At 40.2% G+C, this 233,542-nt stretch overlaps 18 protein-coding genes and 2 non-coding genes across 30 annotated transcripts in view; 8 read left to right on the top strand and 12 right to left on the bottom strand.

The window, feature by feature from the left end:
- Positions 1-8,251: 8,251 nt before the first annotated feature.
- LOC125303290 (transcription initiation factor TFIID subunit 3-like) lies at positions 8,252-35,512 on the bottom strand. Of its 3 annotated transcripts, XM_048256953.1 has the most exons (8): positions 35,227-35,512; positions 34,937-35,038; positions 15,055-15,297; positions 13,099-14,933; positions 12,923-13,005; positions 11,152-11,401; positions 9,520-9,626; positions 8,252-9,275 (listed from the first exon to the last, which is right to left on the bottom strand). In XM_048256953.1, the coding sequence occupies exons 2-8, from the start codon at positions 35,001-35,003 to the stop codon at positions 9,161-9,163; spliced, it is 2,700 nt and encodes an 899-aa protein (XP_048112910.1). In that variant the 5' UTR covers positions 35,004-35,038; positions 35,227-35,512; the 3' UTR covers positions 8,252-9,160. The 3 variants fall into 3 exon arrangements, with proteins under 3 accessions (XP_048112910.1, XP_048112909.1, XP_048112908.1); XM_048256952.1 differs by having other exon boundaries at positions 34,937-35,512; XM_048256951.1 differs by lacking the exons at positions 34,937-35,038; positions 35,227-35,512 and adding an exon at positions 15,846-16,405.
- An 80-nt stretch (positions 35,513-35,592) lies between these two features.
- LOC125303288 lies at positions 35,593-62,698 on the bottom strand. Its single transcript, XM_048256950.1, has 9 exons — positions 61,474-62,698; positions 50,392-51,220; positions 44,184-44,670; positions 40,513-44,091; positions 40,306-40,431; positions 38,423-38,576; positions 38,212-38,316; positions 36,876-37,057; positions 35,593-35,825 (listed from the first exon to the last, which is right to left on the bottom strand). Exons 1-8 carry the CDS (start codon positions 62,696-62,698, stop codon positions 36,963-36,965), a joined length of 6,600 nt encoding a protein of 2,199 aa, XP_048112907.1. The 3' UTR covers positions 35,593-35,825; positions 36,876-36,962.
- A 276-nt stretch (positions 62,699-62,974) lies between these two features.
- On the bottom strand, positions 62,975-107,950 carry LOC125303291 (protein TASOR-like). 3 transcript variants are annotated; one of them, XM_048256957.1, is made up of 14 exons: positions 107,921-107,950; positions 90,481-90,629; positions 76,991-77,086; positions 76,246-76,318; positions 73,543-73,634; positions 72,485-72,622; positions 70,469-70,599; positions 66,250-66,263; positions 65,868-65,967; positions 65,619-65,713; positions 65,339-65,442; positions 65,175-65,247; positions 64,299-64,370; positions 62,975-64,105 (listed from the first exon to the last, which is right to left on the bottom strand). In XM_048256957.1, exons 1-14 carry the CDS (start codon positions 107,940-107,942, stop codon positions 63,003-63,005), a joined length of 2,262 nt encoding a protein of 753 aa, XP_048112914.1. In that variant the 5' UTR covers positions 107,943-107,950; the 3' UTR covers positions 62,975-63,002. The 3 variants fall into 3 exon arrangements, with proteins under 3 accessions (XP_048112914.1, XP_048112912.1, XP_048112913.1); XM_048256955.1 differs by lacking the exon at positions 107,921-107,950 and adding an exon at positions 94,388-94,864; XM_048256956.1 differs by lacking the exon at positions 107,921-107,950 and adding an exon at positions 94,388-94,864 and having other exon boundaries at positions 65,868-65,973; positions 66,256-66,263.
- Positions 107,951-114,711: 6,761 nt separating this feature from the next.
- On the top strand, positions 114,712-121,348 carry asb13b (ankyrin repeat and SOCS box containing 13b). The gene is made up of 6 exons (XM_048256958.1): positions 114,712-114,966; positions 115,741-115,940; positions 116,689-116,839; positions 117,288-117,422; positions 117,920-118,111; positions 119,063-121,348. Exons 1-6 carry the CDS (start codon positions 114,924-114,926, stop codon positions 119,218-119,220), a joined length of 879 nt encoding a protein of 292 aa, XP_048112915.1. The 5' UTR covers positions 114,712-114,923; the 3' UTR covers positions 119,221-121,348.
- A 517-nt stretch (positions 121,349-121,865) lies between these two features.
- chchd3b (coiled-coil-helix-coiled-coil-helix domain containing 3b) lies at positions 121,866-131,906 on the bottom strand. 2 transcript variants are annotated; one of them, XM_048258041.1, is made up of 9 exons: positions 131,718-131,906; positions 129,210-130,878; positions 127,775-127,868; positions 127,423-127,603; positions 125,719-125,733; positions 123,353-123,436; positions 122,932-123,002; positions 122,572-122,707; positions 121,866-122,386 (listed from the first exon to the last, which is right to left on the bottom strand). In XM_048258041.1, the coding sequence occupies exons 1-9, from the start codon at positions 131,790-131,792 to the stop codon at positions 122,360-122,362; spliced, it is 2,352 nt and encodes a 783-aa protein (XP_048113998.1). In that variant the 5' UTR covers positions 131,793-131,906; the 3' UTR covers positions 121,866-122,359. The 2 variants fall into 2 exon arrangements, with proteins under 2 accessions (XP_048113998.1, XP_048113999.1); XM_048258042.1 differs by lacking the exon at positions 125,719-125,733.
- Positions 131,907-133,432: 1,526 nt separating this feature from the next.
- slc35b4 (solute carrier family 35 member B4) lies at positions 133,433-138,249 on the bottom strand. The gene is made up of 10 exons (XM_048257286.1): positions 138,010-138,249; positions 137,687-137,800; positions 137,087-137,189; positions 136,942-136,991; positions 136,778-136,859; positions 136,631-136,688; positions 135,352-135,461; positions 135,170-135,245; positions 134,949-135,024; positions 133,433-134,707 (listed from the first exon to the last, which is right to left on the bottom strand). Exons 1-10 carry the CDS (start codon positions 138,093-138,095, stop codon positions 134,461-134,463), a joined length of 1,002 nt encoding a protein of 333 aa, XP_048113243.1. The 5' UTR covers positions 138,096-138,249; the 3' UTR covers positions 133,433-134,460.
- Positions 138,250-138,587: 338 nt separating this feature from the next.
- golt1bb (golgi transport 1Bb) lies at positions 138,588-144,062 on the top strand. The gene is made up of 5 exons (XM_048256096.1): positions 138,588-138,795; positions 139,206-139,297; positions 139,472-139,650; positions 142,412-142,493; positions 142,589-144,062. Exons 1-5 carry the CDS (start codon positions 138,771-138,773, stop codon positions 142,625-142,627), a joined length of 417 nt encoding a protein of 138 aa, XP_048112053.1. The 5' UTR covers positions 138,588-138,770; the 3' UTR covers positions 142,628-144,062.
- Positions 144,063-145,038: 976 nt separating this feature from the next.
- On the bottom strand, positions 145,039-148,105 carry ldhbb (lactate dehydrogenase Bb). Its single transcript, XM_048257070.1, has 8 exons — positions 147,881-148,105; positions 147,227-147,363; positions 146,906-147,023; positions 146,627-146,800; positions 146,212-146,385; positions 145,670-145,787; positions 145,461-145,584; positions 145,039-145,320 (listed from the first exon to the last, which is right to left on the bottom strand). Exons 1-8 carry the CDS (start codon positions 147,933-147,935, stop codon positions 145,153-145,155), a joined length of 1,068 nt encoding a protein of 355 aa, XP_048113027.1. The 5' UTR covers positions 147,936-148,105; the 3' UTR covers positions 145,039-145,152.
- Positions 148,106-150,415: 2,310 nt separating this feature from the next.
- On the bottom strand, positions 150,416-155,468 carry slc25a3b (solute carrier family 25 member 3b). Of its 2 annotated transcripts, none has more exons than XM_048257774.1 (8): positions 155,308-155,468; positions 154,779-154,936; positions 153,325-153,449; positions 152,609-152,788; positions 152,296-152,477; positions 151,512-151,684; positions 151,258-151,368; positions 150,416-150,803 (listed from the first exon to the last, which is right to left on the bottom strand). In XM_048257774.1, the coding sequence occupies exons 2-8, from the start codon at positions 154,921-154,923 to the stop codon at positions 150,643-150,645; spliced, it is 1,077 nt and encodes a 358-aa protein (XP_048113731.1). In that variant the 5' UTR covers positions 154,924-154,936; positions 155,308-155,468; the 3' UTR covers positions 150,416-150,642. The 2 variants fall into 2 exon arrangements, with proteins under 2 accessions (XP_048113731.1, XP_048113732.1); XM_048257775.1 differs by lacking the exon at positions 153,325-153,449 and adding an exon at positions 153,099-153,220.
- On the bottom strand, positions 150,884-151,110 carry LOC125304072. The gene has a single exon (XR_007195184.1). It is a non-coding gene; the product is annotated as a small nucleolar RNA SNORA53 (small nucleolar RNA).
- On the bottom strand, positions 151,871-152,097 carry LOC125304073. The gene has a single exon (XR_007195185.1). It is a non-coding gene; the product is annotated as a small nucleolar RNA SNORA53 (small nucleolar RNA).
- A 2,834-nt stretch (positions 155,469-158,302) lies between the features above and the next one.
- Positions 158,303-166,915, bottom strand: tmpob (thymopoietin b). Its single transcript, XM_048257603.1, has 6 exons — positions 166,232-166,915; positions 164,115-164,232; positions 162,025-162,183; positions 161,654-161,757; positions 160,851-160,951; positions 158,303-160,746 (listed from the first exon to the last, which is right to left on the bottom strand). Exons 1-6 carry the CDS (start codon positions 166,463-166,465, stop codon positions 160,398-160,400), a joined length of 1,065 nt encoding a protein of 354 aa, XP_048113560.1. The 5' UTR covers positions 166,466-166,915; the 3' UTR covers positions 158,303-160,397.
- Positions 166,916-177,594: 10,679 nt separating this feature from the next.
- On the top strand, positions 177,595-179,429 carry pthlhb (parathyroid hormone-like hormone b). The gene is made up of 2 exons (XM_048257203.1): positions 177,595-177,683; positions 179,048-179,429. Exons 1-2 carry the CDS (start codon positions 177,595-177,597, stop codon positions 179,427-179,429), a joined length of 471 nt encoding a protein of 156 aa, XP_048113160.1.
- Positions 179,430-181,534: 2,105 nt separating this feature from the next.
- Positions 181,535-182,683, top strand: LOC125303440 (galanin receptor 2a). Its single transcript, XM_048257202.1, has 2 exons — positions 181,535-181,540; positions 181,766-182,683. Exons 1-2 carry the CDS (start codon positions 181,535-181,537, stop codon positions 182,681-182,683), a joined length of 924 nt encoding a protein of 307 aa, XP_048113159.1.
- A 1,125-nt stretch (positions 182,684-183,808) lies between these two features.
- On the bottom strand, positions 183,809-192,535 carry LOC125303177 (cytosolic carboxypeptidase 2-like). 4 transcript variants are annotated; one of them, XM_048256744.1, is made up of 19 exons: positions 192,414-192,535; positions 191,852-192,004; positions 191,546-191,728; positions 191,354-191,458; positions 191,088-191,235; positions 189,772-190,560; positions 189,273-189,426; positions 188,464-188,590; positions 188,190-188,290; positions 187,495-187,583; positions 187,213-187,273; positions 186,510-186,602; positions 186,128-186,178; positions 185,854-185,928; positions 185,565-185,618; positions 185,325-185,400; positions 184,980-185,099; positions 184,439-184,493; positions 183,809-184,070 (listed from the first exon to the last, which is right to left on the bottom strand). In XM_048256744.1, the coding sequence occupies exons 2-19, from the start codon at positions 191,964-191,966 to the stop codon at positions 183,959-183,961; spliced, it is 2,508 nt and encodes an 835-aa protein (XP_048112701.1). In that variant the 5' UTR covers positions 191,967-192,004; positions 192,414-192,535; the 3' UTR covers positions 183,809-183,958. The 4 variants fall into 4 exon arrangements, with proteins under 4 accessions (XP_048112701.1, XP_048112700.1, XP_048112702.1 ...); XM_048256743.1 differs by having other exon boundaries at positions 191,852-191,989; XM_048256745.1 differs by having other exon boundaries at positions 185,854-185,913; positions 191,852-191,989.
- A 113-nt stretch (positions 192,536-192,648) lies between these two features.
- Positions 192,649-199,164, top strand: bmt2 (base methyltransferase of 25S rRNA 2 homolog). The gene is made up of 5 exons (XM_048256747.1): positions 192,649-193,068; positions 195,275-195,416; positions 196,837-196,956; positions 197,160-197,274; positions 197,494-199,164. The coding sequence occupies exons 1-5, from the start codon at positions 192,915-192,917 to the stop codon at positions 198,118-198,120; spliced, it is 1,158 nt and encodes a 385-aa protein (XP_048112704.1). The 5' UTR covers positions 192,649-192,914; the 3' UTR covers positions 198,121-199,164.
- A 2,043-nt stretch (positions 199,165-201,207) lies between these two features.
- Positions 201,208-210,391, top strand: tmem168b (transmembrane protein 168b). 2 transcript variants are annotated; one of them, XM_048256742.1, is made up of 5 exons: positions 201,208-203,405; positions 203,496-203,661; positions 203,777-203,919; positions 207,836-208,110; positions 208,877-210,391. In XM_048256742.1, the coding sequence occupies exons 1-5, from the start codon at positions 202,525-202,527 to the stop codon at positions 209,419-209,421; spliced, it is 2,010 nt and encodes a 669-aa protein (XP_048112699.1). In that variant the 5' UTR covers positions 201,208-202,524; the 3' UTR covers positions 209,422-210,391. The 2 variants fall into 2 exon arrangements, with proteins under 2 accessions (XP_048112699.1, XP_048112698.1); XM_048256741.1 differs by having other exon boundaries at positions 201,208-203,661.
- A 592-nt stretch (positions 210,392-210,983) lies between these two features.
- LOC125303438 (kinesin-like protein klp-3) lies at positions 210,984-216,340 on the top strand. The gene is made up of 13 exons (XM_048257198.1): positions 210,984-211,315; positions 211,464-211,574; positions 212,088-212,204; positions 212,513-212,641; positions 212,981-213,094; positions 213,201-213,364; positions 213,453-214,110; positions 214,282-214,424; positions 214,886-214,946; positions 215,042-215,250; positions 215,426-215,612; positions 215,903-215,998; positions 216,113-216,340. Exons 1-13 carry the CDS (start codon positions 211,007-211,009, stop codon positions 216,260-216,262), a joined length of 2,448 nt encoding a protein of 815 aa, XP_048113155.1. The 5' UTR covers positions 210,984-211,006; the 3' UTR covers positions 216,263-216,340.
- A 531-nt stretch (positions 216,341-216,871) lies between these two features.
- On the bottom strand, positions 216,872-220,711 carry znf277 (zinc finger protein 277). Its single transcript, XM_048256837.1, has 12 exons — positions 220,609-220,711; positions 220,129-220,327; positions 219,909-219,997; positions 219,471-219,553; positions 219,253-219,344; positions 218,914-219,024; positions 218,688-218,820; positions 218,286-218,353; positions 218,067-218,163; positions 217,942-217,984; positions 217,625-217,799; positions 216,872-217,135 (listed from the first exon to the last, which is right to left on the bottom strand). The coding sequence occupies exons 1-12, from the start codon at positions 220,637-220,639 to the stop codon at positions 216,949-216,951; spliced, it is 1,308 nt and encodes a 435-aa protein (XP_048112794.1). The 5' UTR covers positions 220,640-220,711; the 3' UTR covers positions 216,872-216,948.
- A 62-nt stretch (positions 220,712-220,773) lies between these two features.
- dock4 (dedicator of cytokinesis 4) overlaps positions 220,774-233,542 on the top strand; it is a gene marked incomplete in the record, with an annotated part of 29,691 nt that continues 16,922 nt past the window's right edge. The window contains 15 exon segments of the mRNA XM_048256836.1: positions 220,774-220,959; positions 226,067-226,150; positions 226,365-226,405; positions 226,799-226,854; positions 227,004-227,100; positions 227,403-227,551; positions 228,269-228,353; positions 229,341-229,492; positions 230,072-230,153; positions 230,465-230,525; positions 231,078-231,210; positions 231,514-231,602; positions 232,643-232,768; positions 233,105-233,229; positions 233,505-233,542. The exon segment at positions 233,505-233,542 is cut by the window's right edge and continues 125 nt beyond it. Of these exon segments, the coding sequence (XP_048112793.1) occupies positions 220,923-220,959; positions 226,067-226,150; positions 226,365-226,405; positions 226,799-226,854; positions 227,004-227,100; positions 227,403-227,551; positions 228,269-228,353; positions 229,341-229,492; positions 230,072-230,153; positions 230,465-230,525; positions 231,078-231,210; positions 231,514-231,602; positions 232,643-232,768; positions 233,105-233,229; positions 233,505-233,542 (1,355 nt within the window).

The following is a 233,542-nucleotide window of genomic DNA, read 5'->3' as shown; positions in this document are numbered from 1 at the left end:
TAAGAATAATGCTTCTTAAAATGAAATTGCAAAGAATTTGTGAATTTCATCATCTACAGAACATGTTAAAATATTCAGAGAAATATTCAGAGAATCCAGAGAAATCTTTGCAAACAAGGGATAGAGCTGAAAAAATATTGGATGGCTATGGTCTTCTGAACCTCAGATGATACTGGATTAAAACCAGATCTGTTTCTGTAAAGAAAATCATTGTATGGGCATTATATGTAACTTTTGTTACTCGTTGTTACTTTTGTTACTTTTGTTACAAAGTCTGATACTCAATTCACAAATGCTAGTATAAACTTTACCATGCAAAAGAAGAAATTGTATTTAGGCCTAATACAGAAATGCCACCATCTTATCTTGGCCTGAGCTCATTTAAGATGGACTGAGGTAGTGGAAAATGGTCCTGTGGTTAGACCAATCAAAATGTATAAAATATTTTGTCATTATTTAGCCTCTGGGCTAAGAGGGACTTAGACAGAGCTTTGTATAAGTCCCTCTTAGCCCAGAGGCTAAATAATGACAAAGCAGCCCCAAAAAATAACCATGCATCCTCCATGTGACACAGGTAGGCTATGATGCCAGATGATGCCAGAGGCAGGCTATGGTGACAGAGGCAGGCTATGATGCCGGTAGACTATGATGCCAGATGTACAGTAGGCTATGATGCTCTCTAGTTTGAAGGCTTCATTTGTTTGTCTGTTATCATGGAGCTGATGTGACTTGCCAAAAACCTCCAGTTTTGTCTCATCAGTCCGACATTCTCCCAGGAATGTGACTTCTCAATATGCATTTTGGCCAGTTGCAGTCTGGCTTTTTATGGTTTTCTGTCAACAGTGGAGCCCTCTTGAGAGCCCATGCTGTTCAAAAAGCAACCGATGGTGCGAACGGACACTGATATACCTTGACCTTGGAGTTCAGCTTGGATGTTTACTTTGACTTTTCCGTGCCTTAGATCTATTCTGTCAATGTGTTATGCTGAAACATTAGTTCATAAATTTGTATATTTATTCAAAGCTTGATTGTTGTAATGCATTGTTTTCTGGTCTTCCTGATTGTATACTAGAAGTCTTCAACTTCAGAATGCTGCAGCCAGAATACTGGCTAAACCCGAGATTTAAGTAAGGGATAATGTATTGTCTGCCGGTAATTATCACAAAATAAGTCCCGACAGGGAGAACAGAACCCCGACGCGCAGCTGTTCTACTTTTTCTTCACTAGTTACCAGTGAGCTACAAAGCCTTTAATTTATAAGGCCTTAGATTATTTAACCAAGCTTGTACACTGGCACACCCTCTTTGCTCTACTGATGCTGGTCTCTTGGTAACTCTCTCCGTGAGTTTACTTCGGTAATATTCAACGCTGTCTACATTCCTCCACAAGCCAACACAGATGCTGCGGTTTCAGAATTGCAAGAAGTGTTAAATAGACAACAACACACGCACCCTGAAGCTGCGCTTATTGTGGCCGGTGATTTCAATCAAGTACATCTGAACCGGTCCATGCCTGAATTTATTCAACACATTCACTTCCCTACACGTGGTGACAACACACTGGATCACTGCTACACACAGTTCAAGAACAGTTACAAAGCGAAGTCTCTACCAGCTTTTCGGAAAATCAGATCATGCCGCTGTTTTCCTACTGCCTATGTACAAACAGAGAAGTCGGACGGACCCCCCAGTGACGAAGGAGGTCAAGCGCTGGACTGACCAATCGGAAGCCAGGCTACAGGACGCCCTTAGCAACGTTGACTGGGAGATGTTCAAGACGAACTCTGCTGACATCAATGAGTTTACGGAAGTATCATTGAGTTACATCAATATGCTAACTGATTCCATCATCCCAACTGTAAAGATCCGAAGCTTCCCTAACCAGAAGCCATGGGTGGATAGAGAAGTGAGAAAGGCTTTAAAGACACGCACCATGACTTATAATGCTGGGCTTATTTCAGGGGATATGACGGATTACAAAGCAGCATCTTATAGTTATGACCGCCGCGCAGCGAAGCGGCGGTCATATAGGTTTAGTCGAATTTTTTTTTTTTTTCTTTTTCGCATGTCCAAATTTCGTCAATGATTCCCGGGACACTGAAAGACCGGGGTACACGAAACTTGGTGGTTATGTAACCCCACATACGGATAGCATGGAACCATCGTTTTTTCGTTTTGATTTGTAGCCCCCGTTGAATTGGACCCCGAAAGGAGTGGAGGCGAACACAGTTTTCTGTGAATATCTCGAAAACCGTAGGGTTTAGGAGGACCATTTTTTTTGTATGTTGATCTCAAGGGCCATGTCAACCCATTCCATAACCACTCATTTTCATGTATAGCGCCACCTAGTTAAACACAAAAAAGTAAAAATGAGGTGGTGTAATTGAAGGTATCTGTGACCCTAACATAGTCAAAACTGCACGAAATTGGAAGTGTAGGATCATTATGACACCCTCTGTATGCACGCCAAGTTTTGTGGAATTCCGTTCATGGGGGCCACACAATAAATTAATTTATGTTACTATACACCAACTGGCCTGTAGGTGGCCGGAGACAGTTTCTGTGAATATCTCGAGAACCATAGGGCCTAGGAGGTCCACCTTTTTTTGTATGTTGGTCTTAAGGGGCATGTCAATCCATCCCATTACCACTTATTTCATGTATAGCGCCACCCTATTTAAAAATTAAAACAAAAAATTAGGTGTTTTTCATCTCAATATCTCTGGCTGACAAGGTCAAAACTGCACGAAAATAAAAGTGTAGGATCATTATGACACCCTCTGAATGCATGCCAAGTTTTGTGTACTTTTCGTTCATGGGGGCTTACAATAAAATAATTTATGTGTACATTTAGTGGCGTGACACCAACAAGGATTCGGGGACACTGAAAGACCCGGGTACACAAAACTTGGTGGGCATGTACCCCACATGGATAGCATGGAACCGTCATTTTTGTTTTCATCTGCAGCCCCCGCTGGTTGGACCCCCCCGAAGAAGGTGGGGCGAACACAGTTCTCTGTGAATCTTTTATGGTATGTTGGTCTCAGGGGCCCACATCAACCTGGCTCATAATCACTCATTTGTGATTTGCCCCCGTAAAAAAAAAAAATGAAAATCAGTAGGATTAAAAAGCCAAAATAAATATTCATCATCATGGCTGCATTTTCAGTATTGGCGAAGTAGTCGTTTGTCCACTAGATGGCGATCGTTGCAGTGAGACGAAATTTTTGTTGGAAGTTAAAAGTGGGTTGGAAAAACAATGGACACTTCATACAAAGGACTAATTTTATCAGATTTAACATCTAATAAGGATGGGACGATGTTCACATGAAGTGTAATTCCATTTTCTTGAAGCGAAATAAACTGAGGATGTTTATCGGACATGCTTGGTTTTACTGCAGGAATGCGTTAATCTTGTAATATCAATAAGGACCTAGGTAATGTTACCGTTAAGCGTTGGTGAGTGATGGCATTTTGATTTATTGCATTTGTGAAAACTATAAATCTCTTGAGGTTATACCAAACAAATGTATAGCAGCACTGTTTGTATCTTTCGACTGTCATTTATTGCACGTGCTACAAAAAATCATTCTGTGCAATGGAAGATTTACCAACGTTACAACGGTCTGATACAGTTTTGCCTATACATCATTGAGACTGAGGCGCCTGTTTATTTTGTTTTAAGTGCAGGGTGTGAGAGGGGAATCGATGTGCTTTGATTACAGCTTGGTAGTTGTAGTCTGTGAAATTAAAAAGCATTGTGTGAAGTATCCAAACAATGACACCTTCATTTCATTATGGCTGCTTTAGCAACACACCGCTACTGTGTAGTGGGTCCCATTTAAGTGGCTACTTCATTCACAGCTTTCCTTGACTCATGGAGCTCAAGTGAATGTTATTACAACTTTTCGCCCGCGATATGACAGTCCGCTTGATACTGTAAGGCGAAGCCATTGGTTTCCAAAGGAGATTTTATTTGTGTCGCCAGCATAGCCTATTGACAATTTATGTTGTAAATAGGCCTACCTTATAATCCTACCTGTAGCTTAGGGGAAGCTAACAGCTTTCTATTAGGATCTAGTTTGTTAGTTACGTTTTGTCATAACTCCCTGATGCATTTTTTGCATTTAGAATAGCCAGAGCGTGTATATCTCAATCGAAAATTAAAATATATCGGTGCCTATGGACTAGGCTGGGTGAACCCAGCCTGATCTGCCCGCTTATTTATTTTTTGATTTCTTAAAAGATTGAGCTTGGTCTGATGAAAGCCAGACTAGCCATGGACCTCAGTTAAACAATGCAGGAACATGAATCAGCCTATATTTGCACTAACAATAAGGACAAAAGCTCTTCAACTTTGGCCCGTTAAAATGTGTATGAACAGTCTAGAATAATGATTTTCATCAAGGCCCATTTGGACATGTCAGTTATTTGCACCACTGGTTAGATGTAAAACAGCATTTCGTTTCAGACTAGGCTACTGTTACTTAATTTGTGCATTAACAATAACGTTTCAGACTAGGCCATAAAATATGGAACAAATTGAAGTGTGATTTATTTTCAAGGAACGGATGTACAGGACTGAGGCGGCGGTCATATTTTGTACGCTATGCGGTACATCTAGTTTACGTAGTGCTATTAAAGATGCTAAGCGGCGCTATATAGAGACAGAGTTGAAGCTGATTTCTTGGAGGGTGATCCAGCACGAGTGTGTGGAAAGGACTCGAACCATCACTGGCTTTGAAAGAAAGTCCCCTCCTATGATGAATGTGAGTAAAGCCCTCCCAGATGAACTTAATGCTTTTAGGCTGCTTTGACATGAAAAACACAGACTATATTGGACTAGCTGCAGCATGTGAAGCAAATGAGGATGCACCTTTCTGTGTCTCTGAGGCTGATGTGAGCAATGCCTTTAGGAGGGTAAAGAAAAGCTACTGGACGGATGGAATTTCTAACAGGGTTTTGAAATCCTGCTGCTCTCAGTTAGCTCCTGTGTTCACTTATATCTTTTAACACATCATTGGCTCAAGAGACAGTTCCTACTTGCCTCAAGCAGTCTGTTATTGTTCCAGTACGAAAAAAACAAAAGTCCATCATGTCTGAATGACTACTGCAGCCCAGTAGCCCTGGCGCCTACAGTGATGAAGTGTTTTGAGAAGCTTGTGAAAAACATTATCTGCTCATCCCTCCCTGCCTCCTTGACCTCCAATTTGCTTACACAGAGCCAACAGGTCTACAGAGGATGCCATCTCAAACCTCATGCACCCCTTAACTCACCTGGAGGAGGGAATGGGAATTATGTGAGGATGCTGTTCATTGACTTTAGTTCAGCATTCAACACGATAGTACCTCTCACCTTGGTCACAAAGATGAAGGCCTTAGGACTGAACACCACCCTGTGTCACTGGATATTTGACTTCCTCACCAACCGTTCACAAGTGGTTAGAGTGGGGGGGTCTGACATCTGACTCATTAACCATCAGCACTGGTGCTCCCCAAGGCTGTGTTTTGAGTCCACTGCTGTACAACATCTACACACATGACTGCAAAGCCAACAGTAGTCATACCTCCATCATCAAGTTTGCAGATGACACAGTGATCTTGGGCCTGATTAGTAACAACAATGAACAGCTCTACTTGGGTCAGGTTGATGAGGTGGCACAGTGGTGTCAATCTAACAGCTTGACACTGAATATCAATAAAACCAAGGAAATGGTAGTGGATTACAGAAGGCAGCAGCAGAACTACAGTTACATCCCACTAATGATCAGCGGGCAACCTGTAGAGAGAGTCACAAGTTTTAAATACCTTGGTGTCCACATTACTGAAGACTTAACATGGACTGTTAACACTCAATATGTTCTGAAGAAGTCCAGACAACGACTCTACTTCCTTCGTCAGCTAAGGAAATTCAAAGTTTCTACATCCATCATGAAGGCCTTCTACACTTCAGCGGTTGAGAGTGTTCTAACTGGTAGCATCATCACCTGGTATGGGAACTCCCACAGTTAGAGATTGTAGTACTCTGCAGAGAGTAGTGCGCTCAGCTGAACGTACTATAAGAACTCAACTCCTGCTCTACAAGATATCTATTCCAGAAGAGTACTCCTAAGAGCCCAAAAGATTCTGGAAGGACTCTTCTCATCCTAACAATGGATTATTCCTACCAGCTGAAATCAAGAAGACGCCTATGTAGTCACAAAGCCAGAACTGAGAGACTCAGGAGAAGTTTTTATCCCCAGGCCATCCGAACTCTGAACTCACACTATACTGACTTTGCACACATTCACTCCTCAGCACTCTCAAACATTTCCCAACTCTGAACTCACACTATACTGACTTTGCACTCATTCACTCCTCAGCACTCATGACCCCCCACACACACACACACCACACACACACCTACAAGACTTTTAGCACTTTTACATCCCTCTCCCTATGCTACAGACCTTTTATTTATTTTTCTTATTTCATCACACGTCAAAACACACACACACACACACACACACACACACACACACACACACACACACATATCTGACTTTCTCCAACTTTTTGCACACTTTTTTTTTATTATTTTTGATTCCTCCTCCATCTACCCCATGTCATTGATTGCCTAGCCTTTCTGCCCACCCCCACCCCCACCCCCCATCCCCAACACACACACACTTACATCATCACTGTCATCACTTCACATACATACAGCACACTGCTTGCTACAGTAAGCCTCCTCCTACATACTTGCTGCACACTGCCCCCACATACACAGCACATTGTCTCTTCAGGATCTTTCTCCAACACACATCCTCTACATACTTACAGCACACTGCCCCCACCTACCCACCACACTACACACACACACACAGTCACTGCTCCACTCCCTCCCGGCCCACACACACATCTTCACTGTCATCACTACATACATTACATACAGTACTCTGCTTGCAATAGTAAGTCCCTGCCCCCACATACACAGCACATTGTCTCATGAGGAAGCTTCTCCAACACACATATTGCACACTGCCCTCTCCCCACATACACAGCACACTATCCCATCTCCCTGTCATCCCCCCAACACACACACCAAGACCCTGGCAGTTGGGTTAGCCCCTTGAGCCAGGATCTGCCCAAGGTTTCTTCCTTGGTAAGGGAGTTTTCTTGCCCCTGTTGCTCTTGGGTGCTCCTTGTTGGTGCCCCCACCCAATCCCAATCCTTCCCCACCTTTTTATGCAGCCCTTGCCACTTAATCTACTAAACCCCCTTCTACTGCACTTTTTACCCCCCATTAATGCACAAATAGGCTGACACCAGACATATAATTTCACTGCATTTCTTACTTCCAGTAACTATATGCATGTGACAATAAACTTCCTTGTATCCTTGTATCCTTGTAAGTGATAGTAATTCTGTCATAGATTATGCAGATACAGTGGTTTGTTTACCTTTTGCAGCACAAGCACATCTAATCTATTGTCACCGAGACATTAGGTACACAAAGCCTGCTCCATCAATCAAGCCACATGGCTAATCAAGCCATTCAAAGATTCAATAGGTCATAACCTATATATCCTATAGCCAGCTAGGTTTCATAGGCCTAACTCAAAATGATTAGTATGTATAAGTTAAGTCAAAGATTGGTTAATGTAGACTATAGATTTATGGAAATATAGCCCTTTAATCAAGTGTAGTATGCATTTACACTATTTGAAAACTCAGATACCAGCCAGGCACATCAATTTATTGATCATCTTGTGGGCCTGGACTCTGAGTTGTTAAGTAGGAATGTCTTTTACTACAATGGTCATCAGTAAATGTCTCACACATGAGTTAAAACTACAGGTTTACTGAAAAGGCTGTTCATATTGGCAACAGCTTTTGTTCAGGCTTTCAATGTCAATTATTGTTAGAGTTATGAGAATTATTTCAGGCTTTCAATGAATTATTGTTATGAGATGAAAATGAGAGGTAAATGGCAGAATTCTTCCAATCATGGAAAGCAGAGCTTTTGATATCTCTGATACCGAGTAATCTGAGTAACAACTGCACAAAACCTTCCAAAGAGAGCAGTATTTAAAAGGTCCTAATTTAAATGCTGGCCAACATGCTAAGACTAAGGTCAAATTGAAGCATGCTTAAGTACACAAAATCTATAGTTTGCTCAGAGACTGACAGTATGCTTTCTCATGATGACTCCAAGTAGAGCGACGAGACACTTTTTCCAGCTTATACTGACAAAAGACAAGACATTTTATTCAAGTTAATTTATTCATAAACTCTTTTTATAAATCTTATAAGGTTCCATCTGTAGTCTTATCCCTGCTTTAACAATCATTTGTGTCTGTCCTGTTAAAATGACTGAACAATCTTCTTGGGCACACCAATAAAAAGAAAGAAATGTATAAATGTCAAAAAACAAAACAGTCACTGCAACTTTGAGAACGGAGCAGTCAGTGCAGATTTCATTGACCAAGGATTTCAGGGATCAACTTCAGGTACATAAAGCACACAATTCATGTACACATACCCCCAAACCGTTGGTCTTTCATATTGAGGAAATTCTGGTCAAATAAAATATGCTGAAAGCATACAGAAATGTGCGAGAAAAAATAAAAATACAAACTCTCATTTCAAAAAATATACACTAATTACAAGAAAGAAAATCAGGCAAGTTAAAAAAATAATCAGCTGCTGACAATGAAACTGACAAGTCTGTTTCTCAAGAAATGGAAACTGACTTAGAGGTCTGAGTTTCCATACTGTACACACCAACCTCAGTGTCCCCTCAGTACGTATTTATATGCAATATTTCATCAATGTCAGAACAATGGTTGGCCACTGCAACAGTGAGTCTAACTGATTGATTTTCTGTTAAAGTAAATATATCGTCCTGAAAAGGAAAAGCATAATTTCTCTGGACGCCACACATCTATATTCCAAATACCCTGCTTGGCTTCCACACGGTCTCAGTTAAGGTGCTTGGTAGACAGATATTCCACATGATCAGAAACGAAGAACCCATAGTTAATCCAATTCTGAGGAGAGTAGTCTGGACAATTCTCCAAGTTCAGTTTGAAGATTTTTCTGTCTTTAACATTTCAGACTTTCCAGACAGCTAGAGCTGAAAAGGTAGAGCCTTCTATAAAACATGTCCAGCCCCAGGGTCAGTGCACTTTGTGTTTCCTTTTCTTGTGTTTTTTGTCCTTTTTCTTACTGGCACACTTGACACAGAACCACTGGACATCCTCAGGTGGGGCAGCCATTATCCCCACACAGGGCCTGTGGGCAGAGACACAGCAGAGAGGTGGACCATGAGTGACAAGGACACAGTATAGTGAGAGGTGGCAACATAGACTGGATGTTTCACATGGCATTTGACGGGCACTAAACTGATGAGCAAAACAAGCACACTATTGATATAGTTTAGTACACTCAACTATAAAAGCTCTTGTATTGTGCTATTGTATTTACACTCAACTAGAACTAGTCAAACAGTAATACATCAAAAAGTTTAAACTCTCACCAGTGGTACCAGTCATCGCAGTCATCACATCCAATCATCGGACTTCCGTCGTCAGGCTTATTGCAACCGGGACAAATCCAGATTTTGTTTCCCCATTCATCACGGATCTTAAAAAAAAAGGCACAACAAATCATGTAGGGTGAGATTTACAATTTTTGTCCATATTAACTTAATAGAACACTACTTTATTTTCCCAGTAAAACTGCATATTGCTTGAGTGTTCCTGTCCAAATAATAACAAATTTGACAGAATCATCCCTGCAAATGAATGCACTGTATCAATATCTGGGATTAAAGTGGAAAAAATAACTCTTTTTTTACAGGCCTAGGGGCCGCAACCAGGTTTGTTCAGGGGCCAGAGTGTGTGTGTGTGTTTTTGTGTGTGTGTGTGTGTGTGTGTGTGTGTGTGTGCATTAACTACATGTAAAGGCTATTTTTCTTACAATTACAGTAAATCCTTTGGGTGTGTGCAGTCCTCATGAGTTATATAGTTTCTTTAGTTTTTTGCTTGACTGATTTTATTTTTGAATATTTAGTATTATAACAACCAACCATCAAATTACAGAAAATCAATAGATAACTGAATTCTGACAGCCAATAAGATTGCGGATTTTGGCAGCCAATCAAATTACAGGCAATGTGGGGCAAGTTCGACTGGAGATCACTTTGCAGGCCAGCATTTGTGATTTGAATTTGAGACGGGCGACTACAGGTAGTCAGTAGACTGAGGTCTCTTTGTATGCATGTGTCTTCTATTGTAAAGTACTGTAGCCTAGAAATCTAGACGCGCCCCTAGCGGCCAGGGCTAGTCTAGCAACTCTCCGTTGGATTGTGAGCTCCAGAAATTGAAACTTAATCAGGCCAATGAAATCGTGTATAGAGTCGTTAGGTGGGCTTAACATAATGATTGATGGCAGAGTTGCAACGGTTTGGCTTGAATTCCCTGCTACTTGAAAACAAATCAGATGGATGTTGCTGCTGGCGAACAGTGTGACACGAGTTAAGCTTTTATTAAGTTGGCAAACGTTTGAACTAGCCAACTAGCTCCGCTGGTGGGAAACGCATGGGACTCATAGCGCTGCCGCTGTCCTATTGCGTGCAGAGGGAATTTAAAAGACAACTGATTATCCCGCCCCTCGGACTGAGCACTGCGAACGGTGAGTGTCCAAACCCTACATTTTAATGTGGGTCTGGCTCGTCAGGCTAATTGTAAAGCACTTTGGTTTTAAATGTGCTATGCAGTTATGATTTACAATACTTGCAAGTTCTAAAAGGAACTTCATAGACATAACAAAACACACACATAGCTTGTAGGGACATCACGATTTCGGTTTTAAGTTGAAAACCGTTTGAAAGTCAAAATCAAAGGTAGAATTGATGATGTAACCACCCCCCCAAAGACACATCCAGCATGCATGCCATGAGGCAAAAACTCTCTCTCTCTCATATACACACACACACACACATATAATTCCGTCACATCAACATCATTGAAGCTTGAACTTGAAATTTGAAGCTACAGCGAGTTAAAAACACATCAACCAAACTCGAAGACCCTGCTACTAAATTAAATCAAATCGAGGATTTGGAGAATCGCAACACCTTTAATAGTTTGAGATACACAGAACTCACCACATAGGCGCTGACGGTCTCCGTGACGACGCTGCACACAGGTGTCCTCAGGGAGCTGCCCTGTGAGAGAACGGAAGGAGGAGGCACTGCAGCTGCAGGCCCAGCTGCCACAGCTAGAGAAGGAGCTGGAGCAAGCAGGGGTGCCGCAGGAGAGAACATCGGGGCCGGAGGCTGTGTTGCTTTCACACTCTGCGTCTTGGCCATGGAGACTTTAGGGACTTCAGAGTTGGGGGCAACCTTGCTGATGACACTGGAGTGAGGGGGGAGGGCATGGTTAAAGGATACCCCACATACCGATATACAGATGCATCTTTCCAAATGTTTGTCTTTTTCAAGAATTTCTGAGCGGGATTCTCACAATGTGGTTGAGGAACTAAATGTGATCTATTCTAGAATTGAGGTTTCTTCACACAATCTACACATACTGTCCTGATACAGGGTTACATCTTGCTATCTGTTGATTTGGTGTTCAGTGCCTCATCCTGCGCTGCTAAAGATTAGTCCACTTGTGATACCCTTCTGTCCAGTACACACATAAAAACATAAATCCTACATAATATCACAACTATAAGCAATGCAGCCAGTGCAACTGCAATGGGGCCCTGAGTCAGGAGCGGCCCACGGTATGCTACTGTGCCTCTACACAGTAGAGAAGCATTTCAAAACAAGACCAATAGCTACAAAGCTTCATATATTAAAGGGAAACTTGGCAGGATTAGCTATATTTCCCCCTCTGCTGGAGAAATTGTGCATTATGCTATTTCAAACTGTGGAAAAAAGTAATGATAAAGCACATGGATTTCTTTACAAGCTAGCGAAACAGGCAAAACAATGTGGATGTTACAAGGTAAGAAACACGATTTAAAATGAGTTTCTTGTTTCTCACTTCTCTTTCTGGGGCGGTAGTCTCAATGTTGCAAGGTTGGTTTTCTGCCTGGGAATGCTAGGGGCAGCGGGGAAAGTCACCATTTTCACCGGAACAGGTCATTTAACCATCCAAATGATTTCTAAACGGGTTTATTACGTTGAAATACAGTAGTTGCCAAGTACCCCTTTAAAAACACTGTATATGTTTCATCCGTAATATTCAAACTATAGTCATAACCAATGTTGATACTGTTTGGAGTAGTCCATCATCCAGTTCCATAGTCTACACTACAAAAAAATAAAATCTAACCAAGTGTTAGATCAGAAAATCTATTTGGTATTATTTAAATATGAAGAGACTTACCCAACACTCTCTCGAAAACCATTTTTACTTAATTTAAGAAGACTTTGACTCATTTTAAGAAGTCTTACCCAGACAAATTTGCGTAATGCACTGGCAGCCAAATTTGCCTGATTTCATGATGAGACATCGTAAAAATGAGTCAAACTCTTCTGAAATTACGAATGATTTTATGAGAGAATGCTAGGTAAGTCTCTTTATACCGAAAACAATACCACCTAGATTGTTTGATCTTGATATAAAATTACGGTAATAACACGTGGTTAGATGTTATTAGATAAGCCTTTTTTGCAGTGTAATTGCAAAGGTGGGGAAAATCTGTGTGTTTTATCTGTGCACATCACAACAGAGTGGTGTTAGCTGCAGCAAACATGCCTAGACCTAGGAAGCAGGAGAGCAGCTACAAGAAAAGAGAAATATCAAAAAATTACCCCACTGTCAAGTTACTAAACTGTTTTTTTCTCACACCCCTGATACGGTTATTTTAAGAACAGCAAGCATTTAGCCATCAAAACATATTTGAAAACATGGCATGGGACTCACATTTTGTCCTGGCCTGTCCCGACCCTGAGTGTGAGCCGGGGGATGACAGGAGATGGGACAGCAGCCGGAGGCACCACCTTCACCTGCAAAGGCACAAGAGTCTGGTGAGGTACGAGACACAAGATGACTAGTAGCTGCCTACAATATACGGTATCTGTTTATAATCAGCACATTACCTTTTCAAGCTTCAGTCTCTCTTTCTCCTTTTCTCTCTTTTCTTTTTCTCTCTCTTTCTCCTTCTTCTTTTCCTCCTTTTCTCTCTCCTTCTCCTTAGCCCTTTCTCTTTCCTTTTCTTTTTCCCTCTTCTTCTTCTTCTCCTTCTTGTCTTTCTTTTTGTCCTTCTCCTTGCCTTTGCTGTCCCGATCAGACAGAATGGGTGGGAGTGGCGGCAGCACAGAGGGAACCCGTAAACAGCTGGATGGGCTGAAGAGTGACATGGGGACATCAACCTGACCAAATGGAGTGAGGGCTGCAGACAGCTTCTTGCCCTCTCTCCCCCAGTCTTTGCCCTTATCTCGCTTGTCTTTATCTTTCTTGCTCTTTTCCTTGTCCTTCTTCTTGTCTTTATGCCTTTCCTTGTCTTTCCTGAAGCTGCTTTCAGTTCCATCTTTGGACTTTGATTTCAAGGACATCTCAGGGCCTACGAGATCCCGAATCTTGAAATGCTCTCGAAGGTCATCTTCCCTGAGAGAAAAGTCCTTCCAGGGAATTTTAGCCTCTTTAAGGAACTCCTTGCTCTTGTCTTTGTCTTTGTTTGTTGCCTTATCCCGATTCTTCTCTTTCATTTTGCCTTTGTCCCTTTCTTTGTCTTTCTCCTTTGGCTTCTCTTTCTCTTTCTTTTTTAGTTTGGTTTTTAGCTCTTTCTTTAGCTTCTTCTTCACATCAGCCGATGCCACCATCTTGTGCTTGTCCTCAAACACCTTCATCAGAGGCTCTGGTGTGGGAGGTGAGGCTGACGGGGACGACAGATATGAGTCATTCAATGGTGATCCAGAAGGACCTCTCTGGTTTGCTTTGCGAATTACTTCATTGATGGAGTCGTCCATGGTCCACATGCTTCCCGGGACACCACTCATTGAGAACGGCGTTGACGTGTCTCTCTCATAGCAGACATTTGTTCCCATCTTGGTCTTGGGCGTTGCTGGCTCCATGATGGTCAGTCGACTGGGGCTGGAGATGCTGTCACTCTCTGAATCAGAAGCTGAGGTGTAGGCGAAAGGGTCCGGCTCTTGTTCTGCACAAGCCCTGGCGATCACAGCATCGATGGAGTCATCAATGGTGTTGTCCGGTGGCTCTGGCTTCCTGAGGTGTGCTTCTTCAAGCTGCCTGTCTAACTCCAAGTTCTGCTGTCGCACATGAACATTTTCCTTCCCCATCCTCTCACTCAGAGTGGCTAGGGTAGTCCTCTGCAGGGGCTCGCCCTTCTCAGGAGTGTGTGCAGCTTTCTCTGAGCCAGACTTGGAACTCTTTGGACTTTTGGGACTTATAGCCTGGCCTGGCGACTTCTTTTCCTTTGAAAATGCTTTAGGTGAGCATATGGGACTCCCTGCTGAGGGCCCAACACCAGCCCCTTTAGGTGATCTTGTCCTTTGCCTACCAGGTGATGAAACGTTTGGCTTCCTGTGCTGAGCACAAGAAGCCTTGTGATCTGAGTGTCTCGGAATCATAGGCAGGGGTCTAAAGCCTGTATTTGGTAATGGTGTCTCAGGTGATGATGCTAAAGATACCATACTATCCATCATAGAGAATGGCACATGCTGGGGGTTAAGAGAACTGAGGGGCTCCCTCGGCTCCCCTGCCCACTCTGGGCTGAAGCCAGATTGAAGCCTTGGCCTCTTGCTGGCCATCATACCTATACTGGCATCAGGACTCAACATGGGCCTCTTCAGTGGGTGATTCTCATCACTGACTGCTTCTTCTTCTCCCAGGTCCTCCTCTTCCTCATCCAAAGGAACTTGCATAGCCTCAGCTGATGTTCCCATGTCTGTCAGGACCCTTTCCTCCTCCTCTTCTGAGATGCAGAGGGAGAGAAAGAAAGACATGGGATAAAGAAATAGAATATAGAATGCTTTTTTCCAATTGTCTTCACCCCCCACCCCAACAGGTTTGACTGAAATCAGTTGAAGCCTTACCCTCCTGCAAAGAGACCAGTGGAGGCATGTAATCTGGTATGTACTCCTTCCTTTCCTCCTTATCCTGTGCTTCTGATTGTGGGAACTGCAACACATTGTTCTTACTGACAGGGAAGAGGGGTGTTTGATGGGCAAAACCAACAGGCTCCAAGTTGTGGACATAATCCTCCAATTCACTGAGACTGACGCCCAACAATCTGAAGGCTTGACCAACATCATCCAGCACAGGATCTGTCCTTCCATCTGAAAGCAAACAGCTCTTGTAGATTTGCACTCCCAGTCTACAACAGCTAATTACTGCCAAATAGTAATCCTATGGGATGTGATAAAATTATACCAATCAAAAACGTTGTGCTGTTACTGTAATATTCCAAACCTCTCGTTTGTCATTTCTACTTCTAAAAGACATGTGTGCATAAACTTAGTTATTCTTGGTCTGGTCTAGGCTACAGAGCCCAGGTAACTTCATTAGCTCTTTGGACACTCCCCTTTGTTGACATCTGATCACTACGCACACTGTTGAGAATCTAGCATGATGACAGTTATTCGTAATTCATTGCGTCATCTAAATATCTAATAGTTGCAGATGATGACACTGCGATATGCTATAAGACACTTCACTGAAATAGACTGCAGTAAAGTGGTGTTGGAACTCTAACCCACAAGTTTGAGTGCGACTGTACTGAGGCCTTACCACGGGAGAGTTGCTGATAGTTGTGATTAGATGTAGCCTATGTCAAAAGTTCACCTTGTTGATACTACGTTACACAAGGTCTGGGGACGTTACTCACAGAGTTCAGAATAACGGTGGCAACCTCTTGCCAGCTGCTGAATATATCGGTCTAGTACATCGGAAAGAAGATCACATGCTGTTAGCTGAACTGCGTCCCAGCCTAGAGCTTGACAGATCTGCGCCACGGACACACGCAGCAGAGAGCGGACATAACTGTCACACATTTCGTTGACTCCTTCAGAGGTTTAGTCCATGCAATTCATAGTTGAAATCATAAGCCTGATCGTCTTAATAGGTGCAACAGGGTGTTCTCGTTACATTTCTATTATGTTTAACTGTTGACATCTACATGCATGTTCCAGCTGAGGCGATTGACAGGACCGCCATCTTGTTCCCCACGACAGACACTTTCTCTTCTTCCAGCTGGCCGACCTACGAAAATGACTAGCAACTTAACGTTACCGCCACCATTTGGATTGGAGTATTAACGCATGATCCAGACAGTGTTGACACCACATGCTACCTACTGTAGATACGGAGGTGTCAAGATAATTTTTGGAATCAGAAAACGTGCACTCATTTTATAGTCCGGTGGACAGCCCATAGAGCCCCATTGGGGACCCAGAAATGTTGAGTACACCAAAGTTTTATGATGGAAATATATGGGTTCAGCATGCAGACACTGCCAGATGCTAATTTGCATATGTTGGGCAATTTGTGTAATTGAGCTAATTAGCTAAATTAGCATAATAGCCTATATTGATAATATTATAAGAGCTGCTTGGCCAAAATGGACAATGTTAGTATGTTTTTAGGGGTTACTGGAGATGCTGAATCCATATCTGACATTTTCAAGATTCAAAATCACTATTTAAACTTGGTTTGGTCACATTTTACCTCATTAAGCTGATTTTGCTGAGTTTTTTTTTTGGTACAATTTAGACAGATTTTTTTGGAGGATAGGGCTGTAGTTTATACACCAACCTAACAATTCGATTAAGTACACGATTTTTGACCCACGGTTTGATACGAACCTCAATTTTTTTCTTTTTTTTTGGAGGGGGGGGGGGCTAGCCATTTCAATAGCCTACCTTAGAACACCAGAGGATTACAATGTAATATATCTGTATTATTTTATATCCTGATATAAAAAGAGAGAATACTGAATGTCTGATATTTATGACAGCACACTTTATGCAGATTAGCCTATAGCTTAGGCCTACTATTTCTATTACAACTCTACCACATTCAGCTGTCTGGTTAAAGCCTGGAAATATTGTAAACAAAGTAGCATAGTTGGCTAGCTTATCCTAGTCTACTGATTGGACTGTTCAGTTTCCTCATGTGTGTTTAAGGTAATACTGTTCTCCTTGGGACAAGCCTTTTGGGAAACATTGGTATTGAGATGATCATTCAGTTCTCCTAGAATCCCCAGCGTGAAACATTGTGGGAATCTCAAGCACAGTCCAGCACGCTGGCGTTGCACAGCTCCCCCAACAAGCCATTGCCATCCTCGGCGCGGGCGTTTTCCACATTCAGTCCAGCAATTAGTCTCTGACACTGCCACACAGCAGGTGGGGTGCACACACCGCTAAGAGCCCTACTCACCCCTGGGAACTACAACCACCAGGCCCAATGCGGGGCGTGCTAGCAGTCACCTGGTCTGTCACCTCTGGGCCCCAGCTCCCTTCAGAGAACGCCTCAGGTCGCACCTCGCACTGTGCACCACCGCAGCGCTCCTGCGGGGCCTAGCCTCCACTGCCACAGACTCCCCGCACTGAGCACCCGTAACTGGCACTGCACCTCCGATGCTCCACTGGCCGCCTCGCCAGTTCCATCGCGAAGGGACCACGCCGCTAATCAGGCTACAGCTACCGGCGCATGCCCTCCTCCTGCTGCCTTGTCGCAGAGCCGCCACGATCGCCAAGGCCAGGACCTTCTCTCTGCCCGTGCCATCGGATTTCACACAACAAACTTTTTCCCCTTATTTTTCTAAAGAGCAACGGCGAACAGGCCGACTCGAACAGGCTCCGCCAACCGTCGTCCTCAAGGCACCACCTCCTTGCCGCTCCACCTCTGCTCTGCTCCGCAGCCAGGGCCACCGCCAACTCCGACCTAAAGCTGCCTGGTGGGGCCAGGGGCTCAAGGTCTTCTCGGTGAAGTTGGGGCCCAGGCTGGCGCCACTACCTTATTTTTCCAAGGCCGCTTCCTCAGGCCGCTCTCCCAGTCAGCGTGAAGTCCTTCTCCGCTGTGGCCACTGCATCAAAACCCTCTTCAGGCAAGCATTTCTCCCGTAAACAGGCCCAAGCGACGGCTAGTCTCCTCCTGCGGCTTCTACTGAAGGCCTCTGTAAGCTTCTTAGTACCCCTTACAAGGGTTCTCTTCTGATCCTTTTGCTTGGGCCTCCACCTAGCGGTGAGCATGGACAGATTATGAACTTTCGGGCCCCTGGGCCCAGATGTATTAAGGGCCCCCCACTAATTGTCGCATATGTGGAAGGAAGGTTTGGGGGTCCTTCCTCAGAAATGTTTTAATTTGTTTGATGTGATTTCTTGTATTCTGGTGCATTTTGGGGATTGCCAATACTAAATTCTACCAGATTCATAGCCTACATCCTGATGTGTATATATTGAGGCAATGATTTCATGCAAAGGTTTGGGCTTCAGGGCCCCCTGACCCCTTGGGCCGGGCCCGGTAGGCCCGTGCAGTAATTCATCCCTGGCGGTGAGGTCTCCCAATCCCGGCTCCTCCAGCACTGAAGAGACTGTCTCCTACAGAACGCAACTTGCTCCTCCATGGAAAACGTGCCCATCTACAGGTGCTGCTTTGGAAAGCAGCAGACCGTCCTGATCCACCGGCTGTGGATATCACCGCATTTGGAGGGAGTTAGAAGACAGGTACTGTATGAAGAAAGGAGAGGAACTTGCATACCCTCGATTCAAGTCCTGTTGCTCCTCCTCATTTGTTAGATGTTATCAGTTGTAACTGCAAAGCTGGGTTAAAACTGTGTATACATGTATCTAGAAAGTGCAGCTGTGCAGCTGCAGGCCTGGCCTGTACTAATTATTGTTTCTGCAAAGGCAGTGATGTTACATGTGGCAATATATAGGGACAGGGATGAAGAGTCTGGAGAAGATGGCGACAGGACAACGGATGAGGACAGTGAGGAGTAGTAGAGGCTAGTTCTTCCCTTTGTTACTCAATTGTGAGTCACAGCAGAGGGCCAGTGAATAGCTATTTCCAAAATTATTGTGGAATTCAGAAATAACTTGAGGATCCAAATTATTCCTAAACACTGAACATTTTTATCGCCCAAAAAATCCGTCTAAAAAGCCCCCCAAAAAACTCAGCAAAATCAGCTTAATGAGAGTAAAAACGTGACCAAACCAAGTTTAAATAGTGATTTTGAATCTTGAAAATGTCAGATATGGACTCAGCATCTCCAGTAACCCCTAAAAACATACTAACATTGTCCATTTTGGCCAAGCAGCTCTTATAATATGATCTAAGTATAATGTAAGGTGATTATGCTAATTTATGCTAATTAGCTCAATTACACAAATTGCCCGACATATGCAAATTAGCATCCAGCAGTTTCTGCATGCTGGGAACCCATACTATATATTTCCATCATAAAACTTTGGTGTACTCAACATTTCCGGGTTCACCTTTCTGTCCACTGGATTATTACTAAATTGTGTGCTTATTTTAATCGTGCTCACGTTTTACTAAATGATGTGCACGTTTTACTAAATTTAATAAAATGAGCGTACTATTTAGTAAAACTTGCGCACAATTTACTAAATTGAGAACACAATTTACTAAGAATCCAGAATAATGCATGGAAGATAATTGGTGCTGACTTATGCCAAGCAGACACAGTGATGTTGACCTGATTTTAGGCCAGAATCAGGTGGATCTAACAGACTTTTGAATCTTGTCTGTACTATTTGTTGTGTAATCTGAGCAGGCTCACAACTACAGCCCGACCGATAAATTGGTGAGCTGATATCTGCCGTAACATTACGTCCAACAGTAAAATAATGTTATCTATTGACAGTAGCTAGTTAGCCACAATGATAGCATTAGCTAATGCCATTGTTTGTCTAGGGCAGTGTTTCTCAAAGTGTGATCCGGGACCACTGGTGGTCCGCAAGCTATCCCAAGTGGTCCGCGAGCAGACGTAGTAAAATATAATATAGATGAGTTGTTTGCAATATTTAACTAACTTGTATGTAAATCCAAACAGTTCTGACACTTGTAACCTTGTAGCTTTGCCAGTTTAAATTATATGAATCCTCTGACACAATAAGCAAGGTGCAAAGCACCTTTATGTCTAAACCTCACTCCTGATCCGGGTCAGCACCAATGCCTTGTGTTGATTAACATGGCTCAGCCCTGCACTCACCCTGCAAACAGCAGCACCTTCGGCGTTGAGCTTGCTAACAATCAAGCTTAAACCCCAGGCTGCTGGCTCTCTAGCACAACTCTTAAGGCGTTGGGAAGTTTACAACATACTGCACAGATATTTACTGTACCAGCTAGCTACAGTTACACAACTGAAATAGGCCTATAAGCAGACATTGGGGGGTGTCCTCACTTTGGCCAATTTGTCCTCCTTTTATAGACAACTTATCCTCCCTATCTATCTGGTTGGTGGTCACCCTATAGTTCTGCTACATTATAGCACACATGTAGCCGTTACTTCCCCTTTTAAACACAAATTATGACTATCCACTGGTCTTGTATTTCTGCACAGAACCACATGAAGTGGAACAAATAGGAGTCGAAAAAAGTGTTTTAGCCTACATTCAGAATCAAGAAATAGACATCTGGCAGTATTTTTCAGCTGTGTGTGTCAAGTGCTCCTTTTGTGAGACAGAAGGCAAAACTGAATATCCCTCCTGCATATCCTGTGGGCTTTTGCGGGCGAGAGCGCGACTAAAAATGACACATTATTGCGGGCGAGAGCGGGACTAAAAATGACACATTATTGCGGGAGCAGGACAGATGTTGCAGGAGCAGAACTGAAAAATCTGTCCCGTACAGACCTCTACTTTCTGGCTCACTCTTTCACCGTCTCCTCTTCTTTCCCTGCTTTTTTCAGAGGCAAGTCTGCCTTTCCTCTCTGTAACCTATTCAGATGGTTTCTCCTGTAAAAAAAAAAAAAAAAAAAAATAGCTTAAGTTTGTGGCCTAGTTTTTGATGAAAGCATATGCTACGCTGGATTTAGACTCGGTTAATGAAAAATGTAGGTAATCTATCCATGAATACATTTAAGCATAGTAAATTAAATACAGCATTCCCAAATCTTTTAAAAATGTAGGTTAGGCTTAACACCTTCTCTCCTTCTCTTTGCGTGTGACCTCACCTTACCTTTCCAAGAGTTAGTTTGTTACAATCTGTCACTGATATTTATATGTGAGTACATTTGACATCTTTGCATATCTTTGCATATCTTTCTCGCTGAGGTTTCGTCGCTGATGAAGCAGATAGTGTTAATTTTGTCACCTATTTTTAATTTAGTCTTAGTCTTGTGACGAAATGTCCTTTTTAGTCTTTGTCATATTTAGTCATTCAAATGTCATTTTTGTTAGTCAAGTTTTAGTCGACTAAAAGTCTCGATCATTTTAGTCTAGTTTTAGTCAAAAGAAAAACTAAAGGTATCTTAGTCAGTTTTAGTCAACACATTTTTAGTCTTTTTTTTTTATAACAAATTATTTCTGATTACCATTTGAGTCAAATAGTGTTTCACACATCTCAATTTTCCAACAATATTTGTGTCCACAGGGCTACTCGTCTGTTATAATTACTCATTCTGATTTTTTTTGTCAGTCAGTATGTTTACATGCATAGGTAAGTCGATCTACAGTTATAGTTCGGGCTGGGATTTGACCATAGACAGTAAAAGATTTGACTGGACCACTGTCATATTCGTGAGACCAGTGTTTCTCAAAGTGTGGTCCGGGGGATCACTGGTGGTCCATAAGCTATCCCAAGTAGTCCATGAGCAGGCGTGGTAAAATATAATATAGATGAGTTGTTTGCAATATTGAACCAACTTGTATGTAAAAACAGTTCTGCAACACTGTCTATGTAAGATATGCCAGTTTAAATCATACAGTATGAATCCACACAATAAGCAAAGTGCAAAGACAATAAGCAAGGTGGTTCAGTGAGTAGGCCTATTGTGTAGACTAATTATAGGCTACTGTTGAAGTAGGTCTAATCTTTTTTTTTTTTTTAGCTAGGGTTAGTTGTAAGTGGTCCTGAAACTGAAAAAGTTTGAGAAACACTGTCATAGGCCAAAGTATTAATGTTTTACTCGCATCCAAAGCATATGCCTGTGTAGGGCAGGCTTGCCGGGCCCTCAACACAGCAGCGGTTCTCCAGGTATACGCTGGGGAGAGCATGAGGTTGGCCACTGAAGTGGAGGAGCCTTCGGCTCCAACCCTGGAGTGGCGGAAGGCCCTGGACCTCTCGCTGCGAGCGTCGAGGTGTGCTGCTCTGGCGCAGGGCAGGGCAATGGGCCATTTGGTGGTGCTGGTGCGCCACATGTGGCTTACGCTGTCACAGCTGCCGGACAGGGAGAAGATCCCCTTACTTGATGCGCCTCCGACCCCCTTGGGGTTGTTCGGGCCGACGATGACCAGCATGAGGGAGCGTTTTGAGGCAACCCAGAAAAGTGCGGAGGCGCTGAAGAGCTTTCTGCCTCGGCAAGAAGGGATCTCCCGCCCCACCGCACAGGCGCCGACAATGGCCACGCACCATGTGCGGGCAAGACGCGAGTGTGCGCCACACCCACAGCGGCAGCAACAGCAGCAGCAGAAGCAGAGGCCGCCTGGGCAACAGAGGGGCATCTACCCGCCGCGGCAGGACGGGCAGTCAAGGCGAGGCTAGAAGCGGGGCAGGGAGCGGTCTGCTTCACGCCCAGCCCCCACCGGCCAGCCTCAGGCGAGCTGACTGTTGGGATGGTCACGGGAGGTTGGCGAGCCGTTCCCCAAGTGCGCCAGGGTTCTCCAAAGTGACAGTTCATGCGCAGTTGCGCTGTTTTGTTCACAAGCACTTGTTAATAAAAAAATAAGAAAAATCATCAATCAATAATCATGATGAGGCACGGCGAAGCCCGCTCCGGATGTGGATGCCCCGCCTGGAGTGGGTCAGCCTGGGTTAAGCCCGCGGTCGCTGTGTCTGGCGAACCACATTGCGGATTGGCGGAAGTGCACAAACTCCCAATGGGTTCTCCATACAATGGAGCACAGGTACGAACTACAGTTTGCCCGTGCTCCTCCCGTCTTCATGGGTGTCAGGCGGATAAGGGTCTCGCCCATACGCGCCCTGGCGTGGGGGATTGGATGGTCACGATAGACTTGAAAGACGCATATTTTCATGTTCCGATTCATCCTTGCCACAGGAAATACCTGCGCTTTGCGTTCGAGGTCGAGGTGTGGGAGTTTAAGGTTTTATGTTTTGGGCTGGCTCTAGCGCCTTCACCAAGGTTGTTCGGGAAGCCTTAGCCCCTCTCAGGAGGCGAGGTATTCGCATATTGAATTATTTGGACGACTGGGTCTTACTGGCAGACTCCAGGGCCCTTTTTAGAACTGCATGTAGTCAAGACGCTTGGCCATCTCGAACGGCTAGTTTCCAGGTGAATTGGGCAAAGAGCCGACTCGTGCCCGCGCAGGTAATCCCCTAGGACTGGAGTTCGATGCGGTGGGCATGACAGTGACATTGTCTCAGGCACGTCGGGCAGGCCTTCAGCACTGCATCAGCGTTTTTCGCCGAGACGCTATGGTCACCGTGCGCCAATGTCAGCGCCTTCTGGGGCTAATGGCGGCGGCTTCGCATTCGGTTCCCCTTCGCCTCCTGCCTGCGGGATCTCCAAGTATGGTGTTCAGCGCTCCTCGCTCATCCTGTCAGGGACAGGCACAAGCGCGTTCGAATGGATCGGACATGCTGGAGAGCTCTTGCTTATTGGCGTACCCCCGAGAACCTCTCAGTCGGAGCCCCGCTGGGGAGAGTAGCCCACCGGCAAGTGGTGACTACGGATGCCAGCCTCCTTGGCTGGGGAGGAGTGTGCGACGGGCGATCGATCAGGGGGACATGGAACAGGCAGCTACAGCATTTGCACATAAATGCTCTGGAGCTCTTGACGGTGTACCTTGCACTCAAGCATTTTCGCCTACTTATAGCAGGGCGTCATGTGTTGGTGAGGACGGACAACACTGCGACGGTGGCATACATCAATCGCCAGGGGGGCATTAGTTCGCCGCAGCTATGTCACCTAGCGAAGAGATTGCTACTGTGGGCGAGGTGTCATCTCCTCTCAGTCCGCCCAGTTCATGTGATGGGCAAGCAGAACGGGGCGGCGGATATGCTGTCGAGAGGCCCTTTGTCGCATCGAGAGTGGCGCCTCCATCCGCAAGTAGTGGAGGGGGTGTGGCAGCGCTTTAGGAGGGCGTAGGTCGATCTGCCACTGCCCGAAGTGGTTTGCGCTGACGGAGAGCGATGCTCCGCTGGGGTAGACGCTCTGGCCCACGAATTCCGTCTTAGAGAGGGTGAGGAGAGGCAAACACAAGACTATCCTGATAGCCCCTCATTGGCCAGATCAGATATGGTTTCCGGAGCTAATGGCTCTACTGCACGGCGAGACGTGGAAGCTCCCGGCCCTCAAAGATATGTTGTCCCAGCCGGACATGGCGATTTGGCACCCGGAGCCGGAGGGATGGCAGCTGGCGGCTTGACCCCTGAGAGGCTGAGGCTACTTAGCGCAGGGTTGCCACTCTCGGTGGTGGAAACCATACAGAGTGCCAGAGCCTTGTCAACCGGCTCACTATATTCCCTAAAATGGAAAGTGTTTGTGGACTGGTGTTGGGAGAGAGCACTCCATGCCTTTACATGCCCAATCGAGGAGATTCTGGTGTTCCTGCAGCATCTTTTTGACCTGGGGCGTGCCCCGTCCACGCTAAAAGTTTACTTGGCAGTCATATCGGCTTGTCATATGGGTTGGGCGGGGATGTCGCCTGGAGATCACCCCCTCGTGTCGCGATTTCTCAGAGGGGCACAGGCATCAGACCTCCACGCTCGGTCACAGTTCCACCTTGGGACCTGGCCTTGGTGCTGAAGGCTCTGGTGGGAGCGCTGTTTTAGCCAATGGCGCGGACCGAACTGAAATGGCTGTCCTATAAGACGGCGCTATTGCTCGCGCTGACCTCGGTGAAGCGAGTGGGTGACCTCACAGCATTATCGGTTAACCCAGCCTGCATGCAATTCGCAGTGGATGACTCGAAAGTCTTCCACCCTAATCCCTTTTATCAGCCAAAGATTCTGTCTTCCTCGGCGAGCTCGAGGGTGATCGAGCTGCCCGCTTTTGGCCCAGAGGCCCAGCAGGAAGAGCCATGGCTTTGTAGCCTGCCGGTGAGGGCTCTGAGAGTCTACACGGGAAGGACGAGTGCGCTACGGGAGACTGAGCAGCTGTTTGTCTGTTTTGGTGCACAAGCGCTAGGGAAACCCCTCTCTAAATAGAGGCTCTCCCATTGGATCGTGGAGGCTATAGCAGCGGCTTATGAGGTGGCAGGAGCCGGGCGACCTAAGGGTGCACTCCACCAGAGGGGTGCGGGCGTCCTGGGCTGCCTGGAAGGAGGCCGCGCTCGAGGATATATGTAGGTCTGCCAGCTGGAAGACGGGCAAAACATTTGCGCGTTACTACAGCCTGAACACCGCGAGTGCGTCTGTGGCTTTTCAGTGTTGTCAGTGGCATGTGATCGGTGACATAGCCTCAGGTGCGGTGACATAGCCTCAGAGGTTGCTCGGCTATGCAAAGGGAACCCGGCTGGACTCAAGAGAAGGCCACGGTCAGGACATGGTGGCCCCGACACATTTTGGTGTGTGTTGAGTGGGACAGGTGGTCTGGGGGCTGCGGCAGGTGATATCGAGCCAAGGCTGGCCCATGGAGGCTCGCTGTAGCATTTACACGGGTCAGGACCGAGTTGGCCCCGTTTTTGCCCATTGGCATTTGGTGTGTGACTGAGTGGGGACAGGTGGTCTGGGCTGTGTTTCTAGTGAAGAGAACACCGACAGCCCCTATCCGTCCAGTCTTGGAGCATGTGGGCGCTTCAGAATGGGGAGACTGTTATTTGCTCCAACAGACTTGGCCAGGACTTCGATACGTGAGCGTGGAATGATAGGCGCCTGTTCTCCTTCAGAGAACTGTGGTTATGTTCATAACCTTTACGTTTTCTGGGTCCGAGTCAACATTTATGACGTTAACGTTAGCTAAATTACAGTAGCTAACGTGATCTGACAATGCTAGCTTGTACTAGCAAGGATAAAAACATCTTAAAAGATTGCTAAGCCATCAATTTCACATCTCCAAATCAGAATCATTTAACAATATGCTTTGGGACTCACCTGATAACGAATAACTTGGCACTTTAGATCCAACTGGCTTCAGCCCTTGTCATCTCATATGACGAGTCCTTCTGGCTCTGTAGGACTAACATCTCTGGCATGACTAGAATCTATAGTATCTTTAATTTTGACAAACCTGTAACCTTATACAGACCGTAATTGTATGCATTTTCTGGTCTCTACAGTCCATCTGTCTTGCAAATAAAGTTACAAGCATAGACTGTATAAAATAATGATAATGTTTGCTCACACCACGTTTTGCTTGAAAGGTGCACAGACCTGCCCACTCCATTTCAAATTCAAACAGCCATCAACTGGACTGCCACCCAGTGTTGCCTATAAATTTAACAAAATGCCACATTCATCCTCTCACTTGCCAACAGGTTCGTTATAGGTTCACCCAGGCTAAAGTTTGTAACGTTTTCCCAACCGCTCAACTAATAAACATAAGCTAGGCTACAAACACAATGGGGGGGACTTCTACAGCCAGGTTGTTTATTCAACAACCTGGCTGTAGAAGTGCAATGGATCCCCTGACATCATTGCCTTCAGGAGAATCTCCTTACCGCCATAGAAATGAATGGATCCCCTGACATCATTGCCTTCAGGAGAATCTCCTTACCGCCAAACTCATGCAGATCATCATTGTAAACAGCTCAGCAGACTTCTGAATTCTCACACTATGAGGACATTCATTACTTTTTGCAATGTCCGGTACAGCATCAATTTCTGTGATTACCCTGTCAATTAGCACTCTAGACATGTCCAACATATTGTCTGTGAGTGACTCTTGATCATTCAGCTTAGAAAGTAGTTGCATGACTAACATAGTCACCAGACTGGTGTAGCCTAATCATCTGGGGCCGTATTCACAAAGAATTAGCCTGACGTAGTCATACTCAATTCTAGTCAGAATATGAGTCTGATACTGCTCCATTGGGACGTAATTATGGGGCGTGTTTCAACCGATACAGGGGGGGAATGCCTTTGCACTCAATTGGATAGACCTAACCAATCAGAGCAACAAAATAGCTTACCGTGAGGTGTAGGAAGAAAACACACAAACCATCCTTCTTCTCCTATATCCCCTCCGTTTTTAAAAATAATTCTGTTGAACAGTGATATGCTACAAACATGTTAAACAGCTGGGAAAGGCTGTCGCAAATCCCTCGAACAGGTGGTCAATCAGAGATTTTAAACGGAACATGTCGCAATGCAACAGCGCTGTTTTCCCTTGATGAAAGTGAAACCACGAGTTTTCCCACATCTCAACTTTGGCCACAGTTTTCAGAAATAATTGTTTTCAGTGATACAACATCATTAAATAATATGAATTTTCAATATGGGATCTTAAAAGCCATGTATCCTTCTAGCCACAGCGTTTGTGTTGCAAACATAAGCCTAATCTAAGCGTGTTCAGATGACGTGATAGACCAGGCGCTGTTGCTCACCTGTCCATCATCGTAAAGCCTGATTTGATTGGTCCGCCCGATATAGGGCGAGCATACTTCCACCACAATGAAGCAATGCCAGACCGAACTTCCCGACCTCAGTTGTGGGCGGGACTAAGTTTGGAATGGCACCCAGGTTAACAAAGAATTTTAAGGCTAAAAGTAGCTCCTAACTGGCGAATTTAGGAGCAACTCCTAAAAATAATGGGCGTGTCACTCCTAACTTTAGGACTCCTACTTTTTTTCACTAAAAGTAATTCACGAAGCATTTTAGACCTAAAAGTAGCACCTCAGTCTGGGACAGCTTAAAAGAAGTTGAGAAGACTCCTAACTCACTAAGACCTATTCACAAACCCTTTTTGTGGCATTTCACATTGCGATGTTTTGAAATGCGTATGCGGCTAGCTTCCAATCGCGAGGGAACAATTTTGCATTGTAGGCATAAAAGGGATGCAATAACGCCACCAACAACAACCAAAACTACTACATTGTCAACATGTAAATTAAATGTAATGTTTCATTGTGAATCAAATTAAAATGTTCTCCTCTTTGCAAACGTAGGCATATAGGCTATGGTGACAGGTTAATTTAATAATGCAAAGATACTGGATCAATCCGCATGTTTCATTAGGCTACTAGGCTATTTGTTTTGCCTTACTCTTGATTCATTTAGGCTAGGCCTTTTTATTCAGTTATTCATCATCTTCCGTCCTTGTGTAGCGCACGCATTCTCAGACCTGTCACTCATCATCGTAAGGGAGGTGTTTGGAATCATTCCCGCGTTACAATCATCAGCCAATCAAGGTGGTCACTTCAGTCAAGCTCGTGCATGAGTAATGACGTCATCCATAGCAACGAAGACTCACTCTTAGTTTAGGAGTTGTCATTTTTCCTTACTAAGATTAGGTCTGAAAGGCTTTGTGAATAACCTTTAAGATAAAACTCCTAGCTAAAATCTTTTAGTGCGATTTAGGAGTACTCCTAGTGGTAAGATAAAAGGCTTTGTGAATACGGCCCCCGAGGTGGAATCCATTTGGTTCAGTGAAGGATAAAGGGAATCCATAACAATATCCTCTCTCACTGAAAGCTGCATCGGATCACCTGAAGAAGGTCTGCTAAAGAGACGATTAGTAAATGGCTGTGGGTCCATGACTTACCATGACTGTGGTAAGAACTTGTAATGTGCTCTGTATTTGTTAAGGAGATATCGAGACACCATAGGATACTATTTCATTCAAGAAATGCAAAACATTGGGGCAAGACACTGAGGATGAAGCATGTTGGAAAACTCCCACATCCATATTCCAAGGTGATATGGGATGTTGAATTAGGGTAGCCTACCATACGTGCGGATTTAGGCTGGACTGTCCGGATTTTAAACGCCCTGTCTGGCGTCCAGCGCATCCTCAAGCCGGACGCTCATTTGTCCTCCTTTTTGGGCCTAAAGAGCTCTGCTCTAGAACTTAACTATGCAATTGCATAGGGCTCGACAAGTTAATCAAAGCCCCCTGAATGTTGAAGCAAGGAAGGAAAAAAATGCTTCACTGTCTCCTCAGCATATACCTGAACAAATTGTCTGACAATATCTTTTTTGGGGAATTTGCCACTCTGTCCCATGTTTAAAAGTAGAGAATCAGAGGCAAACTTTGTGGCCACCATTCCTTTTTGGTCCTTAAGGTAAAGATGGTGAATCAGATTACTAAGATTGTGGGAGAGTGAGCTCAGTCTCTCATCACACAGCAATATCTCTAGTCTATCCCCGACTGAGTTAAGATCCTGAGTGGGTGAGAGAACAATCCTCATTCTGGTCATCCAGCTCAGTAGAGATGGTGTTTACAATGTTGATGACCAACTTGCGAGAGATAGAAGAGGGCTCATGTTCATCCATGTCAACATGTTGCACAGGAGGTGCTTCAGTGCACTAAGGCTTAGGATTGCACCAGGTAAGACCTCAGACCTCAATTTTGACAATTTGTTTTTGGATGCAGTGGATGAGTAGGAATTCAGCTTTTGTGGGTCTTCCCTTAACTGGACCCCTTAACTCGTCCTCTCCAATGTCGTCGATTATTGCATGGACTACAATATGCCTCTTATCATTTGGAGGTCCTCTGAATTATCCACATCAACAGATTGCGCGAGTTCCTCTTGAATGAAACCAAGCACCTTGCTAATGGCTTCTTCGTTGTCTTTGTCCTCAGGTTTGAAGTGTGCAAGGTGGTATTTTCTCCTGAAGCTTTGGAATGTTTTGCCAGTGTTGGACCAGATTGTCACATTAGCGTCTTCATTTGCTTGACAGATGCTATGTGAAGGTTCTATACCCTTATCAATGTATTCTTTCATGTCAGAGCATGGGCTTGCTGGAGTGTCAGTGGAGTCTGTGGCTTCCAGAAGTTTCTGCACCACATCAGTCACTTCTATGACTAAATCAGAAGCAGCATTCCTAGCCATATGGGGAGAAATGTGTGGGTCTGCCTTGGATATGAAAGCACCAGCCACTTTGTGTGAATCTAGAGAGTCCACCAAACTTCTGACAGCGAGCACTAAAACATCACTCACAAGCTTTGTGGCTTTACTTTTAAACTCATCCTCTGAGAGTTTCTGGCTCTGGTTTCATCAGTGTAATCCTCATCACCAAGTCTCTGAATAGGTGACTCATAGGGGGCAAAAAAGGCTTCCAGCTGCAATATATTTTTGTCTTCAGTTGAGACAGCTGGTTGTCACACTCCTCTTTTTCACCTATCATCTCGTCTTTATATGCAAACCTTACTCAGAACGTCTTTGGTGGTGTCCGTGTGCTCATCTGGGGGTTGCTCACACTCACCAATGGAATTTAGCTCTTCTTACACCCACATGCAAACACACACACATAAAGACACACACACACATGCATGCATACACATAAAATCACACACACACATAAACACATAAACACACAGACACTCTCCATTACCTCCCCAATACACACACTAACCCCATTACCCCCTCCACACACACGCACAGAAGCACACATACAAAAGTAAACTCACACATACACACACTCATTTACATTCACATGAGTTCACACAAGAGTACTGTATGGGATGGAGTAGGAGATGGAGACAAATTTACAAGCATGATTTATTTTTGCGGAGAGAATGTGCAGGACTGAGCGGCGGTCTTATGTTGCACCGCTATGCAGTACATGGCGCTAAATGCATATAGCATCTTTCAACTGTCTAAAAGAGGCCACAAGGGCTTAAAATGGTATAAATAATGGGACAGCACATTTTGACATACAATACCTTGATGATGTTGCTATACTAATATGAGTTTAAGACTGTTTTTTTGTTATTATTATTTCAGGCTTACTTTTTTTCGTGGCCTAGGCACTTGACAGCACTGCCTGATTTGAACATGAGAGGTAACTGTCAAATAATTTGTCAAAACAGTATAATTTAGCAAAACCTTAAATGAATGTACCAAAATCTAACACATTGCTCAGAATTTATTGTTTAGAATTACTTTAAGAATTGTTTAGAGTTGCCAAGGGTTCGTAGTTGGCAGTTGCAAGTCTAAGGACATATTTCCAAGACCAACACTTTTGAATAAACTGGCCAAGGACTTGCACAGTTGAATGATGTCTTTAATAAGGCTGCAGAACCATAGATGACTGAATTAAACCACCCAAACATAAACAGTTATAGTATGTTCTAATTTCTTGGGAGTTGGAGGCTTCCATTATCTTGAGCTTCCATTTACTTTTTAATGTGATTATAGTGTTCAATATTCAAACATTTTTTGTCCACTTTATACAATTTGCTAGAGTTGATCTTCACACCAAGCTTCACAAGATTGAAAAAAAAAATTTGTGCCTGTTATAGGCAATAAAAATGAGCATCAAAGTTACCAAACATTTATGCATTGAAGCTAAACATGGTGTATGGAGTTGAGACCTTCATCAAAAAATGCATCATTTTACCACTGGGGGGAGGTGCAAAACAACCCAAACAATTTGGGCAAAAACTCACTTGTCATGTGCTGGCCTTATAGAAGTGGTTTTTATGTCTGATATCTTGGGAGATTTCAAGGAGGGTACATGACAACTTATCTGGTCAAACTGTGTTTGCGGCTTGTAATTCAGCACCTTAATAGCTAAACAGGAAGTGAGCTCATATCTCTGCTAATGACATATACCATACACATATGATATGAAACTATATGATAGTTTTGGGGTCTTCAAAAAGTGTCACAAGACTCATCTGTTTACATTGGATTTAACAAATGAACTCTCCTTACAGAATCTCAATTTGTATAGTTTATGGTTATTATTCTGTTCAATTCTATTTAGTCTATTATAAACAGTGTTGGTCAAGTTACTTGGAAAAAGTAATTAGTTACTGATTACTTATCCAAGAAAGTAATCTAGTTACTTTACTGATTACTTATTTTCAAAAGTAATTAGTTACTTTACTAATTACTTTACTTAGTTACTTTACAAAAACACACTAGCTATACACAACCTGAATACGCTTTTTTAAAACTTGGTTTTATTAGTTTCAATCTTAACTTTTTGGTGTGTATACTCCTTCATTCGAATAGATGTAAATAAAATACAGCAAAAAAAAAAATATTAAAACCAAAGTCTATTAACATTTACATCTTTTAACAGTTGCAGTGCAGAGAGGAGTAATACATTTACCAAAACAGAAAATGCTGTTGCATGCCACATTTAGGCTGTTCTAATGTCAAGAAGAGTATGTGTTTGAACTGTGTCTGCAGTGCCGCTGCTGGCTATTTTGGTGCCCACAGCAGAACTGTTAGTTTAAAATATATCTTAAGAAATACTACTAATTTGATGCAGTTTAACTCATTTATAAATGGTGCACTGTCACTTTAAGAGCATCTACACAACTCTCATAATGATCAGCTCCATTCAAATATAAGCCTATGGCTAGTCCACAAACTCCACATTTGGCACTATATTAGCAATAGTCATGATATTAAGTTGGTATAAACAGGTAGCTAGACATTTTCTGTTTGCAATTAAAAGTGATGGCCTATATGAGCCTGGTAGCACCTACCTGAGTGGAATGTGTTTCAATCGGCATAGGCTACTGTGCTTCATGTAAATGCTTAGTTTAAGGCAGAGGTTCTCAAACTTTTTCTTTCATTCCCCACTTTGATCAAGGGGGCCTTTTCGAGCCCCACCTGTCCCTCATCGCTCTTAGAAAGTGGTAGGTCAAGCTTAAAATTGTCAAATGTATTGAAATAATGACAAGTTCTAAATATATCCTCTTCAGCAGAGTTAAAATCAGCTGGTGCTGCAGATATAATAATAAATAAATACATAATGTGCCATTGTAAATTAAACACACATATTTCTGTTTTCCAGCAACATATTAGGAAGCATAGGCCAATATTTTACAGCATTGTACAATATATTCAATGAAATACCAACATGCTGCATTAAATGGATCCATAATCCAGTCATACTGAGCACTGCTGGTTGGGAAATATTTTTGAAATAAACTTTGCAGGGATGTGATGTAGGCCTACTGTTTAATACATGGGATCACAAGAGTGGCTCCCGAAGCAGACGTTTCAGCGATTTCACTCAGATTCTCAAAGGCATACTGTTGCGATCGAGGCGCCTTTCCCATACCTCAAGTTTTTTGGTCAATGCAGTAATTTTATCTGCTAGGTGAGGTAGGTGCTTGTCTTTGCCTTGTAACTAGAGATTTAAAACTCATTGAGCTTTCCAAATATATCGCAAAGATAGGCCAGCTTCAAGAAATGTTCATTAGTAAACGTGCTTGCAGATTCAAACATGCGCTCACGCTGCCTTGACACGAGCGCTTCCCTACAGTATGAATAACACAGTGCGTCCATTGTGCATCGGGTGCTACCTGGGAATAGGCTACAGATAAAAAAAAAATTTAAAAAATCCTGTTTTTCGCGCCCTACCTGGCATGTCACCGCGACCCAGTAGAGAAACGCTGGTTTAAGGGAAACGAATTATTGAAGACTTCAACACTCACCAGCCCCATTACAAAAAGGCAAAGACCACATTATATTTTTGCCCATTTTCCAAATCACAGTGAATGCAGCCAGAATATTATAATGCCCTGGCTCCTGTTATAACGGGCCAGTAGGCTACAGGGAACCCGCGACGTCCTCTATTTTCACCTGTTGCTGCAGCCATCATGTCGGGATCTGGGGGTGTCTCAATGAGTTTCACATTCCTGTGCCGGCTTGCTAGGTGCTTGCTCAGATTTGAGGTGGAATTTTTCGCTGTAGACAACATTTTTCTTCCAAGAAGAGTGTACAGCGTTAATGTTTTTTCTTAATGTCTGAACTGGAATTAATTAAATGCTCCATGTTCGCGCTCTCTCCTGCACTCCATGTCTTGCACACGTGTGTCTGTTGTTTACATCTATATCTTGCAGCTATAGCCTACATCATTGTCAGGAGTTAGTCTCACAAAATCCATATGGCAAAATCCCAAATTCTTTTACTGTCTATGGCAAAATCACGGTTTAGTAACGCAGGCTGCTTGCAGGAAAGTAAAAGTAATCTAATTACTGTTTTTGCAATTGTAATCCCTTACTCATTACTTGAAAAAGTAATTGGATTACAATAACGCGTTACTTCTAACGTGTTACTGCCCATCACTGATTATAAATATTGCTATTTTTTATTTAATGTATGACTTTACTTTTAACAGTATATTTTAATGTTAATGTAATGTTCACTGAGATCATTGTAAGTCACTTTTGACACAAGTGTCTGTAAACTATAAACACCTTGACAACAGACTAGATTGGAATCGAACCTCAGAGGTTGTCTACAGGATGGAGACTACTGGATCAAACTTGTTTTTTTATGTGGGCTGAAATATGTTTAATTTTCCCAGTCTGTTGTTGCAAATGCAATCTGTATCTGAGCAGTGACAACAAACTAAATGGCAGGCTCTGTAGGGACTGCTCTGGAACTCCTGGAGCTGGTTGTTGAGAGAACCATGTCTCACCAACTGGTGTCTCACCAACTGGTGAGACAGCAGTGATTTCAGTTGGAGGCTCTTTTAAGTCCACAGGGTAACAAGGACTTCTACAGGAAGTGAGCCCTGCTCACAACACACAACGCCCCCCTGGGACCAACCGGAGAGGAGACTTCTGCACAATGCAAATTCTACTCTAATTTGCATAGCTAGAGATATATCTTAATTTTTTCTTAATTTTATTTTTTGCTTTTTACATGGTAGTATGGTAGTTAGAATGGTTATTTATTTGTTCAGTGTGTTTCTACGTACCTTGTCTGTTTTGTGTAAATAATGTGTGTTTGGCTATCCATTTAAATTGCTGCTGCAACACCAACATTTCCCCTTGAGGATTAATGAAGTTTCTCGGTCTCTCTGTTGACACATATTTAGATTAAGGCAACATATTCTTGACCCATCAGATCTACATCTACATTTTATATGGACCTGTATATCAATCTTTTACACTGTTACAATACAATTAAGCTCGCTTCTTATGTGTAAATTTGTGTTGACAATGAAAAATGTCTTGTAAGCCAGAAAATTGTTTCAGGTGGGTATACTTTGACAATCTTCTGTACTTGCTCCTGCCACTCTCTAATTTTAGTCCAACCTAATAACAAATGAGTCACAGGTTAATAATGAATTTTACACTGGCCTTTCTTTTCCTTTGACCTAGCCTGGGAATACCCCGGCGAATTTGGATTTGCTCTCAATTCTAATAAAGATAAGGTTGGTGCTAACAAGGCTACTCTTGACCCGAAGGCGGATCCAAAGTCACTTGTGTTGCCATTTATTGCTAACGGAAGCAGTAAAAGAACAGATAGTTTTTAAATCAACAAAAGCATGTGCTGAAGGCTCTTTTATACAACACAATTAAAGAAGTCTGGTGTAGCCACTAATGAGAAATTCTCCTCCCAAAAACAAGATATTCAAGACCTATTTTATTTATGATGTTTCATAAAGTGAACGTTTCGGAAAGTTGACAAAAACTGTATTTCTCATTTTTAAGCAGTGTGAAAATAATTTAAAAGGGAAGTTTATATACAAAATTAATATAATACTTAACATATGGTACAGGAATCATTTGAAAGTATCTGTAAGAAAGTGTTCATATTCATTGTCAAAATCCCATTCTTTTCAAAAGATTTGCATGGTGCATCTGTTGAAAAAGACAGAAAGAAGATTATTCTTCGATTGGCAATTTGGCAGTAGTGTAAATGTAAACATTCACAACATTCAAAATTAAGGCATATGCCACCAAATGAATCGAGCCTGTGTAGATGGTGAGATGCAAAATAACAGCATGAATGTTTGAAGAAATTAATGAATGAATAAAACATTCATTTCTAATCCCTCTGTCATCACCAACACTTTGTAATTAACTAGTAACTAGTGCATTTACATTTTTGTCAGTAACTACCACTAAATTCAAATAATATTTATTTTGTACATAAAGATGACATAGAATGGATGAACTGAGTAGTTTACCTTGTTCTCTGATGCTAACATATAAGGTATGCTCAAATGCTATTTTAAAAGCCCATTTATAACCCTAGAATTAGGCCGGGAATCAAATGGCCAATTTTAGCCTATATCTAGCGCCCTTCATGCTTACCTGGCACCCACATGAATAATTAAGTGAGCTTTACGTTGATTGGCTAATAACTGCTCACAACAGGCCCCAGCAACTTAAACCTGAATCTCCAACTCGAAATGTTAACCAAGTTTGTGTATGTTTTGTGTGTGTGTGTGTGTGTGTATGTTTGGGGTGCCATTTATTTCAATGAGCGATGCTACAGTAGACTAGCTACTTCAGCCAAAAATATCCTCAACTCACCATTTTCAAAAATGCCTTCTGACGTGTTAACTTCCGGCCACATTTTCACAAAAAAGCCAATAGGCCGCAAATGATGTCCATGTGTATTGGCTGATCCTCCCAGCTTGGAAACTGCCAATCCACATAGACAACATACTCTTGTGTCCACCAGCAATATGGCAGCTAATTGGCTTGTTTTTGAAAATGTGACCGGAAGGAGTCAAAACCGTGTTTTGGGTTCACAGTAGCTTTGTGGTCATGCACCTAACTCTTTTCATTCAACAAAGAATGTTTTCCATTCTATGTCTGCTTTAAATCACATAACACTATTACATGTAACTAGCTACAGTACTACCCAACCCAGTTATCTCCCTACATTTTGTGTCACATTACCTGAAACAAAAACTGGATATCGCGTCGTAGCATTCTGAACTTGGAGGCGCACTAAACAGTGCAAGTAGTTTGGCTGATCCCGTGAGATCACATCACATTCATGGTAGGGCAGCACTTCCACAATTCCTGCTTCTTGACAGCAGTCCAGGAAATGCTTCCTATCATGCCCATCTTGATGTGACCTACATGGCATCAGAAAAAAATGTTTTATGTCTGAGATTACCAAAATTGTTTTCATTTGGTAGATCAAATTCATATACCACATAAGAGACACTGTCTTCTTGTCACTGGACAACGCTTCACTTTTACAGGCATATAAAAAAGTAGATTGGCATTCAGTAGAGAGAGCATACCTCCACGAGTCCTCATTAATTCAATATCAAACTGCTTGATATGCCTTTTTTTTTACCAGGCAAGGTGGTTATCTGTGGTGGTTGTCTGTTAGCAGGAATATGCAAAAACTACTGAAGAGATTTACACTGTACTTGGTAGGATTGGGCATTGGTTAGGGCAGTGTTTTTCAACCTTTTTTGTGCCACGGCACACTTTTGACACTTAAAATGTCCCACGGCACACTAACATCCTGTGTGAAGAAAAAATAAACATACCATAGCCTAAAATTTCAAATAATACACAGATATGGCCTTATTATGGCTTCTATGCAAGACCTGCTCAATAAAACAAGCGCCCTCTGTTTCATTTGTAGGTGACTATATCTAAATTAATTGTTGTTATGAACTGGATATGTGATGATTCTGTGAATAATGGATATGGGGCCCCCGTTGTACAATGCCTGCATACCACAAATAGTGCAATCATACAATCAATGAGAGCATGCGGTTATAAGTTCTTTGATGCAACAGTTGCTTTTCTGGACTAGTGAGTGACATTTGCGGCACACCTGATGATTTCTCACGGCACACTACTGTGCCCCGGCACAGTGGTTGAAAAACACTGGGTTAGGGTGCCAGATTTGTGTGTTATTCCTTGGGAAATACACAATACAAATTTGTTAAAACTATGTACAATGTTAAAGAAAATTATAAAAAAAAATATGGATGAAAAAAATGGATTCATCCCTGGCTGATCCCTTCACCAAGTTTAGTGGAAACTAATTTATTGTAACGCTATAAACAAACCAACCAGCCAAACAAACACAGGTGAAAACATAAGCTCCATGGCATAAGTGATTAAAAAATGCTGTGAGCAGAACGCTCTAGTAGACTGTGATCTGATCCTATAAGCAAACTGAGTGAATTTGTGAATCAGGAGATACAAACCAGAAAATGATTTTGTGTACACAGCAAACTGGCAGGATTTAAGAGTTGGTATTTACCGTGCATTTTCTCTGAACCTCCGGCTGTCTCTGTAGTGCAGAAACCATTTCCACTTTCCTTTCTTGCTGAGCTTCTCCAGGAAGACAACAATTTTTTCATGTTCTCTGATAGGTGGAACAAAAACAATCCAAATGAAAACAAGATTACAAAACCATACAGTGTCATACTTTGCATTGTGAAATGCTGTTCAAAGTGTAACTCGGGACATACCCAGTGTCAGTTTGTTCAGGGCTGTTCCATCAAACACCACAAAACCACCTTTTCCAAACAGCTCTTGATGTGTCAGATTCACAAAATCATCTGGTTGATCAATGCCAGCAAAGATCACACTTGATGATTTCTTTAGTTCTAGTAGATGAGGAACCTAAGGGACAGAAATATGACTTTATTTTTTCAAGTATATTGAAGTATGTCGATTGCCTAGGGTTGTTTGCCCCATGACATTACATGCTTGATTCCCATTTAGAAAGTCAGGACTGTGTAGGAATGCTGGATTTTTGCAGATACTGGAACAGAAGGACAACTAGAGGATTGTGAAGAGCAATTTGCTGAAGTTTCCAAAAAGTGATAGAATAGACTGTAAATGGGCAAAGCCATTTGCAAAACCTTTGAGCACCTGAATGGATTGGCATCTTGTTTGCAGAAACATGTAGAGGTTCCATATGATGCACGGCAAAGTTAATTTCACTAAATGTTGCGTGCATCTTTCGCCTCAACATCTACTGTAATTTGTGTGCAGAATAATCAATTTGATCATTCTGACTGTTTTGTAACAGGCACTGGTGAGGCTGATGCTGCTTTGTTTGAATGACTTTTGTTTCATTTTTTTTTAATATACAAAGTCAAAGTCAAAGTCAGCTTTATTGTCAATTTCTTCACATGTTCCAGACATACAAAGAGATCGAAATTACGTTTCTCACTATCCCACGGTGAAGACAAGACATATTTTACCAATTTAAGTCCACAGACAAACATAACATTCAAGTAAACAAAAAAGTAAGTAAATAAGTAAATAAGAGGGCACATATAATAATGAAAAAATAAGAGCAGCAAAATTTGGTTGAAATTGTGCATAGACAGTCAATAAAATACTAGTGCAAAGTCATGTTATACTTAACATAAGCTAATGTAAGTTTGGGGTCATTTTGAAATGTCCTTATTTTTGAGGGAAGATTCAAATAACATCAAATCAATTGGAAATACAGCATGTTACAACAATGTTAATGTTGTAAATGACTATTGTAGCCGGAAATGGTTGATTTTTAATGCAATATCTACATCAGCATACAGAGACCCATTATCAGCAACCATACTGTACACTGTGTGTTACAATGGAATGTTGTGTTTGCTTTACCATTTTTAAAGTTAGCTAATCATTACAAACCCTTTTTGCAAATACATTAGCACAGCTGAAAACTAATGGCCAGATTAGCAAAGCAATATAAAGGAGTCGAGTATCTGGAGCATCAGCTAGTGTGGGTTTGATTAAAAGCACAAAATGACCAGAGACGACTAACTTTCTTCTTAAACATGACTAATGACAGCTATTCAATGTGAGAAATGGCTAAGAAACTGAGAATCTCATACAATACTGTGTGCTACTCCCTTCACAAAAAAACATTTGTGAAATACCAATGAAATGCTGGAAATGTGTTTGACTCTATCTGTCAAGGAAGGAATGTGATGGTCTGGGGGTGCTTTGGTTGTAGCAAAGTGGGGAAAATGCATAGATTAAAAGGAATTTTGAGGAAGGAAGGCTATCGTTCTGGTTTGTAACACCATGCCACAACCTGTGGACGGCATTTGATTAGAGACAATTTTATTCAAAAAGAAGGCCCAAAGCAAAGTTCCAAACTATGCTGGGAACTTATATGGAAGAGGCAGTCAGCTGGGATTCTGTCTAAAATAGAGTGGAATGGACATTTCTAAGTGACCCCAAACCTTTGAACGGCAGTGTAGATTTTATTAAGTTTATTTACACTTAATAAAGGTAACTTTGATGTTGAATTCTAGATTCTGAGTGTTCCCCTTTTTCCTTTTCACTGCTTAAAACAACTTGCAGAATTTGAACTACCTCCACCATTGTTCCTTACCTCGCAGATATGACTGGCAATATCTTCATTCCTCAAAATGATGAGTAATGGAGAGGAAGATGTATTAGTCTCTAGGTCAAACTGATCAGGCTCCACACTGATGTGCCCTTCATTCTCCAACAGATCCTAAAAGGAACACACTTTTAGTTTATTATGTAACAGTTAAAAATGCAGATTGTCATAAGAAAAACTAATAGATGTTATTACCTTTGTCTCTCTGAAAAAAGGATCCTCTGATGTCACCAGAATAAAAAATCTGTACTTAGTCTTGCATGCCTGTCTCACCACAGAATTCAGATCATCGTGGAGGCGCTCAAACAAATCTTCCTTTATCTTTCCACAAAGTTCAACGGGCTTACTCGTTCTGATCTTTGGAGAATCCTGCTTCTTCTTGATCCTGTCAGTTTGCCTGACAGTATTTTTGTTTGTACAAACATCTTTCATCATTGCATAATATGACTTTGTACATTCAGCTGTAATAGCTGAAATCTTTGAGCAGGCTGCCTCACTTTCTTTCTTGTAGGAGAGCCTTTGGAGGCGAAGAGGCATGTGCCTAGAATCCTCCGCTCTCCTCTCTTTCCTATCAGGCAAAACAACCTTAATCTTGCTTTCAGAAAACATTGGAAGAGAATCACAAATTTCTTCAGATGTATCCTGTTCATTAAGACTTGAAAACTGTATGGTCACAGGGCTCTTGCAGGCCATGTTCAATGTCTGTTGCCTTTTTGACTTGCAGCATTGGAGAATATTGTTCATTTTATCTGAAAAGACCAGATACTCCAAATCCATTGAAGACTGAGTGATATCATCGTCTGCCTGATGCAGATCATCCCACTTTTGAAGAAACTTTTCCACATACCGCTGCGTGCCTTTATGGCATGGGTTATGAATGGTTCTAGAATGTGTAGGTTTTCTAGGACAGTTCTTAGCGGTCCTCTGCTTTTCTCCCTTATCCAGCACTGTAAATATGGGGGTCTCATGACCAGACAAGGTGCTATCTCCTCGTTTGAAATCTACTGTTACTCGAAGTCCCTCCCGTTTTCTCATGAAAGATTCATTACATGATGATGATTCAAGCTCACTTTCACTCGAAGATGTGCTAGAGCTTTGTGAAGATGTGCTAGTTTCCTCTTTGTCATCATTTCTAAAAAACTGACTGTTAATACGGTAGTGATGTGATTCATGATCTTCCTCTTCATTCCAGTGCCAAGTCTGATCAAAATTATCAATGTATCCTTGATATCCTCTCTGTTGACAATGGCTCCCTGATGAATGCTTTTGTTCGTTTGAATAAACATATTTCCAATAAGCCTTTTCTTGTTGTTTATCTTTCATTTTGGATGCTGAGACTGATACAGTGTCAATAATTTCTCCCTCTCGATAAATTCGGCTTTGTTTTTCTTTCTCGTCTTTCCCTGTACTGTCCTCATGTATAGAATGAAAATTTTCCTGTGATGCACTCTTTGAGAGATGGCGAAATGAAAGGTTTCCTGTTGACTTTGAATCTCTGGTGTATGGCTCCATAGCATTATAGAGTCCATCAGCACTGCTCTGAAACATTACATCCTCTGACGGATCAGTTGCAGCAACATCCTCATACTGCACCCTATAGAACTCAGCACTTTGCATATTTGACTCAATATCGTCTGAGGAGCTGCCACTAAAACCCTTAATCGAGTTCAATAGACAAGCACTGTTAGGAAATGTCCAGTTACCCTCATCCTTAGACGGGCTTGAAATACTGTCAGAGTTGGTGGAAAATCTGAGCTGTGAGGGCTCTGAATTCTGGCCTGACACAGAATCTAACTTCTGTTTATTATTTCTATTCCTGAACCATGTAATCATATGGCTAAGAGCGGCTAAATCCAGTCCTTCCGTGTTATAAACAGCATTATCATAAGGGTCTGAACATGGCTCATGAAAACTTTGCTCACCAACAGCAGATCCACAGTCAGATGGTAGTTCATCCTGTGTTGGGGTAGAGCATTGGTTAAGGGCACTGCCTGTACCCATGGTATTATAAGGCAGCTCATCTATAGTAGGTGTGAGACATCTCATCTCATTCTCAATGACTTTTAATTCATGATCTTTGGTTATGTGCCATGAATCATGTGCTATCTGACTTGATGTCGATACAGCTTCTGGATTGACTATTTTGTTTGTTTTCTGTTGTTCTTCTAGACCATGTGGCATCTCAGCAATTTCCGTACTGGACATATCCTCTGTCTCTCCAACAATAATACTTCTTGACTGATTGATTTGTTCGTTTTGCTCCATTGTTGATGTCAAATCTTCCTTCACATTTCCTTCATGACTGCATGCTTTCACTGCTGTGGCCTCAGGCAAAATCTCATGTTCCACATTTTCATGATCAATCTTTTCCACAACCTCCATGCCTGTGTCAACTTGACTTTCATTACCTGCAGCGGATATCTCACATTTCAAGTTGCATTCTAGCTGTACCTCCATGGGTGCCCTACCTTCATTTTCATTTACAGCACACACTGCCGTTCTACCCATTTGTACACTGTTTTCACTCAAATCCATCATCGTTGCATCTTCAGAACAACTGTTATTCTCTTCTGATGTTGATACTGCTGTGTTTAGATTATCCAGTTCTACTTGTGTCTCACTTTCACTGTTAATGAGTTCCCCTTCTTCCACTAGTTCACTTGGTGTTGAGTCATTCTGATCCATATTCACAACAGCCATCATTTCAGATTCAGCTTGAGCTTGCACCGTCACTGTTGTCTCAGGTTTAGTCTCATTATGGTTGTGCTCCGTAACGAATGGTTGAACTTCAGAATCCATTGGCACCTCTGCAACCACTGCTGTTTCAGGTTTTGTCTCTTTAGGATTCTTTACAAATAAGTGAGGCTGAATTTCATCATCATCTGGGCTCTTCATCCTCACTGATGTTTCAGATTTAGCAGTCACTTCCTTTTCAACTTCACAGTCACTTGGATCATCCACTACCATGGCATCAGAATGTACATCATTCAGATCATGCACAGACATGATGCTCTCTGTACAGGGGACATTATGCTCTTGTACCATTTTTACCTTTGAACCAGATGGACATTGTGCAGCCAAAATAACTTTCTCCTTTGAAGCTTCTGGATCCTGCACAATCATAATGGTCTCAGAGTTAGAATCACTTAGATTTTGCTCAGTCTTGGTAGTGGCATCTTTAGAATGGTCCATATCCTGCACTGTCACGATAGTATCAACTTTAGAATGATGCTGATCATCAACTGCTGCTGCTGTTTCAACTGCTGCTGTTTTGTCCTGAACCTTAGCTTTAATCTTTACTGGCTCAAGTCCAATGGATGTGACAACACTGCTGTGATTGGAACAAACATTGCTCTCATTATCTAGGCATCCTGTTGTAAACTTCCCACAAGCAAAGATGTTTTCAGTGTGCTTTGGAGATGTAGATTTCACAGCTGAACTGTAGTGCATCTGGGAGGAAATGGTGTCTTCTTTACTAACAATTTCATCACTACTGTTAAGTTGAACAACAGGTGCACTACTTCCACCATGGGTCAGTTCTTTGGTGCCAGGCAAACCATCTAATCTCTTCTGGACATCAGAAGAATCCTGAAAATCACTCCCTATATTTGTTGCCTGTTGAGTATTGCCATAACCACTGCTTTCTGAGGCACGGGTGCTGGAGGGCTTGGTGTTGCTGGCATTCTCATAAGTATTATGGCTCTTTGTCTGGATTCCATGTACACTGATATTGTCCCTTTTGATATTGCCAGTGCTGTCAGCCGCATTGTTGACCTATTGAAAAAAGGAACACACACACAGAATATGATAAATATAACATAATAAAAATATGAAGAGAGTAGTGGTCACTCTTTAATGCTACTTACTCTGAGCTGACAATTTGTGTTTGTAGAGACCAGTCGTGACTTTATTTCACTCATTGGAAGATCCAAATATTGTGGATCAGGTCTTTCAGTGAAGGTTTCCCTTGTCTTGGTGTTTGCAAAGGTAAGATTCAATGGTGTACAACCTTTCACTGAGAGATCCAACACCTCAGATGCAGATGTAGAGGTTTTCTTGGTTTTATCACTTAGATTTAGAACCCCTGGATTAGCAGGCAGTGGAGAGGGTACCACCTTCAAAGAGGTGTTGTTCTGCGAGGAGACGTTCATCCTGTCAGACTTGGAAAAGCTTGCAGTGGAATGAAGTTCAACTTCCTCAGGCAATTTTGTATGTCCACCATCTTGCAGAATGAAACCAACTGGGTCGATGTGAAAGAATCGAGATGCTGATCTGCTATAGAACAGACCTATCCACATGTGGAAGATCAGATGGACTTCTTCAGGACTGTCCACAATGTTGACGTTCCATGGGCTATTTGACAGAAAGTGATTTTTTAACAAAGACAATCTGTTTATTGTTCAAATTATACCAACACTTTTGGTTTGCCTCTAAATGACCAGGTTGAGCCTTCAATGCAATATAAATATAACCACACATATACCATGAAAGCTGTAATTAAACATTGACCCAAACCCGACCCAATGCTAATGTTACAACCCTAACACAGAAAAAGTTGGGATGTTGTGTAAAATGCCAATACCGTAAAACTCCAAACTAGATGTACCGCAGAGCGGTACAAAATATGACCGCATTATCCACCCTCAATTCTCACTGGTATCTGCTAGACAACAAGTACCAAAACATGATTAGTTCATAGATTTCACATGTAAAATTCATTTTATAAAACCCCACCCCACTTAAATGAAGAGGTGAAGTGGCACTGTAGTAAACATGCCCCTGTCCCAGTTTTTTTTTAAAACATGTTGTTGGCATCAAATTCAAAGTGATTTGATATGTTGTCGATGTCCTTTTTGCAGCTAAATAAGGGTTTAAGAGATTTGTAGATTATCACATTCTGTTTTTATTTGCATTTTGCACAATGTCCCAACTTGTTCTGTGTTGGGGTTGTATAATGATAATAAAGGTATCCACAACGTGTAATCAAAGTAACTTTACTGACAAGCTGTAGCATAACCATGGGAACAACTGTGACATAAGTGCATTGGTCTAGGGCTCAGGCCATCCTTAAAAATATTTTCGTTTGCCGTAACCCGACCGACCCTGTCAATTTAGAACCGACCCACATATTTATTTTTTTCCCCTTTTAGTCCGACCGACTTGCCGGGTGTAAACTTGCGTTAAGACTGACCGATTTTTTTTTGTTACTCTAAACAACCAATACAAATAAAATACTATTTATTTTAGTAGGCCTAAGTATTGTGAATATAAATTGCCTACATACAAACGTAGGCTCTCTTAAATAAAACCCTGTGGCGTCATCTGTACACCATTGGTTTACGCATGTCACACTATGGCCTATACGCTTCGTTTCATTCACACAAACATCTCGACAACGCTCATTACTTGGCACGAAGTTCTGGAAGAAGTGTGCCCAGATCTTTTCCCATCCCTTCTCCCCTCTAGTCTAACGGTGACCGTGTTGAAGAATTGATTGAAATTGGTTGTGGTCTATTCAGTATTTCTCAAAATATGGGTCCGCTAAGTGGAGACTGATGGTCCTTGGAGTCGTGGAGTGAAATTAGGCCCGGTGCCCGTCTGATAATTTGCCTGCGAAGTTGATCAAGATACCGCGGGCCGACTAAAAAAAGAAAACAAACGTTTCTGCTATCGATGCCATTAAACATGGAGCCATACAATAAAATGGTGGTATGAGCGTTCATTCAATGCAGGCGTCTGCGCGCGAGAAACTGAAAATAATCAATAACGTTGGTATCAAAGCTTCGCTTCAACCTGTTGAATGCTATTTAATTGTTTAACGACACTTGATAGAACGACGTTGATTTTTGGAACTTCCATAGAAACAGAGCAGAGACTGTATAATACACTGTATAGCACTGAGTATTGTATTGTCAAATTTGAATATAACGTGGCCAAAAGCTATTGTAGCCTTCTTTCTATCTGTTAAAGATCAACAGATCAGTGATTTACGCCTATCTGCTCGCCAAAAAAGCTGGTATTGTGTTTCCTGAATCCTTACATTCAGTTCAGGCATTCAAATTAAACTTCATTAAAAAAACATGTATTTTTTTTCTCCATACCAATGTATGATGCTTGCATGAGGGAAACATCCCAAAACAATAGCACCCATATAATTGTTGCTGTTTTGAGAAGTATTTCTTTTCTTATGCAAGCATCATGCAACCATGCAAAAGTAATGAAACTAATTATATCTTACATTACTAAAACAGTCCTCTGATGTGCATGTCACAAAATATTTAAGTGAAAGTGCATGTATAACAATCTAGGCATAATAATGATTGTGATAATGATAATGACAATTTGATTTGGAGGGAGTGGGGTTGGGTACGTGTAGATGAGCCCTATGGCCCCAAAATCTGCCATGACTGGGCCTCAGGTCAAAGAAGTTTGAGAAAGGCTGGTCTACATAACCTGCATCAGATTGAGGTTTGCAGTGATGCGCCTGAAGGCACGGGTTGAGGACCCAGTCAGTTACGTCACAATATGCACAATTGTTTAAATTCATACAACGTAATCACCATGACCAAAATTGTTTTTTTTTTACTTTGAATCTTGGAAAAAAAAAAATAGACCTACCTACCGACCCATTTTTTTTTTTTTTTTTTTTTTTGGCTGTTACTGCAAACAAGAATATTTTTAAGGATGGCCTCAGGTTCAGATATAAACATTGAGGTGTCTGTCGGGCACAAACATGCATACCCTTTACATTTCTTACCTCTCTTTAGGGTTGGGTATCGTTTATCCGATACCGGGGCTAAATCGATACTTTTAAAATGGTTCCGGTGTCGAAATGGTGCCTGAACCGGTACTTTGTTTTAAAATTAAAATGGTCTAAAGCATGAATTGCTTTTTTGTATTGATAAGACAAATTTGAACATGAAATTGAACTGTTATATTCAATTTACTATCAATATCTCATTGCTCCTACGCATAATACATTTAAATGTTAAAACAGCTTGCCATGGATGCACACAATGGTAAGCTCTGCTTTGAAGTTTACCCAGTGTAGGCGGTTTGCCATAAGGTATGTTAAAACCGCTTGCCATAGAACTGACAGGTCATGGACAACGGCATTGGCAAGCAAGCTAATCTAACAGGGACTCTACTTTCCAGTTAATTCATTTCAGTGTGTTCCCAAATGCTTAAAGAAATGTTATGTCTTCCCCCATAACACGCAATAGTTTTGAACATGTAAGGCTACATTATGTCGGTGTTGAAGTGTTTAGATTCCCAGCGCTAGTAGGCCTAGGCATTTCAACAGCAACTATGGCTATGTGCTAACACCAGTCAGCTGAGTTAATTAGCGATAACATACGGAGAATCTCGGAGATGGTTCCGTAGCCTCTTTGACAGCTCAGTGACATCAAGTATGTAACCTACATATTTATGTTTTTGCCAGCTAACTTTTAACATGATCTTCATATTCATTGTGATACTATATGGGCCTCATGCACAAGAAAGATTAATATCATGCCATTATGTTGTTTAGAACACAACATGAAAACTTTATTTCACCTTACAACTTTGCCGATAACATTTAAAATAAATGCCAGTTAGCGCATTAGCAAGGATATTGTGTAAGGTATCCTGTTGTTGTTTCATAGCCTCTTGCTTGTGTGTAGTTAGGCCCAATGCTAGATTTTGACAGAAGCTCGTGATATGGGCTCACGCAAGCTGTCAAACACTGTCCACTCGCCTATGTGATGCACCCCTCTGGTTTATACATCCAGTGTTTATGTTAGCTAACTGTATCTGGGTGTGTTGCTATCAGAGCAAGACGTTAGAGATGGCGCATGACATGCAGTGGTGCCTCGTATAAAAAAATTAATAAAAAAAAACGCGATTTAAGCACCGAAATGAGGCACCGAAATCCACGTTGTTATTCGATACAGTTACTACCGTTTGCATCGGCACCGGTGCCATATTAGAACCGTGTTTCGGTGCCCAACCCTACCTCTCTTGCAGTGAACTCAAGCCAAATAATAGCTGATATTATCTTCGCTCTTGCTGACAATCAAGGTTTTGGTGGTGTAATCTGAACAAAACTCTCATAAAATGAAGAGGATTGGACTGATTTTGGCTGCGCAATATTATGCTATAAAATAAAATTGAATTAGCCTACAAGCTATTGGAGTGCGGAGGGATGCATGGTAGTAAATTGCGTGGAAGTAACTTGTGCTATTTTTCTTCTTATCAAAGAGTGAACTGAGCAGCAGGGACACTGCCAGACAATTGTGGTTAGGTTGGTGTGCATGTGTGTTTGGAGACATGGAGGTGGAAGTCCCACTTTAGCCTAATACAAAGTCTAGCCTATCACAAGTAATTCTGCACAATGATATTCCGAACGCTGCTATCGAGTGATTTTGACCCAACCCACCCGCAATACTATCAGGACATCTTAGCTGCATCCGCCCTATTTCTGCTCCAGAGAAGGATTCTAATGCATCTTTTTGCCCATTTCATGTCCTGTTTTTTATAAGTATATAAGTATATACTCTTTTGATCCCGTGAGGGAAATTTGGTCTCTGCATTTATCTCAATCTGTGAATTAGTGAAACACAAACAGCGCAGTGAACACACAGTGAGGTGAAGCACACACTTACCCGGAGCAGTGAGCTGCCTGCTACAGCGGCGCTTGGGGAGCAGTGTGGGATTAGGTGCCTTGCTCAAGGGCACTTCAGCCATGGATGTGGGCATGGGAGAACAGTGCTCAACTAGGGCTGGGCGATATGGACCAAAACTGATATCCCGATATTTTGGGGCTGATTGGCGATATACAATATATCGATATTTTAAACAGAAGAGCTAAGTGTTTCATATTCACTCAACATGACAATTATGAAAACACAACCAGCTTTAATTAGAATAATTTCAGACTGCTCTAACACAGCTGTGCAAAAAAGTGTAAACAATAACATAGGCCTACCAATACCAATAGGCATAGTAGGCTACCAATATGTATAGTAGGCTACTGCTCTGATAAAGTTATACAAATAACAAAAGACCAATAAGTCGACCCTGACTGACAACACAGGCCTACATTGTACTGCACAATAGCCTACTGCAGAAACAAACCTGCATTTTTGTCACACAATGCAGTTTTTTTACCGTAAGGGTTTGATAGGGCCTAGATGACAAGCAAATGTAGCCTATGATGGCCTAGACATGTGTGACTTGACAACAAACAATTAGGCTACTTAAATAACGTAACTGAGTCACTCACCAAGAGTGTGATAGACGCTACCGTCAATTTGTATGCGTTCATTACCTTTTTGCATGTTCTGGTTCGTAAGAAAAAATTCCTATGCCCGCGTGCATAGCCTATCCTCTTAATAAAATCAGCGTGTAGGTTGTCTCCCTGAGGACTTTAGATCTGCTATGTCGCTAAACGCAAGCACCCATAAGTGTATTTAAATGAACTATGTACCAAAAATGACATTTTACTGTGAGTCGAAGAGCTGTAAACAGTGTTGTAACTTAAATCTCTGTGTACAAAACCCCTTGGAGCTCCAGTGGAATTTTGATTTCACAACGAGAATTCTCGGTCTAGCCGTTGCTGTGCCGACGGAAATAGGCATCAGCACCAACCTCTGATCACGGTAGACAAAATCTGACTCAGTGTCAGTCATGTTTGAAAGTTTGTTGTGCTGCGAGGGAGAACGTGCACACGCAAGGGGCGCAGTTGAGCAGAGCTGCGGCTGTCTGAATGGTCTGAACACAGAAGAGCAAGTGGCTTTGATAAAATGGCCCATTATTTGACATACCGGTATTACGATATTGTCTAAAACTACATATTGTTTTCAAAAATATATCGGTCATAGTCGTAATACCGATATTATCGCCCAGCCCTATGCTCAACCACTTCCTCCGCCCACATTTTTCTTACTGGTCAGGGATCGAACCAGCAACCCTTTCGGTTACAAGCACGAAGCCCTAACCAGTAGGCCACGGCTCCCATCAATCATACTAAAAAAAATACTATACAACACAACTCTTCTCTTAAGACAATAAGAGTGACAAATTATGACATACCCATGCAGTGCTCTTGTGACAGCCTTATCGTGCGGGTCATTTGTGAACTTGCTATCCAGACTGAAGTCATACTGTTCCCGCCACAGTCTTGTCACTTTAATTGATCCATCTTTTTCAACAATCTGTCTGCGCCGTTTACATTTTCGCATCTCCTTGCTGTTGGATGGCAGTAGCTTTTTTATGGGTGACTGTTGTTCCAATCCATTTCTGTTTACACAGGGCTGACGTTGTAGCAGTATCCAGTCTTTTCTTGTATTCAAAGGTCTGCCTTGCAGTTCCACAGAATTTGGCATAGTGAGGGAATCAGTACTTTTTCGGAAAGGTAAGGCCTGGAGGTGTGCACCTGACAGACCCAACACCAGAGATGATGGCTGTGAGTATGAGTGATCTTTGGAAATGAACACAACACACTCTCCCTTCATAACAAGACCCTTAGGCAATGGTGACCTTGGAGCTATCGGGATCTTTAATGACTTAGAGTCTCTCAATAGTGAATGGAGGACGGACACTTGAGAGCCGCATTCTTTCACACCGTCTCGCGTTCCCCGTCTTTGACCGAGCTTGCCCTCTGAATCTAGTCCAAGGTTTTGCAGTCTTATTTCATGTTTCCCACTCCTGCCACTGAGGGCTATGTCAGCCAGTAAGGTCAGAGCATCAGCTGGCATACACAATGCGTTGACCACTCCTTCCACACTGCAGCTCTTTTGGCCTAAGCCAACACATGGCTCTTCCAACCCATGCCCAGTAAAAGAGTCATTGCCTGTTTGAGTATGTGCTTGTTTTAATTGTTCAGTGTTTTGAGATGATGGTGTGTCAGAATTGAGCCGCTCTGTAAGGATAAAACAGACAAGAGGTAGGCATACAAATTATGTAAAAGGGCAAAATAAAAAATAAGCAGTACAAGTTGACAGATAGAATCAAAAAATAGATATTACTATCGTTTTTGTGAATGAGCTAATATTTTTTCATTTTCTTTGATAAGACAATAGTATTGAAAAGATAGTTCAGCGAAACATATGAAATAGAAATGCTTTTGCAAAGGCTCCGAACACTTACATATTTTCAATGAATCTAATAACTGATATTAAATAGTGATGCAGATGATCATATGGTATATTCAACACCACCACACCAAGAATTAACTGAATTAAATTAAATTAAGCAATAAGCCTCAAGAGGTTGCAGGTTCCAGTAATTTTAGAATAGCTAAGGAACATTGTTAAGCGGCTAAAATCCCTAGCTGTTCTAAAATCACTGGAATCTACCTCACAGGGCTTACTGTTTAGTTGCTCACTTTTCTAAAATGGTTACAACATACTGTATACTTAAAATTGCAATGACAAATTGAATGACTTATTCCTAGATAATCATTCTTCCACCAAAAAAAATAAATGTCTTCTATCAGCATGGTTGCCAAGCAACACTGAGACGCAGCAACTCTTACTATTGAGTCAGTCCATGGTGCAGTAATACCAGAGAGGGTTAAAGCGGAGCGAGAAACGTTCGACAATTTCCGCGTTCGATTATTGCAAGGGGGGGGGGAAATCCTCCTTTATGCAGACCAGAGTAAACCCTCGCTGCACTAATGTCAATGGAGACTTGTGGAATTTTACCAATAAATTGGTCATTATGTCTTTCTGTTTTTTTTTGGAAAAATTTGTCATAATCTGTAAGTGTTTGGGATCATTTCAAGCCTAAAAGTGTAATTTTTTAGTGTTCGGATTTGTAATAAAATAACTTAATATCAGACCATGCTGCTGCCAGTTACTGTCCGGTTGTTAGCATGCTAGCTAGCCTCTTAGCTAAGGTAACATTTTAAACGGAGAAGTGTAATTTCTTTGAAATGACAACTAGCTGAATAACATTAGTTAAAGTGGATAGTTTATACTCAAGTGAATTTGCAACAGTATATTAAGTTTAAGCGAAGTCCTTCAACTACTAGTCACTTGTTAGCGCATAGCTGTACTGCCATAGCTACTCCCATCCACTTGTATAGCATTTTAAGCTAGCGTTAGCTAGCTAGCTAGCTAGCTCGGTTCACATGACTAATTAAATTATTCATATCATGTCCTAAAGAATGATTCATTGGTATCATACATGATTATAGACAATAATACTGTGAACACAATTATGTTTATCTGTTCTTGCTTATTAAGAGAGAAAGTTAATCTAGTGACGTAAGGTGACACTCCCACTTATGCAGACCGGAACTGTCCCGTTTTGCTCCCATAGTAACGAATTACGTTGCTCTATCTTGCTAGTAATCAAGGATCTTTGGTAATACCAAAGATTCTAGAGCGGAGCAAGATAGATCAGTTACGTCATAGGCATGAAGTACGTTCTGAGCCTGACAGGGCGCCATTTTAATAAGCTCAGCGCAAAATTTCATATACAGTTCCAATTCTATGAGCCCACCTGAACAGCTGTTTTTAATGTTACCAGCTGTTTTTTTTTCTTTCTCGGTAATGAACTGCAAGAACTGACGGTGTGAAAGGCCCGATTGATCTTTTTCCAAGGTTACACTGAATAAGGAGAGGTAAATAGGCCTATTATTTAGACAGAAGTAGCTATTGCACTGGTAAATAGATCACATAAATTCCCATTGAGAGACTGTATAGCCTACTGATAAGCTAGCTAGCAGGCAAACTAACTTAGCTAACGTTAGTTATATTATCACCATTTTTCTTTTTTATACCTGTAGGCTATAAGTTAACCCTTTGTTCACGGCCTGCTTAAACACAGCACATAAGATAGGCTATATCAATCACTAATAAGGTCGAGATTTCACTCAAGCGTCTGATGTTCATAACTTAAATAGGCTAAATGCAAATGGTAGGCCTAGGCTAAACACAACCGTGCTTGACATTAGTCTATTGTATCGTTTCCATGCAGTAAAAAAACTCCCAAATTGTCCTGCTTGCCTATGTAAAATGCATATGACCACAGAAGTTCGTTTTCAAAAATCATTAGCCTATTTACAGGCTGCAGCCAACTTAAAACACGTCCAGATGAATCTAACCGTTGGACTTAATTTGTGCAATTAGGCTATATGTTAATAAAACAATTTGCTTGAGTTATAAAATAGCTGTAGTCCTATTATTTAGGCCTACTCATCTAGGCCTACTGTAAATCCTCAAATTATGGCAGGGGTCTTTTCTTTACTTATAGGCTGCGTAAGCACATGCCTTTATTTAATTAAGCATTATTTACTTTTTATTATAGGCTGCGCAATTGTGCATCTTAAGCCTCTCACAAGCTCAAAAGAGGGCAGCACGCGACTGATCTTGAGAGCGACGTGAGACCCTGGTGTAAATATTAACTTTCAGTGTTTTACGATGTCTTTGTAAATTAGGCCTACGTTTAATTAAAAGTGTTTCTTTGCGTATGCTTAGTTCTCTCATTCCCTCTCCAAAATGTTCCTGTTCTAGGCTGATCAAGTGCATGAACCCAGCATTGGTGTGCGCATCATATGAATCACAATTGAGACAATAGATTGACCATCTTGTACAACTGCAAAGCCTTATCATAGGCATGTTACATTCATGAAATGAGAAATGGAAATTATAGAACGAAAATGACGGGCAGTTGGCTAAACGTTTTAAACTTGCGCAAAACTGATGAACCCAGCATCGGTTCGTCGCATAAATCAAAACACAAATTGAAGCAACACTGACCATTGGACAATCCTACCACAAAACCTTTCCATAGGCATTCAACGTTTATGACATAGCCTAAGAAGTGGATTATGAACGCATTTCATCACACCTGACAATTAAACGGAGCTGTTGCTTTTCGCGATTTGACTGATTCTTGATGTCAAGAGCGCAGTGTTGACTTGCATTCGCATCTTTTTAAGATGGTGAGCGTAAACGAAGGAAAGCCCTCTAATCGGACGGGCAAGACTGACAAGTAGACCGTGCCGTCCGTGGCTACGCGTAGGCCTATGTCAAACAGATGCTTTCTCTTCGATCTCCACAAATTAAGCTACAGTTAATTCCCTAGCCGTTTGAATAAATTTGTGTTTGCGATTAACAACGCGACAGACAACGTTGTGTTAAATAGGGTACAGTGGCGCAAAAAGTGGGTATGCGCTATATGCGGCGCATAGGGGCGCAGCACCATGGGGGCGCCAAAGCGATGGTAAAATAAAATAAAATAATATATTTGGTATTTTCTATATGTAGCTACTGCTGTCCATTTCTAAATCATTTCAACATTTTCTCAATGTTCTATAACATTTTAGAGGACTAACCTAGAGTAGGCGCCTATATCTCATAAGATTCCATCATAGAATTTTGACATAGAAGAGGGAGTGGGGGCGCCGTCAGCGCTGAGCGAGCAGATAGGCCTACGGGTAGTGAGTTGCCGTCTATGGAAAAAGATGGATACAGCAAAAAAAGCTGTTGGCGGCTAAAAATAGAAAAAGAAAGAGGGAAAAGGAGATGGCATGTCAAGGGATGCAACAGCAGTTAAATAAGTGGACGGTGAAAGGCAACAGGTAGGATTTAAAGTGATGACGTCTGTGCTTGGAGGCTTGCAAATATAAATGTTAACAGACTAACTAGCGTTTGTTAAGCATAATGCCGAATGAAACATAGCCTATTCCATTCAGATAGCTAGGTGGCTACCATGCTCATACTGCACTTTTAATGGCCAACTGCAACCAGAAATGTCACGCTAGCAGCAACTCATTACATGTTTCCATATCCTAACAATGAAGGCTCCTTGTAATAACTTAATATTGTGTTGTCAATGTGGTGCAAACAAACAAGGCTAGAGTAGGCCTATCAGCCTGTGAACAATAGCTGGCAAAAGGACGTTATGAGAACCGTTTAGACTCTCTTAAAGTGACAATGCATCATTTATCAATACTTATCAAGTATAACATCAAGTTAAACATCAAATTGGCAGCATTTCTTTAAAAACATATTCAATACACACTAATGCACAGTAATAGTGTAAATTATTGACCTTTTGTTTTGCTTTAGTTGTTTGTTTTTTTTTTTTTTTTTTTTTTTGGGGGCAATATTGTTGTTGTTGTTGTATTATTGTTGTTGCACCCTCAAAAAATGGGTAGCTGCGCCCCTGATAGGGTAATACTCACTTTGTTCAAAATTGATACATTCAAGTTGAACTTTGCATGAACAGTTATTGCACAAGCCACCGTTTTGATTTGCTTAGGGGAGATGCAGGCTGAACCCGTTTGAGGGAGAGAGGCGCAGGGAGAGAATGCGTGCTGTAGCCTACACTACGCACATCTCTATGAAATAATGTAGCCTGTCAAGGCTAATCCATATTTTAAATAAACAATCATGGAGACAAAAATAGGCTATATGAATAGGCCTAGGCCTAATGCAGGAATGGACGTTACAGTTATTCAGTAACTGTAACGAATTAATGAAATTTAAATGTAGGCTACCTTTAGAATACTTTGTTTCCCAACAACCCACTTAGTTTTGGTGGATGATGGACAGATGTCAGTGCCCTAGCCTAATTTACCCTCGGAAATAATTCGACATTGTCTTTATACAATATATTTAACTGGTCTAGACATGGTGTGGTCTATTGGGTTTCTCGTAATTTCAACATACAGCTTTAAAGAACAAATATTGATAACATTTTAGGATCAGCGCCATAGAGCTGGTAAGTCCCGCCCTTTCCGCTATCCCCGCTGGACCTCTAGATTGAAAAATCGTTAATGCAAGTGAATGTGAGAAAATAATTATTTTCTGGTCCCGTTTGAATTTTGCCATGAATGTGAACATATGTTGTCTGTGAATTTTTAATATACATTTTCGTGTAAAGAATGCTACAATTGAGCGGGTAGAAGTTTGATGCGGTTAAACTTTGTGTGAGAGCACTTTGTGGACTACAACTTTCCGCTAGACGACAGATCACTAGTTTCCCATAACAACCATCAGTTGGTCGAGATGTAGAGGGTTATTAAGATCGACTTTGAACACAGTGAACCATACAACTTTACAATCACACTGTCTCATAGTGTTAATGTGTTGAGTGAAGCTAGACATGTTTCAAATATTTTTGTTACCATGTGTGTTTATTCCTGCCGTTACAAAAACTAGCATCTCAGCTAATGTTAGCGATGAGCTCACGTCACAGGCGACATGTAGTCTTTCTCGTTATGTCTTTTCCACAACTGATAGCCGAAGAATCATATAATATACTGTCAAACTCGTAACGTGAAAAATTATATTAAAAATTCACAGACGACATATGTTCACATTCATGGCACAAATCAAAGCGGGACCAGAAAATAATTATTTTCTCACATTCACTTGCATTGACGATTTTTCAATCTAGAGGTCCACTGGGGGTTTAGCGGATGGGCGGGACTTACCAGCTCTATTCACCCCTTGCAGACACGTGACTTAAGTCACGTGACGGCTTCATGCTGGACGGCAAAAAGATGGGAGACGGACGGCAAATTACATTATGTCATAAAGATTATGATGAACTGAACACCATTACTATAACATCTTTGTAGTTCAATGTATTGCTGTTTGGGGTCTGATAGTCAAAGAAGATGCCAGTGGTGTTGTTAGATGAAATGGGTCATGATCGCAAATGTAAAGTTATTAAAACTGGTGGTAACAGCCAGGGGAGATACGTTACGTTAGGCTACTGTAATTAACATTATGGTAAATGAACACCCATAAGTATTTCTGGACTAAAATATTGCAAAGCGATTTGGTTACTTTATTTGTCTTGCTTTTATCAGTTGTAACATAGTCAAAACGTTAAGAATGTCATATCAGAACATGAAATAATAACTAGCTGCCACACTTAGAAGCTAGCTATTCTAGCTAACGTTTATCGTAGCTCATAGTGCTAGGGCTAATGTAACTCGTCAGTTTGTACGCTGCCCAGCTGAATAAACTTACTTCTTACATGTCTTAAGTTAAAGAATTGAAAGAAATAGGAAATTAAAAAAAAACTTGAACGGTATTATCTGTTTACATTCAGATCTTGCCAAAGACTTTGCCTAAGTGCTATATGCCGTCCTGTTCAGAGTCTATGGTTGCTATAGCAACCGCTGATGTGCTTCATACACTGAGGAGATAAGCATGCAATTGTGGTTGAAATACTCCCGAAACACAAAGAAAACAAACCAAAATATATCTATGCAAGAACATGGGATGTTGTTGTATTCCAAACAATAAGCCAACAGTCGTGGAAGGGCATTACTACGGTTAAATCTCACTATAATCTCCTAGCTGTGCGATATGTCCCATTACAACCCATTGATTTGATTCGTGTTCTTGCCGTCCACTAGTCTATTTTGCTGTGGCGCGAACAAAACGTGACGTCACTTGCAAGGGGTGAATAGGATTCCCACGGTAGCCAGCGTCTGTGACGACACCTGAGCTTATTAAAATGGCGCCCATAGAGTCATAGAACGTACTTCAACATATCCAACGTATTTTCCAGCCAGTAATCCATCTTGCGCGTAGCGCTCTAGAATCTTTGGTAATACTGAGTGAAATGTGGTCAACGTGAAGGTTTGCGTTGGGTTTCACACTGGCATCAAGCACAATTCAGCCAATCACAATCAAAGACCGTAACTATCCGTTTTAGAAAGGCAATTTAACTAAATGAACAGATTGATTGAACTGTTTTTATCCCTCTTGATCATACTGGGATTCACTTACAGATAACACTGTGTTAAATAAATCCGCTTTGCATCAAAATCACCTTGTTTTGTCTTCTCTCCACTTTTACAATCCTGAGCCTATGGGCCTACAGTTACTCCTTTTACGAATACATTTGCCATTTTCAGAGGTGGAAAGTAACGAAATACATTTACTCACGTTACTGTATTGAGTAGTTTTTCTGTGTATTTTGTATTTTTTTAAGTAGTTTAGAAAATCAGTATTTTAAATTTTACTTGATTACATTTTGAGTGAAGTATTGTACCGGCTACATCAAAAAATCCCATCCGTTACTTGAGTAAAAAAAAGACTAACGAAAAACGGAAAGGGAGAGAAAAAATCGCCCCTAAACCACTAGCCTAGTGATAATGATCAGCATGTAGCCTACAACAGGACATGAATCAAGCTGGCGCCATGCAGTCTTTCTGAAAGTGATGGAGACTGGATCACGAAATGCATCAGATTAGCCTAACCTATGAAAGTGTATTTTATGCTATTCCAATCGGTTGTCTCAGTTCGCTTTAGCACTAATGATTATGGAGATATTTAAGCAAACACCATGGGATTTTCGTGGTTTTGACGTTTGTGCTCACCTTTCTTTGGAAAGAAGTTTATTAGCAGTTGTTTCCCCTCATTTTGATGTCTCTCTTTTTCCTGTTTTGGCCTTTGTTTTTAGTAACCTGACTTGGCTTTCTTGGAGAAAGACATTGCACCAGCAGCAAAACAATTAGCGGTCCACTACTAGCGATGCTCAACTAAATAAACAAAAGATAGACTACCTTATGAATCGTGCAGGCAGACTAAACCATTTAGCTCTTTAGCAAGGGAGAGTGAGAGTGACCTTACACAGTTTTCACTATGTTTTGTATACAAAATCCAGTCAGTCAACCTTTAAATTTCGTCTGACATTCATTTTGACATTTAATTTGGAAGTTAAAATATTCAAGTAAAATAAATATATGGTGGAAATAAGTATTGAACGCTTATTTTTTATTTTTTCAGTAATTAGCCTAAACTTCCAGTGAGTCTATTCGAAATTTTCACCACACATTATATTAACACACATATAAAAAATCCAAACATAAGAGTTTTGTGTATTAAAGTGGAATGACACAGGAAAAAAGTATTGCATGCCTACTGAAATTTCTTCAATACTTTGTGGAAAAGCCTTTGTTTGTAAAGACAGCTTCAAGACATTTCCTGTATGACAAAACGTATTGGTCGCAGTATCAGGTCTGATTTTGGCCCATTGTTCTAAACAGATTCCAGGGGTCCCTCTTGTGAATCCTGATCTTTAATCCAAAACTATTTAATTGAATTGGCTGCCTTCAAGTCTTTCTGGAGCTTTCTCCGAGTGGTCCTTGACTCTTGGAATTGACTATCCTTCTGACTCCCTGGTCAGAAATATTACAAGGAGATCCTGTGCATGGCCGGTTGATGATGCAGTGATGTTTCTTCCACTTGCAGATAAATGCATCTGTAACCAGTTTCATTGATATGTTTTGCAACAATAAGGTTGCAAAGGTCTTGGGAGAGCTTTTTGCTTTTATCCATCATGAAATGTTTCTTGTGTGACACCTTGGTAATGAAAACCCTTTTTATAGCCCATCAATATGTAGGCTACTAACCAAGCTCATATTAATTTGCACAGATAGCAAGGATAACTACTCTCTATATGGATTCCTTCCCTTTCCTTGCCTTAGGGCTTTTTCTTAGCATGTTTAATACTTTTCCCCTGTGTTATTCCACTTCATTACATGACTCTACTTATGGAGTTGTTTGGATTTTTTATGTGTGGATTACCTGAGTTATTACTAATGCCTGGTGAAAATGTTGTGCCCCCTGTATTCCACTTTTCACAGGCCCTCTCCTCCATTGGGGCCCTATATTTCCCATTTTCCCCCCCAGTACAACGCCCTTTAATCTGCTGAACATTCTGCTCGTTTCAAAATATAAAAAAAAACTCTGCAACTCAATATTGGCCTGTCTGCCTCAGCTGCCTGTGAGGGGCTTTTCAGTTGTGCTGGATTACTGTTCACTGCAAAGCGACCCAAGGATGAGTGCAACTAACTTTGAAAATCAACTACTGCTCAAACTTAAAGGAGAACTCGGCAGCCATATTGCAATACTTTTTGGGTACTTATCGTGCATCTATTTCAGCAGAAATGCGTGTGCGTAAGGCTTCACTACACCAATCTTGCTCCAGCAGCGAGATCACAACAGATGATTGGCACGATGTCTTCACAGCACACCACATGATTGGCTCAATGTATTTTACAACACACCACATGATTGGCTCAATGTATTCACATGTCAACGTTTTGCCGCGGAAGGGTTGTGATATGTGTAGACATATGATGTGTAGACAACTGCCATATTGGCGTTACAAACTAACCCCATGCATTACTATGGAGGATTTTTGAGTGCTGTATCTCCCTCATTAAAAACTTTGGTGAAACTGGTTGTTCTTAACTAAAAAAAACTAACTTAACTAAACTAAACTACTTTTTACTTTTACTTGAGTACTTTTACTCATACTTGAGGTATTTTAACTTGTACTTGAGTAGTATTTCATCAAGGTATTGGTACTTTTACTTGAGTACAATATTTTCATACTTTTTCCACCTCTGGCCATTTTACGAATACATTTGGGTTTCATTATTTGATTTTTTGCTGGATTTTCTCTGATTGCCTCGGAACACCTTGAAAGGTGTACGTTCCGTTCAATTTGGGAGACTCAGCTGAATCACTTTTTTATGTCTTTTATCATTATTATAGGCTCTTAGATTTTGTATTCTGTTCACGAAAGCAATGATTTCCTAAACATCCATCTGTATCAGTGTCAGCAGAAGTCAACTTAAAATAATTCCTATATGATCCTATTATGAGCTTTATTTATAGGCTTTCCCTATTGGCAATCAGCGCAAGTAGGTCTACAGGTTGGAAGAGGCTTCTCAATCAGCATGATTAAGGCGGTCATCTCTTTTTACTAGATCATCAAAGTCTGGTGTCATGTTGGACGTTGAGATGCGCAAAACGGACAACAGATGGTTGGTCGTCACAGAGAAAGTCTGTTCGCACACATATGTGAAACCGAATAAAACAGCCATCTTTTGTGCATGCCTCTGCATGAAAATGAACCCTTGTTTAATGCACCGTAGAACTTGTCCAGTGAAGATGAAGAGAATTTCTCCTTGAGAGTAGGGTCACACTGCATGTCATGCATGCAGTATGATCATGAGTCAGATATCTTTTATTTATTTCTTTTCAAATTGTAAAGGCATCGCATGGGCCAGACTGAAGCACTATGACAACCTTAAAAAAGCATTTCCAGCATGATCCGGTAATAAAACTAACACAATCAAAAGTAACACATATTGTAATATCATCAATCTCATGAGAAAATACTTACCATTTTCTTTGAAGACGTCCTTGGCTTTCCCCTTACGCCCTTTTCTTGAGGAATTGGCACGTTTCTTTCCTTTTGGTGATGCCTTTTTAGGCAATGGCACATTTTCATCAGATGAAACGTGCCTGATTTGAGCCTGCTTTGTCAAGTCTTCAGACAGCTTAATGCTAGGCTCCAAGTGTTTTTTGTCAGATGGTTCCTGTTCAGAACTCGGCGCACTCTGAGGTTTCTGACTTGGCTGAAGTTGTTCTGAATCTTCAGTTGTTGGAATGGCTGGGCTTTTTTGATCTGGGTAACCCTGAGTGACACTGTCACTGTTGCTTTTACAGTCATCTTTGTTTTTATCATCACCTTGGGGTCTCTCTGAATTAGACTTTGTCAAGTCTTCAGACAGCTTTATGCTAGGCTCCAAGGGTTTTTTGTCAGATGGTTCCTGTTCAGAACTCGGCGCACTCTGAGGTTTCTGACTTGGCTGAAGTTGCTCTGCTGGGCTTTTTTGATCTGGGTAACCCTGAGTGACACTGTCACTGTTGCTTTCACAGTCATCTTTGTTTTTATCATCACCTTGGGGTCTCTCTGAATTAGGCTTAGACTCAGTTTTTTCCCCCTCCGTTCCCTTTTCTGCAGCTGAATCACTATCTTTTTTGCCTCTCCTCAAAACAGTTCTTAACTGACTGATTGAAATAATAGTGTATTCAGTGGCTCTTTTCTTTTTCTTTTGAGAAGGTTCTGTGCTACCTGCTTCTTTAACTTTTTCAGTATCTGTTAACTGAGTTTCATCTGCAGCTATTTTTACTGCACTGGAAGACTCATTTCCAGTGTTTTGTTGATCCTGAAAAGTAGGAGATGTGTGGACTGTCTGACATGGTGTGTCTGAATTTTGATCTGGGGATTCCTCCGAGTGTTTTGTAGTTGCCCCTGTTTCTTTGGTCAAAGGTAGTGAATCTTGTTTGTCATTTACTTTTGGTACCAAATCAGCATTTATGGTCTCATTGATATCTACACTGTCCGCTTTATGTGATGATTTTGAAAGTGAAATCGACTCTTCAACTTCAACCTCTGTTTTCTTTAAACCACTTTCGCCATCAGCTGTTTTCTGCCGCTTTACCACTAAATCTAAATCCTTATTAGGCACTTCAGAGCCATGGGGAACAAATATCCTTCCACAGTCAGTGACAATAGTTTTTAGACCATATCTTAGACTCTCTCTCTCCATCTTCCTTTTCATTGGATGGATTTGTGTAGTCTCTTTACTAGATTCTCCCAAAAGCTCTATCTTACCCCTTTTGGGTACATCAGTTTGACTGTCCTGGTCTTTCCTGCAACGTCTAGGTAGACTTTTCCAGTTAGTTTTAGAGAGAATATCAGCTTCAAATGAAATGTTTTCTACTTTTTCCTGACTCGGGGAATTACTATTTTCCCAACATTCACTGGTGCTGCTTGGCAATTCAACCTGATCAACAGATGGCTTATCCTCACTGTTCAGTTTCAGCAGGATTGACTGGTCCTTTTCAGTATCGGGTTGGTTCTGTTCAGCTCCCATGCATTGACCATCTGAGTCCTTGGTTGCAACACCAGGGGATAAACTGCTGGAATGCACTGACGTCAATTTTTGACACAGACGTTTTAGATATTCTCTTGCGTTTCCTGCCTCTACGCCGAGGTAGGCTCCTCCAGTCAGTTTGAGATGGTGCTCTCTTTATTTCTGGACCCAGATGCACATCTGGCTCAGTCATAACAATTTTGGCATCACTAGCCTCCAAAGGTGCATTGGTCTTTGAACTGATAGGGAGTCTACTTTCATTTGTCACCACCTCCTGAGCAGCTGTGCTCATCTGCAGTGCTTGGTCATCACAAGAGTTCACAGTGTCACACTCCTTTGGGAAAGAAGATGTCAATACATTTGTTGTGACCACTGCAGCTGTAGGCTGAGTTATCTCCATGGATATTGTTGTTTCTCCAAGATCAAATCCTAAAGTTGTAGGTAAAGTTTTGAGGGCAGGAATGCTTCCCTTGCTCAGTATCTCAGTATCACTGAGTTTACTTAAGTCAGACAGTTCAGGCTGTATAGATTCAGGGGGTGACTCTGGCTCACAACTTTCTGATAACTGTTCAGCTGCATGTTGAATCTCCACAAATGTGTCAGTAGGGCAGCTGGCATCTGCTTCAGAAGGCTTCTCAAGCCATACAACTGTTGGGCTCCTAGGAGATTCCTCTGGTGATGAGATGCAGTAATACACCTCATCATCGGGGTCGTCTCTGCGCTGCTCTCGACCAGCCAAAAGCAGCTCAGTAGCTCTTTTCACAGAAAACTCAAAGGAGCAGGGCTGATCCAAATATGACCTCACTTGTAACTTGATGACTTCTGTCCACTTTGGTGTTGGAAAAAGGTGTTTGAACACATAAGGCACATCATACTGGTCAGGAAACATACTGGCCTCTCTTTGGGGACTGCTTTGCAATCCTGGATGAATCAGAGTCCCATAATGCTCAAGGTGTTTCTCCAGGAGTAATGTAATCTTCTCATGCTGACCCGGACCAGACTTCTCCATTTCTGTCTCTGCATAGTTCAATGCTGGCAGAACTTGGAGAACTTCTGATGATAGTGGTGACTTTCTACGACAACTCTTAGTATCTGAAATAGATGGAAGATATTCACATAAGAATCTTAAAGGAGAGTTCAGAAAGAGAGAACTAACGAGACTAAATTAAAAGACAGTGTTCTAAAGAGTATTATTATTATTACTACAGATAAATACATCTTTCTAATTACTGTTTTAAAAATAACAGCAGTTTGATTTGCATTTTTGAGAATGATAAAGATTTACCTCGCTGTATAGTTCGAGAGTCTGGGAATATAAACATGCCTTGTAGTGCTTCTTTTTTCTCTGAATTTGCATCTGAAACAAAGTCACAAATTCATTCCAAAACAAACAATCCTTACTGTGCTGTCGCAACAAGCTGTCGCGAGGGCCTGTCTGATCTGCAAACTGTCAACAAATTAATAACAGACTAGCACTGATCAAGTCATTTAAATATTTATATAATGGCAAAAGAGACTTGAAACTGGCAAATATGGGATCATCTCATGAATGTAGCTACACTATGGGCCCTATTATGACAGTCTAAAGCACATGGTCACTGGCAAATAGTTTAAGCAAATTTCGGGGTTTGTCCAGGCCGTATTGGGTTTTTTTTTTAAACTTTATGAAATGTCCGGCGCAAGAAGGTGGGTCTTATGTTTTTTAATCATCATGGGTGTGTTTTGGGCGTAACATCATTTAAACTAATGAGAATGACATCTGCATCGGTATTTTGACAGTCAGTGGCGCATTTGAAGGAATCTGCAAGACTGTATGGAACAGTTATTCCACTAAACCATGCTTTACTAAAACCTAGCATAGTATAGCCTTCACACATTTGTCCTCGGGTAGGGTAATACTAGGGTAAACTATCCACTTGTTTTAGAACACTTCATTGCAGCAAGGTTCTGACTTAACATTGCACCTCATCTCGTTTTTTGGATCTGAACTGGCCTTTATCTGAAAAGATTTCCTTCAACAAAAGGTGATGTCAATTACCATGACACCACAATTGAGATTCATGATATCAATAGAAAGATCACAGTCTGAATATTATCATTTGAATAATGCATTGTAACACAACTGGAACATGAACTGCAGAAATTGAAGGAAGTGTTCTACCTTCATACGAAAGGAAGTAAGATGAGTGCAACAACACAAAAAAACCAGCGTCATCCAACTGAAAAACAAGAGCCTGTGGGTAGAAAAGTTCTCATGATGAGTACTAAGGTAAGACTATTGGTGTAACATTATTTTAGAAAAAGTAATTGTCTTCAAAAACTCACCATGTCTTTCTCCTTCACCTCCTCAGTAAGAATTGAGAGAAGGTTGTCATCTGTCACAGTGGATACCACTTCAAAAAGAGTGCAACATTTTCCTCCCACCATAACTGCAATAACAGAATTACAATACAGAGGAAACAGTACTTTGTTTATGAAATCATCTACCACAAAACTGGCCTTCTGACATTATGGCCACAAAATTAACACAAATATGGATGTTTAGACTTGTTTTTATAACACCAGTAAGCTTTGTTTCACAAGATCAAACTGATCCAAACCCTACCTTCACCAGAAAAACAGGTTTCAAAAATGTCTTTTGGCAATAACATCCTCAGATCAGATACTCTCATTACAGTTTTGATCTTTAATGTCTTCGGGCTGAAATGACACAAGATATGAAGCAAGACTGGTAAGATATCAATGCAATGAGACATTAATTGATTAAATGACATTGGTTGTTAAATAAGTAATGATTAAGTCTAATGTAAAAAGCTTTTCTACCATAAATGTAAAGTAAAAAGTAGGAACATACAGTTTAGCTGGTAACAGAGCTCCATTGCTGGACTTTAGTCCAATTTCATAGACTAAAGAATCAACCACCAATTGGCCTGTCCAGGGCTGGTAGTAAAACACTGTTTAAAAAAAGATTGGTGCAATCTCTAAACAGATGAAATCTTAGAAAATACAGTAGAAAACTATAGTAGTTGATGATGTACGTCAAACATATAAAAATCTATATATAAAATCCATAACATTTAATATAACTATGGCTAAATGTCCAGGAATTTTTAAGTTATTCTCAGCACTCAGCCATATCAAAAACATTAACTGTTGACATTTAGGCTTCTGTGGCAGTTGTGTAATACCAATCTAAGGTAAAAAGAAATGTGTATGTGTAGTAACATAACTCTTACCTGTTTTCTCTTGACTGAAAAAAAGGACAGAAGAGATGTGAACATAGTGCACAGTACCATGTACTTCAGTTACATCCAGTATGTGAGTTCACAAGTGAAATATGCAAAATACCATAATTGCATTTACAAAAAGTTTTGTAACCATTTCCATTGTTTTTTGTGACAGTTTATAACCATTAACCCTTAAAGGAGTACCGACGGGAATGTTGAAGCACTGTGAATCGAAATGATACACACGTGTGAAAATTACAACCAGTTGAGAAAAAAAATAATTGCGATGGAACTATGTCCTGAAATAAAGAAATAAATAACTTCATAACTCTTTCAATGTAGAACAACTTTACCAAAGACAAATAGTAGCCTATCCACTGTACACAGCCTCTCCTTGCACAGTATTTTTTGTTTTTATATCAGTAGTTATGTAAGGGATAATGGACGACACAGCGTTCAGTTAACCCTTAGAACCCTAAGCTGTTTTTAGGGCATTTTCACTACCTTTATTCATAAGGATTTATTCTGGTCATTGTAAGTGCCACACACACATATTATATAGTTTTTTTTCAGCAGAGTCTAGGCTATCCAGATCTGCCATCATTTCATGTATTAGTACTAGCATTGATTTTATTTTAATTTTTACACCACAGCAAGCTCATAGCTCTACATGCATTTCATGTTTGTGTAGGGCAGACTGTCCTGAATTGGGCAATATAATTGACATGTTGGAGGGATACTCTGGGGCTGAGCAATTTACAGAAATATGTGGTGTGTGATTTAAGGAAATAAATGCCATTTTTTATTTAGTGATGAAAAATGACTTTTCTGTGCTCCATATCTGTGACACGAACTGATCTGACCTGACTTGACCCGAGGTTGCGTGTTAGCCTGCGTGCCTATGTGTATGCACTCATAATGATTCTCAACTTTTTACTGGATTGCCATGAACAAAGTAAAAGCAAAAAAGGTGTTTCTTTGTTAAACAAATTGGGATGCAATGTGAGCCTTGAACTGGATGCCATGCAGGAATTTGCTAGGATCTCAAAACCGGATAATGAAAATGCTTTGCCATAGAGAAACACACGATAGCGCTGGATTATATATATGCTTTGCCACAAAAACAGACAAAAACGTGGGGTAAGTCCAGCTATATGAAGTTATTATTTTGCCGTCACTTCATCTGTTTTATAACCCAGAAGGATGTACTTGGTATCAAATGACATGCGTGGCATATCTATCCGATTACGGGTCCGCGAGTAATTTAAACAAGAGTAATGGGTGTGCAGGTGAACGCAGAGAAGTAGCCTATAGACTGTAAATATGATGCAATTTGATTTAATTTGAAGATTTTTTTAAATTTTCATACTTTAACATACAGACAAGTGCGTGGTCTCGTTGGAAAGCCCCACTTCTCCTCTGTCACGTAATAAAGGTTTCATCTCGCTGTGATGAACGGAGCAATGTAACAGAGAAGAGAGGGTGTGTTTTTTGACGCACTTTTCGTCAATCAGGTTCTAAGGGTTAACAGAAATTAATGGAAGTTTGAAGTTGTAAATCAGCCCGATGTGCATCGGAGGGCCGTTTAAACCTTGTAACTGCATTAATTTCTGTTAACTGAACACCGTGGAGTCCATTATCCCGCTCACTGTTGCTATTTGCGTTGTGTACATTTCCTGTTATAATTTAAACGTTTTAATCGCTAAAATTGTCTTGTTTGTAGAACTATCGTAAAACCACCAATTACCAACCCTTTCGTTCAAAAATTCTAAAACAACGATGTATTTTAATACTTCAAAATTTGATAAATGAACCTTACATTTTTTAGTAGCCATAGGTGTGTAGATTTGAACAAAATCTAGTTTGGTTCTTGATACATATCAACTAATTTCTCAACTTGCAGGACAAACTGCCGTTACTAGTTCTAAAAGGTCCGCTCTAGAATCTTTGGTTGCTATGGCCAAAGGCCAGTCATTAGTTCTATCTCTCCCGTTCTCAAGTGGGCATATCCCAGGATTCTGATGAACTTTACTTAGCCTAATGCATCCAATTAGCTAAAAAGCCACCTCCGTCATATGCTAATGTTGCTATGTTCTGAAAGTCTGTATTTTATATCTCGGATGCAACGTGACAGTTCATTTAAACTTCATGAGTTCGGCGAATTAATATACTAGTGTGATACGGGCAAAAAATTGGATCTACTTCATTGGTGGGCAAACAACATATGGTTAATACACGTTCTAAAGAACGCAGGACAATGGGAAATTTAACCAAGCAGTGGAATAAAAAATATAATAATTATAATGGTAATAACGATAATAATAATAATAATAATAATAATAATAATAATAATAATAATAATATAGACTACATAATATAATATATTATTATAGAGGCACCTTTCAACTAACATATTTTCAGCAGGAAACACTGACCGCAGCTTATTTAACTAAAAAATCGTGAGAATATCGCATTGTGAACTTAAAATCCTTAATCATTTCGAAACGTGAGTTGAGCGTATTGTTACATCCCTAGTGCGCAGGGTATAATACTGCACTCTTTGGGACGAATTCCGCCTAGTGAAATCAGGTTCTGACACAGCCTATGCATGGATTTGTTTACAGGTGTACTTACACAGAACTCACATTTGTATGAAGCGTTCATGACGTGCCACATTAATTGATGCATCCTCGACAAGGGGGCATCGGTGTTCACTCGGCGTTGAAGGGTTTATAACTCACTACCACTTAACAGTAATCGGTTTTGGATGGTCCTTAACTCATTGGCTGCCAATGACGTCTATAGATGTCAATTTAAATACAACCGTTGACTGCCAATGACGTCTATAAACGTCAATTACGTTTTTCAACGTGGTGGGCTGGAGAACGATCTGGCGGAGCTTGTCACTAAAAGTCAGGCTTGTAAACAGAGAATGTACTAGCAAACTGACCTGCTAGGTGGCCCTAGGAAGCCCCAGAGTGGTAGAGAAAACAGCTAATCAAGCTATATGATGTCTATGGCTGAAGCCTATTAGAAGAAAGAGAACATGGTGCTGGCGAGACGTAATAATAAATTCGTAAACTGCAGACAGCTAACACTCGAACAGAGTATGTGTCGCAGTCGCAGTAGTGTCGCGATTATTTGCAACAACCGAGACCAAGGAGAGGCACAATGTAAAGCCACTGACGAAAAACCCGGGCCAAATGGAGAAAGTAGCACACGGCATGTTTCACCACAGCTCAGCTAAGCAGACAGCTCCGAATCAGATAATAAATTCAGTGAACCTGTCCCGGATTCTTCAGATGAGTGCTTGCCGTCTGGATCAACCGGGAACTATTTACTTGGTTATATATTTGAAAAAAAAAATATTATTTTGCTATCAAAAGACCTTTCTCAATGTTGTTTTTGCTGTTTTATGGAAGGAAACCACTTTTCATATGTTGGAGGTGTCACTAGAGCAAAAAAGTTTCTTTTCACAAAAAGCTTGTTTTCTCCATTTTTAGGTCAAAAACAGATGTTTTTGGTGAAACCAACCTATGTTCTACTCCGATTACAAAATAATGGAAAAAGGTAGAAACAAAGGTTTTTTCCTGATAAAAGAAGAGTCTACTCTTTCTTTTGATAGTTTAGGTGTTTACATAGTCATAAAACTCACTGTTCTGTGAGTCTTGGAAAATCAGTCAAAATGCTGTAAAACGCTTGACAGTATGGGGCTCTCTGCAATTAAAATGGCTGGCAGCCAATGGCTTCATACTCTGCGTGAATGTGAAAACGGAGGGAGAGGGTGAAGTGACTAGTTTCGGAAAAGCCCTTTGTTTTCTCACTGTTCTCTTGTTTTGCCATATTTTGTATTTCTGTCCCTTCCTGTTGTGCCTTGCTTTTTCTTCCTGTATCCTGTACCATGCACTCCTTTTTTATCCTTGTCATGTGCTCCTTGTTTTTGTACCCATGTCTCCGCCCTCTCACCGGAGTCTCCTTCTGTTCCCCTCATCATTGCCTTGTTCCTTTCCTGCCTGTGCCTTGTCAATCTTCTTAAGTCCTGTGTAGTTCTCTCCTTTCCTGTTTAAATGTTTAAATGTTGTTGTGTGTCTCCTAAATTTTACTACTGAATCTGAAATAATCTTGTTGTTGTGCATTAGGGTCACACCTCTGCTAGTATTGTGACATCCAAGGTTGAGTTTGCATAAATACTACACATATCCTCTACAAGGCCATAGAGTTACTGTACCTTTTTTCTGATGATTCAGGAACAGTAGGATGTGCTTTGCCATAAGAAAATGCCACTATTGCAAATGGGCACACATGTCGAGGACACTTCTCTGTGTCTTTACCTCCAGTCAACAGCTCATACATATAGTGCTGTAAGATGCAAACACAAGATTGCTCAGGAACACACATTTTACGTAAAAAAAACAGAAACATTGCTTTCATGGTCAACAAAACATTTTTCAGTGATCATTTCAATCACAACCTCAGCATATCAACATGAGCTGTTTAGTCATATTGTCTAGCCTTAATCCATACTAAACAACATCAAGTGTAGAAATTTTAGTTAAAACGTTCAAAAATAACCTAGAAAAAGTAAAAGAATAAAAATAGAGTAGAAATACTCATTTTGATGTAATGTCAAAAACGCTATGCTCCATGTTGCCCAGATCCACTAAGCGTAACATGCTAATCAGCTAGTTTTGTCTATGCTTTGGACCGTAGTTCCACGTTGTACGCCAAGACGCATTCTATCAAATGCCTGCTATACACATCAATGAAATAGTGCTGTCATGGACGTAATGGTGGTTTCAAGGCAACTCAAATTCTACACATAAGCACTGTTAACATTCTGCCAGAGTGACTAAAATGACCATCACCATATGAACCGGGATGTTGTAGGAGATAAATACTGTTGTATGAATTATACACTGCTCAAAACAAATAAGGGAACACTGGAATATAGGAGTATAGCATCAAGTCAATCACACTTGTGGGATATTGATCTGGCCAGTTACGTAACAGAGGTGGTTGTGAGTCAGTTTCACCTGCTTTGGTGTCAACGAAATTAACTACAGGTACACTAGAGGGGAGACTGAGAGTCAACCCCCAAAACAGGAATGGTTTTACAGGTGGTGGCAACTAATCATTTTTTCAACTTTATCCTTCTTGACTGATTTTTGACTAGTTTCGTATTTAGCTAGGGTCAGTGTCATTGGTCAGAGGTTGCACAGGTAGTCCAGCTCCTCCAGAATGGCACACCAATACATTCCATTGCCAGAAAGATTACTGTGTCTCCAAGGGCCTGATGGCCTCTAGATGGTCCTGTGCTCACTGCTCAGCACTGTGAAGCTCAATTGGTATTTGCCATAGAATACAAAATTGGCTGGTCTGCCACTGCCGCCCTGTGCTTTTCAGAGATGAGAGTAGATTCACTCTGAGCACATTTAACAGACATGAAAGGGTCTGGAGATGTCGTGGAGAATGTTATGCTGCCTGCAACATCATTCAGCATGACCGGTTTGGTGCTGGGTCAGTGATGGTCTGTGGAGGCATATCCTTGGAGGGATGTACAGGGCAAGACAACAGCACTCTCACTGCTCATTAGTATCGGGATGAAATTTTCCGACCCCATTGTCTGACCCTGCACTGGCGCAGTGGGCCCTGGGTTCCTCCTGGTGCACAACAATGGTCGGCCACATGTGGCAGGAGTGTGCAGGCAGTTCCTGAAGGATGAAGGAATTGATACCATTGACTGTCCCCCACATTCCACGGACTTAAATCCAATAGAACACCTCTGGAACATTATGTTTTGGTCCATCCAACACCAGGGGTTGCACCACAGACTGTCAAGGAGCTCAGTGATGGGCGTGCCCACATCTGGGAGCAGATCTCCTAGGACATCATCCACCGTCTCATTAGGAACATGTTCTAACGTCATCAAGCATGTGGGGGTCATATGAACTACTGAGTACCATTTTGAGTTGCTGTGACGAAATTTAGGCAAAATGGACTAGTCTGCCGCATCATTTTTTCACTTTGATTTTTGGGGGGTCTTTGAATTCAGCTTTCTGTAGGTCGATCATTTTCATTTGCAAAAAAACAATGTGGCATCCTTTCACATAAAACATTATCCAATCCATATCAGTATAGATATCCAGGATGATGTTTTTTCCCATTAACATCTGATGTGTTCTCAAAGTGTTCCTTTATTTTTTTTGGAGCTGTGTATATGCATTACAATTGCTCTTTGAAATACCTGAGTTCTCTCAAATGCCAGAAAGGAGCTGGTAGTGGCTGTGACTGTGCTGAGTTGATCTGACTCATGGCAGTCAAACCCTTCTGTGGGAGGAGTGAAGTTCACAGTGTAGTTGTCACTCATTTCTTTCACTCTGCCCTTTTGACAAGACAGGAATAGTTAGACAAAGATGCACATCACCACACAATTTCGTTCTAATCACTACATACAAAACAGTTGTGGAAAAGTTTATTTATAAAACCAACATCAGCATAGAATAATGTATTCTATATAATGAACATAATGCAGGGTTTAAAGTAGAGGTCTGCACTCCCGCAAGAGTACCACGGGACCCACGGGTCGTGACACAAAAGAGTGTGGCACGGGACATGTTTTGAAAGCTCTATGCGGGAGCGGGCGGGATGAGAGAGGTAGTCTTTTCCGTTGTGTGTGTCAAGTGCTCCTTTTGTAAAACTGAATATCACTCCTACATATAGGCCTACTGCGGGCTTTTGTGGACGGGAGTGGGACCTAATGTTACAGATGCAAGCGGGAGCGGGACTAACAATGACACATTATTGCAGGAGCGGGACAGAATATTGCGGGAGTGGGCAGGCGCGGGACTGAAAAAATCGGTGCCGCGCAGACCTCTAGTTTAAAGTTTTCAGGCACTGTGTCTGAACTCAGGCGTAAGCCAATGTCCAATAACTTCAGACACAGACATTTTATGTGCTTTAAAGGTGCCATGTGTAAGAATTGAGGTTAAAGTATCCAAAAAATGAGCCTGAATTATCATGCTAAATTACTAGCCACAGCCCGACAGGTGTCATAATACCAGTTTCGGCCATGGGAGGCAGTATGCGGGCAACATAACCACCAGCCAAACTGCAATACACGTGTCTCGGTTGTTACTCTAGGAAAGACCAACTTACTTTCTGGAGGTATGCTGCCCCCATCTTTTATGGAATGTGGAGTATGAATTGATTTTTTGGCGGACATTACACATGGCACCTTTAAGCCCTGACATAATGTGTAAAACAGTAAAGCTTAACACACAACAGAAAAAAAAACCTTTTTACCTTTGTAAGTCTCACTATAGCAATATAGCCAGACTTCCCACAGTACCATCGTTTCACATCCAGGCAGTCTGAGTACTTTGAAACATACACTCCTGTCAAACAAAGAATGTTGTGATATCAATATTTTTACCACATATGTATTTCATGAAATATCAGATTCTTCATCTAACCTAGTTACTACCAAAATATAGCACCTAGTCACATTCACTATTGGTCAAAAGTTTGGGGTCACAGAAATGTCCATTCCATTCCATTATAGACAGAACACCATCTGAGATCAGTTGCATTGTTTATCAGGACAACAGTTTTCAGATTACAAAAGGTTATCTCCAATGTTTTCTCAGTTAGCCTTTAAAATTCTATCAGATAAGTAAACAGAATGTCCCATTTGGAATATTGGATAAATGGTTGCTGATAATGGGCAATGTAGATATTGTATTAAACATCAGCCAACAGTCAAGAACCCTTTTGCAATTCTGTAAGCACATAATGTAATCTGAAAACTGCTGTCCTGATTAAAAAACAATGCAACTGATCTCAGCTGGTATTCTGTCTATAATGGAGTGAAATGGAAATGGAAGTGACCCCAAACTTTTGACCGGTATTGTATTTGTAAAACCATCACATTTTCTTCGTGTTACAATTGAAATTAAAAACAAATCTGATTAATCCATTGTTTTTATTAATCATTATTCTTCTTAAGACTGAAGCTTACAAAAGTAAACATTTAAATCCTATTTGTTTCAAAGGTCACACATTTTGTCCGATATTCACAAAACTTGACATATCAGACCAAGTCTCACAAAAGCTACTGGAAGGATTCCAGTTGGCTGTGACATTCCCCTGTCACAGCCAACCGAAATCAGTGGTGAAACCGACAAACAGGAAGTGAGGTCATATCTCGGCAAAACTTTCACATTTCAAAAGAAATGGACAGTCACCCCATAGACTTCGATAGAGACAAGTGAAGTCACTTTGAACTCATTTCCAGTCGGCTTCGGTTCTGCACATCCTCAGTCCAGGCGAGTGAGAAGCATGTCATGTTAAGCAATGGAAACACAGAAAGTCGTCTGGTAGCCGTCCTATGAAAATTGGTAATGTGCAGAGTTCGAGTGCAGCTTTTGGTGGTGATTTGTTATGACGTAGCGCCAACCAGAGATGTAAAAGTCCGGCTTGACATGATTCAGTGCAACACATAATTGATTATGTAATATTGCATATGTTTTGCTCAAAATCGTTTTAGCCTACTACCTAAATTAACAGCCTGGTTAGATGTTATACAGTTTTTAAAACGGGTCTGAAAAGCTACAACACTGTTTTCGTGAATTTAAAGGGGTGGTTCAGGATTTTGGACATAGAACCTCATTTCCAAGTTAGCAAGTGTGATATTTATCAGTGGAGACCGTTTTCAACACGTTTCATCCAGTCCTTCTAATTGCAGAGTTCGCAGGTGCTAGGCTAGCATCTTCAGTATGTGTTAGCCTGCCACTAAAAACGTTTTACCCTTAACCACTCCACAGTACACCCGAGGCAAATAAATTATAACGCCAGACTATCGATGTAAATGTCTGTGTTGATAGTTTTATTTCTAACATTATTCTATCTTTGCATTTCAATGATCGTATTACATTTTGAGGGACTAGTTTCTTAGCAGCGGCGGAATTATACTTGCTCCGATTAGTAGTACTGCGCCGAAAAGTAAATAGAGAAGCTCACTCCAATCGGGATACCTAGTAGTAGCCTAGGTAATATCAGTCCGCCGCTGCTGTTGCTTATATGCCTACTACCAACTGCAGGGTATAACTATTGCAATGCAATGCAAGGGTAGTTTTATTTTCAACACTATTCTATCAACACAGACATTTACATTGATTGTCAGCTTTAATTAAACCTTTCATTAACTGAATCCAACCTGGCTCAACCCAATTATTGCATCTGATCACGCCTTCCCCTGGCAATTCTCTGGCAATTATAATACTATGCATGCTCTATGACATCGCTGCCAAACTCAGGGCCATGGGACTGTTCAGTAACAGTGTATAATTAGAAAATGTGAAACTGTAAAACATCTTGTAAATCTTTGATGATGCAGACACAGTCTACCATTCTAATCTGACAATAACAGATTGGGGTCTTGTCTGATCCACTCCACTTAAACAAACAGAATCCCACTAATAGTTAACAGCAATATGTAAACCAGCAAAATCTCTGTGGACTTTGACCATTATATCACTGTTTAACCTGCAAAGCAAAACATCTTGGCAACACCTGCCTTAAGGAGAAGTTCAAGATACTCTGTGTTCTCGCTTAATGTAGGCTGACAACAATTCAGATGAAGAACAAACATCTGTTTTGACCTAATCTCTCTACTGAACACAAACATATTACTTTAGAGCAGTAGTTTGGTGTTGACTGTAATTAAGTAATGTACAGTACATCGATATTCTTCACTAAACTAATGCGCATGATCAGTATACATGTGCCCTTATTCCACTGTTCTCTATTTTGCTTGTGTGTGTGTGTGTGTGTGTGTGAGTGTGTGTGTGTGTGTGTGTTTCTTCTTTGTACATCCTTGGAGAGAAAACACATGAGCTTAAATTGGACCTACTGTGGTAATATCCATTCAAAAATCAGACACACATGCCTATTCAAATTGAAACCGTCAATGACATGGTAAATGTATACAGTGGGTTATCCCTTTACCCTTTGAAGGATCTCCAAGCGTAGAGCATGAACTGTGTCCAGTGAGTAAACCACTATCCCCAAGTGTGTTTGCCTGAAAATGCATCAAAACAATCTTAAAATTACATACCATGATATTTTACAAGTAATTTTCCACACTGCAAAAAATTAAATCTAACCAAGTATTATTAATCTTATATTAAGATACAAAATCTATTTGGTATTGTTTTAAGTATGAATTACGACTGAATTGAGACTTAAATAATTAAGACTTACAGAGCGTTCAAAAGATCACTGACTTCATTTAAGAAAACTGTCTTATCAAGACAAATTTGCTTGTTTTTAGGACAAGTTTGCTTAAGGCACTGCCAAACAAATTTGGGTAACACTTTACTTGACAGTATCAACATAAGAGTGACATGACACGGTCATGACACATGACCTCTAACCCTAACTTTAACCCCAACTTGTTATGACAAAAAAACGAATGTCACTTAATAACAGAAGCGTTATGTCATAAACGTTTATGACTTGTTTACGACACGTTCATGACAGTGTCATGTCACTCTTATGTCGATACTGTCAAGTAAAGTTTAACCTACATTTGCTTGTTTTCAGGATGAACTCTTCTTAGATTAAGTCAAATGATTTTACGACAAAGTGCTAGGTAAGTCTCTTTTTACTGAAAACAATACCAACGATTTTTTGATCTTGATATCAGATTGGTTAAATTTGATTAAATAAGCAGTTTTTTTACAGTGTATACCTTGCTTTCATCCTCAAACAACAAGAAACCAAACGACTCCTCGAGTTCCTCCTCGGTGTAACCACTCTCTTTCTTCTCCACTCGGAAGGTAGTATACTGCAGAAACATGTCACTTGTTTATTTCCAGACAGACATAGACTACTACTAGACAACATGTTGCAATCCTTGATGTAATGTTGCAAAGAAAATGGCTTATTAATCATTTTTGCAGAAAACAATTTCTAAAATATAGCTGCAAGCGGCGATGACGGGCCCCCAGGACCTACGGTTCCAACACCCATGACATGTTATCGTTCAATAATGCACTCACATGTGGTGTGTGTGTGTGTGTGCATATGTGTGTGTACGTGAGAGAGAGAGAGAGAGAGAGAGAAACAGAGAGACAGAGAGTGTGAGCCTGTATTTGTGTATGTGTGTGTGTGTGTAGTGCATCTAGTGCAGTATTGTAGAAATGCTAGTGCCATTATTGTTCTTCTTAAGTGTACATATTATTATTATTCCATTCACTTATTTTCACTCACATTTAACTACCATATGGCCATCCTAGCAAAAACACTGAGAAAAAATAGGTTTCTTCTACAGAAACAAAGCCAGCCTCCCTATGGAAAGTAGGAAACAAGTTGTTGAAGCAGTTTTCATGTCAGTTTTAGACTATGGTGATGTGATATATAAAAATGCTACTGCTTGTTCACTTAAAGCCCTGGACTCAGTCTACCATTCTGCCCTGAGATTCATTACTGGTGATGGCTATAGCACTCATCATTGTGTCCGTTATGGTAAGGTGGGTTGGTCATCTTTGACCGAGAGGAGACAAAATCATTGGCATCTGTTTATTTACAAAGGTATTGTTGGGAAATTACCAGGTTATATTTAAGACATGCTTGTGTAGAATTCTGGTCCCTATCAGACCAGATCAGACCCTACTTCCTGGAATAATCTTCAGTGTAATATAAAAATTGAACTCTATACTTTCCTATAATCAATTCAGATCTGTAATTACAAACCTTCCTATGTCAATTTGTACCTGCTTTAAGTAAATGTCTTTATAATTATTATTATTTTATTAAGATTTTATGTATTTTTCCCCTTCCTCCTCTATAATGTAATGTATGTTATCTTATTATTTATTTATTTTACTTTGTTTTATTTTATTTTATTTATAGGCCTATACCTAGACTTTTATTCTCTCTCTTTTTACATCTTGTTACTTCATTGTTTCTGTAATCTCGGCTTCATTGAAAATGAGGGCTTCCCTCAATGACCCTCCGAGAATAAATACAGGTTGAATGAATTTTAGGGTCCGCTACTGCTCCTAGAGCGTTTGAGCTAGGGTTGTGCCGATGGACGATATCACCTTTCCCTGGAAATTAAATTGAGCCTAGAGTTGATGTATCTGTAGGCTACTTTAAAGGCTGTTAGCCAGAGAGTGCAACAAATAAAAGACTTATTAGTCTATGTGAAACTACCGCCTTGTTTAAATAATTCCTGATTGTGACATGTGAATGTGTAATTGTCTTTTTTTACACGTCTCGCAGTTTAGCCTACATTGACCGTAAAATATGAATTTTTAGCAGAAAATAGTCCTAATTAATTATTATTGTTACGACTAGGAAATTTTAGCTCTAATATTTTTGCCCCAGATAGAAGCTGAGTGGTAATCAGGACTTCGCCCTCCTATAACCTGGACTGTGCAAATACAATTTCAATGTCGGAATGTTAGGAAGACATGTGACTTGTAGAAAATGGGTTCGTAACTTACATTGCTGAATGTAGGGGAAATTCTGCAGATGAATCCAAGCTAATGTTTTTTTTCTATGCATGCAAACGCCAAAGACTGAACTGTATTTCGCATGTCCCTTGCTGGCCACCGTTATCCAATCCAATCCAATCCACTTTATTTATATAGCACAGTTTAAACAAACACACATGACACCACAGAAGCACAATAATAGGATAAAGTATTAAAATTAAAAGAGATAAAAACTAACTAAAATAAATGTAAAAAATAACTGAAATAAAAGTAAAAAGAGATAAAAACTCAAATAAACCACTCAAATAAAATCAAATCAAATAAATAAAATATACTGCCCACATAACCCATCTACATACCATCAACACACTACCTGGGGTTAAAAGCCAGAGAAAACAGGTGAGTTTTAAGATGGGACTTAAAAAAGAGACAGTGAAGGGGCCTGTCTTATGTGAAGGGGCAGATTGTTCCATAGTTTTGGAGCTGCAACGGCAAAAGCTCGTTCCCCTCTAGATTTTAGCCTGGCTCTGGGCTCTGTCAGGAGCAGCTGGTCATCTGACCTGAGAGAGCGGCTAGGAGTGTATGGGTGGAGCAGCTCAGAAAGGTAAGGTGGGGCAAGGCCATGCAAGGCTTTAAAAGCAAATAAAAGAGTTTTAAAAATGAATTCTAAAATGGACAGGCAACCAGTGGAGCGAAGCTAAAATAGGTGAAATGTGCTCATACTTTCGTGTGCTAGTTAAAAGACAGGCAGCAGCATTTTGTACCAGTTGCAGACGAGCAACGGAGGACCCGCTAACACCCATATAAAGTGCATTGCAGTAATCCAGCCGGGTGGTCACAAAGGCGTGGATTACTGTTTCAAAGTGCTGTTTTTGAAGGACTGGTTTAATTTTTGCCAGCTGCCTCAACTGGAAAAAGCTTGATTTTACCACAGAGTTAATCTGGCTGTCAAATTTAAGGTCAGAGTCCACTTTTACCCCCAAATTTGTTATGATTGGCTTGTGGTACTGTGCTAACAAACCCAGATCAACCAGGGGGGTCACAGAAGTGCCACCAAAGACCATGACTTCAGTCTTTTTTTCATTAAAATTTAAAAAGTTAAGAGACATCCAGGCTTTAATGTCATGTAGGCACTCTAGCAATGGCTTAATACAAGGATACAAGGATACAAGGATACAAGGAAGTTTATTGTCACATGCATATAGTTACTGGAAGTAAGAAATGCAGTGAAATTATGTCTGGTGTCAGCCTATTTGTGCATTAATGGGGGGTAAAAAGTGCAGTAGAAGAGGGGGTTTAGTAGATTAAGTGGCAAGGGTTGCATAAAAAGGTGGGGGAGGATTGGGATTGGGTGGAGGGCACCAACAAGGAGCACCAAAGAGCAACAGGGGGCAAGGAAAACTCCCTTACCAAGGGAAGAAACCTTGGGCGATCCCGCCTCAAGGGGCTAACCCAACTGCCAGGGGTCTTGGTGTGTGTGTTGGGGGATGACAGGGGAGATGGGATAGTGTGCTGTGTATGTGGGGAGAGGGCAGTGTGCAATATGTGTGTTGGAGAAGCTTCCTCATGAGACAATGTGCTGTGTATGGGGGGCAGTGTGCTATAAGTATGTTGGGGATGTGTGTTGGAGAAGCTTCCTGATGAAATAATGTGCTGTGTATGTAGGGGGGGCAGGGACTTACTATTGCAAGCAGAGTACTGTATGTAATGTATGTGAGTGATGACAGTGAAGATGTGTGTGTGGTGGTGAGGGGGTGGGAGGTGGGGGCAGTGACTGTGTGTGTGTGTGTAGTGTGTGTGTGTGTGTGGGTAGGTGGGGGCAGTGTGCTGTAAGTATGTAGAGGATGTGTGTTGGAGAAGAGTATGTAACATGAAGACAATGTGCTGTGTATGTGGGGGTCAGTGTGCAGCAAGTATGTAGTGGGAGGCTTACTGTAGCAAGCAGTGTGCTGTATGTATGTGAAGTGATGACAGTGATGATGTAAGTGTGTGTGTTGGGGATGGGGTGGGGTGGGGGAGGGGGCAGAAAGGCTAGGCAATCAAAGGACATGGGTAGATGGAGGAGAAATCAAAAATAATAAATAAAAAGTGTGCAAAAAGTTGGAGAAAGTCAGATTGTGTGTGTGTGTGTGTGTGTGTGTGTGTGTGTGTGTTTTGACGTGTGATGAAATAAGAAAATAAATAAAAGGTCTGTAGCATAGGGAGAGGGATGTAAAAGTGCTAAAAGTCTTGTAGGTGTGTGTGGGTGTGTGTGTGTGGGGGGGGGGGGTCATGAGTGCTGAGGAGTGAATGTGTGCAAAGTCAGTATAGTGTGAGTTCAGAGTTGGGAAATGTTTGAGAGTGCTGAGGAGTGAATGTGTGCAAAGTCAGTATAGTGTGAGTTCAGAGTTCGGATGGCCTGGGGATGAAAACTTCTCCTGAGTCTCTCAGTTCTGGCTTTGTGACTACATAGGCGTCTTCTTGATTTCAGCGGTAGGAATAATCCATTGTTAGGATGAGAAGAGTCCTTCAGAATCTTTTGGGCTCTTAGGAGTACTCTTCTGGAATAGATATCTTGTAGAGCAGGGAGTTGAGTTCTTATAGATGCGTTCAGCTGAAGCACTACTCTCTGCAGAGTACTACAATCTCTAACTGTGGAGTTCCCATACCAGGTGATGATGCTACCAGTTAGAACACTCTCAACCGCTGAAGTGTAGAAGGCCTTCATGATGGATGTAGAAACTTTGAATTTCCTTAGCTGATGAAGGAAGTAGAGTCATTGTCTGGACTTCTTCAGAACATATTGAGTGTTAACAGTCCATGTTAAGTCTTCAGTAATGTGGACACCAAGGTATTTAAAACTTGTGACTCTCTCTACAGGTTGCCGCTGATCATTAGTGGGGTGTAACTGTAGTTCTGCTGCTGCCTTCTGTAATCCACTACCATTTCCTTGGTTTTATTGATATTCAGTGTCAAGCTGTTAGATTGACACCACTGTGCCACCTCATCAACCTGATCCAAGTAGAACTGTTCACTGTTGTTACTAATCAGGCCCAAGATCACTGTGTCATCTGCAAACTTGATGATGGAGGTATGACTACTGTTGGCTTTGCAGTCATGTGTGTAGATGTTGTACAGCAGTGGACTCAAAACACAGCCTTAGGGAGCACCAGTGCTGATGGTTAATGAGTCAGATGTCAGACCCCCACTCTAACCACTTGTGAGCGGTTGGTGAGGAAGTCAAATATCCAGTGACACAGGGTGGTGTTCAGTCCTAAGGCCTTCATCTTTGTGACCAAGGTGAGAGGTACTATCGTGTTGAATGCTGAACTAAAGTCAATGAACAGCATCCTCACATAATTCCCATTCCCCTCCTCCAGGTGAGTTAAGGTGGTGTGCATGAGGTCTGAGATGGCATCCTCTGTAGACCTGTTGGCTCTGTAAGCAAATTGGGGGGAAGAAGGAGGCAGGGAGGGATGAGCAGATATTGTTTTTCACAAGCTTCTCAAAACACTTCATCACTGTAGGCGTCAGGGCTACTGGGAGGTAGTCATTCAGACATGATGGACTTTTTGTTTTTCGGTACTGGAACAATAACAGACTGCTTGAGGCAAGTAGGAACTGTCTCTTGAGCCAATGATGTGTTAAAGATATAAGTGAACACAGGAGCTAACTGAGCAGCGCAGGATTTCAAAACCCTGTTAGAAATTCCATCCGGTCCAGTAGCTTTTCTACAATTTACAATAATACTGTAAGCATCTGACTTTTTAAGAGGGACATAAATCTGTGTGTCATCCGCATAGCAATGAAAAGAAATGCTGTGTTTCCTGAGAGTTGAACCAAGGGGGAGTAGAGAGAAAATAAAAAAGGGCCAAGCACAGAGCCTTGTGATACCCCATATGAGAGGGGGACAGTGGAGGACACAGAGTCACCAACACTAACACAGAAGGTTCGATGTGACAGGTAGGACCTGAACCATTCCAGAGCTGTGCCTCTGATGCCCACCCACTGCTCCAAACGGGCAATTAGGATTTCATGGTCCACTGTATCAAAAGCAGCAGTCAGATCAAGCAGTACAAGGACAACGCAGTGACCAGAGTCAGTAGCTAAAAAGATGTCATTAAAAACTCTTAAAAGCGCTGATTCTGTGCTGTGCAATGTTTTAAAGCCAGATTGGAAGATCTCAATAATATTTTGCTCATTTAAAAAGTCCATGAGCTGGGAATACACAATCTTTTCTAAGATTTTAGACAGAAATGGCAATTTGGATATCGGCCTGAAGTTTGCCAAAACAGTAGAATCCAGCCCAGGTTTGCACAACGGCATGTTTAAAATTACCTGGAACCACTCCAGAGGTCAGACTGCTATTAATAACTGCAGTAAATGATGGTCCAACAGTCTGAAAAACCTCCTTAAGAAGTCGGGGAGGGACATTATCAACTGGCGAGCCCGAGGGCTTCAAATGACCAACAATATCCAGCACAAAGGGCAGGGTCACAGGCTGAAATGAGTCAAAAACAGCAGAGAAGGGGACAGACAGTGAAGGGTCAATAGCAGGTGGTGAAATAAGTGCTCTGGCAGATGTGACTTTATCAATAAAGAAGTGAAGAAAGTTTTCACACACAGCTGGGGAGGTCTCAATTCCAACAGTCTGTGGTGCATTTAAAACAGAGTTAATAACTTTAAACAAAACACGAGGTTTGTGAGAGTTTGACAGGACAATATCAGAGAAATATTTTCTTTTAGCCTCTTTCACAACGGATTGGTAATGACGCCAGCAATCCCTCAGCATTTGAAATGACACTTGTAATTTGTCCTTTTTCCATTTTCTCTCAACTCTTCGGCAATTCTGTCTGGCAGCACGGGTTGTTTCATTCAGCCAGGGCTCCGCCTCCGACTTGGTTTTATACCGTCTAGTCTTTAATGGAGCCGCAATGTCTATGGCAGTTTGACAGGTGTCGAGAAACCATGAGTTCAGAGCCTCAGTATCATACCCAGATGCAGGCAATACACAGTTTTGACTGAAGGCAGTGGTGAAGCGAGCAGCAGTGGAAGGGTTAATAACCCGACATCTACGAGCAGCAGCAGCGCAAGGTTTGGCTGCTTGACAGCAAACAGTAGCTTCAAACAGTACAGGCATATGGTCAGAGAAAAATGCATCACAGATCTCCAGATTGTCAACAGACAGACCGTAAGATAACACAAGATCAAGTATGTGACCACGTTCATGTGTAGGCCCAAATACACACTGTACAAGATTAAACGAGTCGATAATGTTTAAAAATTCTCGTGCCAATGGGTTCTCAGGGCAACACACATGAATATTACAATCTCCCACAATAAGGACTCGGTCATATTTAGGCATAATATCCGCTAAGAACATAGAAAAGTCAGATAGAAAGTCTCTGTTATATTTGGGAGGTCGATAAACCACCGCACACAACACCGTGTGAGAAAGACCCAGCTCAAACAGACTTAGTTCAAAGCTAGTGGTCGATGGTAGCGATAACTGTTTGCATTTAAAGTCAGAATTAAAATAGGAGCAATCGTCAGGTAAAAGTTCTGTGAAGACACTGGACTCACCAGCACTCAGCCAAGTCTCGGATATAAAGAGGAAGTCCAATTCCCGGGAAATTAAGTATTCCTTCAGGATAAATGATTTATTCCTAAGCGATCTGGCGTTGACCAGGCCAAACCTAGCAGGAACTGGTGGGTCAGGGCGAACAGCTGGCGAGGAGGCCCGACAGAGAGGCCGCAGAAACTCCAGATTTGCTCCGCGCCAGCGGAGACAGGGAGAGCAGGGACCGCGGGGCTGGAAGAACACATCGGAGCCTGCCACTGGAACCAGACAGGCAGCGACAGGGTCCAGGGATCGTTGAGAGACACACAGGCGAGGACCTCCATATCCACCTCGATCAGGACGTATGCCGACAGCCCTCAGCCTCACAAGACAGCCCTTTTTCGCCAAGGCGGTGGAGCTGGAGTGCAGCGCAGGTATGACGGGATATCTGATAGGAAATTCGGCTCAGTTTTCCTAGTTACCCTAGCAACAACCTAGCAACCACCAGTATAATGTGACCCTAGCAACCAGCATGATTACCCTAGCAACCAGCATAGCAACCGCTTTATTTATGTGTTTTGGCTTATTGGATGTTGCGTTAATGCACAACTTTTGATCCATGTGCCCAATTTTCAAAAATGAGGTACTGTTTCAATCCTTTTAGCGGCCTTGCTGCTTTCTGCTTGCAACTCTCTGCTTACAGCTACCATCGCTGGCTACCCCCCTCATTGGTCGAGTGAGCAGATCTCTCCTGCCAAAACATAGCCTCTCCACCATCAAGACGCCTGCAGTGCCACCTCAGGGCCACTGGGTACTTTGCAGTCCAGACCAGGCAAAACTGCAGGAACAGCAGTGAGCTCCAGAGATGCGTGTGGACACGTCTTGATGTCTGTCAATCACAGTGCCAACTATGGGTAAACTGACTTGTGGGTAGGCCTATTGAGGAAAGGCTAAGGGAGCACACCACAACAGAAAAGCAAGGAACTGGCGGTGTACAGCACTGGTTGCAACTGAGCTGAATTCTCTATAACATCGACACTGTTGCTCTGAGTAAAATCAGGCTCCTTGATGAAAGGACTATCAGAGGGAATGGGCTATACCTTCTTCAGTGAGTGGGACTAACCATTTGGGAATACCCCACCTCCAAGACTCACTGAATAGAAACATTTTAGCATCTAATTTATATATTTACAGATATATTTAATAATAATTAAACAATACCCTTACAAAAATGAAATATTTGTGGTAGATTTGCAGCAAAGTCGTGGGTAATTTGTGGGAAACAAATGAGTTCACTAAAAAATATTGCCAAAAGTTTGCCAATGTTGGTCGCTTCCAGAAGAGTTCTGGCAACAATGAGAGGTTTGCCACTAGTATACATCTCAGTTCTGTGCTTATTACCATATAACTTGATCTAAACTAAAATCAAACTAAATTCTATTCTATTCAAATTAATTTCTCTTCTTTACAAAAAAGTGGGTAAAACCTAGCATTTGGAAGGATAACATATAAAGTATAAAAGGCAAAGTATAATGATTTAAAATGACAATTATTGGGGGTGTCTTATAATACATCATCTAAATAGTTTTGCTTTTAATATACATGCCATTATTTTTGGTAAAATGCATGATAGACTGTGGTAAAATGCATGATAGACTTTTTTGCTCATTAAATTTAAAATGACACAGTATCTAGAAATAGACTAAAATTCAAAGTTGCATAGCTGGGATGATTAGTCGATGTAGTCGACATAATCAATTACATAAATTCGTCGAAGCAAATAATCTGCATCGACTATTCGCAACGTAGATTTATTAACGCACCCATAATGATCTAGCCTTCATCCCGATTTAAACCAAAGATTCTAGAGCACACTTTAGTCTAGGTCAATTTTTAAAAGAAATTAACCCTGAAGGGGTTAATCATGTTAAATCATGTTAATTTTTGGCATACAACATTTATAGGGGTTTTGAAGGGTGCTGAATTCAAATCTTCTGTATGCCAGGCTCAAAAATGTCATAATGCCTCAAAATGGAGAAATCCAATATGGCCGCCGCCACCAGGTCAAAATCTAATTAATCACTTATCTTTTGGACTGTACAAGGTAAAAACCTGCATGTAATGTGCTTTTATAGGTTTTCACATATAGGGAATTCAATGCCATGCTCAGACCCACGATCAAGACTAGATAAAATGCTTGAAATTAATGTACATGGTTAAAATTGGATCATGAAACAGGTTGATGGCTTTCTAAATAATTTACTTGAAACATGTTTAGAAGCAAGGTTGATTACCATATTTTAACTATCTATTTATATTATTTATCTGTATTTTAACTATTTATTTAGTATTTGAAGAAAATGCTTGAAACTCTTAAGCTATTGCTACTAGATTTGCCTACTAATTAAATATTGTACCTGAGCCTATTGTTTTGATGTCAGTGTGCTATGATGACACATGTTTGCCCATCCCACCCCTACCCTTACCCATACACACAAATACTCATATGTAACCCTGAATGAGGTCACACCCTCTACCTATACACTGAGTAGGCGCTTTTTAGCAATTATGTCGCTCCCCTCACATGATGCTCAGCAGTAACAGGTAAACTATAACATAATATCACAACAATTTGTTTAGGACCATGTAATACATCTGTAATACAATACAATAGCATGTGAAGATTGTTATGGGAGGCTAACTGAATAATTAATATATTATAATAAAATAAAAAAACGTTAACTAGTTAGCCTTTGTGAATAGGAAGAAGCTAACTAGAGCCTCCACTCTCCGGGATGTGGGCCCCCTCTTGACAAGATGTTGGCCGCAGCATTCAAGGCCCCCGGCACATGAACTGCTCTGAGAAAGCTGCAGGGGATGAGCCCAGAGCCTAACTAGGCCCTCCATAGTAACACTCGTCACACACAAACGCCCTCTCACGACAGAGGCGAACCCCGAATGCAGCGCTCACTGACATTGGACACTGACATCGGTCCCAACCAAACCACAGCGAATAATCAATCGCCCCTTTGACCTATTCTTTTAAGCCATAAACTGCATTAGCGCACACACTACTCTACAACATCGTGTTCCGACATCCCCAATGCGCTGCCATACCCTAAACAACAAATAAATAATATTTGTCCTAAACACCCCTGCCTAAATGAGCGCTTCCCTTACGGGAGCGCGCCCCGACCATTTAAATGCGTCCCACCCCCTACCCTCCTGTTTGCACCCCTGCACCCCGGAAGACAGGCATACCACAGGTAAGGTGAACATTCAATACATAATACAAACTAACATACAGGCACAGTTGGAGCGATCTCACAAAGATGTAAAAAGTGCGCACATGAAACCCTCACAACCGCCCCGACGCTATGCTTTGCATCAGACCATTTAGCGATACCATGACCGCATATGACATTTCAATATTCCTTTGCTTTTCCCATACAAAGTATACAATCCAATACATCGTCATTCTTTTTTTTCACATGCATCAAAGAAACATTTCATTTACCGCACCAGTTCGTATCCGTATATCATGTCCATTTTTTAACACAAACTCCGGTCCCATTGTTCTACAACTGGCGGGAATGCGCTAGTGACAGACACAGTGCGCTCTGTCAGTCCTCTTTTTTCATGAATTATTCATTATCCGAGACAACAATTTTAACCATGTACATTAATTTCAAGCATTTTCTCTTGTCTTGATCTTAAATCTGAGCATGACATTGAATTCCCTATATGTCAAAACCTATAAAAGCATATTACATTCAGGTTTTTACCTTGTATAGTCCAAAAGATAAGTGATTAATTAGATTTTGACCTGGTGGTGGCGGCCATATTGGATTTCTCCATTTTGAGGCATTATGGGACATTTTTAAGCCTGGCATACAGAAGATTTGAATTCAGCACCCTTCAAAACCCCTAAAAATGTTGTATGCCAAAAATTAACATGATTTGCCTTCGGGACTTTAAATAAGCACATTTTCCAAAATCCTGCCTAGTCTACTTTGAGAGATGTATCCAGAGTTGTAGCTAAACATATTTGTTGCACGTGCTACAAAAAACATTCTGTGCAATGGATGATTAAGGCCCAATTCACAACAAAGATTCGCAATGAGACAAAACCGTTGCAGAAAGGAGTTGCAGCACTGTGAATTAGATGTTGCACAACGTTGCAAGCCGTCGCTAAACATTCACCATGCCTAGTCACAGTTGCAAGGTTTTAAAATGTTGCAGCAAGTTGTTGGTTTATAGAATGTTGCAGCTCATCTCATCGCAAATTTTTGGTGTGAATTGGGCCTAATCATAGGTTAATCATTAGGCTACCAACGGAACACTAGTGTGATACAGTTTTTCCTATGGCTATACATGTGTGAGAATAAGACGCTTGTTTGTTTGTTTGTTTGAAGTGCGTAGGGTAGCCTACGTGAGAGGAGAATCGATGTGCTTTGATTCCAACTTGTTCGTAATAGTCTACGCGATAAAAAAAAAAGCATGCTCACGTGTGTGTACATAGGCTATCCAAACAATCCTACAACAGCTTGCGAATTATTCTCCCGAGCCCATCAAGTGTTTTGCCTAAAGCGAAAGTATCTTACCGAGGTGCATTCTTCAGATCTCTGTAAACGTCTTTGACAATCGCCTTGTCCCTTTGCTTTTTTAGTTTAAAACAAACTGAAAACCCAGACACCACCATTCAGTTAAAACGTCAAAGAAAAAAGTCCGCTGACAATGTTCGCTTCTATCTGTCAAATTTGAACCCATTTCATGATTCATGCGCAACATAACACTAGTCTGGCTGACTGGGTCTAGTGCTTAATTAGCCTAACCAAGAACGCTAAATGTTTCGAAAAAAAAAAAAAAAAACTTTTTCATTAGGGACTTTAGCCACAGACCTTCAACTTGTGTGTTTATGGAACAGTCTAGTGACCCATTTCATGGATGCCCTTTTGGACATAAACCTACTCATTTGCACCACTGGTTAGATGTAGACAACAGCTGCATTTCGTTTTAGGCTACTGGTAGTGTACAATGACAGTAAAATTGAATATACTCTAATCTAATCAAAAGACTATATGAACTAGCCTGAACATGAATAAAATCTTGCATATGTGGTAAGAAACATTCACAAAAACCCATGACATGACCTCTTTTCCTTTGATTATAATAATATAAATCATGCTGATACTGCCTTTCCCAAATACAATGTAGCCTACAGGTGTGCATGACTTTTTATAAGGCAATTGATGAACTGTGATGAACTGCCCTACTTGTGATTTTAGAGATTTTAAAGGTTTTATAACGATGCTGCAGATTTTGTGGCTGGTGCTACCAATCTATTCTAGTCTGATGAGCCAGACCCACATTAAAATGTAGGGTCTGGGCACTCACCGTTCGCAGTGCTCAGTCCGAGGGGCGGGATAATCGGTCGGTTGTCTTTCAAATTCCCTCTGGACAGCGCTATAAGATGGCTAGTTCAAACTTTTGCCAACTTAATAAAAGCTTCACTCGTGTCACAGTGTTCGCCAACAGCAACATTATCTTATTTGTTTTCAAGTAGCAGGGAATTCAAGCCAAACAGTTGCAACTCTGCCATCAACCATTATGTTAAGCCCGCCTAACGACTCTATACACGATTTGATTGGCCTGATAGAAGTTTAATTTTTCGAGCTCACAAGCAAACGGAGAGTTGCTAGACTAGCCCTGGCAGCAAATGTAATTAGGGTAGGGCCGCTAGGGTGCGTCTAGATTTCTAGGCTAAATCTATTCACCTTTGTGCAAAAATGTTAACATACAACCCTGGTATCGTACATATCTCATGTCTGGCTATTCTGTCTGATACGCCATGCTGATGCTGCACCCTAAAATAACTAGCCCTCATCACCTCACACATGACAAAAAGGTTATTGCAAAAAAACGAATGAAATGTTAATGAGAAACTTTCTGATATTTGGGAATTGAAAAATAATCGCTAATGGACAAATTAATCATTAAATTAATCGAAAAAAATAATTGTTAGATTAGTCGACTAATCGAAAAATCGTTTGGGACAGCTCTACTTGTAATCATCTGATACTTGGGGAAGTCCTTTTCATCTTTGAACCAGCAATAAAAGCAACTTCATTCATCACACTTAATCAACCAACCCAGATCATGTCACTTTCTCGTAATGGATATGGAATGGAAAGTACTTACTCTTTTCTGCAAGATGTCATTATTTATCAGATGTGCAGAACTGTAAATGAATGAGTTTCTAGACTCCTCATACAGATAAGAGTTATGCAGGGGTGGTAGAATACTGTCATCAAATATCGCTGAACCTGGAAGCACTGGTTCCAAAAGACCTGGTGAGAGAAATGAATGGATGGCATTACAAATGTTACTGTTGGTTTGGAGCACAGGCAACAAGGTTAGTGTTTTGGGTGCCTTGATGAAGCACTATTGTGCATATGCTGTCTAGATGTTTTCTGTCATATCTCCTTCCTCGTGTTCATGAATCAACTTTGGCTTGCAAGTTGGTATGCTATGCATGGTTTAGCCAAGGGAATAACACACAGTTAGCAGTGAGTAATGTTACTTCTCCAAGCAATCTGTGAATCCTCCAGTGACAATACTTATTGTGAAAAGGGTCATGGTTGGTGGTGCTTAAGTGGATGTGATGTATAATAAAACCAAACAACCTATTCACTATCAGGCTTGTGTTTTTTTCCTCTCATTATTTTAGATGAAGGGAGAGAAGACCCATAGGCCCAACTTATGGAGTTACTTAAAGGGACAACACAGCCGACTGCTGATGAGCTCAGGGTCATTAGCAAACATGAGCTCAAGGACTACGATGGCATGAACATGGAAGATATGTAGCTTCTGGATGAAGAGGAAGATGAGGAAGATGTGCTAGAGGTGGAGAGTAATCTCCAATCATCCTCAACTGGGTAACCATGTTGTGTGAGTGCCCAACTGTGCATATATTGATTTAACAATGAGACAGGAATTATAGTGATAATAGTTTGTTTGCATTTTACATTTCTAATTTTCTTATTTGTCAATTTCTTTATTTTGAGTTTGGTTTACCATTCCCAGTCAGGTCCCATGTCAGGCAGAAAGCATGACACTTCTCTGTCCTTCTAGACACTTGGCCTATTCTTTTTACACAGTAGGCTACATACAGACACATCAATCCCAATAGCATTTACACCCCATCATCTGCTAGGCTGAGAAGAACCGGCACACACACAGACATGACAGAATGCACACACAGACAGAATGCACACACCACAGATCTGGTATGTATGTGGCGTTAGCATCGAGGATTTTGCTAGGGACAGTGTCCAGAATGTTGCTAGGATGATATTTGAATCTTAATTTGGTGAAATTTCACCGGAGAGGTTTGAAACAGAGCAAAAATCAAGGATTTTTGAGGGCACCATGTGATGTTTATGTTTATGTTATTTTTTGTTCCTGGTTATTACTGAAATTGTTTGAGACATTTATAAATAAAAAATTGTAAAAAAATCTTAAAAAATCCGTAAACCTAACACATGTGTCAATGTCTCTTAACTCTTGTTTTAATAGTAGAATGAAGCACACGGACAGGCAGGCACCATTTCTCTTTCCTCCCCACAATTCATTTTAGCCTCTAGTAAGACATCCCATATTAAGCTATGCATCATGCTTAGAGGGTTAACACATGTTATTTATGTTACTTGACCATTATATCTGATTCTACTTTTTACTGCAGTGTTTAACCTAACTTTTGAACAAAAGGTGACCAATGTATTCATTTTTTTATTGAGAACGAAAGAGGATAAAATTACAGTATGCATCTGTCATACACCGTCATTTTCTCTATCTACAACAAACTGATATTTTCGTGGGTTTTGGGGTTGAATTTTGAAGATATTCTTGAAGTTCCCCTCAAACATATTAATTATATTGTATACTATTTAAAGGGCTACAGTATTTCTCCTGATTACAATGGTGGGTATATTTAATCTCTACCACATACATGTAACCACACAATATGGGGTCATTCCACGTCCCACGCACTTAGGTCTCAAACAATTCTGAAAAAATTACCAGGTGTACCTATGTTACACCTGGTCAAAACATATTGATGTCAATGGTGCATTTTGCCCATGTTTGGGGTGGAAAGTGAAAAAGAAAGATTTGCATAAGACAAGTCAAATTGGTGAAAGAAAAGATCATGGAGAATAAAGAAAAAAATCTTTTAAAAAATCTTTGTATATTCCCACAAGGTGTTTAGGTGCTCTGAAAATGAGAACCAAAATGATTTTTTAGACTTCTAAGGTCTGCTGTTCAGACCCTGAAGGAATTTATTTTCTGTTCATTGTTTTTTGTGAGAGTGTTTCTACTTATCTCAGTAAGGAAAATAAATCAAGAGCCTATGTTGAGTACAAATATGTCTTCTGAAGGCTTAAACAGAGCCCAGCCAAAAACTCCAATAAAATTAACTTTGTATCAACTTTGAGGGACAGCTATGACCATGCAGGATTATCCAGACCAAACGTGACGATTTTGCCCCTCCCCCTGTGAAACTGGCTGTATCTTGGAAAGTATTGATCTTACATAAGAGTAATTTTACAGTGTGTCTCCTGAGTAACATAGGTACACCTGGTCATTTTTTCAGAATTTTTTGAGACCTAAGTGCGTGGGCCCTGGTTGAATTGACGTGGAATGACCCTATGACTTTTTGTGCCACAAGGGTATCTGGAGAAATGTAACATTCCATACAGTCTGCTAAGGATTAACCTTAAATGCTTAGAGTTTAAGAAGGAGAAACTGTTCCTTCAACTGAGATGGAATAATCTGTGGGACACGCAGAAATGTAAACCCAAACTAGTGGGAAGGACAGGTAGTTGCTGTCTAAATCATCAGGTAACAATAAAGAAAACTACATGGTTGACTGGGCCTAAATAGAGGTAGGTTAGTTCATGTAGGACCAAGAACTGTACCTTGGGGTACTGTAACAGAGAAAGAATATGTTGAATACATCAACTATAAATCAATCAAATCAAACAGCCAATAAGAAAGTCGCCCTAAACCTTAATTGGATTATCTATGGATTCGGTGAAAACATAAAATACAATGGAATCTTCGAAATATGAGTTCATGTGTTCCCAACATTAGTTTTTTCCTGGGCCCATAAGTGTGCTCTTAAAGTGAAACAATAGTCTTAGGTTGCCCATTTGAGCAACCTACAGTATTAAAAAAATAGGCCTCTGTCCCTTTGCCTAATGTAATGTAACAAGCTAGGTGAATCAGTGAAAAATGTGTCACTGAACAATAATAACCAAAGCAGTGCAATCCCCACACCACACACACACACACACACGCATACACATAGGCCTAAAATGCAATCATATCATTAATCAGCTTTCATAATTTTAAAAACAGGCCAATTAAAATACCAAAAAACTGTTCTGGCTGCCATCCCTTGCCTTTTTAATATCAAGATAAGCATGAAGGCAGGAAAGGAAGGCCTCAACAAAGGATAAGGCATAGCCTACGCTTCCATGAGAGGTAAGGCCTACATTTAAAAAAAATCGTGAACTAGGCTAGGCTACTGTTACATATTCTGTTATACATTTTTTTGACATAATGCTGATTTACGTGTCTTTATTGCATATTTATAACACTTAGGTAGATCAATTGCACCCCAAGGTGCGACAAGGTTACACATGGTTTTTCCCTAGGTCTTCAAACATTTTAGGCTATTCTTATTGGTTTAATATTAGATATGTAGTCCAAAGTGTGCAGCTATAACTCGGACATATGGCTGAATAAAGCTACGTTACTTTCAAGACGAAATCATTTAGCCTAGCTATGGCAGAGTCCCCCAAAGCAACCTGTGCACGTTAACTGTAGCGTTACTGGAGTCATTGGCCTGTCAACTTGATGTTTAGTTTTGTCAAAAACCCATGTGCGAGTTGTGCTAGTGCGAGCAGCCAAGTAGCACACTACATCTCACACGTTCTAGCTTATGCTTCGAACTGAGCCAATCATGTGATAAACGCAATAATAAAAATAATAGAAATCTGCCATTTCGTAAGAGACATCTAAAAATGGAGAAGATCATAGTCACCTTCTCTCGATCCGATATCATTTTCCATGATTAGTCTGTTTATCTGAGTTTCTGGTCAGTCCGTTTTATCCTGTTGAAAAACATCTGAAGAAGCTGTCAGCAACTAGACTAGACTACAGTAAATAGTAATCCAAATGTTGTGGATCAGTAGCTTTTAGTGAATCGTTGAAAGCGTATTCCGTTTGTCTCACTTCACTTGCAGGGTTCTTCTTGGACAAATATGTTGCAACCAGGAAGCGAGAAGTCATAAACATTTTTATGGAACACTTGAGTTTTTGCTAATATTGTCATAATATTTCTACATTGACTATATTTCCCTCGTTAAGGACATTCGATTAGCCTATGTTTCGCTACGAACTTGCCTAACTTGCAGGGTAAGAAACAGAAAGTTAGGAAGTGCTTAACTGCCATTTTGTAACTTCCTCAATGTAAGTCGCTTGTGGTTGTTGCGTTGCTGCGTTCTGTCAGATAGGCGTGCCAACAGCAGTCAGTGGAATCAAGGCTGAGTTCAGCCCATAGGCTATCAACCCGACAAAACGTTTCAACATAACCGGTTTTGCAGAGAACACACTGTTGTTGATGCAAGCGCAGCTACGAAAACATTGTTCGCTTTCTTTACAAATTTACAAATATTTTCCAGAGCCTGTTGAAATTGCCTAAAAATGTTTTTATTATCTTTTTAAATGGTCAATCTTTAATCGGCTACATGACTTGGGCACACAATGAGCACTGCCTGATAACAGCTCTGACACCAAATGAAAACATTTGGATTCTTCGGGGCTGCTTTTTCAAATAAGGTAGGCTGTAAGCTATACGGCGGAGTACGACGGAGTATTAGGGCCACACATGAAGAAAAAATGCCATGGCGAGATTAAACTCGACATGTTGACTTTAAAGTCGACATTAAACTCGACATGTTGACTTTAAAGTCGACATTAAACTCGACATTTCGAGAATAAAGTTGAAATGTAATGTCGACTTTAATCTCGACGTGTCGACTTTAAAGTCGACATGCTGACATTAAACTCGCAATAGGCCCTACTGTTTAAACATAGCCTACACAGTTTAAGCTATGTAGCCTACACTAATACACAATATGTTACATGAAAAATGGGCTTCAAATAGGTGTTATTTCAGCTAGATTGCAGATATTCAGATAGATTGCGTCTTGTCTGTTAACTACTCATTGCCGTCATCGTGAAGTGCTGTCTCGCGGTTATGGAAATACCATGCACTATGTCGTTTAGGCTAAATAGCTAGAAAAATATATGTATCCAATGATATAATGTTTCTATACAAAATGTTATTTCACTCTGTTTTACGTGGGTAAGGCCACTGCACATCCAAATAACTGCCCTTCATGACCCACAGGCCGTCACTCTCCATAGGATAACATGGCAAAACTCATTTTTCTAAAACTGCTTTTCCATGTCTCACCTGCAATAGCCTATAGGAGGCTAGAAACGCAGGTATAGCCTAAGCATATATACTATTTTGATCCCGGGAGAGAATATGTGTGCATGCACTTTATTTATGCACTAGGCTATGTGTGCATATGTGTGCATGTAGGCTACTAGCCTACATGGGGTGGTCGGGAGGACAGCTTCATTCGTCCCTCCATAGACATTCAGCAATAGGCTGTTTTGCATCCATTACAAACAAGCAACGTGAAAGTCTAGGATTGGGGAGAGCGCCTAGTATGCAGTTGAACCTTTAGATGAAAAACAACACTTTTAATAATGGGCCTACAATAAATAAATAAACCGCTAATGACGTTTAGGCTACTTTTGACCATCGCATTTATCGCCTGTAACTCCGTGATAGGACCTACTGTAACAGCAAAGTAGCCTATTTGGCTGAGCAACGTAGGTTAATATGTTCTATGTTTTGTCCACATGATATAGTCCTATGTCTAATCATTGTTGCACTCGAACACTCTGAATCATTGTTGCACTAGCTGCATTGTTTCATTCGTCCTCCCTTTCAATCGTCTCGAGCGGTCGTTCTCTCTCCAAACTAACTTTATTCTCGAAATGTCGAGTTTAATGTCGACATTAAAGTCGATACGTCGAGATTAAAGTCGATCTTACATTTCAATTTTTTTCTCGAAAAGTCGAGTTTAATGTCGACATGGCGACTTTAAAATCGACATGTCGAGTTTAATCTCGTCATGGCAAAAAAAAAAAATTCCTTCATCTGTGGCTAATACTCCGTCGTAACGGAGTATTAGGGCCACACATGAAGGAAAAAATATTTTTGCCATGACGAGATTAAACTCGACATTTAAAGTCACCATGTCCACATTAAAATCGACATTTCGAGAATAAAGTTGAAATTTAATATCGACTTTAATCTCGACGTATCGACTTTAATGTCGCCACGTCGACATTAAACTCAACATTTCGAGAATAAAGTTGAAATATCATGTCGACTTTAATCTCGACGTGTCGACATTAAACTCAACATTTTGAGAATAAAGTTAGTTTGGAGAACTACCGCTCGGGACGATTGAAAGGGAGGACGAATGAAACAATGCAACAAGTGCAACAATGATTCAGAGTGTTCCAGTGCAACAATGATTAGACATAGGCCTATATCATGTGGACAAAACATAGAACATATTAACCTACGTTGCTCAGCCAAATACTTTGCTGTTAGGTCCTTATCACGGAGTTACAGGCGATAAATGGTCAAAAGTAGCCTAAACGTCATAGCGTTTTTTTTTATTTATTGTAGGATTATTAATTAAGTGTTGTTTTTCATCTAAAGGTTCAACTTCATGCTTATGCACTAGAGGGATACTAAGCGCTCTCCCCAATCCTAGACTTTCACGTTGCTTGTTTGTAATGGATGCAAAACAGCCTATTGCTGAATGTCTATGGAGGGACGAATGAAGCTGTCCTCCCGACCACCCCATGTAGGCTAGTAGCCTACATGCACACATATGCACACAAAGTGCATAAATAAAGTGCATGCACACATATTCTCTCACGGGATCAAAATAGTATATATGCTTAGGCTATACCTGTGTTTCTAGCCTCCTATACGTATTGCAGGTGAGACATGGAAAAGCAGTTTTAGAAAAATGAGTTTTGCCATGTTATCCTGGAGAGTGACGGCCTGTGGGTCATGAAGGGCAGTTATTTGGATGTGCAGTGGCCTTAACCACGTAAAACAGAGTGAAATAACATTTTGTATAGAAACATTATATCATTGGATACATATATTTTTCTAGCTATTTAGCCTAAACGGCATAGTGCATGGTATTTCCATAACCGCGAGACAGCACTTCACGATGACGGCAATGAGTAGGCTAGTTAACAGACAAGACGCAATCTGAATATCTGCAATCTAGCAATCTATCTGAAATAACACCTATTTGAAGCCCATTTTTCTTTTATGTAACATATTGTGTATTAGTGTAGGCTACATAGCTTAAACTGTGTAGGCTATGTTTAAACAGTAGGGCCTATTGCGAAGTTTAATGTCAGCATGTCGACTTTAAAGTCGACCACGCCGAGATTAAAGTAGATATGATATTTCAACTTTATTCTCGAAATGTCGAAGTTTAATGTCGACGCGGGCGACTTTAAAGTCAACATGTCGAAGTTTAATCTCGCCATGGCAAAATATTTTTTTTTCATGTGTGGCCCTAATACTCCGTCAGAAGGAGTATTAAGGCCACACATGAAGGAAAAAAATATGCACACCAAGTTTCGTGGAATTCCGTTCATGGGGGCCACACAATAAATTATTTTATGTTACTATACACCAACTGGCCTGTAGGTGGCGGAGACAGTTTTCTGTGAATATCTCGAGAACCGTGGGGCCTAGGAGGTCCACCTTTTTTTTGTATGTTGGTCTTAGGGGGGCATGTCAACCCATCCCATTACCACTTATTTCATGTATAGCCACCTAGTTAAAAAATTAAAAAGCAAAAAATTAGGTGTTTTTCATCACAATATCTCTGGCTGACATGGTCAAAACTGCACGAAATTGAAAGTGTAGGATCATTATGACACCCTCGAATGCATGCCAAGTTGTGAACTTTTCGTTCATGGGGGCCTTACAATAAAATAATTTATGTGTACATTTAGTGACCGTACACCAACAAGAATTCCCGGGACACTGAAAGACCGGGGTACATGAAACTTGGTGGGCATGTAACCCCACATGGATAGCATGGAACCATCGTTTTACGATTTGATCTGTAGCCCCCTGCTGTACTGGACCACCTGAAAGGAGGGTAGGGCAGACACAGTTTTCTGTGAATATCTTGAGAACCGTGGGGCCTAGGATGACCAATTTTTCCAGATGTTTGCCTCCAGGGTCATGTTAACTCATTCCATGTGCACACATGTGCATAAACAGATACACACGCACACACATACATTCACAGTAATCATACATATGACACATACTCACACAGTAGACATATGTACGCATGCATGCACATGCACAAACACACATACGCAGGCAAACACACAAGCACGCACACACCCACACACATAAACATAAACGTGTACACGTACATTATGCACACATGCACACAATTCAAGAATTTCTCAGAATTATGAACAGGCAAGATGGGGTGGGGTTGTATAAAATTAATTTTACATGTGAAATCTATGAACTAATCATGTTTTGGTACTTGTTGTCTAGCAGATACCAGTGAAAATTGAGGGTGGATAATGCAATTTAGTTTTATTTTTGTGGAAAAAATGTGCTGGACTGGGCGGCGGTCCTATTTTGTACCGCTCTGCGGTACATCTAGTTATTCTTCTTCCGACCAAATTCAACGTTTAATGGGACTGAAACCGCTGAATCGTCTGACCTCATTCAAACACTCCTACAAAGCTCTTGTAACGGACAATCGTACAATGTATTTTTCATATTTATGAACTTTATACTTTTTGAGATATTTACGATAAAAGAGCAATACACCTTTTTCACAGCAGCCATTTTGACATTAAATAGTACGACAAGCACAGGTGTTACTAATTACATTACTGTTCAATTTATGTGCAGCAGAATCAGAACCTTAATTAATGTCATTTGTTACACCTGGGCCTACCATATATTTCATGTCAAAAATGGCTGCTGTGAAAAAGGTCCATAAAATCCCATAGACTTAACATTGACCGCCGTGGCGGCAACTTTTAGCATTATGATGTGACCTGCACCTGAAGGCAATCAACAGCTGGTCCGCTGCAATCTTTCTACCACTGGAGCTGTGAATCTTCTGAACGTTTTGGCCTGCCGTGATACTTTATTTGCTCGTAAAACTCTCCTCCAGAGGCACATTTCTCTAGCTACAGACAAGGTAAGTGGTCCGATGTTTGGTATTTGACTTATGTCGTCAAACATTATGTTATGTAGCATTTATACAGTGGTCCCCAAACTACGACCCGCGTGCCGGATACGGCCCGCCACCTCATTTTGGGTGGCCCCCCAAAACATGTCCGTGGTATATAGCATCTGGCCCGCACGGGAGTAGCCTACGACATCGTCAAACTATAACCTCCGTAATTTCCCCCATTCATTCTCTATGGCGAGTCTTAACTGTACACATGTAATACTCGTTTTGTCCACTGGTGGTTGTTTTGGCGCTGTTTCACGCTTGCCATCGAAAACGGAATGAAATGTAGGGCTACCTGCAAACAATGTAAGAGGCCTATGCTGACTGCATCAGTGCTCAAAGTATTTTTAAAAGTTTATCAATTAATTGTTAATAACTAATTAACTTCTATTCAAGTCTTATTTCTGGGTCTTTCTGGGATAATTATTTCTATTTCTATTTTCATTCAAATTCACAATTCACAAAGTTCTCATAAGGTGAGTGAAAGTGGTCATTTCAGATGTTTTTGTCAGCATTTCAAAAACCTCTCATAGTTTGAGAACTTTAAATTATTTGTAGGATATTGCTTGTTCACAATTTGAGCTGTGTAGGCAAAGACACAGAGTTCAGAGTTCACACATTTTGAATAAAATATACTTTTGGGACTCCCTGCTAATATTTTTGGGAATGCTTACGTCTTTTTATTAGTATTTTCATTTGAGCTACATTTTACACTGATATGGCATGATGGCAATATAAACACAGCTAACAATGGTATTAAATTGCAGTAGCCTATGATTAAATGTAATGTAATATTCAACTAAGGTAGACTGCTGTTGTTCACAGTTCTAAGATATTTATGGTTACTGATATACTCCGAGTCTCGGGCCCTCTCTTAGAGCCAGGCATAGCGAGCTGGCCCTCAGAAGAAAAAGTTTGGGGACCACTGTTCTATACTATAGCTATGTATGAAATGATGGGTCACAAGTAGCCAAACTCGGTAGTTCTAACGTTAGGGAATAGTTAATGTTAGCACTTATCCTATCCATTGATATTTATTATGTAAGGAAAGTTATGAAACCGACCTAATCAACGTTAATAAGTCGTCACTTTAAATTGACCGGTTAGCTGTAGGTTTCGATAACGTTAGCTAACGACATTCAAACCTAACGTCGCTCCCAGCTAAGCACTGACGTTAACGTTACATTTGCTCACTAACCAGTAGCGTTTTAACTAACGTTATACTATATCAGATAGTATAACGTTATACTAACATTATACTATCTGACCAAAGTATTGTTAAAACACACTACAGAAGTTGAGGTATAACATTTGTGCTGTCAACATAGATACAGAGTACTTGGCCTAGCCTACTCATTTCTGCATTATTCTGGCCTATAAATTAAAGCTTTCCAGTTGTTGTAGGCTACATCCTAAAGTAGGCCTACATCGTAATCTGTAGAAAAAAAGTGGATAACAGACCTAGCAAGCTGTAAGATATAGTGTAGTTGGTTATCAAGATGCTTAATATCAGAATGGTCCATCCTTAAGACTCAGTTTATGATTATCAACAGCAACAACACACCCTTTGCCTACAAAGTGTTCTAAGCTGTTTACATTAAACTGTTTGGCTATCAACTATCCTTAAACAGAAATTAATAAAACACAAAATGTTGCTTTGTTTGCAGTGAAATACTATAGGCTAGTATATTTAACTACCATTACAGATTTATGGTGCAACAACCTCACTTAAATGATAAGTTGTAGGGTCATTCTACGAAAACGTGCCATTTTGCATTCAAAAAATCTAGGTACTGTTTTTAAAATCTTGAAGCACCTATTTGGATTTATTTATTTACTTTAACAAATAGTCAATGGAGGTACGTGTGCTATGTCAACCCTGTTACCCCAAAAAAACATATATTATTATAAAATAATATGAGTGCTCTTGTAACTATTCATGAATATTATACAAATAATTATGTGTTGCATAAATAATTCTGGTGTTGAACACATTAATTATTCGATTTTAGGATTGACAGTAACAGGGTTGATGAAATATTGTTATTGGCAGCCATTACTAGCCATGTGGTGGACACCATGACACCACATGGTGTGCATTCAAGATTCAAGGGCCTATTGCGAGTTTAATGTCAGCATGTCGACTTTAAAGTCGACACGTCGAGATTAAGTAGATTTGATATTTTAACTTTATTCTCGAATTGTCGAGTTTAATCTCGCCATGGCAAAAATATTTTTTTTCTTCATGTGTGGCCCTAATACTCCGTCGTAGCTACGTCATCGAGTCTTACCGAGGCAATATTGTTAATGTCGTTAATAAAAGAAAAATGTAAATGTTAGGCTATTATTTGCCTTATGTGTGGGTTGACAAGGTAACCATACATTGACCATACATTTTAGCAGCTGCAATGACCTATATCCAATTATTAGCCTACTCATTGCGTTGTGCATGAAAACTATTTTAAAACGCAAAGGCTGTAGTTTCTACCTTATACATTTGATTTAAATGGCCAAGCTGCCAGTCGAGGCAAAAGCCAAATATCCAACAACAGTTGCAAACTTTTTACCTGCTCGAACCACAATACCCGAGGGATGTGCGCTTCTATCAGTAAGTCCAACTTGAGTTGGCTTCATTTTGTCTGCCTGCAAATGTTGCATAGGTTTAACCGGGTTTAACACGCTGCAAATGCACACTGGGTGCAGCAAATATTTCAGCTATGCACAAGTTTCTTACATCCCATATGTCTACTTAATTTTAGTAATTTTCGTTGGCTAGCCTATTGCGTAATACAACCTGTCCAAATATAGCATTTAGGGTTCATTATTTGTGTAGCCTAAAGTGACTCAATATCGCATTGTTTATTATCACATATGAACATCACATTAAATAACCTAGGACTTCAGAGACAGGGCAAACTTCTACCACCATTCCCAAAATGTTATCCCAACCAATGAAATAAATTTGCGCTTATAACGAGGTGAAGCGCATTCCCGAACAACTTCTTTTCCTCTGAGGGAATGTCCAATCTTCATCAACGACATACCGTTGTACCTTACGTTGTCTCCGTCTGTAACGTGGAATCTATAGGCTAATTCTAGCTGGTGCCGGAAACGAACACCCATGAAACGCCATTTTTGTAAAGATGGCTGCGGTCAATTTCAAACTTTTTTGGCTGAAGTAGCTAGCCTAGCATGGTCCATTGAAATGAATGGGGGCGGGACTTAGTCACTCTCTCCAGTTATATATAATACCTCCATGGAGCAGACAGTGGCATACGCTATGCTGAACCTGGCTTGATCCAAGCATTCTAACAGTGCCTTTCAGTGTTGGAGCAGTGGCAATACCTCTAAAGCTCTAGAAGAGGGCTATTCAACTATTGGCTATGGGTGAATGCGGTTCGTTGGATTTTACCTGTGGCCTGCCTTCAAATTTAGCTTCTATGACTAAGATCAAATCAATAAAATAAAACAACAGCAGTGATTGGCTGCAAAAATAAATAATGTCACGCGTCTTGCACCTCTCAAACTGGGCTATCAGGTAACCTAGAGAAAAATTTGAAATTATGAAATATGACTAAGGCATTAAAATGCTGCTTGTTTGTCAGGATATTTTTTCACTGATTTATTTTAGAAATATGAGCTATGAGTGTGAATGTTATATATTCCATCCCCTAATTCTGTTTTACTGGTTTATTTGACAAATAATCTATATGGATTTGCTCTATAAAGACCTTATGTCTGTTTGGGATTGTTTTGAGAGCCTATTGATGTATCTCAGAATAAAGGAATGTCCACAACATTAGTGATGTTTTTTTTGTGTGTGTGAATGTATTTTACTTAACTCATTAAATTGAGCTGGATACTCATGAACGCATGTCTCTAATAGCCACAATAGGAGTAATTTTAGCAACACCGTATTTTGTGTGGCCCATAACGACCCAGTGGATCATGAAAACGTGCCAAAATTCACATTCCTTGCTTGTTGTTGGTACATTAATCCCATTCAGATTGCCACTTATCTGAGATGTAAGAGTTCAGTATAGGTTTAAGGTCTGGGGCAGGGATTTGACATTCTGTGACTTCTTCATTGAGGGCTTGCTTAGCAGCACTGTCCGCTTTCTCATTTCCCCTCAGACCAACATGGCCTGGGACCCAGCAAAAAACTACACTTAAGTTCTGGTTCTTTAGACGTTCTAGTTGATCAAGCTCAGCTTTGGTTGTACTTTTTGTGTGACATTAAAGCCTACTGGAAAGATTTTTAATGGCAATTTAATTGAATGCAATTTACTTTTACGACTAAATAAAATTAATTTATCCCTCTCACCCATAGTTTTCTATTTATTTACAAATGTACATAGGCCTACTGTAATTACATTTCTACATAGTTATTCTACTGATCTTTATACTATTCATCCTGAACATAAACGTATTCTTACTACTCTTATAATGTTGTTTCTGTACTACAATGACACTGTTTCCACACTGCACATAGCTGTATGTTATCTGTTATAAATTTGTCATATTGAATATCCATATTTATTCTGTTTTATTATATTCTGTTAATACACTGCATATATCTATATTATTATTTCTACTATTATAATGTTACTGCTACATCTACATACATTATTCTACTTATTGTATGAGATAACTGCTAATACACTGCACATATTTATATTTAATTCATATTACTCTAAACCACCTTCTGTAAATCAACTGTATACTACTGTCTACATTGCACTATATTTCTTGACCTGTCTCTGTATATTTCATCACCTTTCTATACTTTGCATCACATTGTATGTATACTGTAGCTACATGAATCACAGCTAAGATCCTTGGTTGCTATGAAGGCCAGTCGTTCTAAATGGATGGTTACTATGGCCAAAGGCCAGTTATCTCTCGTTGTCAAGCGGACATATCCTAACTTTATCCTATTTTAAACATCTCTATTTTACTTAGCCTACTTCCATACAGTGACTCCTATTAAGAAGTGGCCACTTCATTCAGCTTACCGTGATTCACGCAGCAACATTATTAAATTAATCTGTCACCATATGCCTATGCCAACGTTTGCAAAGAGGAGAATCTTTTAATTTGATTCACAATGAAACGTTACATTTAATGTACATGTAAACAATGAGTAGGCTAGTTTTGGTTGTTGTTGGTGGTGTTACTGCATCCCTTAGTTATGCCTACAATGCAAAATTGCTCCCTTGTGATTGTTAGACGCATTTCAAAACATCGCGACGTGAAATGCCACCACAAAACATTGTTTGTGAATCGGTCTTATTTAGGAGTCCTCGCTTAAGCTGTCACAGACTCAGGCGCTACTTTTAGGGCTAAAATGCTTCCTGAATTACTCTTAGTAAAAAAAAATAGGAGTCCTAAAGTTACTAGTGACGAAGTTATGAGTACAAGCATCTCATATCAAATGACCATGGCATTACGCTAAGCAACATAAATCTCATAACGTTACAGCAACATCTCCTCCCTATGACCTAGCTAGCTAGCTTCTAGCCACACAAGAAATGAATGATGTTAAAATCTCTGCTTAGCATTCTAATAACAGAAGGGGCACATTTATGTGGACCACTACAACATGACTCATTATGTCTGTAATGTTAACTGTATAAAACACTTACTTTCATAAAGGAAGCACACCATCCAGCACATAGCCTACACATGGAAACCGATATTTTAGGTACATGGCCACGAACTCAAAACGTGTCTCTCTGAAGCTCTGTTCTAGAATCTTTGCTCTGAAGTCTGTCCCCGTTGCTAAGCAACATCAAATAAACGAAATGACAGTCTTCCAGTATTAAATGTCTACGTGTGCTTCCGAATGGATGTGTGTGGTTTGCAATTAGAATAAACAAGAAATAACATTTCCAATAATTTCCCATGATAAATTACATAATATTTGCACCTTCCTTACTTGTGAATCTCACACCGTATTTCAAGTAGGCTACACTAGTGAAATGTATGACAGCAGTGATTGGCTGCAAAAATAAATAATGTCGCGTGTCTTGCACCTCTCAAACTGGGCTATCAGGTAACCTAGAGAAAAATTTGAAATTATGAAATATGACTAAGGCATTAAAATGCTACTTGTTTGTCAGGATATTTTTTCACTGATTTATTTTAAAAATATGAGCTATGAGTGTGAATGTTATATATTCCATCCCCAAATTCTGTTTTACTGGTTTATTTGACAAATAATCTATATGGATTTGCTCTATAAAGACCTTATGTCTGTTTTTTGGGATTGTTTTGAGAGCCTATTGATGTATCTCAGAATAAAGGAATGTCCACAACATTAGTGATGTTTTTTTGTGTGTGTGAATGTATTTTACTTAACTCATTAAATTGAGCTGGATACTCATGAACGCATGTCTCTAATAGCCACAATAGGAGTAATTTTAGCAACACCGTAGATTTTGTGTGGCCCATAACGACCCAGTGGATCATGAAAACGTGCCAAAATTCACATTCCTTGCTTGTTGTTGGTACATTAATCCCATTCAGATTGCCACTTATCTGAGATGTAAGAGTTCAGTATAGGTTTAAGGTCTGGGGCAGGGATTTGACATTCTGTGACTTCTTCATTGAGGGCTTGCTTAGCAGCACTGTCCTTTCTCATTTCCCCCTCAGACCAACATGGCCTGGGACCCAGCAAAAAACTACACTTAAGTTCTGGTTCTTTAGACGTTCTAGTTGATCAAGCTCAGCTTTGGTTGTACTTTTGTGTGACATTAAAGCCTACTGGAAAGATTTTTTAATGGCAATTTAATTGAATGCAATTTACTTTTACTTGACTAAATAAAATTAATTTATCCCTCTCACCCATAGTTTTCTATTTATTTACAAATGTACATAGGCCTACTGTAATTACATTTCTACATAGTTATTCTACTGATCTTTATACTATTCATCCTGCACATAAGCGTATTCTTACTACTCTTATAATGTTGTTTCTGTACTACAATGACACTGTTTCCACACTGCACATAGCTGTATGTTATGTACATATCTGTTATAAATTTGTCATATTGAATATCCATATTTATTCTGTTTTATTATATTCTGTTAATACACTGCATATATCTATATTATTATTTCTACTATTATAATGTTACTGCTACATCTACATACATTATTCTACTTATTGTATGAGATAACTGCTAATACACTGCACATATTTATATTTAATTCATATTACTCTAAACCACCTTCTGTAAATCAACTGTATACTACTGTCTACATTGCACCATATTTCTTGACCTGTCTCTGTATATTTCATCACCTTTCTATACTTTGCATCACATTGTATGTATACTGTAGCTACATGAATCACAGCTAAGATCCTTGGTTGCTATGAAGGCCAGTCGTTCTAAATGGATGGTTACTATGGCCAAAGGCCAGTTATCTCTCGTTGTCAAGCGGACATATCCTAACTTTATCCTATTTTAAACATCTCTATTTTACTTAGCCTACTTCCATACAGTGACTCCTATTAAGAAGTGGCCACTTCATTCAAGGCTTACCGTGATTCACGCAGCAACATTATTAAATTAATCTGTCACCATATGCCTATGCCAACGTTTGCAAAGAGGATAATCTTTTAATTTGATTCACAATGAAACGTTACATTTAATGTACATGTAAACAATGAGTAGGCTAGTTTTGGTTGTTGTTGGTGGTGTTACTGCATCCCTTAGTTATGCCTACAATGCAAAATTGCTCCCTTGTGATTGTTAGACGATTTCAAAACATGTGACGTGAAATGCCACCACAAAACATTGTTTGTGAATCGGTCTTATTTAGGAGTCCCTCGCTAAGTTGTCACAGACTCAGGCGCTACTTTTAGGGCTAAAATGCTTCCTGAATTACTCTTAGTAAAAAAAAAATAGGAGTCCTAAAGTTACTAGTGACGGTTATGAGTACAAGCATCTCATATCAAATGACCATGGCATTACGCTAAGCAACATAAATCTCATAGCGTTACAGCAACATCTCCTCCCTATGACCTAGCTAGCTAGCTTCTAGCCACACAAGAAATGAATGATGTTAAAATCTCTGCTTAGCATTCTAATAACAGAAGGGGCACATTTATGTGGACCACTACAACATGACTCATTGTGTCTGTAATGTTAACTGTATAAAACACTTACTTTCATAAAGGAAGCACACCATCCAGCACATAGCCTACACATGGAAACCGATATTTTAGGTACTTGGCCACTTAACTCAAAGCGTGTCTCTCTGAAGCTCTGTTCTAGAATCTTTGCTCTGAAGTCTGTCCCCGTTGCTAAGCAACATCAAATAAACGAAATGACAGTCTTCCAGTATTAAATGTCTACGTGTGCTTCCGAATGGATGTGTGTGGTTTGCAATTAGAATAAACAAGAAATAACATTTCCAATAATTTCCCATGATAAATTACATAATATTTGCACCTTCCTTACTTGTGAATCTCACCATTATTTCAAGTAGGCTACACTAGTGAAATGTATGACAGCAGTGATTGGCTGCAAAAATAAATAATGTCACGTGTCTTGTGCCTCTCAAACTGGGCTATCAGGTAACCTACAGAGGAATTGAAATTATGAAATATGACCAAGGCATTAAAAGCTACTTGTTTGTCAGGATACTTTTTCACTGATTTATTTAAAAAAAAAATATGAGCTATGAGTGTGAATGTTATATATTCCATCCCACAAATTATGTTTTACTGGTTTATTTGACAAATAATCTATATGGATTTGCTCTATAAAGACCGTGTTTGGGATTGTTTTGTGAGCCTGGGGTTGTTTTGAGAGCCTATTGATGTAGCCTATCTCAGAATAAAGGAATACTTCATATTACTCTAAACCACCGTCTGTAAATCAACTGTATACTACTGTCTACATTGCACTATATTTCTTGACCTGTCTCTGTATGTTTCATCACCTTTCTATACTTTGCCTCACATTGCAACACAGCTCAGATCTTTGGTTGCTATGAAGGCCAGTCGTTCTAAATGGATGGTTGCTATGGCCAAAGGCCAGTTCTATCTCTGCCGTTGTCAAGCGGGCATATCGTAGAATTCTGATTAACCTTATCTTATTTAAAACATCTCTATTTTACTTATCCCACTTCCATACAGTGGGTCCCATTAAGAAGTGGCCACTTCATTCGCGCTTACCGTGATTCACACAGCAGCATTAATAAATTAATCTGTCACCATATGCCTATGCTTACGTTTGCAAAGAAAACATTTTAATTTGATCCACATGAAACGTTACATTTCATGTACATGTTGACAATGAGTAGGCTAGTTTTGGTTGTTGGTGGTGTTATTGCATCCCTTAGTTATGCCTACAATGCAAGTTCCCTCGCGATTGGAAGCTCCTGTAGACAATAGTAGACGCATTTCAAAACATCGCGTTAGGAGTCCTTGCCACTTCTTTTAAACCCGTCACAGGCGTAGGTGCTACTTTTAGGGCTAAAGTGCTTCGTGAATTACTGTTAGTAAAAAAAAAAAAAATAGCAGTCCTAAAGTTACATCGCGGACGGTTACGAGTGCAAGCATCTCATATCATATGACCATGGCATTACGCTAAACAACATAAATCCCAATTAGCAACATAGCACTACATCTCCTCCTCCCTATAGCTAGCCACACAAAGAAATTAATGATATTTAATATCAGCTTAGCATGCTTCTCCTGAAGGCTGCTTAGCATTCTAATAACAGAAACTTTTGGAATATTTCAATAATTTTTTTTTTTGCCTATGCACGCTCACACTGGAGTCCCCAGTTCATATACAAAATTTGGTATCGATATGTGACAGTGTTCCTGAGATATGGGTTTACAGACTTCCTGTTTGCCGAGCTTTGCCGCCTTGCATTTCGTTTGGCTGTGACTTGGGCAAACGCCGAAAATCAAAAATCCTTCCGCTAACATTTGTGAGGCTTGGTCCAAGGATAATGTACGCGGGTAGTTTGCCAAGTTTGCCTATGCGGGCGCTATGGACCAAATTTGTGACCTGGGAAAATTTAGTTTCTTGGCTTTCTGTTCAATCCAATATGGCGGACGAACGGCACGCCCACCTGACGCCATCTTCGCGACCAACTTACACCGGTACTGACCGGACGTTTTAAAGTTGGAACGGTGTCTCTGTCTCAAAGGGCCTAGGCGGCTAGGGCTGACAAAAAATTAGGGAGACGGGAAAAATAATAATAAAACTTAAGAAGAACAATTAGTGTGCTGCTTTGCAGCAAGCACACTTAATTAGGTTGCAGTTCCTTATTTTTGCATCTGCGTTGGTCTGAGGTTGCGTTCCACACTGACTGACAAGCCAAACCAGTCAGGGTGCGATTTGTGAAAAAAGCCCGGGGGGGGGCGCCATCGCTCCTACACATCACTCCATCCTAAACCTCTATTTCAATAGTCAATTTGATTTTAGAGGCTTTAAAAATATGAAGTTTCGTTTCCCTTTCTTTAACTTGTTTAGCTGTATTCTCCAGTGCAGTGAACAAGCCGCTGCATTCTGCAGTGAGTCAAGACCAGAAGTTAACGATACCACACACGCACAGTGATAGTCTTTTGATTTTAGACAGGGCCGGTGTTACCGGATATACGGTTTCTGAGATTCTGAGTTTCCAGGGCGGATTTTAGCGTGAATATTTATGAACGGGGGATGTCGTGCGCGAGTGCCTAGACGCCCATTGCTGAAGCGTGAATGAAATGGAACTGAAAATGTTATCAAAGAAAGTAGAAGACCACGGCGTTGTAACACGTTTTTGGATGTTGTCATGTGTTATTAATGGAAAGTATGACTATGTCGCGGTTCGAAAGTATAGATGCAATTTACGTCAATGTTGTTATCTTGTGTCGCAGCCAGTCAAACAAAACGTTGTGTCAGATTTAGTGGGTCGCTTACCATTAAGGATATTGGCGATTTTTTTGCACAGTAGGCCTTGATGGTAGTCCTAGCCTAGCTAGGCTATTATGTTTTTATCGTTTTGATTGTAGCCTAGCCTCTGATGTTAGCCCAGGCAGCAACATAGCCTACATCAGATTGACCCACTGTATAGCCTACAACACAAATGTCTGTGCAAGAAATAGCCCATGTTGCCTGTGCATGTCCTAACTCTGAACAAATGGTATCCTGTCATTGCCCTCATGCACATGTGATATGTTATTCTGAGACATAATCTATAGGATTTACTACACATAACTAAACACACAAAAAGTTGTAAAAACAATTTATTGTATTAGTTATTTACAGTCAGGGCAAATAAACTGTCCTTCAGTGTCAGGCCAGTTTACACATTCAGTGGTAGGCCTACCAGCCCTGGCAGCAATCACATTTTATCTTCAAGACAAAAAGCATTGGCTTGACATCACTCAAAGTTAAACAATATTATCATACCAAAATACCCACAGAGTGTTGTGTGCAAGGATAAGGATATACAAAATAAAGTTTGGGTAATCAGCCTTGAAAGGGCAGAAATGGGGTGCCCTGTCTATCTATTGTACAGCAGTTTATTCTTTTCAATTTTAATTTTACATTGTAAGAGGGAGTCTGGCCAAGTTAGCCTAATATTCTTAGGGAATAGAACATAACAGCAGATTTGGTCGAAAATGTAAATTCATAGGCATATACATATAGAACAGCATGATATGAGCCTGTCTGGCATCAAATACATGAGTGGAGTGGTGTGTTTTGGTGAGTGCTGGTGAACATATTTTCATCACAGCAGGCAACTAAGTAACTTGATGATACACTACAATAAGAAAGCAAAAATTCATATTATAATGAACATAAACATAATTCTGTTGTCTGTTTCTCTGTTCCTACCTGAAGGACCTAACTGTTCCTACCTAAACTTTCAAAGCGATAAGACCTGCTCAAAATGCCATTAACTCTATTAAGAGTGTATGGGCTTTCAAAATGATTTTGGAAACGTTATTTTAAGGTAAAAACTCTTCAGGGGTTCATATGTAGTCATTCCCCTCAATCTGATGAACTTTATGTCCCCCAATCATCCTCATTGAGCACATAGGTTCTACTAAGTACTACTTAATTGCATTTGTAACCATTACCTTTTGAATAAACAGATTCTATATGACCATACCCCACATTAATAACATTAACCCATTCATCTTGTGTATCTGAAGGACTTATGTAAGTAGGCATTATCCATGTAAAGCTAGACAGTATTTGTAAGGTAATACAAAGCATATTGACTTAATGTAGTTATGACCTTTATGGATAAACATAACCAATATAGGCTACTGTAAGTGCATGGCCCATATTGATGTCCTGCTTCCCTAATAAATAACAACATGATTGTATAAAACAAGTTTTATTATTTCACAAGACTCCAAGATATCAGAATGTCCAATAAAGCATGCCTTAATGATCTGTTTTGGCAACAGAGGTAGCTGAGCATTGTAATGCAGCACAAGTAAATTTGTCAAACTAGGCTAACATGTTTGTGTAGGCAAGCATGCATGACCAAACCTCGAAACTCATTGGACATCACACACAAAAAAAGTAAACAGATGATGTACTGACACTTAAAAGACATCTACTATAATGTCCCACTGACATTACAACGTTAAGTGCTAAATAGCCCATTTAAACAGGGCTAAATGAAAGTCCTAATGACAATTTGATAGGCTGTAGCCTGCCTGTCTAGGCTACACAAGATCAAAACATATAGCCTACGCCAAATTGCATAATCGCGTACACTTACTCGACCACCAGTGGTCGTCGAAATTGTCACGTTTTTCCACAATAACCCATATCAACATTCAAAAACAAATTGCTGTAGTTTTCTAGCTTCTTTACCAACATTTTCAGTTCCATTTGAGTCACGCTTCATGAATGCTCTCTAGGCACGCGCGCACGACATCCTCCGTTTATAAATATTCACGCTAAACTCCACCTGACTCCACCCATGGAAACCCAGAATCTCAGAAACCGTATATCTGGTAACACCGGTTCTCGTTATTCTGTGCCGGGGAGCAACACACCTACGACCGCCAGCCATTATGGCCTAGGTATACGCACAGCACAGGCGAGCACAGGCTACCAGGAGAAACATCAACCAATTCAGATCAATTAGTTAAAATAATATAGATGAACCACACAATTGCAAGCGACCATGCCGCAGCGGGCTACTGTATTAATGTCATCATTGTCCTCGAACTCGTCTGTTGCCCGAATGTGAAGCCAAGAACCATAGGCCTACATTCTTTGCGTTCTCTCCCTCCTTTTTTTGTATTTTCTATCCTCTGTTTATGTTCTCTTTTATGGCTACCAAATTTGTTTACAGACATTTTCCCACTAGTTTTGCCTACCAAGCATAGGCTACGTAGCCACGGCCAGGCCTGTCTACTTGTCAGTCTTGCCTGTCCAATTAGGCTTTCCTTCGTTTACGTTCACCATCTAAAAAAGACGCACAAGTCAACACTGCGCTGATAGCCTAGTTCAAGAATCAGTAAAATCGCGTAGGCTACAGCCGGCAGCTCCGTAATTGTCAGGTGTGATGAAATGCGTTCATATTCCACTTTTTATGTCATAAACGCTGCATGCCTATGAAATGGCTTTGCAGTAGGATTGTCCGATGGTCAAGCTGCTGCTTCAATTTGTGTTTTAATTTATGCAACGCACCGATGCTGGGTTCATGCAGTTTTGCGCAAGTTTAAAATGTTTAGCCGACAGCATATTGTGTCATTTTTGTAGGCTACAATAAGTTCCACTTTTCATGTCATGAATGTAGCCTATGAATGTATATTAAGGATCTTTGATACGGCTTTGGAGTTGTCCAAATGTTTAATCTATTGTCTCAATTGTGTTTCATGTGACGCACCGAAGCTACATTCATGCTTGTTTTGTCAGCTGTGATCAAATGCCTTCAATAAATTCCACTTTATATGTCATAAATATAACATGCCTATGATTAATGTTTGTATGGCCACACTTTTGAACATTTCTGGCTACACTACCGAGAACAGAATCTCTCAATCTCATGTCTTGACAGGTCATGTCTTCCGTAGCCTACTACTCCCCACGGGGGAGGGCTAACTTTTGATACATTTTTAAAATAAATCGTTATCAGCCAATAGGGAAACTGCCAGAAACAACAAGCAACAACGCGTAAGCTGGTAAGTGAGACACATTCGATGAATGCACACTTAATGCAGAATCACCACAGAAAGCGTTTATTTGATTATTTATTTTTCTGCCAGTGACTTCAGTGATTTCGCCGACAATGACACTGCAGCCTGGCCTGCATTTATGCGCGAAGCCCGTTAGTTTTGTTTTGTTTGCCGCTTGTTTGCCGCATGCCAGTGACTAAAAAACAAGCCAGACCCACATTAAAAAGGGTCGTAATTTCAGTGACTAAAGTTGCAATCTCCAGAACTAGTTGGCTAGTTCAAACGTTTGCCAACTTAATAAAAGCTTTAAAGGAACCCATGTAAGAAATGTAATTCAAAATGTAAAATGGGGTCTAGGGCTAATTTCAAATACTTATATCACTGACAACAGTAGTCCTCAGGATATCGTCATTTAAAAGTGAAGTTGGATAATCATGTTGATGTTTACAATTTGTGTTTTCCTTCTGCACCTTCCACCTATCTAGACAAAGTCAGTAGTGCGCATCTGGGTTTGCCAGCTCTGCTCTAGTTACCACAAGCGTTTACAATTTTAATAAACCAGTTTTGGCCAAAATCCTACATACGGTTCCTTTAACTCGTGTCACACTGTTCGCCAGCAGCAACATCCATCTTATTTGTTTTCAAGTAGCAGGGAATTCAAGCCAAACCGTTGCAACTCTGCCATCAATCATTATGTTAAGCTCGCCTAACGACTCTATACACGATTTGATTGGCCTGATAGAAATTTAATTTTTTGAGCTCACAAGCCAACGGAGAGTTGCTAGATAGCGCTGGCAGCAAATTTGCTGCCGCTAGGGTGCGTCTAGATTTCTAGGCTAGTGTAGGCCTGCCTATGGAGCTTCGATACTTCAACTACATGTCCCATAAGCCTACTAGCATTTGCAGTGTTGTTGTTAGCAGGCTCAGTGCAGTCGTCGTCGTGGTGGTGTCAAAGAAATATGTCCTGCATCCTCTCAACTATTTCCTCATGGCATTCGTATTAGTGCGAACGTAGCTATATGGAAATTACACGCTCCAGACCATCGCTTTTCAGCGAAATTGGTAAGTTAAGTCTCCTTCAATCGATCAATGGCTAACATAAGTTGTCTGGCTGGCTAGCTAGCTAGTGTCGTTTCTAATCAAGGTGTCAGAGCGAATGACAACTCTCAAATAGTTTGCTAGCATTCAAACTTGACAGTAAACCATATCACTGTACACAAGGTAGTCATTTAATGATAGCTGTTCTAGTATACATGTATTGGCCGTGTTATCAAGTTCAAACGTTCAGCTGCTAACTAGCTTAAGCCTACTGTAGACGGTTTTAAATAACGGGTTATCCTTGTTGGACGGTGAACTGCATGACGCTTTGGCATTACGTTAGCCAGTCAGCCAACGCAGAGTACAGAAAATCTCTAACTTTTGAGGACGTTAGGTTAGAATTTGTGCGTGCAACTTATTCGATACTGAGCGTTCAGTACATTCACAACGTTAGTCTATTTTAGATAGTAAAATGGCAAAGTTGCTTCAAGTAGAATATAATTCCACAAAAACAGTCCCACATGTTTTTTGCTGGATAATCTGACCAGACTACGTAACCTTGTTAGCTCATCTAACAGGCCTCTATAAGCAACATACGGTTGATATCGAATAGAGTTGCAATAAAATAGAGTTGCAGTTTTGCATCTGCTTTGTTTGGTTCTGGACTGATGAGTGTAGCTGCAGTATCAAGCAATTGAAGTTGCAGGAAAGTTTCAAAAGCAGGCTGACAGCTGAAAGTAATGTGAAGAACTGGTACCTAAAACAACTGCTGCTCAACCTATTGCAATGTGTTTGCAGCGCATGGATTGGGATTTTGGACTGATCGATCAGCTGTGCACGAAGCAGCAGCACAGGGTCAAGTCAGACAGTTGCAGCAGCTGATCCAAGGTGGTGCATCTGTAAATATTGTGGTAATGGACTCCATCACCCCTCTACATGAAGCCTGCATTCAAGGCCACAGCCAGTGTGTCCGTCTATTGCTGGATGCTGGGGCACATGTAAGACAACAGATTCACTTATGGTGATAAATATACATCTGAGTAACAGAAACAGAACTCTTTCACATGAATATCAGTCCTCAGCTGTCAAAAGTAAAGTGTTTCTAAGGCTGAGAGAGCTGGAAAAAGGTAGTCTTTTAGAAAGAGTAAAAAAGAAAAGATATCCACACTGCTTCTAAAGCTCCCAGTTTAATGGTAGGTTACACAACGTTACGACTATAGATATTAGAAAGCTAGACACCACATTGACTGTCGAGTTGTATTAGGTGGCATTTTAAACGTGGCCACCATATTGGTGGGGGCAGCACCTTTATTTTGTCTATGGGCAACATTTGCAGGTAATCACAGACACCTGTCTGATTTCCAGTCAGTCACATGCTCCTCCATTGACCTCCAGTGATCGCTGCCCCCACCAAGATGGCGTTGCTATTTACGTACGTTCTGGAGCCCAATGTGGTATCTAGCTTTCTAATATCTATGGTTTCGGCCACTCAGGTCTTCGTCAGGTGTCTTAGAGGCAGTGTTTTTTTACTTGTTACTAGTATCCAGCACCTGTAGAATTGTTATATATGTCTGTACACCTCTACACTACAGTCTTTTAGAAAGGACATTTTTTAAGGACTGGAATGACCAATGTACACAGTAGTTGTGATGAATGGTGATGTTGAAACAAAAATTACAGAGTATAATCAACGGAGTAAATCTGCTCCACTCTTTTAGCGTCTGACACTTGTGTTTTTGCCTACAGGTTGACGCAAGGAACATTGATGGCAGCACCCCCCTTTGTGATGCCTGTGCTGCTGGGAGTCTGGAGTGTGTAAAACTGCTGCTGGAGCATGGAGCCATGGTTAACCCTCCTCGCTTCACCTTCTCTCCCTTGCATGAGGCCTGCATGGGAGGTAGTGTGTCATACTTGTAAAGATACACTCTGCACACGCATCACCAGCCAGTCTTGTGCTAGCCAGTGATATGACAGAACAAATAAAATGACATGTGAATGGAACTCCAGGCTGTTAAATGAGCCTAGCTCAAGCCTTTGGCAATGTGTTCTATGAAAGAGACATTATGTGGGTGTGAACAGAATTTAAGGTATAGTTTTGTAACATCATAACATCCAAATGAAGTTGAATTGAAAATGGTTATGTGAAGGGGAGATGGGCCTAACCACACCTGTCTTTCCCACATGTGGCTTAAATGTGCAAAATGACACAAGTACACTTTCAAAGTGCTGCACTTAACTAGTTACAGTGAATAAAAAGATATAAACTAATCACACTCACTGTACAATATTATTTTGGTTTTAAACTATAGCCTTGAAAGTCTTAACATTGCATATCTATACACCAGGCAATTCTGAATGCGTGAAGCTCATGATCTCCGAAGGGGCATCAATGGAAGCTCATGACTGCCATTATGGGACCCCTTTGCATGTGGCATGTGCAAGGCAGCACAAAGACTGTGCAAAAGTACTGCTGAATGCAGGTTTGGGATTTTTTTAACTATTGTGTTCGCTTCATTGTCAGAGGAAGGTTCCTAAAAATATTATTATATGTACATTTTATCTGTTTTCAGTTATACTACTGACAGTTGTCAATGACTACAATGTATTTTGTAAGTTGTTGTGAGAATATGTGAGATCCTCATTCCTCATTGGGTAAAACTAACTCTGCTTAGCTCCTGCTCACCTACTAATGCATTAGCCAAGTGACATGCTTTGTAGTTCCCTGTTTTTTTGCTGGTAGCAGAGGCATAGCAACAGTCAGAGACAACATATATGCATTTTATTGAAAAAATAATGGAATGTGGGGTGTCTCAGGCAGTTAATTAACTACCAGGGACATCATTTTGAGGATTTCATGAAACCCTATTCATTGTCACATAGGGATTGGCACCGGAACATGCAAAAATGCTAATGCACTGCATATAAAATGGACACTTCCACACTCTATGTGGTGTCACATCTTCCTCTTTTCCCAAAGGGGCGAATGTGAATGCTGCTAAACTACATGAGACTGCACTCCACCATGCTGCAAAACTGGAGAATGTGGATCTCATAGAGCTGTTGGTGGAGTTTGGAGCAAATGTGTTTGCCAGAGACAATCTTGGGAAGACACCCCTACAATACACTACTCCTGGGTCCCCATCGGCACTATCCCTGGGATTTTATGAAGGTAAGTCTCACCCTTTACTCAAACTGAAAACACTTCTTATACACTAATACTTATACACTAATACTAATACGCTACTGAGACAAGCGACAAACAGCCATTAATAGGTTGTTTTTGTGGAACTGTGACTGAATATGAGGATTAATAAATTAAACATCATTTTTTACAATGTTCTGTGTTTTTATTATTTGTAGATTTGACTAGGGTTGTAGACAAAAATATAAATGGAACATGCTCCTTTTCGTTCCCATTTTTTTATGAGTTGCAGTGAAAGATCTGACTTCTTCCATGCAAACAAGGTTTAGTTGTTCTCAAATTACACGGATGACACTCGATTCCTGATTCTAGAACACATAATATGAAGGTGCAGTCAACAATCGTATGCAATTTCAAGTCCATACATTTTTTTTTTTTTTTTTTTTTGTCACATTTAGCAATCATCTCCTTATGATTCACTTGCTGCCCTTTCTGTGAGTACACTGTAAAAAAGGTCTCTGTAGGCAGCCCAGGCGCCGACAACTGGAAAAGAAAGTTGGGGCAGCCTGCCCCCCAAGCAGAAACGAAACCCTGTTTCTCTGGGAATATTGAAGGGAGGGGTGAGCTACCTCTCTGGTTTGTTTGGTTTGGTCCTTGGTTAAAATATAATGTACCTTGTTTTGGACAAAAGCTTCAGATAATAATGTAAAATATAAAACATAAACAAACATCATGATATTCTCGGAAGAAAAAATTATTTTTTTTTCACATTTTCATCTAGAAAACAATGCTTTAATTTATTGTGCGCACACTTAACTGCATTCACACACCAACAAATCAGTCTTACAATTTGACCCTTGACCAGATGTTTTTTTTTTTGTTGTTTTTTTTTAAAAATCTTTACTGCCATAATATTTCTGAACAGGGATATAATTGTGTTGTTTAAATCTTTACTGCCATTATGTTGTTGTTGCCCAGGAACCCCTCTGAGCCTGCAGCAGCTGTCCCGGCTGGCCCTCAGAATGGTGCTGGGCAGGAGAGCGCTGCAGGTGGCAGCTCAACTGGACCTGCCAAACCGCATCATCAGCTACCTCTGCTACATGCCTCCACCTACAGCAGACATTTGCGACAGCTGACACGCGCAGGTCCTCCATGAATGTTCCCATCTCCTAAGTAAATTGTCAGCCATATGCAGTTTTTGGTCTCTAGTGTCATGGCTGTTGCCTGCATCAGGTCTACTGTTATCTTTTCTGTTTTTTGTGACAGGATATTGAGAGAATGAAAGTTACTTGCAAACGTTTAAATTATAAGTGAGATGAACCAACTAGGCATACATTAAATCCATGAGTCTGTTCAATTGTATTTACATTCTGCATGTGGATGTATAGCCGTATCCTCAGACCATCTTTAAAGGAGAAACTTGTTTTGCTGGATTTTGCTCATTCCAAAAGATTTTGTAACATTCATGCACAAATCTGTTGTACAACTGCATCTCTAGCTTTAATACTGTGGCAACAACTGCACCTTTTCAGCTACTTAAAAATGTTCCCACTACTAGGTTAACGGTGTGAACAATGAAATATTGAAAACACACAAAACAATAACAATGATCCTTACTTCTTGTAAAATGGCCAAGTTCCCCGAGCACCGCTGTTGTTGCAGGCAGCTCACTGCGCCGGGATTAGTGTGTGCTTCACCTCACTGTGTGTTCACTGTTTGCAGTGTGTTTCACTAATTCACGGATTGGGATAAATGCAGAGACCAAATTTCCCTCACGGGGTCAAAAGAGTATATATACTTACACTTAAGTCATTGTATGTCAGTGTTTCCTGTATTCAGTGTTTGTTAATCACAACCTAAATCGTGTTGCGGAGCTATGGATGAAGTAAAAGATACATTTTGGCTCTTGTAACACTGGCAAAGTCCTGTTCAAACTAGGACCAGCTTCAAAATAACAAAAAAAGGAAAGTGCAACACTGCTTACTTTATGAGTTGGGTTGGTTTATTGATGAGCTGACGTTTTGATCAGTCAGATCTTTATCAGACCTTCATCACTCATAGACCTTCATCACTCTTATGAGTGGTCTGACTGACCGAAACGTCAGTCGTGCGAAATAGCTGCACCTGCAGTATAATTTATCAAGGAGTGCAGGCTCCCCACTACTTAAAGTCAGGACCAGCCCATCCCATTTTGCCAACAGAAATTATGTGCCCAGTGATAATTGTTTTTGACAGAATGACTTCAGCTCACATGATTGACCCCATTAATAAGATATTGTAGCTGCGCTATAGACCCTTTCAAGAGAGTTCCATTATCAGCATCATAGTTGGCCCCACAAGGCTTCCGTTTTAACATTCCATATGTTATCTTAATGCAGAGGAAGTAGATTGGGAACCAAATAGAACGTTCAAGCATTGTTTTTGTTTTTATTGTTGAAAGGGTCTATACCGTGTGGCATTGTGAGATTTTTTTAGACTTTGATTGAACTGCATGCAGTCAGACTGACAAGACAAAATGGAGCAGTGATATTCTGCAACCCAAAGATATTGATGCAGTTGATCACTAAAATTGTGACAAATTATTTTTTTACTATAGAGTAAAACTTGCACAGATATAATGGTAAATTTATTATAGATTAACTTATGTAAATACATGTGTTATTGTATATACAGAATATGTATATTATTTGGATTGATTCATTTTATATGCATAAGTCTGCAGATTATTTTAATATTGTATATAAAACACTGTTTATCAGTTTAAATGTTGCATTTTTCCCCACTGTATCAGCTTCCATCATTCTGAATTACTGTCTTAAATTCAGCCTCTGTGGCAACTTTGTAAATATTGGCACATCAATAATAACACTGCTTTTTGATTTACAAAGACAGTTGTGGGAGACAAATGCTGTTGATATAACTGTTGGTTTTGTAATATCTTGTCTGAAAGATATAAATTGTGAAAGTATTTTTTTCTGGTGCTTCAAGTGACATGTCAGGGTTTATGCATGACTGTTTACTGGACTTTAAGTAAGCTTAATGTCATAACAGATATCTAGCACAAGTAAATCCATCATGCTTAGCATAGTTGGATTCAGTTTATTTTGGGCGTTTTTAGCTCAGAGTGGTGCAGTTCTACATTTAGTCATTCCTGTCCTCATTCTATCTCTATGAAGGAGTCTGTCACTATTCCATTTTACAAATTGAATGTACAGTATATGAATATTTTAAATAAAACCACTGCCTCAGCAATATTCAAAGTAACTATAGTTTGATTGTTTGTATTTGTTATACTGGTTAATTATACTGGTACAACACCAGTTGTATCATCTGTTTCCTGATGCAGCTGTCTTCTATACATTTAAGGAAGATTAACTTTTCCACATGAGTACCCAAAGAATACTTTGAGTTCCCCTTTAATATACCTTCCCACATACACCTATGAGACTGAATCTACATTTCTGGCGTTGATCAGTCATTCAGGTTGATTTCAGCATGCATGCATGTGTTTGAGCAAGGCAGTCCAATTCAATATTAACAGTGTGTGCCTGTTTTAGTTCAGCAGTGTAGTTCTGTCTATCCTTTGATATTGTAATGAAACGTTTATTCTCTCATATCAAATATCTTTTATTATGGTAGATCCTGAGTACCAAATCATAGTGTGCAGTGACTGAAAACAACTGTAAGTTGGTAACTGTAAAAGGCTGAGAGTGGTCCTACAAGTCCACTTTATAAAATGCAGATGAGAGATGACCAATTCAATTCACTGAATACAATTAGATAATTTTAAAGAATTTTCCCTTTTATTTGGCTTCACATTCATACTGTAATTCAAATTATAAAGATTTAAAATCAGCATGCATCCACCTAACCCTTGGCATTTTGTTGATTGCAAATTTGTTAAGTGATTGTACAATTATTGCAATTCTGATAATTCAGTCCTCCGCCATATGAGCAGTGTGAACATCCTGTAGTTAACTTCTGGGTTGGTGGTGCAATACTGTGTACATTAACAATGCATTTGTGGAACATGAAGAGTCAACAAACTACAATGTTTCCAGTTCTTGTCTTGCATGGCCTATGTCCCCGACAGGGCCTTCACAAATCTACAGGTTTTGTCACTACACAGTGGATTGTTAAGAGCATTGAAACCTTTGTATTGGAGATCCTGTTCAGAAAAAGAGTACACTGTAAACGGTCTCTTATGGCTTGATCTCACTTTAGGACATGTTGGATTGTATATGGATGCTGCTGCCATCCTGAGATTTATCAGGTTTACGCCCCAATACTCGTCTTCGCTTTCTGTGGGAAAAGAAATGTAATTTGTTAAATATTCATACAGATACTCTGGAAAAACACTTGCTTTATTTCAAAATAAGCAAAACTGCTTGCCCACTCAAATGTGTGCAAGAATAATTTATGTAGATAACAGTTAGCTAACTCAAGAACAATTCAACCACATGCCCTGCATGCCTTGTGATTCATACTTGTTTGGCTTTGTCCACACATTGAATGTAGAGTGAGGCGATATTGGAACAGGCTAAGGTCTGGCCTTGGTTGTCCTTATAACACTTCATTATCTGTTCTTGCAGCTCAGAACAAGCAGGTTTAATCTGAACTCTCCTACAAGAGAAAAATGACCAGACATGTAAAAACAGTCATATGACAGTTGCTGACAGGATAGATGGATAGATAGATAGATAGATAGATAGATAGATACTTTATTGATCCCCATGGGGAAATTCAAGAAGCGACAAGTAATACTTTTTATTTAAATCAATTGGAGGTGAATGCCTCCGTCAATTGTACTAATGACTAATGACTGAGTCTATAGAGAACAAACTCACTTGAAGCGATTGTGCGCATCCTCTTTCCCCTTGCGGAAGTTCTCACTAGTGACCTTGTAAAATAGCGTACTCTGAAAAAAGGTAAGTAACATAAAAACAAATTCTCACATAAAATTCCCTTTTCTTGTATGGAATGGATGGACAACATTGTATTAAAAACAGCTGCAGCACCTGCTCATTGTTAATTAACAACTCCTTTCATAACCATTTCCTTACATGTTTGAAAAATGCCATAACAACAACAACCTCACTTCCTGTTGGAACAGAATGCTTTTGCAGTCAAAACAGGCTATATAGAAGCCAGTCTTCCTCATGGTACCAATACAATTTACACTGTAATAACTTGCATGCTAGGATATGGCTTACAGCTGGCATTATGGAAGATCAAAAGTCTTCAAAAAAATCAAACCGAAAGCCTTGCCTTCTCTTCCAGCTTGTTGATCTGCTCCCTATAAAGGACATCTTGTTTCTTCAGGTCTTGATCTCTCTCCTCCAGCTTCTGAGCCTGAGGAGGATCATCAAAAAGACAGGACATTATGGAATAGTGAATAATTACAGGGCTTAGCTCACCAATGCAGCTTGAATTGCTTTGAGTCAATAAACAATCAAGCCGGTAGTGCAAGATACTTCCTGTGCTATTTGAATGCACCTTTTTGAGGGAGCACATTGACATAATACATATTCTCTCTATGGGCCAGAGTTTGGCGCCGATACAGGCAGCGGGAGCTACATCAAGGCGGGGACTCTGAAATGGGCGAGACCTCTCTAGTGAAGTGAAATTTAATAAACCATTGCAACCAATGTTCTATCTTTCTATATTTTATTAATTAACGTTGGCCTGACTCTGCCCACTTTGTGCATGCACTGTCGGCAAAATATGCTGTCAAACTCGCACCCATATCTATAGCTAGCATGCCACATATTAAATACAAAAGCTGGTGTTAGTGGGAGGAGGCAAGGGAACTGGCATAGAATTTAGATTCGTCCATAGCAGTAATCAAGAAAGGTTAGTCCATCAACCTAGTTACAATTCAGTTCTAATTGGGGGCCAAGCAGAAAAGCTGCGAGGCAAACCATAGTGATTCTATGTGTTCTTCTTCTTATTATTATAACAAAACAATCATTTGCCGTTGAACCATACAGTGAAAAGTTGGGAAATTTGGCACATTGATTCGGTATAGTCATATGATTAATTTCACTAAGTTTCATGTCTAGTGCTCTAGCGCCCCCAATGTGTCAGATTTTGCATTACATCTATGCGCTTAAAGTTTCAACCATACAAATTGAGGTATACTTGGAATCCTTGGATGAGACCGAACTCAACGCAGCCCATAACATCAATTTCCGCCACGTTGGATTTTCCGCCATATTGGATTTAATTAAAAAACACCTAAAAGATTTCAAAGGTCACAAAGTTTATCCGATTTTCACGAAACTTGACGCAGATGATCGTCAGACAATGACTCATAAACGCATTCCTTTTTGGAGCCATACAGGAAATAAGCAAGGCTTTTGCATTATCAACACCAAAAGTACATGGTTCAAAGGTGCATTTTGACCAAAGTTTATCCACAGGAAGTATAGTCATATTTCAGCAGCAGCTTTGACATAGAAAACCAAAGTCTGTACATGGGGTCAGGACCCAATAAGGATGAGGCTCAATAAATGTAATGACCTTTGACCACAATAACTCAGTGGGCTCATATTTAAGCATTCCTTTTGGGAGAAACCAAACAGGTATATGGAAGGATATCTAAGAAAGACACAATAATTTTAGCAACCTTTAACCACTAGGGGTGCTATAATTTGCAACACTTTCTCGTATCGACGCCAAATTTGGTACATGGACTCGGGGCCACATCCTGAAGACGCTCAATATATTTAGTGACCTTTGAACACTAGGGGCGCTATAATTAGCAGTGGTGGGGGGGGACACTAGGGGCGCTATAATGGGCAGTGGTAGTGTAGTGGTTAAGGAGCTGGGCTAGCGTGCAGTAGCCTGAAAGTTGTCGGTTCAATTCCCGGCTTCCACCGCTGTGCCCTTGAGCAAGGCACTTAACCCCAAGTTGCTCCGGGGACAATGTGATCCCTTGTAATATAGCTGACATATGTAAGTCACTTTGGTCAAGAAGTGTCTGCTAAATGAAATGTAATGTAATGTAATGTAATGTAATTATCAACACTTTCTCGTATCAACACCAAACTTGGTATGTGGACTCGTGACTACAACCTGAGGACGCACAATCAATTTGGTGATGTTTGAGGTATGTGTATGTGTGGGGGGCTATTGGGGTGTGTGGGAAAGGAGGTTTATCCGTGTATATGTGTGTGTGTGGGACGGGGGGTTAATTGGGTGTGTGTATAATGTAGCAACATTGGGTTGCCATGACAACTCCTGCTCAACTGCTTGGCCCCCACATTGCTGCTTGCAGCTATATTTATGTAATGCTTTTGTAATTATTATTTTCACAATAGTCAATTTTAATAGCTTTAAGATAACACACACACAGAACAGAGAGCATCTTGCATAAATTGGTTGCATAAAAACTATATTACAGCACCATCTTACATGTGCAATCTGTCAATCAAGCAGTTCACCACAATTTCATGGTCAAAACCTGCACACACTTAGGGTTTTTGCCATCTGTTTGCTGGCTTTCAAATTATGCCATCATAAAACATGCTTTGGTCAGTGTCTACAGAACACACTCTATGGCAACATAATATCACAGAGAAGACTCCAAAAACAAAAGAACATGCTGAAAAATCTTTTCTTTCTTTTCTTACCTTCCGCTCCAACCACTGAGACACAAAGAGAGGGAAAGAGGTAATGAAATAAAGAGCCGAAATGGGGCATTAAAATGATCATGATTATCAGTTCAGGATATTGTAGCACTATACAGGTGTTCAATAAGTAACAAAGTAACTTACTCCCCCAAGCATGCACCTAACATCTTGCTAAGACATATATAATTTCAGTGTAAGAAACAATTTACATCTATATTTAAATATGGCAGTCTATGGAGTTCAGCACTCCATCCAGCATTTCACTGGAGAGCAACGCAAACACAGGAGACAGTGACTGAAAATTGTCAGCGTAGAGGGAACAGTGTCAGACACAGAACCATAAACCAGCCTTTCACTGAGCGTGGTTCCATGCAGCCAATAAACGGTTTTAAATCAGTTTATTGGGAATAATCCGAATATGTGTGTGTCTTGTAAACACCCTATTCTGACTGAAATAAACCTAAAAAGGCCATATTCGGTTTACTAATAAACAGTTTGCACACCCTAGCATATGCCTGTTTTAAACGGAATATTGGGTCATGAAAACCATAGATATACACATAATATGATGAAAACACCTTAAATGGAATATGCTCCCTGAAGGCCTGTGCATGCTCAATTTGCACAGAATTAGGATACAATTAACCAATTGTCTCTCACACACTTTCCTAATCATGGCGAAACAACACGCACACTTTTGGAAAGACGAGGAGACAAACTTATGTCTTGCAATCATGCAAATGTCATGGAGTTCATCGACGGGAGAAAATGCCGTAATAGCAACGTTTTTAAAATGATTTGTAAAAAAAAACTTAATGAAGCTGGCTATCGACATACGCCTGAACAAGTGAAATACAGGTGGAAGACCCTGAAGACGCTGTATTATTCAGCCAAAATAGGGAATTCCACCAGCAGAAATTTACGTCATGACGTTGGGAGCCTATTTGTGGGCTGCGTCGCTGACTTATTCAGAATTAGGGGTTTGCACAGACGTCAAGTTCTGGACGGTAACCCAGCTGCATGGCCATGTTGGAGGCACTCAGCGTAAAGAACTGAATGAAGTACAATGGAGTAATAGGCACTTTGGATACCTTAAGTGATTATATAGCCATATCTAAACAACGGAAAAGCTCATCAAAACACATCCAAGATGTAAAGGCATAGGGCAGGACTTGGACCACAAGAAAAGGCATTCGGATCTATGCTCAAAAATGCGTTGTTTTCTGATGCTTCCGGACAGAGCCACCTTTGCCCACTGTTTGTGCCAGCCAGGGTTTAAAAACCTGTGCCATCTTGACATTGGTACTTAGTATTTGAGTTATAGCTAAGTGAATAAATAGCATCTCAGCCAAAGATTCATCTAAGTGACTTATGAGATCACAACAGCAACATGTCATGTTAAAGTGCCTCTGGCTTATAAAGAAAATTGGAGAAGGTGCTCTCATTGGTTTATTTGATGTTATGCCCAAAACACACCCATGATTCATTACGTTTTGTAAGTACAACTCGATTGAACCATACGCCTGGCATCTGATCAGTTATTCTGCCATCAAATTAGCCAACCTGGACTTGGACATACCCTAAATGCGCTTGAACAATATGCTTCAGACCACATATTTCAAAATAGGCCCCAGAGGGGTAAAAGAATGTTAAGTGCAATCCAATATATTTGCAAGTGGTCAAAGGAACAAGAAGATGCCTTACATAATACTGGGCAATAAGGCGCTCATCCTCAGTGTTCATGCGCTCCTTCATGATGGTCTCTTTTAAGGACTTCTGGTGGGCAGCCCTCTCCTCATCCAACACCTTCTTTACCTGCTCCTGGATCTGGGCCTGAGCAGCCACCTGAGCGAGGGCCCTGGCTCGGAGTTTCTCCTCTTCTAATCTAAACACACAGAGACCAGGATGAAGAGCTACAGTTTAAGCAGCATTAGCAGAAACTAGCTTACACAATCTAGTCAGAAACCTTTCAGAAGGAACTATTACCCAAATTGTATCCACTGAGGTCTAGTGAGAATAACCCTTAATAACCCGAAAAAAAATAAAGGATTCTCACTGTTTCTGAATCCTTAATTGTGCTTGGCTCATCTCCTGCTCCAGTAGTCTCTGTAGTTCACCTTTGATTTGTGTTCTCAATTCACCTTCATTGACTTCACATGAAAAAGAACATACATTTTTCAGTTATGCTATACCATGGCATGCAATATAAAACATTGTTTGTTTGTACTTACTTGTTATTGTTTTTGATTTTTTTTCTTTTAGCTTTCAATGTTAGTAATAGAGCATAGAGCAAATAATAGTGCATTTTATGACTTAAGCATGACACCTTCACCATATAATCTACACATCCCAAGGTTTTGCATCTGACCTCTAGTGTCCTTGAGAGGTCATTGTTTTCAGCACTGCATTTTTTTTAAGTATATTTTCACTGGGACAGGACAGTGGAGAATGACAGGAAGCGGGTGGGAGAGAGAGTTGATGTGGGATCCGGAAAGGACCACGGGGGCGGGAATTGAACCCAGGTCACCGGTGTACGGTGCAGGTGCCCCAGCCAGTCACGCCATGGCCAGGGCCAACACTGCATTATTTAACAGAGTAAGTGAGAGGAGGAAGAGAGCAAGATGGAGGGAATTCATTTTAGTTTTAGGATAGCAGAAATAGCTGTAATATTCCTATTGTGTTGAGATTACCTAACTTGATAACTAAAAAGACAGAGTAAGAAACAAATAAATTTGGTCTTTATACAATTTCTAAAACAAAAAAGTAAGATTGCCTAAGGTCTTTGCAAAATAGGGGAGAATGGGGTATGTTAAGCCAGTGGGTAAGTTAAACCACCACCTGTATCTTGGAAACCATAGACAATTTTTCTATTTGTCTAATTTTTCTAATTCAGTCTGCATATTCAATTCACTCCTCAAAGGAGTTAACATTTTTCAGCAAATATCTAGTACCAGAGGTCAAATCTGAAGCGCCTCCACATCTAAAAACAAAAACTAACACTAAGTGTATAAAAAAAAAACAAATGTCATGCTTTTGTCATTAAATGCACAATACCTTCCATATATGAGACTATCTGCCCAACTGTAATTGTAACTGTACTGTGCATTTCAGTATTATGTCTACTATATGTATCACTCAAATTCAATACCAGTTCTATTTCAATACTATTTCTATTTCATGTTTACACCATCCAGTTGCACATTTTAATTTTACGACTACTTGCTCTACTTCAGTGTCTGATTATGAGAAAACTACAGCAGTAAAGTTGGATCACAACTTTTACCATTATTTCACAATGAACCACCAAATTTTGAGTGAAATACCTTACTCCAGTCTGATGAAAATGAAAAATGCTACAGGACAAATTTTTAACCAGTTAATTGTAATGAATTCAATGAAATCTTGGTGTTTATCAGAAGCTTTTTGGTGGGCATTCCAATTATTATCTTTTCAAATGCTTTTATGTCACTCTCATGCACAGTAAGACTCACCCACAGGTGTTTTAGGAGGAGGTAGCTGAGGGGGAGGGCTCATGGTATCAAGGAGGGAGGGGATTGGATGGGTGTCCACAGGCCTCTCAGGTGGGGGAGGTGGACTATCTGATCCTGCTTGCAAGGCTAATAGTCCACTGGCAGGAGGAGTGGCAGCTGAAGGGTTTGGAAGCATATCTGCATGGTCTTCCAGGGCAAGCAGCGGGACTGAGGGCACTACAGAGGGTGAGGGCATAGCAATTGCCTCAGTTTCTTCTGTAATAGGTAGAGGTGTGGGAGCAGAAGGCACTGGTGAAAAAATGGCCTCAGCAGCCGTGCCTGTAGTTTCAGTCGGGGAAGACACAGCTACAGGTTCATGATGGCACGTGTGTGTGACTACAGGTTCAACTGGGTGGGATACGGGTATAACAGAGTCTTCAGAATGCTCAGGTGCAGCAATAGCTTCAACCGGAAGTGCGGGTACGTTTGTTGGTTCCACAAGGTGGACTTGTATATCTAGGGGCTGAACTGGAGGTACAGGTTCAGCGACAGGTCCAGCGGGAACAAGAGTGGGTTCAGCTACAGGCTCAATAGTGGGAAGTGTGGGTACAACTACAAGTTCATCAGCTGAAGGTTGTGGTATGACTATAGGCTCTTTGGATGGCCGTGTAGACGGAGTCTCAGCTTCAGCGGAGGGAGAGGGCACGTTCAAAAGATTAACAGGAGGTGTAGATAAAGGTTCAGGGTTCACAGCTACAGGTATAACTGTAGGTTCAACTGAAGGCATTTGTATGACTTCAGGCTCAGGTGTAGGTAGAAAGTCAGTGACACGCTCAACTGAAGGAGAAGAAACATTCAAAGGTTCAACAGGTGGTGTAGGTAAAGGTTCAGGTTCCATAGCTACAGGTACAACTGTAGGCTCAACAAAAGGCATTTGTATGACTTTAGGCTCAGGTGCAGGAAGAGATTCGTTAACATACTCAGTTGAAGGAGAGGGTACATTCAAAGGTTCAACAGGAGGTGTAGGTAAAGGTTCGGATTCCACAGGCACAATTGTAGGTTCAACAGAAGGCATTTGTATGACTTTAGGCTCAGGTGAAGGTAGAAATTCAGCCACACGCTCAACTGGAGGAGGAGGGATGGGTGTTACAACCAATGAAGGCGTTGTTGAGGTTGGCACATCAACAGGTGGAGAGGGTGGTAAGGCTACAGGTTCAGTAGAAACAACTTTACGTGTCGCCTGAACAGGTGAGGGAATGGCTTCAGTTACAGGTGTGGGTGAAGAGCTGACAACTGATTCTGGAAGTGAAGATGGTGAGGCTACAACTTCTTTTACTGATGGTGTAGGCTCCACTTTGCCTTCTGCAGGAGTTGTGGGAGTTATTGACCGCTGCTCTTTAGGTGGTATCGGGGACTGTGTTTTGACTTCCTCAAAGGAATGTTGGAGGGGAGGGCTTGGCAGTGTTTCAATGATTGGCACTGGCTTGATAAGTGGAGGAGGCAGTAGAGTGCTCACAAAATGAGGAGACTGAGGCAAAACTGGGACCAGTCGTTCAGCAGTGGGTATGGGTGTGAGTCTGGGTTGGGGAGAAGCAGGCACAGCATGGGGTGTGGAGGCAGCTTTTTGACCTGGCCGTGGACAGGCCTTTCTTGGTGACTCCCTCATTCGGTCAATGACTTTATCAGAAAGCTATCATCAAACAATGAAGAAACACAGAGCCTGTCAGTTAAACCTAAACTTCTATTTCATTTCAGAATTTTAGGCTTAACATACAAAGAACCTCAGACACCAAACATCCAGGGAATATTTTATATTAAAGCAGGGCTTTTTCTGCATGACAGGACACCAGAATGATGCAATCTTAAGCATACTCTCAATTTTTGATTGTTGAAGATGTTTTTGGTTCGGCAATAGAAAACATAACTCAAAAATATAGATAACCTCATAAAAACCATGCAACCAAAACAGAGTTAACCATGCATGTGAAATTTAATATAGATTTTTTTTTTTTTTTTTCAAAAAGAAAGGAATTGTTTGTGAAACGTGGACTTTTAGTAAACCAAATTAAAGGTTTAATAAAAAAAAAAAAAAAATACGTTTATTTAAAAGTTGTTCGGAACCCGTTTTTAAATAGCCTAAACTACATGACCTAAGCTATTTTTTATTTCATGAGTTCATCATTATAGAATAAAATACTTTCCAGTTCTCTCTGAATGCACATTGGATCTTTTGCATACATAGATTAAGACTAAATATAGGCCTAGTACGTACAGACAACAAATCTATGTCTGGCGACTGTTTCATCGCCACACATATTGGCAATGTAAGCTATTTACGCGCGCGGTTACATCCATCATCGTTAGACTAGCCTACTTTCCAAATGTTAAGTTACAGTTTTCTGATCAATACATATGCAAGATTGCCTATGTGGAGCTTAACTTAATGTCTCGGTCAGTATTAGCCATAAGGTACAGAGCTATGTTTGTTATGCAATTAAACTTTCAGCCTTCTCATACTCGTGCACTCACCCGAATGCCCTTCACAAACGTAACGCCTCCATGATCGTCTGACTCAAAAGAGGAATGACTATTATTATTCCCCATACTTGTAAAAAAAAAAGACACTTGTCTGTAACAAAATGTGTTGTAGTATTTTTTAAGTACAGCGTGTATTCTACCCACAACGCAGGGATTCAAGGAGGTTAGGAGTACTATCCCCTGCCCTTCCCACTTTTGAGTAGCATGTGTAGAATGGTCGCTTCCATTGGATGACTTGGAGGGCCTTGTGCATCGTTCCCTTTCATTGGTTATTATAGACGGGATAGCCTATACATACTGTAGCCTATGCATGGCAGGTAACCAGTTATGCGCCATAGACTCGTCTCTTACAACCCTTAATGGGGTAGCCTAGTTAAAAGAATAAATAAAAAGAAAGAGCTGAACAATGAACGCTGACATTATTGTCATAATAAAACAATACCAGGCAATCCCTTCTAACATCTTTTTGATTCTTCCCAGGTCTTTGTACGCCGTGATATTTTATCACCCTTTTTGTGACAGCCAATCTATATTGACTTCTGACTTATTTACACATCCTATTCGTATGCCCAGAGGATGAAAGAAGAATGAAACTGTCTCTAATGATCAGATTGAAATCACAACTCCAAATTGTTCAACTGACAGAGCCTTTAATATAGCCTGGGAATACCCATACAAACCTTTGAGGCCCTCTCTGTGGCAGTAGACATGATTCACTTTCAGATTTGACTTGACTCAAAAATGTAAAGAACGTTTAGGCTATTTGACATTTATACTAACTTACTGTTTTTTTTATTTTACTTTTGTTGATGTATTTTACCCATGTTTGGAAAAGAAAAACAAATTGACAGTCAAGCAAACAGCCTCAGTTGCTTCCAGTAAAACTGAATGGGGGACAGAAAGCCATAGTTCAGCCAAAAGGATAGGCCTATGATGTTGGTACTATTTTGGCTTCTCCAGCCAATGCCATAAACAGGCCAGGTATATGCCAGCAGAATACTAAAATATCCGGTTAATAACGGTTAGCCATCGGAGAAGTATAAACAGCAGTGAAGTGGCTGATGACTGGTGTGACATTACTATATTATTGGTATCATCAATGTTATTTTTTTACTTTATTAAAGGTGCTATAAACAAATTCTCACTTTTTTTAGGCTAAAACATTTTTTTGTAAAAGGAGAGAAGTGCCGCACACTCACACAAGTGTTCCAACCAATAACCAGCGAGATGCGCATTTAGGAGAGTTTCAGTTGCACGGGAGGGAGGGGGAGGGAGTAGCGAGCTAGCTCTGTTTTGTTTGAACGTCAACAGAAGTGGCGTTGCCCAACATCGCTTAGAGCACCTTTAAACTTATTTTACCTATATGTCTATTTATTCAAATTTTTCCTAATCTTTCTTTGTCCCCTTAGGACACCACTGCACAGCAAAGTTGAGCAGCTAAATGCCTTTTCACTACATGTTTTACAAAGTATATCTATGTATGTGACAAATAAAATCCTTGAATCCTTAAATTGAATGTTTGTGTTTGTTAACATGCACAGGAAGGTGTTGTTGTGACAGTCACATTTCCTTTGGGATTAGTAAGATATTTGTTATTCTTAGTCTTATTTCAACCAGGAGCCTACTTACAAAAGTTTGTGTCAACTTGTAGTACTGATGTTTTCAGCATCCCATGTTCCCAAATAAACACAGATTAATCACAATTGTATCATTTAAAAAGTGTATTTCAGGGGGGAGAAGCAAATCCTCCAGATCCTACACTGGCAGAATGTAACTATTGATATTGTGGATACAAGAAATGGCACAAATATTTCTTTCCCATCTACAGATGTCTAGATTGAATCCAGATATATGACATGACTTTGAACTATTCTGTCTTTCTTTTGGCTTGAAAAATTATGATTGCATATGCATAAAACAATGGCTTATGAATAGGTGTACAAAGACTGTGGGACATACAATAATAAACCTACATATCAAGATGAGTCTTCGCTGCATTTGTACATTCGATCTTATCTAAGTAATGGAGTGCTAGATAACGACTTCACACAAACAATATCTTACAACTAAATTGTAAAAATCACACAGCATGAACAACTAAGGAGTTGCTTACTGTACATGGTTACCAGTGTCATACATGAAAACTATGTTCCACAAATCTGTATTTTCACATATACTACAGTAATGTTGCACCTCCTAGTTTGGTGTCTGACTTAAGCTTAAACCGTCTTTTTAAGACATTGTATTAAACATATAGATAAAGAGACATGAATGCTACTTTAAACTAAAAATAAGACCAGTCCCAGAGTTTGAAATATTCAACACCATTCAGCAGCACAGAAGTTCAACTTCTTAGAAATGGCATAGCTATCTAATAAACATCTTTCCATTCTCATTTAAGACAGATGTTTAGTTAAATCATGCCACCAATGTACGCCATCAACAAATCTGTGTTCTTAATTTTCCCCCTGGCAAATTTCCATTTTAGTACCGTTACTGAGACAATGAAAGTATGTTTATATGTTTGTCAAGTACTGTCATTAGATCGAATTACAGAGAGCAAGCATTACCCTTTAAACCACAATCAAAGACTTCCATGACAGACAAATGTTACTAGGACATGGCACAGAAAATCTTTTTTGTTGCCCGAAAACAGTCAATCATTAACATCCATCCAGATGATCCAGGGGTGGAGTCAAAACACTATTTTAGCGGAGGGGTACCCATCTATCAATTAGTCTGCTTTCTTTGGTGGTTTCTCGCTTCTGAGGGCAGTCCAGACATTGGTCAGTACTTCTGTGTAGAGGAGTGTACCCAGGAACACCACCGCTGTGCCAACCCAGTGCCAGGCAGTGAAGGGGTTCCGGAAGTACAAGATTGAGATGATGAGACTGACGAACTTCCGTAGTGTTACCACCAGTGTGACTGTGAGTGAGGTACACTCTGTGGTCAGGATGAACACTCCCCGTATGCACACATATCTAATTCAGCAGGTTAAAGGCTTACTCACTGTTTACCAAAGAGAAGAGTCTGAAAATCTTAAGTACGTATGCTCATTAAGTACGTATGCTCATTAAGTACATATGAGCTTTTGCACAATGGCTAATGCTGTAGCTCTAAGTATGTGCATTCTCTCTTATCCAAGTGGCCCGTACACATGCAACATTTATAATATTTTTGATACGTTTTGTGCAATATTTGAGTAAAATGCTTGAAGGATACTGAGTTATGACATTCATCAGCAGATACAACCACATCACTGGAACAGCTTGTCCAATCAAGGGGACCTCCACAGGAGCTGGAAGAGAATGTATGTTTAAAATGCTTTCCATCATAATAATCATTTTAAAAGGAGCAAAGGTAAAATATATTCAATTAAATTCTTCAACTAAATTAAGGAGATCCAATAGATCTGTATGTTGTGATAATTTTAAACAACACACCACTTTGATTGAAGAGTAAACAATGGTTGTAGATGTCTGTAGATAAGAGCAAGAATCCTGGTAATGGAAGGCAATGCTGAAAGACAACAATGTACAAGCATATAAGTAAATGAATTAAATGTATCCATGGACTTTACTTTAACTCTTAAATGTTATTGGAGATAAATCACAGTGGCACTCACATTATAGAAAAGGGCCTCTTTGGAGTGCTTCCCATACTGCTTATACAGTGTCTCCTGGAAGATTCCCATCCGAGCAGACATGAGCAAGGCAAAGGTCAACATAGCAATGCCTAAAGATGGAATTAAAAAGACATGTAGACTCTTTTTAGACTTACACTTATTTGTGCCTCAGATTTTGCACAGTTTACATTGATGACTAAAGCTCATCCAAAAAGCTCCTTCACACTGGACTTTTTTTCCCAAATGGCTTTTCTATGAAACACAAAACAGGTTAGCCAGCGGTACACCATATTTTGCCATATAGAGGGCCCTATTTTACACCCGGCGCAATGTGGGGCCAAACCTTGGGTGTTCCTATCTTAGGGCTGAGCTACACCAGGCGCGTAACTGAAGCGTTCCGTTCACGTTGCATCTACTGCAACAATTAGCTTCCACTACAATCAATGGAAGTAACTACACCAGAGGTGATAGTGGTGCGTACGTTCGAAAAAAAAATAGACCATTCATGTGCGTCGCGAAAGGAGCACTTCAGTTACGTGCCTGGTGTAGCTTCCCTGTTACACCCAAAGTAGTGATTAATTTTCCGCCATGCGCTCCAGTTCAATTGAACATTATGCCCACGGGCGTGTCAATTAAAAAAATAGGTGTGGTCAGGCGCATGATCCAAAAATCACTATCTTACACCCACTAAAAATCATTATGCCACTGACAAGAAAAATCTGGTCTAAAACGAAAAGCGCACTGCTATTTTGGAGGCGCACTGTCAGGAAATGTAAGCAGCCCTTAGCAACGTAGCAAGTCCCAGGCAACGACTGGTCCACAGGATGAATATCCCTAGGATTTGTATTCAGTCATTTGAACATTACTGGGGTAAGTGTTGCTTTTTTCAGGCTATGTTTTCGATTGTAACCCCTTGTCAGTCAATAGTGAAAGTAAGTGTAAAACTGTTTTGTCGTTGCCTATGAGACCACGGTGAGCGCAGTTTCAGTTTGGATGAGTTCAAATAACAGGCGAGTGCAGATGCATGAAGGCTCCTCCTAGTCACACAATTTTTTTAGTAAAGCAAAGTTTAGTGTAATCCTGGTGTTGCATACACAGTCTGGCGTGCAAGCAGATTCCTTCAGATGGCTGACTGTTAAAATACCAACGCACTGTTTGATGTTGCGCACCTTGCTATTAAAGTGAATGCCAGATGTCACTCTCATACAAGTAAGGCAGTGGACAAAGCAAAATAAAATAACTCAGCATTGATTACCATTCAGAAGTTTCATTAACCTACCCAAAAGCCACCACATAAAGGCATACACACTTTCCTCTTCTGTGCCCTTCTCTACATTCTGAAAAAAAAAAGGTTTCCAGTCACTAATGGAACATGACATTATTCACAATCAGTCCACTATTGCCAAGAAAGCTGTAAGGAGCTCACCACTTGTCTAGCAGACATGATGGTACAGATGAAGATTCCAACTGACACCAGAATAATTGAAACGTATTTACTTGCTGTGTATCTACATGAGATAAAGTAATAGTTAAAATGCAGATTTGTGTGGTTACAGCTACAAAAAGCATATATGGCTTATATAAACTTACCTTTTTTTCAGAATTATGATACCAAGAATCATGTTGGCTATCAAAGAGCCCTGATAAAACAGACATTATAGGATTTACTGTAACATGAAATGCAGTTTCAAGAATATGAACTTAAATGACCATACCCTTAAGTGCACATACTCACAGATCTGAAAATCATGTGAAGGGGCATGGCAATGTTGAAGTTGAGAGCGTAATTATTAATGACGCTGACAGTGAAGAACATGGTCACCATGATGACATAATTACTAGGGCGAGAAATAGAAAATCATAATTGGTGTGAGTGTGTGTCTGTGTCTGTCTATCTATGTGTGTCTGTGTGTGGGTGTCTCTCTGTGTCTCTCTGTGTCTCTCTCTCTCTCTCTCTCTCTGTGTGTGTGTAGTGGTAAAATAAGAGGTGGGTAAACTATGAATCCTGTGATCACAGTCAGGTGGACTGCGCTGTGCAGTATCTGATTTCTTTAAAAAGGCATTCAGAACATGTTTGATGATGGTGGAGTTATTGTTCAAAGTTTATAACAATACCAGTGGTATTTTAAATGGTTAGAGTGTTGATGAGTGTACACATTGTGAATGTGGATAGTGGACAGTGTGATTTTTTGAATGTTAAAAGTTGCAATTGCTGAATAAACTCTTTTAAGAGGAAAAGAAGAAATGTCAGAGGTGGAGAAACTGTACAGTGTGTGTGTGTGTGATACAGGCGTGCACTGATTGAGCAGCAGATAATGAATAACCTACGACCAACCTCATAGGAATAGCAGGTTTCTTTCTCCCAAAATTCGTTTCGAATATGAACCCTTCGAGGGCAATGAATGCAAACTGAGCGAAGGTGACAATGTTTCCACATCCTGGAAAATCCCTGTATAAATTGTTCACACATAATTTCCACATTTGGTTAAAATATCACCATACAGAGACAAAAGAGGACAGCTTTCCTTTTACCAAATAACATTTTCCGTAAGCAGAAGATTCATGTTGTACACTTACACAAGCTGTTCAATGTTATCTTTAGCCTGGTCAGAACAGTCTATGCCTAGAACTTGAGTCGCAAAGTTGCAAACCACTCACCTTACTAAAAGTTCCAAAAATACCACGTTACTGCAGCACCCAGCGAAAACCAAAATGACTGCAAATGCCGGATTCATCTTTATCATTTACGCATAACCGTATGTGTGTATCACAACTAACGAGGCACCGAATTTAACGATGTTCACAATGCTCATTCACAGGCTAGGCTCAGGCTGTTTGACAGAGTGGAGACCGAATTGTTCAATGAAATGTGTAGGCTATGCAACGCCGATACCCTCCTTCCGGGTCTGTACGCCTGCATTATGGGAAAAGTAGTATATTTCTGTTATTTTCTCTATAGTCGTTGGTGATGATTGGGGACATGAAACACATTTCCCAAGTCGACGGAGCAAGCTATTAGAGGGTGTGTTCCATGTAAACCGGTAAATTAAGTAATAGGCATGAAATAAAGGTCTCCGGTCTCCGGTCTCCACAAAACAAGTGTTTTTGCCAACAATGTAGGAGAACCGGCCAGGTCATGAAAGGACATATATCTACAACTTAATGTTAGAAAAATTAGATAATGTAATTGTAGGCGGTGGCATAAATTATGAATAGCCTGCTGGCAGGACTTTACTGTCCCAAGTTACCAGCTGCTACACGACTGCGCACTCTGGAGATTCCTGAACGCACAGATTTTTCCTAACGTTACATCCACGCAGGCGCCGTGAATTTCGCTCATAACTACTAGCCAGAAGACGTGGCGGTAATAGTTGCAAAGCACAAGCACGTTTGTTGCGAAGACCAGGTCAATCGGAAAAATGATTTCGCTGACGGATTCTCAGAGTAAGATAGACTTCTATTTGAGGTCATATTATTGCTATCAGTGTGGGGTTCCGCTATTCCCAAGATTTATATTCGGCATCAGTGGGTACTCAGGAAAAGTAGCATAGCTAGCTAGCTGAATGAAAGAAAGGCCTTTGTAGGCTAACGTACTGTTTACAGTGGCATTCCTAGTTAAGAATGATTCTTGTCCAGTTTGTATGTTAAAGGGTCACGATTCCCGGTGACAAAACTCTTAAAGTGTTGCCTCTAGTCATGAGTGTAACACTTTAAAAGATACAGTAACTTGCATCTTCCTGCGGTATCTGCCTCTGCTTAATAGCGTTAACCAAAGTCTACGTTGTTAGCAAAGCTTCATCCAAACTTTTCATTCAAGTCATGCCATATCTAAGTATTTTCGTCTGTCGCCTCAGAAATCGGAATGGGTCTAACAGGATTCGGCGTGTTTTTCCTCTTCTTTGGAATGATCCTGTTCTTCGATAAAGCCCTCCTTGCCATAGGAAATGTAAGTGTAACCCTAACGTTGCTTCTTTAAAATGATACCTAACAGCACTTAATTCAAGCTGCAATGAAACCCTGATCATATGCAAGCCTGAGATATGAGACAGACTGTGTGTGTGTGTGTGTGTGTGTGTGTGCGTGTGTGCGTGTGTGTGTGCGCGTGCGTGCGTGCGTGCAGATATTATTTGTTACAGGTTTATCATTTGTCATCGGCCTGGAGCGCACCTTCAGATTCTTCTTCCAAAGGCATAAAGCAAAAGCCACCAGTTTCTTCCTAGGGGGTGTGTTTGTTGTATTGATCGGTTGGCCTATTGTTGGTGTGGTCTTCGAGACCTATGGCTTCTTTCTGTTATTCAGGTAAGTTTTGGATGTCTACTTGCTCCCAAGCCACTGAACATGGGGTATTTTTTAATGATATGAAGCTGCCCAGTGAGACTATGATGGATTTACCACAATTGGAGAACAATCAGTCTACATTACTGAAGCTTAAATCATTTAGATTGGGGTTTTCTTGATCATTTGGCCGTTCTATTATCTAACTTCCAAAGCCAGTCCTAGATTTCAGTGACTGTATTTAATTAGGCTGTAAACTAGTCTAAGCAGCCATCTGTCTGTGTAGGTGTAACAAACATTTATGTTTGATCAAATTCAGCCAATAATCCTATCATACAGTTGTCTAGCTGTATATATATATATACTCAAAAATACATTGTATGCCATGCTATATACTAGGCATGCATTGTGAGTTTTAGTGGGCAAACACCTGTTTATGCCAATCATCAGTCAGTGCTGACAGCTGTAGTGCGAGCAGCTTTGTTACGAGTGACCAAATGTCTGCCTAGTGCAACTAAAAGTACTCATTGGTTGCACTGATGTGCCTAAAATGTTGCATACATATGTGCACCCACGAACAGGCCTATAGGATCTTTATGTCATAATGTCATGTCATAAGCACGGTTCAAGCTGTGCCTGACATGTGGATATGGCAGAGGCTCCGTGGCTGCTGTAACCTGTTAACATGGATGCCCAAATGAAAATCAACATGCAACGGAGCCATTCCACAGACGCAACGCAGGCAGTGTGTTCAAGCTTTAAGTCGCTTAAGAGTATAGATGGATGGATAGATAGATACTTTAAGACGTTGTCTTAAATTATGCAATTCTCCTTTCCAATCACACAGTAGTCGCACTGTTTACAGTGTGTAAAAAAACACAGAAAATACCATCATAAATCATAAAGTAAATACCTTGGAAGTTATCGTGGCACTAGTGTTTACCACAAATAAGAACAAAGACCTGACACTATTATTTATAGTTATTTAATAATTTATTGTATAAGAGCCTTTCATTTGGATACCAGATAGTTAGGCCTTTTTAAAGGCAACATCCCACCATTGATCAGTACTTTTCAATTCGCTAAATATTAGAGTTTTTACATTGTGTTTGTTAAAAATGAATATCGGCTGATTTAGCAGTTATTGAAATCCTCAAATATCGAAATCTGTATCGGCCTTTCAAATCCCACATGGGTCAGGCTCTAGTAGATATTGGTGGTGGCTAGTGAGGTTCTGCCTTCACTGTAAAGCGCTTTGGGTGTCTAGAAAAGTGCTACATTAATGCAGTGTGTTGCTTTTGCTGCTGGTGTTTCTGTTGTGCCTGATTCTTCTTGATCTGGCCAGCATACAAGACCAGTGTAGTATTTAGACCCCTTTTATTTGACCACTTCCAAATTTCAGTGGGATAGACAGGGTTTTTGAGTTATTTTGTATTTTTGCACGAAGTTTACTTGTCATGAATGCACAAAAGATATGTTGTACATATCAGAATAGTCTAGCGGTGTTTGCTGCCTCACTCCTTATCCAGTGAATCATAGAACTGTCCGTTGTGGTGGCACATGTCCCCACTTAAAGATGCTCTAAGCGATGCTGGGTAACGTCACATCTTTTGACTTCCAAACAAAACAGAGAGCTAGCTCGCTACTTCCTCCCCCTTCCTCCCGTGCAATTGAAACACTCCTAAAAGCGCATCTCGTCTGTGATTTGCTGGAACAGTTTATGTTTTTATGGGCTAGGTATGCTTAGGTTTTTTTTGTTGCCGTTTATGGAGCCTGGGCTGTCCACAGAGATCACGTTTTTTTACAGAGTATTCAGGACACAGACAGCTAGCGGTTGGTTAGGTGATGTTTGCAGTAAGTGACATAAAATGTTTTAGCCAAAAAACGTGGCATCGCTTAGAGCAGTGATTCTCAAATGGGGGTACACGTACCCCTGGGGGGATACGTGAAGGCACTCCAGGGGGTATGTGAGATTTTAAAATATACATATATTTAAAAAGTAGAATCCATGCAAAATACTTTAAAAACAATTATTTAATAAATATTTCAGGAAAATTTAAGTTCATAAAATGAATTTTATATTTCAGTAGGCTATTCAATTTCATTATCCTAAAAACCCAGAGTCCCCCCATACCAGGATGGTTCGACCCAACCTGTCACATGCCACCCGCCATCACCTGTCAATCACTGTCAAAACTCAAACAATGGAGTCGTGGTTGAGGTGTAGCGGTAATTCTTGTCCGCTGGTTAGGGGGTACTTGGCTGACAAAAAATATTTCACAGGGGGTACATTACTGAAAAAAGGTTGAGAATCACTGGCTTAGAGCACCTTTAAGCTAACCTGACTCTCGCCAGATTAATTTCGTTCCGCCTAGCTCCACTCACTTCCATCTGGGATCGCTTCCGTTGAGAGTGATTTCGGCACTAGATTTTATGGTAGAGCCAATCAGGACGCAGGGTGGGAGTTTCATAGATGTGACGTAGCGTAGAAGCGACTGTGAGACTATTCTCAGCGTCACGGGTTGGCTTCGATGTGAGTGGTTGAAGTAGCACGTCAATAGATGACGGACAAGTGGCTTATCCAATCATATGCAAGGATTTTTGATAAGACCCAGCCTGGGTTTTTTGAACATACCACTTTTACATGCAACTCTTTGAAAAGCCATTCTGAATCCAGCAAGATGGCATTTGAAGTGTCATTATCTTATGTCACAGAACAATTGTTGTACTACAAGTTTTTGTGGTTGAATGTTGTGGTTGAACACTGTTCCTTTCTCCTCTCCAGAGGGTTCTTTCCAGTTGCTGTTGGTTTCATTAGGAGGATACCCGTTCTGGGGTCTCTTCTCAACCTCCCAGGTATCAGTGGGGTAAGTTCCTCTGCCTGATCAGTTACACTGAATTCCTTAATTGAGCTCTTCATTGTGTGTTAACAGCAATTCATTTGATGTTCTTTTTTTTCTAGTTGGTTGATAAAGTTGGCGAGAGTAACACCATGGTATAACGGTAACTGGTGGTCACAATGGACATTTGCTTGATCATTCCCTAACAATATTTATACTTCAACATTTTACATTTTAAATGTTACTTTACTGCCCACTGCCAACACTCCTTAAGGTGAATTTGGACAGTCAATTCAGACCTCTTTCCACCTGAAGGAAAACATTTTTTCCTCCATAAACTTTCATCTGGCTACTGAAGTTACTGAAGCTTCCTTTTGACACAAGAGGTAATTTATCGCATGAAGTGCATTGCCATGACAGAAAAGACCATAAAGATTTGGGGACTTTTCCAACCCAATCCAGAGACAGGCTGTGCTTCATGGTGTAACGTGTCTCCATCTGGTGGCTAAGCAGGACTAAACCATGAGCACTCTGACTCAGCACTGTTGGATTTAGCATCCCCATTGTGTGTGTTCAAATGTTGATGTGAAATGACCAAACTTTGGAGAACGTTCTTCAGAGAATCGCGTGTGTGAAAAGCAGGTCGTTCTGTACAGTGCTGTGCTGATCTGATGGGAGGAGTGTTGTGCGTGTAATAAAAGGTTACTGATTTTTTGTAAGGTTGCTTTAAGTGTTGATGGCTCTTTATCTGCCAGTGCATCTGGGAATGAGACTATATGCCAACATTTTGGTAGTCACCAAGTTCAGTGAAGTTATATAGAGCAAAACCAGAATTTTGAACTACATAATCCATTATTTATGAACTTTCAGAATTGTTTCATGTGCTCATGAATTCTGTAACATGCCTACATATGACCAATAATAGGGCTCACTACGCCTACTTATAGGTTATGCACAAACAGGTTGTGCAGCGAAGCAAATGTCACTGGGGTATAGACCATGACGGGTAACATGATACTGTTCATAATATCATGGTTGTGATCACAAGCTTACAGGCATGAACCCAGGGGGACATTGCATTGCTATGACCACAGCAGTATACCAGGGCTTTTTCTTGCCCTGTGTTTTCTACTGTGGAAGTGAACTTTTCCTAACTCCTCAGGCACTTAGACAGACAACATTACTGATCATTTTGGTATCGTCATGTTACATTCTCTTTTACCAATGCAACGATACATATGACATGTATACGTGCATCTGGGAATATTTTCTTTACCATCTTTATTTGAATCTGACAGTGTTATGAATGAAGAATGATATTTGTGTGAAACTGACTGTCTTTTGATATTTGTATGTCATGTATGTTTAATGGAAACTGCTTGTGACTGAAATGCTTAACACTGACAGGAACCACTCATTTTATATTGTGTTGTCGGGCAGTTGTCCCATAGAGCTTGATGAGATGGAGATGTTTACCTGGGGATATACAGTAGGCCTCATTTGAGTGAGGAACGAGTTCACAACATCTGATTTTTAATTACAAACGTGCAATCTGTACTTTTTACAAGTCTGAAAATTAAAAATGTATGGAGTGGACTATATTGTGTATGTGTTTTGCTGAGCAATTAACAATGTTAAAAGTAGTCCCATTTTAAATTCAGTGGCTACAAAATTGATTTAAATGGCAAACTACCTTCATACTCCCATGACATATTTGATGCATTTGAACCTCAAAAGTATCAAAAAGGGGTAGCCATTGTCATCTGCAGTTTCCATTTTAAACCACAAATATTATCCCACAGAATCATTTCATGCTGTTCAGCATGCAATCTGTTGCTACAACTAGATTTTTTGTCTATAAATTAAAGTAAAACCATTGATAGTGTGACAGACAAAGTAAGTGTTCCCCTCTGGTCACCAGGAGTTAATCTAAGACCTCACATATGTAAGCTAATAAGAATGATGAGGAACCTTATACTTTACATATTTTATCAGTATTTAAAATACTGAATTTAAACCTTATACTTTACATATTTTATCAGTATTTAAAATACTAGAGCTGTTTGGTGTGAAACCACTGACCTAAATGGCAGGAAAACCAACAGGCCAGCTGATACTAATAAAAGCTTGCTAACCTGGTAACTGATGTCTTTTTGCAATATCGTGCTGTGAAGGCTTCTCTTCTCGTGCCGTGTTCAAATCCAAACAACAAAATTACCCTGGATGGCTAGTAGGAACAACAGGTGTGTGTGTGTGTATCTGTTTTTCACAGGATGAAATACCATCAAAATCACTTCAGAGATGAAAACGTACCTCAAATATTGACAAACTGTTGCTTTAGATATCTATGAAAAAAATGGAACATTTTCGAACAAATCAAATTGGGGGCCAAGCAGCGAGGCTGCAAAGGCACCCATTGTGTTTCTGTTTTCTTATTATTGTTCTGGCATTGAAGTTCATGGCAGCCCATAGAACTGTTGGGTAGAACGCTTGCAGCTATATTAAATATTTAATTTCAAATGGCCAAAATGGTCTAAATGACATTTTTCCCATAGTGGATACACTACAGAGCTTAGGTCTTTAAGGTTTATTCAAATAGAAATCAGTTACACTGAAATGGCGGAAACCTTTTTTTGACCTGTCAGGTTATTTGTAATGACGGAATGAATTGGTGATACATGTTAAATTACAAGTCTTTCAAGTCCCTCTGGATGTTCCACAATGTATCAGCACTCTTCTTCAGCTGGGCCATCTCATCCTCAGTCAGAGTCATGTTGACAACACTGCTCACCCCACTACTGTTCAGCACACAGGGCAGGCTCAGGTACACCTCATCGCCTATGCCAAACATGCCCTGCAAATCAAAAAGTTACCGTCACCCACCTATACATCCACTAGTACATATACAGTATATATATGTGTGTCTGTGAAGTGGTTTGCCATCCCCTCAACATGTACAGTATGTATCACTCCTGTACAAGTACATTTACTGACCTTTACCATAGTTGACACTGGATGGATCCTATTCAGATTTTTCATGAGGCTTTCGATCAGGTCAGCTACACTTAGACCAATAGCCCAGTTGGTGTACCCCTTCAGTTTAATGACCTCATAGGCACTGCAGGAAAAGGAGCCAACTGAAAATTCAACTGTACCACCATAATGCAGCTTTTCATCCTTTCTGTGCACTGCATATTGCTTACCTGTCTACAACCCTCTTATGAGTTTCCTTCCAGTTCTCCTTGTCACATTCCGTCCCAATGTCTGGATTGAGTTTCTGAAGACTCACCCCTGCTACATTTGCACCACTCCATACAGGCACTATAGGAAAACAATGGTCCATAGTTATAAGACTAAACGCATGATTTTGGGTAAGCCATATAAGAAAGGCTGCCCCCACAACCCAGGACACAAGCTGCACTTCATCACACATATTTTATCCATTAAGGAAGTGATGTTTTCAGCATGTTTTAATTGTCTGTATGTTTGTTAGCAGGATAAAGCCAGATTTCCATGATGGTGGAAGGGCCAAGGCAGAACTCTTGAAATTCACTTTCATTAGCATTGTGAGATAGAGCATTCTCCTCTCACAATGCTAATGAAAGTGAATTTCATGGGACCCTCTAGTCTGACAAAAGGAAAAAGAAAAAAAAACCTAACCGTAAAAAAAAAAACTGCTTTTGGGAGAAGACAAGCGATCTTGATAACATCTCAGAGCAGTCTTCCTATGTGTGCTTTGACTTACCACTGGAGTCTCCATGCTCTCCTAAAATCCAGCCGTTGAAGCTGCTGGAATGGATGCCAAGCTTCTCAGCCATCAGGTAGCGGAAGCGGGCCGAGTCCAGGTTGGTGCCACTACCAATGACGCGGTGTTTGGGCAGACCACTCAACTTCCAGGTCACATAGGTTAAGACATCCACTAATAAGAAAGAAATTTGTTCAGAAATATCTATATAGTGAAATTGTGGGATGCTATGAATCCAAATTCATAAATTAGAGGTACCCCTCTATGTCAGCACAGTGTACCCCTCTATAATCAGCACAGTTACACAGTTGAACTTAAAAGTTGGCTTAGTAAATGTATGTGTCATGACTCAAGGTATAGTCTAGCATGAGCATTTGTACGGATTGTACTAATGATGTTAGACTGATTTGTGAACCTGGGTTGGAAACCACAATCAGGATGCAGTTGGGGCTGTATCTGACAATCTGAGGGATGATGTGTTTAAAAATGTTGACATTCCTCTGCACCAGATTCAGCCTGCTTTCCCCCTCTTGCTGGCGAACACCAGCTGTGACCACAACGATCCGGGAGTGAGCAGTCACCGAGTAATCTAATGTTTTGGAGACATTAAATAAAGCACTTCTGAGTGTTGGAATTTAAAATGTAGAACACTATTGATCTATAATATTGTGATCCAGTTCCAAACCTCCCTCACCTTTGCCAGCAACTATCTTTGGTGTCTTTAAGAAGAGGCTACCATGCTGGAGGTCCATCATTTCTCCTTTGAGTTTATCCTCCATCACATCCACCAAAGCTAACTCATCACAAAGGTCCTATTGACAAATAGAGGAGAGAATGATTTTTAATATGCCCAGCTTTCTTAATGGTTACCTTTGCAGTATGTAATGTCACATGAAAAATCAATATTATGATATAAATGTGACCTTTATAGTAGTGCATAGTCACAGTTTGTCATGTGAAGTCATCAATAGTTGTTTTTGGTGGTGAGGATGATTTTTTACAAACGAAAACTTGCCCGCAGTAGGATGCTGACGGCACAGGCCATTCCCACCTGGCCCACCCCGACCACGGTCACCTTGTTCCTGGGTGGCTCTGCTGGCCCACTGAAGAGGGGCATAATGAGCTTCTGCAGGACTGAGGCCATGTCCAGAGCTGCAGCAAAACAGATTTAAGTAGTCTCCAACTGGCTGAGAGATCAAATGAATTAAGACCAATGTCCATTTGCCAACCATGCACACGTTCATGCATTACATTTTGTACCATCCACACTCAAACACAACACACTTTCATACATACATTGATTTTTGTTGTTCGTTATCTGGTAGTAGGGAAACCTTGACTCATGTTTGAGTGAAGACAATTGAGCCATATTCATGAGAAAGCATCAACAATGCACTACTCAGATTATTATAAAACAAACATGCAGACTCTTGACCTGGTTAGCCTGGTTAGACATGAAGTGTAGGCCTCATCTTAAAAGTTTTACATTCAAGTAGCCATTATTGATAAATACAAAATGTAACTACATTCAAGATTTCATTCATTCCATCACACATACGGATACAAAGACATGCACGGACTCTCACATGAAACCCAATGCAGGCAAGGTCAGAATATTGTTCATTTATAGAAGACAATCAGACATCAGAGTACTCGCTCAAATACTTGCTTTGATGGATGATGTTCCGGGCTGCCAGGTATAGATACCACCAAGAAATCAACATGGCATGTCAGGAAAAGAGGGATGGAAGGAGGCACGCAGTTCCCCTGCTGCAGTGGTCAGTGTAGCTTACTGAGGAAATGCACTGCAGTGCCCAAGAGTGCCACTCCTCCCCATCCCAATCAGGGAGCAGAGCACCTGGTTCCGGCTGCACCAGACACAGCATAACACCTCTTTTCCTCCTCCATCTCACCCCCTCCACCTCCACAATAATTTATTCCACAGCCAATGTCTGTCTACAGACAGGTAATTGGGTTAATGTAATCCCTTGACAACTTCAATCTGCTACATGTGCACCTGCATCCAAATGACTAATTCATGCTTGTTCTGTATCAGGGGTGTATCCTGAACAAGCTGTTGAAAATGACTACAATTACATGTCACTGATATGCACATTACAAAGAAAGAATGACAAAAAATGCAATTTTATTGTAAATCAATTTAAATTCAGGGAAATGTAACCATGTGAAGTTGATAAATAGTATGCCTTTCAAGTAACACTAGGCTAAACAAAAATCACACAAATGCTGGTAACTTAGCTATTTTATTAGGCCTATTATGTCTTGGACTGAGAGTGAACAAAACATTACTGTTTGTCTCCACATACAAAAAAATGCACAGAGTGCTACTTAAATCCAGCGATGATCTCAAGGTAATCCCTTTTTGGAACCAGTCCCATTTTTAATACCCAAAAGCTAGGACGTGTATCAAGGGCAGTAAAAGTAAGGCTTCGTTTTGTTTAACTCTTACACACAATGATGAATGAGTAAATCCAAATTAGATTCAGATATATTTAGACCATTGGACCAGGGTTAAACCTGTGAGTATTAGAATCAACCTGTTTGATGTGTGGCACTGAGTAGCCTGGTAATTTATCAGGCTCAAATTCGTATGCATTTGAATCTTTCAAAAAGTTATTCCAACTCTGTCTAATAATATCTGGCCATGGAGAGTTTTACGACAAAGCAGATTAATTCTACTGTGTAATCGCCTTGAGATCCCTTGATGACATTGACATCTCACTGTAGCCTAGTAGCTAATTAGGATTGGGAACATGTAGAGGCTTCAGCAGTACAGCGCTAGTCCACTGCTTGCTCTGAAGACTGGATTTCAAAGGTGTTGTTTTACCTCCCATATTTCCAACACAAAGGTAAGTGGAATTTTTTTTGTACATTTTTTTTGTGGCAAGGAATGCTATTCATATCTCGGCTAATTATTACTTCCGCTCTGAAGTTATAGAGAACGAATATGAGTCTCCCTATCATCAGTTGACATTTTTACGCTCAGACACTTGCGGCATAACCACCAGTGTTTGCCGTTATTGCTGCAGGGGGCACTGTAATGTCAAATATAGAACAAACCTGTCACTTTAAGTAGCTCAGACAAGGCCCCTAGCAAGCGACATGGAACATGTGAATATCCTACCCATCGTTCTCATGGTAAATTTTCCACGTTTGAAACCATATTGATGAATGAAGTAAAATTTGACTAAGCCAATAGAAAACAGTCTAACAAGCCTAAGACGGCCTAAATGTTGGATGCGCCTTTTTAAAAAACTGAGCCTGATCGAGTTCTGCGTTGTAGTTGCTAACGATGTAGTGATGGAACAGAGTTAGACCGCCTATTTGTAGGCCTACCCTTCTGTGAAAATGCATCTTAACGTCCATCGATAATGTGATGTCAAATTTCCTGCTGCTGGAGATTGCAGTAATAAACTACCTGTGATAATTGTACAGCATTAAAATTAATACTGTTGGTAGGTGCTTCTCATTACTGTTATTTTGGTGTTTCTTCAAGTGGTCTCTGGCCCATGCCAGCTCATATCCTTGTCGGTGTAAAAAGACGCGTGGGCCTGAAGTTTGAGCCAGATGTTTTTTATCATTTGATAATGTATCGGAAATGGCACACGAAGACCTTCGCTATAATCTCATTACGTGGAGTAGAAACGGTCGGTTGTTAAACTGTGACTACGATGTCGCACAGTTCCTGCCATTAAGGCATTGGGAATGCCCACTATTAGAAACGCATTGCCATCTCTTTGTGAAGTTTCACAAATGTATCCCGCGCTGTGACTAAAAATACGTTCGAAGCAGGCTTACCGCAACCTGACGAACAAGCCAATTACGTTAAGACTAGGCCGCTCCACAGATGTCTGCTAGCTAGTTATTAAACCAACCGTTTTCCGTCAGTGTTGGTTGTCATTTCTGGTCAACGTGTTGTGTAACCAACATTACAGCAGTTTTCCATTTGAAATACAGGACTCACGTTGAAATACGTGATTCCTCAAAGCCCACATTCTGATGGAAAAATATCTCAAGAGTAGCCCATCATTGAAGTGTTACTTTCCTTAGAGTAAATGAAGAGCAATATCGTCCAACATTTATGCAATTTCAGACTGGATTACTGGACTAGACTGCCAATTCTGAGCCTGCTTTATTGAGAGAAAGAGAGAGAGAAAAAAGAAAAAGGCATTCAACAAAAACATTTTTCCAGGTACACTTTAATCTTAAAATCGACAAAACACAGGAGTTGAGGCCAAATGACTGCATTTTACTTTGCCTTTTCCATAAACAAACATGTTCATTCTTTGCCGTCCTTTGTTGGTTTGTGTGTACAGCAGCCGAAGAGGTGGGGGGCGGTGGTGGTTGAGGTTTTAAATATAGAAAAGACAGCCATTATTACATGGAGCGTCAGGGGAAATGATTGGTGCTCTACTCGGTGAGCCCCAGCTTCTTCTTCAGGGACTCTGGCATCTCAGGGGGAGGGGGGCGGGGCAGACGGAAGTAGACCTTCACAGAGTCATAGATGAACCACTGCAGGGCAGTGAGGGTACCGATCATGATGATACGGGCCACCAGACCCTTCCACACACCTGGTTACAAAAAGGAACGAAAGCAGGTCACTCCAATGCAAACTTTAAGCAGTCAATCTTTCAGTTTAACTGACAAAATATGTGTCCGCCCTCCAGTCTTGCAGCACCGATGGATTCCAGCAAGGGGTCAGTGCTGCTTTTAGACCAGAGGTGCAGGTAGACTGCTCTCACACGCCAATGACTCAAGCACCTCCAACTGTACAGCCTCAAAGCTGCTGGAAGCCCAACCCCAGACACTGCAGTACCCACAGAGAGCAAGCAGCCCTGGAGTGGAGAGCTTCCCAGAGGTGGATCTAAGGAACGTGTTTGAACTCGTGCACGTAGCAGGACCCTAATAGCCTTGCCGTTGTTTACATTGCTTAGGTACCAATTCAGAACTGCCTCTGAAATGAGTTCAAAATGCTAGCTGATAACAGAAACAGAACAGATAGGGTAAGATGTCCAGGTTGCTCACCTTTCGGTCCAAGCTTTTTCAGCACCTGCACAGCAGTACTGCCAGACTCCTTGTTCAGCACGGAGACCACGGAGTCAGCGGGATGGGACACAATAGCGCAGAACACACCAGCTGTACAAGGAAAAGACCATTAACTAAAACTGTGGTGCACATGGGTCATGTAAACACTATTCAAAAGGTCACTGAGCGCCAAATACAAAACTAAATTAACAGCTTATGGTACAATGACATTTTATCTGATAACACAAACTTACCAATGTATCCAGCAACAAATGTGACAACCAGCTGCTCAGACTTGGAGCACTCGCTGCGGGGCTTGGGCACCACAAACTTGTAGAGCAGCTCCACAGTGCGCTCAAAGCAGGCAAATTTCATCATGGTGTATGGAATCTGTCTCATCCACAGAGGCACCACACCCTTATAAAACCTGCCAGTCAAGAAAATGCAAAGCCGATGACCATTACATTTAAAGCATGCTGTGCCAGTAATCAGAAATTAAGCTATGATGAGAATTATCCATTTTCAAATATTTAACACAGGTCAGGTCTGAGTTCAAACAGAATGCAATACAACTTCAGGCCCTGAACATTGACTCTTCCTTTATCACAGAGAAGTTGTCCGCCCTCCAGTCTTGCAGCACTGATGGATTCCAGCAAGGGGTCAGTGCTGCTGTTAGACCAGAGGTGCAGGTAGACTGCTCTCACACGCCAATGACTCAAGCACCTCCAACTGTACAGCCTCAAAGCTGCTGGAAGCCCAACCCCAGACACTGCAGTACCCACAAAGAGCAAGCAGCCCTGGAGTGGAGAGCTTCCCAGAGGTGGATCTAAGGAACGTGTCCAACACAACGTCATAACCGACAGCTAACAGCAGACCTTGCAATCCGCTGGTTATGCAGGACATTAAAAAGGTACTAATTCACAACAATGCACTAGAAACATGTGAGGATCACAATCTCCTCTCAACTATTCCTTAGCAAATGGACTAGTGTCAACATATGCCCGCGAGTCTGGGGCCCTGAGGAAAGAATATACTTACGCCCATAAGCCCTCCTCGGCAAACATCTTGGGGGCGCACTCTCTCAGGGTGTTGGCATAACCTGGCTGAGTCTGGATACGCACTTTGCATGCCTCCATGGGAGCCAGGGCGATGTCAGCGAAGAACTCTGCGCTAGCAGAGGCTGCCAGGTAGAGGGATGTCCTCCACAGGTAAGTATTTTCCTAATTTGGAACGAACAAGGATGAGTTACTCGTTTCACCAGATTGTTTGAAGTGACAAGGCTATAAGGCAGACAAAGGACCCAAAATAAATCAGCATTTGAACAGTTTTAAGACTACCTTCCAGGACTCACCTCACCAAGCATATCGCTGTACAGGACCTTAAACACCTCATAGAAACCAAACTTGCAGAGACCCTGCATGGAGTAGCCAATGAAAGTAGGTGCCCAGCCCTTGCCAAGACCCCTAAAACCATCCTCCTTCAGTGTGACTGAGAAGCCATTGAAGATGCTTTTGTACTTGGCTGGATCCACCTAAATTGAAGAGTAACACAACATTGTGTTATCATGCAAAACAATTTTAAAGCAAAAATACTTATATTTAAAGTATTAATAAATTACTATAATACTTATTAACAATATTTCAATATGCTACATGAACGATTTCTACAGGTTAGACTGGGAGATTAGGTACACCAACACAGCACAATATCAACATGCGTGACCTTTCAAAAGGTGATGTGGGTAAGTACAAAAGGAAAAACAATGATTAACGTCAACCACTTGACCCATACCAATGTGCTTCTATACCAGTTTGTACAGAGACCAGTGATTATATACAGACCTGTAGACGGCACTTGACCAAGTCAAGGGGCACAACTGCTGTGTGAGTAATGCCACAGCTCAGGATACCCCCAAATCCACACAGAGCATAGTACTTTGAGGAACCAAACTCGCAGCTCACATCTGCAGGAACAGGACGAAACACCACAACAGACATGCTCATGCTCAAAAAACACAACATTTACATGCTCATGCGGTTATCTCACACCAAGTGGCAGGAAACAGACCTGAATTCGACACTTGATCAAATCAAGAGGCACCACAGCTGTGTGCGTGGTTCCACAGCTCAGAATTCCGCCGAAGCCACATAGGATGAAATACTTCTGTGAGCCAAACTCACAGCTGTCTCCCTCTGAACAGAGACCAGGCGCAATCATTTGAGGCACTACATCGTGGTGCAAACAAACTGAAAGGCACCTTGGCTGACTGCTCCCCCCTCCACAGTTAAATTTGTCATTTCATGCAGACCTCTTGGTTCTAATATTAAAGAGTCTAACTGTTTTGCAGTCTGACAATTAGGTACCCTACCTATAAAATAATCATTATTAAAAAAGAAATCTAGACAAGACAAAATAAACATAAAAAACTAAGACAATCATTAAAAAGGTACACATTCAAATATAAAAAAACATGTGCACATGTAAAACAATTAAACTGTTATGGCACAAGTGAGGAAACATGGCCTTTAACTGAGCCAATGAAATTCGGCCTTGTTGGCACGTCCCTGAATGCAGCTAGCGGTCATGCGTCGAGGACGCATTGAAATAAATGATATTCCTGATTGCCAGACATTACTCAACACATGGCAACCTTAATGTGAAATGTAGAACGTATCCATTGGCGTGTTATCAGTGTCTTGAGTTTTCTCAGCGTCTAATATTAAAACGAATGTGTCCTACAGGACCAACTTTGTCCTTCACTGCCCTCCATTACCACGAAAGCCCGACAAGGCCTTCTGGCTCCGTCTGCATTTGTTCACAACTTAAATAGACATAATAAAAAAAATACGCCGTCATGCCTTCATTTAATGATAAACAACCGTTTAATTCATGTTAAGTGACAGCCCTATGCCACCGCTCGCAAGATACCGTTTTCCTCTCGACATCAAATTAAACCTGTGCAAACTCAGGGTAGTTAGCATAGATATTCAGCTAGCCAACATCAAATGGCAATCATACGAGTGCTAACGTTAGCTGTGCTGGCTAACTTGGGCTCTGCATCAAACATAAGCCCCTGACCCCAAAATGTCGGCTATTTTAAACCCGTAATAAATCACAATATTTTACATATACCGAACAGAAACCCAACCTATCAGCATTAGAAGTTGGTTTGACAAACTAAAATATTTGCCCAATACGGCTGATATGCTTAACGTTAACCTGTAGGTTAAAGTTGCCGGTAACGTGATACCTAATAACGTTAAGCTACGGCTAACAGATATTACTATCGTAATATAGTCTAACGCAATAGAAACGTAAACTGCACCATACAAATATATTCCATCTGTGCCATCTGACGTTAATGTTAACCTCAACAAATAGGCTACACTAGCGATGTCAGCAGTGTCTTAATGTTGTGTTCATACCACATCTGGCTTCTTGCAACAGTTTCGAGGTCGTTAGCTTTAACTAACGTTGTAATGATACTGTTAGCTTCTGGCGTATAATGTTAAAATTCTTACCGTCCGCCACAGCTGCGGCTGCAAGCCTCCGGTTTTGTCCATTGACGCTGGTTGTCTGTTTGGGCTCCTCGACTTTTTGCAGGGAGAAGAGTGGGGCACTGAAGGGATTCGCCCGGGCCAGTTGTGTCAAGGTGGTCGGGTACATTGTGTTCAGGCTGCTGTATTGAAAAGGAATAAAGAGGTATTAGAGATAGATAACTAGCCTAGCTTCGCCAAAAGTTATTTAACCACACTTTAAAAGCATTCGACAAAATATTAAGATCATATGGTTAGCACACAGTAACTTGGAATGTAGCAACTTGCTAATCTCGATGGTCGTTTCAAGGCCCAACAGTTTACGTGCAGTTTGCTAATGCTAACCATCCTCACTTTGCTAACGTTATATTTCAGTCGCACACAAATGTGTGGATAACAAAGTTACTCTGACCTAGAAAAGAGAATTATAATGAATCAGCTTGACATCTAATGTAACATTCAATGTAAAGAAACCTATAAGCCGGAAAATACAACAAATTCGTCTTTTCCTTACTTTAGGAGAGCTCCCTGTAACTTGATGTCTCCGACCTTCCCAAACGCCGGCTCACAGAGACCGAATCCTGTCGCAGTCTGCGTGAACAAGATGTCTCATAAAGGAAATGCTCTACGTCAGAGCACTATCTGGCCACTCACAGTGACGCTTTTTGGTGGTTACGAAATTATCTCTGAGGCCTGGGCAAAAAGGGTGGCTAGACCTTTTTACATTGGCAGGTCGACTGCTACCAGCGATGCAACTGCAAAGGTAGGTTGACGAGCGAATTGGTCATAATAGCCTACTTGATGTGATGCATGTTATGCGATAACAGATCATTACTTAAACAGTAAGTACTTTTTTCAGCAAGTCTTGCCGACGTAAACTGCCATTATATAGGGCCTAGGCTGGCCAACAAATAACGGGAGTCAATGATCAGGGCATATTTGCATTCTCTAGTTGCTAAAGGCTAGACATGCAATGAGAGAAATAGAGAAACATGGCAGAAATGATGAACGCATGCATTTGTAATGGCTTTAGAATTCCCGGTCTCATTGTTAGGCATTATAAAATACATGATTGTATCTGTGCATTCATTTTAAATGCAATTTGAAGGTTGGGAACTCCCTTCACCTGTGAGTCCTATCTTGTTGTAATATATGTCAGTGTACTGTAATGTAATGTATGGTGTTAATAAAGATTTCTATGGACTTAACCTTCTTTTTACTTACATCACTAAAGTGCAGCAAATGTTGCTGTTCCCCATAGCTGGATTTTCCTGTTGACAAAATCCAGGATAATACGGATCTTGAAAGATTTTGTTTGATTGTGTCAAAGCAACAAGTCTCACAAGCTGGTTAAGTTAACATCCCCCCCAAACCCCCCCTCCCACATATACGACAATTAGTGGGGGGCCCTTAATACATCTGGGCCCAGGGGCCCGAAAGTTCATAATCCGCCCATGACTTTACATACTAAATATGAACCTCTACACCATGGGACAAAGATCGTTCTGTCACACTGTCCTAAGATCAGGAATTCTCTTCCCTATCACATCAGATATTGTGCTCCATTATGCACTTTAATAGTAATCTAAAACCCATCCCTTTCGGCTAGAATTCTCTTCCCTATCACATCAGATATTGTGCTCCATTATGCACTTTAATAGTAATCTAAAACCCATCCCTTTCGGCTAGTATACTCACTGTGACTTGGCTACTTAGACTGAATTAGTTAATATTTCTGTTTTTTAAAAATATATATTTTATTCATTATACTTGTATATCTGAAGTGACCTTGGGAGTCATGAAAGGCATTAAAATGTATAATTAATATTATTATTATTGACTGGGTATATTCTATTAATGCTGAAAGGAGAGTGCATAATAGTGCAACAGGATCAGTAAATGTTGTCAGGCTACTTCACCTTCCCATTGGCAAGTATTGTAGCTCTCACTGGACAAAGACATGGGAACTAACTAAATGTACGAGATTGTAGGCAAAGTGAATTAAACAACTATGTGGTGAAACTATATGAAAGGCCTAATTCATTTTGTGTAGATCCACACATCTATCACAGATTCTGTCGATATTTTTCATCATCTGTGTACAAGTAACAGGGACTCCTCAAAATTCATTTATGTTGGGGACACAACCGTGTCAATCTGATATAATATTTTAAAAATGAATGAGCAATCTCAATAGGTATAAAGTTGGTTTCACAAAGAGGCTGCATTTTCTTTCTAAATGCAACATCCATATGGCTGTCATCACCCTAGGTGGGCCAATTCAGGCATCAATTCATCAGTTCATAACCAGTCCTGATTGCTTGACTGATGTGAACCATTGCGCATGCGCAGTTCTGCACAAAATAGATGGCCGTTAAGTGCTATGGTCAATTGCCCAAAATGCGTTGCAATATGGCTGCCGAATGCAAGGACTTGCCTAAAAGGACTTTGTTCCAATTCCCAAAATAGGAGGGGGTAAAGAAACATTTAAGCCATTTTAAGCCAATGAAAACAACTCCTGAATGTATACTTTAGATGAACAGATTAGATATTTAGGGCTGTAATAAACTGCTGGTGTCCGTGTTTAAAGGTGCAGTCAGCGATGGCGCATGACGTTGTTTGTTTATATTTATACGTCTCAGTTGCTAAGATTTAACAGATGCTTATGTCCAAAACTTACATTATATTTTTTAAAGACCAAAGGTAGTATTCAAACTCCGTTTTGCAATTTGAGCAAGGACTAGGCGACTAGTTCAAATCAGTGTAGGGAACAAAACTTCAAGAAATATTTAAATGTACAGTTTTATTGCTAAACCTATTTCATAAACAAGAGCATTCAGCATTCTATAGTACATTTCGTTCAATGTGAAACATTTTACACCAGGGGATTCATATTGAGATACCAGTTGACAATATATTTTAGATAAATTTAAACTGTTTTTTTTTTTTTTTTTAAACAGTTACACCATTGCAAAAGAAAAGTCAAACATAAATCCAAAACATCCTATTTAGTAAGGCAATTACCTGAGGAAAAATAAATAAATAGCACCCACACTTCAAATACTGCTTTTTCTAGATCATTTAAAATGAGTATGGGATTATGTAATATAAAATAATGTCAACTGTATTTACGTATCCCATTCTATTGTTTTCTGCCATACAACATCGATTTAAGTAGGCTACCCAAAACAGTTTCTCACAGAAAAGGGTATGGATACATATAATACAGACCAACTCCCTGCTAACCATGAAGTTAAAGGTTGTTGCAGCGATTGCAGGCCCAAAAAAGGCCCAAACATAAATGGTCACATTCATTTAATCTTTCCTAACAATCCGCTAGCTGCCCGCCCCATAAGCAGGCCATCAAAAAACTGCGTCTCTGTAGGCAGCCTGGGCTCTGAGATCTGCACACAAAAACAATTGCACGGGAGGGACAGGGAGTGAGTAGCCCCGCCATCGCTGATACAACCTTTAAGATGTGACTGAAAACAAGTGTGTGAGAACACTAGTGATGTTTAGTTTTTATTAGGCTGACATTTACATGTGCGCACCCACACAGAAAACAAATTATATAACAACCTCCAACAATGGTCAATTCCAAAATTAAAACTACAAAGATGCTGTTGAAGACACTGCTTGTGTAATTTCTGCATTGACTACAAATAATGGATACATTTGTTTTAAAAAGTCAGTAGTTTTGCTCAAGCCACTTACAAAAATATAAAACCAAAGACAATTCACAGCTACCAAAACAGTACAAACATGCCATCTGTATTACACAAGATTCTTCATGTTAAGTCATTTTGACTTGGATTCAGGTGGTAAAGTCCACAATCAGATGTTCAGTAGAAAAGCAAGAAGAAAAATGATTCGGCCAGAGTGGTCAACTGGGCTACAGGTACATGTATTTACAGTAGTACATTTTGGTTCACAGAAAATAAAAATGCTACATCACAAACAGTAAAACTCAAACAAGACGTGATCAGTGCAGTCTGTTGCCTAACAAACATATTACCTCCATCACTGTGCTTTCCTTTAAATCTGTGTTCAATTGAACTACGTAAACACAAAAGGAGTTACCTAAAACATGTTTACAAATGATCTTTGTTAATTCCTGCCAAATGTCTAGTTGGCTAACATCACGGTTGGCCGTTTTATTTAACAGCCATTGATTTACCCTAAATGAAGACTACTGAAATGCCCCTCACAAATACCTTAAGCTACATGGGGCAAGGACAGACTTTTTCAATCAGCTGAATAAATCTGACCCATCACAACAGTTAAATGTATGCCCTAAAGTCATTTTCAAGCCACATTCAAATTGAAGGATTATCTAAAAAATATTTGTATAGTTAAAGCACACTAGAAGATACAGTAGATTGCAGGCTAGTACTCTCCCCCAAATTATTTTGCACACACTGGCAACCATGATGTTGGACAAGCTGCAATATTCTTCTTTAATTGTAAGGATTATTTTCAGATAATTTAATTGTGATTGTTTGTGCATTGCATGGAAATGTGTAAGTAGGATGTTAGATGTGCTTTCAGTAACAAAAAACTGAAGAAGCACACATTTTATTTACCATCATGTCATTGTTGCTGACATATGCCGACATAAAAAGGAGAAAACACTAAATTCATACAAGTTGACACATTCAACATGACTACCAGTAATTCAGCTTTTCAGATTCCACTCTGTAAGACTTAAAAATAAATGGCCAGTGCATTCATTAGTGGCTAAAATTACAGAACGTGCCTGGTAACCATTTCAGAAACCGTGGCAAAGCCCCAATAACACGGATTTAAATGTAGAGACAGCGTAAACTTTGGTAGCATCAATTCCAGACGTATAGATGGAGTCAATATCATTACCGTGCTAGTGCTGCTACTCTGTGAGCAGTTATTGCAACTCGGTAAGTGTGGGGAAAACTACCAAGTAAAATAAACACCCCCCAAATCATTGTTGTTATTGGAGAAAAGCATAAAGTAGTTGAATAGTAGGGTGGTATTAGAGGTGCTGTATTTATCAGAATTTTTCTTTAATTTGATGTCTTTGAGGAAAAAAAGAAAATAATGTTGTCAAATGTCATGATCCTCATGTTTGGTTTATATATATATTTGGTTTTAACTAACATGACCGATGTTGTTGTGGCAGAGGCATCAGGTTATCTTAAATAAACTTGTTGGGTCAAATTCATCAGTTGTCAACACTTAAAAATACGACACTGAAAGCACAATATGTAAAAACTAAAAACAAATGTATGTGTAAGCCCTTAGTTAACAACAAAGGTCATGCAAAGGTCTTCAACAGCTTTCTATTTTAAAGATTACTCTGAAGTGCTAAAGACATGACTGACAGTCACAAATACATAGACCAACCATGCATAATTACCTGTTTTAGAAAAAAGCTAAGAAAACAGTTCAAACCAAGTTAAACGAAAATCTGCACACATGATGGTTAAAAACTACTTTGTCAAAGACTTAACCGAGGCTGTTGTTACCATTCAGGTGAGCTGCCGACTGCTGGGGAGAGACAACCCATTAATAATATCATGAGGGGCAGTTTGAGGTGGAGCCCATGGCTGGGTGAGGTACGGGCAGCAGTCATTCGCTGCTCTGGTCTGCTGAACTCTCACCTCCAGTGAGCAGGGCGGGGATGCCGGTGCTGTCTACCAGGCTGCGGACGTAGTTGATGTGCTCACTGTCCACATTCTGGTAGGTGTAGTAGACGGCTGCAATCACGGTGAGGAGAACCAGCAGCCTCAGGAGCAGTGAGAGGCAGCGGCCCACACGGGAGCCCTGAGAGGGGGGAGCTTCGACGGCGGAGTGGCCCTGCAGGATGGAGCTGGTTTCTGTGTAAGTGCCATGATGCTGGAGGGTTTCTTCTCTCCAGAGGTTTAAGGGCTTTACCGGCCTTCCTGCTGCTCCGTGAATTGGCCTTCGACAAGTGGCACTGAAGTGGGTGAAACAATCAGTGGATTTATTAGTAAGGTAGCTATTATTACTAAAGAATGTTTTGTAGTATGTTTTGTACTAAAAAATGTCTTTTTTTTTTACCTGATTCCTGTAGGAGTGGCAGTCTGACCAGGGAACATTTCCTTTAAAACATCTTCCTCAATCACTGCCGTCTCATCTGCAGCTGGTACCTTTTCCTCCACCTTGAAGATTGAAGATTGATAACATGTACAGTTACAACCAGAGCATATTCTTTTCATTCAACCTATATTTATTCTCGGAGGTTCATTGAGGATAGTCCTCATTTTCAGTGGACCCGTTTCCCATACATGGTTTAAGCTAGTCCCGGACTAAAAGAAAATGGAGATTTACATTGACATCTCTAGTAAATATCAATTGATTGAGATGTCACAATTCTCCAAATCCTTGATTTGATTTTCAAGTCTAAGCTTAATCCATTTGTTTTCAAAATACTACATCATATAGTAAATATAATTTACCTATGCTAAAAAAAAATGGTCAATATGCTTATCGGATTGTTCATTTCACTTGCTAGTCTGTGTGATCTTCATTCTTCCTTTAACTCTCCCAGCACTCAGCACCCGACTCTCCTCCTTTATAGTCATTGTGATGCCATTACAAAAATAGCTTTGTCACTTCATGTGTCAACATACCAGTTCAGCAGTTGTCTGAATAACTGAACTCAGAAAAGATTTTCAAAGGAGTGCCAATTATCACTACTTACATTTACTTTAAGATCTAAGTATGCAGCCCATTATGCAAAATGCCCCACCACAATGTACCCACATACCGGTCACTTCCAAACAATATATCAGATAAATTATGGACACCTCCTGAATAGTGGGCCTTAAAAGAATCCCAGAGCGAGAGGATAAGGGACTTGCCTTATTTTGCCGTCTGCTACTGGTCCTCACTGTAACTGGAGTCTTGCTACGGCTCCTGACCGGCTTGCTAACAACAGGGGCTGGCTCCGGCGGGGATGATTCCTCTGTAAAGCAAATCACAGCAATGGACTGGGGGCTTAGAGGACCATCTACAGTGCCAACAATATCCAGTTCAATTCATTCAATGAACATTTTTTTCAAGCCAGAGGCTTCAATCCCTGGAGAAAAGGACTTTAGTGAGAGATTCAAAATCAGAACCAAAAGGTCATTTGATTCCACATCGGCAGAATCTGTCTCATAAAATGCAATATAATTCAAATGTAGGCTACTACCAGTAGTGGAAATCGGGGGAAACGGCTGTAGCATCTCACCTTCCTCCTTATCACTGTAGTGATCTTGCACAGAGTTTGTGTTTCCATTCTGACTGCCATCAGCCTTCAAGGTGGTAGGCTCTGGAGGACCTGATGTGGCGTTCGCAGTTCCATCTAGAACTGTCTCTAGCTTTTTCTCATAAAGTCTGCGGGTTGAGGCTGAAGTGGATAAATTGCAGTCAATACATTAGTGTTAATTTCGTCAGATGAGACTAGAGAAAAAATGTTCGTCAACAACCTTTTTTTCCATGACTAAGACGAGACGATGACAAGACTGCACTAATGTCCTGAAACACTGACTAAGACTATCTTAAGATGTATTATTGTTGACTAAAAAAGACGAGACTAAAATGTTTTGCATGAAATAAAAACTAAGATAAAAATCTCTCTTCATTTTCGCCTAAAAATGAGAAGCCAGAATAGCTGTTACGCTTTCAAAATATTCAATGAGTTCAGGTTCATGCGCGCAGCAGCTTTCCTGTAGGCTAGTCACGCTGTTGCATTTGCTGCAACTAGACATTCTCTGCTGCAACCCTGTCTAAAACTACATGGAACAAGAACACCGGAGATTTCTGCCAGAGTTAGCAAGCTAACTACCTAGGCATTAGGCCACAATGCTACATACCCAGAAGTTGAAGCTTCTCTCATACATATACAGATTAACATCCCCCAGAATGTCCATATGAAAATTTTCAGCAAGTAATGTCAACTATTTAACTAGTTACACTGATGATGCAAAGTTTGCTAGCAAGTAAGCTAATATGGAAAGTTCGCTAGCAAGTTAGCTAAGATAGAGAGTTTGTGTTATGTTTGGGCGATATTGCCATCTAGCTGACGGAGTAAACATTCATACTTGAGTCTAAGACAGTGTTTCTCAAACTTTTTTTTCAGATGAAGGACCACTTAACTAATCATCAAAAAAAGAAACGCATGGACTACCTAGCTAAAAAACAATTAAAAATAGACCTAGCAGTATATTAGCCTACACAATACTCACTGAACCACCTTGCTTATTGTCTTTGCACTTTGCTTAATTGTGTCAGAGGATTCATATGATTTAAACTGGCATATCTGACATAGACAGTGTTGTAGAACTGTTTGAATTTACATACAAGTTGGTTCAATATTGCAAACAACTCATCTATATTATATTTTACCAGGTCTGCTCGTGGACCACTTGGGATAGCTTATGGACCACACTTTGTGAAACACTGGTCTACGAAGATCATGACAGTGGTCCAGTCAAATCTTTTACTGTCTATGGTCAAATCCCAGCCGAGCTATAACTGTAGCTCGACTTACCTGTGCATGTAAACATACTGACTGACTGAAATAATTTGTTATAAAAAAAAGACTGAAATGTTTTGACTAAATCTGACTAAGATAGCTTTAGTTTTCTTTTTTGACTAAAACTAGACTAAAATTACTTAGACTTTTAGTTGACTAAAACTTGACTAACAAAATGATATTTGAATGACTAAATATGACAAAGACTAAAAAGGACATTTCGTCACAAGACTAAGACTAAATTAAAAATAGGTGACAAAATTAACACTACAATACATTAAAGCAAACAAAGAATGGAGTACTTAGTTAAATAAAAGTTACATTTTTATAAAGCTGTTTTCCTCCCCAGAATGTGTGACAATGTAATGCCGTCAACCCTGGTGGTGCAGCATAGGAAGGCTAAAAGGTTTGCTAGTGAATTTTTATTGCATGCAATAATGCCATTAATCTTTAACTTATCTTAAATCATTATCTTTATTGGAATGAAGAGGTCATTCTTCAGCTGTGATGTCATGATATGCTAAGGAATTTTCATTAACTATGCTGGCTTTAAATTATACACAACGAAGTGATGCTGCTACTATTACTACTGCTGTGATAACTAGATATCCAATAAATAACATTTTGACACTTATTATTGTACGAAATGATGCATCAAGATAAAAAACATTACTGTCCTCATTACAACTTACGCATAATGTCACAACAGGGCAGCTCAAAGATGTTTAAATTTACATGATTATAATACTCCTGAAAAGTGTTTTATTCATGAATAGAGCTGGATAAATGAGACTAATACTCACCTACGATGGGACCTGCATCAATTCCATGTTTAAGTAACTGGTCCTTCAGATCTTCATCAGAGAGGACTGAAATGTCAACCTCATCTGTTTGAAGTTTGTCTGTCTTTCTGGAAGCTTTCTAGAAAAGAAAAGAAAAGAAGGAAATAAAATCACTTTACTACAGCTTTAACAACACAAAATTAGCTTGCATAATAACACAGGTCTAATTCTGTTTCTGTAAATTCAATTTTTTTTGAGAAACATCTAGTCTTCAGATTGTTTTGGAGCCCAGTTTCAGTCCAGTAACCAAATACAATTTATGTAGTACTTGAACTGGTTTCAAGAATACTAGAATGGTTTATAATGGTCATTACAACAAAGTGTCATAGTTTAAAGTGGGCTTAAAACTCAGTTAACCACCAACTTTCTGGTGATTTTGTCCTTCTTTTTACTGTTAATGAGAACATATAATTTCAAATACACTGATCTGGTCTAACAACAACCTTGTATGGATTTGTATGCACTTTCTTCACACAAGATGACCACGACCAGAAGAGCAAGGTAACTGACTGCACAAACAGCTTTTTTTTTTCATTACACTTGCTCCATACTTTTCTCCATAGTAGCATATTAGAAATTTATTTGAGCCCAGTAAAGTTAAAGGCTTAAAAAGAGTGATTTACTTGATTTACTACTGACACTATGTGGTGAAGCTGCCCCCAAAGGCTATGCTATGCGCCATTCAGTTGAAAATGCAATTAATGTCATTTTGGTCCCAAACCAAATGTTACACTCCTTACCTTCCAAAAATAAACCCTATGTTTTTGTTGTTTGACCCGAATTTCCCTTTAAGTGTGGTGCCTAAACATCTTATCGAAACATCAGACTGCTAACCATCTTCAGGTAAAATCCACCAGTATGCTTTATTATCTTGAACGTAAGGGGCATGATTGACTAATTTAACTGAATACCGACACTCATGTACACAAATATTTGAATATGAACATTTACCCACATTAACCTTTTTAAAGATAATGTTGTTTAACAAGAAGCAAGTGCACAGCAAACAATTATAGTCTGACAACTACTGTGCAATAATCATTAATCAGAATCAGTATGCATGTGTTTGGATAGATTTAGGACAGATTATTTTTTTGGACAGATTAACACTTTTAAGATAAGCCTTATAGTACAAAGAAAAAAACTTACATAATTTATTTAATATGGTGAAAACTGGAAGCGAAAGCAAAAGGTTTATTTGTTTGTTCACTGTAGGCTATATTGATTCGCCCGCACTCAAATACTGAATAGACTAGAGTGTGTAAATACGGCTGCCGACTCGTAAAACTGAATAGCCCTTACTTTGATCATGGAGACATTATACATGGTGAGGGGCGGGATGAGTTGTCACAGTAAAAGACATCTCGTTTGATCTATGCTCTCGTTTTATTTGTCAATGTCTTCACAATAGTTGACACCATTTATGTAACAGTTTATATTGGTGTTTCCGTTATCTTTGGATAAGGTAATCGATACATTTAAGAAAAGAAAAAACAAACACTGTTCTGGAGTCTGGACTGCAGAAGGCATTTGGACCTGGCCAACGTGTAACGTCGAAAAGTGTCATTACCAGTGCTTTCCGCAACTGAAAAGACGGCTCCAACCTACTGCAGTGAGTTAATTTAGTAACTTGCACTAATTAGATGCAGCTACAAATGTATTTATGTAACAATAACGCGGTGACACACTTCAGTAACGCTGTTATGATACAGGTCACGCAGATAGATTACTAGTATTTCTCATCCATTCTGTTGTCATTAACCTAAATTGAGCTAACAGTAAAATATGCTAACGTTAAACGCATTCAAAATGTTAAAGGCTAGTCTAACGTTAGAGAAATGACAAATGTTTGACTTCGGGTAGAACGCGATGCATCCGCTCAAACTATGAGGAAATGCTAGTTCTGTATGGGCCACATACTAGTTAACAGATCTAACGTTGATGTTACAGTACAAACAAATAGTTATCAACACTGTTCGCTAACGGTTAGCTAACAAAGTTGCATTCAAAGAAAGTGGCTAACAATGCAGCTAGTTAGCAAGCTAGCAATCGCTGTAGATAACGTTAGCTTAACTTACCCTTCCCGAGGACCGAGTCCGATTGGAGACCACGGGAGTCGGCAGTTCATCATCACTAGAAAAAGTGTCTTGGGGAGGAGTCTTCTTGTTTAGGACAGTCAGGTTCTTCAAATATAATTGAACGTACACCTCTTTCTTCTGTTCTCCACTTGGGAGAGTGACATCATTAGCTAGCAACTCACTTTTGAGTTTCTCTTTCGTGAGAACTGACGGGTCTACAAGGAATTCCGCCATAACCGGTTGCTCAAACGCTAACTACCCGTGCCACCGTATATAACACCTAAGCAATTCCCGGACGTCAACTAACTACCTGGTTGAGTGCCTCAATTTACGATGTGCTAATTTAAAAGTTCTGCAAACTGCAGAAATGTAATCAACCTGAAAGCTAAAAACTTATTAAAGCTTACCCAACATTGTCGCTAGCTAGTTAGCTAACAAGCGGTGTAACAACAACAAAAACGTGCGAACACGACTAGCAAAAAAGCGAACTGGTACGCTAGAATCTCGACTTTAGCTAACACTTTGCTACATAAACTCGCCTAAGAACTGCACATACGCGTCAGAGTTGAAGCTATTTGTGTTACTAACACTATTTTGTATGCATTAAGGTTATTTGTCCTCATAAGAAGCTATAAACTATATCCGATCCGATCATTGCGCGCCTCAAATGTTTACATTTGAATAAAGTCGACTGTGATTGGACAGCAAAATGAAGAAGCTACATTACTATTGGTTGTAGTGAGCAATGTCAATTATATTTCAACCATATAGAGTTTTTTCCCTCTCTTTTTAGTGCTCATAACTTGAATGATCAGAGTTTAAGACTAAAGGGGATATTCAGTATCTTGCAAACCTGTACTATAAGATAGGAAACTGCTCGTCGTTCAAAGCGTTTGAAGGGAACAAACAAATTCTTTCGTAGGTTTTATAGCAGTATGCATGCAGTATAGATCATTATAGTGCATTAGCGCCATCTACCGAAACAAATTTTAGTCCTTGGGGAGTAGGCTACCAAAGGTCAACGAGGTTAACGCAATAAAAAATATATTAAGCTTTGGTGTTATCCTGTGTTTAAAAAAAAAAAAAAAATAATAAAAAAAATATATATAACCTTAGTGCACAAATAGCTTCAACCATGACGTGTATGTGCATATATAGAGAGTATATATATTATATATCTGGGGCAGCCGTGGCCTACTGGTTATCGCTTCTGACTTGTAACTGCAGGGTTGCCGGTTCGAACCCTGACCAGTAGGCACGGCCTAACCCCTCACTGCTCCCCGAGCGCCGCTGTTGTTTCAGGCAGCTCACTGCGCCGGGATTAGTGTGTGCTTCACCTCACTGTGTGTTCACTGTGTGCTGAGTGTTTCACTAATTCACGGATTGGGATAAATGCAGAGACCAAATTTCCCTCACGGGATCAAAAGAGTATATATACTTATACTTACTTATATACTGTATGTATATAGATAGATAGATACTTTATTAATCCCCAACATGCACTGACAGCAGAAAGAGTAAATATAAGTATATACATATAACAAAACTCCACTGTACAATAGAGACAGTAGAAGATAAGAAAACTAAAAAAGTAAATACTAAATATACTATATAAATTAATTTTTTTTAAAAATCCACAGTGTGCTTAAGGATGATCAAGCATGAGGCGCTTGCAGTGACAGGGCCGGGAATGGGCCTGTAATTCTGTGTGCAGGGTAAGGTGCTCTAAGAGAGTAAGTGTCATGGTGAAGGTGCAAAAAGTAGTAAAAGTATATGAGTATATATTTACTGTATATCATGTATATCATGGGTTGATTTGACAATCCTAAAAGCTTCCTCTTGAAGCTTTTGACCCCTATCTTCTAACCTTCTAAATTACACTCGACTAGTCCCTGTAGTTCAGCTAGGCCTAGTTGAACAAGGTGTTCGCCAAGGTCAGGTGTTTGATTCCCAGGAGTAAAAACGCATTGATTAAAGTGTCTGTCTCTGTACCGTAAGTTAATTTGAACTGTTGTCTGATACAATAAAGACATGTCGGCTACTAATATGTTTGTCATTATTTAATCATTGAAATAACATCCTACTCTATTATTTACACCAAATTAAATACTTCATAGAGTGGTCTTCTGAAGTATCTCCAGCTCACTAGTCAATCACTAGGCCAATAGATGATTCTGTGGACCTTTTGACCCTAGCACTACACTACATCAGCCAACACATCAGTGGTGGAGAAAAGGACCCTAACCAGGCTGCTGTCAAGCATGGACAATGACCACCAGTCCTTAGACGGCATACTCACCGGACAGACAAGCATGTTCAGTTCCTCGGGCCATTCAGCTGTCTAACTCCTGTTGTTGTGTGGAGGGGTGAAACGGACTATAACTATTGGGCATGAGTCTGCCTCTCTCTCTGCCCTTACTATATGCCAAAGTACACTCAGACTCTTTTACTGGCTATATTAACCTCTACGTACAAACTTTCTTTTTGATCTTTTACATCCTAACTTTTGAGGTTTTTTAGTAGGCATATTTCTTTTTTAGCTTTAGTATTTGTTTAAAAAGTATTAACTTTAAGTTAATTTCTATTGACGCCTATTTTTTTGCATTTTATATCAGACACAGTAGGCTATACTATTATTGCACTGGGAATACCCTTGCACCGTATACTTTTTGCACTGACTCCATGGCGCACACTCTACCATAACATCTCACTTCCACTACTGCCTGGAATCTGAAATCTGGATTTCAACTCTTACAGTGTTGTGAGTGTGTCTTATTTTGTGTGTGTGTGTGTGTGTGTGTGTGTCATAAGAGTACTAGATAAAGCTACTGGATGCCTACATGTCCCTCTCAGGATAAAGTATCTGTCTGTCTGTCTGTCCATCTATCTGTAAGAGTGAATTCTGGCTCTTTGGTGTCTACTGGGCATATTGGCACCCATGTCCACGCCGAGGCCACCCAAGTATGAGCACAATTCCAGTTTAATTGTGCTACTGTAATTCCACCATTGTATTCCATATAAAAAATGCTGTTCCATTCCTTGACAAACCAAGACAAGAAATTCACACCCTCCACAAATATCTGCCCAGTTGATTGGGATCAGGTCCCGCATGGTGACCTGCAGTGAAAGGAGGTGCTCCATATTTCACAAGAACAGCAGAGATTTGTGTGTCCTGGCATGGAAACACTCTTCCAACAGTGCTCACAAAGTATACTTTCCTCTGTTGACAATCCAGTCTGCACTTATAGGACACACACCTTGATGTCAACATCTCCCCCTGCAGGTAAAACGAGACTCCCTCTTTGGCATGTGTTAACTCTCTTTTGGCAGTGTCCATCCTTAAAAGGGTACAGTGTCAACCAGCGACTCCATGTGTTTGTATAATTATTACTTGAGCTTTGGTTGTTTGGTTTGGCATTTAAGGACAGAAAGCTCACTTCATGGCGGTGCTGGGTTCCATTCAAGTGCTATGTGAACTTTGTCAGTCTACCTACTTTGGGAAAGTTGGAAAAAATGGCCCACCTACTGCAAGAAAGTCTGACTTTTTCCTTTCACCTGATATGGATGAAGGCACCTCTGGAGGGGCACATTGACTCCCAGCGACCAATACATGTTAACACAGGGTCCTGAGATCATATGCAGAGCTAAGCACACTTTGTGCCAACAAGTTATGCAAAGCATAGTTGCCCACATTGCTTAAAGAGAAATCCTCTGTGCCTAAATGCAGACATGACCACACAGACAAGGTAACAGCAACCACAATCAACCAGTATGGCCCACACTTAAGTCAATTGATCCCATAGAAACAAACAGTTTGGCACAGCTCAAACATCTATCATGATCTGTTATTAAAGGAAACATATGAACAAAAGTAAGATTCTGTATCTAGTCTTACTTTGAGATAATCAGTCTGCACTACTATAATTGAACATCAACAGCAAGTGTGTAGTTTAAGGTGTTGAGAGATATGTGACATCTACTGCACAATCCTCAATATATCAATGTTAAGACAGAAAAGGCACTGATCAGTTACAGATGCAGAAAAATGGTTGTAATGAATTTAATACCTCATAGCTTTACTGCATGCAAGATTTCTAAGAAGAGATGTAGATAACATACTATGAATATAGTGTATGTGCACTGTTAATCACTGTTGCTATGTAATTAGTGTTGCAAGTGGGTTGTGGGTTATTAAAATAAAAACAGAATTAAAATTAAATGCAGTTCTTAGAACCACATTTACGGTTATTTTACCTGTTGTAAAGCACTTCATTTTCCAATTTCACAACTCATGTATTTTCAGCTACTGTACCTAATAGCATTGAACTCCCACTGCTGTTTGGCATCATGGTGTGTGGCCGACAGGGCACAAGATTGTCCAGAGTCAGCTGTCTCTTCTGCGCTAATGAGGATTTCCTTCCTACCAGACAAAGTAAACCAGCTCTACTTGCAAAGAGGACAACATATCTACCTGTCTCTCCAGAGGCATGGCCTCAGAGCAGGATGTGGTGATTATTGTGATGGCTCAATGCAAGCCCTGACTTACCTATCAAATGCCTTGCCTTGCTCAATACAAGCCTTGACCTACCTATCAAATGCTTTGCCTTGCTCAATACAAGCCCTGACTACCTATCAAATGCTTTAGCTAAACTAAAATCACTGCCTACTGAATCCTGACATATGACAGACAGAGCCTATGAAAACATCCCAGTGTTCTTCCTGTAAGTGCAGGAACAACATACGATTTGACATCAGATGCTGCCACATTAATTCAATCTGTCAGGTACTTTTGAATGAGGGAAGATAGTGGCTTGAATAGACCATGATATGAGAATATGAAAACTTATGAGAATGTTATCTCCTTACACAGGAAAGACGAGTGTCTACAGCAACCTTTATTTCAATAGCTGAGTGACCGCCTCTTGAATAATCTTGTAAATCTGTAGCCAAAGACATCAGAAAAGAAGTAGGCCAGAGGTAGTTGGCCAACCTTACAGTCTATTTACAATACTAATTAGATTACAGTGTAGTTTCTTCCTTCCATCAGGTTGACTATATCCACTCACTGACAACCAATACAGAGACACTAAGGTTCACACAGTGAACAAGCATACAATGTGAAAAGTTTATCCATTCAGTTCAATGTGTGGATTAGCAGTTAGTAGGTAGCCATATATTATAGTTCTTGTAGTAATACAAGAGAGGGCTGAAGTGGAACAACAGAAGTAGTAGGCCTAATGAAGGATCTTTGATTATACCTCTGTTTTTTGTCTATCTTGAGCAACTTTTTTATTATTAGGAATTAAAAAAGGAAATAGAAAGGAAAGTTTTTTCTCATATTTTCTGGTGAAGTGTTGCTTCATCTGAAACCACAAGTTAATACCTCATTAGTGGCTGTATTTCTGTGGTTGAATAGCTTACAGTAGTTGCTGCCAGCTCTTTGGCCTTCTTTCTATTTGACAATGATCAGCTAAGAATGTGCTTGTGAGTTAAAGCTACTATGTGTTTTGTGACTAAAGATTGAAATTTGCATGTTTTTCTCATCTCATGTAGCAGTAATGGATGTGTGAATTGATGAATGATGTTAAGTTTGGTCAAACCACCCAGAATAAGATCTTGCTGTGAGTTTATTAAAAATGATGTTCCCAGCAACACCAGTATGTTTTGTTCTACCACTAAATGTTGGCAACTTCTCATCTAAATATCCTACAGATTTGTGTAGGTACTTTTGGACCCTGGGTTCGTGGGTTGGGGACTAGGCCAGGAACAACAGTGCCTTGCCAAGAGCCTGCTCCTAGCATAAGCTGAGAATGCTTGTCTGAGTTACAGTAAATCCTTCGGTGTGCAAGGCTAAGAAGCTTAGAGAAGCCACAGGACTGCACCCAAACACCAATTCCTTTCTTCAGATAACATCTAAGACGGCTATGGTTGTGCAAGTGTTTGCCTTTATAGCAAGGATAGTGTATTGCAATGAGTTATAGTAAACTCGCCAGGTAAACATATATTCTATTTTTATTGCATTACATGACCTAGGTTCATGATCAAAAAAATGGTTGAAATACTAAGAAAACAGTATGAAATGGGGCGGAGCAACCATGGCATTAATTGTCCATTTCATAACTAGAGTGCAAAATGGCTTAGCGTAACCCATTTAAAGTGTTTAAAATGTTATTGCATGTCATCAAACTTAAGGAAACATTAATCCTTTGAGCTCTTGAGTATTTTGAGCTTTCTGGTATTTTTAACACACTTTCTTCAAGCTCTTGAGTATTTTGCTTATTGATTGATATCATCATTAGTGGAAAGTATTGCCATTCAGAAAAATATTGTTTGGCAAGGAGGCCCTAGTCACAGGAGCATGGTGATATGATAATTTCCAATTACCATCACACTCTATTCACATTCTAAGCTATTCAGTCCTTAAAGCTTTCATGTCAGTTTCACGTCAACTGAGCATTTGGTTGTGCATTGAAAATCCTAGTCTGAGACCCAAACATAAACATAGTGTAAACACTCAAGCTGGTGGCAACCGCTGTGGAAACATTACCAATATAAGCAAACTTTTATACAAACATGTTTTGAATTTATCTAATCGTCTGGAGAAAAAAAATCATCTTCCAGTAAACTGCAGTTATTTGCATGCTACTAATAAAATACAGATAGCTCATGGTTACTATTTGGGTATTTGAAAACGTCTGGCCATGCTTATTATTTCTGTTATTTGTAGTGGGTTCAGACAACACTGTGGGAGTGCCCCAGACAGGGCTGTCGATATGGGGGGCAGAGATGTTGATATCCAGACCAGCCCTCTGTAGGAGCTCTCCGCTGGGTTACAGGATCATATATCAAGGGTGCTCCTGGCCCTGGAGCCCAGTCTGCCAGGCCTGGGACGGGGGCAGGCGAATGAGGGAGGGTGGACAGCACACCAGAGCTGTGTGCTGCAGCACAGTGAGGTCTTTTGCTCACTGCCATGCCGCCGGGGTGACCACAGAATTGCAATGTTTACTTAAGAGCCGGTGCATAAGAGAAGGACAGACCACCGGCAGCCACCACCCGTTGGGCCCTGGGCAGGACCTGGGGCTCATCTTTGTTGAAAATGGCCCGGCAGCCCACTACCACCCGCTGGACTGGCTCTATATTTAGCAACAAATTAAAAACCCTCTTCATTCTTAAAAAGTTGTTTTAGTTTCCTTTGAAAAAGAGGTTCAGAGGAGGACGATTGCTGAATATTGAGCACTCAGAGCATGGAGCATTGGACACACTTTTGTCACAATGTTTTCTTTTCTAATTTCGATAGACGAGGGCCTCCATTAAGGATCCTGTTACTAAATACAGGGAGCACGTCTTGTTCTCATTAAATGACACACTAGGATAATGGAGATCCACTCCAGGGATATCAGTGTGCTTTCAATAATTGCACAAATGTCCATCTAATGTCAAATTACCTAAAATAAACATACAAACTTGAAAATGGACCAACTTTATTTAGACCAGTGTTTCTCAAAGTGTGGTCCAGGGACCACCGGTGGTCCGCAAGCTATCCCAAGTGGTCCGCGGGCAGACGTGGTATAATATAGATGAGTTGTTTGCAATATTGAACCAACTTGTATGTAAATCCAAACAGTTCTGCAACACTGTGTAAGCTACGCCAGTTTAAATCATATGAGTCCTCTGACACAATAAGCAAGGTGCCAAGACAATAAGCAAGGTTGTTCAGTGAGTATGTCTATTGTGTAATATACTGTTGAAGTAGGTCTACTGTTTTTTAGCTAGGTGGTCCGTGAGGTTTCTATTTATTGGTTAAGTGGTCCTTGGTCTGAAAAAGTTTGAGAAACACTGATTTAGACCAAGACCTACAATTAACATCTTGGGAAAAAATTTAAATGAAAGTTGTGATAAGCCTACTCTGTCAACAAACAGTACGGTTGGTTCCATCCAGCTGAACATGTATCAAGCAGTTATTTTCAAAATGAGGAAGAATTACAGGAAGGAAATGTCTGTAACCAAACAAAGTGAAAATGCATGATGCAATAAATGTTACAGTCACAACCAAGACTCTTTCCTTTTGTGATTTACCTAATGTTCTTCATTCTACCGAGTCATTAACAATGGCAGCCAATCAACAAATTGCCTCACAACCATGGAGGGGAGGGCTGTAATTGTATTGCCTGTTGAGCTCAAAAATCAACAATCTTTTCCCAGGATCGCAGCCTTTAAACAACCTTGTTGTGTCTGGAAGATGGCTCTTATTTTGCACCTTGTGTATGCTGAATCCCACACAGGAAAAGAAGCAAAAAGGTTGAAGGAAGGATAGAGGTTAAAAGTGTGGATAAAAATAATATTTAGGGTTGCTGACTATAAATTTTCATGCATTTAAAATATGCCGAAATATAAAACAAAGTAGTGGTTGTCAGGCTAAAGGGTCCTGCTGTTTAAAGGGTGTCAAATTTTTGTACTTCAGCTGGATACATGGGTGTTAGGATCCAGATGGCATGGATAAAGCCAAAACCAGGAGTCTTTGGCACTAGTTTCCTGGTATGATGAGCCATTCTGCAAAGCTGGACAGGAACGATTGGCTTAAGTTTTGCGAGCAAGCCTAGATCACTGTAAACATTCATATACTGTGTAATAACCTGGATATGATATTGTGACTATCAAAACATTGGCATCAGTCACTTGTGGAATGCTGCCTTAAACTCCAGGTTAAACCACTGAAAACTCCTGACAATGATTATGAGGGAAAATGGTAGAAAAAGGGCTGCCATGAAATCCTATTCACACTGGCCTCTTGTCCCAGAATAAGCATGGTGTTGATTGTCTTAAGTTGATGAGCCAAGTTTTGCACCATAATTGTTTTTAATCAATAATGTAATCCTCAAAGCACTTCTCTTTATTTGACGGTGTATGGCATTTTTAATTTAAAACTATTAAATGTTTCAGAAATGTATTTTTCATTATTCATGTTACTGAATTCCATGGCAGTTGTGCCACCTGATATTTGGAATTTCAAAATATATAGGCATCTATTTATCTGCTTGGACACATTAACTTCTACATGTTTTATATCAATTCTATACAAAACAAATTCACAAACAAAAATAGCTCTAAAACAGTTATCATGATTGCAGCCTAACCTGAAAAAAGGAGTGTACGGGAGTACAAGGAATCAAACAAAATTCTGCTAGAACGTATGGAACTGTCAAACATCACCAACTATCAATGAGTGCAAGTCTAAAGTGTGTCATACATGACTAAAATACATTATTCTTAAGTGTTTTCAGTTACATTTATCAGAAAACAGAATATGTCTCCACAGGATGGTCAAGGTCACACACTTATTACTGGTGTACCTCAAGGATCAGTTCTAGGAACCCTCTTGTCACTCTTGGTGATGTTATCAGAAACCAAATGCAGTAATTTCCTTGTTATGTAGATACTCAATTGTCTGAAGACTAAATCAGACCAATCTATCACAACTTCAGCATCATCCAGTTTAAGGAAACAAGTGGTTCAGTTTAAAAAGGAGCCGACTTGTTCAGTTTGTTGTACTACTTTCTTTGGCCCTGACAATGATAACGGTGGGTAGTTAGCTTGTTTACAGCTAATTCCACTGTTGCGAAGCCTGCTTCCTAATTCAACCGTCATTTACTATGGTTGTTAGCTACTATTCAAAAGAGCATTGATATGGAATGTGATTAAACTTTTTTACCAGATCTACTTCATAGGTGTCCCGATATACAGAATTAATAGCCACCCAACCAGTACATCATAAAAGTTTATTTCTTGTCTCCGAGTGATAATAAGGCCTATCAAATGGGACCAAATATGAGTCAGCAGCACCCTAATAGCTGAGCTCCCATGGTGTACTTTTCCTAGATTCTTACTGTATTGCATTTAATATCTTTTTTCAAAAAAGTGAAATGATAAAATTATGTTATGTTGATGTCGTGTTACCATAAGATTCTCTGACCACCCATGGATTAAGCATGTTTGTGCCTTACAACCTGCATTTTCCAAGTACTAAGTTTTAAAGAGACCACCTTGACCATCATGTGGCAATCTGGTTAAGTAAAAAAAAAAGGCGAATACCACTCGATTTGTTTAAGTTTGCTGAGGTTATGGATGTGTACTCTGGGGAGAGTGGTGAGCCATGAGCTGTTTGCTTTTGAGGTATGGTGGGTGTGGTGGTGAGATAGAAGAGATCCCAGTGACCGTTTACACCTGTGGAACAGGCTGATGGGCCTTTACTCTTGACACACCGGGTGAAAGGTATGTATCAGAAAACAGCCACATGCAAAAACAGTATGTAAAACACATTTGGCTGTTTTTAAAGATCCACTAGGAATCTCAAGATTGAGCCTTCTAGTTCTGTCTCCAAGATAGGTAGAGCACATCAGTGCACCACAGCAAAGCCTACCATTCATGTCAAGAGCAGTCAGGTGACAGTAGAGCCTTGTGCCTATCTTGTATTGTCAAAGAAGTGAAAATAAATTCCAGAATCTGGATCCATCAGTTGATGTAACTTTTTTTACCTTGTCTGAAAATGTTAAGCAGGTACACACACACACAGATGTTGAGCACAGAACCACAAATAGCAGGTTTACGTTATTTCATTGTGTGTTCTTGTCTGTCATAATCAATTACCATCTGTTTCCACTTGATTTATTTCATGTGAGACTGCTGTTCATTGGCTTTCTTTATAGCAATGTTCAGTATCTTCATTGCATGACTCAGATCATCTTTTGGTCTCTTGATTGTAAAAACACACACACACACACACACACACACACAGAGACACCCACCCAGCCCTCTCTGTTTCTCTCTTTCTCTCGCTCATTCACACCCTCACCACACACAGGTTGGGCAGCGTGCTGCTACACTCTCACCTCTGTAGTTCATAGCAGCTTCAGCCAGCCAAGTGAGACCTTTACTCAGCGGTACGGGGTACAGCAGCAGACGCAAAGTGGATGCACCTCAGCCTCAGCTAAATATTACTGAATACCTTCATTTCAGCCGGTACTGTCTTACTGTACTGCATGAGGATGAACCTTTCTTGGATATGTCTGGGATTTTTTTTCCAAGCTGAGGAATGTTCTTTAATAGAACTTTAATGTTAGGAAACATTGATACTTTATTTCAGTAAAATCTTCAAAATAGAATCTTCAAAATACCAACAGATTTGAAAATCAGCCAAATATATTCTCTAATCATTCATTACTGATTTTTGGAGAACACTTTTTGGGATTGTCATGTGCAGTAAGTCTTTTCAGATTCTTGAGTTCAGCTGTTAGTAATACAGATGTTTTTACATATAATTGATATCTGTCTTTCCAAAATACTATTTGAATGTTACAGGATGTAGGATGTTGAGCCAGTGGAGTTTTGCTGTATTTCTTCTGTGCTTTCCTCTACATCTTCATGGGGGGGCAATCACTGGACTTAGCGACAGAGTGTAAGTGTATGTCTGTAAACAGGTGTTCTGGAATCCATTTCATTATCTTGTGTATTACTGAAGGAGAATCCATGCATAACGTGTAAAAATTTCAACACAATAATTATTTAGATTATATGCCAGCACAAAACCTAATAAGGATGAGAAAGTAATTGAAATATCAATTCCTCCAAAAATTCAATAGTTGTCATTTTGAGGTGCATGTTTAAGCGGAAATGTCCTTGTATTCAGGATATCCTTACTCTCACATGTACTCTCTGTTGATAAATCAATGCAACTCTACACTAATATTGCTCAAAGCAGTGGTTCCCAAGTGTGGTCCATGCCCCTTGGGAGGGAGGGGTGGTGTGGAAGGGTTGAAAGTGCAAAAACAGAATGAGAACTACAGGTCCAATTTTGTATGGCTGTTTTCTTACAGCATAGTAGCCTATAACTAATCTTTCAGATCATGAGTTTATACTGAACTACTTTTGACTTCTGTTGCATGACTTACCATTCCGCCTAAACTAATCTAATTACTAACAGACTAATACAGAGGCCATATACCATACCTAACATGGGCATAATCTGGATTGATCGCCCAGTGAGAAATTAAACATCTTTACATCAAAAATTTAAAATGTTTAACATAAAAAAAATATTTACCTGATAAAATATCTAAAGTTTAAAGACACTATGCAACAATTTGCTACTTTTTGAGGTAGGTTTCTATAAACAAACAATTTGATTACCCCCATTTTGCACAAATAGGCTGACACCAGGTTTCTACTTAAACTAACTGACAATTCCTTGTATCCTTGTATCATCTTCAAATTCATTTGGATATGGTGATGAACATAAGGTACTGTAGGCATCTAGTCAAAGTACTATGTAGTTTTGTGCTTTGGTTCAAGACATCCCCCAAAAAGCGCAGACTAGACTAGGCCTATAATTCCTGTGTCAGTTTATGCTGCCATCTACTGATCACACATGATAGTGCAAGCACCTATCATTGTGTTGCTGATCAAAAGGGTGGTGAGATACTCTGGAGTGTCGTCCAGGTCACAGTTGACATTACTGTTTGTCTTCTAAGATTATAATCACACAATTAAGTGCAAAATAGTACAGTGTAACAGGCATCATGAGTAAAACTTTGAACAATAACTCTGTACAAATACATACTGGAGTTAGGGTTAGAATTGTGGGCAGAGAGAGAATTAAGGTGCATCTAAATGTTAATGTTTCATTACACTTTGGAAATGAGTGTCTCACTGTGCGTGATGGGTATTATTACAATGAAACAAAGGCACTGTGATATAAAATGTACAAAAGGCACCGTAATATAAAGTTTACTAGTGAAACTAACACTCATTTGATTTTGACAGAAAGAGGTCAGTGACCGATGTCCAGTTGATGCATGACAAAAGTCGAGCACTGCAGGACTTTAAGCGCAGCCTGTTGGTGCAGGATCTCCTGCAGCAGGTCCACACCGCTGTGTTCCAGGACATGAGATCAGGACTACCCGGCCGCCATGGGACCAGCAGGACAAGCCAACGCCCCAAATCAGCAAGCGTGTCAAAGACTCATCCACTAGCGTTTCATATGAAGGGCATTGGAGCCCACTTCAGCCTACCGCAGGAGACTGAGAAAGCTGTCCGGTTCAGAGGCCAGTCACTGAAGGTGGCAGGCCAGAGGAGGACGTGGTTTGGTAAATGGATTCCGAAAGGAAAGAAGAGGCATACCACACATTCTGTAGAGATACAGTGACGTCAACACCAGTGAGAAAACTGATGAAAGACAATCCAAGCCATGTTTGACATTATGGGCTCTAATTTGAAACAGACCACAAACTAATATTTGCTAATTTATTGACAAAGCGCAGGGCGCAATCAAGCATAAATGGCAAATTAGTGGTAGTAGTGGTAGTAGTAGTAGAGGTAACATCCAGAGGGAGTTTCACAGAAATGGTGTGGCTTTGAAGGGTTTCATTTACAGAGAACTTCCTCATTTGTGCACGGACACACCCAAGCCTTGCAGTGACCCACCCGTGTGTGTGTGTGTGTGTTTGTGTGCATAGTATTAAATGAGTAAAATTATTTTGCCTGGTAATTATGTTAGCTTTTATTCATGCGCCAATGGCCTTGGTGCATTGCGTGCCACGTTAGTTATCTACCTGTAACAAAGGTTTGTCAGTGTGGACGTGTGTAATCAATATTAGTTCAGATGATTAACCAACAATTAAGCATATTTTGTTAAAGTACACATAGAAAATCTCTTTTGTATACACAGTGACTAATCACATAAACCAAGTGGTTTTAAATAACACTTTAGAATGTGTAAAGAAAACATCCAATGTGCTTACAGTACAATTATTGCACAGTATTAATTGTTGATATCACACCATTCATTATTAGTACATTGTTGGATTTCACTTTTTTGTCATTGAAAATGATGAGAGCAACTTTAATTTATTTTGAGAAAATATTTATTTTATGAATGTATTTGTTTACTGCTGACTTATTTATTTTTTTCCTTTTTGTGGATAAGCATGATACTGATCATGGTCTATTACTTTTTGTGAATTTCTGATGTATTACTAATTTACTGTAGTCTTGACTTATTTTTCTCCAACTGTCTGGTCAACAAACATGTTTTGTTAGGTCAGTATGATGCTAATATTGTCCCTACTGGTAAGAAATGTAACACCCTTGCACTGACAAAGTATATTATTTTGTGTTATTGCACCAACATACATAAAAACATATCACTACATGACTTTAAATCTCTGTTTGAAGACAAGTACAGTCGTCCTAACCAATATCAGTCATCTGTTAGCAATCATCAGCATCAGTCAAAAGGAAGGTGGAAGGAAAACAATAGTGTGTTACAGAGGAAAGATGACTATGACTATTACTGACAAATCATTATTTGTTTAGGAAAGCATAACAACTTGTTTATAGCCTTCATGCTCACTACTTAATCTGTGATGTGTTTTAATGAAGCTGGTGCTGTACTTTGCCAGAATAGTCTGGACTTAATGGAGCCAAAGTAAACAGATCAATGTGATGTGTTCGCTTCCTATTCTGAGAGCATCTTTATGAGCCATTAGAGACAGCAGAATCATAAACACTGCTGATAAGAACCTCAGTTTATGCACCAGCTAACAACAAATATGATTGTCAGAGTAAAGCCAATGAGTCAGGAACAAACCTGGAAAACTTACATAAGAATAGTAGCGAATGGTTTAGTGAGAATGGTTAAAGTGTGATTGCACGAGCATTAAGACCAAAGAACTACTGAAATAAGTCAAAAACAAGACCCAACTAGTACAATTCTATTTGAATGTAGTAAGCAAACATATCAAAATGTGACTTTTCCACACTATATTGGACTGTTCTCATATTATATGATACATTTAAGTGATGGCCTCAAAATAGTAGCAGAATATTAGCAATGTACACATCAACTACTTTGCAGTCCATGTAATTATAAAATGACATACTGATACAAATGAATGCCAATATCATGGGTAAATCACTGAATATCCAATGTAACAAAATATACAGGAATCAGTTTTAGGGAATCATTATTGGTCACTGATGAAGCCAAACATTTGCAGTGGAAAAGGCTCTCTTTCACTTTAAATGAAGTTCAGTCAACCAGAATGAATTGAGATCCAACTGGTGTGTGTGTTTGCCATCCCACTGATGTCAAGCTATTAGAGGTAGAGAATCTAAATCAGAGAGGATCCTGGAAAACTTTGTTACAATTTTCAGTTTTACCGTATTTTTAATGCCAAGAGAGTATTATTTGACTTCACCAATGGCCTACAAATATATAGTTTGGGTAACATAAGGACATAATACCATAAAATGGCGGTGAGTAGATGTTTGTATTTTAGCCTTGACAGGAAATTACGAAACAGAAATTTCTACAGGAAATATAATTAATTAATTAATTAAAATTAATTAAAATTATTATTAATTTTTTTACATTTAAATGTATGTCTACTTAATGTTATTGTTAATGTTTTATACTAATCAATTTAAAGTCTTACTTGTTCTTTCACGTTTTTGCTTTATTACGTCTGCTGCTGACATCAGGCATACAACACATATGCCGTGATCTTTGCCTGCACCTGTGGAGTGATATTAGGAATGGGTTTCTTTGCCAACCTGCTGGTTTTCTCCCTCTTTGCCAAGTACAACACGCTGAGAAAAAATCGTCTGGACATCCTGCTGCTCAGCATGGCCCTTGCTGACTTCTTCACCCTGCTACTCATTCCCTTCACTCTGCACTCAGCGGTCAGTTTCTCCTGGCCCCTGGGGGACACCTCCTGCCAGGTCTATCAGTTCCTGCTGGCCTTCCTGCTAGCGGCCAGCACATACTCTCTGTGTGCGGTGTCAGTGGCCAGAGCCATGATCATCACTAACCCTTACCAGCCCCTCACCATGGACTTGGTGGTCCTGATGTTTGTTCTGGTGTGGGCTCTCAGCTTCTTCATCAGCCTACCACTGCGGATCTTCGCCACCAAGGAAAACCTCGGCCCAAGTATGAACAATGTCAGCATTTGCTTACCCACCATCCATGAGCATCATTACCAGGTGGTGCTAAGCCAGTTTGTCCTCTACTACTTTGTGCCAATGCTAGTCATTGCAGTTAATTATGTCCGTCTCACGCTGTTTTTACATAAGAGCCCTGTGATGTCGGTGGCCAGTGCTCGCAACACTCGGCGGGCTTCCCTCATGGTTTTCCTGGCCGCTGGGACATTCACCGTGTGCTGGTTACCAGGCTACATACTGGAGCTGTGTCTTTATCTGGGCCTGTACCGTCACGGACAATCTTGGGAGATGTTCTACTTCACCTGCACGGTGCTGCAGTATCTGCACCCGTGTGTCAACCCGGTGTTGTATGTGCTGCTCTCTAAGCGCTACCGCCATGGGAGGGCAGTCTGTCTGTTCAACTGTAACAGGAAAAGGGTCCATCCTCAGGTTACCAGTGTGATTGACAGCTTCTCTTAAAGGATACTATGATGGGTATGACTATTTTAAAATCCGATGACTGTGTAATCAATTTCTGCAATCTATATATGCGGTAAGTAGGACAGTCTCGGTATGGCATAACATTTTATTTGGTAAAAAAATCCAAATTCCACTGCTAGTAGTCTGAGGTGCTACTACCAGCTATGTTTGAATTCAAGCTTTGAGCTTGTCAGGAGAGGAAACAGATTTTTAAAAAAGTTTCCATTCCGTTCGGTGTAACATATATTATCTGCATATTAATGCATATTAAAGTGCCATCGGTGGCGGGCCTATTTTAATAATTTCCTCGAAACATGTATTTTTTGTTGGATTTGTGGTTGGGTTGGTTGCTTGCAACTGTTTTGAAGTCTTAACACATTTTTACATGGCAGTTTTCTTTTAAATTTTCTTTTAAATTTAGTTACTAACTACTACTATTTCAGTTACATTTTTGTTTCACTTGTGGCTATATTTACAGCACATTTGAGATTTTCAGAGCACAACTGAAACAACTGTGTGCTTCTGGTATTGTCAGACAGATGTACACACACTGCAAGTACTAAATCAGGGAAAGGAATCGACATAAGACATAAGAGTGCTGATAGATATCAGCTCAGTCAACAGCCATATGGTTTCTGTGAGCTTCAACACCTTGGCCTCAATCCAGCCAGTGCATCATTCAGTAATTTGCTCGCTTGCTGCCCACATCTAGCTTACACAGGTGAGATCACTATGACAGTCTGACATAAGTATCGACAATTGATTCCAGGCCACCAGAGTTCTACACAAGGAATACTGTCATACCACAGTACTGTTATTTTTAGTTATCTTCTCATTTTATAGTTTGAAAAAACAAGCCAATTGCACCCTTAGTTTCCAGCCATTGCATTCTAGATAAGACACACGATTCTTTATGATTGATTGTAAGTGAATGCTCTGTTAGTACTGCTAACAGCATAACATATGCAGTGCAATAATCACCCTCACTCACTTGGACACTTTTCAATGTGCTGCTTTTAGTTGTTTTCGCAGAATCAAAACCTAGTGAAGTACTGTATGTAGTAAACTCCCTATGATGTGCAAATATATAGTAAGTACCAGTATATATATTAAGTACAAACTCTGTTTATGGTAACCTTAGCATACAGATTTTAATAAACCTGAAACAGGCGACTTCATGTCAACCTACAATGTCTATTAAGTGATTGATGCATTCAGTAGATTAAAGAAGACATCTTTGTTGTTGTTATTGGACATGTTGGTTGGTGATTTATGTCACGGTTTTCCAATCACATGCTCTGACTTCCTGTCTGGTGATGTCGCCTGATCCTTAACCACACCATGCCACTGACCACGCTTACACTCAGCTGTCCTGTACTCCCCCTGTCTGTATGTACACACAACACCAGTGAGAATCAGCATGATATCCTTAAATATTTGTGACAGCAGCTTTTGATTTCCGATGCTAGTTCTATTAGTATTTGGATAAGGGTATTAGTCAGCACAAACTGCCCGCTGGTTGGCTCTTTGAAGAAGACTGACATGAGCAGAGATGTGCACCAGAATATTTCTGTATTTGAATGAGTGTTGATCAACATATGAGCAGACAAGTCAAGGACTTCCCATTTCCAGCACCTGTCAGTATCCGTAAATAGTTTAGCAAGCAACCAACCAGGTCTTGCAAAGCAGATAAATAACAGTCCCTGTCAAGAAACGTTCTGTAGTACTTAGGAACAGTTATGTTTGTGATCCTACCTGTTAGTCATGCCAGGTAGCGTGAAAGGTGCAGGGTGTGACTTGGACCCCCTCCCTGTGCACAGTACATGACAAGGAAACAAATAGAAAACCTATTCAGTCTCATTATTCTGTCTATTGTAAATGTCATGTCTGATGAAATGCTGACTTCATTTAATGTTGCAGAGATATTATCTTTATTTTAATGATAGGATTACAACTATTTAAGAAGGAAAATAAGTCATTCAGGACTGTTCTGCCAGTGTTCTGTGGTCAGTACAACTTTTTATAACATTAGACAACAAAATGGCCATAGTAAAAGAAAAGTCGCCATAGAAATTACACATTCTATTATGTATGCCATTATGTCATTAGTGATGGTGCATGCAAGTCCAACACCAGACCTATTTAATTTATGTTGAGCAATACTTGTCCTTCACCGTGTTCAAGTCATGTTCATTTTCATTTCTATAGCTATCAGTTTTCAATTCTTGTTAGGCAAAGATCATCATTTCATGGGAAATTATATTCAGTATACTATGAAGAATTACAAGATACTCACACTGGACTGGTGATAGTCGCCAAATGCGCTTGTCTCCACATGCCAGGTGACCAAGGCCAGACAACTGGTTGGCTTTTCGTGGCGCCCCTGAAGGCATGGTGATGGGACCTAAGTCCAAACCTGTCAAAAACACATGTACGTTCACACACACACACACACACACACACACACACACACACACACACACACACACACACACACACACACACAAATAGGTATACACACACACACACACACACACAAACAAACTGAGGGACAGACTGCAAAATAAAGAGTCTAAAAGGTATTTTAAGTAAACAAAAAAAGCAATCTATTTAAACGGCGCAATAGACAGGTCTGTCTTACCACTCAGAGTGTTGCTCAAGCCCATCTGCATCCGGCTCCTAATGTAGCCTGCCATCAGGTGGCGCAAGTAGTCTGACTGAGAAGCGTACAGCACAGACAAGAAGATCAACAAACGCTTTGATTTGACACATTTGATTTAGAAACATATACCAGTAATGGGGTGAGAACATTGTGAAAGACTGATAAGAGAGTCAATCAGTCAGAGGTACAGTTTAGTTGTGTCTGCAAGGCTAATAATACCTTTGATTTCACTGACCCTTTCTCATTATCAAAGACCAGGTATAGCACAGACATCTGTGGAGAGAACAGAAAACAGACTGGCCTCACATGACACGACTATTTCAGAGGTGGAGAAATTTGACAGAATCCTGAAAAAGGCAGTTGGTGGTAAGGAATTACAGATGACTGAGATGAGATATCAGTATGATGGTTGTAGTGCACCCTGTTCTGTTGTTTATATATACATATTATGATGTATTTCTGGTCTTGTGGACTTTTTTTACAGCAAAGTATGCACTCTGGTCAACACCTTTCTGCTGGCATCAGCGGACTCCAGTGGAGCTTCCTGTTTTCCTCTCCTGAGCATATGCTGAGGAACACATAGCTGTCATGACGTTAGATGCACACACACACACACACACACACACACACACAGAGAGAGAGAGAGAGAGAGAGAGAGAGAGAGAGGGGTAAAAATTGTACTGTTATTAACCCCTCATCAGTTTCCTAGCATTTATTTATTTTGACAAGTTTTCCATATTCAGCCAAGTATTATGTGAATTGAGTTATGAGGAAGAACTCACAGGTTTAAGGGTATATTTGCCTTTCCGTACGCCATCTTTGACATCACTATCCTGGAGGAAAAGTATAAGCTGTCAATTAGATTAATCTGAAAATGAATGATAACTAATAAAATTCCTCCATAAGGAGAATCAACAGCAGCAGCCCTTAACCTATATTATTTAAGTTTTCACATCTTACATTTACATTTAGTCATTTAGCTGACACTTTTATCCAAAGCAACTTACAAAAAGGCAAACAATCAAGGTACAGTGCAAAAAAGACATGTTTGTGCAGTAATAAGTACTACTTGACAATTAGATGAAAGTCCTGCTTTGGTTAATCCAAAACAGGTTTTGTACTTTGTATAACTCCAATATTACATGATCATCTGAAGTTTATCACCTTATTCTCTTCAGGAGTTTTCTCTTTATACCTCAGTAGACAAGAACAGTCCCTCTGTTTCTTGGACTTCATTGACTTTTTACGATTAATCATCTAGGCAAGACAGAGGAGAAAATAAGTGGAAGGCAAAGTGTACACAAAGAAGAATGATAATTGCAAAAGGCTTAGCTGGATATGTATCTTAAAAGTGAAAACAGAATGCATGGCATTTGCTTGTCTTCAGATCTGGTCAAAATTAGATTTGATACATGATTTTAAGGTATAGTGTCATTTGTGCAATATACTGTAGGTAATTCATGTAAATCATTTTTAGCAATTCAGCAATCTAGGTAGGGTGAAGGGGTAGTATTGGGATTGGGCCTTACTGTTTGGGAGTTGTCTTAGTGAGTTAGCAATCCTCTCGACTACTTTTTAGTTTGATCAAACTTAGGTGTAACCCTATACTGCTGCGGCACTTTGTGAATCACTCAGTAAAATGCCAAGCATCTCAAAGTTAGGACTGACTCAGCCATTGTTTATAAGATTTTCTCCTAAAGTTGGCAATATATAAGCTACTTTTAGCTTTAAGATGCTCCTACAGAGCCATTGCTGCAAGACAAGCAAGGGCAATACTTTGCAGTCACATATGTCAGTTTCTAAGTAATGATAATATGATAAACCTTAACATTCTAAAAGTGAGGTGACATTTGTCCTTTTCATGCACCTGTAAGGCCTCAAGATGGGCTGGAGGCCCATCAGAGTCAGAGCTGTTAGATCCACTGGTGCTGAAACAGGACAAGATCAGATCATTTCATCAGGAACGAGTTGGACTCACAAATAGGACATAACAAACCAACATGTCAAAAACAATATAACAATATATTTCAGTGTATAATAGTTTTATTTGTACAAACTAGTTATACCCAGTATAATAAAACCACTGTAAGTATAATACAACTATATTATGGTACTATCTTAGAGATATAGAGGTACAGGTATAACGTACCTTACGTTGTCACTGTGCGGTGCTTCTGCAAGGGTCAGGGTGGTTTCCTGTCGGAGTGAGTCTTGCAGCTCTCTTATACACATATTGTACTAAAAAAAGAACGGCCCCCTTAAGTATCACAAACATTAGAAAATACTAGGCAATTCCATTCCAAAATTCAAAGCTATGATAAAAAATGTACAACTGAAGAATGCAAGAGTTTTTTGTTTCCAGTACAACAGGAATGAATGGTGGGTTGGGCTTGCACACAAAACCTCTAGTAAAGTTACACATTTGGCATTAGATACATATCTCTCATCAGTCTGTTAGTATCCTACCCATTAGAGAGCAGTCATTAATGTAGTCATTATACACTTGGGCTTTTATCTTATGGCATTATTATGGGGGCTTTTTATTGCCTCAATGAGACAGGACAGTGGAGAATGACAGGAAGCGAGTGGGAGAGAGAGTCGGGGTGGGATCTGGAAAGGACCACGGGGCGCGAATCGAACCCGGGTTGCCAGTGTGCGGTGCAGGTGCCCCAGCGAGTCGCGCTACGCCATCTTCCAGCCTGGACTGTATGTGTACACAGTCACTGGAGCTTAAAATCTCCCGGTAATAGTCCCACTCTGGCCCTGGTTTCTACAGAATATTGGTCAGATGAAGGTACAACATAAGTCTACAAGGGATAGACAGACATGGACCTTCACACTCACCTTGGTCCTGTCTGGATCACAGTAGTCCAGCAGTGTATCACAGAAGTGAGCTCCCAACATCTCTAAGTCCTTTATACTGAAATGGGTTCCCTTCTGTTGACCTGCAACAGAACATTTGATAAAAAACCCTCTGAACCAGCATAAACCAACCTGGGAAAGCTCTCTATTCATTATGGGTGTGGTGTGGAAAATAAAAACACAATAATTAAATGATTGTTTGCTCTACAGTAAGTACATAACTAATACAAAACATATGCATCTAACAGTCACATACCAATGCTTGAGCCACAAAAGGAGGTTTCTAATGTGAAGCTGTTGAGGATTCCAAGTTTCCATAGAGCTATGCGACCTGTCCCCTCCTTACTTCTCTGCACCTTGAACTTACAGTTCTGAAAGGAGAACTTCACAGACAGACAGAATCAGAAAAGTGCTCTCCTGGACTCTGTATATCTGCTATACGGGTAAAAATTCTATCACAGTACTGTGTCAGTAGGACAGTTATGTTTGACTTTGAGTGTGTGGCACATTAGGGTAACACATAGGGGCCGTAACCGTAGGGGCAGCTGTGGCCCACTGGTTAGCACTTCGGACCTGTAACCGGAGGGTTGGCGGTTCGAGCCCCGACCAGTAGGCACAGCTGAAGTGCCCTTGAGCAAGGCACCTAACCCCTCACTGCTCCCCGAGTGCCGCTGTTGATGCAGGCAGCTCACTGCGCCGGGATTAGTGTGTACTTCACCTCACTGTGTGTACACTGTGTGCTGTGTGTGTTTCAATAATTCACGGATTGGGATAAATGCAGAGACCAAATTTCCCTCACGGGATCAAAAGAGTATATATACTTACTTATACTTATACTTATCTGTATGGCAAACAACTAGGATACTCGGATACTTTTGTTTAATAGTTTTACATCACAGCTCGGTTGCTTTTCAAAAGATTGTGTAAGGTGTGCTAAATATTGTATAAAATGTAGATAGTTGTTCAGTCTACGATAATTACGAGTACTGCCCATTATTGCATCCAAATAAGTAGTGAGTGCCTTTGTTATGTTACATGGGAATCATTCAGTTGTGAAGCGCTTACCATTTCAGGGCAGTTCTTACTCAGCATCAGGGGAAAGATCCGCTCATGCAGCTGACGGCCGGCCGCCCTTTCACAGCCGTAGGTGAAGACGTTCTGCTTACGGCTGTGTCCATGGAGGTCACAGTACAGCAGCACCTCACGCTCCTCACACAATCTGACATAGAACACTTGTGAGTGTAAAAGGTTTTCAACCACTACGCTTTGCTTATACAGTATGTTCTAAACTGATAAACCTCTAGCAGTACCATCTCTACTATATACAAAAAATAATAATATATTCTTTAATTTACTTTTTCATTTTGTTGAAAGTTGATTCCAAATATTATTAAGCTGTAATGTAAGATTGAGCACACTAAAGTGATGTAGCCTACACTGCATTCTACTAATACTTTTGTAGTAATCATTAATATTATAGTCCTTCAAACTAGCATTCTAAAACAATGTGTGTTATGACAACAGGCTAGTGTGCATCCAGCATATACAGTCTAAACATCTTTACCTATGGACCATAGTCCGCACGGCATGCACAGTGGGGAAAGAGTCCTTCAGATTTGAGTTGTAGCTGCGGTTTAGGTCACTGCCAGTAAGAGAGCAGCGGTAATTTCCTACTATCACACCATCTGGGTTCAACATGGGCACCAACTTGAAGATGAAAGCATCTCGGAGCAGTCGTGCATCAGGTGTGTCACTCAGGAGGAAGTCCATGATGCCCTTCATGACCCAGGAGCTGTTGGTCTCTCCAGGGTGGACACGGGCTGTGATCACGATGGCCGGCTTATGGGCTGCTTCACATTCACCACACTTGCGTGAGGGACTGGTCACTGTCAGCACTGGCACCAAGTTGCCTGCCAGTGAACGACAGAGTGTCCGAATCTTGCAGAAAGAAGAGAGCCTGGGGCTGTGTTCTATCTTTGAGAGGTATGCCCACAACTTGGTATAAGTGTATGGATAGCAGTGGGCCAGGTAGCACGTGTCTTGGTCATAAGGGAAGACTAAACTCCAAGAGAGGGAGAAGCAGGGTAAGCCAAGGTAAAAGCACTCGTTACGAGAGTATGACACGTCATAACCTACACGGTGCCAACCCACACCAAAGGCTCTGGCCTTCTCCTCTGAGTACAATAGGGGTTTCTGGCCCTTCTCATAAAGACTGGTGGCCTTCAGGAGGTTGGTGATGGTGAACCGGTACGGGACGCCTGCCCGCATGTTCCTCACTCGGAAGTAAAACCACTGGGTGTGCTTCTTAGTGTAGAGGTCAGGCCGGAGCATGAGGTCATAGTCAAACTGCCCACTGAAATGAGAAGGCAACAAAATTATTAATCGTCCATGTGAAATGACCATGACTGTGTATGATCAATACATGACAATAGAAGCAATGTAACGCCTTTGGCTTAGTGAAATCTCTAAGTGCATGTGCAATTTCGGAATACTCTGTAATTTGGACCCATTGAAATGTAAACTTGGGGCATATTTACAAAAGCTGTTTAGTCTGTGTTTTTCTGATCAACATTTGAGCCTTCATAATGGCTATAAGTCTGAACATAGCCTTTCTTCCTTTAACAGATATCGGCCTTCTCACTGGAGCAAAGAGGCCACAATCAATGGTATCTCAATGGAACTCAAATCTGTTCTACTAACAGCCTTCATATTTTATGAATCAAGAGGCCTAACTGTTAAAAAGCTTGTTGTTGGATGTCATCAATTATACAGAATTACAAAATATATTAGTTAGCAAGATTAGCAATTACAGTACCAAGCAAACATTCCATCTATCAACTAATTTCATTACATTTTCATTCACACTGAAAGCCAACTTACATTCTGTGTGCAGACATCAAGTTGGCACATTCAAAGCGGCCCTCAAAAAGAAGAGTGGTGTCATCAGGCCCAGAGAGGGGTATAGAGGCCTGTGAAAGAGGTGAACGATTCCCCCCTGGACGAGACCCTGTGAAGTAGAGCTCCTTACCTGTAAAAGTATCTTACATGTAAATACATCTATATGACAGCACCATTCAGCATTATATGTTGTTTTGGACTTCATACTGCATTTCAGAAAACAATGATCATGTAAATTATGAAATGACCTGCTTGTGAGTTATAAACAAGAGTGCCTCCCCCCACATTCTGGTATCGGGGCCATTTTTCAGATTCTGGGATACAAAAAGGCTCAGGAGACGGAGACGTCCAGTCTGAAATTAAGTGACTGTTGAGTCAACACTTTGCACACTGTATATTAACATAGAGTATACTATTTGCAGTGTGCCTATTTCTCTCACCGATGTGATGTATTTCTTCTGGTATAACTTCACACTCCTTTGGCCAGCGAGAAAGGGTCTGCGACAAGTGTCCAGAGACACCATACAGGTGACGTGGCTCACAGAGACGAGGCACTGGCCGGCCAGAATGGATCTCAAAGACTACCTGAGTGGTTTTTGGTAATTGTGCAACACCATTGACATCTATAATAGAGGATAAAAGTCAAATGTTTGGACTAAGCCCTGAAGGAAAAATAAACTTAAGGAATTTTATTTGTCAATCATTTCATGTATCATTTCAGGGTGTAGGCTGTAGGGCATTATTACCTTCATTCATTACCCCTGGGTCTTGGCAATCTTCTGTCTGTTCTTGTATCTCATCCTCTTCAGATGTTGAGGAACTAAACGAACAGTGGTAATGGACATAATTTCCCTTCTTCATGTTGTCTTCATTCTTTCCTGTGCCTGTTAAGAGATGCACTTTTTCACGAGAATCCACATTAGTCTATAGGAATGGGGTTGGCTGCTATATTACTGGTGAGCAGCTGGATTCAAAACAAGCATGTTTCAGCATAGAAGGTGATGTGCCTTTGCCTTTTTCAGGTGTAAAAAGTCGTTGATTTCCACTGAATGCCCATACCCAGCTACAAGGTTGGAGTCAGTTGATGTTAAAATGATCTCCACATATTGTAAGTTATTAATTTTGCGCTAGATACCTAAAATACCTAAATACTTTAACTAGCTAATGTTACACTGGTGATCGCTGCCATTATTGCTATGCCAATTAACGCTAGTCTGCTAGCAATAACCAATTAGTTGTCCTTATAACTCATATAAACTATGCTAGCCATATGTTTAAAAAAAAAAAAAGATGTCGATGATAACTCACAAGATGTAACTGGAACAACAGCTTACTCTGGTATACGCCATCAGCATTAACCATCTAACTACTTTTAACAGGCAAGTAGCTTCTAGCCTTTTATGGAGGCTGAATTTGACATCTCCATGACAACCTGTCATTCTGTTCATTCTGTCATTCTGCCATTACTAATCTTACAATTATATTTATATATTTTCTTTAACTGGCCTTCTCTATTTTTTCCTTAAGAATTTTGTCCATAAATGTATGTATCAGTCAGGATTCACACCTGTGTATGTTTTCGGAACTTCTCTTGTAAATTTGCACCATAGACTGTATACATAGACTGTTTACAGTCTATGATTTGCACACTGTCAGTGCAAAAGAACTCTCGTGAAATCGTCCTAATCACGTGGGCTGCTAAATCTGCTCTTGAATCCGTCATGTTTGGGCTGATCATCTGCACCGAACACTGGTGAAAGAGTGTGCCAGCGTGCCGGTAGAGCACTGGATGTCCACCGAACTAATGCAATGGCCTTTCTTAACGGTGGTAGTGGAATGGACCAGGAGTCGTTTCACCTCATTCCTTATTCTAAATCCATCAGGACTGAAAAACTTGAACAGGAAAAATTATCTGGTGTAGTGAAGAATGTCCACCGAAAACTCCGCAGGAAATATGTTGAAGGTAGGCTAACGTTACTCGTTATATCATAGCTAACGCTACAACGAGACTTTACGAACATTATTTGAAAGTTAGCTTTACAGCCAACAGGAGACTGTCAGGTAATGCATTAACGTTATTGTGTTGCTTAACATCTAAGTAGCAAAGCAAGAGTAATTTATATTAACGTTAATTTCCTGTTTCCGTCATCACAGGTCTTTGATGTGGTAATCCAGTTGGGACTTGCTAGCTAGTAGCTAACGTCAATGGTGACAGTTAGTTAACGGGGTTGACGTTTAACGTTACACAGCTCACGCTAAATTAGCTAGTCTGGTTAGTTTATATGTTTCAAGGTCCTTTTAAAGATGGCTAGTCCGTTCAATGTCGTTGTTGTCTAGAAGCTAGTTTAGCGTTGATTAATTAACTAAGATTTGCAGAATTTCAACACACTCACAGCCTGTTATTCCAATACCTAATATCTTCAGAAGCAACCACTAAAAAGTCAGTTTCAGCAGGGTCTCTTGTTAAGTTTTGACCCACTCTGAACAAGATAAGACTGACAGTATCGTATAACACTGTCGTAGGCCTTATACAAAAAAAAAAAAAACGTCTACATAGCCTTTGTAGCGTTCGTCTGCTAGCATGGTTGTTTTGTGTAACTCAGTGTGGCTCAGGGGAGTCAGTCCTATGTCCCAAATGGCGTTATTCGTAGAATGTTGTCTAGGCATGAAACGATACAATTGGTGTAAGAAGACATTATGTTGGACAATACATAGTTTATAGAGACGTGCAAAAGTAGTGATTGCACTTGTCCTTTCTTGGTGTTGCGAGGGCTGACTCTTGTGTGATAAAGAGAAAACAGATGATCCATTCTTGGACCTTATACCTGGATAATAAGGCATGATCTGTTAAGCCTATCGCTAGCATGCATTATATTATCCCAGGGAAGTATATTGTTATTATGGTTTTATTTAGTGTTACATAGTAGCAAGTTAGCAGAAAACTAAATCATATTTTTATACTTAAAAAATGATTTAAGTTCTATCGAATACATTTCTTGTTGGGGAACTGTTTAGCAGCACAAATCAACTGTAGTCCTTTGAGAAGACAGGGGAGGCCCCAATGTTGCCTGCTTTGAGTATTTATTGTAAGGTTTCAGCACTTTTGGGGGAGGGGTTTACTGGTAAAATTAAGCAATTTATTATGGCACTGGCCAATTGAAGGTTAAAAGTTAATTTGACATGCTGTACAAAACAGGTTTACGTAATCTGATTTTCCACAGTATTTGCATGCACACTGAATTACATGCAATTCCGTCAATAGTGGGCTCTGCTACTGACATCAGTGGCTGCTTGGATCACTATGATCACTGCATGTGCATACACAGGAACATACACATACTGTACACTGGAAGACAGTGCACACAAGCTTGTACACACACACACACACACACACACAGACACACACACACAGTCACATACATACATACATACAGACACACACACAAGTTTGCACTGACACACAGACACAATGTTACATGTTGATGTGAGTGTAAACAATAGTAAGTCATATTCTTGGAAGCAGTCTTAGGCTTGGATTGCAAGGGTTTCTGAGCAATTTGTGTAGTGATTAGAGGATCTTTACATTAGAAATAACTATTCCAAACTAATCCATAAAAATTCTGAATTCTGGTTGACATATTGGGTTCAGTTGTTTAATTTGTGGCTCGTCTTTCCGTGCCAGAGAGTCTCATGAAGTTTATGTAAAACTGCATTGTTGTGATCTTTCATCACCAATTAAATTGACCCCCAGTAGATCCTTAATACTTTTTTTCTGTTATGGTACCTTGCAAATAGAGTGGCAACATAATTGTTTTCTGCTTAGAACAGGCAAAGGGTGCCAGGTCTTATAAGTTAACACACATGGTAGTTAGTCACTTGCTGTTGTTTGCTTCGGGGCGGGGGGCCAGGAGGACTATGTCTACACTAAATAAATATTAAACAAAGGTTGATAGATTTGCATAAAGAAAGTAAGTTAATGCCAGGTATGAATGCACATTCTCAGAGATGTTAAACTTGTGATAGATAACAAATATATAATGTTAATACTGGGTTAGAGATGCTAAATGACAACTAAATGATGATTAGGCTACAGCATTTAAAAGAAAATCTATTACTCTACTGTCTGGTAAAGAAAGGTGATCAGTGTTTCCTCTTCTGATGTTTTTCAGTGGGTGACTTTGAGAAGATTTGGCGGGAGCACTGTGAGGATGAGCGAACCCTCAGCGAGTATGCTGTGGCCATGAAGAACCTGGCTGATAACTACTGGACTAAAAACTGTGAAGGAGAAGTTCGTATTGAATGGTGTCGCAGGTAGGGCACTCTTTGACTAAGTATACAACTGTTCTGAACCATTAATGGCTGTGTTATGCCAATATTACAGCAAACATAATAGAATTAGCTTGATGTGAGTAGCTTGATTGGCACATGACATGAGGCATGCTTTGGACGTGCATGAAATGTTGGTAGGTTAGGAGGTAACATTGATGATGGTGATCTTTCCCCAATATGTCTCTTTTTTTTATTCAATTTTATATTCAGAGGAAATTGGAAACAATTCTTTGTTTTCCATTTTATTAATAACTTAAACCTACGTCATATCCTCCATCTTTTGACTTTCTAAATGCAAGGTTGATCAGAATAACTGTTCCTTTACTGGCACTCACATAACTTAAGTCTTGCTTTATCCAGCCATAGCACAAACACAACACATTACTTTCAGGAGCACAGATAGGAGGGGTGTAATGAGCTAAGTGAGTGTAAATATCAGCAACAGTTTTGCCAGAATCAAACAGACTCTGTTTTAAATTGTGTTGTAGTGACAGACTGTTTGGTGACAGACTAGTGTGAAGTGCACATCAGAGAATGTGCATCTGTGTCCTGTGAAGGTTGATGGCACAAGGTGTGCATCAAAGGTGTAACTCTGGTAATTGAGGTATGGGACTGCCATTGAGGGATCTTGTCTTTGGTTTGATGTTAGGCTAGCTGTCCTCAGGACACCCTTGGCAAGTTGGCATGGAACTCTGGATGGTGGCTGGGAGTGTACAACAAATGAGAAAAAATAAGATGGAACATGGATAAAAGCACTGCATGGATACACAACACAAGTACTCAATGATTGAGATAATAGGCATCATTTTGGTAATTAACTCCTGTCCATCCAAACTGACAACCAAAGGAATAATGTCAATTTCAAACATACATCAGTGTTGTAGAAATTACTTCAGAACTTATGGTTCAACTAGAGATGCACAGATATATCGGGCTAACACTGGTATCCGCTGATATCGGCCTTGCTGACTGATATTGATATTGATAGTGATATTGGCGAATATATGATCTATTGATATTGATAGTGATATTGGTGAATTTATGACATTTACCGATGGCAGTGGCTGATGTTTATTTGTTATGTTGCATCAAGTCTGCACTAGCTAAATGTTGTGTTATGCACGGACTGGGCCATTCAGACCTGACGATTGGAAGACCTGAAACTGGTTCAGTAATTTTTGAAAAAATATTTTTGTTGTATCCTTGCCTTAACAGCAAAAATTAGGTAAACAAACAAATAAGCAAATATCGGTTTCGGCATACGTTATTGGTCAAACTGTTATTTTAATTTTTTAATTTTTAATTTATATATATATATTTATATATATATATATATATATATTTAAAATATTATTATTATATATTTTATTATAATTTAAAATATTGTTATTTTTCTTCTCAGTATTTGTCAAGACTATTTTCTTGATGGTGGAATGAAGAGAATGCTGGAAAAAGATGAGAAAAGTGCAAAGTTTGCCTTTGGTGGGCCTGCTGTAAATGTCCAGTCTCAGTCCTCTTCAAGGTACTGTCTTATTCGTGTCGTCATTTTAGTGTATGAACTGAACTTTTAGTATTATACTTCTTTTCTTATTGTATTATTGGTCAATCTGTAGAAATTCTGTTTCCAGTAACTAGAAGTAAGATAACTAATGCATCTCTTAGTTGTTGACTTAAACCAAGATGTCCTGTGGATTAGTTGGCTTAATTGACTTATTTTTGCCATAGGTCTACTCTTCATTCAGGCAAGATCCGGCTATTGGATGTGGGCAGCTGTTTTAACCCCTTTCTGAAATTTGATGAATTCTTCACAGTTGGTATTGACATAGTGCCTGCAGTTGAGGTATGATTGAATAATTCCTTCATCTCAGTTTAGGAAACAGTGTTTGGAAATATTCTGACAATCACAACAATCTATCTGTAAAGGTGGAACTGTACATTGAGTTATCAATTTTTGGGGCAGCTGTGTTGGAGTATTATCATTTAGATTTTCATTTTTTTCTTTTCAAGTATAACCTTTCAGTGTAACCTTTACCACCTACCACACATTTCTGACTTGCAGAGTGTGTACAAGTGTGACTTCCTGAACCTGCAGCTGCAGCAGCCTCTGCAGTGGGCCTCTGATGCCATGGAGGCTTTCTTAGAGCAACTGCAGGGCCCCATTGAGGCGTTGCCAGCGCAGCTCTTTCAGGTGGTGGTCTTCTCTCTGCTGCTGTCCTACTTCCCCTCTCCATACCAGCGCTGGATCTGCTGCAAGAAGGCCCACGAGCTGCTCAACCTCAACGGCCTTCTCCTCATCATCACACCAGACTCCTCCCACCAGAACCGCCATGCAACCATGATGCGCAGCTGGCGAATTGCAGTGGAGTCATTGGGCTTCTGCCGCTACAAGTATGCCAAGTCCTCCCACATGCACCTTTTGGCCTTCCGCAAGGTCTCGCTGACCACGACCAGTGACCTGGTCAGCTGCAATTACCCCGAGATGATGTACATCCCCCAGGACTTCCATATCCCAGAGCAGGAAGAGGATGAAGGGGTTGTGCACAACCGGTCAGACCTGGAGGATGACCAGATAGCACTTGGCTTTACGGAGCTACCAGACATGCCGTATGACTCAGACTCTGGGGACAGCCAGAGCAGTAGTGCCCCGTTTCATGAGCTGGAAGATCCAGTCCTGCTTCAGAACTGAAACACACACACTCCCATTCCTCTTCATATTTGTCCTGTCCTTCCCCTCTGCCAGCCTGATGAGACAGACCTGCTGCCAAATGAACTTCTAATTCATACGCACACGGCCCTCTAATGGTTTTGTACAGAACAAGAACAATGCAGTTTGCACAACGGAAGGAGACATGTTTACCCCTTACGTATGTCCTCTTTTTTTGAAGCTGTGTCTCAGGTTTGAAGTTTTGGAAAAGTAAACCTTCAGATATCCTGTCAGTAGAACACTACTGTGCACCCCTAACATATGGTCTGGGCTTATTGTGGCCAGCCACCTATCCCAGAGACTAAACAATGTCACACGTGTTCTACAGACACTGCAGGTTTACCACTTTACATGTGAAAAGCAGGGTAATGGACAACATTGCTGCTGTGTTGTAAAGGGTTTCTTGCTAGAGTTATTCCTGGTTAAGGAAAGTAATAGATGAAACTTATTCTACAAATGGTTTCCCAACCAGCATTTTAAACACGTGGTTCCTTTTTGAGCTGGAATAAGCTGGAATTGGCCGGTTATTAATCATTTTCAACTTTTATTTTCTGAACATGTTTTATTGCAAAATGTAAGTGCAAGTATGGGTTATGCCAAATATTTGCGTAAGTGTTACTAAACTTCAGATATTTTTGTTAATCTTAGAAATGTCATGGTACTTTTTAAAAGAAAGCACACCAAATTTTGTTGTCAGGACGAGTAGGATGAGTCGAGTTTTGTGAGAATTTTAACTGGTAGAATGGCAAACGTTATGCAACTAGTATGGAGACTTGAAGGAAAAAACAAAGAATTCATTTGTGTTGTTCAAACTGTAGCTTTAGCTTTAGATTTTCTTGTTTTGACCAAATTAGATTTTACAAAATGTTACTACTACAATGGAGCACACCCAATTACAATGCAGAATTACACCTAATTGCACATAATTTGAGAGATTTTGGTTGGAATCTAGCCAAAGCGCTTGCATCAGTGTATATACCAGTTACCCCTTTCGTTGTCATTATATATGAAATAAAATGAGCCGTAAAACATTGTTTCACAATATCAAAGAGTGAGTAGTGTAAGAGTTTTTGTTCGGGGGAATATATTCTCTAGATGTGCTTGTGAGTGATACAGTTCTAAGTTGATAAAATTGTCAATATATTTATATCACAGTACATATCTGGTGTTTTTAAACATAATATTTGTCTCCTATATTGAAAGACAACTGCTTATCAACTGTTATCAGAACATCACCATTGCATCTTGGATATTTGGGAACCTGCACTAATTACACTAAATGCAGCCTAGAAGATACATTGTGAATAAGCCACTGTATCTTGTTTTAAGTAGGTTTTAGGAAGGTCACGTTACAACATATCAATTCAAAAGAAAGAGAAGAAGTCTATTGGATGTAGCCTACTTGTTTTAAAGTTAGGCTATTTGGTTTAGTGAAATTTATCAGCTTAATGTTCAAACAAAAAAGGTAATTTTAACTGCTAAGGTTTCTAAGTTGTGAGCAGAATGTCATTGTGTTTGAGATAATAGGTGTAAGACATACATTTTTACTTTTTCCTGATTGCTGCAAATGCAATCTATAAATTGCAGTTGTCTGTACGCCATGATAAGCCTTAAGATTAATTCTACTAAGAGATGATATGTATCAATGACCATAGTACAGCCCGTAGTGGATATCTGATCACAATGTGTACATCATGTGTACAATTTAACTCATTGTTTTGTCGATACCAGTGTGCTCAGAATTTTTGGTATGTTTTCAGGCCAAACCCAACCAGTGCTCTTTTGGTATTGGTTTGCAGTGTTTACAAAACACTTGTAAGATATGCAATATTCATGTAATCTCTATTCTAGAACATTTAGAAATTTCAAGTTGCAATATGTAGTTTTTGTATTTAGGAAAATGAAAATGCCCCTAGATGTACAATTATTATTCCCAAGGAACTGTGAGAAGACAGTGTTTGGCCATGCATTTGTAAGGTATTGTGAGAGTTGCCTCTCCTTACTTCCGTTAAGACCTAACATTTAAAGAAATGCAATTATATGCCTGAATCTGAGATATTGAGGTTTCTCAGTGTTGGGCTACCTCTGTTATTTTAGCTATTCAGTGGTGTACTGCTATGCCAGTGGTCTTTTGTTGAAGGTTAATTGATTTTAAAGTAGATAGGTTACCTGGGAACATATTAGGGCATCTTCAGGTAATGGGGGAAGTGTATATGTAGTGTCCATGATGTAGTAGCCTACTTTGCTCGACTTAAGAAAGAGTCTGATGTAATGAGTATGTTACTAGAGAACAATAATACAACTGAGTTGTATGTATGTCAACACACTGACTGAGTAGTTATGTTCTGGGTACTGAAACATAGCCTGTAGTTGTCTTTAGGATCACTACTGAATTGTAGTAATAGTTTTCAAATAACTGTGTGAATTCACCAGTAGATGGCATCATCAGTATTCCTTTTGAAGCAGACATAGTTTCTTTAGTCATTGCTTTTGATCTGTTAATTGAAGCAAGTGATAAAAAAATGCTGTTTACTGTTAATACAATTATCCGTATAGTGCAATTTCAACTGCTATGTAAGGTATGTTGTTTCATTTTTGATTCCTCAAATGTTTTACTAATCGAAATCTTTATTATATATTGGAAGTAAAATGATTTAATTTTTCTTAGTGCAGGTGTCAACTCAACAATTAGGTCGAATAAGAAAGAATTCATATGTAGTCTATTCTGTTTATTGCTTACTTGCGGTAGACCTGTTTTGAGGACTAAATGGTTGTGTATTTTGCACTTAACTTCATCTCAGACTTGGAAAACGGGGCCTTGTGACATTGGTTGTTTTTGGTGGTAGGCCTACAGTGATATGCTATATAACTAACTGTGTTGAATGAAAAGAGTGAAGGTCTGCAGTATTAACAGTATTGTAGATACAGTCTTCTTCTCCCTGTAATTCCAAGCTGTAGCCTATATGGCCATCCCTTGACAGAACCTGAATGCTCTTTTATGTGGATCCCTCTCACCATAACTAAGTCTATTATTATTATTACTATTATTATTATTATTATTATTATTATATTATTATTATTATTATTATTATTACATAATAATTTAAAATGTCATTGACACTTAATAACTAATCATCTGTTTCCAACGTGTGCTTAATGAGATTGTCCTGTAGGTACTATTTTGCTGAAAAGTAAGAATGGGAAGAGGTGGAACACTGAATGTTGTCCTGTAATTGGTTCCATAACAAAATGAAATAAATATTTTCCAAAAAGCTATGTTGCACTTTGCAAATATGTTATCTGACATTTCATATAGTCTGAATCCTGATAGAAGTTCGATAGACCTAAGCCAAGGATTCAGACTATCTCAAGCTAAGACCGCATGTTTGCTGCAGTTGTCCGTGAACACCAATAGCTGTAACGCTTAAGTGTGAAAATTCGGTTTGTTTGAAAAGACATGCCGTAGTTTACTTTGACAGAGACGGGGATAAAGTTTTGAACTCACTCAAAGCGGATAGATTTGCAACAGACCGAGTGATTTCTTGACACGCTGACTCTGCTACATTCTTTAAATTATCTCAGTGAAATAATCTTGCTTGCGAGATTGCAAATCAATGACTGACATTTAAGTTTACACATTTTCTGATCTACTCGGTACTTGCAGTCTTTGACGTAAGGTGTCAAGCTAGCTAGCTAGCTAGCTTTATCAATTTATTTTAAAACGGTGACTGGGCTTTTTAAACAAGTGCCAGATTATATTACTTAGGGTTTATGTATGCATTGAGTAAATTATCAGTTTTCTGGGTCTTTTGTAACTCAGATTTTCCTATGGAAAATATATCTAGTGTTCACTACTGTTAGCTGTGCAACGTTATGTTATATTAGCATTTAACGTTAGCTGTCCCTAGCAAAGTTAGTCAACGTAGAAGTAAGTTAGTTTGCAAGTGACTTGTGATCTGTCATAAAAGTTATTGTTGGGTTGTCATTGAAGTAACTCATGGTAACTGACGTTACATTCACCTCGGCATCACGGTGATTGTCTCAAATTATTAACATGACTATATTTCTCGTGCCACTTGTCTGAAGTTTACATAATGTAGCTGAGTCCGACGAGAAGCTAGCTAGCTAGCTACCTCGCTGCTTATGTTTACATAAGGTTAAGATGGTTTGCTATTTAACTAAATGTCGTAGACAACTCTACCAAGATTCCATGGCCTTAGAATTGGTCTGTGTCTGAGTTGTTAGAAGTGTTTAAAATGAGATCGTATTTACAGCTGTGAGGGAATCTTTGGCAAGTGTTCACACATTTATTTCAGGGGACAGTTACCCCAAAATACCTGAGTCCTATTCACATTATTCAGGGAGGTCGAGTGTTTTAGTGTCGAGATGTGCAGGTTACTGAAGTATTGCATTAGTCACTGTCTGTATGCAGCAGTGACTAGGTTCAAGGAAGTTGTTAAAGATGTAAGTATGTGGACTTCTGTACGCTGCCTGGGCTACCTATCCAATCTCAGTCTGTTTGTGGCTATATGTCTTGGGCTTTATGCTCGGTGGGAGAGGACTGCAGAATCAATTGTTCTGGTTATTTTGATTTTGGGGCTCTTTGTCCTTGGAATAGCAAGTATTTTTTATTATTATTTCAGTATGGAGGGTGTCAGTCTTAGCCTCTTCCATATCTGGTTTGGATTTCTGCTCGGCCTTCTGTGTTTTCTCAATAACCCTTCCCCTGAGATAGATGTTAAAGAGGAAGCCACCAATTACTTACTTGTGGCAAGTGTAGTCATATTTACTATGTGGGCACTTTTGGAAAGAATCTGTGGCAACACTAAACCCAATTTCATCTTCCTCACATCTTATGAAGTCCTGGAGCTGACTGGCTTCACCGTTGCCAGCACTATTCTGCTTATTGATGAATCTGCATGTGTTGGTGTTCTGTCGGTAGCGCTGGGTGTGCTGCTTGTGGCGCTCCGGACAAAGTCTTTCCTGGCCCTCCCCAATACAATCTGTTTTGTGGCCATCAATGCAACTGTGTTTTTTAAATCCCTGAACATGTCCACCAATCCGTTTGCCTTGGCGTGCTTCTTTGTGCGTCTCGTCTGCCAGCCACTGCTGGACGTCTACTTCAGTGGCCAGTCTGCCATGGAGCGCTGGCAGCCACTGCTGCTGCGGGCAGGTCTGTGGCGCAGGCTCTCACTGCTGCCATTACTCGCCGTGGAGGTTGCATTCTTTTTGCTGGCTGCCGTTAAGCTCGGACACCTGGATCTGTGGTACCTGCTCATCCCTGGATTCTTTATATTTGGGCTGTTTTGGGTGATCTGCCACGTGGTGTTAATCGTCACACTCTGGGGATTCCATAGTAAGCTGAGCGACTGTCAGAGAGTGCTCTCAGGACAGAGGTCAGACATGAGCAGCCTGGACAGGGTCATGGCGTCGAAAGGGATGCGACACTTCTGCCTCATTTCACAGCGCTTGGTCATCTTCAGCGTTGTGTCCACTATTATCCTTGGGGCCCTCTCATGGCAGGTAAGCAATAATGTCAGATGCACTAAAGCTCACTGCTCTTACTATTTTAGGCGGAACACTGCATCAAATTATATCTGTTGAATTATTTCATAATACTAATGCCTCTGTCCTGCAGCCATCCAACAGTCTCTACATTAGTCTGCTCTTGCTGGTTTTGCCTCTGGAGTCTTTGGCCCATGGTCTCTTTCATGAGCTTGGCAGCTGTCTTGGAGGGACTTCAGTGGGCTATGCTGTGGTCATCCCCACCAACTACTGCAGGTGGGACACATTGACATGTCTTGTTTTAGTTCTGTTGTGGATGTATTCCTGTCCCAGTGTTTGTGAAGCAGGCATTAGCAGGATGAGGCAGTACAGCTCTTAAGATGTCACTACCACTGCATGAGGCATAAATAAGCAGCTGGAACCAAGTACAAACTTGCATGCAGTGTGTGTGTGTGTGTGTGTGTGTGTGTGTGAGTGCTATAGATTTATTTGTTATTGATTGTGGACCTGGCAGTTTAGATAAATTTCACCCACATCCTATGAGACAGATGAAAGGCACAACTCTAAATAATGCATACCACGAGAACTTAAACAGTCTAATATGTCACTCACTCACTATTCAGAATTTATCCGGGAAAATGGGATCCTCGAATCGCTCAGAGACCCTTGTAATGTAACTGAATATCTTTATTCACCAAAGCCAAGCCTATGTGCACAAGGAATCTGACTTGGCACCATTGTTCACACTTACATCATGTAACAATAGTACTCATTCAATACTGCTATAAATAAATTTGACTACAATTGACTTCACCATCAGAGCCAAAAGGGCATGAAAGATGAGTATAAGTTCTAGGGTCCTAACCTTGAACAATCTGGGGTGGGGGTTGGGGTGAGTTGGAGTGAAACTTCTCAGGGGGCTTAAAATTCCTTGTAGAGCCCCAGTCACTGATGGACACACTGTAGACATTCAAGGACCTCACACAAAATGCAGAACATACATTTTAAGTATTATGTTTATAATGATTATGAATGACTGCCTCTGTGCAAACTTGTGTGTGTATCTACAAACAATATGTGTGTGTGTGTGTTGTTTGTATGTATATATATATATATATATATAAGCGTAGGGTTGCAAAATTCCGGGAATTTTCAAAGTTGGAAACTTTCCATGGGAATTAACGGGAATATATGGGAATTAACAGGAATAAACGGGAATTAATGGGAATAAACTGGGTTGTTTTTTAATATGGCAAGTTAGTCTATAACAGGGAACTTAAATGTAGCGGACAAAACCCCATCTTGCAGCATAATATTAGTTAAAACAACCTGATTTAATGCAATTTCAGTCAAATTTCTACCCTGCACATATGTCAATCACATGCACACAGCAATTGGCATAGGCTGCTAGAAATCTATGGTGCGTTCATATGCATGGGGAAAAAATGTTCCAACCAATCGGATTTTGTTGTTGAGTGGTGTAGTGTATCTTGGGCAGTTCAGTGTTGCTAGTTTAGCACACTAGTAAACCATAGGCAGAGAATGGGATCCCCGCTAGCATGCTAGCTAGCTTTGTATGCTAAGCTAAGCAAAAATCCGAACATACAAATCATATTGCTTATTACGAAACAAAATGTTAATGTTTGTATATGAAACAGTTTGTATGAATTACCCAAAATTCCATGTTCATTTCCGTAAATTCCCATTAATTCCCATAATTTCCTTTAATTCCATGAAAGTTTCCAATTTGGAATATTTCCAAAATTCCCCAGCTTAACTTCCCATGGTAAGTTTCCGGAAATTTTCCAGAAATTTACAGGAAATTTTCCGCCCCTTTGCAACCCTATATAAGCGCTTTCAGACATACGTGTAAGACCGGAGGTTCTGCGGATGTTAAACGGTGGGGCCGTATATCTGAATGACATAAGCGGTCATGGAAGTCCGAATTTAGCCGGTTGTTCTACACCCCCCCCAGTATTTCCTTCGGAAATGTGCTGTGTCTGAACAAAGCATAGAACATGCGGTTAAAATTCACACCTAGTGAGAGGGCGTGTCGGTGACGTTTCTTTCGTGCGTCCATGTGGTTAGATCTGACTTACATGTCAGTGTTATGATGGAGTGGCATAGTGCTGTCCAGAAAATATCCGACCTGGAAAGATGCAGACATCACGGAGCTACTGTCCATGAGGGCATACAACATTTTGATGGAACACATGAAGGAACGGCAAAGAGACACGCTTGTAGCCTACAACTGCATGGCAAGGCCAAACGTAATTCAAAAGACTGAATCATCATAAGCAGAAGGCTTGAGAATGCAGTAGCCTACAGCGACGCTTGTTGACGACAATAACAGGAGTATTTAATAAATTGTTAGCCAACACGGTTTTCTGTTCATTGATAGCCTTCTCATGACCTCACAGATGAGCTCGCTTTGATATTTGTTGAGCATAAATATGCCTAGAGAAAAATGCAAACTAAGAAAACCCAACTTTGTTCCCATCCTTACGTGAAATGCAATAGACACATGGGGAGAGGATGCTTTTGGAAAAAAAATAAACCATGAAAAAAACTAACCACTTCACTGTTATGTTAGTATTTTGTTTGTTGCTTAAAAACGTTGTATATGATGGCCTTGAAGTCTTAAGTTAGCCTACTAAATTGGCTGGTAGCCTACCATAAAGTTTGTGCATGCTCTCTCTCCAACTCAGATTTGGGGTTCCATAACCAGATTTGGGGTTCCATAGAAAAACAGATAAATGTGTTTATTCTGCTACATACAAATACTGTAGGTTAAAACAGATAAAATGTGTTTATTCACGACAATATATTTTTCTTCTTTAGCCTACATAATGCATAGGCTACACTTTGTAAACAATCAGCAGCTGTGACAGGCAGCTGCAGCATATATTCTAAGGCCATATCTCGTGATCTTGTGAACTCTACAAGCCCCCACCCCTCACTCGACAACCACACGGAGATTCTGTAATAGTTTTTATTAGTTTTTATTTTACCTTGTCTACATTACACTTTACTCTCCTATTTGTCTATATTATTTATGCTGGTCTCTAGACCTTACTCTTGCACTGTTGCACTGTTGGACTAATGTTGGACTACCTTTTTGCACCTCCACCATGACACTCACTCTCTTGAGCACCTTGCCAGGCACACATAACTAAGGACTATGGTTGGACTACTGTTTGCACCTTCACCATGACACTCACTCCCTTTAGCACCTCACCAGTCCCGCCCTGTCACTACAAGCCGCCTTATGCTTGATCACCCTCAAGCACATTGGACTTTCTTAATTTAACTTGTATAGTGTATTTAGTTTTGTTAGTTTTCTTATCTGTCTTATCTTCTACTGTCTTTATTGTACAGTGGAGTTTAGTTATATGTTTATACTTATGTTTACTATTTCTGCTGTAAGTGCATGTTGTGTGTTATTTCTGTATGCTACTTGAGACCCTTGAATTTCCCCTTGAGGATCAATAAAGTATCTCTATCTATCTATCTATCTATACCTATCTATCTACCTATTCCAACATATTCTACCTTGTCTTATTTCCAAAGCCAGTGCTGGATAAACAAATGCGACAGAGGAAAAGTTATTTGGTGTTGCTTTAAGAATGGAGCAAATAGTTGATTTGGCAAGTCCTAAAGTTTCTGCTACATGTCACATGCTTCCTGCTACAGCCGTATTCTGGCCTATTTCACTCACCAACCTCGATGGACTGCAGCGAGTTCCAATGCACAGCTATAAATGCCAATGCTTGGAAAGAACTCCAGACTTCTTGTGTGCTTAATGAGTCATGGAGTAATGAGGACGCAGGTCACAGTTGACCTTGAAACTGCTTGTCAGTCAGCTATTTCTAATAAAAAAAATTTAGCCATTTAGAAATGAGGTGACCATGTATATAATGGCTGTAATTCCTGAACACTTTTGCAATTTTTGTTCAAACCCTTGGATTAGAGCTGAAAGTCTACACTTCAGGCACATGTTGAATGCTTTGTTTCAGATCCACTCTAGTGATGCAAAATCACTAGAGTGATCTGTTTCAGATCCACTCTACTGATGCAAAATTACAAAAATTGTGTCCTAATATTTATGGACCCAACTGTGGTTTATAAGTCTGTCATGTTGTATTTAACTTTTGATGCCCTCTCCCTCATTCCCCCTCCCTCCATGCTGCAGTCCAGATGGCCAGCCCATTCTCCTGCCCCCTGACCAGGTGCAAGCGCTGAACCTGCGCTCCACGGCCATGCTAAACCACGCCCAGCGCTTCTTCTCCCACCACATGATCGACACGTTTGGCTGTGACTACTCCACCAGCGGCCTGACTCTGCAGGGCTTGCAGGCCAAGCTGTGTGCCTTCCTGGAGAGCACCACAGCTGACGGTCCACGCCACGACACATATGTGGTGTTCTACAGTGGACACACACACTACAGCGGAGACTGGGCCCTTGCAGGTACAGCATTCATAACTAAAAGAAATACAAATACTGCACTATACTGCATGTGCTCTTTTTATTTACATTTGGGACTGGCAAGCAGGGCTTTTTGAGACTGAACTAGTGACTCCAAGTAAATCAGTGACAGTACTGGCGTGTAATCCTCCTCAGGCCTCTTCTGTCAACAGTGTGTCCAAGTAAGTTGTGCTGACAAGTAACCAATAGTTTGCCACTATTGGTCTAAAATTGTTTTTTATTTGTTCAGTTATACTCCATATATAATTTTATTAACTTTTCTTAATATTCATGACAAGTTAAATTTAAAGAGATGGTGGTCCAACGGCGGACCACAAGTGGCACGCCACCGGCAGCATACCTCCAACGGTCCGCTATCTGCCAATCTGATTTTGCTATCTGGGATGTGGCACCTTGAGATGAGTTAAGACCTGCAAGTGTACCTAAACAACTTGACTGAACAGGAAAGCTTATGAACTTCCTCATTAGCTTTCCTTAGCATTAGCATTTCCACTATCACATTCTTTTTGTAAATCTGCGTCATTCACTGCAAACACACACTATGCACTGCCACCCCAGTTTAATTTTTCCACTTCACTCGATTCTTGATTGAGCTCTAATAAGAGGCTAATAGAAAATGGTAGATTAGTTAATATCAGATTAGTTAAAGGGATTACCTCAGCAGTCAGATTACAGCAGCTGTATGTGACTGGCATTGTTGACTGACATGAGTGTTTTGTGTTGTTGTTGTTGTTGTTGTTGTGATCAGGGGGAGAGACCCTGCGGCTGGAGGAGATTCTGGCCTTCTGGAGAGAGAAGAACACGGGCAGCTGCTCTCGGCTAATCCTCGTCTTGGACACTGAGAACTCGTTACCGTGGGTGAAAGCGCGCCGGGTGGAGGATGTCTACGTGGCGGTCCAGGGTGCAGAGCTCACCCACAGCTCGGACGTGGAGGTGCAGAACGCACCGCAGCTCGGGGACTTCACCGCCGAGTGGGTGGAGTTCAACTGTAACCCCGGCAGCGCCATCCGCTGGACAGAAAGGGGCCGCATAGTCAAGGCAGTCTACGGCCTCTCCAGAAACTGGGGGGACTACGAGCTTCACTTGCCCACTGGGAGTGATGTGGCCAACCACTGGAGAGTGAACTTCCCACGGCTCACCTACCCAGTGGTGCAGCTGGCCCATTGGTCAACCAGGCTGAATCTCTTCTGGATGTGCAACCTATTTCTGAAGTGTCTCAGGAAGATTAAACTCACCTGGTTTCCACCTGTTGTTCTGGACACTGGCCAAGGCTTCAAATTGGTTAAATCTTAGAGGAGGGTCTACATTTTTTTACCATCAGCATTGCACATTGGATATAATTAAAAAAAAGGATATTCATTTGATTATAATTGATTGTTATTATAATGTTTCTTTTTTATCAGATGATATACAATTTTATTTGAAAACAATTTTTACTGTGTTTTGTTCATAAATTGTTTTCTTAGCATTTGTTTCAATATTTGTGTTCATCCTTGACTCTTTTCACACTCCAGATCTCAGCTACAGCAAATGTGGCTTTGAACCGGAAAGGATTTGAATTCCAGTTATAGATCTCTCATAGTCCAAAAAGATGATGTCTATCCACAATATAATTACACTATTTGGAAAGTTGGAAAATGAAAGTACAGAATGATTCACAGTCATTCACATACAAATGACAAATCACATTCAAAATAATATGCACTAAAATGTTGTTAAATTTTGTGTTTAAGATTTTTTATTTTGTGTACATATAGCCCACAGTTGATGACAAACGACTTTACTTTTGTTTATCCTGCTGTGTTATTATTGCTGTAACCGAAGGAGAAACTTGAAAGTGATTCTTGGATGAGATTAGGTTGGGTTGTGTTTCTGACACTAGAGCAAGATACTAACAGCACAAAGGTCATTGTTTCAATGAGGAAGTTTAATCTTACAGTAGCTTACAGTGCAACAAAATTCCACACCATGTTTTTCCTGTTTGTCATTAATATTACATTTACCAGCTGCTTGGTTACACATGGTTACTGTACACGTTAGTGTGGAAGTCTGAATGTGAGACGCGTTACTGATGATTATAACTTAATACTGTGTGTGTTGTGTTTTGTCTGGAATCTGATGTAAAGAAGTTACTGCCATTCACAGTTATTGTAATGATCTCCTAAAGTGATCTACATTTAGATCTCTGCAGCTATGCACCGACTTCTGCCTGTCATTGAAGTGCCTTATAATATTAAAGCTTTAATTGTGCTACATCCATCAAGGATACCCAGACTTTTTTATGTATTGCAGGAAAATACTTATGAAATGCTACATTTAGTTTGTTCAGATCCTCTTAGCGGCAAACACTGTTGCAGAGTAGGGAAGATACAGCTTCCCATACTTATATTAAAGCTCCTCCTCTTATTGGAGCTGTGTTTGTTAGCCTGTGGTATCCATTTCATACTAGTCGCACTGTTCACAGGATCATCTGGACATGTCTATGACAATGCAGTATTAGCGAGCACTACCTTTTGCCTGTTCTTTTGATTGAATATATATATCATTTCAAATTTTGCCTTTATTTTTAGGGTCAGAGAAACAATCAGCACAGTCTTACTTGTGTCATGTTAAACCAGTAAACCTTGGATAGTTTAGTTAGACCAACATCTGCGTTACTATGCACCTCCCCTACTTGTCCTGTTTTCACGAGGCATGTGCAGATCAGTTTACCAAGTCACCTGTAACATGCTTGTCACCCCACCGCCTTGAGTTAAATAGGCACAACAGACTGGACTGTGAGTGTAGAAGAGTGATGTGCAGACACCATCTACCTCTCAAGGACTGCCTGTGTGTCTTAACACTGCCCACCTACACTGTGGACTACTGTTAATCTACAATGGGTAGCGGGGCCTCTGTCAGTGATCCAAGTGGAGACGTAGCAGAAGAAGTTCTACTAGAACCGAAGAGAGAGGATGCTGCCCAGTCCACATCGTGTCCAGGAGGAGGAGGTGCGGGGCAGCCAAGAGACGGACAGGACGGTGCGCTTCCCCCTGAGAATCCTCCTGTGCTGAAAGAGAAGCATGTGGAATCTGCAGAGAGGAACACAGAGGATACAGAAGGCTCCCTCAAACAAATGCCCAAGTCTGAGACAAGCCCAGTACCTGCTGATGCACCCAAGGAGGACATGTGCAGTACTGAGTTCCAAGTAGGCTTCATCTTCTTTCCAACATTGATTTTGTTTATCCTAAGGCTTCTCAGAAATGGATGATTTTACATACTACAGTTAAGATACCCTTGCTAGATATATGAATGTGTTTAACGTAACACTAGTAACACCCATGTCAATATTTCAGGAGAATCCACCTAGTGTTATGGTTGATGTAGATTCCAGCACTGCAAGTATGTCGGGAAGGGAGGAAAGTGAAGATCCTGAGGAGATTGAGAAGAGTTTCAAAACGTCTTATGTAATGTTCTGTGCTTTACTTTATCTACTTTGTTTCCATGTTCCATGCTGAGTTGTGGTGATAATAGCCGTAACCTAATACAATAATCCCAGTTGAACAAATGTAGGGGTATTGAGAAATGTTATTAAGAAGTGAAATGTGGCTTATGCATATAAGCAAACAGTTTTCGCCAGACGCAGGCATCACACAACATTTATTTTACTGTACGTTAATTTGCAACAGGCTTCATGGCAAAATGTGATTTGATGGACTTTCAATAGTTCTCTCGTGGTTATAGTAATAAGGTATTTCAAGTCAAGACCATATCGTTTCATATCAGTCATCACACATTTTTGTTTAGTAGAAGGGTGTCATTTAAAAAAAAAAAAATTTGTATGTTAGGGGGTAGAACATTTCACCCTATAGTAGTAGTAGTTGGGCACTTGTATGGTGCAGAAGAAGCAAACATAATTATTATGTTTATTTATATATTTATTTATTTTAAACAATTACTGCTTTCTTGTCTTGTGCAAGGAATCAGTAGACAACGAGGAAGTTCCACTGGCTTTTGAGAGTTTTTTACACCGGAATGGCATCCTCTACAGCTGCCTTAGCCAACATGGCCACAGAATGTATGTTGATGAGTCAAAGGTAACAAGAAGAAAGGCTAAGATGTTTACTACAACTTGTCCCTAATGCAGCTGGAATTGAACTAATTTGAACTGATTCTTAACATTTGCAAGTGCTAGTTCTAATTCTAGCCTGTAGTCTTTTTCTGCATTTATTGAAATTCTCTCATCTCGCCTTTTATCTCAGGGACTTGTTCCTTTTCCAACGGAGTGGTATGACCAAGGAAGATTTATACGTGGGGAAAAGGAGGTCATTATGTTATTATTGCCTTCTTTTATGTTGTGTGTATGTAGCACTTTTAAGTAGTCCTAAGTGATGTTTTTTTACAGGTGATGGATCAAGCTGAGGATCCCGTCAATAGCCACAATGTAAACAATACAACGTCTGTGGCTGATAATGACCGAGCTGGTGTGGTCTACATTCAGGGAAAGGGGACTGTCATGACATATATGTTTGAGGTTTCTCATACATTTTTGACACATTTTGGGCATTACCGGTAATCTGAAATCAAATATTTACTGCTAGTTATGTTCACAAAATAAATGTTATATTATATCAGCTTAACTTATGACTCTTATGGCCTACTTGTACCATTTGTGATCTTGTACCATCGGTTAACAACATATTTCTTATTTTTCCTCTCACTGAGGCAATGTGAAAACACACATCAGCCAATATGGATTCTGCTGGAATATTGTAGAATGCAGCACATCCTATAAATCAGCTTTGTGCCGTTGTCATTTCACTTGCTTGAACTGTCTGGGAACATGACGGTGACACTTTCTTTTCTAACTCAGGAAAAGGTGAACATCTGCAGATACTATGATATTCAGTCAGGACTGTGGCTCTTATTACCTCTACAGTGGGAGATGGACATTGATTTTGTCAAACAGAGTGTGAAAAGAATTATGGTAAAAGCTTGAAAATGTTGCAAAATGCATACTGTTACTCTTGCAGAGCCATATAACTGTTAATTGCTTAATTAATTAATTTTCTTGATTTTTTCCCCCTTGACAGGATACTCTTCCTGGTCTGGTGGACAAGAAAGAGATAACAGCAGCACTCAGGCTGTGCAACTATGATCCTGATGAGGTCATGTCTGTCTACCTCACTATATTTGGTAACAGCCTTTTTCAGTCCTCCAGCAAAGCACAACATTTTTCAGAGCTGAATTCTTTCCGGTATGCAGAAACAAAAATTACCTCAAAGCAAAAATGTCAGTATTACTGGCCATACTGTTGTTGTAACTTGACTTTGTGCCTCTTCAAGGAGCCATTTGGAAAAGGACAAGATAATTGAAGACCTCAAACAAAAACTTTACACAAAAGAGAATGAGCTAGAGAAACTTTTCCAGAGGAACAGCTACTTAAATCGAGATTCCGAGTACCTTGCTGATTTGGTCCACCAATTGAACCAGCGAGTAGCTGAACTTGAAGCTGACAAACAAGAGGCCAGTGAGAAAATCCGAGCCTTGTTGAACCGAAGGTCCACCGAAGTGCCAGCCAAGGTGCCCCCTAAACCCTCTGTAGATCTGGAGCACCTTCGACAAGTCAGCCGTTTGACTCACGAGTTGAACGTCTCCAACAAGCATCTGAGCTCCACTGTGCGTCACATGTTGGTGGATTTGCAGAATCATTTCAAGCAGTTGAGGGAGCTGGTGGAGAAAATGACTGAAGCAGAGCAGCACAGGGTTAAGGAGCAAGAGGAGCTTCGCTCCCTTTACATGAAAGAGGCCCTGGAGAGAAAAACTTTGTACAATAAACTTCTAGAGCTTCAAGGGAACATCCGGGTATTCTGCAGATGTCGAGGTAATGCTACAGCAAACTCCTGTGTGGAGGTGCCATCTGAACAGGAGATTGCAGTCATTCAGAAAGGAGGCAAGAAGAAATTTAACTTTGATAGGGTCTATTCACCAAACTCTACTCAGGTCAGTTGACAATATAGAAAAGGAAAATATGAAGGTTTTTATGCTTTAGCAATATATTTTAACATTGCTTATTTAACATGGATATTGTATATATATTTTCATGAACTAAATATCCTTACATTCTTTACGATGGGAGTGTGGAAGTACTTGACTGAAGGTGTTTACTTACAGGAACAAGTATTTGAGGGCACCCTACCCATCATAACTTCTTGTGTTGACGGATATAATGTATGCATCCTAGCCTATGGCCAGACAGGCTCTGGGAAGACATACACAATGATGGGACCTAAAAACAGTCCAGGAGTTAATATAAGGTAGCGTACATTTGTGTTCTTCAGCCTTACGTAGGGTTAGCAACCTGTTATTCTAGGTGTATGTTGTTTACTGTATGTGGGGTCCATGTTAGAATAGTTCTCCCTGTTTAATATTGAAGTCTAATGATGAGACTAATTGTTTGTCATTTGAACAGGACACTTGAACGCTGTGCATCAATATGTGATTAGCACACTTAGGTGTCAAAGTCACAGCTCAGGTTACTTGTAGTTCAGGTTTCCTCTGTTATTTATGTGGTGTGTTAAAATCCCTGTGGCTTAAACAGCTATGTCCCCAAGGGCTATCATCTGTGTGACATCTTATTAACAATTTTTATCTTTGGGGACAGTGGCAAAATAGCATCGATTTTGCTTGTGGTTCTGTATTGTACAATATGTATGTAAGCAGTGTGACAACATTTTTGTTATGTTACATACGATTGTTTACATACTGAATCTTTCAGGTCTGTCAGAGAGTTGCTGTCTATATGCAAAAACAGAGAAAAAGTAACATATACTCTAAAGGTGGGTGTCTTTTAAGGTACAAATGGTTATTGGAAATAAGATTCAGAAAGAATTAATTTAGAAATCTTCATATTAATAGTCAAATCCATGTTTAGGTATCCATGTTAGAGATCTACAATGACAGCCTGAATGACCTTCTGGCAAAGGACCCAAGTAATCATCTGGACATTCGTACCCAAGGAAAATCTGTCACTGTTCCAGGTTTGACACAAGTTGAAGTTAAGACTGAGGATGACATATTGCATGTCATGGAGATGGGTGAAAAGAACAGAAAGATAGCATCTACCAAAATGAATATTGAGAGGTACTTTGAGATCTTGCATTTAACTGTTACATAAATATTTATAGACTCAAATGTATTTATTTACTGTATGTATTATGCTGTTGCTGACATGATTATTGTAAAACACATATTTATTGTAATTTCCTGGTTCTTGTACTGTCCCTGTGTTCACCGTCCCTTTAATTCTGTTGTTCAGCTCTCGCTCTCACCTCATCCTCACCTTGACCGTGCTTGGGGCAGACAGCATCTCTGGGGTCATCTCTCAAGGGACACTGACCCTGTGTGACTTGGCTGGTTCTGAGCGCATCTCCAAGACCGAGGCCAAAGGGCAGCGCCTAGTGGAGGCAGCAGCCATCAACAAGTCCCTCACAGCATTAGGACAGGTACAAACACATAGGACACTCCACCATAACCACATACACTCATGTACTGGATCTACGGTTTTACTGATTTATCACCTGCGTTTGTGTAAACATCTGTCTCTAATATTTTTAACTATTAAAGAATTCCTCTTGAGAATGTTTTCTGCGATGGTTCACTAAATGGTAACCTACTGCAGTGAGATTGCCTTGAATACATTTTCACTTTGAAACTGGTAGATGGCACTGTGGTGTTAAGATCCAGTTGTTTTCATGTGAGGTAATAGTGCAACATGGTGTTCTTTGTCCATTAGGTTTTCAGTGCACTGAAATGCAATGCCATTCATGTGCCTTTCCGAAATTCAAAACTCACACATCTGCTTCAGCCATGCCTTTGTGGAGATGCCAAGGTAAGAAACCGGATACAACCTTACAAGCATGCATTCCAGACACAATAGTTTGTTGATTTTATAACACAGAATTTTGTATTATCTTTCTCTGTCTTTTGTGTGTGTGTATCTCAGGCTTGTGTGTTTGTGAACGTAAGTCCAGATGCACGAAACATGGTTGAAACTCTTAGTACGCTCCAGTTTGGCTCTTCAATACGTCAGGTGGCACTGGGAAAAACTACGCAGCATGTCACTTCAACACCAAACACCAAGCAAGACAAATAACCCCATTACAGACCTATGTACAGCACGTGCTCTTTTAAAAACATAAGTCCATAAATCTTACTGGACCAGTTATAGAGTGTTTTTGGAAATAATGCATCAATTTAGATGTAATCTAGCACTATCACAACAATCATGCTGTTTTGGATTCATTTGTATTCTTATTGTGCTTAGAAACATACACCCAAACACATTCCTGGAGTAAATCCCAATAAATACTTCATACTCAATGAGCATTTATAATGAAATTCCTGTATTTTATAGTTGTTTTGTTCGAAACTTACATATTCACAATGATATTAATCAAGGGTATCTTCTAACGACTAAAATATGTATTGGGCGTGTTCAAAAATAGAAAACTGCCATGTGATTTGTGGTGTTGCCTCCATATGGCAAAGTTGCTGAGTAAGATCCATCTGTGCTCTCAATACAGACAGTGTAATAAAGTGCCTATAAAACACACACATATATGCAATGTGACTTCACAAACATTTTGTTTTCTGGACATTGCTGTGGCAACATCACATGAAAAACATTTGGAAAAGTCATGCATGGGGAGATTGGGAAATGTACTGAAACCTATTCAGACACTTTGGTGTTAAATATTTACAACAAAAATACAATAGAACATATGAAACAGATTTTAAGAGGTAGAGCCCTCTTTTGAGACCAGGTCAGTGGCCTAAGGCCTAACAGGGACCATTCCTATCTTTCAGCAAGTGTTTCAGCACACTGCTTTGTTTCAAGGTCTCCAAGTTGGAAATATCTTCAGCTATAACCGGGATGCCCCCTCTATGATCTGCTTCCTCCGATTCATCATCACTGTCGGTTAAGGCACAGAGAAGAGCATCATTCTCATAGGTGGGGAAGTAATACCTGGAGAATCAAAAAACGTGTCCACATTAGTCATTTCATCAGAACTAACCTTTGACCTTAAAGATTCTCACAGTACCGGTACATTCATTCTAACCTATATTGAGACTACTTCCACATTGATACTATTGTGCCATTTTCACCAAGTCTATCACCAGTTTCATATGATATGCAATGTAATTGGTTCTTCACAATAACAAGCAGTGTTTCTTCATCTATAGATATGTTAGTTTTGGATAAGGAAGGCACAGGGTGTCTATCAAGACATTCATTACTCTTACTGCGTAAAAATCATTTTTATCATAAAAAAAGGAAGATGCGTGGAGCTGCTATATAGTTGAGACACCTGCATAAGCTAATGCACCCAAGCACACAATACAGAAATGACTGACTTTTGTGTGACTGACTTGTTTGGTTCTTAAAATCATATTTAGGGTTTAAGAGTAGATTTATACGTTCATGAAATGTAGTCCTATGTGCTAGTTAACTCACTGAGGTTGATCCCAAGTGGACCTCTCTGGGAGGGCCATGATATGACCAGCATCTGCTATGTGGAGAAGAACATCAGCTTTGGAGCTACATTTCTCCTGACAGGCATAGCATCGGCACTGATGGATTTCACGGCGGATGAAGTTGACCAGTTTTACCTGCTGGTAAAATGTCAAATCTGTGGAGGACACAGAAACAGTACATTTTCAGACAAGGACGTAATGGTTTAATAAATGTAGTTGTTAGGTCCAAATGAGAGAGCCACCAGGTCCTAAAAAAGGTATGAAGTCTGCCGGACAGTTCTATCAAATTATACTTACTGAGTTGCATTTTAAGTTGATGCAGATTGAATCCATGTGCTTCCTGGAAATAAAAGTAAAAATATGAACAAGAGTAAACCAACAATGTTATATCACTATACCTGAAGCCTGGGGTTGTAGTTCACCTGCATGTGTGTGTAGGTCTTCTCCATGGTTTCTGACTGCTGCTCACAGAATAGACACACGGCACAAACTGGATGAGCCTGCCAGTCCGACCAGTCACTGCAAAAAAGGGAAACAACCTTAAACAACCTCACTGCTATAAGTTTGCCATAAGCTAGGAATACACAAGAGAAAACTTAAGTGAGAGCTAGACTTGAGTAGACTTAAGTCACCCTGCTTACTCGTCATTTTCTGCTAAGATTTCACGGTCATCTTCAGACTGTACTTCCTCCCATGTTTTTCCAAGTTCCTGGACAGAAAAAATAAACAAAGTTAGGCAAAGGGTAAATGGCAGATTTACTTAAACTGTTACTATTATACATGTATACACATTATACATCTGTAAGACAACGCATGCAAAACAGTACAGAAGAGATATTTGCCTTGTGTGTGTGTGTGTTTATAGATCTGATACTTTTAAAGTTATGCACACACTAATGAGGCTTTTAAAATATGACTAATACATGTATAATGTATTAACTATACTACAAAACAACAGTTTCTGCTCTGATGGAATCTGACTGAAAGCTCCCTTCAATATCATGAATAGCTTCATTTTGAAATAAATGATTGCAAATACATGCCAGGTAATTGATGATGTAGAATCGGTCGTAGTCGTTATTGCTTGCACTAATCCTACGGTGTTGTTTCTTCCTCATGTGGTCTTTCAAGGTGGTCTTGTCTCGAAAGGTTTTCTCACAGTACAGACACTGCAAACTGAAAAGACATGCGAGTTCAGATAAGCCTCTTTCCTCCCATTAAGTTTAGTCAAAGGTTGGTAGAGCTGGATTGAGCAGACAAGACGCTCACTTGTCAAGTTTCCTTTCCAACGTGTCAAGGAGCTCTGTGCAGTACACAATGTTGTCAGGCAAGCCCACACTGAAAGAGTGCTCTTTGGCCATGTGGTTGAGCAGAGTGGACCTACAATGGGGATGATATATGTTAAGTATACAACTTTTTTACAGGTCAATGTTAATTACACACACATACTGTACAGAGTCTATGTGGCAAATCAAAGAAGCTGAACCTTAAGCAATGAGTGGCTACTTTTGCTGTCTACTGTAGCCTCCCAACAAAAAATCTGTAGACATTCCAGTCATAAGTTAAACCAATCAATTTCAATAAAAACATTATTTTTATTATGCCCACCTATTTCCTGTGAATTCTTCACTGCAGAACATGCAGACACGATGAAAGTTACAATCATCTCTTTCCTTCTGCTGCTGTTCAAGCACCTCCTCCTGAGGAAAAAAAAATCAATATATGACATGATCTTAAAGCATTTTATTAATAGGTGAGTGGAACTTTAATGCAAATATAAATAATGTAAAACAACTGGTAGCCTAATATAATAAGAGCATACGGACCAGCCGTCTTTGCTGAAGCTGCTCCCTGAGAATTCTATCCTCTGGCAGAGCATCACAAAGGAGGTAGTATTCTTCCTGTTGGTCTAAAATAATAACAACAAACACCCATATTGTTATTCAGCTCTGTATCAACTGTTTAGATTATTTATTAATGTATGACAAGTTATATTCAACTGAACATTTAGGATACTTCATTGGGATGTCAAATTATATTAAATACAGGGCACATTGTGGTGTTCATGCTGTGCAACACTGGACTCAAACTTATGTCAAACATTTACAATACTAAGTGAAAAGTCTAAAATAATGTTTAGATTGCATGCATTTATTGAAGTGGGAATGAACATACTACGGTATTTGTAGCAGTAGCCTATGAGTTCTAGTTATTTCATGTGATGCTCAGCCAACAAGCATGTGAGTCAAAACAGGCTTACATACCTACAGGACCCGTGGAATTGGTCTTGATCACACTACAAAAATCTGTAATGGGACTCTCTGAAAATCGTTTCCTCCAGTAAAGCATATAGCTATTAAAACACAAAGACAAAGCACATTTAAAGGGTCATATTGATCCCAATGGTATCAATGGACATCATATTGATATTGAAGTAGGCCTATTCACCGAGGTACTTCTGGTTAAACTGAAGTGTAGGCCTACCGTGAGAAGTCTGCAATGAGTCTAACATCAGCTATTACAACTTTATGTTCGAGGACGAGATGTTTAAGAAGTGCATTCTTCTCTGATAATGGTGAAGACTCTGAGCAAATTAAACAGGTGACCATTTTATTAGCGTCGTAAGAGCTGGAGGCGAGCTGCTCAGGAAAGGACAGAGGCTCCAGAATACAATCCAGATGACCTGAAGGGAGCAAAATGTGACTATTACTTTTAACATGTAACAAAGTGTATCCTCTCCTGTCAGACACCCAGTCATGCACTGTACGGTTGTAGGAATGCTTAGCCTATGGTTTCCCAAGTAACGGAGTCGAAAATAATGACCATGGTCACAGCCTTAGTCTATATCAATAAGATTGGATCCCCAAACAAAACCCACAGACACCAAAACGCTAGCCATTGTAATGTACAAAGCTGATCTTCGTTGAATCTTATGTAGAGCCTTGACTTAATTAGTTAGCTTACCTGCCTGACTCCCCTCCAGAGAGGCAGCCATGTCTGCAGCAAAGTAACACACACGTGACTCGTTATTGTCCAATCATAAACTGTGTTTTTACCAGGTTGTGGGATTTGCAGTGTTTTGCACTGACTGTACTTCATCTCCCACAATCCTCGCGCACGCAGGGTAGGGAACACACTGCACTGTAGTTTACACCTCTCGGTATTTGCATTCAGGACAATACAGTAGACGATGCTGCGATTGTAAAATGGACTAACCTCATGCATTTGAGGAACTCTACATGGCATGATATTTCCCAGGCTATTCATTTCGCTTCAAAATGTGGGTGCCCACCGAGCAAGAGAAATATGGCGTTGGTAGGTTTATTTTTCATTTCGGCTATTTCCGAAAATTAATTTGATTACCCAATTAGTCTATCTTAATTGGTTGTCTACTCTGTTGGTGACTGTAGAATTAATCACACCAGGTGGATTAGGCTAGTGTAATTGATTGGTGGTAGGCTATTGCAGCTGGTCAGGTTGAGTATAGTCTTTATTAGGTAACAGTCATCGACAGTTTTAAGACGTATCACCAAATAAACAATACAACCTTCCGATTTCGAAGGGTAGCCTATGCTACAGATGATATGTGGGCTAGCCAAATGGGCTGTTTTCTGTTTAGTCTACCATTTTCACCCTGGTAGACTATTGTAACACTGTAATCTTTGTGCTTCGATGCAGAATATTTTAATTTATTTAGAAATAGGCTACTCTTAAGTAGCCTTTAAATTGTCAACATGTGACCAGGGACCCTTTGTTCAAGCCTAATTGCAGGGCACATTCGAAATCAATAAATAAATGAAAGGTGTCATGTATTGGGGGTTAAGCATAGGCCTTTTTTCTTTTCAAGTTATGATTCATTGGAAATTGCCGTTATATTGAGGTCTGTTTAGACATGTCATGCTCTTCCATTGTTTTTGTGCGGTGTTTGTGTGGTCTTTTCCTACAGACTATTTTGCATGACCTTTTAGATCTGTTCTGATCCATGAATACCTTTAGATCAGGTGAATTACACAGATAGAAGACATTTGTCAACACCAGTGCAGAAGATGTCAGTAGGACTAAGTCAGGGAGGAAGAATGGTTGGCAGGGGGAGGGTTGAACCATCTCCACTGTGGTTCTGGAGCAGATTGTGTTTCAAGGTGCACTTTTGCTGTTTTTGTAGTCTAAAAATAATATGTCTTGACACCTACAATGGTGATGTAATTCTGAAATCTTTTTGCCGTGAATTTAAAAATATGTATTTCATGCACCTCAAGCTGTGTAAGGTCATTGCCCACACTCTCCAGGCCTTGCATATGTACATCTATGCTATCAAAATAACTATCGCTAATAAACCAGCTCAACAAAATCAAACTATAGGCAGTTTTATTGGCATTGTTTTTGTTCTAGACCAGCAGTAATGAGATCTGAAAGACAGGCGACTGTTCTATGTTTTCTGCCCAGATACCTTGTATCCAATTTATAGAACTGTCTGAAATAACTGTGTAAACTGTGTGTGTAAATTGTACAGTCATATTTGGAAATACTATTTATTTCTGATGCCTGAGTTGGTAAAAGTGTCATTGTAAGTTCAAAGGCATTTTTGTCAACCAAAAATCTTCACCACCACACACCATACCTTTATGTGTATTTTTAGACTGAAGATCAGATATGGGTTGGATTGCAAGCAGAGGCTGATGGGATCTGCAACTCACTGCAGCAAGATTTCCCATTATTAATAAGCAGAGATGGGTTGGTGTGCTCATATGTTCACAGGGAGGTGGGGACACTTTGCTTTTGATGTATAGGCTTTCATACAGTACATACTTATGCTGTCTGTTTCCTATGTGTATTTAGGCTTATAGTTGGCTCTATGGAAATTATAATGCTGTTTATAGGTGTCATGAGAAAGTTATACAGATGTCGAAAGAAGAGGATTCCAACACACACACACAAACACACAACCATACACTTGTAAATACTCAAACACAAATACAGGCAGTATTTAGTAAAATATGTTCTCTCTGCTTTATATCTGATTACCTGTGTTGCTAACAGGGTGTATTACTGAGCTGAGAGAAAATGTATCAAAGAACTCTTATGTAAAACTGTTCACACGTCTGTGTTGTGTGCAGAAGGCCCTGCTCCCCTTAATGCCAGTAGCTTCCTTATATGAACAGATGGACACAGAACACTTTCGTCCTCCAATTATTTCATTAAGTTTGTGGCAGCATTTGTATATTTTGTAGTGGAGCTTTGCCATATGGTAATTAGTTAAAGAATTTGGTCAATGTGTCTTTAAAACAGTTACATGGTCTTGTTTTTAAGGGCTTTATGTAATGATGCTAGCATTGTGTGTGTGTGTGTGTGTGAGAGAGAGAGAGAAAGAAAGAGAGTGAATCATGATGTTAATGTATGCATAATTAGTTATGTTGTGTTATTTTATTGCTGTCAATTGCAAGGTCATGCTTATCACACAGTACAGAACAGTTGTGCTGAGATAAAGTCAGATATGTCAGACTGGCCCTCTCTGCCTCTCTTCCTGGCAGCTTTTCCCATATGGTGCTCTTGTGCTTCAATAATAGTTCAATTTACTGACTGTGATGAATGAGTGACTTTAAGACATAATTTGTAGTTTATATAATTTCGTGAGACCATGTTACACATACTTGGGACACACAAGGGCAATGGTACAAAGCAATGGCTTTGTAGCTAAATTCACCCCATCACTTCTGTTGGATTTTGTTTTTTGCGGATGGCTACTCAAATGAGCTTTAACAGAGTTATCTGATGAAAAAGTCAGTGATTACGCCTGAGGCACACAGGCTTCAGAAGTAGGGCTGAAGATGGCATATAGACAAACTTAGAGACACCAGCAAATAGGCCTAAGTAGAGCTGAAGAATCCTGTTATATTGCCATTGGGTCATGGGCATAGTGAGAATGTCTTGTGGTATATCTTGAGGTGTATCCAGTAATCTCTGTGGTATTGACATGTGGACTTATCCATCATAGGCATTAAGGGGGTGGGTCTGGAATGACAGACATCACTATTGAGACATCTGCAGGTATCCTTTCAGTGACTTTGTATTCTAGTAGAACATATTGAGTGATTCTTGAAAGTTTGGGAACCCTTAAGGATTTTCTATATCTGTCTATGAAACATAGCAGCATCAACAAGTAAAAAGAGTGTACGTATTTAGCCTGCTTATTTAGGGAAATGTTCCATTCCATTCCATTCCATTCCATTTGGTTTGATTTTGTGAACTTTTTTCAACCCTCAAAGAAACAATTGACCATAATTCACCACAGTTTCAGTTTGGCCACCAGGAATAAAGACACACCTGGGAGTCTAGGAGTCATTTAAATATTGTCTAGGATATTGGTTTGGGAGTGGATGCCTCAAAGATCCTGTTTAATTAACAGCTCTTTGTGCTTCCTCTTGACTGTGCCACTTTTTTTTTTATCACGTTGGTGTCAAGAGATCCTCCTCCATCATCAGTATGTGTTGTTCTGTATTTGTTCTTATGAGAAGAACCTTAAAAACATGCCTGATATTTAGGCGTTCAGGTCTGGCAACAAAATGTAATTCATTTATGGGTTCCACACATCAGATTAAAAAGAGAGAAACTAAGGGCCCTGTTCTTATGGTTCTTCAGTATCTGCCACGATACACAGGTACCATGTCAAATCAGATGCAATCCAGGACTATGATTGCTGCACCATCTCAGATTTTGCTCAAAGTTGGTCTGTAGTTTTACCCTGGAAATCCAGAGTTCTCGCCAGAGCACCTTGGAATTGTCTTTTTTACCCGAACTAGCTAAACTGATGAACACTCTGGCAAGGAGTACAATGATGCAGGCCGTCCAAAAATCATTTTTAAAACATGGTCTACCCCAACATTCCAGGGAACTAGCTAAACTGATGAAGACATATTTTTGTTAAATTGTGTTTTTAATTTTTTCACCTTTGATTTTTCTTCATTTTTATACTTCCAAAATTGTCTTGTCTTTGAGGCCATGTTTGGACATATCTTAAATAGTATTATTCCCAGCCTGTCCAAACTGTATACGATGGAAGATGAACATGACTGGTTCTGAGCATGACTAGGCCATTTACAGGTTGTACTGCTTGTTCATTCATTTTGTATAAGGCCGCTAGATTACTATGCACAGAGAATCACAGGCTCAGTCCCTGCCTCAGTCATTGCAAGCGCCTCTTGATTGATTAATCACCACTATGTGGATACTGTTTTTAGAATTGATTTAGATTAAGTGTTAGTATAATTTGTATTTTAGTATATTTAGTATATTCTTTATCTTTTACTGTCCTTATTGCTTAGTTGTGTTTTTATATTATATACTTTTAATTACTTTTTCTGCTGTTAGTGAATGTGTGTGTGTTGTCTGTATGCTACTGAGACCTTGAATTTCCCCTGGGGATCAATAAAGTATCTATCTATCTATCTATTTGGAACAAAGTGCAAAACCAGTCATATTGAGAATCTTGTAAACTCAGCATCTGAGCACCACATGGCATCTATCAGTGTTTTGTCTGCAAATGCAAATGCAGATAAGTCAGAGACTAGTTGCTGGAGGCACTCTGCTGTTTTGAAAGCTGTTGGCAGTTTTTGCTTCTCTCTCCTCTTGAACAGCAGTTCTTGGATTACCGGGTTCATGGTTGCAGACTCTCACTACACTGGTTTTGTTCCTGTAGAAAATGAGATTGCTGGCTGAGAAGACATGATTTAATCACCACACACACTAATTGCTTTCTATTTGACTCAAACTTTGTGTGTAGTTTACTTTTATGTCATGCATTGTGTGTGAATGCAATGCAGGTGGATGTCTGCTGTGGTGATGTTGCATCTGCATGCACAAAAAGCCTTGCATGTTCAAGATAAGATCAAGTGCCAAATCTCTGTTTTACCCACAGGTATATTAAGACATTGTGTTCGGCTTTTAAAACAATGCATGTTTGCAAACTTTCAAATGAAGCTTGTATCACAGTTAAAGTGGGTATATGAGAGATTTGAAATTGAATTCATATGTCTTCTCTCTTGGGAGGATTTAGACACAGAAAGAGTAAGAGATTGATAGTAATGTTTGTCATATGAGTAAGCAGCCTTGCATTTATGGTTTGAAACATTCATCAGACTTCTAGTTACCGGTAATACAAACATCACTGTCCTATTTTCTAGCACCTCTGCTTGCAGACAACTTTGGAGTCATAAGTGGTACTTAAGCTTAGGGCGAGCCTGTTCAGTTGAAGTGGGGCGTAATAAGTCACCAGATTGGCTTAATGTTTTCACAATGCAATGATATGACAGTAGTTTTTATATGGTGTTTTTTTCCTCAGTTATAACTTCCGAGATGAATTAGATGCACAGCACACAGGTGCAAAAGTTGGCCTACTGACTCTTGAGCCTTGTTTTGTCTGTTTTAGTGCTGGCTAACTTCAGGGGACTGGTGCAGTATGGCCTACCACTTGAGATTGGAGACACCGTGCAGATTCTGGAGAAATGTGAAGGCAAGTAAAGAATGAAAATGGCAGTGTGTTTGTGATGTCATGGCACTTAATACAAGACATTTTAAAGTGTGAATTCACACAGCACTGGTGAATTCAGAGGCTAGTCTGTCCCAGCATTGATGAGTTGTACTCTTATTCTGCAGAAAGCAACATACAAATAATAAATATATCATCGAATACCCTGTTGTAAAAATGAAATATTTTGTTCCTATAGGCTGGTATAGAGGATTTATAATTAAGAATCCAACTACTAAGGTGAGTATTTTGTCGTTAGCATATATTAGAATGTATAGTACACATTGGAATATTTTTTCTGTCAGATCCTTCAGTGTTATATAATATACACTTTTATAAAAACATTCAAATTATTTAAAACATTCAGACAATACATGCTGTTCTAGATAACTATTGTGAACATGGTCAATGTTTGGCCTGTAAATCTGTAGTATCCTAATTAGCCTGAGACATGTTTTGTTGACAGAACATGCAGCATACAAAAAGTGCTCAACTCAAATATGGTCATAATAATGTTTAATGTAATGGGGTCTTTAAGTGTATTTCCATTATTATTCATTATATATCAGTGAATTGCCAGCTTCCTTATGAATTATTGATCAAACTGTATTTAATTCGATCTCTATTCCACAGGGAATTTTTCCAAGCTGTTACATCCATTTGAAGAATGCTCATATCAAGAACAAAGGGTAAGAACAAAAGCCTGTGCTCTGGTGTTGGCTAAAATGTAGATTTTGTCCCAAAAGTAAGAATTGTACACCCTTTGTCAGGCAGAATTTTGTGATGGGCGCAAAGCTTCCAGAGAAAGGTATGACAAAGCTCTTTTCCCATCCCACAGGCAGTTTGAAACGGTCATACCAATGGAGGACTCTGTCATCACAGAGATGACGGTGACCTTGAGGGACTGGGGCATCATGTGGAAGCAGCTCTATGTGGTGAGTGGCACAGTGCTCCAGGCAGCAGAGCCGTGGAGGCTGAGGCAACGTTCTCTTCACCTCAGAAATCTGTTTGTCATGCTGCCACACTGATGTGGCAGCTGCATGTTATCTATGCTGCTGTGCAGCAGATAAATGTTCTTAGTGAGTAAAGATAAAAGCAAGCCTGTCCGATGTGCTCAAAATATGGAACAAGTATGAAGTGTATAAATGTATTTCAATTTATGTTGGAGAGGTTTCGCATTTCAGATCATTGTGTTTTCTCTCTCTCTCTGTCTGTCTCTCTCTCTCTCTCTCTGCAGAGAAATGAGGGGGATCTGTTCCATCGGCTGTGGCACGTGATGAATGAGATTCTGGAGCTGCGGCAGCAGGTTCTGGTGGGCCATCTGACCCACGACTCCATGAGTAACATCAAACAGCATATCACCGCGCGCCTGGACTGGGGCAACGAGTATGTGCCTAACGAGGGCCCTGGTGCTTTTGTCTTTCAGCCTTCATTTGTCAGAAGATTCACCCTGAGACATTTGGGTCCTCAGAGGGGAGGCATCTTCAGATGAAGGAACAGCTTGCCTGATGTCAGACTCTATAGCATGCTATACATGCTATAGCATGTATGCTCATAACCTGAGATCAAAAGTGTGCTTGTAAATATGCAGTGTATTGTATGTATGTAGAGTTAGTGCTCTAAAATGGCAGGCAAGGCATACATTTTTGTGAGTGCAAATGTATTTGTGGTCTCACATTTTTACAGTACTGCATTACAGAGGCTGCGCTTTAAGCTTCATTCAAACGTCAATTTTTATGTGAAGCCGTGTTTCAAGTATACAGGTAGGTTATGATGAGTCCATCTAGATTAGAATGATTAAACTTGAATAGAATCGCATGGAACAGATCAAATCTGAGCTGGATCATGGAAACAGTTGTCTTTGTAGGGACAGGTCATATCAGAAGCAATGCTTGTATATTTAATTTCAAAGGGCAACATTCAGAAATGAGTCACATTTATGCTAAACCCCACATATGCAATACTTTTTCTATGAATTGTCTCTGAGAGCCACATAGTAACAGTCTGCTGAGAGAATTGTTAATTGCCTTTTCTTCTAGTAGTATTTGGTTAGAAAGAGGCCTACGCTGCGTGTAGCAGTAACTGTGTGTCATGCTTTGGCAGGCAGCTGGGATTGGATCTGGTCCCCAGGAGAGAATTTAGCATGGTGGACCCAGACGAGATCAGCGTCACCGAGCTCTACCAGCTGGTGGGTACTGTGTGCTTACCCATGACTCACCCTCGCTTAGCAACACCTACATGCTGCATCGTTGCCATAGAAACTGACGCTGCAGTGCTGCTGTGTTGCAAGGACACAACAGTAGTATTTCACGTATCTAGTTAGGCTGAACTAACATAGAGACACACACACACACACACATACACACACAAAACAGAACACTTACAGTTTGGTTGGCTGTGGATGAGGAAATTACAGTAATTAAGAGCAAAGAGAGAGAGGGAGTTAATGACCATTTAGATTGCTGTTTGTAAACACTGATGCAAATGTTGGTGCATGTGATTATTAAGAGGCTACAAATTAGATATGTTATTCATTAGATGAAAAATACATGAAAATAAATGTTTGATTAGTTTCACTGTGGCGTTTGGGGTCAATTATGACATACTTAAAGGCATTGCTGGTAGTTTCACATCAATAGCCACGTTTACATGGACACTTCTATTCCGATTAGAAACACCCATGTATACGGTTAATCGGATTGACTGCTCTATCTTCTCAAGGAAAAGTAGGCAACTGAGCTAACTTCTAAATGATGCTGTTATATGTGGAAGTATGTGGAAGTATGGAAGTATGTGATTGGTAGGCTATATTTAATGTGTCTATATTTAATTAAAGTGTATGTGATCGGTAGGCTATATTTAATGGTGTACGAGTAAAAGACTGAATGGCACTCAGTCAGAGAAGCAGATAGGAGTAGTGGGCACAGTAGTAAGACAGAGATGAATATGAGAGATGAATCACTACACTGGAGAGGGTGTACATACATAAACATTCATCTGCATTTTGTCCTTCATAGCCACAGGGAAACCAGTCTTGAGTAATACCTTGCTCCAACAGTTTATTCACACTTCACAAGATTGTGGATAGTGCCATAATCCATTTTGTAGTGAGTATTTTGTGGTGAATGTTTAGTGTAGAGCTGCTCCTAATTGATGCGTTGCACGTGTTGGGAAGATGGAGCGGAGACATCGGAGGAAGGAGCTTCCTGGCCAGGCCAGCATGCACCACCTGTTTGTCCAGGTGAAGGGCCTGATGAGCGCGAGCCTGGGAGAGGAGCTGGAGGTGTTCCTCTTCATCTACGACAGCAGAGACAGTCGCCCAATCAGGTGGGTGGTCCAGACAAACATCCTCAGGTCCTCTCTGAGATGGGATCAACTTGATGGCTCCATTGGTGGACTCCATTGGTGTTTCACCATTAGTTTTTTTTAAAGTATTTTTGTCATCACATGACCGTTCTGCCAGTTATCCTGTGTATTGTAATAGTAATGGTATATTTTCACTTTTGAAACAATCACTCAAGATCTTATTGACACTTTTCTAACCGGTTAAAGATTGCCAATGGTCTGTATGAGACTGTGAAAAGGGCTTGATGTGTAGAATAAGTATTTGATGGCTGTTTTCCTCTGCCCCTTGATGTTAAGGGGCTTTATGCACTGTCTTCACTCCTCCTCGGGTGTGAATTATTCACTGGGATCAGTACCCCCAGGCACTCCGAGAGGGAGTGAATGCAGGAGGCTGCGCAAGCCTCAGTGGACTCCTCCTCATAATTAATCAGCCTCCCCAGGCTCACAGGAGAAGCCACTGATATGGTCTTTAGAGCAGGCCTCTCTTCCTCTGAGTCACTCCACTGGGCTGCGACGAGAGGAGGAGAGAGCAAGCCCACCTAATGCCTGTGTGTCTTGCAGTGAGAGGTTCGTAGTGCGTCTGAATAAACAAGGAGTCCCGAGTGCTCTGGAGAAGGCTGAACGACAATGCACTCTCTTTGTTGTAAGTGAACCCTACTTCATACCGCTCCACTGAGGCATGCATCTGAGTCCTTTAAAAGCTCTAGCTGTGATTGTAGTGGTGGTGTTATAGACTGGACTCGACTGATGCTAGCATGTGTGATGGAAACTTGAGAATACCTAGAACTCCCAGTGTATGCCGACATAAACAAGTTGTAGCTTTTTCTGCTGCAACAGCTCCAGGAGATACCACCATAATATCAGAGTCTTTCACACACCTCTTTGAAATCATTGAGGTGACCTACTGTACAGTTAAATCATTGTTGAATAAAAATGTGTATGTGTTTTTTTAAGGATTTGGGGAGTAGCGATCTACGAAAAGATGTTTATGTTGTAGCTCATATAATTAGAATCGGTAAGAGCAATTGGATGCATCATTGTCCAGAATTTTCAAAAAAACACCATGCGTTTTTGTGTCTGTGTATACCACTAAATATCGTTGAATACTTGTGTCATGTCAAATTGTTTGTGATTATCTGCATGGCCTCAATTTGTAGAGTCTCATTGTGGTGACAGCTATATGTCCATTATGATGTCTAATGTCCATTGCATGTATCCACCTTTTTCGGTTTTGTGCTGTTTGGCACAACTGTGTTAAATGTGGATTGTCGTTGTACTATTTGTGCATTATGTAGTATGTGTATAATTCTTGTTTGGAAGTGACTGAATGAAGTTGTAGTATTTCATCAGACAAGAGACTTTGAGATCTACATAACCCTGTTCCTAAGAATCATGCAGGTTGACTGCCATATATCCTCCGGTATACATTATGACTTATTTACAGGGTAATGTTTGATGCTGTTGCAAAAATTGCACAAGTCACTCTAAATGTCTAGCCATGTCCATGACAGTTCCCCTGCTGGTTTTGCACCGTGTGTAATCTCCCCCCTCTGGGTCTGTTCTACAGGACGGATGGTGGCAGGGGAGAAGAAGAGTGTCTCTAATGTCCAGTACAGGCGGCCTTTTGGCTGTGCCATCATCAGTATTGCTGACCTCTTGACTGTAGATTCCAAGGATGACCACCTACTGAAGGTGTATTCGTAAGTGCACTGACATAATTGTCATGCCACTATTACCCGTATGACCTGAGCTGTTTAAGACTCAATAAGAGGAGCCATTTCAAATTATTTAAGAGGCTGTTTCATGTAATTCACACAAAACTATTTATGTTCTTTAACCTTCTCTGTCCTTCACCTTGGTTAGAAGGTCCTGTTATCATATGACTTTGCATTTACAGTGATAGATATCAATTGATTTATTATCTAAATCTACTGTTTGCCAAACTAGACATCAGCAAAATGATTACCTAATTACCTGAACTTTGCGCTTTTTCCCTGCAACAGATGTAATATGGAAACGGAGTGGTACCAGATTCATGACAGCATCATCAGGAAAGTCAGCTCCAGATACAGCCTGGTTGGGTCGAACGCGGGTATGAGCACTGGAATGACATGAGGACTGAAGAGTTGTATGAAAAGTGAAGCAGTACAGACAAACTAGAAAAGCATTTCCTGAAGGAAATGCAGTGCATGAAAATGCAAAAATATGCTAACTTAGCCTATCATTTTTAGTAGTTATGCTAAATATGCTAACTAGCAAGCTAACAATGTTAACATGCTAACTGTGTTAACCATGTGACTTAGCTAACCTAGCTAATTATTTTTAGCAGTTATGCTAACTATGCTAACTAACATGCTAACCATGTTACTTAGCTAACTTAGCTAATCATTTTTAGCAGTTTTGTTAAAAATGTTAAAAATGTTAACATGCTAACTATGCTAACCATGTTAACTAGCTACAGTGGGTAGGAGTCATAGTTGATGACAAGTAACAGTTACAATGGCTGAACAGTTAAAAAGTTCAGTAGTTTAAAGGGTTAAATTGTTGTGAGATTGCAGTGAAATATTGTAGTGAGGACTTTTATTTTGAAACAGTTTTTGGCAGAGGAAGCAGTTGAACAGGATGTGTAGTCTTAATAGGGCCAGTTTGTATGCTTAAAGCCTGAGACTGGCAGTTGATCCAGGTGGCCGGAACACCTGGCATAGGATTCTAATTGCTTAACGGCTCTATTGTGATGTCATCAGCCCATGTTAAGTCTATGGGGAAATTTTGAGTAGTTTTTAATTAATAGTTTAAAAAGTATAAAAGTTACCAAGCTGAAAAATACATAGCCCACATGTCCTAAGTAAGACCTATGTAACATAGTTTGAATGAAGTTTCTACGTTAAACTGTTGAAGCTGGTTGATTAACTGCGTTAGAAGAAGAAGAATAAGTCAGAAGAAAAAGCCTTGGAATAACAGTACAGTGCATTTTCATGCACTGTAATTAAAGTAGTGCCAGTTTGATAAATCAACAGTTGGCTGCTATTTGTCTCTCTAATGACTAATTAAATAAAAGAAATAAGCAAATATATAAATATGCTTCATCTTGTTCTTGCTTATATAACGTGTCTCTGGCTTTGTCCTCTTCAGGACTCTCCATGTCTCTGCAGCTCCTTCATGGAGACATGGAGCAGATCCGTAAAGACTACATGCGCCTCTTCACCCGAAACATCTCCATCACCAAGAGACTTGGCTTCTCAGACATCATCATGCCAGGTAAGAGCTAGACACATTACACAGAGGGCTGACTATGGAGGGCAGATCACATCACATCACACCAATCAGACCCTCTTTCACAGGGGTTACTAGGAATAATCTATTCTATACTTTTATGTCCACATAGTTACTGTGACTGTAGGCAACACAACCTTACCAACGTTGTATAAGTTCCAGCTCAAATTCAGTTAGAGGTGAAATACAATGATTGCTTACTTAGAGTAAAGTCAAGAAAACTACAAGTAATCATCCAGTTTGACAATTGCAGTGTTTACGTACTGTCCTTGTGTGTGTGCTATGATCCTTTTAAATAAAAGAGCTGTGTTTTTGTGTCAGGTGAAATAAGGAATGATCTGTATATAACGTTGGAGAAGGGGGAATTTGAGAAAGGGGGGAAAAGTGTGGCTCGGAACGTGGAGGTCAGTGTGCACGTCCTTGGAGCAGATGGGCAGATTCAAAAGGTGAGTTCTGTCATTCCTGTCTCATTATTAGTCAAAACATTGTAAATCATATTCAAGATTGTCCGGTTATATGTACAAAATGTGAGGGTACATAACATCATTTGCGTTGGAATAGGCAGGTTTTTTTTTTCTTTTGGTGGGTTTTTATTGTCATTGGGAGATGTCACAAGCCTAATCGTTCTGTTGCACATGCAGATTATACAGGCCATGGATCCTATTTAACTTGAAATGACCCCTCTCCCCTGTGTGTGGGCATGTGTGTGTGTCTGCAACAGGATGTGCTCTGTGCTGGCTCTGGAGAGCTAGGAGTGGA

The sequence above is a fragment of the Alosa alosa genome, chromosome 11 (genome assembly GCF_017589495.1).
Source record: "Alosa alosa isolate M-15738 ecotype Scorff River chromosome 11, AALO_Geno_1.1, whole genome shotgun sequence".
In the NCBI taxonomy this organism is placed as follows: domain Eukaryota; kingdom Metazoa; phylum Chordata; class Actinopteri; order Clupeiformes; family Clupeidae; genus Alosa; species Alosa alosa.
This window is presented reverse-complemented; position numbering and strand designations above follow the sequence as displayed.

Excerpts from the sequence above, each read along its gene's own strand:
- LOC125303438 (XM_048257198.1), top strand. The coding sequence starts at position 211,007 with ATGGGTAGCGGGGCCTCTGTCAGTGATCCAAGTGGAGACGTAGCAGAA. Across the intron at positions 211,316-211,463 it reads TGTGCAGTACTGAGTTCCAA|GAGAATCCACCTAGTGTTAT; the intron begins GTAGGCTTCATC and ends TCAATATTTCAG. Across the intron at positions 214,947-215,041 it reads AAGTAACATATACTCTAAAG|GTATCCATGTTAGAGATCTA; the intron begins GTGGGTGTCTTT and ends ATCCATGTTTAG.
- tmem168b (XM_048256741.1), top strand. The coding sequence starts at position 202,525 with ATGTGCAGGTTACTGAAGTATTGCATTAGTCACTGTCTGTATGCAGCA. Across the intron at positions 203,662-203,776 it reads TTGGGGCCCTCTCATGGCAG|CCATCCAACAGTCTCTACAT; the intron begins GTAAGCAATAAT and ends TCTGTCCTGCAG. Across the intron at positions 203,920-207,835 it reads ATCCCCACCAACTACTGCAG|TCCAGATGGCCAGCCCATTC; the intron begins GTGGGACACATT and ends TCCATGCTGCAG.
- slc35b4 (XM_048257286.1), bottom strand. The coding sequence starts at position 138,095 with ATGATAAAGATGAATCCGGCATTTGCAGTCATTTTGGTTTTCGCTGGG. Across the intron at positions 137,801-138,009 it reads TTTTTGGAACTTTTAGTAAG|GGATTTTCCAGGATGTGGAA; the intron begins GTGAGTGGTTTG and ends CAATTTATACAG. Across the intron at positions 137,190-137,686 it reads AAACCTGCTATTCCTATGAG|TAATTATGTCATCATGGTGA; the intron begins GTTGGTCGTAGG and ends TTCTCGCCCTAG.
- slc25a3b (XM_048257774.1), bottom strand. The coding sequence starts at position 154,923 with ATGTACCCGACCACCTTGACACAACTGGCCCGGGCGAATCCCTTCAGT. Across the intron at positions 153,450-154,778 it reads AGCCGCAGCTGTGGCGGACG|AGGGAGACAGCTGTGAGTTT; the intron begins GTAAGAATTTTA and ends GTCTCTGTTCAG. Across the intron at positions 151,685-152,295 it reads GCCGAGGAGGGCTTATGGGC|GTTTTATAAGGGTGTGGTGC; the intron begins GTAAGTATATTC and ends CTTGACTGGCAG.
- LOC125303290 (XM_048256951.1), bottom strand. The coding sequence starts at position 16,011 with ATGTGTGACAGTTATGTCCGCTCTCTGCTGCGTGTGTCCGTGGCGCAG. Across the intron at positions 15,298-15,845 it reads CCACCGTTATTCTGAACTCT|ATGGAAGGACAGATCCTGTG; the intron begins GTGAGTAACGTC and ends GTTTGCTTTCAG. Across the intron at positions 9,627-11,151 it reads AGACCGTCAGCGCCTATGTG|ATCCGTGATGAATGGGGAAA; the intron begins GTGAGTTCTGTG and ends TTTTTTTTTAAG.
- asb13b (XM_048256958.1), top strand. The coding sequence starts at position 114,924 with ATGGAAATTACACGCTCCAGACCATCGCTTTTCAGCGAAATTG. Across the intron at positions 116,840-117,287 it reads GCATGAGGCCTGCATGGGAG|GCAATTCTGAATGCGTGAAG; the intron begins GTAGTGTGTCAT and ends TCTATACACCAG. Across the intron at positions 117,423-117,919 it reads AAAAGTACTGCTGAATGCAG|GGGCGAATGTGAATGCTGCT; the intron begins GTTTGGGATTTT and ends CTTTTCCCAAAG.
- bmt2 (XM_048256747.1), top strand. The coding sequence starts at position 192,915 with ATGGCCTTTCTTAACGGTGGTAGTGGAATGGACCAGGAGTCGTTTCAC. Across the intron at positions 195,417-196,836 it reads CGTATTGAATGGTGTCGCAG|TATTTGTCAAGACTATTTTC; the intron begins GTAGGGCACTCT and ends TTTTCTTCTCAG. Across the intron at positions 197,275-197,493 it reads ACATAGTGCCTGCAGTTGAG|AGTGTGTACAAGTGTGACTT; the intron begins GTATGATTGAAT and ends TCTGACTTGCAG.
- golt1bb (XM_048256096.1), top strand. The coding sequence starts at position 138,771 with ATGATTTCGCTGACGGATTCTCAGA. Across the intron at positions 138,796-139,205 it reads TTCGCTGACGGATTCTCAGA|AAATCGGAATGGGTCTAACA; the intron begins GTAAGATAGACT and ends CTGTCGCCTCAG. Across the intron at positions 142,494-142,588 it reads ACCTCCCAGGTATCAGTGGG|TTGGTTGATAAAGTTGGCGA; the intron begins GTAAGTTCCTCT and ends TTTTTTTTCTAG.
- pthlhb (XM_048257203.1), top strand. The coding sequence starts at position 177,595 with ATGTTGAGCCAGTGGAGTTTTGCTGTATTTCTTCTGTGCTTTCCTCTA. Across the intron at positions 177,684-179,047 it reads ACTGGACTTAGCGACAGAGT|AAAGAGGTCAGTGACCGATG; the intron begins GTAAGTGTATGT and ends TGATTTTGACAG.
- znf277 (XM_048256837.1), bottom strand. The coding sequence starts at position 220,639 with ATGGCTGCCTCTCTGGAGGGGAGTCAGGCAG. Across the intron at positions 220,328-220,608 it reads TCTGGAGGGGAGTCAGGCAG|GTCATCTGGATTGTATTCTG; the intron begins GTAAGCTAACTA and ends TGCTCCCTTCAG. Across the intron at positions 217,136-217,624 it reads TCCACTTGGGATCAACCTCA|GTATTACTTCCCCACCTATG; the intron begins GTGAGTTAACTA and ends TTGATTCTCCAG.
- ldhbb (XM_048257070.1), bottom strand. The coding sequence starts at position 147,935 with ATGTTGATTTCTTGGTGGTATCTATACCTGGCAGCCCGGAACATCATC. Across the intron at positions 147,024-147,226 it reads CCGTCAGCATCCTACTGCGG|GACCTTTGTGATGAGTTAGC; the intron begins GCAAGTTTTCGT and ends ATTTGTCAATAG. Across the intron at positions 145,321-145,460 it reads CAGTGTCAACTATGGTAAAG|GGCATGTTTGGCATAGGCGA; the intron begins GTCAGTAAATGT and ends TTTGATTTGCAG.
- LOC125303288 (XM_048256950.1), bottom strand. The coding sequence starts at position 62,698 with ATGAAAAGGAAGATGGAGAGAGAGAGTCTAAGATATGGTCTAAAAACT. Across the intron at positions 44,671-50,391 it reads GTCACAAGAGCACTGCATGG|CCCATGGAACGTCAACATTG; the intron begins GTATGTCATAAT and ends TCTGTCAAATAG. Across the intron at positions 38,317-38,422 it reads CCTGAACAAACTGACACTGG|AGAACATGAAAAAATTGTTG; the intron begins GTATGTCCCGAG and ends TCCACCTATCAG.
- tmpob (XM_048257603.1), bottom strand. The coding sequence starts at position 166,465 with ATGGCGGAATTCCTTGTAGACCCGTCAGTTCTCACGAAAGAGAAACTC. Across the intron at positions 164,233-166,231 it reads GGACTCGGTCCTCGGGAAGG|AAAGCTTCCAGAAAGACAGA; the intron begins GTAAGTTAAGCT and ends TTTCTTTTCTAG. Across the intron at positions 162,184-164,114 it reads TGATGCAGGTCCCATCGTAG|CCTCAACCCGCAGACTTTAT; the intron begins GTGAGTATTAGT and ends TATCCACTTCAG.
- LOC125303177 (XM_048256744.1), bottom strand. The coding sequence starts at position 191,966 with ATGAAGAAGGGAAATTATGTCCATTACCACTGTTCGTTTAGTTCCTCA. Across the intron at positions 190,561-191,087 it reads TTGATGTCTGCACACAGAAT|TGGGCAGTTTGACTATGACC; the intron begins GTAAGTTGGCTT and ends TTCTCATTTCAG. Across the intron at positions 188,591-189,272 it reads GTAAGAACTGCCCTGAAATG|TTCTCCTTTCAGAACTGTAA; the intron begins GTAAGCGCTTCA and ends CTGTCTGTGAAG.
- chchd3b (XM_048258041.1), bottom strand. The coding sequence starts at position 131,792 with ATGGGGAATAATAATAGTCATTCCTCTTTTGAGTCAGACGATCATGGA. Across the intron at positions 123,003-123,352 it reads TCAACAAGCTGGAAGAGAAG|AGTACGCTATTTTACAAGGT; the intron begins GCAAGGCTTTCG and ends ACCTTTTTTCAG. Across the intron at positions 122,708-122,931 it reads GATGCGCACAATCGCTTCAA|GAGAGTTCAGATTAAACCTG; the intron begins GTGAGTTTGTTC and ends TTTCTCTTGTAG.
- LOC125303291 (XM_048256955.1), bottom strand. The coding sequence starts at position 94,415 with ATGGAAAATGATATCGGATCGAGAGAAG. Across the intron at positions 72,623-73,542 it reads CTATAGTGAGACTTACAAAG|GGCAGAGTGAAAGAAATGAG; the intron begins GTAAAAAGGTTT and ends TCTTGTCAAAAG. Across the intron at positions 70,600-72,484 it reads TGGCATTTGAGAGAACTCAG|CACTATATGTATGAGCTGTT; the intron begins GTATTTCAAAGA and ends TGCATCTTACAG.